Below are 247,192 nucleotides of genomic sequence, written 5' to 3'. Positions count from 1 at the left end.
ATATTAATTGGAGAAGTTTGAAATTAATTTCTAAATAAAATGCAATTTATTTAAAATCGATAGGTTTTTTGAAGTAATAGATGAAATGCATCAAAATCGTGCAAAATTACAATATTTAATTAAATCTAAAATCACGGATCCCCAGTCTTTGTTTGTCACCTCATTTAAGCAAGCATCAGGTTTTAAGAATAGTCATCATCGAGTTAATTAACAAAAATAATATTGATCCAACTATTACAAATAATTCAACTAAGATTTTCGATCGCAATCCTCAGCCTAGTTTTTCCATATAAATGCCGTTGCTTCTGAAATGACCTAACTGGGGTTTAAGGCACGAAACGTTCGAAATGAGTATACAATTAGAATAAAGCCGTTGAAACAAAGTAAAAAGCTTTAAAAATTACCCTTTGTATTTGTCATCTAGACACACAAATTTGTAATTTATTGGACAATAGAGGAAAGACATCCATTATTTTCTATGCTCTTGACATAAACTAACAAAATTAGCTTCTAATTTTCTTAATTCTTATTGCACTGACTTATGAACTTCAGAATATATGAGCCTTTTCCAACTGCTCTCAGAATCTCCGTCTGCGATTTAAGACATTTTCTCCCAACCTTTATTATAAATCATAACATACATTATTATATGCTTTTTTTTACCTGTTTATTCTATTAATTTGTGCAAAGAAAAGTATACCTTTATTAAGTAGCTTTTCCATTATTTGATTTAATTTAATAGTCTCCAATCTTTTGTTTCACAAACAACCTTTTCACGTGCAATGTCCATTATTATATATTTTCGCGTTATCATAAAATAACGAAAAATTAATTATAATGCTTTTAGGTGCAGAATTTGTGTACATTTTAAATTTTATAATGCCCGAGGCAGCAGCTATCCGCTAATTGGTTGCCTCAACTGCGTGGCAACATGAAAAACTGTATATTGTTGGCTTATATTCGTAAGCCCATCAAAACGTTTTTATTAGAGCTGTGCACGCGCCACCCCCCACCCCCTTTTACTTTAAGGAACAGCCAAGCCCCCCAGAGGCACAGGACGACAGTTTCGCGTGTGTTTGCACTTTTCCGGTCGTTTTTCTAGCTTTGTGGAGACTTACGCCGGCAACTCAAGGGGGTGGATTCGGCCTGAAAATGTTTAGAAATTGATAGCAACAACAAATCATACCTTGCTTGGACTGCTGGCGCCCAGCTGCAGTTTTTGGGGGTGGCTCATAATTCTCAAAGCAGACCCCAAAACTTAACGATTTGTCGTCGTCGTCGTCGACGCTGCTGCTGTTGTTACTGTTGTTGTTGCACAATTTGCTGGCCTGCTAATAAAATTTGATAAGCCAAAGTAGAGCGTCCCCCAACACACACGCATACACACACAAACACACACACACACATAGACATAAAATGTAGCGTCGCTGCACGCAAATTGGGGATAAATTTTATGCTCCAGAATGGGGCGTGGGGGAGGGGGCTTCGGGTAATACGCGGGGTGTGACAGGACGACAGGACACTAGGCACACCCTGCCAGTCAATTGCAAAGTTAATTTGTGCCCTTGCCTTGCATAAAATGTTATTCTTCTCGCAAAAGTCTGCATATCGTCGGGGGAGCCATCGCTGACTTTGTCTGCCTTGATTAGCCATAAAAATGTTCTTGGCCAGTCCACGTTTAATTTTTTCCCTCAATCCCCCCCTCGCTCCACCATCCAGCACTTCGTTTCACTTTTTGATTCATTCGATGTGTTTTGATTTTTTCGCCATTTCATTCTATTTGATGCTGGCCATTTGCTGCATACGAAATGCATTTTTGATGACAGCTAATGGAGTTTTTACTGCCTTTGAAGCGCACTTTATGCCGCTTCTCCGACCCGCTTCTCCATCCCCAACCCTCTTGCTGACGTCGCAGGTTTTTGTTTTGGATGGGCGGGTACTGGCACGCATATTGTCCCTGAGTGGGTGTGAGTGTAAATAATGGTTGTTTGCAGGCAGAGCCAGGGGCAACACAGCAGATTTTTATTAATGTAGACAGACATTTGGCGACGCGTCTTCTATTGGTTTTCATAGCCATTGGACATTGAAATCAGCTTTTGATGTCCGACAGTAGATCATTTTTTTATGTTTGTGAATATATGTATGTAGAATTTTGCAAGTTTTTTGCATGGAAGTTTTTTTTCGTGCACTGAAAAGAAATCTGTAAAATTACAAATAAAGAGGAAAACAATTTATAAGCGAGCAATGTAAACTCTTGGCACATCGATAGTAGTTTAATAGTAAATACACAAATAAGACCCACACTGTTTGTTATAAATGTTTATTTATTCATTAAAATCTATTTTAAGGTCTTTAAAGAAATCCCCTCGAATTCTTCTGTCTAATCTTCTCAATGATCTTTTCAAATTATTAAATAGCCAGAACTCACATGAACTCAATCTGAAGAATACTACAAGTATATAGTGGTTGTGGAACGATATGCGCCTTATGTTGACGAAATGGTTACGAAGATTGAATGCAGTTTTGCACCGTTTTTGGAACCAAAGAATATTTGACTGTTACGAGGCGCAGAAGTTGTCTTAAAAGGGTGTTGACTGATCCATTAGAAATGCTAACAGCATTGGCAATGCCTCTAGTGGACGATCGACGATTTTTAAACCTCAATTTGGATGATGTTTGCGTTCAACGTTTTGTCGGCCCCCTTTGAACATTTTATGCCATTCATAAACTAACCGGACGCCTTCTGCAACATTCTTAGCACTTCAGCTACAGATTGAAGCCTGGCAGACTACTAATTTAGAAAACAAGATAGAACGCTACAATCGAGCAAGCCCGACAGTAAAATAGCCTGTACTCTCCACAAAAAGGAAAAATTAAAAAAAAAAAAAAAAAAATTAAAAAAAAAATTAAATTATTAAAAAAAATGAATGAATTAATTAATTAAAATAATTAATTAAATTAAATTAGAATACATGTTTATGTTCAGTTTAAACAGCATACATTTACATCACGTACCTATGCGTGTTTATATGCGTGTATGTATGCAGCATAAAGTTGAACAAAAGCAGCAACAACAACAACAGCTGCGGGCAGCGCTGCCGCCAGAGCTGCAGGCAGCGCATGAGCAGCGATTTTACTTATGGCTATAACTTTCTTCAGAATTGACCTATCATGATGAAATTTGGCACACGGACACATTAGTACTAACTGGATGTACCTACCAAAATTGATTTTAAAATTCCGAGAATTACGGAAGTTATAAGAAAAAATACGAATTGCAGGGGAATGGGGGGGGGGGGGGGTGTATCAGAAAAAATAAACAAACTCGTTCTGCCTAGGGCTTATAGGAACCTTGATACCAATTTTGGTTCTCCTAGCTCTTGTACTTACTGAGATCCTTGCGCTCATACAGACAGACGGACAGACGGTCAGACGGACAGACGGACATGGCTATATCGACTCGTCTTCTCATTCTGATCAAGAATATATATACTTTGTGGGGTCTGCCACGCCTCCTTCTGTGTGTTACATACATGCGCACAAAACTAGTATAGCCTTTCACCCTTTGGGTACAGGCTATAAAAAGGATTTGTCCCTGTCGAAACACCCGGTCGATTGCAGGGTCATATTGAAATGAAATAAAATCACGGAATTGAAATTTCTATTTTCATAATTTTTTCACCTTTTGTTATCTCTTATTATTGTTATGGCTTTGTTTTATAATCTTTGTTCATCTTTATAAATCCATAAGCATTCCTTTATTCTCCTCATTCATCTTCATTTTTCCGTATTGGTTTTTATTTATCTCTTGAACAACCATTCTTCATCCTTTAGTCATCTTTATTTGATTTCTATCATATTTCTACTTCGTTAATTATCTCTAAATCTACTAACTTTAATTAATTTAATTAATTTAATTAATTTAATTAATTTAATTAATTTAATTAATTTAATTAATTTAATTAATTTAATTAATTTAATTAATTAAATTATTTTAATTAATTTAATTAATTTAATTAATTTAATTAATTTAATTAATTTAATTAATTTAATTAATTTAATTAATTTAATTAATTTAATTAATTTAATTAATTTAATTTAATTTTATTAATTTTTATTAATTAACTAAATTAACTAAATTAAAATTTCCATTTACATCAGAATCGTGTCTATTCGTGTTGGTGTACTTGTACATATGTATGTATGTGTGCATTGGACTTGGTTATATGGCTATAACTTTCTTTCTGATCAAAATATCATAATGAAACTTGGTATACGGATATATAATCCCTAACTGGATGTGTCTACCAAAGTCAATAGTTCAAAATTTTAAGAATTACGGGAGTTATAGAAAATCGTGAATAGGGGGGAGTGGGAAGGGTGGATCAGAAAAAATGAACAAACTCGTCCTTTCTCGGGCTCAGGAGAATCTGTATACCAAGTTTGGTTATTCTAGCTCTTATACTTTCTGAGATCCTTGCGTTCATACAGACAGACACCCTTTGGGTACAGGGTATAAAAACATTTCTTACCTGTTTGTCTGGCTATCTGCAGATCTGTTGCACATGCTTTCTTCATTTATCTTTAATAAAATTTGTTTAACTTTAGTCATCTTTATTAGTTCTGATTCGATTCTTATTATCTTTCTTATACTTTAATAATCCCTATTTCTCCTTTCTACCATACATACACTTATTATTTTTTGGCGATTCGACGATGGTGTTTCTAACTTTAAAGCACATTTCTCACCTGTTTGTCTGGCTATCGGCAGATCTGCTGCACATGCTCCCGTCTTGGCGTTCAATCAAGCAATAAACTGCGCTCGCTACTACAGTTTGGCGTACGATGAAAAGTGATTATTGATTTAATTACACATCAAAGTGGAGTCATCAGGCACCCATCGCACAGTTAGGCAGACACCAGCTGCGAGAAGAGCTGGAAGACAGCAGGCAGGGAGGCAGTCAAACAGCTAGTACGTCAAAGTAATAAAATGCTAATGAATTAATTTTCGCAAGAACTTTGCAATAAAGTGCGTTAGTACAACGCTTCTGCTCCCTCCTGCCCCTTTCCTTACTTTCCCTCCTGCTGCCACCAATGTATTTAACATTTCATCAAAGCAAATAAGGCTGTCTTCGGTGCCTATCAGCGCGCATTGAGGGACTGGGACTGCACAACAGGCAGGCACAAATGTCGTTGCATTAGGCTTAATGAACTGAAATTAAATTGCTCCATCAAAATGAATTATGCATAATACTAACTAATTATTATACATTATTGCCAAAGGTAAACAGACATGTTGCGAGATGCGTTTAAAATTTCATAAACAGCAAATTGAAATTATGTTCGGCATAAAATTGAAAATATCATACTTTGATGTTTAAATAGGGGGCTTAAAATGAAGTACAGTGCAAATACTTTATGGATAATTTACTACATATTCATAATTGAAACGAACGCACTTTTGTCTAAAGGGCAACTTTTGTTTGGAAGAAGTTCGTGTCTAATACTTTCCTTTATTATTTTATTGCTAATGTGAACATTGAGTGTAAATACACTAACAAATATAAATGCAATTTTAAATGCTTGAAATATAGATTCAAAATCTGTCTAAACTAGACAATTAGTATATTGAAAGGTTCCGTGGTGTTTTGAGTTATGAGAACGTTTGAAAGTGTTGGCTTTCCCTAAGATAACAGAGATACAGTTTCACTGATCAGCGGGTTTATCTTTGAAAAAGGCTATTGAATTCTCATTACGTTTTAAAAAAGAGAATGTTGTCAAATAGCTTAAGGCTGACTAAGTAATAAATGTGGCTTTGTAAGGTAAGTCGATAGTTCAAGACCTTGTTTTGAAATTAAACTTCAATCATTACATCTCAGCTGCTATAAACAATACTAAGGGTGTACTTGGTTTTATCCAACGTTGGTCTCAGGAAGCTTATGAACTGAATATCTATTCACGGTTCTGGCAAGATCTGTGTCGGGGATCTATCGGGTTTTAAATATTCTATCATTAGCAATGCGTAGACTTCTTCGCGGGGCCTATGTTTAAATTTCTCATCTTTTAATATTCTCTCTCTCCCTGTTGTACAAAAACGGGAAATTACATACTTGTATTGTTCTAGCAGACTTTTGCTTTTAAGTCTTCCATCATGAAGTGTCCTTGGTGTATTTTTTCTTTATAAGTTGGTCAAATAGCACCTCGGTCGTCTTATCTAAATTTCTTAAATGAAATACTAATTGAATAAAATTTTTTTTATAATGTAATTATTTTTTTTTCATTTGAATAAATGGGATATCTAGAATTTGTGGACACCTTTTAAACATGTGACTGGTGAATTCCATCTCCAATAACTCCTTAAGTATAGAACTTTAAATGATAAATTATTCAGGAATTACCACTGTATTGCAATAAACCAAGTATTTGGCAAAGATAGGGCAAATATTGGGTGTCTTTGTTGGAAAAGCAATTTCCTGCCTGAAAGCCTGCACTATATTCTATTTGCCCAGCACAATTCGCTGATTTGATTTGTTTGCATAAGCAGTCGCATAAAAAACAACAATTCGGTATAACTCAGAGATATAGTATGTACATATGTACGAGTATATAGTAGGCATGCTTACATTTGGCTAATGAAATGCAACGCCCACTGGAGGGTTAGGCAAATAATCAAGCTTTATAACAACAATGGCAGCAAAGCGTTTGTACGCACTAGATGCAATCAAGTGGCGTAAAATTTAACTGAGCTCGTAAAAAATGTTGTTGATAGAAATCAAAGAGCAAGAAAACAGAGAAAATTCAATATTCCAGCACGAGTGCTGACCGCAAAAAGCAAACTTTGCCTCAGTCCGTCAGATTTATGCAGCCATATTTAGCTTTGAAAATCGACATTCACCCTCATGCGGAAGATTCAGATTCCGATTCTAAAAGGCTGGCAGGCAGGCAGGCAGGGAGCCACATCAAAATACGTACAACCTGTAGAGCGGCATCATCTGCCCCTGCCCCTGCCCCTACCCCTGCCCACTCCTCAGCTACCCCCTGTGTGTAAACTTTGGCCAGTTGTATTTACATTATGCGCCTCAGCGCACTTTTTATCTTTATCGGCAATGGCATTTGGAAGCAGACGAGTGCCTTTCAAGCAGGAAACGGCTGCGGGCGCCGTTGCCGGGGAAGCGGGAGTTGGGGACAAAATGGCATCTAAATTTTAGATTGAAAATTGATTTTTGCCAATGTTATTATTTTTTCTTTGCTTGCTGTTTAAGCAGCATTTTTTGATTTGCTTCCTACCTTCAATAGTATGTACATATAGTCGATTGATGCTGCTGCTCCTGCTGCTGGTCAGATTTATTTCGATTCCTGCTTTAGATGCCTGAATGACTTTCAATTTTCATATTTATGCGCAGCATGCGAAGTTAGAGGCTGGGCGTTTTGATTTCGTTGCACGCTTCTAGGCGCATTATTTCGTTTGCATTGGAATGCCAATTGTGGGCGCGCGGTATGGAAAGGCAATAAAAATGATTGCCTACATTGTAATCAAGCGAATAAATGATACATATGAAATATGAAACAGAATTTTATTCTCTTATTTTATTATATTTATTTTTTATTTTGTCAAGCTACATGGTTTTGAAAGAAAAAAGGAAAAAGGGTACAAACATATTAACTTACTCAAGGGATAAGCAGAAAGCCATATGAATTTAAATTTCTAAATTGTTCTCAAAAAACGTTGCCACTTCAACAACATTTTAAATGAAGCCATGTTTGATAAAAGAGCTGCCTCGATTGAAAACTTGACTAATATCGAACAATTGTCATAGGTAGCGAAGAGTTAGCAAAGGTAGCAACTTCATTATCTTCATCAACATCTACTGACAATCTGCATTCGAATACGCTGTTAGTTATCCAACTAAAATATGGCACTTGATCAACTATTACAAAAGAGTGCGCTTGGTAAAAATCTGGCATTGTTACTATCCCAATAGGCTGCTGAAAATCTAAAAGGAGGGCACGAATTTCTAACACAAAAGATAATATATATAGCTGTGTGGATTTGGTCACTATTTTACTATCGTGGACTGGAAGCAATTGCTAGACTGCTGTTCTGCTAAGCTACAGCCATGCCATCAATTAGACAAAAGACAAGAGGTAATTGGTAACCAATAACTTATAAGACGTGTCAAATGCTACAATTTGTCGCAAGCATGGTTTGCTTCATTGGCCCTAATATCAACAGGTTCAATGGTTTCTTTATGAAAGAGGTAGGGGACCGTTTCAAAATGTCTTCTGTGCCTGCGCTGAAAAGAAACTCCTAGAAATGTGTCTTTGAGGACACTGTTGTTAAAACTGCTCTAGAGAAACTTAAGACGTCAGTTCTCATATAGAAGCTCTTGCACCATAGGGTTGTTAGGAAATTAAACAAACATTCCAAGTGGCTGTTAGTTCTTATAGTATTAGTGTATGTCCCAAATGAGATAATATAACTATTGGTTAAATATGCATCCAACAAAGAAGGAGTAGGTTCATCATTTCAGTTCACTACTGTATGATCATTTTATTATTGCTACCATATCTTTAACGAATTTCTTTAATGCCAACCCCCAGTCAGTTACAGTCAGTTCTTAGCCACAATTACATGCCAGTCACATGCTTAACAGACATGCCGACATATCTCTGACGTCTTCACTTGACTACTTGCCGAGCTTTGAGACAAAGCCCTCCAACTCCAACTTGAAGCAAACGTGGCATAAATTCGCGAGCTACTAAAGCGCAGCTAAAGACACGTAAACGTAACCCAGAAAATCAATGTGCGAAATTTCACAGACCAATTGGAGGGGTAAGAAATCAGCAATGATGTTAGTCTTGCGTCTGAAATTCCCACAGCAACAGCGTCTGTAAATACTCAGTGCTCAGTGTGTCAATGTGCCGGATGCTGCTGGTGCCCCCTAACCCTAACCCTAACCCTTACCCAGACGCAAACGCGAACGCGCACGCACACCCATGCCCGGGCGCGTATTCGTATCAATTTCAAGAGATTTATGCGTTCGGCAAAAAGGCTATAAAATATTTATTGTTTCATGTTGCTGGCAATGATAAGCAGCGGTACGATAAGCATAAGGGTAAGCAGCATCACTAGCACCAGCACCAGCAGCAGAAACAGCAACAGCAACTGAGCAGCTAAGTAGCAACAGAGGCAGCCCAGGAGCTCGACAATCGCACACAAATACACATCAATTTAGATCCTGTAATGCGATACGCGCGCCTTCCAAGGAAGTGCGAAAAATGAACGAAAGGAGAAAGCACTCGCATGAAATATTGCCATTAAATAAGAATTTATTCTCGAGCCGCAATGAAAATTTAAATAAAAAGATATACCAAACGCGTTGCCCTACACAAAACAATTTCTCAATGGCAGCCAACTAACAAAATGCAGAAGGAAACTTCAGAAATCAATTGGGATCACGAATGCCATTGGCAGTAGAGCCAACAGTCAGTTGTTGCCCATTTGCTTATCGTCCTGCATTTACAGGAACAAGTGCCAAACATTTGCCCAAAATACAAATTGCTACTGTGGAGGTCAAGTTATTATTTGTGTGGGTGTAGAGGTGCTTCGTAAACACACATATGTATCTGTCTTAACTGCAAGTGCAATGTTTAATATGTCTTAGGTTGAATAACAAGGTTGTTAGGGACAACATGTACTTTTCAGAGCTGAATAAATCGTACGAGTCGAAAAAGCCCCACTTGTCTGAATGTTGGTTAGTCTGACTCACTGATTAAACCCAAATAAATTGTAAATCCACCTTTAAACTTGGTATCCAGGTACTAAATCGAATAGAGTAAAAGCAATGCTTAAGCTAAGAAAATGCACCATTAAATATTATTCAAACTTAAAGGAACGTTTTCGAAAAATAGCTTTTTTATAGCGAATATTAGAAAACTCTTTTTAATAGCAATCACTGGATGGATATTTTGGCATATTTATTTTTATACCCTGTACCCAAGGGGTGAAAGGGTATACTAGTTTTTGCGAATGTATGTAACAGGCAGGAGGAGGCGTGGAAGACCATACAAAGTACATATATGTGTGGGACTGAAGCTATATTTAGTTATTCCCAAACGAAATGACAACAGTCCCGGATAGTTTATTTGAATATAATATAGTTTATTTAAAATAGAAATGAAATTATAGAGTAATTGGTAAAATAATATAAATTTGGAATTTGAGTCGTTTGCGTTTTATCGTAGCTGAGAGCGTCGTTTCTCATGCACGTCTTTTACACGTCGTTCGTCGTTCGATGCAAACTCTGCTCTTCTCGTGCCTTTCGTCAAAGGCTTGCCAACCTGCCTTTATCATCGTATGTTTGTGGGAGGGTTGCCCATACGTCATTACCCGGGCATTCCCACATATATATATTTTTGATCAGGGTTACAAGCGGAGTCGATATAGCCATGTACGCCTGTCCGTCCGTGTTAATCCATTTCAGAAGGTATAAGAGCTAGAATTACCAAACATGGTATCCAGATGCCTATAAGCCCTATGCAGGTCAAGATTGTTTTTATACCCTGTACCCAAAGGGTACAAGGGTATATTAGTTTTGTGCGAGTGCACATGGAACACACAGAAGGAGGCTTGGTAGACCACACAAAGTATATATATTCTTGATCAGCATGACAAGCCGAGTCGATATAGCCATGTCCGTCTGTCCGTCTGTTTGTCTGTATGAACGCAAGGATCTCCGAAAGTATAAGAGCTAGAATAACCAAACTTGGTATACAGATTCTCCTGAGCCCGAGAAAGGACGAGTTTGTTCATTTTTTCTGATCCACCCCCCCACTCCCCCCCCCCCCCTAATAACGATTTACTATAACTCCCGTAATTCTTAGAATTCTGGTAGTCACATTAGGTTAGTCATTATATATCCGCATACCAAGTTTCATTATGATAGAATGATCGGAAAGAAAGTTATAGCCATGTAACCAGACCCAATGCACACATACATACATATGTACAAGTACACAAACACGCATAGACACGATTCTGATGCAAATGTAAATGTATGTATGCATGCATGGAATATTTTATATTTAATTAGTTAATATTTAGTTAATTAATTAAATTAATTTAGTTAATTAATTTAATTACTTTTTTGTGGGGTGGTACAGGGTATTTAAGAGTTGAGCTCGCTCGACTTTAGCATTCCTTTCTTGTTAAATTCTGCGTGCATTTGAATTATTTACTGTCGTAGGTAACCCAAAGTATTCCCTTCCATATATGCTTAAAAAGAAGACGCTGTCAGTTCCTGTTTCCTTCACTATTCCCATCGCCACGCAACCAACAGTAAATAACTTTCCAATAAAACAATCCAGTTTCCTTTTCAGCTGTTCAATCTATTTCTTTACTTAAAAACAGCTTAGCACAAAAGCTGTTGCTTTTTACAAAATTGTGTTGAAATGTCGCAAAACTACCAAAGTATTTACAAATTGTTGACTCACATTTTTCCCCATTTACGGATCGAATTTCAAAACCACCTTTTAAGTAATTCAATGCGCACATAAGCGGCGCATAAATTTGATTCCGATTGAAAAGGCGGCTACAAAGACTATTAAAAACTAACATAAGTACATACAGGATTCAAATATTTTATAAGTGCTAAAAATCCATTGGTCCATCAAAAGGTATACATACATACATTAGTCATAGAGCGACTTCTATTTGTACTCGCCAAAGTATTAACGTTGATATGGGTAATAAATATATAATAAATTCCACGAAAATCCTTCTCAACTGCTAATAGTAATACAGGTGCGGTAGAAAAAACGAAACAAATGCCACACACATTAAGTGCCCGCTTTACGCATTTGCCACTTGAGGTGCGTTCAGGCTTGAAATTTGTGTACCTTAAATACAGCAAAAGCCAAACCAGAACGTGCCACAAAGCGCAGAAAGGTCACAGAGCAGACTCTGCTGTACAGACCCCCGTCCCGCCCCCGACCAACTCCTACTTGAGAGCTCTAGCGGGGCCGGGCCGACAAAGAAGCCGTTGAAAGAACGAACGCACAGCGTTTGTCGCTTCACTGCAGTCAGTCATTGGAGTCGTGGCTGCACTTCATTAAAAAGGAGCTTGGAGTGCTCAAAACAGCACTGCCGCAGATGTTGCACAGTGGGTCAAATGGTGAATGTAATGTCGATTAATCAAAATTATCAAGTTATGCTCAAATTTGCATTATTTTAGTTTCTTAAACCATTTTAAAATGTTATACATAGCTCGTCTTCAGATTGAACTGCACTTCATAATAAGAAAGAAGAATAGTTCTAAATGCAGTACGAAGTTGGATAGTCCTTGTGCTTTTTTATGTGTCTTCGGCCATTATGTAAGACCAATCGTCATAATTTCCTTCGAAATATGTAATAATATGATTGCGGATTTGACGCTCCAGCAGAAATCAAGTTCAATGTGGTCCAGGTGTGGCGATGGTATCGTTTCTAGCATTATAGCGCTTCTGTCTAGGAGTTATTCGCCAGACAGCTATAAATGTAGCAGAATTTTGTGCGTTGAGAGATTTAATTCAAATATTTAATTTTGTATCAAAATGTAATCTTGATTCTTTTTTCAACATTTAATTCCACATGAGGAATAGTCAACATTTCAAACGAAGTTTGTGTTTTGGACTGTTGGTTGTTCTGCTGTCTTCCATCCCTAATTTTCTTGCATTTTGGTGCAAAGTTGCGTTTTGTGTGGAAGGTAATTAACCCTTGTGATCCATTATGGTCTATATATAGGAAATAATGCCAATTCCGTGACTTAACGGTCGCGCGAGCTTTGCTAGATCTTGAGCTTGTAAGTGTTTGTATTTATAACTTGGTGCGCATAATAAAACCCATCTTTCTTAAAGTTAGCTGTTTAGGCCCACAGTGCGCCATCCTCACTTTCGTTGTTACAAATTGTAGGTAGAGCGGCATATATAGGAGTAGTAGAGCCATCAGAAGGCGGCACGATGAGTGATGCAATGTGCAGAGCACCTCGGCAAGGATTCTAGAGGTGCGCGCCTACTTGGCTCATTGTCGTTCGCTTGTTGACATAACGAATGTCTTAACATTTTTTTAGAGTTATCCGACCCGACACGACACGACCCGCGCATTTGTTGTGCGCACTTCCGCTCCACTTACGCACAACTCGCCGCCGCCGCCGCGCCGCTTCGTTCTGACGCGGTTTCCGAGTTAATGACACTGCCAGCTGCTGTCAGTTGCGCCGAGGCGTGCAAAAATCATTTTTCTCGCACATTTTTTACACCCCAACAACATTTATATATATTTTTCATTTTTCACATTTTCCACATTTTCGTACAGGCTGAAAATTGCCTATAACTGTCTCGTTCATGTGTGTGTGTGTGTGTGTGTTTCTGGCAGGCAGTTGTTATTATTGCTGTTATAGTGGGAGTTTTCCATTCCAGGAATTTCTGCCCGCATCCAATCGTACATGCAGATTTAGTTAAGTTTCAATTAAAACTGAACCTCCAATTGAAGTGCTCATTAAAATGCCGATCTTCAGCGTATAAACAAAATTCATATTTTAAATAAATATCAATATTAATTAAATGTGAACATAAAACCAACATATTTGATGAAAAAGTCTATTTAAATCGATGAGGAACGATTTATTAATCAGTCCGGCAAGCCCATCAGGAATGGGTAAAAAATTTGTATTTGTATTAATGTCCGTTTTGAAACAAAATAGTAAGTTTTAAGTTTGCTGAATTAATAAATTCAATTTAAATCAATTATACCGAACTGTGTTTTATGCATTGGTTCTCCATGCAAGGATTTCTTTAAGATTCTTAAACATGTAAGTATTAACAATAAAAAAAGAAAACAATGCAATAACGGGTCTATGGAATACATACATTATATGTACATACACTGCCGCTCAACTGAATAGGTTCAACGATCTTTTCAACCAAATCGTCGATTTTGATCAAATAAAATTTTGTAGGAAGAATAGTTTATTGTTAATAAAACAGCAAAGTTTGGGGCTTAAAGCAAATTGTTTTCCATTATTTTTTGAAGTTTTTTCAAAAACATAACATTAAATGCCTATTTTTTTGGCTCAATTGAATAGGTTCAGTAACTTAAAAACTGAAAACGTAAATAATAAACGCGTTTTCATGGCTTTAGTAACTTAAAACATAAAAATAAACTAATTACGAGTAAATTAGTAATTAGTACAACCATCTTTGGTTGTAATATCTTCAAAGATTCAATCTCTTAAGGACATATAATAATTTTCTAGGACTGTAATCGATATAGTAGCGCAGGATTTTTGTATGGCGTCAATTAGGCTCTCAGTGTCGTTAAATTGTCGCCCGCCTTCGTATACTTTTCGAGGCAACAATCCCCAAGTGTTTTCGATAGTGTTTAGGTCAGGTGAATATGGCGACCACTCGAGCAACTCAACATTTTGGTCCTTGATTTACCACTTTTGCGGTATGATTGGGACCGTTGTCTTATTGATACAACCATGGAATTGGTCCTAAAATATTAGAAAAATGTGGAAATGCCTTTTGGATCACAGTTTTCTACACATTTGCATTCATTTTTGTTCACACAAACTGAAGCTCACACGTCTCATAGTACGAAATCGCACCCCACACCATTACGCCGCCTATACAACTGTGATTTCGACTCAAAACACATTCTTCCTTTCATAAGGTGGGATAGTAGAAGTTATAGCCATCCGGTACTTCCAGGCTGAATTTTTTTCCATCGTTAAAACTACCTTCTACCATTGATTGTCCCAGGACATGTGCTTTCTGGCAAATCGTAAGCGTGTCGACTCACGTATGTCATTGAGAGGTGGTTTTCTTTTTATTTTTAGTCTCTTCAAATGCTTGGCACTCCGAATAATCCGTTTTACCGTTGACAAACTTGCGGTTACACCGCATTCCTCCCTGATTTTAGCCGCAGAACGTTGGGAATTAGAGGCGGTTCTAAGGATTAGTCTCCTGTCAGCTGGAGTTGTCGCATGTGGAGACTCTCCTTTCATATTTTTCCCGTAAAATTCTTCATTGCGCACAAAATTACCAACAACATTTTGACTTCTTCCAATTATCAGTGCTATTTCGCGCTGATTTGGGCCGGAATTGAACTAACCTTTTCTTTGACCTTTTTCAAAGTCATTCAATTGTTTTCCGCGAACCATTCCACCAAAAAACAACGGTAAATACTTCTAATTACAATTAGAAAAAAAGTTGACACCATTAACTTCACGCTGTCGATCACAAAGTAAAACTGAAGTAATTGAACCTATTCTGATGAGCCAAAAAAATGCAGCGTTTTTAGGCAATGTAAAACGAAAGAAAATTTCCTCAACTACCGTTTGAAAAATCCCGTTACTTGTTTATGCTATATTAAATGTAAACAAATAAAGGTTCACAACATATAATTTTAAACAAGATAGAACGCTACAGTCGAGCAAGCCCGACAGTAAAATAGCCTGTACTCTCCACAAAAAAAAAAAAATTTAAAAAAAAAAATTTTTTAAAAAAATTAAATTATTAAAAAAAGTTAATGAATTAATTAATTAAATTAAATTAGAATACATGTTTATGTTCAGTTTTAACAGCATACATTTACATCACGTACCTATGCGTGTTTATATGCGTGTATGTATGCAGCAAAAAGTTGAACCAAAGCAGTAACAACAACAACAGCTGCGGGCAGCGCTGCCGACAGAGCTGCAGGCAGCGCATTAGCAGCGATTTTACTTATGGCTATAACTTTCTTCAGAATTGACCTATCATGATGAAATTTTACCTACCAAAATTGATTTCAAAATTCCGAGAATTACGGAAGTTATAAGAAAAAACACGAATTGCGGGGGAGTGGGGGGGGGGGGGGGGGTGCATCGAAAAAAAAACTCAAACTTGTACTTTCTCGGTCTTAGGAGAATATGGAAACCAAGTTTGGTTATTCTAGCTCTTATACTTTCTGAGATCCTTGCGTTCATACTGACAGACGGACAGACAGACGGACAGACGGACGGACGGACAAGGCTATATCGACTCGGCTTCTCATCCTGATCAAGAATATATATACTTTGTGGGGTCTGCCACGCCTCCTTCTGTGTGTTACATACATGCGCACAAAACTAGTATAGCCTTTCACCCTTTGGGTACAGGCTATAAAAATTTATGTGCAGTACAAGCTGAAATATTGGACGAAATTAAGGCAGCATTCTTTGAACCTATTCAGTTGAGCGGCAGTGTACATATAGCTAAATAATCCTTGAACATATGTATTTGATAAATTGAATTGATCATTTACTGCAATCAAATATGAAGCAAAATCCAATTTTAAAATCATTCGAAATTTGGTAGCAGTAGTTCCGACAGTGCCAGTGGTTTCGGGTGTGAGTCACCTTTGAAAAACCAGAAGCTGCACCCGGAAAAGGGTCGCTTTAGTGCCCCATAGATGGGTGACTGCGTTAGTTAGTTCAAATTTTATGACAATCGTATGGATAGCTGCCGAGCTATTGCACACTGCTGAGGCACCGCGCTTTTTCGATGTCTTTATTACTTGTAAGTCGATAGTTTTTAGATTTTCTCTATTTTACTGTCCGGCTTGCTCGACTGCAGCATTCTCTCTTGCTGCTTTTTCACTTCTCCCGTATGTTTTACAAAAGTTAATCTGCTGTTACTTTACTACTTACCTCAAGAATGCATGACGTCTTCTTTCGTTTTCCGCCAATTAAGTTATAAATGTTTTAGTAACGAACCTATTGCATGGCATTTATTTCCAATGAAGTTGTCTAAAAGCCCTCACATGAAAGTCTTTGCCGTTTTCCTCACATTTCTAGTTGTAGGTAAGTCATCTTGCGGCCCGAAAAAAAAACAGTGTTGACTGTAGCCTTTGATTCTAGGGATTGCAGAAAAGGGTACGCCGATCCGAAAAAATGGTGAGAATGGTTGGTTCATTCTCCAACGTAAGAACCAAATCAAATGGTCACCTAAGCCTGCTGCGTTGAGTTTTCTGCGTGCGCAGGACGTTGATAAAACTTTGGAAAATAACAAAGTAATGTTTTATCTGTACACGAAGCTGAACCCTGGCAAAGGACAACGGATTGAGCCCACAAAGGAATCGATGGCGCAATCAAAATTTGACAGAAAGGTGGAGACACGAATTGTAATTCATGGCTGCAATCAGAATCACGAGGACCAAAAGATATATAGAGTCGCCAGCGCCTGGTTGTCCAGAGGGGAGTATAATGTGATTATCGTTAACTGGGGTTCGGGCCGTTTAGTTTACATACCAAGTGCGGCGGCTGCGCCTGCCATGGGTAAAAAGATTGCGGAAATGATCAATTTTCTGAGCACGGATTATGGCCTTAAGTTGCAAAACCTAACGGTAATTGGATACAGCTTAGGCGCCCATATCGCGGGATTTGCTGGCAAATTTGTCGAGGGTGGTCGCATTCGCACCATTGTCGGCTTAGATCCCTCCTTTGCGCTATTCAACGATGTGGACGAGAACCATCGTCTATCTATTAAGGATGCCTTGTATGTGGAGATAATGCACACAAATGCCGGATTCTTAGGCATTGCGGAGCCTATTGGTCATGCAGATTTCTATCCCAATGGAGGATTATCACAGCCAGAGTGCGATCATGAATGTGCCCATCAAAGATCGCTGGAATACTATGCTGAGGCTGTGGCTAAAGAATGTTTTGGCTCAGTCCGATGTCCCAACTATACCGAAGCTTTGAGAAGAAAGTGTGGAGGAGTTCCAGGCAATGTGCTGTAACGCTTGCAGCAGCAACTGTTTTGTTAAATCAGTTTAATAGGCGAATATCGTAATTTTTCTTAGCGCCACCTCTTGGTCGTATGATGGAAAGGCGCAAGCAGGTCAATAGGGTAACTCCTTGCTTAACAGGTGCAAGTGTCACTTTCGCCGAAAATGGCTACTTTCACCTCGCTGACCTACCGCCTCTGTAAAAAGGTTCCCGCCTGGTCCAAGGCGTCAGATGCTTTCTTTTTCTGGTGATACTTGGCCGAGATCAGACGTGTGCAAATTGCAGTTCAAAGTTTTTTTTATATCCGAGTCGAAGAAAAATTTTAAAGTCGCCAAAAAGAGCGTATCCAGATTGGTTTTATAAAAATAAAAAAAAATAAAAAAAAATAAAACAAAGGCCCACACAAAGGCCAGTGATAATATTGAGCTATTTTCGCCGGATGCCAGCCCTTGATCGTATTGGAGGGTTTCTGAAACCGAAGAGCAGTCCATTGCATTGGCATTTGCAATAAACGGCAGCCGCCAGCAGCATTAAAATTCTAAAAGACGAAATCACTCAAGTTTTGGACCCTATGTTCGACGCAGCAGAACTACCGCAGGCGATCGTCCGACCCACCTGAGTGCAACTCAGTCTTCTATCGTACGCGAAGCAGCTACCAGCGCCGTCGTATCCACGCTGCTAAATTTTACCCGCGTCGGCTTCATTGTTGTGTTTGGTTTAAATAAAAAGGTTGAGTGCAGCTAAGACGTGTGGCCCTGAGCAAAGGGAAAAGGCAGTAGTGGCTAAATTTTTGGTTGTTGGAAAAAAAACGATATAATGGCCAGCCAGAATCAACTTCTCCATAGGTTAAATTTTCATTATATTTATATTTAAAGTTCTATTTAGTCATACAGTTTTTTTTTACTGTTAATCTTGGTTCAGACCATTTATATTACATTGGTCGATGTCATTAATTTTACTTTGTGTAGGCATAGGGAAACACATGGCCGAATTTTAATTATTAGTTTATCTTGGTTCTCGAAATCCGAAGAGAGGCCGTATCTTCGAATATTGAAGAGGAAGAGGAGTACCGTTTTTTTTGTATGTTTTGTTGAGTGTTTTCTTTCGAGTGAGTTTTTTTTGAGTACAGCAAAAGAAAAAGAAACGAAATTCTGTTTTGTGTCCACACAGATGGTTGGATTGTATTCCCATCATCTAAGATTTTCCTTTTCAGCAGCGGTCTCATCGGGAAAGTACTTTCAGCGATGGATAACGCCAAGTAAGTTATTTTTTTTGCAAATTATTTTTTTTGTTATTATTTTTTTTGCGAATCACGTAACAAAAAAAAAAACTCAACTAAAGAGGCAAAACTCAGAACATATAGTTTCATTACTTAGCTTAACTGATTCAATTCTTTTTTCTTGCATCATTTTTCTACTGCCATTTTGTTTCCATGCCGAAAGTTTTTTTCTAATTTAATAATTCATAAGAATGTATATTTTTCATTTTGGTTATACCTTTATAAATCATTTTTGAATTCTATTTATTTTTCATATTCATTTTTTTTATTACCTTTTATCTATATATTTTAAGCATTCATATACATACACATTTAATTTCATTTATATTATACCTATTTAATTGTTATTTATAATTGGTTGTCATGCACTTCTTATTTTTCCACGTTCGTTTTTTTTTGTGAATAAATTATATTTTATAATGTTTTAACTTAACTTCTTTTGATCAATGCTAGTCATGCCGCCCCTGTAGGTCTCCCGGAAATTTTAGGGGTCATTCTAATAGTTAGTCCTTATTTTTTTGGTAAGGAATGACCATGGTAGGGAGGGCAGTTCACCTCAATAACACCTGAGGGTCGCAGTTCACCTCATTAACACCTGAGGGTCGCAATTTTCGTTTTATGTTTGTTTTCCCTCTTACTATCCTGTGTGTGTATTACCGCAACTTTTCCGCTTGTCTGCACGCATCTTTTTTTTAAAGAAATATATATGTATAGGCAAACCATAGGCGAGAAGCAAGATCACCACCCCACTTGCCGACGAGCCAGAGCCGGAAAAATTTCGCGTGCGCTCTCACCTATGCCCACCATCTAGCCTGGATTATATACGTAACCCGTTACAGTTATGAATTATAATATACAATAATATTATTTAAAATGGCGCCCAACGTGGGGCATACTTTATCTAGACCTTTATAAATTTTTTCTAGAACTCACATTCAGATAAAGAAGCCCATAATCTCATAGAGGCTCACATACACACAATGTTCTTTTCTTTATTTTCATTTTCAATTTTCCTAAATTATAGCAGTAACATTGGGTTGGAGACACTTTGTAGTTCAGCTACCTATCTTCTGTCTTTTCAACCACGGTTGGTGTTGCCGCTAAAATTTATTCTTCCTATGAGTTATTTGATCCCTCATTTAGACGCATAGGATACGCAGGTATTTAAATTTCCAGTAGTTGAATACCTGACCACGGCTGAAAGTAGGAGAAAGTAATTCAGAAAGCTTTTCTATTTGAACAAATTTCCTTTGAGTTTTAATTTTGCTATTCAAGACGCATAGGATATGCAGATGACTTTGTTATTAGTAACGAATCAACTGACCACGGCTGAAAGGCGAAAGAAAAGACTCAAAACAAATCTATAGGTAAACTTTATTTGTAGTTTAAATGCATAGGATTTTGCAGTGTGATTTTCTTTTATAAGAATTCCTCTGACCACATTTAAATTATTTAATAAATCAAAAACCAAATCTTTTCCTTTAAAAAAAAAAAAAAAAATATTTCAATATGTAAGTTGCTTTGGATGACAAATTGAGTTGATAAATGTTATCACCATTTGGCCACAGCTTACTCATGTTGTTGTTGTTGCGCGAAAAATAAGAAAGAAAAAAAACGGACAGGTCTACCGCAATTGATTCTATTGGATCAGCTGTGGACGATTGTAATGACTTGTCGCCGCCAGCATCAAACGTAATATTTTACTTTTTCTTTTCGACGCAAACGTAAACAAATCTGCTAATTTGCTGATAAGGGATTCATGCAGGGAGCATTGACTAAGCAAAAGATCAATTTATGTTTATGCTTTTTGTTCTTCTTGATATTTATTTGTTGATTTACAAGTACCGCAATAGTTTTTATTGTTTACACGTTTTACTTTAGGTCTTAGCATAATTATTATTTGTTTAGAATTACACTCATTTCGCTCAGGTTGTGTTTGCAGTTTCGTTCGCATACAGAGAGCAGTTGAAGAGATTAGCGAATAGCGGCTCCAAGGGTTATTGACCTTGCCCTTGAAATTGCTTAGATCAGCTGTTTTGTATTTCTGTTATTTTTTTTTGCTCTTAATAAGTTCTGTTGTTTATCATGGGTGTCGATCATTCGGATGAGGAGGCAGGCACAAATGCCCAATCTACAACACAGTGTCATATATGTAAAAAGAGCATAGCAGCAACGACTGGCTACACGACTACTTGTGGCCATGAATTTCATAAAAAGTGCATTATGGCTCATGCACGCACATCAAATACTTGCCCATTCTGTGTAGCTGTTTGTTTCAAAAGCCAACCAGACACAATAGCGCAGAATACCAGGCAACAAGTCAGATTACACGAAACGTATGCAACTCAAGACGACATACCGGGTACTAGTAGATCAGCAGAACAACGGAATAGCACGAATTCCCAAGAAAATTCTATCGTTCCTATAGTGGCTCAGGCAGTTCGAGCCATGCAAAATGACCTTTTTAGCCAATTGTCAGCTCAAATAGCTCAGTCGATACGGACCAACATAGCAGAACAGATGAGTTCTTTAGTGGCTCAGACCCAAAACCAGGCTCAAAATACTCGTAGAAATAATAATGAGCAAGAGGCGCAACGCAGTCAGCGCGAGTCAATGTCTGTGGTATTTCCTACTGGAACACCAACTTCGCACAGCGATTTAACGTATCGTCCAGATAAAGTTGGTCATATTCTGAATAGTTGGAAGTTACGCTTCAATGGAAATCCGGAGGGCATTAGTGTCGATAATTTTATATATAGAGCTGAGGCAATGACACACCAAACTCTAGAGGGAAATTTTGCACTTCTTTGTTCTAATGCCAGTTTGCTTTTTGAAGGAAAGGCACGAGAATTTTATTGGCGGTTCCATCGAACTACTCCTTTGGCAAGGTGGGACTTACTTTGTAACGCACTTCGAAAACAATATCGAGATTCGCGTACAGATGTAGACATTCGAGAGGCTATCAGGGATCGAAAGCAGCGGGAAAAAGAAAATTTCGATTCATTTTATGACGCAATAGTTCAGCTAATGGATAGTTTAGAAAGTCCTATGCCTGAAGAGATTGTTGTCGAAACACTACGTCGAAACTTAAGGCCCGAAATAAGGCACGAATTATTAAACATTCAAATAAATTCGGTTAGCCGCCTGCGTGAAATTTGTCGCCGTCGCGAAGCGTTTTTAAAAGACGTAAAGCGAGATTATAGCTATCAAAAAACAGTTCCTTTTAGAAAGCAAGTTTCTGAGCTGGTAGAGGATAGTGAAACTGAGGATGCCGCAGAATTTTCTGACATGGAGAGCGAAGGCGAAATTGGCGCAATGGCTCTAGTTTGTTGGAATTGTCGTAAAGAGGGGCATCGATATCAAGATTGTGAAGCTAAGCGTAGAGTTTTTTGTTATGGTTGTGGTGCTAAGAATACATATAAACCAACTTGCACCAAATGCTCAAAAAACTCGAGGTCGAACGCACCGGCTCGGCAGCACCCGTGTGTTCAGAGCAGCAAATTAACGAATGCCGAATAATTACCGATGAAAACACAAGTACAGCTAGTTCTACGTTGTCACTTTTGCATTGGCCGCAAAAGTACAAAAACTTTGTAGATATATTTAATTTTAAAAACTTAGGTAGAAGAAAATCAGTTTCTAGAAATGCAAAACGCATGCGCGCGTATTGGCAATCTGCAAAAACAATAAATGCCATTCGCTATAAAAATAATGATAAGCGCCCGTATGCTGAAGTTCGTATGCTGGATAGAATTGTGCTTGGATTAATGGACACTGGCGCAGCTATTAGTTGTGTAGGTGGTCGATTGGCAGAACAATTAATACGAAGTAGATTCAATTTCAAAAGAATTATAAGTTCAGCTTGTACCGCAGATGGAAAAAAACAAGAAATTGTAGGTCGTTTTAAAACTGCAATAAAATACAAAAACGAGACGAAAGATATAGAGTTGCATATTATTCCTTCCTTAAGTCAGGATCTGTACCTTGGAATCGATTTTTGGACAACGTTCAATCTTTTGCCACCGGACAGAGAAATTTCCGAACTGTCATCAGATTCTCACAACTTATTGGGTTTACAAAAGGAAAGCCTTCAGGCAGTAATTGACAAATTTCCTTCATTTGTAGTTTCTGGTCTTGGCAAGACTTCGCTCATATCGCACATAATTGACGTTGGTGATGCAAAACCAATTAAACAGCGTCATTTTCCTATTTCTCCGGCACAAGAAAAACTTCTATATGCGGAGATTGATCGCATGCTTGAGCAAGGAGTTATAGAAGAGTCAGACAGTGCTTGGTCTTCGCCAGTTGTGTTGGTACAAAAGCCAGGAAAATTTCGTATTTGTTTGGATAGCAGAAAAGTCAATGCTGTATCGCGAAAAGACGCGTATCCGCTTCCACAAATTGATGGCATTTTAAGCCGTTTGCCAAAAGCAATGTTTATATCAAGTCTAGATTTGAAAGATGCCTACTGGCAAATTCCGTTAGATGTTTCGTCGCGAGATAAAACAGCATTTACGATACCGGGTAGGCCGCTTTACCAGTATAAAGTCATGCCATTTGGTTTGACCAATGCTGCCGCAACAATGACTCGTCTAATGGATAAAGTTATTCCACCATCGCTCAGAAATGAGGTATTTGTTTATTTGGACGACTTGTTAATTGTGTCGAATAGTTTTGAGTCGCACTTAAAGGTTTTGACTCAAGTTGCTGAGCGAATCAAATCTGCTGGTTTAACACTAAACGTAGAAAAGAGCAAATTTTGCATGCGCTCGGTTAAATATTTAGGACATATTATAGGTGAAGGTGTCATTCGTACAGACCCAGAAAAAATTTCAGCAATGACAGATTTTCCAATTCCTCGTACACTCAAAGCTCTAAGGAGTTTCTTGGGAATGGTTGGATGGTACCGCAAGTTTATTAGCAATTTTGCCGCAATATCTGCTCCACTTACAGATCTGTTAAAGCCCAGACAGAAATTTATTATGACTCCAGAGGGTGAACAATCATTTGTAAAATTAAAGCAGTTGCTTTGCTTAGCACCAGTGCTACGCAGTCCCGATTTCAGCAAGCCTTTCTTTATACACTGTGACGCTAGCAAAACTGGAGTCGGAGGTGTCTTGGTTCAAAAGACTGAAGATGGAGATGAATATCCCATAGCTTTTGTTTCGAAAAAACTTAACAAGGCTCAAAAAAATTATACTGTAACTGAGCAAGAATGTTTAGCAGCTTTAGTATGCATTAAGCGTTTTCGTGCTTATGTTGAAGGTCACGAATTCACGGTGATAACCGATCATGCGTCCTTAAAGTGGCTCATGTCACAACAAGACTTACATTCTCGTCTTGCTCGATGGGCACTAAAACTTCAAGGTTTTAGATTTAAAATTGAACATCGAAGCGGTAGATTGAATATTGTTCCAGATGCTTTGTCTAGGGTGCACGATGACGAAATAGCTGCGATAGAGGCCAGTAATGGTTTGTTAGTCGACTTGGAATCTAAATTTTTTAAGTCCGATGACTATACTGAGCTCATGGAACGCGTTAAGGCAAATGCAGACAAATTACCCGATGTTAAAGTGGTTGAAAATTTTGTGTACCGTAGATCAGACCATGCAACGGGAGACCAGTTGCATGATTCTTTTGGTTGGAAGTTATGGATTCCTAAGGAATTAGTTTCAGAGGTTTTGAAAAACGCACATGACCACCCGTTAGCTTCTCACGGTGGAGTGCATAAAACTTTGGAAAGGATACGAAGGTATTATTATTGGCCAGGCTTAGTGAACGATGTGAAATGTTACATAAATTCTTGCGAAACATGTAAAACGACTAAAGCGCCAAATACAGTTCAGCGTCCGCCAATTGGAAAGTCCCCAGAATCACAGAGATTCTTTCAAAGGTTGTATATTGATTTCTTAGGCCCGTACCCGCGTTCTCGTAGTGGAAATATTGGTATTTTTATTGTTATGGACCACTACACCAAGTTTGTTTTTCTTAAATCAGTGAAAAAACTGACTGCAGATGTTGTCGTGAAATATATGCAACAGGAGCTTTTCCACACATTTGGAGTTCCAGAGACAGTTGTTTCAGACAATGGTTCGCAATTTAAGGCTGAAGCTTTTCAAAAGTTGCTTCGGGACAATCAAGTTGTTCATACATTGACAGCTGTATATTCGCCACAGGCTAATGCGTCCGAGCGTGTAAATCGCTCAATTATTGCTGCTATTCGTTCTTATATAAGGCCAGATCAAAAAGACTGGGACGAGCATTTGAGCAGTATAAGTTGTGCTTTAAGGTCAGCAGTTCATTCCGGAATTGGTGCTACTCCATATTATATGGTGTTCGGTCAACAATTTTTAAATTCGGGTTCAACCTACAAATTGTTGAGACACTTAAAATTGCTAGAAGATAAAGCAGCTGTTTATAGCAAGGAAGATTCTCTCGAACTTATACGAAGCAAAGCATGCGAGGTAATGCGAAAACAAAATGAGAAAAATGAGCGCAATTACAATTTACGCTCAAGAGCAGTTTCGTATAGGGTAGGTCAGGAAATTTACCGGAGAAATTTTCGACAGAGTAATTTTCAAGCTGGCTATAACTCAAAATTGGGACCTGCCTATATCAAAGCCCGTGTTCGACGTAAAATTGGCAATTGCTATTACGAGCTGGAGGATCTCCAGGGTCGATTTGTTGGCAAATATCACGCAAAAGACTTAAAGCAATAGCTGCTTCAAGCTTAGGTGTGATCAGCCTTGATGTTTTTTTTAAAAAAACCACCAAGTCTGATTTTGGTGGGGGGCATTTGTAACGCTTGCAGCAGCAACTGTTTTGTTAAATCAGTTTAATAGGCGAATATCGTAATTTTTCTTAGCGCCACCTCTTGGTCGTATGATGGAAAGGCGCAAGCAGGTCAATAGGGTAACTCCTTGCTTAACAGGTGCAAGTGTCACTTTCGCCGAAAATGGCTACTTTCACCTCGCTGACCTACCGCCTCTGTAAAAAGGTTCCCGCCTGGTCCAAGGCGTCAGATGCTTTCTTTTTCTGGTGATACTTGGCCGAGATCAGACGTGTGCAAATTGCAGTTCAAAGTTTTTTTTATATCCGAGTCGAAGAAAAATTTTAAAGTCGCCAAAAAGAGCGTATCCAGATTGGTTTTATAAAAATAAAAAAAAATAAAAAAAAATAAAACAAAGGCCCACACAAAGGCCAGTGATAATATTGAGCTATTTTCGCCGGATGCCAGCCCTTGATCGTATTGGAGGGTTTCTGAAACCGAAGAGCAGTCCATTGCATTGGCATTTGCAATAAACGGCAGCCGCCAGCAGCATTAAAATTCTAAAAGACGAAATCACTCAAGTTTTGGACCCTATGTTCGACGCAGCAGAACTACCGCAGGCGATCGTCCGACCCACCTGAGTGCAACTCAGTCTTCTATCGTACGCGAAGCAGCTACCAGCGCCGTCGTATCCACGCTGCTAAATTTTACCCGCGTCGGCTTCATTGTTGTGTTTGGTTTAAATAAAAAGGTTGAGTGCAGCTAAGACGTGTGGCCCTGAGCAAAGGGAAAAGGCAGTAGTGGCTAAATTTTTGGTTGTTGGAAAAAAAACGATATAATGGCCAGCCAGAATCAACTTCTCCATAGGTTAAATTTTCATTATATTTATATTTAAAGTTCTATTTAGTCATACAGTTTTTTTTTACTGTTAATCTTGGTTCAGACCATTTATATTACATTGGTCGATGTCATTAATTTTACTTTGTGTAGGCATAGGGAAACACATGGCCGAATTTTAATTATTAGTTTATCTTGGTTCTCGAAATCCGAAGAGAGGCCGTATCTTCGAATATTGAAGAGGAAGAGGAGTACCGTTTTTTTTGTATGTTTTGTTGAGTGTTTTCTTTCGAGTGAGTTTTTTTTGAGTACAGCAAAAGAAAAAGAAACGAAATTCTGTTTTGTGTCCACACAGATGGTTGGATTGTATTCCCATCATCTAAGATTTTCCTTTTCAGCAGCGGTCTCATCGGGAAAGTACTTTCAGCGATGGATAACGCCAAGTAAGTTATTTTTTTTGCAAATTATTTTTTTTGTTATTATTTTTTTTGCGAATCACGTAACAAAAAAAAAAACTCAACTAAAGAGGCAAAACTCAGAACATATAGTTTCATTACTTAGCTTAACTGATTCAATTCTTTTTTCTTGCATCATTTTTCTACTGCCATTTTGTTTCCATGCCGAAAGTTTTTTTCTAATTTAATAATTCATAAGAATGTATATTTTTCATTTTGGTTATACCTTTATAAATCATTTTTGAATTCTATTTATTTTTCATATTCATTTTTTTTATTACCTTTTATCTATATATTTTAAGCATTCATATACATACACATTTAATTTCATTTATATTATACCTATTTAATTGTTATTTATAATTGGTTGTCATGCACTTCTTATTTTTCCACGTTCGTTTTTTTTTGTGAATAAATTATATTTTATAATGTTTTAACTTAACTTCTTTTGATCAATGCTAGTCATGCCGCCCCTGTAGGTCTCCCGGAAATTTTAGGGGTCATTCTAATAGTTAGTCCTTATTTTTTTGGTAAGGAATGACCATGGTAGGGAGGGCAGTTCACCTCAATAACACCTGAGGGTCGCAGTTCACCTCATTAACACCTGAGGGTCGCAATTTTCGTTTTATGTTTGTTTTCCCTCTTACTATCCTGTGTGTGTATTACCGCAACTTTTCCGCTTGTCTGCACGCATCTTTTTTTTAAAGAAATATATATGTATAGGCAAACCATAGGCGAGAAGCAAGATCACCACCCCACTTGCCGACGAGCCAGAGCCGGAAAAATTTCGCGTGCGCTCTCACCTATGCCCACCATCTAGCCTGGATTATATACGTAACCCGTTACAGTGCGAATGGGTGCCGTTAGCAACGATATAACACCTAGAGGTGTTTTTGTTGTGCAGGTGAGGATGAAAAAGCCGTATGGAAAACGCTGCACTAAGAAAAACGGAGCCGAAAACGTAACTAATCGATTGTCTCGCTGATTAGGGTAAACTTTTGGCACGTTTGTAACAAAAATGTAAAAGCTACCACAACACCTTCACTTTCACTTCCAAACTAGTAATATGCAATTTGTATTTCTATCATTAGCGCTTCTAGTAAAAGGTGATCTACCGTAGAGCTCTTAAGTTCGGGTTTTCCTTCAGTCTTGTATAATTTTAGTTATATTTATAGCGCAGTCGTCCCATGAGAAACGAGTTCATGGTGTGAATGGTTGGTACATTCCTCAATTTAATGGCAGTTTTAATTGGATGTACAGGACTGAAGTATTCTCTCTATTATCAAAGTATGAGCTGATCGAGAGGCGTTCAACACAAGAGAAAGAAAGCTTTCATTTATACACACCACAAAATCCCGATATCCCGCAGCATATCAAAATCAAGACAGAATCGATTCAGAAGTCCATGTTCAAGGACTCATTTCAAACACGATTTGTCATCCATGGTTGGAATCAAAAGCACACCAGCAATGGTATGATACAAATCGTAAAAGCGTGGTTAGCCCAAGGCGACTACAATGTGATCGTTGTAGACTGGCAGCAGGCTAGAACTGTAAATTATCTTGCCAGTGCTGCAGCTGTGTCCAAGGTTGGCAAAAGTGTTGGAGCCATGATCCAGCACTTGCAAGATTTCCACGGCCTACAATTGAATAAGTTGATTGTTATTGGCTTCAGTCTTGGCGCTCATGTGGCAGGTCATGCTGGCAAGACCGTTGGCAAAGGCCGGGTTCGACAGATCACCGGCTTGGATCCCGCCATGCCGGTCTTCAACTTCAGAAGTAAAAATGGTCGCTTGTCCATAGATGATGCCTCATATGTTGAGATAATTCACACAAACGGTGGCTTCCTCGGCTTTAAGGAACCTCTTGGCCATGCAGACTATTATCCCAATGGCGGAAGTTCGCAGCCAAGTTGCGACCGTATCTGCTCTCATCGTTCCGCAATTCTTTACTATGCTGAGGCAGTTGGCTTTAACTGCTTTGCCGCACTCCTGTGCAAGGATTTGAAGAGTGCTTTGCAAAAAAATTGCAGCGACAGACCCAGTGCTGTGCGCATGGGCTACTTGGCAAAAGGTCTAGATGATTCCTCAATTTTCTATGTGCCCATAAAAAAAGAGCGGCCATATGGGGTGCTCTGTAATGAGCAGAATAAAGTACAGAGAATGAACAAGCAATAAAAATAGGATGAGCCTTAAGAAGTAAATAATAAGTAACTGACAAAAATGTTTGGAAATAAAGTGAATGCACAATTTTTATAATTATACTCTGTACATGACATGTACAGACAGAAGGAGGCGTGTCAGCCCCCACAAAGCACGTACTATATATGTATATATTCTAGATCAGCATGACAAGACGAGTCGATCTATGTCTGTCTGTCCGTCCGTATGAACACGTGGATCTCAGAGACTATAAGAGATAGAGAGACAACATTTTGCACAAAGATCCCTTCATATCCCTCTCTCCACTTGTTTATTATTAATTTTTTCAGCATTCAGGAAAGTATAGATAGCGAAGACGTTAGATGTTAAATTTATTGCTTTGATAACCTGAAACTGTATTTCAAATGTATATAAAATGTATTTCAAACCAAACTGACGGTTTATTTTAGGTCTTTATTTGTGCAGTTGTAATTCTATATGAAATACTACTCGTATTCCAGACCTAATTATTATAAAACGGTTCTGCGATAATATGCAGTAGCCAGTTGCTTCGCTAAATACATATCATATCAAGAAAAGTCTACACTTTAGTAATCCTAAAAATTAATTCTTTTGATCTGATATTTTCCCCCTTTTGTGGGCTGAATTTTCGTTCTACACTAAACAACACATTTAAAACTAAATTAACTTTTCAAAGAAACATATTGGACTATATAGTACAATAAATAAAAAATAAGGTTAAATAAAGAATTATGCCATTTATAGGAGATTTGGCAACCAATAAACCTAATTATTTAAAAAGTATTCTGAAAACCATTGAACCCCTCTCGTGACAAGAGATCAGTAATCATATAATCAATCAGGCTGGAATATAAAATGTTGCGCTACTTAGATGCGCTTATTCTAATGTACATGAAATTCTTTAGCAAACATTCATCGTTTTGGGTTGCAAAGTAGGTCACTATGAAAGCTTTAGCACTTCTGTTGGCATTACTAGCTTTGGGTAAGTCGCTATAGAACTCTTATAACAAAACCCCGTATTGTTGATTTCCTAATTAAAGTGACGACACAGTCGGCTAATGGAAGGCGAATCAATGGTAAGAACGGTTGGTACATTCCACACGCTAATGGCAGCTTTATTTGGATGAGCATGGGTAGAGTTAACAAGAAAATGGAGCTATATCGAACTATTAAACCACGTGCGGATAGCAAAAGCATATCGTACAAGTTATATACTAGATCACAAATCCAGGATCTTAGACCTATAAAAGCATCCATTAAGAAAACTGATTATGATAGTGCATTGGAAACTCGCATTATTATCCATGGATGGAATCAGAACTATTTGACACCCCGTGTTGCCGCGATGGCCAAGGCTTGGGTATCTAAACGGAACTACAATGTTATTGTTGTAGACTGGAGGGACTCGGAATCAATGCTGTACTTTCCGAGTGTGCTTGCCGTGCCGGGCGTTGGTAAAAGGATTGCAAAAATGATAATGTTTTTAAGCAACAACTTTCAACTTAATTTGAAAAACTTGACTATAATTGGCAACAGTCTGGGTGCTCAAGTGGCGGGTTTCGTCGGAAAAGCTCTCGGAAATGGTCGGGTCCGCAACATAGTCGCCTTAGACGCCGCTGCTCCCCTCTTCGATGAAGATAATGAAAACGACCGAATTAGTGCGCAGGACGCCGCGTATGTCGAGGGGATTCACACCAATGCAGGCCATTATGGGCTAGTCAAACCATTTGGCCACTCAGACTTTTATCCAAATGGAGGAGAAATACAGCCAAATACTAAGGACAAGGCTTTATCTCATAATCGAGCCGTTGATTACTACGTTGAGGCTGTTCGAAATGATTGTTATTCTACGGTATTATGCAAAAGCCTTATAGGTGCCCTCGAAAAAAGTTGTGGAAAGAAACGCAGTAAGGTACGAATGGGATCCATAAGCAATGACCTGCATATAAGAGGAATCTATTACGTACCCGTGAATGCCAAAGAGCCATATGGAGAGCTATGTTCTACGAAAACAATTAAAATTAAACGAAAAAAGAGTAGGATAGCAAAGAAGCTCCAGAAACGGAAGAGAAATAAAAGGCGAAGAAATTAATATAATTGTGTAAGCCACATTGACTTCGAATATCTGTAGAAATATGAATGGAATGCTAATTTGCCATATTAGTTTTTTTTTATAAATTATTGTATTCAAATTAATTAGATACAAAAAATGCATATATAATTTATGTACGTCTATAAATATACTTTTCTTTAATTTACAAATCTATCCATACTTGGTTTTTACAAGTAATTATGTTTCGTTTATTTTTAAGTTTTTTCGACTTTGAAGCATTATATTACTCACAAACAAACAATGAAATCGTTCCTCTTTATAATATTAAAATCACTAAGCTAAGCTTAGTATAGTTGAATTATAGTCCCACCCTCTTCTTCTTATCTATATACAATAATTCTCACCTTTACAGTAATACTATATCCCTAGTTACAGCAGTCATCTAGGTAGATAGCTTCTGGCGCAACAGGTCTTTTATAAATAAATAAAAAGGCATGTGCTATCAATTGAGTTTCCCTCCCCTTCCCTTCAATACTGTCCACATTTCGAATACGCATAATTTGTATACAATTATCTACTTTTATTTCAAATTTTCATATCTAAATCGGTCAATTCTAAGGAGAGTTATTCACTCCAGTATTACGCCCACAAGCTGCAGCATCAAGTTCGCTCCTCTTCTTCCTTTGCTTCTATTAGAGGCGCATATAACATAAATTTCACTGTCGTGTTTGCTTGTAGCGTTCTCTCTTGTGTCTTAGTACTTGTATAGTACTTAAGCATGCATACAAGTATTTCTATGCTTTTTCATTTGTGAGTGACACACCTAGTACTAAGTATTTGAAATATATCGAACAATTGCCCTTCGCATTGAACAATGTTTCTGGATCGCGTTATTTACAATGTGGTCATTGCGTTGGGAAATGCAAATAGCCCAGGCGCACATCCAAAAACCACTTGGCTGCAAAATGGCATAGAATTTCGCATTTTTAATTTCGCTCATGGGACTGACATTCCGCAAGCCACAACTGCTGCCAAACAGAGGCGCATCCAAAGGGGAGTGGCTGATCATGTTTTTGTTGCTGTTGCTGCTGCTGCAGCTAGTGGACCGCAAAACTCAATTACATAACCAAAAAGTTGCAAAGCTTGGAGAATTGATTTGCTCGCAAAAGTTTTATTGACAAACACCGAGCTCAGCTATTGTTTGTGGAATGGGCGGACCGCCGACTGATAAAATGCAACGCATTTTGTTGACAATTGCTGACATTTTTGCGACCAACAACAACAATAACAAGAACAATAGCATATTGACGGCATTTCCTTTGTTAGACAGATTGTTTTTGGTTTCCAATTCGCTTACAATTCGCTTGAGCCTTTCCAAGCTTAACAACTTTAAGTAACCGTTGATGGACTTGAATAGTCAATCAGCCGAGAGGTGCTCTCGAACAATTAGAAAGGACGTTGACGTTTACGTTCTAAAGAAGGCATTTCAAAATTGATATTTTGAAGATGATATTTTAAAGATGGCATTCCAAAATTGGCATTATAAAGATGATATTCTAAAGACGATATTCTAAGGATGCCATTGCATAGCTTGCCGGACTGTCTAATAAACCTTCCCCAGCCACGTTAGTAATTTTCCAGCTTTGAACCTTTAATTATATTTTATCTTTTATTATTTAAGAATTTTAATTTATCATTATTTTAATTTTATATACTTGTTTTTGGATTTTAATTGCAGTTTCTTCATTTCCATTTCTTTTTTGTTGGGAATCGGGGAATAGCATATTATTATTATATTTTTGTAGTTTCTTAGGCTTATTTGTTCCTCGGTTTTATTTGGGAGATGCCAGTATGATTATTGATTAATGATTATGTGTCGAAAATATTATATACTATATTATAACATTCTAGCTCGATTTTACTTCAAAGCCATTGTGTGCATTGATTGAAATATTCTTTTATTTAACCAAGTTTTTGCCCAAAAGATTGGTTAGCCATAATACAAAAATTATTTTGCTTCTAAGTATGTACAAGTATAATAACATCTAGTTTCTTCAACAAACAACAGGAAGCAAATCAATTTTAATAGTCTTTGTTGAATTTTAGTCAATAAAACAATAAATAATAAAGTCATAAAAAAAGGCACTTTGTGTTTTAAATTTGACAAAATTTCTCTTCAAATTATTTGTTTTCTCGACCGAAGCTTTATTGTGAATAAATCGGTATAAACCAAAAGCTATGTAGCCCAGTGCTAAACATAACAAACGATTCAAATTTTTGTCAATCAGCTGGGAGCAACAATTCGGAAAACAATAAAATGTTTATAAACATGCTTGAAGTAAGCTGTGCCAACAAATCTGGTTGTTGTTATTGTTGTTGTTATATTGTTGCCTGCACAGCAAACAAGTTTTTGCTTTATGTTGCTGACATTGCAAATGAATAGACATACGAGTACATATGTACATACAAGTATGTGCGTATGTGTATGTAGGTAAGTATTTATACAGTGTATGAATGTATGTGTATTTGTGCGTTGAGTGTGTGGCTATCAGCACCTAATTTTGGTCGGCAGCTACAACAACGATAACAAGTTGTGTACACAGACGCATAAATTTATGCAGCATGCTCAGTTAATGAACTACTTATTGTCTCTTGTATTTGCATAGTGTATATCAGTATGTGTGTGTTTGTGTGTGTGTGTGTGTGAGTTGGAGTTTTGGTCAAATGCAAAATAAGCTACATACACATAATAATAATTGAATAACACTCCTCCGTCTCTCTGATGAACCGACCATTGACTTGGGCATCAGAGTCGGGTCGGTCCGCAGTTGAACTTCATCTGCTCTGTGCAGTGGTCAGGCCTTGATTGTCAAATGTTTGACCGCATATTATTTCATTTGTTTACCCGATTTGCCAGTTGAGAGTGCTTGCGTATGGCTGTGAATAGAAATTTCTAAAATTAATTTGTGTCGTTTGTGTAAATATTAGTGGCAATTGTACGACTGATACTTATCACGCCTCATGCCGATAGCCGGCCACGAAATTATCATAAATTAACAACAATAACACACATAAACGCTGTGACTGTTTTAATTGCACTTTGTACACAAAATAATTCCATTATAATTATTACTATTTTTCTGTTTTTACCAACGGTGAGTAATTTATTCGCTTGATCGGGTTTCAGGTGAATGAGTAAAGCCATCGAAGGAAAGGGGAAGTGCCGCTTATAATTAGCAACCAAATGTGATATAAATGGGAACACAATATTGTTAGTTCAGGCACACGCTTACTATTCTACTCTATACCTAAATATTTTCTAAATATTTTCTATCCGAAGGGTTAATAGGTATACTAAAAAGTGAATACGCCAAATTCATATAACAAGTGTTATAAGTACCAACATATTTATGATTAGCATGACGAGGCGAATCGATATAGACATGTTAATCTGTCCGTATGACCGGAGATAACTTCTGAACCGTAAAAGCTAGCAACACGGAACTTGTATGTACACTTGTCAAACCATATATAGCCCCATTATTTGATATAGTTGTTATAGAACTCAAATAGGATATTTTTTAAATTTATAAAAAAATCTTTAAACTTTTTCTTTTTAAGAAATCTTGAATAAATCTGAGTTTTATTAATGATTATCGGAATCTGTTAACTATATCATATAGCTGTCATAGTAATCATTGGTATTTTAAACGAAAGACTGTAGCGGGGAAAATGGTGGTTTAGGGTATTAAAGAGTCGGGAAGGCATCACTTTACCTTTCTATGTGTAATTTTTTATTACTCTTAGGTGGTTCTCGTTTTCCCTTATCAAGCATTGCTGATATTTTTTGTAGTATTCGTCACTTTTCGAAGTGCAATTCGAGAATTTTTGTTAAAGCTTTTGAAAAATTGGGTTGCAATCAACCGAAATGAGAAACAAGAAAGGAATGCTAAAGTCGAGTGAGCTGAACTCTTAAATACCCTGTACCTCCTACCAAAAAGAAAAATATGAAAAAAAAAACACAAACTCGATCTGCCTTGGGCTTAGGGGAACCTGAATGCCAAGTTTGGAGATCGTGGCGCTCTTATAGACAGACAGACGGATGGTCGGACAGGCGGTCGGACGGACGGACGGATAGACGAACATAGCTATATCGACTCGACTTGCCATCCTGATCAATAATATATACACTTTGTGGGGTCTGCCACGCCTCCTTCTGTGTGTTACATACATTCGAACAAAACTAATATACCCTTTTACCCTTTGGGTAGTGTTGAAAATGATCCAAATATATAAATTATATACGGAACTGATGTCGGTAAAACTACTTGTTTACTTTTTTAAAAATATTGTTGTTGTTGAAATAGTGTTGAACTTGACTCAAAAAGTACACTAAATTGTGAAATATTTACATATATAGCTTTATCAGCTTAATTAACAATTCAGCTTTCAAAAGGCGTTGCAGAAAAAAAGGTATACAAAATTAATTACATTTTTTTTTTTAATTTCCATATTTTAATTAAAAATTACTAACCAATCTTAACAAATTTGGCTTCAGTTGAATTGGACAATTAATCATTCATTTACTTTAATTGCATTGTTCGGCCCAACCCATATACATTGTATAAACTTTGGACTTTTCAGCCTCTCCTAAAATTCGTTTCAATTGTAACTTTGCAGCACATTTTGGGACAATTATAAATAAAGTACTAGTGTACAGTTCATTTAAATGAATGCCTCTAATGTATTGTATAAATGGGATTGTTTTTTCGAAATGTATTTTACATTTCCTTATGGCAGATATTTCAATTTTAATTTGAACCCAAAATATTCAAATATGACTTAAATGTATTGATCATATCATACAATAAACAACATTTATATATAAATCATACTTGTATATATTTGATCGCGAAAATACTGTCTAATTTCTGACTATACATTTGTGCTCTTAGCTCCATCTTGATTTCTCCAGATTTATATACATTTATTCGATCTCAATAAAACTGGTAAACTGTTTACATATCCCAAGTATTCATTTAACACGCTATAACACGTTTTTTCATTCACTATGATCGGTTCAGTAACTTAGACGCATATTAAATTGTTTACACATATATCTTATTTTTGCTTCAATGATACTAAAAAAAAGGTTTACGGTACTCTGAACGTGCTACTTGTGAGACTAGTTTCTTTCCGCTGAAGGGAATTAAAAAATGAAAAATCACCCAAACACTTTTGTTTAGTTTTCGTGTTTCATCAAGCTTGGACTTTGTATTGCCAACAAATTTGTACAAAAATAATTGAATAAGCTTATTGATGACATGGCCAAAGCGGCAGCAAGTATACATTTTTTGATATAAAGAAAAGGTAATCAAATATTTTATGACTATTGACTATTGGGTCAACCAGCGGGGGTGCGAAGGGCGTGAAAATCATGCTTGACACATCAATAAAGTAAACATCAGCAATATGTGGTTATATTTTGTTAATACCGTGTGAGAATCCGGAGGCACTTATTAAGTATGCGCCCCTTAGCCCTGAGAATATATTAAATGGCCATAAAATTAAAATCAGCAGCGCTAAGCTGACCTTTGTAAGTCATATACTTGTAGGTACTATACTATGTGTGAAAATATAACATAACGAATGCAGTCAGAACGTAGTAGCAATACAAGATTAATTAACATTTTTTGCGTCACAAATAAATTTGAAACTTTTGGCTCAGTCAGTCATCATTTAAATGTCGTCGTCGCAGCACTTTGTGACGAGCAAAGTAAACAATTTTTATACAATATTATAATATTATACATACATACATGTACACACACACTCCTATATTGACAAACTTGTAAATTGACTTGGCAACATGTTGACAAGTGTCGTGAAATGTTGCCAGGGGGATGGGCTGGGGCTGGGGACAAAGTTTGGTGTTTCGTGTTCGCGTGTTTGCCGGTTTCTCAGCTTCGCGTTTCGGTTTCAGTTGCCGCTTATTTTGCAAACTAGGGAGGTCGCCTCGCATTGAACTTGTGAAACAGTTATCCGTATACACATACATAGTTATTTACATACTTAGTTACAGTTGCCCAAGTAGCGGTGGTCGGTCGCCACTCACGTGCGTCACATCGTTAATCAAGCGTGCTGATAATAAGATGCGTAGTGCGTATGCAAAAACAAAAACAAATCAAAACCAAGTCAAAGTCAAGTGTGAAGCTGTGCCGCGCTCAGAGCACAAACATAAATACATACAATACTTGTATAACTGTAAGTGGGTTGCACTAAAAGTTTGCTGAAAACAAACACTAAGGCATAGTGGAGGCTTGTGAAGTTGCAGTTGCATCCCCACAGAGCTATAGTTCTATAGTTGTTTATCAGCACTTTTACAAACGTTTGTCTAAAAATACAACAAAATAATGTGTAGAGTTTGATTTAGCGAGGGCAAGATTAAAATTTTTGCTTCAGTTGATATGTTGATTATTGTTGCGGCCATAAGCGCATTTAATTAATTAATTTGAATTTAAACAATAGCCAACTGCCAATTATTGTAACTAGTATTAATACCATTGTGAATTATCCATTTTCCATACTGAATTAATCAATGAATGAATTGTTATCTCTTATCGATTAGCAATTAGATACATATAAGAAGAAGCTTTAGAATGTATGTTTTCTAATTTGAGCGTGCAACGCGTGCAGTCATTTAAATGAAGAGAAAAAAGGATCCAAATACAGCGGAGCAGCTTTCAATAATTCTACGGGGATTAGTTTCACAACTAGCTGAAGATTTGGGACGAAACAATTATGATATTTTAGAAATTCCTAAAAGAGGAAATTCAGACGATAGCCTTAAATGGGGAATTTTGTTATGCAATAAAATCTTATGACTTATTAAAAAAAAACATTACAAAGTTCAATGAAATAAAATTACAAGTCATTGCTTACTAGTACCGTCTACAACGAGCTTCCCAAACACTTGCTGAGTAATCACCCAACCAAATTAAAAGTAATTATTTATAGAATTGACGCATTCTAGTCGTAGAAAAGTTACCTTTTAGTAATTAGGTATGTTACCGCTTCCTAATTCCACCAATTTATGCGTAATTTCCATTGCTGAATTATCAAGGATAAAAAAACAACGAACATTGATTTAACAATTACTTTTAAAAAGTGTCAACTTTTATAGATACTATAGATATTATAGAAAAGATTATTATTGTAATTTGAACAAATTCTCTGCCTCACAAGTTATCATTTCTTATGTTTTTCGTAACATATATTTATTTGTTAAATAGAGAAGCTATATTAAAAATATTTGAATCATTTTATGAAAGGGGCATTATCAATTACAATTCCGCATAAATGCATCGAATTCTCAAATGAGAGCAAGCCTTAGACAAATCTTTTATGTTTTTCTATATATTGACAGTCCCATTAGTCGACACAAATAAAATGTTTGATTAATAATAATTAAAGACTTGTGGTTGCAACGAATTGAATCATTTGTTTTACTTATTCATATATATTTTTACTTTGATTCTAATTGATTTAGAGGTGTGCAGATATCGTATAATTCCCAAAAGTAACACTGCAATACACAAACTACAAACAACTAACTGATTTTAATGTTATATGTATACATATTTCCTTGTATAGCATAGTCAATTGCCATTAACAAATGCGTTATATTTTCAGCCGAGTTTGTAAAATACACACAACATTGCTTATTGCTTTAGTTTTAAGTTCCATTATTTCTATTATTTATTTATCGAAAACTCTTCGGGTAACCTTCGTTCTCAGAGGCTAAGCTGAGAAAGGCGTGTACGAGTATGTGTCTTATCAGACATCGGCGAAAAGCAGGCCAAGCGGGGTTATCAGCAAAGCTGAATAATACAATATTTGTTTGTGTTTTATATTTAAAAATTGCTCGCTGATTAATTCAATTGAAAGTAATACACATATACTATGTATATATATATATATATACTTGTATGTATGTATATGTGAATGTCTCTATGTATTTACAGCGCTTCGTTTTTCAAGTCCACTGAAAAGTCTCTTTGTCAGAGTCCGATCATAGCAGCGAAACAGTCAACATTTGTGCCTTGCCTTGAACGGAACGATAGATTGGATTAAAGCTTGATATTTCTTTGCTTTTTTTGTTGTCTCTGTAGAATGTCACACTTGAAGACTTTGTTGTTGTGTGCACTGTGCCTGTGCATGGCGCAGGGCAGATGCGAGGCTTTACTGTCGTTTCGATTCAGTAACATTGATATCTTCAATATATTTGGCGGCGGAGGTAATGAGTTTGGACAGCGCTCGGGTCGAACGAGCGCCACAGACAGGCCAGTGTTGGAAAACGATGTGGATCCGAATATTGTGGAGGATTCGTTTCTAGATACGGTAAGGCAGTTCCATTGGCGAGAGTTGGAAAGCTTCTAACAATAACTGCACTTCATTTCTATATTGCAGTACGGTCTGATCCATAAGTATGGCTATCCGGCTGAGAAGCATACAGTGGACACTCCTGATGGCTATATCTTGACGGTACATCGCATTGCCCGGCCGGGTGCCACACCCGTACTGCTAGTGCACGGTCTCTTGGATAGCTCAGCCACTTGGGTCATTATGGGTCCGAACAAGGGCTTGGGTGAGTTTTTAGTTCATTAACAAAGAATGGCAATTCCAACTTAATTTTTGTTTCTCAGCTTATTTGCTTTATGATCAGGGCTACGATGTTTGGATGGCAAATGTGCGCGGCAATACCTATAGTCGTCATCATAAGAAATACTCCACATCCCATGGCAAATTTTGGGACTTTACTTTCCATGAAATGGGAAAATATGACATTCCAGCTACAATCGATTATGTCCTCAGCACGACAAATGTGACGAAGCTGCATTATATTGGACATTCTCAGGGCACTGTGGTGTTTTGGATAATGGGCAGCGAGCGTCCGGAATATATGGATAAAATCATACTCATGCAGGCCTTGGCTCCGGTCGCCTTTCTAAAGCATTGCGAAAGTCCGGTGGTGAACTTCTTATCCACATTCCAGGATCCCATGAGCGTAAGTCCTTAAGTCGTTATTGGAATAAGAGTAGAATAAGTGATTGCCTAAAATTGTACCTAAGAGGAAGTATTAGTCGCAAATGAAGCTGAAGTTCGTAACGGCCTCCCGAACCTTTCACAAATGTGCCAAGGCAGGCAATAAGAGAACAAGCTCAAGAGGATTGACTTCATAAGCGATAACAACCAGTTTAGGTTTCTTCTGTTCCTATCCCTTCTTCAAGAGCTGCTTCTACCCCAGTGCCAACTCAGGGAGGTATTTTTCCAAGAGATTAAATAGCTCACAGTTTTAAGGCCTTTTTTGGCCAAAATTTTTGACCGATGCCAATGTGTAAGTCTGGCTTCTTTATTTAATATAAATTCAAGATATTACTTCACAATATGTACTTTTAAGTTATAAAATCAGCAAAGCTAAAAGTTAAAAATAAAATAAACTTGTGCAGCCTGGATATTAGGTTAGTCCACCTACTCAGTTTGATGAATGTGGGTTCAGCCATCTTCGAAATCCAGGCGTTCATCCAGGGAGACCTCGTGCTCATTGGGAATATATATACATCTTCTTTTTCCACACGTTTCACAAACCTAATATACCCTTTTTACGCTTCAAGTACAGGTTATAGAAATTAGGTATAACTTCTTACATATTTTTGGACGATTTTAGAGAATTTTTACTTATGCGCCATTGGTTTGGATATCTTTCAATTTCCAGTTGCTGCTTAAGCTTATCGGCGTGCACGAGTTTCTGCCCAAAAACGAGTTCATCACCATGTTCAATCAAATCATCTGCGATGAGACAACCCTCACCAAGGAGATCTGTTCCAATGTGATATTCCTGACCACCGGCTTCGACAAGTCGCAGTTGAATGAGACGATGTTGCCGGTAATTGTGGGCCACGATCCCGCTGGCGCTTCCACCAAGCAGATGCAACATTTTGGCCAGCTTAAGCGCTCGGGCGCCTTTCGGCAGTTCGACTATGGCTGGCTAAGGAATCAATGGCGTTACGATTCTATAACGCCACCAGCCTACAAGCTGGAGAACGTGAAGGCCAAGGTGGCTTTGTACTACTCTAAAAACGATTGGCTAGCTGCGCCGGCGGATGTGGAGACGCTGTACCGCAAGTTGCCCAACGTGGTCTCCAAGTATTTGGTCGACTATAGCCGATTCAATCATCTGGACTTCATTTGGGCCGTGGACGCTCGGGAGCTGTTGTGGGAGCGCGTCTTCCATGCCATGAGAAAACATGAGCGAAAAACGGAGGAGTAGAGTAGTCTAAGTGCATCCTCTCTTCGTAAACTTACAGTATGTACTGCACATGTGCAACAAATTAGCTAAGAGTCTTATTTATCGTAGAATAAATTTTTATAAATACGTATACTATAATTTACCATAATTACTCCCTAGTCGCATTCCGGCCATTCAAACATCTGATCTTAACGTGTACAGACAAGTTTTTCCACTTTCTCCCATTGTTTTTCCGCAGGTAGGGGCTGGAGAACATGTAACCTGTTTGTTCTGTGCTAATTAATTTTATTGACAATTTAATATGACACGTTTCGCTTGCAACTTGCAATTTTTTTTTGCATATCAATTAGCGTTCGCGTGCACAGACATTCCCAGACTTGTGCCCATCGGGGTTCTCGTAGCTATCAAATATAGTCGCTGAGCACGTTCCCAGATCAGTACCAGAAGATCGCGCGTTGTGTACGCTTCTAGTCGCCTCAAACAAATGAAAATAAAACACGCCTAATTTTAAGCAAATGTTCCGTTTAATGGAAAATGGAAAAATTTCCTTTAAAAAATGTGTAATCAATGAGTCCAACAAATAAATAAACTCGGATATTTTGTGGCAAATAAATATCATAAAGAAATCGTTTCTAATGGTTAATAAAATTTTGGAAAAACGTTTGATATTGTGAGTTTCAGGCAGCTTCCATAAAAAAGTTGGAATCGAAATAATATTATACAAAACAGTATATTTATCTAGATTCATCCAAGCATGGAATAAATATCATAAAGAAATCGTTTCTAATGGTTAATAAAATTTTGGAAAAACGTTTGATATTGTGAGTTTCAGGCAGCTTCCATAAAAAAAGTTGGAATCGAAATAATATTATACAAAACAGTATATTTATCTAGATTCATCCAAGCATGGAATAAATATCATAAAGAAATCGTTTCTAATGGTTAATAAAATTTTGGAAAAACGTTTGATATTGTGAGTTTCAGGCAGCTTCCATAAAAAAAGTTGGAATCGAAATAATATTATACAAAACAGTATATTTATCTAGATTCATCCAAGCATGGAATAAATATCATAAAGAAATCGTTTCTAATGGTTAATAAAATTTTGGAAAAACGTTTGATATTGTGAGTTTCAGGCAGCTTCCATAAAAAAAGTTGGAATCGAAATAATATTATACAAAACAGTATATTTATCTAGATTCATCCAAGCATGGAATAAATATCATAAAGAAATCGTTTCTAATGGTTAATAAAATTTTGGAAAAACGTTTGATATTGTGAGTTTCAGGCAGCTTCCATAAAAAAAGTTGGAATCGAAATAATATTATACAAAACAGTATATTTATCTAGATTCATCCAAGCATGGAATAAATATCATAAAGAAATCGTTTCTAATGGTTAATAAAATTTTGGAAAAACGTTTGATATTGTGAGTTTCAGGCAGCTTCCATAAAAAAAGTTGGAATCGAAATAATATTATACAAAACAGTATATTTATCTAGATTCATCCAAGCATGGAATAAATATCATAAAGAAATCGTTTCTAATGGTTAATAAAATTTTGGAAAAAACGTTTGATATTGTGAGTTTCAGGCAGCTTCCATAAAAAAAGTTGGAATCGAAATAATATTATACAAAACAGTATATTTATCTAGATTCATCCAAGCATGGAATAAATATCATAAAGAAATCGTTTCTAATGGTTAATAAAATTTTGGAAAAACGTTTGATATTGTGAGTTTCAGGCAGCTTCCATAAAAAAAGTTGGAATCGAAATAATATTATTCAAAACAGTATATTTATCTAGATACATCCAAACAGATTGTAGTTGTGAACTCTTCAATACCCACTCCCACAAACAAGTAAAAACCTTTTTTAGGGTTTACTATATTATTTAAAAAATTATTTTAAAAAAAATTTAATTGATTTAATAAATTAATTAAATTAAGCAAAAAAAATTACTACATTGATACATAAGTGGAGACATATGTTTATGTACAGTTTTAACAGCATAATTTATCGTGTCTATTCTTGTTTATGGATACCAAGTTTGGCTATTCTAGCTCCTTTACTTTTTGAGATCCTTGCCATCAAACAGACAGACTGACATTTTCATATCGAGTCGTCTTGTCATACTGATCAAGAATATATATACTTTGTGGGGTCTACCAGGCCTCCTTCTGTGTGCTACATGAACACTCGCACAAAACTAATATACCCTTTGGGTACAGGGTATAGAAACATACAGATATTCCCTAAATTACTTCCTATGCGATATACAAGTCTATTGGATATGTATTTCAAATTCATAACTAAGCACAATTTTCCTCTGGTAATCCATGTAGGCACGATCGACTAATCAGGCTGGCATTGCAATCAGACGAATAATTATTGTATGGAACGACATTACAAACAAGTAAAAAAGCTAAAGTCGGGTGTCCCGACTTTGAAATACTCTGTACATATGTTTATAATAATTATAGAAAATAAAAAAAATTAAGAAAAAAAAAATTGGATCGATTTCACCTCTCTCGGTATTCGAACTCACGTAAAGGGTGTATAATTGCACATTTACATAGCAATTGCGTCTGTGTGAGTGTATGTATACCCATGCGCATCTATTCGTGTCTGTGTAAACATGTGTGCAGTCAACCAAAGCACCATCATCAACAACAGCCGCGGGCAGCGCTTGAGCAGCGCTGCAGCAGCAAATATATTTATGGTTCTTGTTAAATCGGTCTATCATAATGAAACTTGGCATACGGACACATAATAACCAACCGGGGGTATTTGCAAAATTTGAGTTCGAAATTCCAAGAATTACGGGAGTTACGATTTGCATGGGAGAGGGGGGAGGGAGGGAAATTCCAAAATATACATTTTCTGCGTATTCACATAAGGCATCTGAGACTAAAATTTGGTGTTCCTAGGTCTTATAGTCTCCGAGATATAGGCGATTATACGAATGGAAAATCGGGAAAACCCCCATAGGGGGGAAGTGGGGGGGAAAATCAAAAAATAAAACAAACTCGTATAGCGTACATACGTAAGGCATCTTTGTGCAAAATTTGGTGTCTCTATCTCTTATAGTCTCTGAGATCCAGGTGCTCATACGGACGGACAGACAGACAGACAGGGCTAGATCGACTCGTCTTGTTACGCTGATCAAGAATATAAATACTTTGTGGGGTCTGCCACGCCTCCTTCTGCCTGCTCCCGCAAACTAATATACCCTTGTACATTTCATGTACAGAGTATAAAAATAAAACATGCACACTACCATTTATACATTCCTGAAAAGATGTTCAATAAGAAGAAGAAGATAAAAAGTGCTCATCTATTTCATATAACCTTTCAAGCTTAACTTCCTCATAAATATGTAGACAAGCAATAGACAGCAGCATGCAATTCTCAAATTAATTTAAAATAACCGATTTGATATTTTATTCAACGGGGCATTGCAGATAGCACGATAATCTTTGCGTGCCTGCTAAAACCAGAAACTGACGCTTTCCCGATATGTTCCGAGTAGGAGACAAATAGAGAGAAAGAGGCAGAGGGAGAGCTGAGCAACTAGATGCCAATATGCTAACAAATGGCAACATTTTGCGACTATATGTCTGCCTAGTCTTTCTATATTTGCATACAAGTTTTGCTCGGGGCTATCTGTTGGAATATGATAAAGCTATTATAGAAGATGCGCAGCTTAAAACGGTAAGTCTATTCGACTGTGCATGAGCACTCACTCAGAAATTGGTAATTGCATTTGATTTAGCACGAACTTATACGCAAGTATGGCTTAAAGGCGGAAGTACACAAGGTCTATACCAAGGATGGGTTCGTGCTGACCGCCCATCGCATACCCCGACCCGGTGGTCAGCCCGTGCTGTTGCTGCATGGCTTGGAGGATAGCTCCGCCACATGGGTCATGATGGGTCCAGAACAAGGCTTGGGGTATCTGCTATTCGAACGTGGCTACGATGTGTGGATGCTGAATTCCCGCGGAAACACCTATTCGCGCAAACACCTGAGACTGCATCCATTCATGTCACAATTCTGGGATTTTTCATTTCACGAGGTTGGCATCTACGATCTGACCGCTAGCATAGACTATGTCCTGGGCAAGACCAACTTCAAAAAGTTGCACTACATAGGTCATTCGCAGGGCACCACATCGTTCTTAGCCTTGGGCAGCGACCGACCAGCCTATATGAAAAAAATAAAAGCTATGCATGCCCTGGCACCGCCGGCTTTCTTCGATAACCTTGGGTCACCAATTGCAAAAGCACTTGCTCCATATGCTCGCTCTATATATGTAAGTTAATAGGAGTTTCTTTGAATGATATCAAAATAAATAATCCTTTCAATTCCGGACCTAGTTTCCATTGCTAGAAAGCGCCCGAACTTTCCTCTTCCCGATGACTATATCCCCAAGTTGAATATTACATATTTTGGCTTATCTCGAATTGTTTTAAATTTTAAAATACATACTTATATTCTTTCCTCATCCAGACCCTATTAAAAATTATAGGAATTCATGAAATCCCCGTGGAGAGCGAAGTATGGCGTCGCTTGATATATCAGATTTGCAGTTTCGCCTTTCGAAATACTTGTACCTTTTTATTTTTCTTCGTGAATGGAGGAAATGAGGCGCAACTTAATGTGACGATGACGCCGATTATCGCGGCTCACGCGCCCGCAGGATCCTCGGCAAAGTCAATTGCACACTATGCCCAGCTCTATCACAGTGGTGGCTTCTACAAATATAACTATGACACTCCAGGAGAGAATCGAAGGCGGCATGGAACGTTCAAGGCGCCAGAGTACAATCTGACAAATGTCGATTGCAAGATGGCTTTATATTATGCCAAGAATGATCTTGTAGTTGCGGTAAAGGATGTGCAAAGACTGCGATCCATTCTCCCCAATGTGGTGCACGATGAGCTGATTGCCTACGAGAAATTCTCTCACGTCGACTTCGTTTGGGCGATCGATGCCAGGAGCCTGCTTTATGAGAGTCTGTTGGATGTTATGCAGAGAGTTGACAATGGCGAATTGTGATATATAGTATATGTTATTATTAAGGACTATAAATACCGTTAAAAGGCTTGCCATGATGAACATCTTATTCTTTCCAAATTGTATTGTAATTGTTTGTGAAAATACTGCCTTACTGTAGTCAGAAAATGAATTGAAAGCTGCGCAAATAGTATTAAGTAAATAATTGTAATTAGGAATTGTGTTTATTTAATAAAAAGCGTCATCATTTTGGTATCGGATCAGTTTAAACTGTGTAGCTATTTAAAGAGATTTTCTGTTATGGTATTACGTTTTATTAATAATCATGAACATTTATGTATAGATAATAAATATATAAAGTTTATATATTAATTTATTTGATCATTTTACGTGAATTGCTGTGGATATGTAATATGTATATATTCTTCATATCGTCCTAATAAAATCACGGTAAAGAGGAAACTTTTGAAGTACATTTTTTCTGTGATGGGGGGAGTGGGGAGTGCATCAAAATAATAATAATAATAAAATAAATAAAACAAACTCGTATAGAGTACACATGGTATAAGGCATCTGTGTACAACATTTTGTGTCTCTATCTCGTATAGTTCCTAAAATCCAGCTGTTCGTACAGACGGACAGACGCCTCCACCCACAAACCTGATATACTGTGTATCTTTTAGGTATAGAGAATAAATATTTCACACTGATATTGCGCTAAACGAACAATAAACAATCTTCGGTGAATTGCTAGAAAAACAAACCGTAGTTAATTTGTATACCCTGTATGAGATTGTGCAAAGGGTGCTATAGATGTTATAGGCAATACAGACATGTCTTTCTGTCTGTTCGTATGAACGTCGAGAACTTTTAAGCAATAAAAGCTATGAACTTGGTATGCACGAATTCTACGAGCTCTATGAACTCTACATATGTACATAAGTAGAGCTAGTTTATTAGCAGAGTCGGACTGGCATAGACATGCTACTCGTTGTCTAATAATGTGCATATTGCTCAGAAATGTACCTAATGTACCTAACTATTTATCATGTGGAACAACCAACCAATAGAATTGTATGTACGTTTCCTCTCAAATCACTCGAACAATGCTTTTAACAAAATCCTTCCTTGGTATCATAGACCTGTGAGCCTTACTACTGATATTGTTTCGTTATACTCACATACATACAAGTATATAAAAAATAGCACGAAAGATGACATATAGTTGCATATTAATAGCACAATCAAATACCATTGAGTGCAATTAAAATTGCATATTTTCAACGTGCATTTCAAAAGCTTGCCAAGCACTTAAGCACACACACACACATGCTCGAGTTACTTATGGATGTGTGTATTGTGAAAATGATTGTAATTTGGTGCAGTGGCAGGCAAAGGCGTAGGCAGCTTTTTCCAAAGGGGGGCCCAACAAATTTAAATTTTGATTAAATATGAATGGACGATGAGTTAAAATATAATAACTTATGCATATGATCAATAGAAAAGTTTCAACAAATCCAACAAAGTTCAATTTTAAGGCCAAATAGTGCGCCATAATAATGATGTGTGGCCGATTTCATATGCAGAAAATTTGGAGGGGGAACCATTGCACCCCCCTGCCACCCTTGCCTACGCCCTCAGTGGCAGGCATTGAACCATAAAATCAGATTAAATATTTAAAACAGATAACGTAGCTGTGGCTTACCAAAAGTGTTTGCATATGGCCAACTTCATATATACTTGCATATATATATGATAGTTTATAGATACATATCTGTCTGCAGTTGTGGGTGTGTCTTTGAGAACATCAACATGGGCAAACGAGCGTAGAATTTATTGCAAGGACATTTTATTTAAATTTTCATGCTGACAATGCCATCGGCTTCTGAAAGGAGCCGCATATGTGTGGTGTGTGTTGTGGAGGGGGGAGGGTAGTGCTGCAGGCTGTATTGAACGTGTCTGCCAATTGCTGCTGCCAAAAAGTACTTGCAGCATAAAAATTGCAAGTGGCAGACTTATTCGTGCATATAAGCATGTACGAGTATGTGAGTGGCAAGCGCAAGAAAATAAAAGTGTTATTTATTTAAAGCAAACTTAATCAAGTTATTGCTGCCTTTGAATAACACAAACAAAGCCATTCAACAATGCATGAAAATCAAGAAAAATGCGGCAATAACTGATGAATAGGGTACGCACTCATGAGCATAACATGTTCCAAGTTTTGATTGCAATGAATGCTTTACTGACGTCACAAAAACAAGAGAAACCTTACAGCAGGATTAATTGGGGTGGCTCTCTACTGAGGCAAAGGATAAGCTCAGATTCACCAATGAGGAACATATTCTACACTGACTACAACATGTCTTTGAAGAATATATTAGGCTTGTCCTTGATGCCCACAAAAGTTTTTAATTTAAAGAGTAGCGGCTAATATTTTGTTTCTTTTCCTTTAGCTTTACAAGCGAAACTAAAATACAGGATTTGTTAGATACGGCTCTCAACGGATATAAAAGGAAATAATAAGTCTTATAAGCGACTAAAATTTGTCAATTAAGAAATTGATATCCCTGCCTTAAATGTACAGATAAACCGTTGAAATAAAGAGTATAGGCAGACATCTTGTCCTAAATTATGAAATGATTTCCTTTATGTTTATGCCTTAATGTTGAAATTTGTCAAATGTATTGTTTTTAAATATGTGTAACAAATTAATTTTTATGTACAAGTATTGTTGATCTGTTCAAAGTCTCCGAAACAATTCAGCGATGGCTTAAAAAAATTTCCCAACATTACTTTGAAATGTACGCCTGGATTTTTAAAATGTAAAAAAAAAGATTGTTTGCTATCTATTTCTGGGGAGGTATCTGATAAGTATTAAGCACTTCATCAACAATAAATAACAAAAGCTAATTAAATCATAATAATAATTATATCAATATGTGTGGGATTATATTAATCCCATTTTAACGAAGCTAATAGCTAATTTAATGAAATTCAATGAAATAAACGCCTTTCATACGGAACAATTACTGAAGCCATTCGATGATTTTACGATTTATTAAAAACACAAGCCGTCTCTGCGCTTCTCACCTAATCCATTTCAATTAAAGCACAAAGAGCGGATTTATAAAATAAATGTGTCAAGTCTGTGGATAGAATATTTAAACACTAGACAAATGCAAAGGTTAGAGATCCTTATTTTTGTGAGAATGGGTGCAGGGTATTTAAGAGTTGAGCTCACACCACCTGGCATTTCTTTCCTGTTATTGTTGCTTAACCTCGTATATTAATATATATGTATATTTACTCTTATGCAAGCCAACAGTATAAACTGGAATGCTGAGAAACCTGCTACTACTGACCCATAATTGAGCAGATGTGTTTTTTTTTTCAGGAAATAAAAAACTACATACGCGTTGCAACTAATAATTGCTCATAATTTTCTAATTTATAAATAAATGGCTGTATGATCGGCCAATAATTGCTATACTAATTATATGAATCATAAGTTCTCTTTGGATTCTGCTTCATTTGTAATTTATCATTTTAAGTTGCTTTATTTGTTGTTTACATCCCCACAGCTATTTATTTATGGCATAAATAATAAAAAAATGCCAGCTGGACGGGTTGCTTTGTACAAAGTCCCATCGAGTGAATGAAATAAGACCGCATTTGATATGAACATATCGACGTTCATAGAGAATATAGATGAGTTCATTAATATACGTATGTGTATGTTTTTTATCGTGACATTTATATGACAATTAATTAGTCACATAATTCATCGCACTTTAAATTCAACGTTGGATAGGAACTGCAGGCAGATATAGAAGCCAGCCGGCCTGCAGCATCATTTCATAAACAAGTAACGATTTAAAGAAAAAAAGTTTAAAAATTAATATGATTGAGATTTTTGACAGATACCAGATACCACAAGAAAAAGAAAGTAGAAAATCTGTACACAGCCTGGGGACAGGAATTTGAGAGCTACTTGTTTTCCAGCTAAGCCTTAACCTCAATTGGATGTTGTTTGTTGTTTGCGGTCAGCAGAGGACGATGTCTGGGTATCAATCATGTCACTTGACCGAGCGGAAATCGAGTTTTGCATGTGCTGTGACACTGGTTCTCTGGTTTTATGACACTTGCCGGCTGCATCGAAATTAAATTTGCCTCAATTCGTGTGTGAAATAAAGTCGTTAAAATGCTCGGGGTCTTTGTTTCGTGCATTTACATGTTGCCCCTTCCGCTTAGAAGGCAGGGAGTGGCAAAGACAAGCCTTGGCCAGCATCGAGGCATTGTGCGTGTGTCCTTCTGCTGGCTGCAGTCGCAGTGATAAGAGCTTTCCCCACCAAACCACAATATATCCTCACTGTTCTCGGCTTTATGCCAAACAAAAGCCAACTGCGAGCTCTGACTGAGTTCCTGCCCTTCAAGCCCAAACCAATCGAAGTCATTTGAAGATTTGCGTTTGGATTTGCATTTGAATGGAAATGAAAGTTTGCTTTCTAGTTCGTTTTTTTTCGGTTTGTTTGTTTGTTTGTTGTTAGGTTAGCTGAGAAGCCTGTTATCGTGTGTGTGTGTGAGTGTGTCACATTGTCATGCAATTGTTGGCTTGTAAGCAACAACAACAATGCCGGCACCGAAGAGCGTAGTTGGTTCTAACTTATAGGCGTTAGTTCGATTATTTGGAATACTTGGCACTCATCTCTTTTTCGGGCTCGATTGAAATACCTGTAAACGAATTTTGGCAACCATTTTTATTATTCAGTTCTAACTTTGCTGCTTTTTAATTAAAGCTATAAACAGCATTCCAATAAAGGCACTCACTCTGTTAAAAATAAAGGAAAACTTGTAGCTCAGTGAAGAAGAGACCCGGAGAAAATACATATATACTATTATTATTTTTAAAATAATGTGACGTAGGTAAGTAAGTAGCTGCGCAGCTTTTTTATTCTCTATATAATCGCTTGAGGAACGTTCTATACAAAAACTTAGTCTTAAAAAAAATCACTGTACTGTTGGTTGTTTTTTAAATAATTATAGCAGAAGTATAAGACAATGTTTATTCTTGTTTTCAAAACATCTGCGTCAATATGGTGAAAAATTGATACTTATCTACTATTTTTTACAACTACTTGATTTTGAGTACCGTTTATATTTATATTTTAAATCTTACAGGAAAACGGTGTGGTTAGTTAGCTAATTGCATCTTAATGATAGAAAGAGTTAAGATGGGAATTGTTAAGCCTGTCTGAAATCAAGACGTTGTAATTTGTTTTCGAACTTGATTCGAACACATATTTAAAATACTAACTTTTCATAATTTATAATAAGATTTATACCCTGTACCCGTATGGTAAAAAGGGTATATTAGGTATGTGCAAAGTATACATACAGAAGGGAGCATCTCCGACCCCATAAAGTATATATATTCTGAATCAGCATGACGAGAGAAATCGATCTAGACATGTCCGTCCGTCTATCTGTCTGGATGAATGCAAGATCTCAGAAACTATACAAGCTAGAACAACCAAAGTTGGTATCCAGATTCTCCTAGGTCCGAGAAAGGACGAATTTATTTTATTTTCTGGAATTTTCCCCTTCCCTAGCTACAGAATTTGTTAATTATGGTGTAATTTAAATATCGAAACTCGTGGGGGGTTCCTGTTGTTGATACTTTTGCAATCTTTCCTTTCTTGCATCGCTAGTACGCTAGGAGGACATCCAAGGCGTTTCTCATAACTTTCTTCGTGAGCTTGAATGACATCACTAACCTTATTTTTTTTTAACCATTCATAAAACTTTAATTTTACTGTTATTATTTACAACAACTTAAATTAAACTTATAGAAAAATACAAATACAGCTTAAACTAGGAGTTTAGTCTTATTTAATTATTTATTTCATTTAATTATTAATTATTTATACTTACATTAAATAAATCTATTGGCAAGACCAGCAGGATGTGACCTCTTCAGCCTCCTTCTTACAACTCTCCTTGCTTTTCGTCGCCGTTTCAGCAGGCGCCTTGCTAATACGGTATCATGGGTTCGCAGACGCTCCATGTTTTGCGCGGCCTGCTTATTTAGCACGTCTCCAACTTTTTGCACCCCTATATCCCTTTCTATGTGTGCCGTTTTCATGTACCAGGTAGGAGGCGAAGGGTATCCACTTGCAGGATCCGGATTTTTTGCAGGTGTGACTTTGCAGCGATTCCATATACTTGCAAGCCATATCGCCAAGAGGGAGCGATGCGGGACTTCTAAAGAGTCACTTTGTTTCTCAGTGACAGATTGCTGGTTAGGAGCCATCTCATTTTGTTTATTCTAACACTTAGTGTCTTCATAACAGAGCATATGTATGTGCTCTCGAAATGTGAGATCACTAACATTACGAACACATACATAAATCCCTTTCCCCTAGAGCGTTGTGTGGACCTTTACATCGTTATATTTCAGCAGGACGTAGGCCGTATTACAAATGTAACATTTGCGCACTTACTGCTCAACACTTTCAAAAACACAGACAATATTCGATTTATTTATGCAATTGTCTGGCTTTGATTTTGCCTTCTATTCCCAACAATGTTGCATACTTTTGGGCTGAGCGAATGGCCAAGCTTGGAAATGTTTGGGAAACACTTTTAATAATTTGATGCCACTACGAGGAGTAATACAAAGCCCGATCTGGGCAACCACCAAAATGCTTCTCAAGTGTTGCCGGCAAAAAAGTATTCAATTTCATAATCAAAAGCACAATTTGATTTGCACAGAATTTAATTAAAGTCCACCATCCCCATAGAGTTGGGCCAACCCCCAATTGTGGACCACTGTCCCCCCACTCGGCAGTTACATGTTGAGCTTACATTTATTCCCATATCATGTACGCAAGTCTCATGTTGTTGAGGCTGAGCAATTTTTGGCATAATTTGAACAAAGACTGGTCTGTGGAGGTGGGGAGGTTGCTCTGTGGAGGCTGCACAGCTGCAGGCTCTGCTATCCGTCTAACATTTTACAATGTCCTGCAGCTTGAGTACATCAAAATGTCTAAAATTTCATAATTGCAGTTGTGCAGTTATCTTTCTTTTATTTGGGGTTGGATTTGAGACCCCAGCTTTGTTTGCTCTACAATAGTTTGCTATTTGCAACCAAATACACAAGCATGCAAACATTTAATTAGTTTTTTGTGTGGCTTCTGAAATAAAATAGTATGAAAATGTGAAACGAATTTCCAGCTGTTGTTGTGCACCGAAAACATTTATGTGTGTGGTTTGCCCGAGAGGCATGTTAAGAACATTTCAAAGCACCATTTAATGATTGAAGAGATCTCAAAAATCGTGTGCTTAGCATCAATTGGACAGCTGAGAGCCACATATAAAAGCGCATCGTATAACAACTACAAGTTAAATGGGAAAAATTGCAACAATGCTAAATTTTTTGGATCGTAAACCACAATATATATGTGTCGAACTGAAAAGTGATTTTCTGTTGAAAGGCAACAAAAGTTCCCATTTCTATTCACTTTTTTATTCAAAAAACTTGTTTCAACGTATTTCAAGTTCTGCTGCAGCTCACGAAATGTGTCTGAAATTCAATTTAAATAAAATTGTATGTTCAGTATCGGGGCTCTATTGATTTTTATTTTATCAGCTCAAAGTTCCTCTTTAAATAACACACGTTTTCTGTGGCCCACTTAAGCGTTGGCGCAAGGGAAAAGCGCTAAGAATACTAAGCATTAACATAAAATCCATAGAAAGACGGCAAATGCTTAGTTCAATAAATAAACTGCACACTCCACCCAGCTCGGTGGCAAAGCCATTCTGGAAAAGTGCGTCCGACTGCTGCCACGACTGCCATGTTGGCTGCTAATTGAAAATAATTTCTACCAACAGTTTGCCAAGCGTATAAAAAATGGTTTGCGCTGCACGTGAAAACTTAATGAAAAATCAAACACAAGTTTACCGTGCGGACTTCTTGTTTTTGTTGCTAATGCTGTTGCTGTTGCTTTTGCTGTTGTTGCTACTGCTGCCATTGTTTCGAAGCTGTCAGAAGCCAAAAGGTGCATCGAAGGTGCAGCAAAAGCAGCAGCAGCTCTAGAAACAAAATGGCAGCAGTGCCGGAACGCATGTCAGCCAAGCAGCCAAGCGGAAGTGCTTAACACCAACACCAGCATGCATGGCAACAGCAGCACACATATACACACACACACACACGCACACAAACACACATACACACACATGCATATACATTCGCATATGAGGAAATGGAAAATAGAAGCAAAAGCATGTGCAAGTTTAAAGAAAACGTAGTAAAGCGTATTTGTGTGTGTGTGTGTATGGAAACTTTTACTCTGTGGCTAAGTCAACAGAAATAATTTTGTAAATGTAAGCACAGTAAGTATTAGATATGGAGGAATTATGCTTACAACTGGACTCTAATAATATCTGCAGAAATTTGGGAACGTTTAGACTAAAAACGAATTTATTTTAACTATCGGAGCTTCAACTTAAACCACAAGGTGTGGTTTTTCTAGCTCCTATACTTACATATACTATACTACCTGTATACATACCCGCATATGTTTGTAAATTAAATTTAATGCTAATTGCTAATCGAACAGGAGATATTTAAAGCATTTGGTTTTAATATTAAAGAAAAGAATGTCTGCAATTTTTGTTCGAGCTGATAAATCACCATCGCTTTTTAGAAAGAGAAAAGAAAGCATGGGTTTTGATACCTCATCGAACTCACGTCCCAATAGGGATATTGTTTTGCGTAATGTGTTGTATGAAGAAACTTCTTGTTGAAGCCTGTTAATCATACAAAGCTTAATTTATATTTAAAACTTTTTTTAATTTGTGTTTCAGGAGATATTTAAAATGCTTTCTATTTTTGAATAAATTTAGCAGACTTTTATAAATATATTCTTGCTTTTACACTACTTTTAAACTAAACACATTTGCAGAAGATCCATGAAGGAGTATAGTATATTAGAGAAAGTGCTTCAATTGGCTATCTGGGTAAGCGAGCAAATAACAAATGACTTGTGCATTTTAATTTCAATTTTCCTTTAAGCAGTGTCCACTGTACCGCACGTGTTTTGCGTTTGTGGCTACTTCTCTGGTCATAGGTGTTAGGGCCTCTCTGTTGCTGCTGCTGCTGTCGATGTGCCTGAAAGCCAAGTTAATACTTTGAAATAATTTATCGAGTGCATTTATAATTGATGTTGTGTGGTTGCTACGGTATGCACTCGTCCCTTGGCTTGCTACTTTTAGTTGTTTTGCTTATTGAAAAGAGAAATTTACAATTACAACTGACAGTGAGATGTTGTCCAATAGTGCTCCACAAAGCGATTGTTAATTAAAGTTTTAAAAGGTACGTACTTTGTTTTAGTTCGTTAGTTTTATATAAAGCCTCTTTAATTTGTCAAGTAGCTGTAAGTGAAGTGATGTTTGTAAAATTTGAATAATACGCAATTATAGATAAACGTTAATATTCTTAAGCACTTTTGTAAATTTTTTGGGATTATAAGTGTTATTGATTAGTATACGGTTTTGGGTATTATAGTATATTTGATTGTTTGCTTGGCTTTTTATTCCACAAATTTGGGATTTTCCCCTCAACTCAAAGCTGCGTTCGTGGCGAAAGATTGAAGCATATTCATAAGATATTCAAAGCATTCTTCAACCATTTCTAAACAAGGTACTTAAATTAATTGGCAGATGTCAACAAAAGTGTTGAAATATGTTCTACTTGTAGAACGATTTCCAATGTCTTTAATATAAAACGAATTAACTTACTTGTCTAAAAACTTCAAGACCACACTTTTAAATTAGAACCCATAGGATAGAATAATCTTTACAAATTGTCAATTAAAAGTCTGCTCTTATCGCTGCTTATAAATTAAGTTATATCTTTATTGCAGCAAAATTATTTTAATTTTCTGTTCCAAAAAGTCCCAAAAGTGTTCAAACTTTCTAATAATTAAAAATCCTTTTAACCACCACATTTTTATAGCCAAAGCATTAAAAATTTGTCATACCTCATAACTCTAGCTTTTTTGTGCGTCTCAACTCGTTAAAAACATGTAAACTTTCCCCAAACCCCTGCCCAGTCGTCTCCTCCTACGGCACTAAACCCAATTTAGCGAAAAGTGTCATTCGCTGGAGCGCCAAAATATAAACCTGAGGCGTCCAAAAAAAGAAGAGTGCTACATAAAATTACAACAAGAATTGTTGGAAAAAAAGAGAAAAATCTAATTAAAAATTTGTTGCAACGCCAAGTGTGAAGCATCAGCTACAACATTCCCTGTCCTGCCCCCCAAAACTGCTTCCACGCTTTCGAGTGAAACGCGCGAGCAACAAAAAAGCAATTACAGCGCCCCTCAAACTGTTGCAGCTTCCTGCAAGGACAACAGGCGCTAAACTTGGGGCTCAATATTAGCACAACAACAAGAACAACAAGAACTACAAGAACAGCAAGAACAGCAATTGCTGTCTGCCGCTCAGTGATGCGCAGCAACCCAACGTGTCCAACACGACCAATTGGACCGCCTGTGGTTGTGCTAGACATAACAGGCAGCAGGATATCCTCCTGGTTACCAACAGCTGGGCGACACTGTCGCTCTCTGCCACTCTCTGTTTGTGTGTGCGTGTGTGTGTGTTAAATACGCGAATGTCCTTCCTAATCTCATTTTCGATGTTATCTGCCCGCCAAGCAGACAACAAATGCAACAACAACAAAAACAACAATAAAAAATACTATGCTGCAGAAGAGCAACAACATTGCGCCTGGGGGCTAAAAGGAGTTTTTTATTATGTGCTCTTTCACAAAAAACAAGGCAACTCCATTTCGTATCTTTTTGTTGGCTTCTTTTCTTCTATTTTTGGGCAACAACTTTTTACATATTGTTGACTGCCTCCACAAAGCTCCCTGCCTCCCAATCGTCCATTGCATTGCCTGCCTGCCTGAGTTATAATAACTTTTTTTTTCTCTACTTAAACCTCTGCATATGGGTGATGGAACCGTGAGAGCAGAATTTGGAATATCCTCGGATCAAATGATCTCACAAGGTTTTTCTTTTGAATGATAATAGTGACATCAGGCTTTATATTGTCATCAATATTTTATTTAACTAAAAAGTAGTAATCATTACATTTATTTAAACTTCTAATACAGAACACATATGTGTGTATAATTTTTTGTGGCAATAAAAATTATTATATCGTGGATAGATAGCTATAGAGTAAATAAATAAAATGCAGACGAAATATTAGTATTTATAAAATTGTATATATGTATATATCTCAGCTGCCATTTGATAATACCACATTTGATTAATAGTGATTGTGTTATTAAACCAATTTGTGTAAATTAATAAAGTAGAAATTAAACAGTTTTTTGCATATTTTTAATTTCTTTTTGGGTTAAAATAGTGCTTGAATTATTGCTAATATTTGTCTTGATTGAAATTATTTATATTTTTTAAAATTTATTCTATTTTTATTTTGTTTGCTTATTAATGTTCAATTGAGCATACAAGTTTGGCAAACTGATTCATAATCTTTATTAAATGCCTTCAACGGGGAGCATGAAGATCGCTTTATCAATATACATACAGTACTTTACAATTGACGTCATTATAATTTGATTTACGTCCACCTCTAGTCGACATTGCACAATAAACGAATGCACTGGCGCCTGTGGCGGCTGCGGTGGTTGTGGCGGTGGCTGTTGCAACCACACGCCACATGGCGCACGACAAAACGCATGAAAGGCATTTTGGCAAGGTATTGGTTGGTGGGATTTCAAGTCACACATGTTGAAAATCAATACAAACATAAGTACCAATGCACGCATGTTAATATAAGCAGATAATAATCTTATGTTATCTACAAGTTATCTGTCACTGTTGCATACGAATGTAAGCATAAAGAATATGTATAGCAAAAGTGTCAGTCTCCAATAAAACTCTAAAGCGAACAGACGCACGGCGGTCCGCGACTATTGTCTTTTACTTTACTCCTACTGAGCCCTTCCCTTTTCAGCGAATATATAATCTATTCAATAGGTTATGGGCCCAGGGCATATAGGCTCATAGGAGAAGTTCAAAGTATTGTGAAATAGTAATCGTTTGGTGACTCAAGAAATATAACATTTAAAAAATGAGTGCGCTATATCAAATAGACAAATTGGAAGAGCATAACTATGACTCATGGAGCATACAGATGCGATCTGTCTTAGTGCACGCGGAATTGTGGAGTGTGGCATCAGGTGCTGAACCTAGTAATACTGAGAGTTCAAGGCCAAAAGATGAAAAGGCATTAGCAATTATAACGCTAAGTGTAAAAGCTTCACAATTGGGCTTCATTAAAAATTGCAACACTTCGTACGAGGCATGGAAAAAGTTAAAGGACGTTCATCAGCCGAGTGGACCTGTACGGAAAGTGTCGCTGTACAAGAAATTGCTAGGCAAACGCATGTTTCAAGGCCAAAGCATTTCAAGTTACATACACGAATTTAACGAAATTCTGGATGGTTTGTGTACAGTTGGCATCGAATTAAATGATGAGTTAAAAACAATCGTGTTGTTGTCAAGCTTGCCCGAACCATACGAAAATTTTGTCGTCGCCATTGAGACGCGTGACAATTTACCGTCATTTGATGTGTTATGTATCAAGCTGATGGAAGAGGGAGAGCGCAGAGGCAATGCAGATGGAGAGAGCGAGAATGCAAGAGCATTTATAGCTACGCAGCAGATCGTCGCGCATTCCAAAGCGAATTCAAAAAGGAATTCAAAAATCGTCGTTTGCTACAACTGCGGCGAAAAAGGGCACTACAAGGCACAGTGCAAGCGTGAGAAAATTCGCGGTGAAGGGAAAAAGCAATCGACAAAGAAAGAGATGGAAAAGCAGAGCAGCTTGTTAAATGCGTTGGACGTTGGAAAGATAGAGAACAACATGTGGTGTCTGGACAGCGGAGCAACAAGCCATATGTGTTGCGATAAGACGTTATTTTCAAAATTTATTGCGCACACTGAAATGATCGGTTTAGCTGACGCTGGTTTCCTGAAGGCCGAAGGCAGAGGAGAGGTGAAGTTACAGACAGAACTTTGTACCTTGGTGTTGTCAGATGTACTGTATGTACCGAAAATGAATGGCAACTTTATGTCCGTCAGCCGGTCAGTGCAAAAGAACAATGTTATACATTTTGGGCCACATTTTGCTAAAGTTATACAAAACGGCGAGTGTATACTGAAAGCGAATAAAGTTGGGAACCTTTATATGTTTCAAGGCAAACAAAATAGGTGTTATTCCGCAACTGAATCAGATGGTACATTGTGGCATAAGCGTTATGGCCATTTAAATTTTACCAGTCTGAAGGAAGTGATCAGCAAAGAGCTAGTGCGTGGTATTGGAAAGGTTGTTTTCCCAGACAACTTGAATTGCAAAACGTGTATGCTAAGCAAAATACATGTACAGCCATTCCCAAAGGTAAGCACTAACCGTGCCGAAGAGCTGTTGGAACTGGTTCATGCTGATGTATGCGGCCCATTCGACACGAAGTCACTTGCTGGATCCAAATACTTTCTGACCTTCATCGATGACAAGTCCAGGCGTATATTTGTTTATTTTTTGCGGAAGAAAGATGAAGTGTTCAGTAAGTTCGTCGAATTTAAAAACTTGGTTGAACGGCAAACAGATAAAAAGCTCAAATGTATTCGAACCGACAATGGAGGCGAGTTTGTCAACACAACATTCAACGGTTTCCTGAAACACCATGGTATTGCAAGGCAATTGACCGTGGCTTATACTCCGCAGCAGAACGGCGTGGCGGAAAGAGCAAACCGGACATTAACGGAGATGTCCAGATGCTTATTGGTGCAGTCGGGCCTAGGCGAGTCTTTGTGGGCCGAAGCAGTCAACACAGCAGTATACATAAGAAACAGATCACCTACCAGTGCACTGAACAACCTGACTCCAATGGAAGCGTGGACAGGTAAGAAACCCTGTGTTAGCCATCTAAAAGTTTTTGGTTCCATTGCAGTTGCACTTGCAAAGGGTCCCCGTAAAGGCAAATTCAAACCCAAAGGGCATGAGTACCGTATGGTTGGGTATTCGGTAGCAGCCAAAGGCTATCGGTTATACGACCCAGAGACGAGGACGATTGTCGAAAAACGAGACATTCTATTTGATGAGCGTTGTGGTGGTCATACCAATGAAGATACCGTTACGGTAGATTTTCCTGCATGCGAGGTTCAAGAGCATGTCACTCACACGGATGGTGACAGAAGCATCGACGACGATGACAGTGAGCACAGTTCTGACGACAGCAGCTCCAACGCATATGAGAGTGCAGTCGAAAAAGAAGACTCTGACGAGGATACTGTGAAGATTGGGCCAGGCCGGCCTAAAATTGTTCGAAATGGTAAACCTGGTCGTCCAAGAAAGCAATACAATGTGCTTGGAGCATTGGTTGCTAGTGACGTAATGGTTCCGACATCCTATGATCAGGCCGTTGGTAGCACACATGCAGTATTCTGGCAAGAGGCGATGCAAAAGGAATATCAGGCACTACAATCAAACGAAACCTGGCAGATGGCTGATTTACCAAAAGATCAGCGAGCAGTTGGTTGCAAGTGGGTATACAGCCTGAAACGTGACTCTGATGGAAAAGTCGAACGTTTCAAGGCACGACTCGTTGCTAAAGGGTGCTCCCAGAAGTATGGCGTGAACTATGTAGAGACGTTCTCACCCGTTTGCAGATTGGAAACCGTGCGGTTTATTTTGGCGTTAGCAGCGGAATTGAAGCTGTACCTTCACCAGATAGATGTGTGTACCGCCTATTTGAATAGCGACCTGCATGAAACTGTTTATATGAAGCAGCCACAGGGATACACAGATCCCAATAATCCAAGTAAGGCTTTATTGCTTAAAAAGGCAATATATGGATTGAAGCAGTCGGGGCGCGAGTGGAACTCCAAGCTCGATTGTGTACTACAAGGCATAGATTTTGTAGCATGTGAAAATGAACCGTGTCTTTACAAAAGGAACGGAAGAGGTGACTTATCATTAATCCTTGTTTATGTTGATGATATAATTATAGCATGCCGATCAAAAGAGGACTTGGCCAACATCAAGTCAGCCATTACAACATCGTTTGAATGTGTTGACAAGGGAGAGCTGCATTTGTTCCTTGGCATGGAAGTGCAGCGCGACGGTGAGCTTGGCGAAATTTCGCTAAGCAATTCGCAATACATCAAAGACATATTGCGTGAACATGGATGCGAGACCTGTAGACCTACAGCGACCCCACTGGATGCTGGTTTCCAAGTGATATGTACCAGCGAGCATTGTCAAAAGGTTGACATTGCATCCTACCAGTCTTCAATTGGCGAGTTAATGTGGCTGGCGCTTACAACAAGGCCAGACATATTGCATTCCGTTGCCAAGTTAGCTCAACGGAATCAAGATCCGCATGCAGAGCACCTAGTGGGTGTAAAACATGTGCTTCGATACCTGGCGTCAACTGTGGACCTGAAGTTGCACTACAAAGAGTGTGGACAACCCCTTACCGGCTATGTGGATGCAGACTGGGGTGGCGACCGCATCGATCGCAAGTCGTATACTGGCTATGTATACTACTTGGCTGGAGGACCCATATCCTGGCGATCTGAAAAGCAACGCAGCGTGGCACTTAGCAGCACGGAGGCGGAGTATATGGCTCTTTCAACTGCGTGTAAGGAGGCCATATACCTACGGCGTCTTATAGTGGAGATTGGCTGCGGTGACTCGAGTACTCCAACTATTCTTCATGGCGATAATTTAAGTGCTCAACAATTAGCTAAGAATCCTGTACACCATGAAAGAACAAAGCATATTGATATTAGATATCATTTTGCAAGACAGGTTGTAAACGAAGAACAAATTGTTTTACAGTATACATCAACCAATGAAATGATAGCTGATATTTTAACGAAAAATCTCCCTAAAGCGAAGCATGTTCATTTTACAAAGCTGTTAAATTTGATTTGAAAATTTTTGTAAAACATGTTTGCATTGAGGAAGGGTGTTGAAAATCAATACAAACATAAGTACCAATGCACGCATGTTAATATAAGCAGATAATAATCTTATGTTATCTACAAGTTATCTGTCACTGTTGCATACGAATGTAAGCATAAAGAATATGTATAGCAAAAGTGTCAGTCTCCAATAAAACTCTAAAGCGAACAGACGCACGGCGGTCCGCGACTATTGTCTTTTACTTTACTCCTACTGAGCCCTTCCCTTTTCAGCGAATATATAATCTATTCAATAACACAGACTCAGTCACACACACACAAAGCCATCGCTAGTGCAAATGTGCTCGACATTCTCTTTATTCCAATGTTTTTTTTTGTTTTTGTTATCGTTTTGAAGGCGAAAGCAAAAAATGTTTCGCACCCGCGGTGACCAAAGTATTCCTGCTATTTTCGATTGTGACAGAAGAGATATATATGTACGTATGTGTGTGTGTGTGCGTTCGCTGTTATTATTGTGTTTTATGCATGCGCGCATATTGTGAATGTCCTTGGCCATGGTTACGCGAAATGATATATGGACTTAAAGCCGCTAAGAGTTTGGGAGCCGCAACCAGATGGCAGGCAGGCAGGCAGCCGCGAAAATCTGCAAAAACTTTTTCCGGGAGGGAGCCGAACTTTTTTATGAGCTTATGTAAAATATTTTTAGTTCATACACATATGTTATACTTGCGTATGTGTAAATAACTGGAAAAAATTGTGCAGAAATGTTAAAGCGCATTTTAACTTAGACTCTAGGGAGGGATGGCAAAAAAGTTGTTGCCTAAATTTATTTAAAAGCCTTAAAAATTCAGTTGAAATTATTATAAAAAAACGAATTTTACAATATCCTTATTTTGCGGAATTTAAAATCTATACTCTTATGCGACTTAGAGACAATGCTTGGGCTGCAAGAGCCTTTAATGTATTCGAGTAAATACCCTTTGTTAAATAATTTCCCATCCATAGTTTTTCTGGCGCCAAATCCTTCAGTTCACTTCACTTTAGGCGCACAAACAAAAAGACCAAAAAATGCCTGAAAATCAATATCTACAAGTATATTATGCCAACAAACATAGAAACAACCAATTAGGCGCCCATGTCTGTTGTGATTTATTACGAAGAATAAGTGAGCAAAAGTGTAAGGAAAACAAACAAACATTTCGTTCTCTAATAAAGTGAGGCAAATTACATATCCGGGCGATAAATGTTGAATGTAAATATTTGCATAGGCCAGACACGACACGAACTGCAGTCCAAAAGTTGTTAAAGATATATCCACAAACACCTAACAGCCTACATACACACTATAGAATATATGGGAATCGGGGCCCAAAGAGCAATTGACATTTGGGGCTCAAACCTACCCTGCCCCTCTCACCCAAAACTCGCATAAAATAATGTTAGAGGAACAAGAAGCAGCAGAGGCAGAACGTGGCTTATTAAGTCAAACGGATTACTCATGCCTCAGAGCCGTCCGTACTCTCTGCACGCCTCAACTACTTATTTTGATAAACATTTAGAGCAGGTCGTTTCTTTGTTGGTTCGGTTCTTGGTTGCTGGTTGTTTGTTTGTGTATAGTATCTGCTGTGGTCATTGGTGTCCGATATCGAATGCCAACCCAGCGGACGGCCATTGCCTGATTTCTGATGTCTAAATAAACTAACACTATATGTATATGGCTGTGTATATACTATACTTGGATGTGTGTGTGTTGGTCGCGGGGCAAACAAGCGGCGTGTTCAATATTTGTTTTTGTCGGGTTCTGTGACACCTTCAAGCGGTTCTGCAGTTTATGGGCTGCGTGGAATGCGTGCCATATGCGGCTCTTATCGCCACCCATTCCCATTCCCATTCCTAGTACCTGTGCGGCTTACCCTTCCTTCTACCTGTGGCATTCTAGTGGTCTGTTCAAGAAGTACACGCACAACAGATATCGGTTTTTAAGTAGTTTAGTAACTGATCCGATCTGCAATATTTATATAAAGAATATATTAGTTGGGAAAATGTTGATCAAAAATAGATTAAGCTTTTCAGCGCATTACTAATATTTTTATTTGTCTTTCTAAGCAAGGTGATATTATAATTAAAATATAGTTTAATTTCAATAATATTAAGTTGGCATTTAAATAATTATATGATGATGATTATTAGTATTAAGATCAAGTTTATATTAATAACAACATAAATCATGTCTTCATTCTGTCTTCCTTTCTCTCCCCTTTTAAGGGCCGTACTTGCACAACAATAATGTACTATACTTAAAATATAATTTAATTTAAATAGCTTATTATTATTAGGTCATTATTAATATTAAGATGAAATTATATTAATTATAAAATAATATGTATCTCAATTCTGGTTTGCTTTTTCCCCCCTTTTAAGTCCCGTATTTGCATAACAACAATGTACCTCTTAGCCCTAGAATCATGTAGCGTAATGAACGCATTTCCTATACAATTTACAAGCTCTTCTCATACAGCTCTCGCGGCCTCGATTTTCCTGGCGGTGGCAATTGTGCAAGTGCGCAGAGGCAGGCGTTGGGCGAAAGTCGACTGATTGACGAGCTCAGGTTGCTGGCGAGTTGGCACTCTTTCTTATCAGCAATAACTATTGGTTGTTGCTTTTATTTTATTTTGTTGCCATAGGGCTTGTGATAAGCAGCGTAACATGCATGTAGCTATATTTTAGCTGCTGCTTTCTTTTCACACCACCAACAACTGTTGCCACTTCAAAAACAAAAAGGCTTACAAATATCACAGCACAGCAACACGTTTACAGTGTTGCCAGCTTTCAACCGTTTATTTTTTTAGCAAGATGAAAATATCTTTTACAAAACTTTAATAATAGCTTAAAAGGCTGTTTATGTTTATTCATGTTGGACAAATTTGATTGCTTTCATTTGTTAGAAAGGTATGTATTACCATTTATTTATGGCCTATAGTGATGATTGCAAGGCGCTTTAGCGATAATCAGAGAGATTTCAAAGTTATTTCATCAAAGTGGTTTTACATATGACTTTTTGCTTGTAAAAACAAGACTTATTTGATGAAACTTTAGATTTTACGATTCTCGATCATGAACGATTTAAGCAAATTGTTTTCAAAAATAGATTAAAATGAACAACCATGCATTAAAGAGATGCTAAAGTCTCCCGATGCAGTAAGAAATACAAAGCAAACTATTATTAAAATAAACTTCTTTTCAATTAAAAGCGGGCTAAATTACGGAGTTAACTAATAAAAAAATCCAGATTGGATGTAAAAAAGCTGACTTGACAACACTGTTCACGAGTCGTTATCATGATTCCCTTTTGTTTATATACATTTTTGTTAGATACATTTTTGGTCGTAGCAACATGCTGCTGTTCCGTTGTCAACAAGTTGTATGAACTCAACGCAAACGAACCACATGCAACATGATCGATCTTCCTCAAGTACCAAGCGGCTCGAACATGCTGCAAAACGGTTCGATGTGCGCGCATTGTTGCCAAACATTTGTAGTATAAGCATTTGTGGAACAGTCTAAAACGGAGTTTGGCGGAATCGGACGTGTGAAGCGGATGGTGTCAAGCGTAAAAACGAACTGTTCGCGATTGTATTGTCAGTTTACCGTTGTTTTAAATGCGAAACTTGCAAGAAAGAATTTGATAACGAAACGTAAAAGTGTGCAAATAAATACATACATTGAACTTAATTAATTGGCTTACAAATCGCCAAAGTGTTTGATTAAAAAGCAGTAGACAAGCAAGCAAAAGCCGCTGACTGCATAGAAATTCTGTGAAAAGAATAAAACAACACCAACAACATACATACATACGTAATTTACTGAATGCGTGCGTGTGTGTGCGTATGTGCGGAAATACTTTACCGTTTGCTTTTGATTAGAAACCAATTAGTTGTGTGCATAGCAAATAAATTGAAAATTGCAATCGGCAAGCCGCAAGTATTTTCTCAAATCGCAATCAAAGAGAAAAATTAAATTATAAAAAAATTGCACAGAAATTGTGAAAAAATTGCCAAAGCAAACAAATTTGTGGTTGCCAGATATAAAATATTTAAAAATATTGTTATTAAACGCAGAGAAAAATTGTGAGTTTTTGCATGTGTTTGTGTGCGTGCCTGTGTCTGTGTCTGTGAAAGCGGCAAAATGCGAGGCCACAATTTAAATTGACAAAAGAAGAGAAAACAAACTAAAACAAAAATCAATTCACAAATTTGAGGCCAGGAAATAACAGTTATAAATAAAATGGAGGACGAACTGCGCTGCCCCACCTGCAAGCAGCTTTATGCGAATCCTGTGCTACTCCCCTGTTTCCATGCCCTCTGCCTGGGCTGCGCTTTGGACATACAAACACCCTACACCCAGGGCATGGCATTGGCCGCCGTGGGCGGCTCAGCTGCTGGTGGTCCCAACAATCCGGCCGCCCACAATGGCATCCATGCTGCCAGCAATAGCTCTGCTGCTGCCGCCGCTGCGGCCGCCACAGCCGCACCCAGTGTGGTGCCCACAGCCAATGGTCCGGGCACGCGCCACTCGTCGCATAGTTCGGCGGCCAGCACAGCGAGCTCGGCTACGGGCAGCGAGAGCGTCACCTCCGATCAGGATCAGTCGGACAAGGTGAGCATCTTTAGTGAGGCCGATTCCGGCGTTGTTTGCTGCTCCAACACATCGCGTCCGGTCTCTTATGCGGGCACAGCCCAGGGGCTGCAGGGACTGTTGCAGGGCGCCGTGGTGGCCCCACCAGGTGCCGCCTACTGCCTCACCTGTCCGCTCTGCCGCAAGCTCGTCTTCTTCGATGATGGTGGCGTCCGCAACTTGCCCACCTATCGCGCCATGGAGGCCATTGTAGATCGCTTCTGCGCTCGGGAGGCGCTCCGCTGCCAGATGTGCGAAACAGATCCCAAGGTGGCGTCCCTCATATGCGAGCAGTGCGAGATTCGCTATTGCGATGCCTGTCGCGAGTTGTGCCACCCGGCACGTGGACCGCTCGCCAAGCACACGCTGGTCAAGCCCCGTGGAGCGGCCCAGCAGCGGGAATCCGTCTGTGGGGAACACGAAGAGACACTCTCACAGTATTGTCTCAACTGCAAGATACCCGCCTGTGGACAGTGTATTGGAGAGCAGCGCCACCAGGCGCATGATGTGCAGTCCATCAATGTGACTTGCAAGGCACAAAAGGTAAGTTTTTAGGGGAATCCCAACAATCACAAAAGTTGCAAATCTACAGAATCGAATCAAATTGCGTTTGCAATGCTAACCAAATAGTGAAATTACTTTGAATCATAGTTCTTAGGAACTTCAATTTCGATCAGATTTGCCGAAACTGATTTGTGTTAGTTTTCATTGTGTGTTTAATTTTTTAGAACTCGAACGAACTCGAACAAATTTTCGGGACACTTGTTTCTCTGCAAAACGTTAAAAGCCGAAATACCTACTAATTGTTGGAATTTAGGTGAATTTGAGTATTTCGTTTCCACTTAAATAGATCGTATTTGGAAACAACAATGTGCCTGATAAGTTGCAATAAAAATATTGAAATGATTTGTAACTATAAAAGAGGATTTTAATTTAATTCCAAATAATAATAAAATCAATTATTATTTTCTAGCAATATTTGAGTAATCTGCTTAGGAATTTGTTCTATAGTACTATAAATATTAATTAACCAAATGCAGTCAATTCCGATATATAATTACTTGTAATAAGTTCATAAACATGTATTTCTTTGCTTAAAATAAATTGACATTATCTGTGGCAATATGCTCTATAATCAACATACAGTCTCCAAAAACTCATAAATCGGTGTCTTTATGAAAACGTCTCATAAATCTGTCTTGGGGACACCTATTTCGTGGAATTATCATTTTCCTTATCTTAATCCTTTAAACAAATTGCGGCAACACAATTTATTAGTGGTTTTCTTCATGCTTTAATTGATTAATGTTTTAATGTGTTTTGTATCACTTATCAACGATCTTATTACTTGAAATTTTAGTAAAGATAGCTCTGAAATTAGAAGAGAGTCTGACTGTTAGTTTTCGTTTTCTTACTCAAATATTCTAATTTAGATACAAATTTAATTTCATGTTGATTGTGTAAATTCTCGAGAGAGCTCTTAAACCCTAGGAAAGAATATTTTGACTATTGATTCAACTGGACTATTCATTCACTGGAATCCTGCTCTCACCTTAACAGGAAGAGCATTTGGATCTGATGGTGCCTGGAATAACTTCTCTCTAAAAAACTTTTTATAAATCCGTCCTAGATATATCAATATTTATCTTCTTATAACTGATCTTGCAATTGACTTTTTTTTTTTACTAGTTGTGAAAATAAAAAGTGGGAAATGGTTAAATATTGTTATCATTATTATCCATAGATTCGATCAATAAATACATATTTGAAAAGCAGGTTCCTAAAATCCTCAATCGGAAATCTGATTGATAATTTGAAAACTACACTACCTTTGGCGTCCTTCTCTTACTTTAGGGGACCTTTTAATTAATGGCTTTTAACTCGGAAAGTAATTTCTGTTGATTCTTATTTCGTATCTTCAAGCAGAATATATTCAGACTGTTAGTTCCAGTAATTATTCTTGCTTTTGCATCCTTCCCTTACCTTAGCACAGGAAAAACGTCTGAGTGTGGAGTGTGGTGGGGCCAGACATAATTTCTGCATGAAAAACGTCTGAGGAGCACACACGGAGGACGCCTAGGCAATAAATTTTCCTCGCGCAAACAAATCCAGGAAGCAGCAAAGGAAACTAGAGTCAGGCAAATGCTTGACCAGTTTCGTCTGAAGGAGGTATTAGTTCTTTGTGAATATTTGTATATGAGCTGCTTTCGCTTTCACATAGACAAGGATTTCCCTTGGAGTGTGTGGACGGGCGGAGTCCTTGGGTGGTCGGTTGAGATGTAATAATTAGTTATCGGTGCCGTTTTGCTTCTTGTTCAGTTTGGCTTTGCGGCGTTGTTGACGCTGAGGAAGTATCTTTTCGATAGACCCGACGCTTTGTGGTATGCGTTTTCCTCGGCGCAATTGTGTCGGAGCCTTAATGTTGCCACGCAGCTGGCGTATTGCTATTTTGCTGCTGGTCTTGGTTCTCGGCTTATATGGGCGTCTTGTCCCGGCTAGTGGCTGTGGTTGGTATGCTATTCGTTTCGTCTTGTTGTACTTGATGAGACGGACAGCTGTGGAAGCATTTCTTCTGGCTACTGTTTTGTTGGACTTTATGTGTTTACGTATAATGGTCCGTGGTGAAGTTGATGAGACGTGGTTGTTGGTCAGCGAAGAGCCCAAAAAGGGGGTTTCAGGGTGCCATTCGTAAAATTGATTGGAAGTCAAGTTATTAGGTCCTTTAGCCACTAGGCTCGTAATTCCCACCTGGGGATTGCAGGCACTGCCCTTCAGATAGGCCTCACACATACGCCTGTAGTCGAATTCCGATTTCTTCACCCGCAACGGCTGGCTCTTCATGTCCAGCGGCCTAATGGTATACCAGCCCGGATCCGTCTCCTGCAAATACCCAAAGTTGCACAGCTCATGGAATCCCTCTCGCAGGGAGGTGGCCGATTTGAACATATCCTCGTACTTGAGCCCACCACGACGGGCCACCTCGCAGATGAGTTCCTGTTCGTGCACCGGTCGGTTGAAGGAGAGAAGTGTGTCTATTATAATGTCCGCGGCTTGCATTTTAGTGGGCGAGCGTTTTCAATAACAATAAAAATACTATAATACTACGAAATGACACAAAATTTTGAAACTGCCGCCTAGCTGAGGAGTAATGTGATGTGCTGTAGAAATATAGAATGTGACTGAAAATGAAGAGCAGCTTGACACTAAGCATTATTTCGAAGGGAGTTTCGAGGCACTCTATTTCGTTATCAGCCGAACCTCCTCAGTAAGTGGCAACTGGAATTGTGAAACATAGCATAAAATATGTATAACCAATAATTGGGAAATCGTAAAAAAGTGAAAACTTCTTCCCACTTGTGTGCTTTAATATGCTGTACATCTGTAGTCTGCACTCATATTTTCAGCCAATAGCTACCGATCAGATAGGTTGATAGTTCAACAAAAATACTTTAATGTTCTCAAATATTCATTCAAGCTTAATTATTATGTAATTTGTTTCAATGCTAGTTGCTAGTGGCCTACATACATACTTACGTTTATAGGTGTCTCCTATTTGCTTTAATGCTAGTGAGCTGTGCTTCAAATTCAAATCGTTTTAATCCAACTCTGTAATTAGGCTTACATACAATATAAGTGTCAAAAAGTTGTGCACGCTCATTTAGGTATAAGTTTTGAATACGGTACATGCCTGATAGAATATTTTAAAGCAGTCAACTTGTGCTGTTGTGGAATTTAATTTTTAAATGTCTGCTTGCAGCACACCTTGACGGCGCATCTCAGGTGCGGTAATTCAAGATTCCTTTGTCTTGAAAATCACTGAAATGTCAGCGCCAAACAATTTTAATATGGCAAAGTTTCAAGTTCCTGAATGGGACTGGAAACGAGCGCCGGATTCTCGGTGACAGTTGAACAGACAGTCAAGTGCGAAATGTGACAAATTGCAGCGGCAATTTGCTATCCTTGTTCTTATTACATAGCAAAGAGTGGGCAAAAGGCACAACAAACAGCAGACGGACGGGTCAAGGTGTTCAGACAAAAGACAAAGAAAGCGTTGCTAAAAGGTGTTCAGGCAGAGGTTCAGGCAGAGGTGAGAGATGCAGCGGAGAAATCAAATCGCAGTCTCGCAAGTTGTCGCAACTAAAGTGGAATTGGTCAAAGGCAGCAATCCTTGCATAAGTCTGCTGATCACATCAAGCACGGCTAATTGCTTAAGCGGAAGTGTCAGAAATGGCATGAGAACGTAGACATTAAGAGTGTGTCCTTAACTTTAAAGTTTGGATTAAACTTCTTTCAAAAAATATACAGAACAGCAATCAAGTTTCTCTCCCTTTCATTCCTAATTATATTTGTATACTTATAATACTCATTATATTATTAAATGAAAACAAAGTAGTATATATACTATACATATATATTATTCAAACTTATAGTATTAATGCTCAAATTCATAATCTTTACTAAATATGAACACTAAAAGTGAATCACATCCTAAAAAACAAGCAATCTTATAGAATTAATTTGTACTATAAACATACTCGTGTATTAATAAAAATATGATATACATATGTATATTTGGAACTTTAGGCGAAAACAATTTTTCAATATTCAACACCAATTTTTAGTATATGTACATTTACAATTATTTTTTTTCTTTCCAAAAAATCTCGATTTCCAACTAGAAGGCTTTGTCTACTCGTACACCACACCGAGCTAATTGGCACTTAAGGTGATAACAAAAATGCTTTCTAAACGATTAGATTTCGTTGGGAAGTGTACTATTTCACGAGCAATAAGTGTGAGTCAGTGACTCTATAAATAGTATCTGAATAGTACTTTTTCGTTAATAAGGTTTAACTGCTAGCCCTTTTTTGTTCAACGTGGTTTCACTGTTTTATATGTTGCCCCCGAAACAGTGTTAGGGTTCGATTCTTAAGTATAGCTGCCATAGTTAGTCACAAATGCACTTTAACTATCAAAATGTTTGTCCCATTTCGGGGTTGAAATATATATCCATTACATCAAATAAAAAAATCATATGATTTTTAAATACAAGCAAAATATATGATGGTACAAAAAACTTTGGTCTACTATCAATAGAACAAGCTAAAGTTTATTGCATCAACAGCAACCACAACAACAAAATGAACATGGGGAAGGTTCAAAGTCCAGCACACACTCTTCTAAGCAATAACTGCAAGTATTGTTCATTTTTCAGAGCTGTAGAATAGCAACAATAACATTGTCAAAAGGTGGTGGAAATGGCAGAGAACTGAAAAAATGCGACCATATTAAATGGAACGAATGCAGTGCAATCATGTGCCAGGGAAAAGTTATGCCGCGGGTTAGGTAGGGGTAGGTTCTGGGTGGGGGTTGAAATTACAAATGCGGGACAGGGCGGTAACGAAACATGTTGCAAAATATGTACATGGGCTACAAAACTGCACTTTGATGGTGCCATAAATCAACAAAAAAAAAAGAGATGAAATAAAAGGAAATTGCAACCAAACCATGCCAAGGATAACAACGAGGACTACAGCAACAGTAATATCGCGTTGTCGGCTGCATAATAAAGTAAAATTAATGATTTTTCGCAAGAATTGCGAACAAGTGGGAAACTACGCGATTCGCTTACCTGTGCAGGTAGTAGACTCTTGACTGCCCAGCGGGTTGGGCTTAGGTGTGAACAGCGGCACAAGCCATCAGCCTACAAGCCATGTACCTACATACATACATAAATATTTTTGCAAAAATGCAAACAACTGTGCGACAGCGGCTTAATGAGTTGCTCACTTATCTTATCAACACATTTGTTTCTGTGAATGTGTGTGCATGTGTGCGGGCGGGCCCGACCAACGCAATGAGTGAGTGATTGAATGAGCGATTGAATGTGTGTATGTGTGTGTTGGTGTGTCATCGATATTTGTTGGGGCGTGCTGACGTGCAGCTGCCTTTTATTATTTTTTTCATTTAATTTGAGTCAGCTGCCTCAGATTTTCAGTCCCGTCTTTGTTTGGCCGCAACAAAAGGATGTCAACTGTAAGCCGTTGGTCGGCAGATTTTATGTTACCTTCGGCATCGTGGAGCTGGAGTTTGGCGAGAAAATAACTAGGTGAGTCAGCGAGGAAGTGATGCATTTGTCAAAAATTTCCGCTGCAAAAAGTCAACGGGCTTAGAATGCGAAACAATTAAGTACTATAACATGTTACCTGAAAGAAATAATGTTAAATAGTTTAACAAATAAAATAGTCTATTTAAAAATATGTACAAATGAAGTAGCCGAAATGAACTCACGAATATTCATCCATTAGAAAGTAACGAATCAGATACAGTATCAGCATATCGATAATTAGTTGAGAGATTTAATTGTGAAAACCTTCAGAAGCGTGAAAACTCCTAAACAAAGCCTATATTGAAGTGTATATGAAATATATTTAATGCTTTGCTGCTATCTTCAGTTTGCATTAATTTTGTTAAGCAGGTTATTCGCATTTTTTCACAATCCTTTAGGCCATGTGTGTCATAAATCATAACGTATTTTCAGCAAATTCCTTTGTATACTTGGCGCTCGTATAATAGACCTCTTTATATATAGATCTATAGCCCATTGTCGAAGCTGGTTTCGCGTGCACGTGTCTTTGTAACACATTTTGGCATAAATTTCTTCAAATCACGGCACTTTCCCTTTGAATACTTCCGCTTCTTGTCTCGATGCCAACACAAATATCCGCCATACGAGTGGCCTACTGCTGCCTACTAATTAGGGTCCAATTAAAGAGCTCTTATGTACATTTGTGCTTGTGTCTTTAGTATAAACAACAAGGGCAGATCCCAATACAATTACGCAGAAAAATGAATTACATAATTAATAAACAAATTCAGCGCAGTGCTAATTAACCGCCTAGACGAAAAAAGCATACGGAGAAAGAGCAGGAAATAAGGTCGGCGGTGGAATTATTGGAGCACAAGAGTCGAAACTCCCAAAAGTCAGGAATAGGCGCTTCAAAGCAGAAGTCCCGCCCAATAGCTCTGAGTGAGTGTGTGTGTGTGTGTTGCCATAAAAGGCAGCGCACAAATATAAAAGCTACAGCCGAACACATTAACATCCACACCTACACATCCACAATATACTTGTACACATAAACTCCCACACCCTCGCAAACAAGCGGACACACACTCACATACACTAATACAGACAAACAGAGCATGACAGCATAACGCATGTTAGCAATGGCAATGACAGGCATATCGACTTAATTGCTGACAGCACGGCATTAAGCGAAGGAGGCGTTGAGGAGAGCAGGCAAGCAAGCAAGAGAGGGGCGGGGGTGCGAGAAAGCGTATATAAAAGGCGCAGCAATAAAAGGAAATTAAACAAAAGCCCGTAAAAATTGCTATACAATGCCAAAATCCTTTTAACTTTTTGTCAGGTTTTTGGCACAAAACAACGTTTTGGCGCCTCGAAAGCGGCAACAAAAACGAAATAAAACAAAAAACTGAAATTAACGTTTCGCTGAAACTTAAATACACTTATGTATAATTATTTTGATGTATTTGAAAAAAACTGTTTTTTCCTAATTTTAAAAAGTTATAAAGTAGTAGCCTATACCAAATAAAAGATAATAAAATTGTCAAATGAAGGAATATAAAAAATAAAAAAAATTAGCATGCAAACAATAAAATAAAAAAAGGTTGAAAAATATTTGTTTTTAATATTATAATAAGAAAACAATAAAATGAATATTAAAAATTAAATTTAAATACAATATACACACATATATATTAAAATAAAAATGAAATAAAGGTAAAAAAGTAAAAGAAAATTAGAGTGAAATAAAAATAATAGAAAGTGATATAAATCATATATTTTTACAACAAAAATTAAATAAAATGAAAACCACATAATTGTATTATGGAACGCAAATAAAATATTCTGGAATATTTCGTTTTGTCTGCCTTTTGTTATTATGACTATATAATTATTACAAATTAATATTTCACATTTTCGGAGAACGATTTATTTTCATAGTATCGTACGATTTGGCTTATTTTCAGAACCAAATAAACTTTCTGGAAACATATTCTTCATTTCTTCTTTTTTGTGTTACTGTAAAACGGAAATACGCTGCAAAAGTAATGAAACCCACTTTTTAATTTTACTTTCATGCTCTTGTCATTCATTAAGTAATTTGTATAGATTTGTTTCGAAAACTTTCGAATAATTGAAAAAGCTATCTCAATCAACGATGGGATAGATTCACTTTTCAAATAAAAAGGAGCAGATCCATTTTCATGGCCCGGCGGGATTCCATAAGAACGCTACAAGCATTTTGCGTGAACTTGTAATACCCTTCGAAAGGGTACAAAACAATGCCGCACGTAGCGTGAATTCAGACGCCTTGCCGCACTGGGCATAATTATTTTTAGTGCGCATGCAAATACACAAAAAAGAGGCAGAGTAGGAAGAGAGAGAGAGAGTGTGTGTGTGTGTGTGCTGGTGCTTTAATTCATATAAAATTGCTGTTTGCTTCTTTGCACTCGCCTTCGTTTTTTTCCATTCCTTCCATTTTTTGCAGTGAAATTATTTTGTCACGAGAATTTCAACAGTCGCTTGTTCACAAATAATAAACTAAGCTGCGCCATAATTTAGCTTCCTTATTGTTGTTGTTGTTGTTGGTTGGTCAACAGCAAGCTCTTTTTACTGTTTTGTTGTTGTTGTTGTTGTTGTTGCTGCTGCTGGTGCTGTGCGCGCCAAAGCGTTTTCCCTGGTGTATAATTTTCAGGCATTTTTTGTGAATTCAAATGCGAGTGTGCATGTGTGTGTGTGTGTTTCTGTTTGTTTGGTTTTGTCCGAACCGAAAACGCTTGGGGCTTTTACTTTTGTTTTTGTCAAAGTGCAAATGAAAGTAGTTGTGGGCCACAGTTTGTGGATGGTGGAGGAGGAGGCTTGGGGAGAGGAATACTTTGGTCAAAGTGCCATTTTCTGATGACCCGGCCATATGCATTAAGTAGTTGCTTCCATCCCCAAGAAAGGTGACTCGTTGTCTGCGCCCCATTGCCCAAATGTCTGTTTTTGAGTATCCCCTTGGGAAAGTTTTCCTTTGTGTATTGAGTAGTTTGCATGCCCGGTGTATCAGGCATATGAGACATACAAAATTAATTGGCACGTAGCCATCATTTAGTCCAGATGCAGTGATAAGCTTAACAGCCAAAGATTTTAATGTTCACTTCGGTGCGTTGTCATTTGATAGCGTGATGTGTCCATAACGTTTGTACACACCTCCATAAAAAATGTCGCTGTTTAATGAAATTGTTGTTTTTTGTAGCCGCCTCAACTTAATGTTAATTTATTTATTTCATCAACACACTAAGCTGTAGATGTAAAAAAATCAATACAATAGAGGACTTAGAATTAAAAAAATAAAATAAAATTATTCAGCATAGGAGTTGCGTTCTTCTCTTCATGCAAGTAAGCTCTTCGGAGTAATAAAATGCACTCAGACTGTCCACTATAGATGCAGTATTATATTTACAAAAGAATTTCATTAATATACATATGTATCTTTATATTTAAAAGCAACTGTTGTATCTGATATACTAATACGATCTTTTTGAAGTGCTCAATTGTTTGGGATATTACACAAAAATTAAGAAATTCTGCAGTATTTTCAGAGTGCTAGAATAGCTTTGAGTTCTAGACATTTGCCCACATTTAAACAAATTTTAACAAATAAAAATCCTAAAACTTTTGCAATTACGAAGTTCAGGATTTAGGCTTGACTGGGCTTGGACAGCCCATAGACTTTGTTCCACTTTATTTCCGCATGTAGATTTTACAAAGTCGCCATTAACAAAAATTATATACATATGTATATAGTTTTTGTAATTTTGTCATTGTTTTTCCCCAAGCCGTTAGAAAATAAATATGTTAAAATATAGGAAGGTTTCTAGCATTTCCTTTTCTAAATGCTGCAATAAAGTTGCTTCTGGTAGGAGTGTCAATAAATTTAATAAAAAAATTTTCTCACAGCCGATCGAAAAGAGGTGAAGAAGCATTTGGTGAAAGGGATCACTTAATATTGATATTAATACATATTAATAAGCTGAACCGAAAAATTATGCTTGTCTCCTCTTTCCATATCCTTATGAAAAAAGTTCAGCTGTATTAGAATGCCCATTGAGACTTAATTTCATGCTCTTCCACGCTCCACATAAAAGCTCAACAACCGCTTCACGAGTTCATGAGCGTCCCCTAATTATTTCCACCATAAATGCCAAATCAACTGTGCCTGGTGCCGGGCTCTGGCTCTGGGTTGGGGTGGTGGGCGTGGAAGGCTAAGCCTTGACGCGCTTATCTGAAAATTACTTTGCTCGAGCCTTTTTCCTCCCCCACCCCACCCTCCTCTCACAGGCTAAATGCAAAATTACATTTTGCCCATTTTAGCCCCGCCCCATTTCATATTTGCCACAGAGAGTTGTTGGCGTTGTTGTAACCCGCAGTGTTGTAATTTATGCGCGTTTTGCATGTTGCCACGCAATTGTCAAGGTTTTTTTCCCTTCCAGTTTTCCGTTAAAAAGTTGAACGGCCAAACGTCCCGAAAAAATGAAAATAAGGACCCAAGAAATTTGTTCTTGACGAACCGAATAGTGTATAACCTTAGCTAAGTCTTTTGGGGTGGCATTTCTGCATTTATGCTGTCATATACCCAGAGAATTTGTATACGTATAAAATATATTAACTGGAAGTTAATCAAGAATATATAAACAGTCTGAAGAGGTAGGTTATGGAAGGTACATCGTCTTCTAGACCAAATGAAATATTGCTGTCTGTCACAAATTACTAATGGATCTCAGAGTAAATTTTGATGATCTCTAACCTTAAGACTTACTAGCCCAGAGTTGGGCACACAGTATACTATACTTTCTATACTATACTATACTTTCTTGTGGCAGAAAAACACTAAAGACAACTGTTGAAAATACTCTTGAAGATATCTTTGGAATGAGCAAAATATGGAACAAGACCTTCAACATTATTACTGTGAATCCAATATCCAGCTATGTAATAAATGAAACCTAATCCTCGTATATCTCATACTTTTCTTAATGCGTTACAAAATTCTCCCTTCAATTATAATACCCATATGGATAGAATAGGGTATTCAAAATAAGAAGAACAGTAAGAACATCAGCGCCAATGCGCCAAAAAATTGTAAATGTTTTTACGATGTAATTACTTTTGTTTGTTGGCCGCCAAATCGAGCCACAACAACAACCAAAGCAACAACAAATTTACAAGACAACTTTCTTTTTTTTTAAGCAATTTTGAACTTCATAAGCAAGAGAGTGGAAAATACATATTTGCCAGCATCGCCCCCTCCCCCAGATGTAGGCAATGATAATTGCCAGAATAAATTTCATGAGGCTCGTTAAAACTTTGAGCTGCTGTGCTGTGCTGTCCTGTCCTGCCTGGCACTGTCAACTGAACTATTTGGGTTTAAGTGCTGCGGTCTAGGTTTTAATTGTCAGGGCACGCATTGGAAGCCCGCCTCTGTGGCTGCCCGCCTATTATTGATTTAATTTAATTAGTTTTTGTTGTGCTGCCCTCGTTGACCATTCAGTGCGTTCCTGCTTGCCACAATGCTCAGTGTTTACTGTCTGCGTTTTCGTTTTCGGTTTTGATTTTGTTTTGATTTTAACTGAAAATTATCATTGTGGGGATGTGGGTTGGCTGACCTCTTCGGTGCGCCATCATTTTTCAACAAAACGTACACAAAGTTATTAAAATTTTATTGCTTTCGTTTTGTATTGGTGCGCTCTGGAACTGAAAATAGTTCTCGTACTGTGTGAAGTTTTCCAAAAGCTGTTTTTATGTCTATTGTTCGTTAGTGTTTGGTATTTTTTGTGGCTGGCTTTTGATTGTTAGGGCTTGAAAATGCATTTATCTTGTACATACTTATGTACATACAAGTATATGTGTGCAACAAACTACCGACTTGAATTTGTATTTTACGGCTACATTTCCTTGCACTTTGCCACGTCTGTGTTTTATTGACATAAATTGAAATATACTGGTTTGGAATTTATGCTTTTGTAGAAGAACTTCCAGTTCTTTTATTTTAGTTGTCACATTTTGTAATGAAGTGGACTCTTGAATTTGTTTTCTCAATTAATCGTGCATGTACAATATTTTATATGTTTGTCGGAGTAGAAGTCTACACAAGCTAAACAATAGACAAATATGTTAGTATAGTACATAAATTGTTGCTGTATAATTATAATATGCGTTTTGCCTTACTTAATATTAAACAATGGAATTCTGAAATATTTCAGAAATTAGAAAACTGAGTTGAACTGAATATGCTATTTTTATAGAGGAACTGTAATACAGTTAAAGTATTAAGAGCCTCATAAAATGTGCAGATTTCTGTGATTGTGATGATTATGAGTTTTGAAATCTCATGTCGATTTGGTTCCAGATCTTGTTGGAACTTACTATACACACAGATGTTTAAATATTATTTGTTTTGATATTATTAAAAAAAACTACGTAACAAAACAATTCCCATCAAGTACATACAATTTAAGTGTTGTTATAAAATTGTTGTTGAATAGACTTGCGTCTAAATTGTCTAGAATTGATACATACATTAATAATTACTATATAGCTTTTCTTTATGAGACTTAGACAATAAGTTTTCAATTAAATGATAAAATAATTTGCGGTGGCTTTTTGAATATTATTCTTTATTCTGTGAATGACAATTCTAGTGAAACTTAATTCAATTTAAATGCACTTACGTGTTGATAGGTCTTTCAATGTGAATTTGGAAACCTTAAACCCAAATCGATAATAAAGCTGTTCATTTTTTATTGCTTGTGTAGAGGTGTTCTATGTAGTTAGATTAGTTTGTTTACGTCAAACTGATTTAAAGGCTTTAATTGCTTGTTGCGTTCAACTATCAACAATATGATTTGAGTTATAATTTCCTATGTATGGTGTTGCCGATGCTTAAAAAGGAATGAAAAGAACATACATTTTTAAATATTTGTGTGCAGAATTTCTAAAACTTACACATATTTTGCGTATGAATTTCTAAGCAGCACCGTAATTATAGTATGCCACATAATGTAACAAAAATGGTTGATAAATAACAGTAATTGAGGAATATACACGAAAACGTTCTTATTACAATTGAACACACATAATCTCAGACAAATGTGAGTTACATTGTAATTCAGACAATCAATCAGCCTTGCCAACAAATCGAAATGTTGTCAAGTTACGAAAACAAACACAAACTACTACAAACAGACTTGCAATCGAAACCACAAGCATTTAAATAGGCAGACAGTAGAGTGATTGCGATTGCCAAACAACACGATGCCTGAGCTTATCAGGAAGCCAAGTATTTGCTGATAACACTCGATGCTTCGCTTGGGGTTGGGGCTTAGGGTTGACAAGCGCCTAATTGTTGGCGATAACATTTGACTTGCAAAAGTGCGATGTTGTCGGCTCTTTTGAAAAAGTTTGCCTCTTGACTTTTGTCCAATTTGTTGCCACCAACTACTTGTATAAATTTTATTGGTTTCTGTTATTCAAATTTCCAATAGCGCCATATTTTATGGCACATTAATTATGCAAACGTTTTGTGCGACATTTTTCTAGAATGTGGCAACATATTGTCAGGCTCATAAATAAAGTTGATAATAAAAACAACAAGGAGAAATAACAGCAATTGCAACAAAGTGCATTTAATTTATGTAAATTCCATTTGTGCGCCAGAGTAAACACTTTTTAGCAAAAATAGCAAAAATGCGAATAAATAGACAGAAAATTGCAGAACGCTTAGTTGGCAACCTGCAGTTTCATTTCATTTTATTATTATTATTTTTTTTTTGTTCTACCATACGTATATTTATTTAACGCTAATTTAATGATAAATAAATAATGCCACCAACGTGTTGGCTTGTGGTTGATGTGTAGTGTTATTTACTATTTGCATTTATTTAAACGAGCAGTGTGTAATATGTGCTAAATAAATTATTGTCTGACAAATTTAGTAGTTCGTTTGCGGTATAAACTAGAAAAAATAGAAATAAATAAGCATAAAAAATTGAATAGAAAGCGCGCTTAGCCTATATACTGGGTGATATATATTAAATGTTGATAACAATTTTAAGCTGAATATTTTTAGAAAAGAGACAAATAAATATCATTTAATGAAACATATCGTTATTAGGCTAGACAAAAGAGGAAATTATAATAATATATTTAAATTTAAAAAAGAAGGAATAATGCAGTTCCTTGCGTCTAAAAAACTGTACCGTCGCGTTATTATCAGCGTTCATAGCAGCAAAAAAAAGAAGAAGCGTACAATAAATTAACTCGTGTTACCTAGGGACTATCGGATTCTACTCACCAACTTTGGTCCATATGGGCTTAGACGTTTTCGAAATTCAGGCGGTCATACAGACAAACACACCGACGATAAAAAAAAAATGAATCTCCAATGGAAAATGAATATCTATATTGTACGGTAGTTATTGCCAATTACAACTCTGTCCTATTTCATAGTTCTAAACAACTATGCCTTAAGGGTTCATGTACAATACGTTACTCGCTTGCTGTCTGCACAGAGAAGATATAATGAAAAGTTCAGACTTTAACTCCAGACATACCTAGACGTCCACACTCTTCACAAATGATAGTATTTCATCCGTCAAGACGGACGACGTACAACCAAAGTTAGGCCTTACTAAATATTAAATATTCTTTTTGTATGTCTTATTCCTAATGAGAAGCCTGTGTTAATCGCGCTGTGTGTTTTAACTTAATTGCAAAAGGCAAAACAGCAATGAATTGAATAACAATTAACGAAAGCTTTTCAACTATTTTAAAATATGTATAATAGAAATGTAGAATCTTGATATGTATCAATGATCGAATCAAGTTTTAGGAATAGTTTAAAAAATATTAAGTACAAAAAAAGGATTACGAATTGGAAATAATACATAAAGCATACTAGTAGTTACATAAATCAACAATTACTGTCTTAAATCGACTCCAACAGATTCACCACACTGCATATTTTTTTTTAGAAAACTGTGGAAACTGGCGGGTGGTTTGTACTCGTGTACAAGTATGCACATTTTTGCTATTTATAGTTCTCTTTACATACTAGTTTACGTTAAACGATTACCTCATCCTTGGCGTGTGATGACCATAAAACCACACTCATTACACGAATTAATGACAGAGCAAGCAAGCGTCTAATTACATTAGCCACCCGTTGTAACCGCCGTAAATCTCAGCTGCCTAACTATGCCATTAACACTTGACTATCATGCCAAAGTCATTCGCTCCACGATATGCATCTTTCGCATGCCCGCACGCCAACGCCAAAGAAATTTAAAACGCAAGCTCGGGACGAGCGCGTTGACAGTTGGCTGTAAGTGTGTGCGTGCGTTTGTGTGTGTGTGTGTGTGTGTGTGCTTGTGTGACATAAGGACAAGGCTATAAAAAAGAACTTTGCGCTGCATATATGTGCAGTGTGTATTTAAAAAAAGAGAGCACGTTGTATGTAGTTTTTAACGACACCTTAAAACTGCTCGCCAGCTGCGCGTGCCGGCGCCCAAAAGTCAAAACACACTCACACATGTCACATGCTGGTGGTTGCTGCTGCTGCTGGTGCTGGTGTGCCACCGACAACCACAGGGTGCGGGCACGCGTGATGACTTTTTATGTGGTGGCTAATTAAAAAAAAGAGAGGAGAATTCTGTTTTAATGCGGCGCCGGCCGCTGCATGCATATTAAAAAAAAAAGCCAAAACGTCAGCGAGCGCGTCAAACGTTTAATGGCCATAAAAATCTTATGCGGAGCTCCTCGCCCTTAAACAGACCGCTGATGCCCGTACCCGTACAATAAATGCCAAAAGCCATTTAACCCTATAATCCACGATTACGTTGTTCCACATCAATATTTATAATTCAGGTTGGAACAGAATTGCAATTAAAGTTACGTTAATGAAATATATATTTGATCCATCAGCTAACAAGCCTTCACAACCGTGTGAACTTTGTCCCGGGATTTTTATTACATTACAGAAGCAGAAAGGTTCTCATTTTAAAACCTATTATTTTAATTAACTTTTTTACGTATTTCACTGACCTTCATTTATGTATTTTGTTTAACTTTTATGCTATGGTTGCATTTTTAAAATAAGATATTTCTTTCTTTCTTCAATCGATAGCTTGGAACCTTACCCTATACTTCTCGATAAGCTACCAACATAAGATGGTAGCAGTTAAGGAATTAAACTAAATGTTAAATTATTTTAGTCGAGTTTTCACGTAAAATGTTGACTTGATAAAATATTGTCCCATCACCTATATCTTATGCATAAATTTCGATAACTTGGCAATTATTTATGGCAAAGAATCTACAATATCTATATCGTGTCGTAACTTCATATAATATTCAATAGCTCATTTATTTTATTTTGTGAAGTGATCATGGGGATTTTCTTAACATCTTTGTTTCTTTTTGTACTACTTTGTAAATACTTTTCATAGGATTTTTAATGATTTTTCAAACCAATTCAATGCCTAAGCGATATTTATTATGATACATAATTTTCATAATTCATCGTGAGTGGGTCGCCAGAGACTTGTTGAACATCATTGTGTGCTACAAACTGTCTTTTATAAATATCAAATTGTTTGAAATGGTTCCAACGCCTTGTGGGCATTGCAGGGTTAAGACTATCACATAAAGCAGACATTACATACAATTTGTGCAACTTCGTAATTTGATTTAAAGTTCCATCGAAATTGAATCATTTCTTTGTGAAATTTAAAGCCATAAGCGCGTTTTAAAGAATGTAAACGCTTCATTAGCTCACGGCGCTCTTGTTGTTTGTGTTATTGTTGCTGCGTAAGCAGTTCATTTTGTTGAAAATATTGCATATTCATTTAAATTGAAAACATCCGCGTTTGACGCCAGTACTCAGCTATGTGTTTTTTCTCTCACAGCCTCCCTTTATTTATACGCATAATTAAAAACAATTTGATTTCCATGTAAATTGTTTGAAAACAACACACACAGACAAAGAATTTTATGCACAACTTTATTGTTAAATCAGTTGTAAATTTGTTAATTTTTCCACTCCTTTTTGATTTAATGCTGAACGCTGGTAGGTGGTATGGGTGGTGTCTGTCCGACTGTCCGTTTGCGTCAATAATTCAATCGCTTAGTCCTGTAATTGAATTGCAAATATGTATGCACATACTAGCACTCTGGCATTTAGTGTATGGTAATGGACATTGTAATGCAGGTAATGCCGGTAATTACTTGCCTTAAGCAGTGCAATTTAATATTGTGTACAAATGAAAGAGATTACAACTTTATATTCTGCGAATGTCACATCAAAAAGTTCTGAAGTAACGGTCAATAGTTTCGATTGTTTTGATGGTCCACAGTATTTATTAGAGTTGTCATGATCAATCATTTACTTATACATGTTTTTATATTTAGTACCAAATCGTTTTCAAAACTAAGTTTACTTATCAATAACATATTTAGTGCTTCTTCATTATTTTAATTCTTATATTAAAAGATTTAATAAAGCCGAACAAAACTACTATATCAGATACATGCAGTTAAGAGTCTTATCAAATCATTTACTCAAAAATTACGCGTAATTAAAAATTTAAATAGCAAAATAAATTCGATACTGTATTAGTATTATAAATGATCGATTATACATGATCGACAATATATATAGAGAGAGTTTCAATTAATATACATACATGTGCATATATTGTGTGGTCGATATATATGTACATTACCAGAAATGGATCGAATTACTAATCGATGGGCGGTTGCTTATTTCTATGGTATAACCATTAAAGCTCTTTCTATAGTATAACCATTAAAGCTGAGACAAAGACTTTCATAGTCCTCCACTTCTAATTTCGAGCATGTGATGAAAGAAGACTAGTCCAAGCATATTTTTTCATTTTTATACCCATTATATTGAAGAGCCTATAAAAATATTTAAAACATTTTGGGGAAATCTAAATAAGGTAGCAATCAATGCATTTATTTGTATTAAAGATTGACTAGAAAGCGTGTTATATACAATTTTCAATTGAAAACTTTCCAGCAAACTTTTGCTATCAATATGCAATTAAGTAGAGTCAAAATGCTCATAAAAATGATGCCCCAGCCCAGCCCAGTTCAGCCCAGCCCGTTTAGTTTTCTTGTAGCTGACAGATGTTTATCAGTAACAAGCATTTTATTGCATTTCAAGAGAATCACACATACTATAAAATTGACAGATAAAGCGTCAAAGGCGCATTCTCCAATATCATGTAAAGCGAGCAAAGAGGGGGGAATGGGCGGGGCAGGCAGTACTAAGTACGTCAGGCAATTGAATATGAAATAATGCCATGTCGCATGCACGCCATGAAAGACATAAAAAGAAGTCAAGAGGGCATAACAAACAAGTCAAGAGCTGATAGCAAGTGCCACTATTGATAGACACCAACACCAATACCAGACATGCCTCAGTATACATATAAGTATGTACATATATTAAACATACATAGGTGTATGGAACATGAACTTTTTATGACCAAAAATGCGCTCCAGATTTATTTATTTGATGTTACGCACAATTCGACGGCCGTACCTTAAACGAATGGGCCTACTCAATTATCATGCACCGATATATAGTTCGTATCTGCTTGTGCATATATAATCGGTTATCGCACTTGATCTTAACTGCTGTTGTTTGCTCATTAATTTTACGCACGTCTGGACGAGCTTGAAAATTCCTTGGCCAACGTTTTTCCCACTATTACTCAATCTGGCTGCCCATGTCTGGGCTGTCAATCAATGTGTCCATCGATGTGTCATGCCACATGTGGCGCCATCACAGGACAGGACACACAACCATAAACACACACACATACACACGCACTAGTTCCAGGATAGTTGTCCCTGTAGTAGCACCAAGCCGTTTAGCCCTTGAGAGTGTGTATGTATGTGTGTGTGTGTGTGTGTGCAATTGCCCATCTAAGCCTTCAGCTGCATAACAAAAACTTGTAGTGTTATTTGTCGCTCACAGCGACAACACTGCCACTAACCCAACAACTATAACAACAGCCACTACAACTAAGTGACAACTTCATGAACTATTCAAAGTGCTCAGCCCCACAGGTGGTCCTCCGACCTGGCCTTGCTCGCTATTCCTGTCCTGTCCTATCCTGCCCTGCCCGTGGCATGTGCTGCGGTCAGCGTGAAGTGCTTCACTCTACACTGCTTAGTTCGGTTTCAGTAGTTGCCCCCCCTTTAGTCGGGGTTGTTGCTGTTGTTGTCTAGTCTAGTGGGTTTAGCTTGCCTCTGCGGCTTGTCAGCTGTCAGATGTTTGTTGACAGTCCTCGCGTCCGGTTATGGCGCAGTCGTTGCCACAGCTGCCTGCCAGTCTGTCTGCCCGCCTGTCTTAGCTAAGCGTTTTATTTTAGTTGGGGTGTGTGTGCTGTGATGTGGGAGCATGCACTGAAAACCACACATTAATTATTTAATTATTTGATTTCATATGCAATAACATTTGATTTATTTAAAGATACCGCTGGTAAATGCAGGGGTTTTAACTTGTCGCCTGGCCATGCAAACCACCCATTAAACGTGTAATGGGTGTGTAAAGGCTATGGTCATTAATTTACTTAATTAAGTGATAATCTTTTGGGTGTGGGGATATTAATAATGAAATATTGCATCATAAGAACAAGTAAACATTTTTCGTAAAAGAAACCTGTTTTCTACAAAAACAAATAAAATCGTTGGAAATTGATGAACGTTTCTAAATCTCTAATAACTAAGCAGACTAGGTCTACAGACTTCTTCAGCAATATTCTATAAAGAGAGAATTTTCTACAGCTTCGAAATAGTTTAAACTTAGTAACTGTCTTGCACAATTTTATATTAATTGAAATCATTTAATTGACGATTATTTAACCTTTAAATTTCTGAAAACATTTAAAGCAATACTAAATTCAGAGCAATGGAGAGATCAGACCATAGAACTAAGCATAGCTTTCAATCAAAAATGTGAGACCACAGCAGGAAGCTATATAGCTTTATTTAGGGAAATAATTTTTCTTTCCACAATTATTTAAAGACATTCTTCTTCAGTGGAGCAATTCAAATAGTTTTAAGACTTGTGATTAAACTTATTAATAGAATTTATTTAAAACAAATACACAAAGTCTGGAGCAAGAAAAGCATCACATCCCCATATACTTCTGAATTTCTTTAACAGTTTAACCTCTTCAATATCGCCATGAAATATAAGCTCAAAATAATAATACAAGTAAATTTAAAGCCTAATATAATTTAAAGCCAGGATTTTCTAGATTGTGAACCATCCTTAAACTAGAATTGATTAGCAAAAGTTTCCGCATAACATAAGAAGTAACTGATTAAAATAAGTGTATTGAACCAGTTCCATACATAAAATGTACAAGAGTATATTAGGTTTGCGGGAGCTGAAACTGTAACAGGCAGAAGGAGGCGTGGCAGACCCCACAAAGTATATATATTTTTGATCAGCATGACGTGTCGATCTAGCCCTGTCTGTCTGTCCGTATGAGCACCTGGATCTGAGACTATAAGAGATAGAGACACCAAATTTTGCACAAAGATGCCTTATGTGTGTAAGCTATACGAGTTTGTTTTATTTTTTTGATTTTCCCCCCACTTCCCCCTATGGGGGTTTTCCCGATTTTCCATTCTTATAATCGCCTATATCTCGGTGACCGTAAGACCTAGGAACACCAAATTTTAGTCTCAGATGCCTTATGTGAATACGCAGAAAATGTATATTTTGGAATTTCCCTCCCTCCCCCCTCTCCAATGCAAATCGTAACTCGTGATTCTTGGAATTTCGAACTAAAATTTTGCAAATACCTCCAGTTAGTAATTATGTGCCCATATGCCAAGTTTCATCATGATGGACTGATTTAACCAGAAGTTATAGCTATAAATATATTTGCTGCTCCAGCGCTGCCTATGCGCTGCCCACAGCTGTTGTTGATGTTGCTGTTTGGTTGACTGCAAACATGCTTACACAGACACGAATTATGGGCGTCTCATAAACATACATACACTCATAGACTCATAGATTGCTTTGTATATGTGAGTACGAATACCAACAGAGGTAAAATCGATCAAAACAAATTTTTTTTTTTAATCTGTTATTTTTTTTAATTTCAATAATTATTCTAAACGTATGTACAGAGTATTTCAAAGTCGGGACACCTGACTTTAGCTTTTTGACTTGTTTTTTTTAAATTTTCTTAAATTTTTTATTTTCTATAATTATTGTAAACATATGAACAGAGTATTTCAAAGTCGACACACCCGACTTGGAAAAACGTTTGAAATTGGTTTCTTATATATACGCAGAACCTTATTCTTAAGCATTTTCTAAGGAAATTTTGAATGCTTTCCAGTTTCAGACCAAACTTAAATGTATTTGCTTAATTTCAAGACTTATTTTAAGATAAGTCAGTTAGTTGGTTCGGTTCTTTGTCCTATTGGTATTATATTATTCAATATAGCCTGGCATTTTTTGAATACATGAATGCTAACGATTTCTTGTCCATATTTAGCAAATATTTTTGTTTGCTTTCTTTACTAATGGGTGACTTCCTTTTCTTATCTTTTCAGGTATGTCAACGTATTTTATTTAAATAGCTTTTTGTAGCTATCATAATGTAAGTAAAACGAAATGTAAATATTTTTGGTTTTTGGCCTACGGTCTATTCGTTAAATGAAAATTAACGCGAAAAAGATATTCGTAATCAGATTTAACACGCTCCCACGTGTCAAGCAACAAAATGGAAAACTTTTAATCCACCGAAAAATAAAATGCAAAAATAATTTTTAATGATTAAATTTTGCCCACGCCACACACATACAAACACACACAAATCAGCTTATAAATCACACATTTTCATAAGAGTTGTGGCCGCTACAAAATGGCGGCTGTCGCTAGGAAAAAAATGAAATTATAGCCGCAGGCACAAAGTTGTCAACAAGTGCGTGCTCAAAGGTTCGGGTCCCAGACAGACAGCCAGACAGCCCGACTACCCCCCGAATGCTCGCTCTGAAATGTTTTTTAATCAATACGCATCCGCGGGGCATTGTTGATAAATATTTTGATGTGCCCTCTGCGACAGATATGAATTTATATCATTTCATTTGCCGGCGCTGTTGGCGCTTTTTATTATGCAGAGTTTTCGTGCCCGACCCCATGGCCAGACATTTTGCGAGAATTTGTTACATGTAATAGCACTTAATGAAGCCATTGGCTGGGGTCTGGGCTGGGCAGCACGACCTTTTGACTTTTGAGCCGGCCGGCCCGGCCCTTCAGAAACTTTTTACCGACACCTGTCGAAGCGACCTTTTCACAGCCAACCCACATACCCTTTTTCTGACCCTCAACTGTCCCAAAGTCTCCACAGTTTGTTGGGGCAGACACATTTTTAATTTGTTGACATTGCGCAACCCTTGTTACCAATATTTATTTTAATTTGTTTGCCCTACTAACTAAATAATTTAGATTAATAGGTCACTCGCCGTTTCGACGCTTTTGCATTAAAAAAATTTGCCACTGCTCTCTAACTAATTAAGCAAGAAGCATGCGCCGAGTTTTTCCTTTTGCCAATTGTCGGACTTGAAAAATGACAAAGTCGTAAGCGACAAAGGCACTGACAACCCTAGAAATAGATTGCTGTCCTTATTGCCTTTTTTTCATCCTCCCTCCACTCTCAGTCGAAAATTGCTTCACATTTTAGCAGTTTTTTTTCACAAAATTTATCAGAGCCTAGCCAGGCATTCATCCACAACCCCTCTATTCTACTTCGCTACTATTTTTCGTTTTTTTTTTCTCTGTGTGTAATGTGCTAAAATGTAGTAACATTTTTTATTTATGTTGACCGTTCAAGAACAAAAAAAGGTCACTTTGTGGGCCACTGGCGTTATAACGGCGCGGCTATTTTCTTTATTAAATTATTTTCCTTTTCTTCCCTGATTTCAGTTGTTTTTTTGTTTGCTTGGTCGGTCTGGCTACTTATGCTTATCTTGTGGCACATAAAGTGGCTGAAATTCAAGTGGGGGGTCAAATCTCAACACCCATTGTTGGCATACATACGATTTATCTTAGATTTTTCAAATGGCAAAATATTAACGTCTAAGTTTTTCGATAATGCTGCGAACCCAGCTTCGATAGTCAAAAAGTTGAAAAGTTTTGTGGTGCCAGAATTGTTATCAACAATTGCTTTTGAAAAGTTGGTTGTAATGGTTTATATTTTTAACAGCATTCTCTTTAATAAATAGTTTGAATATATAGTTTTCATATTGCCTACACTAACTGATTTCATTAAAATTATTAAAGCTGATTAGTACAATTTTGTTTTACGTACGCAGAATTATGTAGAATTTTTGTAAAAAGTATTTTTGTAAAGGGAGGTTTTTGTTAAAAATGCAAATGCGCTATGAAAACAGTAGGTCATAAAAAGTCATACAAATCACAGAGGAATTGAAAAACTATACAATTATAATGGATGATGAAACTTGTGTTAAAGCAAACATTTCACAAAGAAACGTTCAACAGTTTTAAAAAGTCGCAAGCCAAAAGGAATCCATTCACCCCTACATAGAAGAATGTCTGAAAAAGCTTTTGTCTGTACAACATTTTCGTTTGCTAGCCTTAATTGAGCAAAAGCTGGCCTCTAAAATCTCATGCCTTCCTCAGCTAACACTCTAAGTCATCTTTTGTTTCTGCTGACGCAAAGATATAACTTTTCAGACCGCGCTTAGACACACACACTCACACTCACACACATACACAATCAGCGAACAATGCCAACAAATTGCATTTAACAATTGCCGAAAACTAAAGCCAACAAAGCCACGAAAAAACGTGTGTAAGCAATGCCCGAACAGACAAAGCGTAAATGCAAATGCAAACGCAAACGAATCTGCATAACTAACATAATTTAAGTTTTGGAGAGTTAAGCTAAAACAAACCGCGCCATCAAATTCAATTAAAAACTGCTGACTATGCGCTCCGCAGAGCGAACTGTTGTGTTCGACAGGAAGGACACAAAACCAACCAAGTGTGTGTGGCAGGGTGTTGATGATATAGCCCCGCCATTAGGATACACGCAGGCAGGCAAGCACTTACTCGTAGACATTTCCCAATGTAAGTCAAAACGTTGGCTGCTTCTACTGCTGCTGCCAAGTAGCAGACAATTCCTATCTAATTACAATAAAACCTTGCGCCAGCTTTTTGCGGTTAAGTGTGCGAATACCCATACTATACGGTTATATATGTATATGTATGTGTGAGAAGCTGCCTAAACTAAAGCCGTCGCCGAAATGGCAGGCCATAACAACAAATAGCAGTAGGCTATGGCTAGAGGCAACTAAAATGCCTCGAACGCACTTCGAGATGATTAGGTTGCGATAAGAGGCAGTCGGTGGGAGAGCGCGTTACTTCAAGACCGACACACAAATTACGCAAATGGCATGCTGATTAGGCTGACAAAATGCGAGAAATTCTCAGTTGGTCACAATGCAGGAGGATCCTCTACTGTTTCATATACTCAGAACAAAATCAGAAATCGAAAAATGCAAATATTTATATAGTTGTAGATGTACTTCTTCTCTGTCTAAAGATGCTAGCTGGATGGAAACTCATCATCCAGTAGCATAGAGCATACAAGCTCAGACAATTTAATTTTGAATTAAAGAATTAAAGAATATGAAATTTGAGAAAACAATATCTATGATCATAGGCTTTTGTTTCACAAAACATTATTCTATATACCTTCTTTAAAATCTTCATAATATGAATAAAAGTATTTCTATATTTCTTTCGCAAATATGTTGAGCTTCCATGTCCTTATAACAACCAATAATACCTTTCTGAGAAAATAGAAGTTTCTTTTTCTTAAATGTTAGTTCAATTGTATGTGTTTTTTTCTCTGAGTGTACTGATTATGCAATTTTAATTAAAGTCAGACAAAAGCCAAAGACAATTTCTAGCTAAACAAAAGACCTCAGCTGATAAGAGAAAGGAGAAAAAAGTTGTAGAATCATGAAAGTACACACGCGGCATCATTTTGATGTTTATGATGACCACCGGGCAGCAGTTGAGCTCAATAGTCCTGTTGAAGGCTGGCTGGCTGGCTGGCTGGCTGGCAGGCTGGAAGCCTAGCTCTTTGTCTCTCGCACCACTTTTAATTCAATTACGTTTTGTGTTATCAACAGCAACAGTGAAGAGAACGGCAAATGGCAGCACAGAATGGCGCGCTAGAAATTAATGAGCGCTAAATTAGTGAAGATTATGCCATTAGGGGTTGCTCACACAATGTCCTGTCCTGTGCTATTCACTCGTCTTGTTCACAGCCTCAGCTTTCAAGTCGAAGGAGTCGTTGTCGTCGTAGTCCTCTTCTTGCTCATCAACTACGCCAACATTGTCTGATGATTTTTATTGTTTACTTGACCTAATTCCCATTGTCCATGGCTAGCCGAAGTAGAAGCAGAAGAGGCAGCAGAGTAGCAGCCTAAATGGCAAATGAGCAAATGTTGGCCTGGCCATTTTATTCTTACAGTACAAGTTTTAAGTATGTGGACAAAAGCATAAAGTGCTTTTCAACATTAGAGTTGAAATGCCTATTGGATTAAACACGTGGTTTTCTAAGCAATCCAATTGGACCACACGAGAAAGTTAATGTTAAATTAGGATATTTTTAACCAAGAAACGAGAGCATTTGCAATCAATTATTATTTGTTGTTTTTTTGGGAAGGGGGGGGGGGGGGGGGGTGAAATTTGTCTATTAGGAATGTGTTGCAGAACAAGATCTATATATGATGAATGGCAAATTTCGAATGTTAAGCAAGGCAGTAAACAACATTTCCCACTTTCTTTTCTTGTCCATCGTTGAATCGTTGAGCTTTCAGAAATTCATATTATTATTTTTTGGCCCACTTGCCAATATTTTCAAAACGTTACTTCCCAATACTCTCAGCAAGTTGTCTATGATTTCATCTCTCAGGGCTCTTTTTTACGTATATATTATTTGATTGTTATATTTTTTTTCGATCTCACATCATCATGAGAATCAATGTTTCGAATATAAATATACAATTTGTATTCAGCATTATAAAAGTGCAGACATCATTTATTCCATAAAACTAAGAATTCTGTTAGTCAACATACCATTGGCGACTAGTGTGGCAATGTCTCGAGCTGAATTGTCCTTTATGGAGAAAGATAGCACCAACAATTCACTCATTCTCTATGTTGTGCCTTTGTGCTTGTGTCCGTGTGTAAACACACAAAAATGTTTATAAGTTCTGAGAAACGTTTATGTTCTTAGCCGTTTGTGTGGCATGCCTTGGAATGCTTTATGCGGTTTGCTGTTTTGTCATAACGGAAGCCATCAAAATTTATATGAAATATTATGAGGAACTATGAGAATGTTGGCAATAATGCAGGTAAATGCAATTTAAAGCGATGGAGGAAACCTTTTAATAAACATTTTTCAGAGGCATTCGGGAGGGAAACAGTGAACGAAGTGGTGTGGCGTTGATGAGCAAAAGAGCAAATAATGTAGCCACTAGAAATGATTTACCAAAAATGTTTGTTTGCTCATCATTATTAATATTTGTTTAAATATGTTGTTGGCATGACAGTTGACCGCCGCCCAGAAATGCAATTTGATAAATTTTATGGTTCTATGGATTATCCTTACTGGCAAGCCCCCAAAGCCTTCCATCCGCAGTTCATGAACCTCAAAGTCCAATTCGACTTAAGCAAGTTCAGTGACAAACTTCATGTAACTCTCGAAGGGATGCGCTGCCACACATATGTATGCATTTCCGTCGTCCCAATTCGCGCATAACCCCAAACGAACAGCCCTGCCATTGTTTTCAAAGTCGCATTTAACATTTAACCTTTCATTTTCAAAACAATTGCGTCTACTTATAAAAAATAGATGCGCACATGAAATGCATGAAACGAAACGAGACGATACAGGACGAAACGAATGCCAAGGCAGCAACCAGGCAGCTCCAGATCCTGCTCCAGATCGCCCCTTGCGGTGACTCCCCGACTGGCAACACAATGGCCAAAGTAAGCAGTTGGGCCCATCAGCCCACAATGGAACGCCCATTCAAATTAAAATGTATAAAACAGAAGCATGTGGCGTGGCAAAAGAAATTTGTACCATTGCCGGCATGTCGGGCATATTCCCCAAAGCAATAACGATGACAGCCCCTGTTGATGAGCAGACTGGCAGGCAGGACAGACCCTTAGACAGGGTAGGGACAGATAGACAGAGAGCAGCGCTATGCGTCAGTCATTCAGTCATTCAGTCACTCAGACAGTTGCTGATTGAAGTAGCTGAGTGGGTAATGTTGGGGTTATGTATATGTATATATGTTTTTATACTCTGTACATGAAATGTACAAGAGTATATTAGGTTTGCGGGAGCTGAAAAATGTAACAGGCAGAAGGAGGCGTGGCAGACCCCACAAAGTATATATATTCTTGATCAGCATGACGAGACGAGTCGATCTAGCCCTGTCTGTCTGTCTGTCCGTCTGTCCGTCTGTCCGTCCGTATGAACACCTGGATCTCAGAGACTATAAGAGATAGAGACACCAAATTTTGCACGAAGATGCGTTATGTGTGTATTCTATACGAGTTTGTTTTATTTTTTTGATTTTCCCCCCCACTTCCCCCCTATGGGGGTTTTCCCGATTTTCCATTCGTATAATCGCCTATATCTCGGAGACTATAAGACCTAGGAACACCAAATTTTAGTCCCAGATGCCTTATGTGAATACGCAGAAAATGTATATTTTGGAATTCCCCTCCCTCCCCCCTCTACCCCGCAAATCGTAACTCCCGTAATTCTTGGAATTTCGAACTAAAATTTTGGTAATACCCCCAGTTAGTTATTATGTGTCCGTATGCCAAATTTCATTATGATAGACCGATTTAACAAGAAGTTATAGCCATAAATATATTTGCTGATGCAGCGCTGCTGCAGCGCTGCTCAAGCGCTGCCCGCGGCTGTTGTTGATGTTGCTGTTTGGTTGACTGCGAAAATGCTTACACAGACACGAATTGATGCGCATAGGCATACATACACTCACACAGACGCAATTGCTATGTAAATGTGCAATTATACGTGAGTTCGAATACCGAGAGAGGTAAAATCGATCAAATTTTTTTTTTTATTTTCTTTATTTTCTATAATTATTGTAAACATATGTACAGAGTATTTCAAAGTCGGGACACCCGACTTTAGCTTTTTTACTTGTTATATTAAGCACAAGTGGAAGGTGCAAAGGTGAGGTTTTTGACTATGGTATACCCTTTACAATTGACATAAAAGCTCCAGAGATCAAACATCTGCAAGCGCACGATTTACGAATTTTAAAATGGAAAGTTTTTAAAAGACTTTATGCGTTCCTTTTCATAATATTCCTATGAATATGTGCCATACTAGATTTGATTTCAATCCATCAATATGTAACTACTTTTCCTTTAATGCCATCTTTTGAGTAATTGTTTTTGCTTAGAATGAGGGATAAATTCTATTTTAAATAAAACGAGAAAACGGCAAAAAAAAAAACCATATTAAATTCTTAAAACTTAACGGAGCTACGAAGGCATAAGCTCAACTTATCCACACAAAGAGTATGCTGTATAAACAGCTGAGTGCTTTCATATGGTCACATACAACATAAATATACCCTTTATCACACCCACATAAATGTGTATATAATATGGAAGGAAGCGGGCATAGAGCTGGAGGCTGCTTCATTTGCAATCCTGCTGTCGCCCTCGTTTGTATCTTCTTCATGCATGCCATCACTCTGCATGGGTCTATGGCTAACATTTCAATGCAGTTGTCGAGTTTGATGTGCAAATTTGATATTGAGTTGCAATGACAGATATTGCGCATACGCCGAGTGTGTTCAGTTGACATATTTCTTGCAGTGCATAAGGCACACATTGGCATGCCTTTGCTTGTTTGTGTTTATTTGTCTGTTTGTCTGCCACAAAGACAAATGTGCATGCATAACTGTATCTGTATGCATGTGGGTCTGTGCTCAGCTCACATACCTGTGCATACGCCGAGACAGACAGGGTTGAAATCCTTTACGTATTGTGAAGGGGTATGCAGGGGGTGCCTCTGTAACTCTGCACATGTGTTTGTGCGTTGCTGTTTGCTGTTTTCATTTGCGCTGGCATAAAACTTTGCATACTTTATGGCGTTGCTGTGTGTGTGTGTGTGTGTGTGTGTGCGTCTATGTGTGCATGTGTGTGTGCGTTGCGCTGTGCATGACAAGTGCAATAATATCATAAGCACAACAACAACACGTTTGGCGCACCACACGTCGCTGCTGCCTTTTGCATTGCGTGCTTTTCTTGTTGTTGCTGCCGCTGCTGCTGCTGCTGCTGAAGTTGCTTTTGCCTTCCGGCCTGTAAGTTCACAAAACCCACAAGTGCAGCGCTCCCACACAACACAACACAACGGTTGTGTGTATGTAGCACTTGAGCTTTTGCGTTATGTGATTAAGGATTTAATTTTTGTGGCAAAAGTAAACGCAACCTAAACACAGGGAATCCAGACTGTCTTTTGTTGTCATTAGGCTGCCGCATTGCACTTAAGTGCAATCCAGTCAGGCAGGCAGGCAGGCATAGAGGTCGCCATTTAGGCAGGAAGTGTAGTGTAGTGTGGTGTCAGGCATATACATAGGCCAAAAACTAATGCGGCTACGCATACGTACACTGGGCTTAAGCAGTATTGTCTTAACTTTTCTCCAAGAAGAGCAGAATTGCGAAGTAAAATTGGTAAATGTCTTGAGAAGAATGTTTACGGAAATGTTTAAAGGAACTCAATTGAACGTATTACAAATTATTATAATTATTGTTGCAAAATTCCAACTCAAGTTCAAATACAAATTTATTATCATTTGCAAATTCATGCTGAACTTGTCAACATACTTATTACACGTACGATATTTTAGAAGACACTTGAGTACATGTTGCAGTTAAAGTTGCAAGTATCATAAACTTTTGGAGGCACGCGCCTCATAGTAACAGCAACAATCAGAGCAGCAGAGCGTGCGTGCCCCAAAGAAGTGGCTTGGTATGGCAAGCTCGGTACACTATTTTAATTGAATTTAGTAGTGTCATAGTAAATTTGAATGTCATCATCAAGCTTCTGAAGCTCCAGCCTTGTCTTTCTTGCTTGCTCTGTCTGGTTGTCTGGTTGTCGGGTTGTTGCCAATGTTGCCAGTCACCTTGGCTCTTTCCCAAGTACGCTTTTAAGCGCTTTTAAATTTATTTACTACATTGCTGCAGGTCTAGGCAAATGTTGGCAATGGCAACAACAAGAATTACAACAAGAACAAAAAAAAAAAAAAAAACAGCTCTAGACGACACATAAATTTCCGACATACGTGTGTGATGACAAGCAGACGTAGACGGATGCCGGAAAGGGGGTGATGGGACGGACAGACGGTGCGGCAACACATGCGGCTGTAACGGTTGTAACAGCAACAGCAACAGCAACAACTGTAACAGCAACAATAACAACAGCCACACCAGAGACGTTGACAAATTGATTGCATTCTTTATTTCTTTGCCGCACCACATGGCGTATGCGTTATTTTTTTATACGCCTCGGAACTGGAGGTCTATTGGTCGGATGGGTTGACTGTTTTTAATATTGTTAGACGCAGTTGATTGAGTTTTAAGTGTAGTTTTATGCCAATGTCGTTGTTGTCCTTACGTTGCTTGCTTTTCCGACATATTTCAATTAAAATGCAAAGCTTAAGTGTTGTAGAAGTCAGAGCGAAACTAATTGATAGATGTTGCCTATATGGGCATAAGAAAATTAAATTGAGGCAACTTCGTTAACTGGCAAGGAATATGATGTGAAATAATTGGGTGAGGGTGGCACAAATACATGGCTATAAAATGGGATGGGAAGAAAGAGAGACAGAGAAGAGAAGAAATGTGAATATATACATACTTGTATTGTACGTTTTTGCAGGTGATTTTCGACCTATAATATTGTTGTCTTTAAAAAAATAAACAAAAAAATAGGTACTTTAATATTCTAATGTAGTTTTAAAAGCTTTAAAGTGAACTTGTACCATAACATAATCTACAGTTTGTTGTTATTAAACATTCAAGAAAATGAAATCCTCCAATAGACGAAAACATGGCTTAATGCTGGCCTTGGTGTGTCTTCTTAAGACTTTGCTAGTTCAATTTGAAAACGTTTCGACTCGAAAGCAAGCTCCTATTTCTGTAACATGTAACATTAACCTTAAATAAATCCATAAGTTCCCAACTTTGTGTGGCAATAGGTCATACGTTTGAAAAGTTTGGCGACCGGGAAATAGGTTTGGTTCCTTTTCAATAAAAATGCGGTATACAAGTAGATCAACAAGTATCAAAGTTAGTAATTAATCATTAAATAGGTTGCTGATAAAAATAATTTTCCCATTTTAGGCCTCGCCTTATTTATGAAAATATAAAAAACAACCCCCCACTTTTTGAATCAATCATAAAGCTTTGCACAAATTTCATTCAAGCAGTCACATCGTAAAAGCCGCCCCTGACCTGCTTTCCAATTTAAGAAAATTCCTCTCTAATTGTTTAGCCATCAGTTGTCGGCGCAAAATAAATTATTGTACTGCCAACTGCTTTTGACAACTTTCATTTAAAAGAGAATTAAACAGGAAAAAAACGCAATAGCTACCTTTTAATATGTCATTAATAATTCATAACTGAATGCACAGCAGCAATAACAACAACAAAAATTTCAGTTCAATGCACAGAGCTAAACTTTAGAAAGAAAAAAAATACGATGATAAATTCATTATTTATTAATGCAGCAAAATAAATTTAATGTCAAAATCGGAAGGTGGGCCAATAGGTGCATAGCAGAAAAACTTGAGCAGTAAATTTGTAAATAAAGCCGTGAAAAAATGAGGTGAAAGCAAAGCTGTAAATGAAGACGCCACTTCCTACGCCTACACTCTCCATTCTTCGTTTTGGAAAGCTGTCAAGTCTAGCACGGACAAAAAGGAAGGAAGAAGAAAAAAAGTTGCTGCCTCTGCGTGTTCGTGGCACTTCGAGTTCCTTGCTCGCATCATCTGTCAGTTGGTCGTACGTTCCAGTGCGGATGTTCTAGAAGTACATGTTAATATTATGCAATCTGCCCCCAACTCCGTCTCAGTCTCACTCTGTGGCACTCTGTGCGCCCATTTACACATAAATATGCATAGAAAATGCCTAAAAGTTAATTACCGTCAACGCTTGAGTGGCGGCGAGCTTTCACTTTGGTTTGGGGGCGTACAGTGGTTCCTATTGTATTCGATTTCGCATCGGAGTGTTGAAAGAAAGCAAAAATTTGCATGAAAAAGAGGTGCTCTTGTTTTGATAGTAATTGTGCCAAAGGGGGACTGGCGCGAAATTGCTCGAATAATTAGTATATAGTAGATATCGATTTTCTGGAATAAAAGTAACTCCAATCGAAGCTGTGGTGTACCATGAATGGTAAAAGAATTCCGGCAGCTGCTACTTTAGTCAGTATTTCTTTTAAATGCTTTTTAAATGAGTAGTCTAACGACATTCAAGTAGTATTATTAGATAATCTGATAACCTAATTTAATAATTTAAAACCCTGTTTATTTTTTAATAAAATCGTGTTAAAAAATACCATTTCTCTGACAGATAAAATAATATTGCTCCATATAAAACGTCTTTTTTTTAAAAATATTTTGTTGAAAAATATTACATGAAGGTCTATGAAATTGTAAACTGTTCATTCAATATAATGGATGTAATTGACAAATAATTTAATTTAATTAAATTGGAACGTTTTCTCAGATTTATAAATTAGCTTAAGGATCGCTGTTTAAAAACTTGTAACAAAAATGGGCGAGTGATAAAATATCTTATTCACAAACAAATATGATATGCTGTTATAATTAGTTTTAATTAGATGGTATTTTTTTATTTTGAGAGTAATTTTAATGATTGAATCTTTAAGTACCAATTAGTAATTGTATACTATAAAGAATAAATAAAAAGGCATAGCTATTGGTCCACTTGATTCGATTCTTTGAGACAACCTTCAATCGCCTATTCAATCAGACATCTGTAATTGCAGAGCTCCTGCAGGCCTTCCAATATTTTCTCCAGCAACATTAAAATAATTTACCACCGTGCGGCGTTAATTTTAATTTATGGCAGACAAACTTTGGCACAAGTGCTGGGCTGTGCTGTCTAGGTCGCACTCTCACTCTCAGTAGTATTCTCGTTCTCTTTTACTTCCGCTCTATGATTGTATGTGTGTGTGTGTGTGAGCGATGTACGTAATTTAATATTCATGAGCGTGTTAAAATCAATGGCTGTGTTTTTTGAGGCATGGAGTTGGCAGCTAGGCAGGCAGCCAGGCAGACTAGCAGCCAATCTAATTAGCAATATTTTATATTAATGGCGATTGCTAATTTTAATTGAAATTCTATACTGTACTAAGGTTTTTGGCACCTAACATCGCACATAAATCTCCCAGTCACCCTTTCTTTTGTCGAACTTCATAATTACCCACATAAAATCAAATTTAAAGAACTGCTCGTTGGCAGCTTTAAAGCAAAATGAATTCCCACTCCAAGTCCGAGTCGCTTTTTGGTGCGGGTGCCTTGTTAGCGCTTATCCCTTTCGCCTCGGCTTGGGTTTGGGTTATGAAATTGGTCCTTTTTTTTTCTTCTTTTTGCGCTTTTGTTTGCCCACTCACATACAGATGCATACATACATACATTAGTATTAGCAATGTTGAAATGGCATTTGACATTTGAATTTTAAATGAAATGAGTTGTTGACTTTAATTAGCTGAGATTTGCTTTTCTCCCTTTTACTCGTACTCTCTTTCTTCGAGCTTTGTGTGCCCGCACTTTGGTGCTAAGAGTGCAAAGCACAATAACAAAATCAGTTCCTTTGTAGCCACAGCAACATCAAATGGAAATGGTTGGCTTGTGAGCGTCGAGTGTAATTTTGCCAAAAGACTAAGCCAGTTGTAAGTACACATTATACATACACTAGCACAGAGCTTAAGCCAAATGAAAAGTCAAGCTATGTGACTTTAACCGTAACTAGAAAATGATTTTACATGCTCTTTTCATTGGAGTCCAACCCCTACAGTGTAGAGCTGAGCCAGGGTATAGTAAAGGTGGGCAACAGAAAACTTCTCTTTCATATGCATTTCGGTTAATGCGTTGAGTGACAAAGTTATGTTGCTGGAAATGAGTTTCAAATAAAAATCATTCCCAAAATGTTTGATGAAATTATCTTAATTTGAAACTCTCTTAAAAATTTCCAAATAATAGTCAATTTGGAAACAGTTTGAATAAGAAAAATATAATTTGTATTAATAGTTTATTTTTGTGCTGCTGTTCATTTGGTTGTAAACATGAAGGCCAGCAACCCGTTTCAGTTTTGGCAATTCCTTTTGATATTTTATAGTGTATTTTAATGTCTATCACTCCAAGCATAACATTTCTTTTCCTTCCGATTTACCTTTTCCCTACACATACAAATAAAAAGTGGAAAATTGTGTTCCTGCCGGTGCGCAAGCAACGGAGCAGCACAAAACCCACTCATTATGAGAGTCAAGCGACATAACCACAACGAATCGATTTCCCGGCTGGGGGAGCGGGACTGCAGCTGGGACTGGCACTGGCACTGGACCGGGGGATAGGATATGGATGTGCGGGGTCTCTTTGTACGGGACTGGGGGCGTAGCTCATACAGGTGGAAAATGCGCAAAAATTCATTGTGCAGAAAAAGTTTTTATACGGCAAAGAAGTAAAGCAAAGCAAAGCAACAAAAGAGAAAAAAAAAGCGGGGAAAAAAAGAAGAAAACTTTTGAGGCTGTTACACCTGCCCCAGCTGTTGCTTTTTGCTCTTCTGCGAGTATATTCGTGACTGCTTGGGGGCGTTCAGCAGCAGCAGCAACAACAACAAAGTGTATTAAAATGTGAGGAAATGTTTGACGCTACAGCTGTGCTCAGCTGCTTGGAAACAACAGCGGCAAGCAAAACCGCAACATAAAAGCACACAGTTTTATGAGTGGGTTGTGCCTTCCCCTTCCCTCTTTTGCATTTAGAAAAGCCAGAGAGGAGGAAACCCACCAGCCTCTTTGCTTGTTATGATTGTTGTTTTATGCGTTTTTGAAAATTTACCAAAATTAACCATAAAATATTAAAATTCAAATTTTGGCAAATAAAAAAGAGAAGAAAGAATTTGTCTGTTTGTTTGTTTTTGTTGCCGACTTTTGGGCGCAGCAAAAGGCATTTCATTTAAATTTGCATTTTATTGCAATTTGTTTGATATTTGTTGGAGTTGCTGCCATCGTCTATACATAAATTCTTGTTTTATAGCATTTTATGCATTTGCCTTTATTACCAATTTGACTTTAGAGCCAGTTGCTTTTTTGTTCGGTTTTATTTTGGCCGCTCTTACAAGGTATATGGCGCATTCATTCCCTTTCGATATGCCTCTGTGGCGCTTCCTGCAATTTGCCAGCCATTTTTTGGGGGGGTTGCTGTTGCGTTTGGGGTCTTGGCGCTTGTTAAACAAATGATAATTTATGCAAATGTCTCTAGTAGGAGCTGAGGGCAACAACAAAAAAGTGTGCTGAGGGTTGCATAAAGACTGTTTGTCAGGCCCAGACGACAGACCGACAGAAACATTCGGGCAAGACGTTGTGGCCTTAAGTTTGTTGGCCTTGTTTGTTTTTTCTTCTCTGAGACTGTTGTCGCTTTCATTGCCGCGCACTCTCTTTTTATGCTGACATGCTTTTGTCATTTATTTTGTTTATCTGTTTTTCTCTCTCTATCTCTCTCTCTCTGTGTGTACGCTTGCTGCTGCTTTTTATAACAAATTATTATTATGTTTTATGTAAGGACATTTGCTGAGCTCGGCGATTTTGGTTGCGTTGCTCTGTCGTGCGATGTGATAAGGCAGTATGGAAGGAGCGGGGGGTGGGGACAGTAAATCACACACACCAGCGCACACACAATTTTTGACCTCCCATCCTATGCTACTCTTTCTCTCCTTCTGCTGCTGTATTTGAGTAATGAGTTGCTTATCTCTGGCAAAGGTATTTTTTCGACAGTTAATGATACGCATTTTCCTCTTCATAGTGCCAAGGTTCTTGATAACGGTAATGGTAATGGACGGAAAATGCTGAGTTAGGGTCGTTATTTTTTCCCTCCAAAAAAATGGCAAAACGGATATGAATGTTGTGTTCGGGAGAAGAAGTGTGAGAAAGGGTTTGATTTTGCATTAGTTTTTGTGGGTTTGACTGAACTTTTCATATTTTGTTGTTGAGTGGGGCTTGTTTTTTTTTTTTAATATAACAGATCGTTGGAGTTGTGAGGAAGCGTGGTTAAAAGTAAAGAGTGCAATAGAATGCCCAAATGAGGTTCGAATTTATTACTTTTTTCTCTTCCTTAATGCAAATAATTAAAGCGTTTTCATTATAAATTTATAAATAGCTGTTGCCATGAACAAGCTGCTATAAAATAATGTATCTTTCTTTTAAAATACTATCAAAATTACCGAAGAAATTTCAAAACTGCTCAAAACGATTCTCCATTAGTTCTTATTACAACAATATTTATATATAAGAGACAAATAAACTACAATTTCGATTCCCTTTTGTCACTGAAATGCAAAAACATTTTACATAAACGTAGCGCTTAAGCCCCAAGTGGTTTAGGCCAAGAGCAATGACAAAGACGCTGGTAGTGAGTAGTACTCGGAGTTTGTAGTTTCCGGCAGTTTATTTTGATCAAAAATAATACAATTTTCTCTCAAATTTAGTCAAAGATGCTCAAGTAAATGTAAATGCAAATGTCCTTCATGGTCCATGCTCGTCTGTCGTTCGTCGTCTGTTAAATTCAGCATCGGGGCTTTACTTGAATTCTGCATCAAGTGTGTGGCATTAGTTGCTTCACTAACGGAACGTTTCTCTAACAAGCAGACTGCCTTTCCACACATATACACGTATGTCTGTGCATGTATGGGTGTGTGTGTGTGTGTTTATTTGTTTACTTTTTGCCATTTGACTACTATGTGGAAGCATTTTCGTTTGCTCCCTTTGCTTTTTGTTGGCATGTCGCAATATCTACGTTATTTTTTCTGCTGCCATGAATATTTTCATATTTCTGCCCACTTTTGGTTGCTGCTCCTGCTCCTGCTGTTTTATCCTGGCAATTGTGTGCAAAACTTTTGCTGCCTGACTGTGTGCGAGTCGCATGTGTAAAGGCCTTGTTATTTAATAGGCTTTTGTGCAAGAACTTGAGCTCGTCTGCAGCATCGTCTTGAGTGGCTTTTCACTGTTTGTGTTGTCTGCGTTGCCTTCTGCTTTGAGTCCTGCTATTTGTCCTCCTGCTGCCTCACACACTCTTGTTGGCTCTTCTCGGCAAATATTTTTTTTTTACCAGTGCAGCACATGTGCTTCTTGTTCCCTTTGCATGCACAGTGGTTGTCTTTGTAATGCGCTTAGATTATTAAACGCATATTGTCGACATGGCGAAGACTTTCTTTTTAAGTTTATGGATTGACTGTAAATATTTACCTAATTGCTGCTTTAAGTGTTCAATAAAAACACATGACTCTGGCGCTTGGGGGCCCTTGGCAACTAGGTCAGGCCATTAAAATTGCCACTAAGCAAGGCAAACAAGCAAACGTCGCAACGAACACACAGATTGGGGTTTGTAATCCGAAATACAGCTGTTCAGAAAAGCTAACACACACAAACACACACAGGGTGGATCACACATAGAAGCACGTTAATAGCGAATGCCTTTAATGGCGGATTTCTTTCTCGAAAAATTGAAGTTTCTCTCTGGGAAGTGGTTAGTAAGTAGCCTGTGGAAAGGAATGACAAAGCTTGTTAAATTGATATTTCGATGTTTCCAAACTAAATACTTGAATAACATCAAAATAAAACAACTGCTTTCAAGTTTGCACCTATTTCATATGTGTGTGTTCATATACATTTTCTCCTATTGGGGAGCTTTAGTTACATGCTATTTGCGGAAATAGGCTCTTTCATGCCTTCTGTTAGTCAAACGATCAATCCTCAGAACTGAAGAGCTTTATCTGTAGAGAGGCTTGACTGTAACAACACACTTATTTATGTGCACATGTGTGGGCGGGCTGGTCTTTGTTTAATCGTTAAAGAAATATATGCACGTGTTTGATGCTTTTGCTTTTAGTTAAAGTTGTTACCACGCATCGACGGTGGTTGGGCGGGTAGGGGAGTTGGCTTAGTTGGGGTTGCCACTAACACATTCACACATGGTTGAATAACTTGCCGCAATAGGCAAGGAGCCACCTGCTCAGAAAGTGCTGCTTAGCTTGCGGGGCAACCTACAAGGAAACTCACTCTTGTTCCAGTTGTGCCCCACTGGCGGGCGACCCTAAGAAGTTGTTGCTAAATGCTTTCTGATTGTTATTTTTCGTGTTTACGTGCGCGACGCTCTTAGCATATTCGCCCTATTGCGCCTGGCTGGCGGTTGTTGCTGTTTGCTGGAAAATTCAAGCCAAATTACAATTATTACATTCTGCTGCTTCAGCTACTCCATTTCCACTGCCCAAGTTCTTGTTCTTATTCCTTTTCCTGTTCCTGTTCTTGTTCTTGTTCTTGTTGTGGGTAGAAAAGTTTGTACGCGTTTGTTTGTTACCGAGAAGTTTTGGCTTGCAAATGCAAAATCTTGTAATGTGGGCGTGTTTAACACAAACTTAAGTTGCTCGTAATGACTTTGTAGCGCATTTTGTTTGCCCGCCTCTGGCTGGCCGAGCATATGGTCTTAAAGTTGTGCTGGTTTCCTTGGCTGCTCCTTTGGCATGCGTAAGCGAATTTAATGAAAAAAGTTGAAGCCCAAACTTCGAATGACAATAGTATAGAAGGCAGCAGAAAACTCTGATACAAAAAGCTAAGAGCTAACCACAAAAAAGTGTTTAAACAAAACGTGAACAAATGAGAAAAAAGTTGAATGGATGAAGAGTTGGGAGTTCACATTGTTATCATGTGATAAGGCTTGAAAATGCTTGATAATACCTAAAGCCTTAAAGAGCCTAAAATAGGAGTGAACTATGAAGCTGCAGAAATTTCTTAATGTGTACATATCCTTTCGATGTTTAAAATAAAATTGTCACCCCGGTACACTTTTAGCAATCAATAAGGAGCGAACTCTGGCCTTTCGACAGATCTCTCATTCAAGAAACGGAATAGTTCTCCTATGCGCACCCAACTGTTGATTATTCCAGTAAACAGTACCTAGAGAGCTGGACAAATCAACTTGAATGGGTTCTAAATAGCTAAGAAGGAAATGATTTTAAATTTTGAATAAAGGCTCTACATTGTTGGTTTTTCTAAAAACTATATCACATGGTCTTTTATTTTATATCGAACTTTCCTTCCCAAATGGAAATGATGTTAAGAAGTTTAATTATGAAACGTGTATATCCATCAAAAACACTTCAAATTGAAAACATTAAACAAAAATTTTCGACCGGGATTTAAATTTCTTTTATTTTCAAAAATTTTGTATACCGCCTAATAAAATATTTTGTTCGTCTGTATTTTAATTCTTGAAAAAAGAATCAAAATTACAAAATTTGGTACACGCTTTCGCATTGTCAACGTCATGGACGAGGACTTGAACTTTCTGATAAATGCGCTGGCCGTGCCAGATTCGCCGCTCACCATGGCATACAGTTCCACCCAGCTGCAGGAGATGCGAGAGTCCTTCATTACGCTGCAGGAGCTGCTGCGTCACAATCCCATGGCTTGCGAGAGCGGTGCACCCGGCAAGGCTGGCGGCGACACAATTAACGAGCGGCTTTTATGTGGCTTGGTCGAGGAACTGTCTCCGGTTCGTGCCATGATAGACCATCAGTTTCAGGCGAGTGGACAAAGCGTGCCCAGGTCCTGGACATCCTTGGGCAGCAATTACTTGAAGCAAGTCTGTTGCTGTACATCGATGAGCAGATCATCCTGCTCCACCAGGCACAGCAGTACCCAGACCCCGAGCAACTCCTGGAGCATCAGCGCGAATGATGGCGAAGGCGATTCCGAACTGTTCTACGATGCGAGCGACGAGTTCCTGGAAATATTGCCTGATTGCAGCAGCAGCGAGGATTGTCTGGATCTGGTGCCATATGTCGGCACTGAGCCAGAGTCTGAATCTGAATCTGAATCTGAGCCTGATACCGAAGTGGAGGGGTCCTTATCGGAACAGTCGCTCATAACAGTGACCAAAAACTCAAAGTCTTCGGTGTCTATATGTCTGCCCCTGCCGTTACGTTATGTGTGTAATACCTCGTTTGAGCTCGTGCGTTCGGACAGTGAAGTGACGCTCAAGCCCGATGGCAGCAATTATACATTGCACTAGGAGCGTCCCTTCTATGCACTTCTCAAACCTACCTACTACTCGTATATGACAGATCGAGTAAAGTGATGTGGGACTATACTTAGAATTAAATTTCCAATGCATAGCGTAGCAAATGTTTTTAATGAGCGAGCGGCCGGGCGAGTGCGTCCAAGAGTGCCTTTGACGACGGCAAAGTGTGCAACACGAAACTTGTAAAAGTGATTAAAACGGAAATTTAATTGAAATGCGCACATTTGCGCAGGCATTTCCGCTTCCGTTTCACTGCACTACCCATATGTAAATGTGCGTGTGTATCCGAGTGGGTCGGCTCGACTCGGCTGGTGTGCAAATGTTTGCTTACACACATGCCATCGGTCATTTGGCAAATAACTGGGCTCTGTTGAGTTCTCGCTGCCGTGTTCTCTAGTTGCGTTATATTTTTGAATTTCTGCTGTAATTTCAATATTTTTTCGAACAATCCGGTAGACGATTGCAAAATTGTCTGCCATTTGCTTGCTTGGCTACAAACAAGCAAACAATACAAGCAGCTAACAGGCAAACAAACATTCCTACCAGAAATCTAATTTAATTTCGTCCGAAATTTGTGTTGGGGTTGCTAGCTGGCTGCCCGTCGGAGGGTGTGGTTGAAAAGGGGTCAGGCTCGTGTGTGAAGGGGTTCTTTGCTTTCGCTTTTTTTGTTTTTAATCCTACCTCTTCTGATTCCTGAATATGCTAAAGGTTAAATGCCATTGATAGCTCCGCAGCGGTCCCAACCAACGCAACGATTTTATGTTGGGCTTGCGGCGGCAATGTGGCATTTGCTGTTCTATGCATATTTAGTTCTAATATTGGCATTTTTACTGCCTGTCTGCAAATGCAATAAAACTCGATATGCCAGCAATTACTCTAATGAATTTTTATTAAAAGTATCTACAGTACGAACTCGGTAGTTGCAACTAAAGGAAACCAGGGTAGCTGCATTTATGGAACTTGTTGCACCGTGCGAGGAAAAACACCGAAATCTTTTTTATAACGTTTGTTGTTGTTTGTTATTTTTGCCTGCAATTTGTTCTAATTATTAAGGCTTTTACAAACAGCAATTATACAAAGCACCTTAAGAATATTGGAATATCATTTTCCTCAGCACAATCGGGGAATTGCATGTATCCATAGTTGCCGTTACCAAGTTCGTACTGTTTAATGGTATGTGGCTAACTGCTCAGCTTGATCAGCTTTTAAAATGTTGTGGTTTGTTTTTAAGCCAAATCTATAGTTGTTATAGAAAGTGCAATCATTAAAATGGTGGCTTGAAATTTCTAAACACTTTAGTCAATAGGAATGACCGATCACTCAGCGCATGTGTATAAACAGATATAAATTTAACTAAAAGGTGGTAATTTTTTTCAACAAGTAGTTCTCCCAACACAATTTCTGCTGAAACTATTCGCTTTGGAAAATGTAAACTAAACTCATTAATTACAGCAATTAGGCAATATTTATTTTTTTCTGCTTGCCTTAAACAGTTTTATCTTGAACAATTTCTGCCCATTGTGTGTTAAAATGTAACGCACGCGACCGCGTCCGTAGGAAACAAATGAGCAAACGGCGGCGGCGGCAGTCGTTAAAAGTGTTCGCTGGAAATACGAAAGAAATGGAAATGGGAAAATCGCCAAGTTAAAGCGAGCCAGACCCATCCATCTAGAGCCATTGCTCTAGACTGTGTGCCTAACCAGCAAACTGATTAATGGTTTCTCATAGCCTTGTTGTTATTATTCTGCAGGCCCGTCCCTGCCCCCACCTCTCCTCTCTTACCCAGCGTGTCATAAGACGGCCTCACACTGTCCCATACTGGCGGCCTTCTTCTTCATTATGAGCGCTTGACTGAGCAAAGCTGTGCATGGCAGGCGAAGGATCGTCGTTGCCGACGACCGGCGTCCAGTCAAGTATAATTAACAACTTTGTTGCGCAGGTTTTTGTCAAGAAATTGCAAAAAACCGAGAAACAGAAAAAAGCGGGAACAAAAAATGTTTGCAGCGCACGACGGCCGTCGCTCGTTTTATGTAAATGATGTGTAAACACCACGTGCGGCACGGCACGGAGCCATCCATCCATCTGGGTGGCACAGACACACATATACTATACACACACTCGTATAATGCTGCATGAAATGCAACTACAATGTGGCACTTTTTGCCGCCATTAGGGAGGGTACAAAAAATATCCAATGCATATTTTGTGGCGCATGTTTATTAAGAGCATTTTGTGTCGCGCTGAAAAATGTTGTTAGCCCGGAATATTGGAGTACTGGAGTACAACGACACGTGTCGCACCGATTTATTAGCATAATATTTCTTACAGTTCCTTTTTCCCAACACCTAATGGGCACTAAAGTGAAGCTGATGTAAAACAGAAGGAGAGCGTGAGGCTGAGAGGCAGAGATATAATTTCACTTTTCAATTTCTATGCTTGCCACTTGTCAAGCCATCGCTGGAGGGTAGCCGCCGAACCAAGTGTGGCAACTATCCGAGGCGTCGACGTAGATAAATTCTTAAGAACTACTTAGTTAATTGTTGTACATTTGTCAACCTGAGCCGAAGACGACGCACTCCAACCACAGCCACTTTAAATTCTAGAACGCACGCGACTGCATACACGTATAAGGAATTTTCGTAACGAAATGCTGCCCCACAACCAGCAGTGCACATGTGCAGATACGAAAGTATCTGTTAGATACTCTTGCGCACAGTTGTCTCTGTCTAGTCTCGTGCTATTTATGTCTTACTTAGTAGCACATTTGCTGTGACTATTTTGTAAATTAATTGGATTTGCAATTACATGCCATACAACTTCTACATGCTTACAACTGCTTTTCGCACAGAGGGGGAGCAGTGTAGGTGCTTCGAAACGTGTAAATGGTTGGATGGCAGCTAAGCGCATTTGAAAAACACATGTTGAAAGATAGTTTGGCACATGTGCGTGCTGGTTCGTATGGGATGGAAAGTGCGGAAAGTGCGGCCAGTAGACTGTTTTGTGGAAAAGGGGTCGTGGAGGAGAATAAGAGAAATGGTTTTACGAAATTAAAGCCACTTATTTAATACAAGTATAAGTTTACTTACGAAATTAAAAGTACGTAATGAGAGTTGTTGTATTGGATTGAAAGAGTATTTGATTATTTTTCTTCAGAAGGCGATTCCTCTTTATAAACATGTTCTTAAATGAATTATTTTTCTGGCATTACAAAGTTTAGCATGTGCTTAGCCAAGTATTGCAAGAATTCTGTGGATGTTTTAATATTTTATAGGTTTCAACTGATATGGTTTGGATAAAGCATATATTTTGTTAAAAATATATATCTAGCTTAAGAGTGCACAGTGCGCTAGAAAAAATGGCTTTGAAAGATGGGTAATGAGCTACCAATATTTTTTGGCCAGCTCGTATATCATATAAAACAAGTTGACTGTCAAAATCTCCGTTGACAATTAGTAAGTAGATTATGGTTGCTTCGCCAAAAACAACTCAATAGTGAGAGCAGCGGATGGGCAACAGACTAGCTTGACGAACGCAAGGCTCAAACACTACAGCTGCATTTCCAGAGCAGCAATGAGAGCAAAATTACAATTACAGACGTCATACAATACTGTACAAGTATTATGAATTTACGTTACAAATTTTGAAGAGGGGTTGCGTGATCAGAAGAGAGTTTTTAAAAGGTCTGTTTGAATGATCTCCAATTAATAAAACAAAATAATTGTATTATTTATATTTCACTTGCACAAAGACAAAACACTGAGTGCCGTTTTTGAAATCGCAGTCGTGCCATACAAAAACGGCACTTTGAAACAAATGAGTAACAGACTCCAGTCGGCGAGGCAGACTGTCGGATTGACATGTGTGTTTAATGTGAGAAGCTCAGAGAAAATTTAATTACATGGCCGAGTGAGTCGTAAATAAATCAGACTAGTATGTACACAAAATGGGAACCAAATACGGTGGTTATGGGCTGGATAAATACAACAAAATATTTTTAATAAGTGCAGATCGCAGACCCAAAAAAAAAAAAAAACAAAAACAACTACATTGGTACACCCCCCTAGGCAGGGCAGTTTAAAGCGCACGTGCGACGCAGTAGCCCTGCCAACGAGGCATTTTTGAAATTGCAATAAAACGTATGACTGAACATTGAGCGTCGAGTAATTTATAAATACTTCTACCTCCTTCCCCTATGTGCTGTGCTGGGTTGTGTTGTGCCCAACTACCTTTAAACAGAAAATCCTTTTTTGTGCAATCCTAATTTTCCGTACGAACATAAAAGGCCGCGAGAGTGCTGGCAGGGGGTGTCGGGTGTAGGTTGTGCCTATGCCTATGCCTGGGTCCGGTAACTGCTGTCTGACACATAACACACCCCACACGTAACTGCCGCACCCCTCTAACCAGCGACTTACGCACTGGTAAGGTGTCCTCTGACGCATTTCGCGTTGCGTTTTTAATTCCGCTTCCGTTGAACTTGGAGATTTGGATTTTCGGTGGTTGTTGCCACAGCGGCTGTTGCTATGAAAAGCTGTGTGTTTCCCACTGCCTATTGCTCGGATTTTCGCCCTTCTGTACTCTCCCTCTCGGCTTTTCCATCGCCAGCAATGTCAGTGCGGCAAGTTCTTGCCCATTTAGTAGTTAATTTTGCTGCAATGAAAGTGAAGCATTGCATTTAAAATTAAATCCTTAGCGTACTATTTGTCATTTTTGACAGTTAAACTGTTTGGCTTGACTTTGCGTTAGCCGAGCACTGAAAATTGCGGCTTATGGTCGCCTTTTGGTGGAATATTCCCAGAGCGACAGCGTTGCGTTGACAGCGCGAACGATGCTCTGTTTTTGTAATTAGAGCTATAAATATTGTTTTTTACACTCCTTCCTACTCTCTCTTGTTTTGAGTGTAATGGGAGTACATAGTTGCTGAAAAGTTGCTAAAAACTTTGTTAGTTCAAAGTAGAAGCACAGAGTTCGCTCAGCTCGTACAACAATAGCAATAGCTTTGAGTTGAACTTTGGGTTGTGAAGGACACGCATAAATCTACAATGACCAATATATACGAAAATAGAAAGGCTTTGAAACCTAATTTTAAACTCTATTTAAACTTTTTTGCTCAGCATACAAAGTAGATAGGTATGCGATATGATGATGGTTCGCTTATAATATTTATAATTCTATTGTTAGATGTGTGGGAGAACTACGTGATACCCAGGGTTTACCTACCCATCCAAATACTGGTATATATACCATTACTTAATGCTATAACTTCAAGTTGCTCTTAAGCGTAACATGACAATATTTCAATCATTTATAAATTACAGATACATTTCCTAGAAAATGCAACTATCTGTCTCTGTCTAAGTAATGCCACCTAAAGATACAAAGACATAAGTAGAAATAATGTACAACGGAGTCTAAACTTCTAAGTTCAGATAAAAACTTCATAGTCTTTAAATTTCAAAGTTTTAAGACCATTGAGAAATTAATATAAATCATTCACCTTTCTGAAATTCACAGAACTCGTTACTAAATAAATTGAATTAAAAACCTTCTAATAATTATTCACGTGAAGAAGCTCTCCAATCATCTTACAACTGAAACCTAATATGGTTTTAATTTGATTTTCAACTCTTAAATTTACTAAGCAATAATAATTTCTTTGACAAGCTAGCTCCCTTTAAGCAATTTCATAGCAAATATTTGCATTTTGTTAAATTTATCAAAAATTCAATTTATTTTCCAACTACATTTAAGTGTCAATGCAACCACAGGCGTCAATGCAGGCAGCATGCAGCAAGCAGCGCCTGAACAAGCAATCTAGTGTATATTTCAGAGCAGACAAGTTGCAAATTCGTATTTATAAATGCTTATCCAGGGCCAGGCTAAAACCAAAAAACCACTCGTGTGCCTATGAAAAATCTGCCAAGCTCAACAAACTGACAACTTAATGCCGCACACTCTCACACACACATATGTATAGACACGGGCCAACCAATGACTTTACAAAACCCCAACTTCGACCAGTTGACTGGTCTCTGTGGTAAAATTTAATTTAACATACAATTCAAAAGCTGCGACAAATACTCGAGCCAAAGTGAGGCTGAGAGAGGATGATGCTCTACAATAACCTCAGACCACAAAATACACAAAAATGTTGCTCGGACACAATTCACAAAGTCCAAGTCGTCCAGGACTCTGCGGTGGTGGTTGTTGGCCAAGTGATAGGTTGGGGAATAACTTGGTCTAAACTCAAGCCCTTAATTATATTGAGTGTATGAAATCCTTTGGCCACACAATGGCTGACGCCCTCACAGACCGAAGTTGGGCGGCTGTGGCAGCAGGAAGTGAAAGTGGCCATGTGGACGACTACGACGCAACAATTTAATGTCCTTGGTGCTAGCTGTCTGGCTGCCGGGCTAGCTGGCTGGCCGGCCATCCTTGTCGTTGTGTATAATCCAAGCAATTTGCAATTTTTGGTAATTTAACTTTACAAAACTTTTTAATGGCCAATGGCAGGCGGCAGCACATAACGAATCCAAAGCGCTGACTTCTGGGGGTCAAATGCCATTCAGCGACTGACAATAACCAAATAGCATTCGAAATGGAGTCAGGGTTCTTGGATCCTCCCCTTCAACAAAAAATGTAAATGCTTCTTCCACACCGTTGCCTCCTCCCTGGACGCCATTTGCGGTGGTCTTCGATTTTGATATTGAGGGGCAATTGTCGTCGCAACTGTTGCGACTTTCATTTTCGATTGTCATTTGCGACGAACCCCTTCGGTCATAAAACCATAATTCTCGATTGTTATGCGCTTAAAGCCGATTTAGGGCTTTCTGAATTTAACGATACACAAATGTCCGGCGCATTTGTCAACGATTTGCGGCAATGGCACACTGGAAGTGGAAATGGACAGCCATGGCAGCGACGATGCATGCAAATGTTTTCAATTCTATTTTATTTCTTATGATTATATATTTTACGATGATTTATGTGCACGCCCATGGCCATTAAAGCAACCGGAGCCATGCCGTTTCTAAGGCGTTAATATCCTTTTCGAAAGCTGTGTCCTCCGTCCTTCCCAATTGTGCTTTGTGCCAAAGAGTTGGCAATTTATGAGCTGATTTGATTTTAATCTCTTTGCTGGACCCGTGGGAGTTTCGCTTTTGTTTGCTTTGCAAATCTGTTAATGTGCGCAAATTTATGAAGAACATACATGTATGGGTATATATATTTTTGATAAGCTTAGCAAAACAAAGGTAGCCAGGCTATGTTGTTGTGGGTTTTCGTTGGTTTGTGTCGGTGGATGGAGTTTTAATAAATAATGGCACTCATCTATTAAAGAAGGGTAGGCATAGAATATACATGTATGAAAATGCTAACTAGAGTGCTTGAAGGTCGTAGTTGTTGTAGATAAATAAATCTTGTCTCAATGCCATATCCAATTGGTTGGAATTATAGTGCTGACTGAGATATATTTAAGAACTTTCTTTTAAATTATGCGTTGCTCAAAAAATATACCATTAATTCAATCGAAGATAACATAGGTTGTTTTGATTGAAGTTTTCATTTCATAGACCTAACCTATCTGCATAATCTCCTTTTTGTTTCCTCCTGCCTTTACCATATTTAATTTACGCTCCTCAAAATTGGTAGTCGATTCGATTGAATTCGTCTATACCTAAATCATTGGTGTAAGTTTGAAGATGATACACGTACTACTCAGTGTGCTTTTTAGCCTGCCTTCGAAGTCATCTTAGTTATTAGTTAGAATAAGTAGTCAAATTTACGTCTTTACGTCTTTTTTGCACATAATTTTGGTTAAAGAATACATTTTTGTGCAGTGTTTGATGAAATAAATAAAAGCATAAAAAATCAGTTTAAAATATGTGTGATTATGTTATGTTACGTTAAATGGATTAAATTATAGATGTTTATTTATCAATTGCAATTTAAGAAACGCAGAGCAGAAAAATCGCGTCTTAATTTTCACACTTAATGGTAATTTTTGTTTTGTTTTCATTGCAGGTAAATATCTCAGGCCCTTTTAACGATGATGTTATTTAATAAACTGTGTAAGTAGAATTGCCATATACCATATTAAGTGGCTATTTATGCCACCCACTCACTCATACACGCACACACTGGCCACCACAATTGCCGCCATACATTGCAATCAGGTTGGTGCCAAGCTCTACTGGCTATAAATCAATAAATAACACAAGTGACAAAAGATTCTCCGTAGACTTGACCAAAAGTGGCTGCCCAGCACACTGCTGCCCATTATTAGGTATGAGCTGAGGAGCAGACTCTGCCCAGAGCCGCTTGGCATATATCACTGCCTATTTGCTGATTGTCATCACTTAAATGGCGGCTGGACAGTTTATTTAACTGCGCTGCTGGCGCACAGCTGGTCAGGCGTATATACATACATATGTATCTATGTAATATATACTTGGGAATAATATGTGAATTGATGTTGTCGACGAGCCCGGCCGAGTCGAGCCTAAGGAGGCGCAACGTTTTAATTTAATAGGCGCACATGAGGCTCGCACATAAAAACCAATTTCGCGCAAGTGATAAAAATGCAATGAGCATTCGCATTTGCTAGTGGCGTCTTCCCTAGACATATCTGTACGGCCCACGTTCCGACTTCCTATGAAGTAGACGACCACGACGGCGACAATGATGACGACAATAATATAACGATGAGTACGGAAGACTGATGCGGACGCAGACGGAGATGGAGACGCAGACGCAGACGTCGACATCAACGACGCGTATGAATTAAATTTACGATGGCGCAAAAGTAGTTTTGACACATATAGAACATGAATGTGGGATGTCATGGGCTGTTGTGGGGCTTACATACTCCTCTCAAGAGCACGCACGTAGTAGCCGAAAGTGTGAGCCATAAAACTTGACTAGCCACACATGAGACCCGCTTGAATCATAAAGTGGTAGCTAGGACTCTGCTGTAAAATTAATTGTTAAATGTTTTATGCCCACTGCAAGAATAATGCTTACAAGACGACGGGCTGCATATGCTGTCAATTCTTGGCAACCGACTCCAGCCAGCCCGCCAGCCAGCATTGCACTTTCAATCATCATCAATTTCACATCAAAGTGTCGTTTATTTTTGCACCCCAAACTCAACTGCAGTTGGGTGAAGCAGATCCCTCTTCTCCCTCCCTGCCATATCTCGTCAGTTGTAGTAATGACAAGATCATATCAACAACAGCGACAACAACAGCAACAGCAAATCGGTTGGCAACGATTCGTTCAACCAACAGACATGACTTTATTTCTACACTCTGAAAAATCAAATCAAATCAAGACAGAAATCCACCCATATTAGGAAATTCGTTCTCAAGCAGAATCAAATAAAGAAAACATAGAATACTTTTTTCTCAGAAAACGATTGTAATTTCAAAGTTAGTTTATTAGAAATAGGAATATTTTGTAAATATGAAAGTTATTTGCTTAAAAATAAATATAAATATGTATTCTAACATACTTATATGTCAACCTTTTCTGTTGCTAATACAATTTTTTACTGAGCCCAAGAAATTAAAGAATCTGTTTCAAATTGAAGAATTTAATGAAGAGATCAATATATGTATATAGTTGAAAAATATAATAAAAAGTTCTGACGAAATCTAAATATATATATTTTTTGGAAACGAAGCTCAGTTTAATTACTGTCCCTATGCTAACATGCATTTTAAAATTTACACCCTTCGTTTCTTTGCAGCTCTGAAAAATATTTTCAAATGATAATGACCAAGGGAAGTTAATTTCGAATTTCAATTTTTTTTTGACCAGTGTACACGTACAGCATGAAAGTCGTCTGACTGCCTCGGTTCCTGTTGATTTTGCTTTGTAATCGTAAGAGCGTTGTGTGTGCACATTTCAAGTTCAATTTCAAGTTTTCAGTTGCAAATCAATCAGCAGGCAGTCAGGTCGTGCTAGTCAAAAAGTCAGTCAGCCTGTCGGTTAGTCAGTTAGTTGGTGGTGTTCATTGGCGCCTCTGCTGATGGTCTTACAGAAAGACATATAACTAAATGGCCAAGGCGCCAATTGTCATGTACCTTGTAATTGCGAGCTTGCTTTAAATTGAATGTTCTTGCTCGTATTTCCTGTGCATTGCCTGTGATTGTATGGATGTTTTAAAGTTTTACGAGTTTTTTATAGTTGTCTGTAATATGAAGGAGGGAAAATAATGCTCAATCAAAATTTCATTCAAATTTTAAATTAACAAGAGAGAACGCTACAGTCGAGCAAACCCGACAGTGAAATACCCTGTACCCAGGTAAACATCCGATACTAAGGTATATGCGCCCATAGCAGAATCAAAAAGAGGAAGAAGAAGAGCGAACTTGTTGCTGCAGTTTGGGGGGGAATGTACAGGATAGAATTTGTTTCTCTAATAACTTTTGTTATAATTGACCGAATTGGATAAAATTTGAAACTAAAGTAGATAACTGTACATAGATTGCGTGTTTATGTAGTTTTTGGTTTATGTAGTTTTTGAAATGTGGACAGTATTGACGAAATTCTGTAATCTGGATACCAGCTTTGGTTATTCTAGCTTTAATAGTTTCTGAGATCCTTGCGTTCATCCAGACAGACGGACGGACATGTCTAGATCGATTTCTCTCGTCATGCAGATCAAGAATATATATACTTTGTGGGATCTGCCACGCCTCCTTCTGCCTGTTATATTTTCAGCTCCCGCAAACCTAATATACTCTTGTACATTTTATGTACAGAGTATAAAGAGTGCGATCATTCGGCGTAATTTTGTTTGCTGGCTTGCATTAATTTCAAAGAATAAGTTAAGAGAATAAGTTAATAAGATTAGGATTACCTTTTTCCCCACTACCCATACTATAGCATTTGTATTTTGATTTCTGATCTTATCAGATATTCAAATTTGAAATATTTGCTCCTTTTTTAGTGTGAAGAAGCTTTACAATGAATAGATTGTTGTTTAAATGCTTTGCAAATTATATGGCTTTTGTATCGATGTTCTTCAAGATTCCCACAACTTTATTCCGATAATCGATACTAACTTCAAAGAATAAATTTCATAAGTAGTAAGTATTTTCAAAACATGTTCACAAATATTTCATCGGCATATTAGTTCTGAAACTCAAAGACTAGCACTAATTATTCTAGCAATATCGTCCGACAAATATTCTAAAAAGTGGAAAATTTTACCACTTTTATCTTCCTTCAACGTATTTCAATTCAAATTTCAGCAACACACAAAATGTTTAAAAGAAAGGCGATTTCTGATTTAGGGTAGAAGCCACTATATTGTATGAAATATTAAAAATGCTTTTCTGAAAGAAATTAAAATAAAAATCAACGCTCTGCACTGCCGCTGGCCTTTGAAAATCAATAGCCATCTTCTGAACCTTGTTTGATTTATCACTCTATACAACCTGTTTTTTTCAATACCCGTCTTCTCTACCGCGCACTGACGTTGTTTCTAAAGGACCAAACCAAATATTTGCGCCTAAAATACACTTTTGGTTTGTTACATTGAATAAGAAATAAGATATACAACCTCCAATCTACTTACTTGTAAATACCACTCTTACCACTTGCCAAATATATACAAGTACATATATCCAATTGCCCAAGCCTTGCCTCCGGCCCTACAACTGTCAACAATTTGTGTCATGCTGCTCAAGACACTATAATTACCCGGTTGCTTGAACGCCCCACGTCCATTAAATGTCGAAGACAATTTGCAGAGTGGTATCGAAAACTGATTGAAAAGTTTTTACATAAAATTGACACATTTGTCTATTTGAGCGCAGTGTCAAAATAAAGTGGAGTAGAGTTTGCCTTTGGGCTTACAAAATCTATCTGCACATTGACAGTTCAATTGGCACCGTCGCCCGCTTTGAAGGTCGGGCAGGAAGGCCCTAATTGAAATTGACATATTTCAGTGTCTCGCTGGCTGGAAAGGCTGTGGCAAATTACTAAAGTAAATTTTGCAATTTTCATGATATTAAGTGCGCGGCACAGCACGTTGGGGATGATATTGTCATTGATTTGCTTTGATTCTCATTCGATTTGGTCGCTCGACTGGCGACTGCCCGTGGTGCTCGCTCATTGCTTTTATTTAACTTATTCTTGTATTGTGGAAACTCCACAGGATTTGAAATTGAATGCTGCAGCTTAGGCTTGTCGCTCCCTTCCTCTTCCATTTCTTTTTATTTATTTGTATTTTTTGCTGCATTTATGTACAAATGTATATATATTTTTTGTCACATCGAGGCGTTGAGCCTTGGCATTGAATGTGCATATATTTGTGAGGGCTTTAACAGGATTAGCAGCCTGTGGCGCTGATGAAAGCGCAAAAATCTGCCATACTTTTGAAGTTTAAAGCGGGAATTCTTTTCACACAACTCTATGGGCCTTGATAACAAAAAATATGCGAGAGCAAAACAAAATTGATAAAAAGAATGAATGAAATTTCGGCATTTGGCTTTGCCCATAAATTATTACGCAGTGCTGCAAACGACTATGAGATACTCTCTATGCTGTTGTTAGTACATGCTTGACTTATATAGATATTAATGTACATAGACATAATAATTGATATAATCCTGAAGCGCAAAAGATGTTTGTCAATATACGGTTTTCTGAGTAATATAGTTATTTTTGCAATAATGGTTCTTAAGAAGTGATCTTCATATGCATGCATTTACAAATAAAATGGTTTTTTATACTCTTAGTAACGGCCTTTATACACATCCTTTTGTAGAACAAGCCAAAATCTAATATAAGCTGAACCCACAATAACTTTGGAGGAATGCTTATACTGAGAATTATGTCTCTATTACTTATAATATCCAAGAACAAAGCGTTCATACTGACAGACAAAAAGCTCAAACAGACAAAAGACCTCATGCAGCTTTCGTTGCTTCTCTCCGTGTAGCATAAAGTGATATTCAACCTATGTGCTTCATTTCATTTTGCAGAGGAGAGCATAAAAATACGGCATGACAGATATTTGGGTCAATTTGGCGCTTGTGCTACAGCTCCATTTTATATTGCTGTGCCTCCCACGCCATTTTTTCAGCCCTATGCAAAGCAGAAGTGGCAAAAATTTGCATTGTTTGGCTTTTCAATTTCTTTTATTTTAGAACAGTATGAGTAGAAAAAGTAGTGTTGCATATATTTCGAGGCGCAAATTGTGAAATTGGTTGTTGTTTTTTATGCTGTTCTCGTCGTGTATTTCATTAAAATGCAGGCTGCGCTCACTTGGTAGACAATTTTTTAATATTAATGAGGCTGCCAAGTGGAGCAGAACCAGGACAAGAGTTGCTGTCAATGGCTGGTAAATGATCGCATAATAATCGCAGTGCTGGCTAATTTTTGGAGCATGCAGCTTGCCCTCTCATCTCTTTTATATTCATTTGCCTTTCACGGTATTCCTCTTGAGCTTCCGCCAGCTCCTGTTTATATCTCCGTTTTATCTCCAGCTTGAGTTCCTTCAAAAGGCGCAACCGATACGCGTACCCATCGTTAATCAATTGACGCTTCTCCTCGTAGTCCATTTTGGCTCTGCGTTTTTCCAGCGCTGCCTGCCTTAAGTGAGCATAAGGTCTGTAAGAGATTATGGAGGGGGACTTCAAAGAAAATATTGTAGTTTAGGGATTATTCAAGTTCACCTTGTTGCGTCCTCGGGCATATTGATGTTGAATAACTTTGCATTTTGCTACTAAAATTTTGATTTACATTCTATGGCTGACTTGGTTGTTTAGTAGAATCGAGTTCAGTTTAGCTTCTTAGACTAATAATGCTGATATCTGTCAGAACAGTTTACTTGATTGTGCCTAAGCCATCTAGAGACTGGGCTTTGGAAGAGTTTTGTAATTTATTTGTAAAGATATAACCGTCGGCTCTAAGCCCTACTTTTCGATTAGTTGGAATAAATTCTACCATTTTATTTTATATAATTTTAATTTTGTGAGCTGTCCACAAAAAAATGCTCCTCTCTTATTAAATTTGGCGATATCTGCATATTTGTTTCTGCAATTAATTAGTCAGTATCCCTTTGACCCTTTACGCAAATAACTGGCATTCAATCGGCGCCTGAGCATTCAAATTGGCCAACAAAGAGAACGCGTGTCAGCAGCAAAGTCAACCCGAAATAGCAACAATAGTCAAGACGCATTGATACGAATGGTATTTGGGCCATTTCCGCTTACACCCCTCCAGCCATAACAATGTCCATTCTGTGCCGCTTCAAAGGCACAAAGTTTGCCAGCACGCGGCATTTAGGCGTTTTGGCCATAACAAATCAAAGTCAGAACGAAACTCGACAAGAATTTTCACTAACAAGTTTATGCCAAAAAGTTTTTCGGCTGCGCGTGCATATTTGAACCTACATTTTGAGGGTTTATTGAGGGGTACACTGTAAAGTTGAATAGTAAATGAAAATTTCCGAATTTTCCAAAAGAAATACTCGTATATAAAATAAAAGATAAGTAAAAAATTAAATTTACAAAGAATAAATTTTAAGTAAGGAGTCATTTCTGGCTTCGACTTATCACGCTTTAGTATTTATTTGCGAGCCGACTCGTCTATCAAAAAAGGATCTTCCTTGCTCAGTAAAATTACAAGTTTATTCCGTTTACCTTTTAAAAAAATGTCCGCCATTGCCTGCGAATTTTTAACTTAACTTTAACTTACTTTAACTTTAACTTTTTAACTTAACTTTAACTTTTAATTTAAGAGCATAGACTCTCTTCCTTCTAAGGAATGGAAAGTGCACTTTTAATTATAGTATATCTGATTATTTATTTTCTAAATTATATTGCAATTGAAATTATATGCAGAGTAAACCTCTACATATTATGAAAACCGAAGAGTTATTATAGAAGTAATAAATTATAAAACGCGCTCCTTTTTATTAACAGTGCAAGCATATTAAAAACGAAACATTCAAGCCACCTGTGAGGCAAAACAATCAACTGCTTATCAACGTCATTTATTATGCAAAGATTTTGCGCAAAAATTTGCAAATTGCATGTGGCCTCAAACTAAACATGAAATTGTTATTAATGCAGGTAACAAGCTGTAGTGTGTGCGGCTGTTTTAGAGAGAAAGGGGTGGGGCGGGGTGGCGTCTAATCAAATGCGACATTCATCAAATTGGCACGCAAGCCATGAAAGCGCGCACATGCAACAAGCGGACGTAGTAATGGGGGTGTGGCACAGCATGGGTTGCTGCATGTGGGCGTCTAGGGCGTGGCCCTGTCAAGCGTTCGCTGCTGCCGTTGCAAATTAGCGCGAATGCTGCTGCCCTGCAACCAAATTGAGTTTGCGGTCTTTGCCGCCCAAAATGCGACTATAAAATATTTAATAAAATTTGCCACCGGCTGTTGCCGCTGCTAGAACTATGTACGAGTATATATCAGCCGATCCGCGACTTTTCTACAAATAATGCAACATTTGTGCAAATAGAGAATTTTTGGCTTGGGCATGCGGGCATAAAAGAAATGACTTTCTGTCTAGACAGAGCAGAACAGGCGCAACCTGTGCCGTTGTTTGTTTGCATTGACTTGGCAGGGAAGTTTTTGGGCTTACAGAGGGGACAGGGTCTGGTAGAGATTTAGACGCAGGCTAACAACTGCCAGTTGTGGGCGACATGAGCTGCATGTGTAATCGAATGCGTCCCTTGCCCAGACATGCCACACAAAGCTATTGCTGATGGAACTTTGATGTTGAAAGGCCTTGAAACACAACCACAATTTAGTTTCCGCTTTGAGGCTGTCTGTAGTCAACATGTGTAACTAAAAATTGAAGGAAAAAAATCATTGCAAAAGTGTTTGTTAAATAAAGATAGAAAACTCTGTTAGAGGCTATGCTGGCCTAAGAGTTTAGGCTTTAATTTGAATATAAATTTGATATTAATACAGCAATTGGAAAAACACACGGTCGGTCTACAAGAGACAGCTACTATATACTACACATTATTTGAAAAGCTTACATATATCAGAACTTGATTCCTACAATGATATGGCTTTCATTTTATTACACAAAAGAATATGCAACAGAGCAGCGTTGTATTTCTATGAACAACTGAGCTTTTCTACATTGCCTTTACAAGTCGGACAATTATCGTAAATAATTTGTGGTACATACCGATTGGCTTTCGATTGGCTTGGTAGCGAAAATGCTGTCAACTATAGTGTAATCAATACAAATCAATGGCCGAGCAATGGCCTCGTTATCATTAGCACCAATCGACAGCCCTAATAGAGAACATTTCGAGAATGTGGCAGCGCATTTAACATGCAAACCATTTAACTGGCACGGCACGCAAATGGACAAAGTTAAAACGCCTTCCCCCCACCGCCCCATCGCCAACAGCACACCGCGCTTTGAAATGGGTGTCATGTCCAACTAATGCGCAGCTAATCCACGCACACTGATCATACCTTTTTAGTTTGGCTTGCCACGAATTATTACAATTATTTCTCCCGTCCTCAATGCTTGACATATCGACTGGATATACACACTACACGCATATGCAGCATTGTCGCCCGGAACGAGCAAAATATTCAGAACGTCAACGGAAACGGAATTGATTATCGGCAATGCGCTTTTATCTATTTGCGTGTGTGTCGGCGCCGTTGGCGCCTGACTGCTGCCGACCGCCAACCTGCCTTTTTTGAATTCCAAATTGAACAACTTCATTTATACATGTTTATTCTCAAAAAAGCTCTGATGCAAAATGAAAGTCACAAGCCGCGTTCGAGCAGACTTATTAAATGGCCTCTGATAATATGAACTAACTAGCCATGATTATCTAAAAATACTTACAATACTTGTATAACGTGTATTTTTGCATATGCAGGAAGAGTAAGATAGAATATTTAGGCGTATTTATTTGTTATTTCTCAGCGCTGATTGAATAGTATTTCGATGTATTTCGAACTTAAGTTTATTTCTGCGATAAAATCAAATATTTAAAATTTTAAAAACTAATATTTCTGGCATTATTTTTGTTTCATTGAGTGCTTATTTCACCTTTGATTCAATTATTTATATATAATATTTGAATAAATATATTAGATTAGATCTTTTACATCGTCCGGTATTTAATGGCACCCTCTCCATCAGGAGAAACATATTTGTATGCAATTACTGTTAGTATTCGTACTCCTAGTAGCTTAAGGATTCTCAAAGTCAAGTCAAATAAATTCAAATTTATCGATAAGGATAAGGATAATTGGTATTTGTCCGTATAATTACAGAAGTTTTGAACCAAAAATAATACATTCTTTCGTGAAGTCCTATAGTCCAAGGTTTTCTATATTGAAACGCATAATACAAGCAAGCAAACATCCTGCTTTTGTTCTTCAATTAGGAAGTTGCTAGTGGAAATGACATCTTATGTTTTGAATGGTTTCAACAGTACTTATTCATGAATACTTCCATAAATATTATTATAACTCTACTTATACGTAACATATTTGTTTCGGAAAAATTTTGATTAAATAAATAAATCGTGCCAAAATGTGATTTTGATTTTTTCTGTCAAGTAGGCATTGCCATTTCTTACTTCACCTTATAGTTAGTTTAAATTCAAAATTTGCTGTAAACTCTAAAAAAGGCACCCCAAAATATTGAATTATTCGAGGTCCACAATGGCGAATCCAAAGGCGTAAGTTCGCGTACCACTTTAAAGAATAGTCTTGGTCTTAATGTCTTTCATTCAATACCTCTCTAACAGGACGAAAACTTCCAAAACTGGTCTCAAATTTAGCACCGCCTTAGGTGATCCAGAAACCAAGCGCAAATTGCTGCTCTATCGGGAGCTGCTGCGTCAAGAGATGCGTAAAGAGCTGGAAAAGCCTCGAGTAATCAGAAAGGTGCGGGTGAAGCCGGAAGAAGCACAGGCCTTTGCAACATGGAAGCGCCTCCATGTAGAGCCTCGAACCAGCATCGACATATGGACGATGCCGAACATGAGGCCCAAATACCAATAAATACGGCAATGTTGCCGAGTTAGAGTTTACAACGTTTGTACAATTTTCGGTCAATAATAAATTGAAATAAAATTTTCATATCAACCAAAATGAAATGAAATTTTCGCTTTGCACGAATATTCTGCTCAGAGCTTAATTAACATGCTAAATAAATAACTGGAAACAGTTAAAAGTTATGCGAGCAAAAACTGTTGATCCAGGAACGAGGCGTTACGGCTCAATGTGCAAATATGGCCAGACTGTGCAGTCTGGCAACGCCAAACCAACCATTTGTTAGTCACAGCAATTTTTGCGGTTTTATCAGTTCATAATAAAGTGTTTGCCATACAGCAAAAAAGAGAAGTGAAGTCAAACAGCAAATATCAACAATATTGGCAGACAGGTAGTGCGACTGCCTGGTAAACACCGAGGGAATATAAATAGTTATGCAGTATGCTCTGGTGCACCGAAGCTTTTATACCCTTTTAAGGCTTCCAAGAGTAGTATGCACATAAGAAAGGGTTCATTTTTTTAGAGTAGTATCCCCAAACAATAAAAGGGTATAAAACTGTTGTACCAGCTGAGAATACCATGTAACTTTTTATATACCCGCGGTTATAGCCTAATAGTTATATAGTAACCACATAAATTAAATCCTTTAAAATTGTATGCTAAATCTAGCGGAATTACACGGCAGTTGAAAATTGGGTTCTTCAATTCACGTACTTCATGTCCATGTAGTGGATCCTTTGGGAAAGCTTTCTTGACAAGGTTAGAAACCATAAGCTTAATTAGACAAGGAAAATATATGGGGCTAATTAGCCTTTGCTCTTCTTTCGACAAAAACATAGAATGCAATATCGAAGAGTTTTAGGCTAACAGTGAAAAAGGCTATGGATAAATGATGAGGTGCCCTTTTCAGTGTCATTTCATTTTTATTTGTTTCTCAAAAGATGGCTTCTCAGCAAAGCAAAAGGACTAATTACTTAACAAGTTAGTCAGCCCGAGCAGAGCTTGTAGCAAAATGTTCTCATATTTTCCATGGTTTCAAACCTCCTGACAAATTCCGCCATATCCAAGACTGCCCTTTTTCAAGGGTATAACAAAACACAACAAAACAGAGGAGGCAAGCCGTCAAAATGGCGTCGACCAGCAGCGGCTGTGTGTTGGCTTTTAATTGCCGTCAAGTGCCAACTGTTACATTTCGAACTTTTATTTATTTATGTAAATTTATTTTGTTTTTATTTTGGCTTTTTCCCAGCAACACAATATTTGTCGCCAAATTGGCAGAAGTGCTGCAAACTTTGCCGTTTAGTTTGCAAACCAACAACAAAAAAATAGAACAGCATCAGAAATACGAAAAACAGTTTACCAGCTGCAGCATATAAATTGGAATTGTTTTGACTGACTGTCAATTTGTGTGTATAGTACTTAAAACTGGTACCAAAAAATAATATTTTGCATCGGCTAATTGCAGACAGAGCGAAAAAAAGTTGTCACTGATCTAAACAAATTTCATTAGGCAGACACACACATGCTATATAGTATGTATGAACTATATGTGGAAAAGTAGGCCACTTGGGAGCCCCTTAACTATGACTACGTCTGCACTCGATATATAGGGAATGTTTTGACCACAGCACGTGCCATTATTCGAATGGTCGGCCAGCCAATTCCCAGGCGAATGGTCGGAAAAACTTTTGCCTGCAACTTTTCTGGCTATTTGTGGACAGCAGCTCGGGGTATTATGACAATTGCCAAAGCACGCAGCAAAAGTGGAAAAAAGAATGTTTCTATGGCCGTGTTAGATACGTGCAAAAGTTTTGTGGCACGTACTTGGATCCAGGCCTGGTTTTATGGGCTGTGAGGTGCGGGCAGACGGTTTTAACTGAATTTAGTTGCTGAAGAAAAGACAGTTATTGCTTAGTTATGATTTTGCTGGCCTATAATTAACTTCTAATTTTCTATATGCGCGAGTTATAATTGGACAGCGGCAAAATAAAAAGCTGCATCATAATTATTTTCGAATGGAGAAAGTCTTGTAGCAGTAATTGGGTATGGGTTGATTGGGTGTAAAGTCAGCCTTCTGGATGATCGAACGTGGACTACCCTTGTGCTGCAGCCAATAGCGCCTGGGGAGTAAGGTTTATTTTAAGCATAAAGACAAAGTTGCTTCGAAGAACTAACATATCCGTAATCTGCTCGAGTGGCCCCTCCAACACTCCCTTGACAGTGCCGTGGGTCGTGTTCATACACCAGCCGTGCAGGCCCAGCTTACGTGCCTGGGTCAGAGTGTGCTGTGGAAAAATGGTTAGGTTTGGAAGTCTATAAAACAGTAATGCCCATTCAGAAGTACCTTCCGGAAAAAGACGCCTGTGAAAGAAATGCATTCATTATTTGTGCGTTCATAAAACTCCTGTTTACTTACCCTGCACTTTGCCAGAAATCTCAAAGTTGACGGACCATATTGTTTTCTGCTTATCCGAAATGGGTTTTTTGCTCAATGAGCTTGCTAGGGATGTTGTTTCCCGTTGCAGCTCTAATTTGGAGTCTTTAATTTTGTTTGCCATTGTAAAGAAAGTAAAAAATGCTTGAGTATTTTGGCTACGAAAAAATAAACTGAACCGTATTGTGTATAGATTTAGAATGTTTTGTGTGAGACCTGGCAAATGCATCTGTTATGACAAAAAATGGAAAGCCGACTTGCAGAGTAATACAAAGAAAAACTGAAATATTTGACAGCAAATCTCCATGAATCTTTACACATATATTTTTGAAACTTTTTATATAATAAATAATATTTCAGCTCTTTATATGTATATTACAAATTACTTTTAAACGTTACATAAAAGATGATATAGATAAATAGAGATGACACTGTTTTTAATTTCCAAATTATCATGACTAAAGATAATTGAAACATTTTGAAATAGATGGTTCAAGGATATCATCGTATATTATCATAGTTATCATCTGTTTCAGGGAAATAACATATATTTCGAATATTCTTAAAAAGATATTGCCAGAAGCTCTTATTAGAAAGCAAGTCATTATTAGTGAATAAATAAAGCAGCTTCACCTTTAACGAATATTAATAATTTTCAAATAGGATTGGATTTAATGCTCAACGTTTTATGTTCATATTTCAATTAACTTTTTAGCGTGATTATCCACTTTTCAAAGGCAATTTGTGCCAAAAAAAAGAACTACAATAATTAGTGAACGAATCAGTGTTCACGTTCAATATTCCCCCATTCGTGGGTTGAATTTGAGCGTGATCATTCATTTTTAATAGGGGTGTATACGACATAGAAGTAGTTGCTTAATTTAAGTGATTTCCCCACAAGTGCAGGCAGTAAATTACATTTTTGGCACATCAAAAAATTAAAAACAATTTTTCCAGTCTTTTTACCAAAATGCTCATGATTTCGTATTGGGGTTGGGTAAGTCATCAGTGATGTGTCTGCCTGCTGGCTGCCGCTTCATTTTTAGCGCTTCCGCTTCGTTAGGTTTAACGGTAACGCGGTCGCAGCACGATGTTAAGAAAAAAGGTAAACGCACGAAAAAGTAGTGGAAGACGCGCCACGCAATGCACACTCGAGTGTGGCTGTACTGTGGCCGCAGAGTCGAAGTCTCGCCTGTCGGTGGAGACTTCAATAAAACGTTTCGAAGTTATGGGCGCAGGGCAAACTGACATTTTCCATTAGGTGCAGACAGCTCAAAGAGAGCTCTGCCAGGCTGTCGTTTCTTTTTTATTTCCTTTTAAGGGTGAGCAAAACGTTTTGGCCAAGTTTTATGTTCGGAAATCGTGGGTCTCTGCGTTTGTGTGTGTGTGTGTGTGACTCGCATTGCTTTCTCGTTTGCCTCGCTTGTTGATTATGTTGTGCGTTTTTCCTTGCAAGTCCTAAAAGCTTGTTCGCATTTGATGAGTGCACGACACGCACGTTGGCAGTATGGCTACTGGCTACTGCACATTATGGCCATTTTGATGGCCTGCTTTTAGGCAACGACTACGTGGCCACATTAGCAGCTTCAAGGCACCGTCTAATTGTAGTTTGAACATTAATTAAAGCTTACCGGAGGACTGCAAGCGTTTAAAACACAAACTTGTCTGACAAAATCAACTCGAGCTTCTATGAGTAGCAAGAACTTTTTGGCAGGACGGTTTAAGCATCAAGGTGTCATCAACAGGCGGACACTGAGAGGCCAGTTGACAGCATTTGCAAGCTTTAAACTTCCGCTTTCCAATGACTTTGCAAGCCAGGCAGGCTCTTGTCGTTTGGTCGGCCGGTCCGTCTGTCGGTTGATGCCAACAAGAAGTAACGAGGACGCGATGGCGAAGCTAACTGCGCCTTGGCTTCTTATCATTTGCGACAAATTCGCCGACAACTTTACTACGATAATATTTATTTTGAAAATATGCTCGAGCGCTGCTCTATTGCGCTGCGCTACTTGACGCTTCTGGGCGCATCGTTGCTTGTCCCTTTCGTACAGTGGTGCAAAAATAGTTTGTTAAGAAAAATACAAAACACCTCCTCCATTCTATGGCAGCGTATTTTAATTCTTTGGAAATGGTATTTCGTTCTATTTATATCAAATTAGGTGTCTCTTCAGTTAATATTTTAGCTTCAGTTCTATAAATATTAAGATTGTTTTGGATGTTGTTTTATGAAGTTTGGATCTGTTTTGTTCCAGTCGTAGTTTCTCATATTTTTTCCTTTATGTTTCAGTTTCGAATAACAGTTCTATTTCGTTTATCCTTTTGGATAACTTCTGTACTTATTCTGTGTCTATTGCGTTTTGGTTCATTCTGTTCCATCTTCCTGTTGCATTTGCCCGTTTTTTTTTGTTTAGTTTCCCTACATTTTGTCTTAAAAGTTTGTGCGTCCTGCTTTTGACCACCGTGCATTAGCTTTCTTCTCTTGCTTGCCATTTTGAAGTGTTGCCAATGTGGAAAAGTAATCAAAATATTTTGTCAGCTTCAGTTGCAGTTTAAGTGAGGCGAACTTTTTGGCCGGATGGGGCCTTGACTCGCATTGTGGTCGCTTAAAGTACATCTTCAACTTGAAAATGAAAAGCCAAATTGTTGCTGCAATTGGCATGGGGAACAAGAAGGAGAAAATTAAAATTGTAAACGCTTTGGCAGTTAAACTTTTCGACTTGAAGCACTTTGCAAAAATTTGTTAGCACTTTAAACTACTTGATGTCTGACACACACAAGCACATCATATATGTATGTATGTGCATGCCTATATACGCTTTTGACATTTATGCAATTTGATTTTTGCCGCACGGAAAATTAAATTTGCACAACCCCAAAAAGTATGCTATGTTTTTGCGCCTGCAGCGGAAGCTTTGCTGTTTGTCGTTTTAAGTTAATGGCGTGCATGTGTGCACCCCAGCGACGTTTTCGAACAATTTCGCGCAAAAATTTGTTACAAATTGGAATAACAACAACTGCAACAACAATGCGAGATTTGCATAAAATTTCCATATGCGTTTTTGGTTGCCAATTTAAGCGCGAAAAACGAAAGCAACTCGTTATAAATTTGCATAAAAAATGTCGCTGCTGTTTATTTTCTCAGTTCCTTCTTTTTAACCTGCGCAGTTTTAACAAATTTTGTTGGTCATATCAAGAAATGAAAAAATATTCCAATTGCGAACAGGGGACGGGGGAAGTCCCAAGTGAAATATAAATTGCACGGCCCTAAATTTTTAAAAGGCAATTCGCCTTTGCACCGTGATGGGGGCCAATGGTTAATGTGTCCAGTGCTGTTAACACTCTAGTACCCATCTATGAGACATTGTTCAAAATTTGCATTTACGTGTGACGGTAACTCCTGCCCTAAGTACTTGGCACCCGCATAGAACAAAAGCAAGTTTAAGTCTGTTAATTTATTTGGTGTCTAAAACCCAAGCAGCCCTCAACCAATTTTCATTAAAGCGCATAAATTGTTGTTTATGGCACCCATTCTACAAACAAAAAACCACACGCACAGATAGACACATACATATATACACCTTTTTGTGCGCTTTGCCCGCCTCGACTTCATTTCATATTCATGGACGCGCAATTCGCAACTCCTTTTTACCAGCCATCCGGAGGTTTTTGGTGTTAATAAAGTTTGGCAATTATCTTGCTGCCTGTTGCTGGTAGCCGTTGTTGTAATGCCTCGGCTTTGCTGGGACAAATAATGTATGTATGTATTTGTGGGAGAGTGTATGTGGGCTATTGTCCCTAGTCCGTGTGCAGATAAGTGAGCCTTTATGTTAAGCTGAGGGGCATTTTGGTAGCACAGCTGCTTTGATTTAGCATAGATTGGCAAAAAGTTCCGGCAACTTAAAGCCTTTAAATACCTCCAAAGCATATGTTAAAACCTCATAAGCTTAAAACTGTTTGGCAACAAATATAAGCTGTTCAACTTAAAATGTTAAAAGTACATTTATGTATATAAATTATTAAGTAAACTTAAACAATTCCAAACATCTGAATATTGAATGAAATGCTAATCATAAAAGATCACAAGCTGTTGAGCTAGTTGAAAAAAAGTGTGAATAATTGCAATTTCAGAGACATTGTGGAAGAAGGCTTTTTTTTTTTAGTAATTAGTGAAATTAAAGAAAAGAAAACATTGCAAATGTGTTCATATGAATTAACTTTTCACTTTCTATACGTAAATCTTGAAGACCATTTATAAATCAATATAATGAACTTTGAATTAAAATGGAGAAATATTAATATGATTTGAATATGGAAGTAAATGTTACAAATTACTGAATATATTAGAATACTGTTAGTTTTGTGACATTGATTATTAAGTAGTAGAGATAGTTGTAAGAGCTTTTAATATCTCTTAGAAATGGTGTTAAGTATTAGAGTAGTCTGTTAGAAAGTTCATCATTTCATCCTTCTTTGGTTGTTCTATCATAATACTTGTAGATTTGGACATATATACAACTGAGGTCGTTGCTTTCCTTTTCTCAGAGTTTTATTTGTTTCATATAAATCCGATAGATTATAAATGTTAGAAATCGGTCGAAAAGGTTAAAACGCTCTTTATTGAATTTCGACCATAATATTTTTACTTATGAATAAAATGCTGCGTTGTGTAATCAATAACACAACTGTCATAAGTGATTTCTTTTTTGGCCATTCGAGCGTAAAATGATTTGTAAAAATATTTCCTTAGGTAAGCAGTACGAGTTGAAAGTGAAAAATTATGCCAGCTAATGGGCGGATGGGCAAGAGAAACATGACATGTTGGATGCTGCTCAGTGCGCTTCAATGGCTTTTGGGCCTTCGATGAAATATGAAGAAATATAATTCACAAAATGGCGTACATCAATGTCAGCTTAAAACGTATGAAGCGGCCAAATCACAGACATGACAGCCACACACGACTTCAAACACCTTCAGGAGCTTAGCATCGTCAGACGAAACCCTAAGATGACGCATAAATTGTCGACATATACGGAAAACGACAAATGGTATCCAGAGCGCGAGAGCGCCAGAGTTGTTCCACCAAAGACGACGCCCAAGTGATTTGCGGTACACAGACCACATCAAACATGCTTTAGAGGGGTGGTGGGGTTGTGTATAGACTTGGGTTCGGACTGATATATCGGGCGTGCTGCTGGTATGTGTGTATGACTGTGTGGGTTAAGTACACTTGAAGTATGTGTACGCTTGGGTTAAGAAAAAGGATTTGGCAGCGAGAGTTGGTATGTGCTGTCAACGGCAGTACGACCAAAAGAAAGTTGTGCTGTTGGCTAAACAGAAGTCGAGCCCATTTCTCCCACCAAACCCCAAATGGAGAGCCGAACACGCTTCACGCCTTGACGAGCTCAAGCAGCGGGCGGTCGAACGTTGTTGGCACATTGAAGAAATTATGAAAAGTTTCCTGCAAAGGCATTTCCACATTTGGGTGAGTGAGCGAGTGAGTGAGTTTGTGAATGGTGTGCGAATAGGTGTGAGCTCGTGTGTGGTTCTGCGGCTTTGGGTCTGCTGAGCTGAGGTCTGTTTTTTCCTATGGCTTTCGTGCGGTTTTCACTTCTGACAGTCACGTGTAATGCAATTATATTGAGGCAGGTTTGTCGCAACTTTTTCCATACATATCCACGTTTATCCTTTGCTTGTTGTACAAGTATTTATGAAATTGACATAGGATGGCTATATGTGTGTAAGAACAAGATGAATTCGTCGCCTTTGGGCAGACTATTGATTTTTGTTAAAGAGTTCGACATTTCAGGAGAAGTTTTATAGATATTTATGATATAAGTAGTTTAAAGGCAATTTAAGTACGATGGACAAAAAGTTTTGTTATTACTTTGATGCTTAACTGCATAGCCACATAAATATTGTTGGGATAAGACAACACTTTGATTCCAGATGTCAAGAATTTTTAACTGGTCAGATGATTTTGAAATCCAAACGTAATAGTAATTTTTTAGTTTTTGTTTTATTTTTTTAAACTTACTCGTATATTTATGGCTCAGGATCTCTTCTCACCTACATTAAACTCAACCATTAGCATGCTTGTAGTCCTTGGCTGCACGTAACAAACTATTCATGTTAGATACAAAGTTTGGGCTTGCAAGCATCGATGTAGCAATTATATACAAAGTAAGATGTGCTGTTGTGTTGCTTGTAACTCAAACTACACTAGACTATGGAACGCTACACTGCACTACATGCGATACACAATAAACTGATTTTGAGTGCAATCAGTTACCAGCTCCGACAACTCAACGCTGGCCAACTTCTTGCAACATGCGAGCACAAAAGGCGAAGACTGTTTGCGAAGTTGTGCCATGTACTATATACATATACTAGTTCTATGTCGTAATAAAGTTTTGTAAACAGCAATAACAACAACAACGAGAGTAAACAATAAGCTAGAAAATGGAAACGCAATGCATAGCATAGAGCCAAACGCCAAGCCAAGCTGAAAACTTATCTTAAATTCTAATGCAATTGCAGGCGAGGCAGAGTGTCTATGCATATATACTATATATACATATACATATGTACTCGTATGGGTATGTGTGTATGTTTCTAGTTTGGTGCATATATCTGAACAGATTTCATACTAATACTGCTCTTTCTGTCTGTTTCTTTGCAGGTACGTGTAGAGCCGCCGCCATTTTGTTTTGTTTCCCTCCTATTTTTTTTCTCTTTGCTGTGCAAACAAATAGCAGCATGTATGTATGAGTGTTTGTTTGTATACCTATACCTACATAGGTATGTAGATAATAAAGTAGTTGAATCACTTGTGCAATAGCTAGTCCCGGCTAAAAAATAAATTTTGTATAGCATACTCTTTGGCGTGCGGTACGTGCTGCTTATCAAATGCAGCAGACTTAATGCTGCGCTCGGCAAACACAAAAACAACAACAAGAAGAATAACAACAATGGTAGTTGCCTGCATTGCCTTGGGTCTGTACTTCACTTTCAACTCAGCAACCACTACCGTAGTGACTGCCTAACTGAATCGTTATCGGAATAAGGATTTCGCGGAATGACTTTCGCGTTATGAGAAAGTTCTTACACTTATTAAGCAGTCTATTAACTACTGGTTTTCAAATTTGTTGTAAAGATATTGGTGGCATTATTTTACTTTTATCAGAAAGACTCTGTAACATAGGAAATTCCAGCTTTTTTTTCATAAGACATCTTTACAAACAAGAACTAGAAAGATGTTTTTCCTTTGAATTTGAATACTTTACATTGTTTTAAATATCTTTAATCTACTCTGTACCTAATAATGCTGCCGGTTTCGAATAAAGACCATTTCGATTGTTACAAATAATAACATTTAATTACATTTAAGTCTTAAAGCACGTACGAACTGAATTGAAACAGACTGTTTGTTTTCGATTGTACTGGATATTTAGATAAAGTTTGATATTTGAATTTAATTCAAAAACCATTATACATTTCTATTGAAGTGTGCAACAGCAGAAGTTTCTTTCTTACCGTATAGTTTTCCCCACTTGCATAACTTTTACTGTACGATGTGTTATTTTATTTTCCACTGGGTTCTGCCACGTCGCATTGCATCAATTGTTGGTGGAGCATTGTCTACAACATGTTCGCCTGTTTGCTTAATTCTAGTTGCACTTTTGCACATGCGAGTGTGTGAATGAATGACTGAATGAATGAACGAGTGCGAGTAGTTTGCCAGATTCTCAAAGCCGCACTGATGCTGAAACGTGCTGAGCCAGCAACTCAAACTACTGCTCCATTTTTGATGCCCATTTGCAGTGGCATTCATTAGCCAATTTATCGCCTTTAATTAGATGGCAAATGGCCCAAAGACTTGCCCGCTCACTCTTCTCCTTCGCTATTGAAATTGTCTGCCCTTTAACTATGTATTTGCAAATGCAATTAATGTGCATAATTATGCGTTTATTGAACAAATGAAATTATGTACGGACAAGCGGATAGATGGACAGGACAGGCACACAGGCAGATAGATGGATAGGCAGCCACACAATGGCCAGCAGTTAGTCGGCAATCAGTTTGGCTGCCCTCGGGCCCGAAACTCTGTCAGAACAGACGCAGTATCTGTGCATTGCACTCAGCACGCAGCTATGCCAGAACCAAAACCACATTATTGGTGAAATATTTTGGTCAAGTTTGCTGCAACATCAGCTGCGCATTGGAAATAGCTGCAGCATCCGTTTGCCGCTTAAAGTCTGCGCTGAGCTGTGCCCCGCATTATGCCCGATTGCATTTTATTCGCTTCGATTTTGGAAATCTGCGGTCCGCATATCAACATGCCACGACTGGCTAATAAAGTTGCGCGCATTTGTGGCAACATCAGGGAAACATCAGAGCTTGTAAGCAAACGCAGGAACGTACTCGTGTAAGTTCTGGCAGCTGCGGAGAAATCGGTTATATTACAGGAATGAAAAACTGCATTTGGTTGAACCAAAGGACTGAGCTACACATATCTTTACGTTTGGAAGTTGGGAGGAGTTGGTCATTAAAATTCAAATTAAAACTGTACCGTGTCCAAAGGTAACAGCGCAGCTCTGCAGAAACCAAACTCAAGTAAAACCTGAAAATCAAGGACTTACATTGTTTCGAGAGGCAAATAATGGTAAATGCAAGGTTATTTTGTGCTTAAATTTATGAACTTGTTGATTATCAAACTTAAACTATGCAGTAGAAAATTGAACAAAATATAAATAAACACAGAAATGGATTTGTGCTGGAAAAGCAAGAAAAATGGAGTTGGTACATAATTAAAGAACAAGGGGAAACAAAAAGTAAGCTCGTTGTTTGAATTTAAAGTAAATATGTAACTATGCATACAATTTCTGGAATTTTTGTAGCATAAATAAGCTAGGTATTTATTGTCGCTATCGCTAGTTTGTTGGTTTTAGTAGAATCTTTGATTATGTGAAAAGAATAAGAAAGTCTTTTAAACGTGCGTTCTACAATTCTAACATTATATAACAGAAAATGATAAGCCGTTGAAATATTGAATGCTATCTAAAGGAAATGCTTTTGCTTGTTTACTGAAATTAACTTTGAACTCCTTTGAAAAAGCTTTTGCACTTGTATATAGCTATAAATGATGAACTAAATAGTGCTTCTAAAATATTCCTACAACCTAACACTTTTTAAAAGTATAAGCCGTAATTTGCTTACATGTGTCGAGGGTACAATTCCAAGTTTAAGTTTACAAGACTTAGCACGAAATAATTTAACTACTAAAGCTTAAATTGGCTTATAAGTTTTCCACTTGACCTAGACTCAGCCACATAATGCTAATCTATAGATATGATATGTCCATGTTATGTTTAATGTCCTCAAAACTATTTTCATTGCGGCATTTGGTCCAATACATTGATATACACACGCCTTAACTCGAAGCACGCAGGCGAAGATGTAATGAAATTCCTGCTAATTGTTTGTCACATTTGTCCTTGTCCCTTGCACACCATCAGCCACAATTTGTCTGCTGGCTGCTGCTCCATTTACAATTCAATAGCCGAGCCTTAAGACTTTTAATCACAAGCTCAATGTCGAATGTCAAAGTCTCGCAGCTGCTGTTGGGAGGGAGCCCACAAATGCGCCACAGCACTGCAAAAAGATTTATATCTGCCATTTCCTGCCACAAGCCAACGCCCTAGCGAAGATCGCAGTGTAAGCTAAACTAAAACAACAGCAACAACAAGAAGCAGAAAAAAATGCTGTGCAAACATTAACTCCAAACTAAGTGAAGGTCTGCTTGTAGTTTTATTTTTGGTCTCCTACTTGCTGTTGCTGTTGATTTGTTGCTGATGTGTTCTTTCACTAAATTCACTTAAATTCGTGTTATTTCCGCATGTGTCACACGCACATACATACGTACTCATACATATAGTATCTAACGCTCTATATACATGCCATAGCCTGTCGGGCCAATGCCAATGCCTTTGCTCCATATTCGTGCCGACGTCGTCGTCGCCGTCTTACTTAAGTTTTTGCCAATTTGCACTTCATGAATAAGAAAGAGGGACAGGCGTTCGATGGCTCTGCCGGTGCTGCTACTGCTGCTGCTGCTCCTCTGCGCCATTAGACAATTTTCACATGTGCCATTTGGCCAACACCAGATCCAGATCCCAAGTCAATTGAAGTGCCACCTTAATTCGCCAGCCTTTATGCCCTAAACATTTACGAGCATAAACATCCGTTCTCGGTCCCTTCCCCGACCATCCGCTTAAAGTGCCAACTTTCTTTCAACTGCAATTTACAATTTGCTCGCTTTACTTAAATATTTAAATTTTTCACACCATCTCCTCTTTATATCTTCCTCTTTGCGCATTCAAAAGATACGCGCTAGAGGCGTCGCATTTAAAATAAATGCAACGCACATATGGAAAGAACTGCAAATGCCGTCGCGGGTAGCCCGCGAGAGGTGGAGGGGCGGGCGGCGGGCGGCATCTGGAACAGTTGGCGCAAAGTGGCTGCATTTGGAAGCAGAGCGAGGCACAGTTATGGCCAAGTTTGCGTTCATTCCTTCGCTTCCCGCCTTCCCGCCTTCCTCCATTTCCCTCTGTCCTGTTCGATCTCACCCATCTTTTTTTTTTAGCGATGAGAAGGCAAATTTGGTGTGCGCTAAATGTAAAAGATATTGCTGAGACGTACATATGTGGAAGTATAGTATGCATAGTATGTAGGTCGGAAAGTGCATCCTGAGTAGCTTATCTGAAGTTTGTGTAGCAAGCGTGTTAAGTGCCGAGTGATGGGTAACAGTTCCTAAGAGTGCCTGTATAGTAGCCGTATGCGAAAGACATTGATTTAAAGATTATAATGTCAATGACATTTGTGACAATGTGTGTAAGCAGTATAATCTATTCTAGAACTTTGGTGTCATGAAGAATGCAGAATAGTTCATATACAAGCCCAATGAAACTGATAATCCAATCTGTCAATTGTAGAGTATGAAGAATAAAAACGAATAAATTAATTTCAAAAATTTTCTCATTTGTAATTTAATTGTTAGTCTTTGTAGTATTGCTATAGCGAAATTAGTAACTGCATATTTGTAATTTCAAGAAAGGCATTATTAAGTTAAAGTTAGTTTGTTAGCCCTAAGCCAGAAAACGTAAAAGGCACTGTTTAACGGGCATTTCCAAAAATTGATAGTATTGATATATAAATTGATAATATTGTCATAATATTGGATAAATGTCAGGGGTATAATTGCTTAAAATAAATTTTCAAAATTAATTGCAGCTGCGCTGTTTAAAATCGTTTTCATTTTCAATTCACTTAATACGAACTCTAACACTGCACATTGTCAATATCAAAAGAAAACAAAGGATAGCCAAAAAAAGGATAATAAGTTTGAAATTCAATGACTGCTAAACGAATGCGTATGTTTTTTTCGACACCGGATGCTGTTAATATACAAAACAAAACACCAGCTATTAAATGCTCTATAGGAATATTTCCTAAGAAACTACATACATACTATATGATCAGAAAGGGAGCTTGTGGTAAATGATTGCATTGTTTAAGTACTCCCCTCATAGCCAGCATGTTGCAGTCTACCTTGATTAAGCCGTTCAATTGAAACCACAGGAGCTTACCTACTCGTATACTCGTATATATGCATCATAGCCGACTTTGGCTGTGCATACATCATAGCGTAGTTAGTCAGCCTTGGGGCTGCAATCAAACGAACTCCCGAAAACCTCAAAAACTAGTCAATGTAAACGCAATAGTTTCAATAGACTTTCATGACTTGGTCGTTGTTCTCCTGCTCGCTGGAGGTGCTGCCAGCAGCATCGTCATCATCGTGGTCGTTGCAGTTCATGGACCGTAAAATGAGGTTATGCTTTGCTACCAGGCGACGTTCTTTGGTGGGTGGAGTGTGGCAGTGGGAAGGGGAATGGAGGGGCACTCTGCAGTTACATGTTTCTTTTTGCCTGTGATTTATGAAGAGCAATTTTAATGACATTTCCGACGAGTGTATCGACACATATCGAGCAGACCAAGCACGCTCCGCACAATGGCCAGCAGAGGAGTGGGTGTGGGTGTGGGTGCGGGTGCGGGTGCGAATGTCGTTGTCGTTGGCGTCGTTGCCGCTGCATTAACTCCAACAGTTGCAACAGACGCTCTTTGCTGCTGCTGAGGTGGCAAACGAGACATGACCAGGCAACATGCCACTCATGCGTGCCCCCCCGATGCGTATTCCCCAGCAGCGCCTTGTAAGTGCATAGTGCGCACCCATAGTCAGACATTGCCTGCGTAATCAAGTGTAAAGCTTGACACACCTACATAAGGCAGCGAGGCACAGTGGTGAAGACTTTACAAATGCTAAGAAAAATGTTAGAAATAAGGAAGAGATGGGAATTGTGCGCAGTTCCAAGGAGTTTTGACATACAAATTTCAATTTTAAACCATTTTTTAAATTTCTCAAGTCGATCAACTCTGCTGCCCATTTAAAATCCATGCCTTTTTGTGAATTTAAAATCCAAATCTAGATTTTACACCATTCTTAAAATCGAAACTAATTATAACTTCACATAATGGTGGTTTCCTGACAATTTTACTCAAATTTAAGCAAAATAAATGTATCTCAAAATTATTACATTGTTTTCTATTTTGCATAGTTTGAACTTCTAAATACGTTCATTAAATTGTGTTTAAAAAAATATATTTGTTCCCCTTTAATTTTGATGGAATAGTTTTAAAATATAATTTGAATATGCTCGAACGAGTTTGAAATAAAACGAAATGACTTTCCATATAATTATCTCTATTTTGACTCTATTTTCTAACAAAAAGTTAGAAAATAGCCGGTTATCGACTTCAATTATTAAACATATACAACTTTGTACTCATCTGATTATCTTTGAATTTCGAGCAAAGGAAATAATAGGAATGAAATAAAATAAACATGTTATTCGCATAATCGATGTATACGAGAAATTCCAAACATATCTGACTGCTGTATTATTCAAATATTTCTTCAATTTGTCTGGTTTTCCTAACTACTGTGCCTGTGGGTGTGGGAGCCATGCTTTACTTAAATAATCGCCTTCCATAAATTTGCAGGCAGCTTCAATGATTTGCCTATTGAGTTGTGTGCGAGATAAAGCCAAAAAAAGGCTAAAGTTTTGATAAGCCGCATTTGTTAGTTGGGTTGTGAGTTATTGGTGTAGTTGCAGTTTTTGTGTTGTTGCACTTTTTGTCCGTTTTGTGGGTCAGTCAATAAAGTGAAACAATGCGTACATGATTCATGTTTATGACACATGAACTGTCATTTTAAACGCTGGCCAATATTTGCGTGCAAATATTGCGCAAAATCTGCCAAATCATTGCTATACATAGATCTATACGAACTTATATCAAATTTGTGCAGAGTCACTAACCCTTTCCCTTTTTTCTTGCTTATTGTTGTTCCTATTGTAGTTTTGCTGCAATACAATAGAAAAAAGAATCAAATAAAAGATTGTGCTGCAGTTTATTTAAAATCAGTAAATAAATAACCGAATAGATTTTGGCAATGTGCTGTTGCTCTTGTTTTCGGCTTTTCATGGAAATTTACTGCATTTCCATTTCAATTGCCTTTTGAGTGGAAAAATATGCAAATAACTATCAACGACTCTACGACGATTGCATCCACTCTTGTGTGTGTGTGCGTGTGCAGTAAATTGCAGTTTGCCAAAAACATTTTGCCATTTGTTTGCATTTTGAGCAACGCTCCACTTCCCTCCACATCCCTCCTCCGCCATCCGCCCTCCGCCCTCCTTTCGCCTTGGACTGCATTGTACGAGTATGCGAGATTTATGACCAGCAGCAATTTTAATGTGTGGAAATGAGAACCCTATTGATATATTGATATGCACATATTATTGACAGTAGCAATTGGCTTGGCATATGCTCAGACAAGGATTTGGCAGGCAGTGTATAAGGATTCCAGCAAGTAGCTGTGATGCGCAAATGTGGCAAGGAAAATGCATCAGCAATATGTTGCTGCTTGAGAGAAATGCGAAATGAAACGTGTTTACAGAAAATAAGTAAAGTAAATGATACGGAAAACGAGAAGCCAGTTGGCAGAAGCAAGAATTTAACTTGAGAAGAAAACAGTGCAGCAAACCTATTATGAAAAGAACTCTGGCCTAGATTTTAAAAGAATGAGTTGGATATTGATTATGCTAGGTTGTGAGAGCTGCAGAAGTTGAAGTTCTGCTATCCATTTTGTTTAGACCAAGTACTTATTTTCAAATGCCATCCAGTTTACATGCTTAAAATAATTTATAACAACAATAGCAACAAAGATCTTGTTATTTTTACTTTCAAATGTAAATTTTCAATTCTACTTTTCTCCTTCAATAATGTGTTATAAATGCATCTCTGTGCTCATATGTTTGAAAATCCATAAAAATTAAGGGGTTAAGGCAAATGGTGTTAATTTTTGACTGCAATATTATCCTGAGAGCAGATTTATGGCTTTTGGACATATATTCTATTCTGCTAATGGCAAGTCTCGTAAAACAATTAGAACAAAACCAGACAGACCCTAAAATAAACATTTTAATAGAGGTGATATGTTGAAAGACAAATCAACAGTTTGTTGACAATCACATTTTTTACAGCAACATGTCTGTCTATTTGTGAAAACAAAGGTTAATCAATTTATAATTTGAACACCACTCGGTGGTTCGGTGGTGATTCAAACACCTATACAAGTTCAAAACTATGAACAACGCCCTTTTCAATTGTTATAAGTTTTCTTTATTGTATTTTAATAATCATAAAATTCTCAAAATATTACACTTATGTATAAGAATCTCTTGACATGATATATTATTAAAAATTAATTATTTAGCCAAACCCCCCATTTCAAATTCCCATTAGGAAACCATTCTTCAAGACATTTTGTTTTTTATTCAAAAACTCAACACCTTAACTTTTATTTCAATAATTTTCATATGCTATTGCTTTTTAAAGTTCTTGCACTTTAAATTAATTTCATCACTTAGAAAAATTTCTAAATTAAACCCAGAGCAGAAAGCAATAAATAACAATTCGATGTTCTTATCACATAATGCGAGTACAGCCCCCTAGCCATAGTGCCGAGACATGGCCATAAATCAAGTGGAATGCGCCCCTTTTGCTTAGAGAAAAAGCAGAGGCAGAGGCAGCAGCCGCAGCCGCAGAAAGACAAATAATAATAACAACAACAACAATAGAGGGAAAACTTTGTGGTATTTTGTTGTTGTTGCTGTTATTGAGCTGAGGGGGAAAGAAAACAATAACAACAACAAATAGCGCCATCGCGTGAATAATTAAAATAAATTGCTCAAGTTTTCTCCCTAAAAAAAAAACAGGCGCATTATTGCTTTTTAAAGTCGGCTGGCCACATGTGTAATTGTGTGTGTGTATGTGTGTGCTTCTCTTTTTTTAGCATTGCAACCACATTAAAAGTTTTCCTCAATATTTTGATAAGCCGCAGTCAAAGCAATAAATAAATTAGCGCCTCTGTCTGTTGATGATGTGCATAAAATGAATGAAATTAGTTTGACAGCTGATCGCGTGAAGTGTATTTGTGCCCCACAACCTCCCCAACACCCCTATCCAAATACTTCACAGATGATGGAGATAATTATAATGATGCTGATGACCCAGCAGTCAAGCAGCTTGGTTGGCACTTGCCAATTGACTTTCCAAATTGCTGGCATAAGGCGCATTAATTTGCTTTATGCTTTCAGTATTCAATATTTTCCATTTGAAAAATGTGTCTGGCACTCTCTCCCTTTTTTTCTCTTTAATTTCCTCACCGCTTCAGACTGGCCGCAATTTGTTTCGTGATTGATATTTTCTTTTTAGGGATTTATTTTTTGTGGGTCTGTGCGTTTAACCCCATTAATCACTGGCCATATTGCGTTCGACTTTCTGGCTCGATTTCGTTTTGCGTATTGCAATTCGCATCGCTCGTATTGTAAACGCACGCCTTATCAACAGCAACAACAACTACACCAACTACAACAATGTTATTTTTAACTTGTGCATTGTTTGTACCCTTCATGAGCCGGGTATTTGTGTTTGTTACAGCAGCTATTATTTGCTACTAGCGGAGAAGCTAGTCCCCATGGTTGAATGGCCAACTTGTTCATGATATCTTCATGATTAATCTGCTTATTTGTCTAACACACCATTTTGTATTCAGATGAAGACTGGATCTGCTTATTTTATGCTTTAGATCTCATAGCCGAAGCATTAAAAAGGCTTGGAAGAAAAGCTTGGACTTACCCTGCATTTATTTGAAGAAGTTAATGATATCGATTGAATTAGGATATCAAGTTCTAAATAGATCTAAATAGTAACTACAAAAGTTTGGCTTAAAAGACATCTTTTTTGATTACTATGAGATTAGTCTTTTATAAATCTGTCACTTGTCCTAAGAATCGGTAACTAGTTGTTTTACTTTTTTGACCTCAAACAAAATATTTGTTTAATTGTATATTTTTTCCCACCAAACCCTTTAAATCCCGTTTTATTTAGAGTATGTATTTAGAAATATTAAGTACTTGAAGTCACATTAATAAAACGCAAAGATTTTGTCAATCATAGAAAAAGAATCAGTCAGAATCAGCTATACGAGTGTAGATCAACACAATAAAATATTGTCTAAATTTTTTATTTTTATAATTGCTTGATTAAACTAACTTTGCAATAAACTGTTATTACAAGACTGATCTATCGTCATTGAAAGTATTATCTGTAAGGTATTCTCCAAACATGTCTCAAGAGAGGGTATTGTTGCTTCCACAAAATCAAAGAACTGTGTTCAGTTTTTGGACGCGCTGCTGTTTGGGATTTATGACCCTTCAAAATGCAATTAAATTTAATTGAAGCGCGAAAAAATACATGCAACTGTTCACTCGCATTTTTCACACTTGCTCGCTCGCTCTCGCCATTTCTGTGACCCCCTCTCCTCTATCTTTCTCGCTCGTCTGCATTTGTGTGTGTGGCGCTCATTTTGAGTCACTCATACGCCCAGTTGGTCATTTAATTAATGGGGAAAATGTGTTGCACTGCAAACGCTGGAAAAACAAATCTTTTACAATTGCATTTACAATTTCAGCTGCGAGCAATCCACCGCCCTCCGCCCACCACTCCTCCTATGTTTCACTTTACACTTTGCACACTCATTCGCTTTCGCACTATTTTAACGGTTTACCAAGTGGGTGTTTTTTTATCATCGGGTATTGTTGAATTTTTGAAAAAGTCGTGCAATGGCTGGCATGCTTTTTTTGGACTATTATTTGCCATTTTTCATGCTTATCATTTATTCATTATGCCTTTTTACCACCTTAATTTATGGGCAGCTTGTTAGGTGCTTCGGCGAAGTAGGATGGCAGAAGGGGAGAGGCAGTGGCGAGTGGACAAACCACTTGTGCGGATTGTTGGTGCACGTGCTCGGAGCACATTTAAGTGCAATTAAATTTTATTTATATTGAGGTGCGCAAATTTGCATTTAATTGTACATTGTTGCAGTGAGAAAAACTTGTTTTGCTATCAGTTTCAAATTTGTGGTCCTCGATTGCGGTTTCACAAATGTTTGGTCGAGTGGGTAATATTAAATGCAGATATGCCAATGCTTTTAAATTAGATAATTAATGTATTGCACGCTTCAATAAGCTACCGAATAAAATGGTAAATCCTAAGAAGATCGTGGCTCAAGTAAATGAAAAGCCTATACCAGAGGCGACTCAAAATCGATTGATAGTTTTTTGGAGGGGTATACATATCAAACAATTTGCATAATCAAATAAACCTTCTGACCAAATTTTTTGCAGCAGTCGATCACAAATCAATTATTAACTGCAAAATATGCAGAATATTTATATAAAAAACATAAATGTTTGCAAGAGACTAGTTTATAAATTAGTCAGTAATCTTGAACTCAGCTCGCTTGAATAAAGTGAAAGAATAAAATTGTTTTCCCTTGTGTTTATTTTAAAAAAGAAAAACAATAAAAGGGAAAACTCCAAAGGAAAGGAGCAACAATTTGTTAAATGAATTATTTTCTCTTGCAATTAAAAAACCAAGAGACTTACTTAAGCCAAAAGGGTAAAAATAAATACCCTTAAATAAAAAAGAAAATAATATAAAAGAGATTATACAAAAACCAGAACGATCTTCTGGGAGGACATTTCTACACAACAATAACTCACAAGAAGCTGAATCACTTTATGAAGCTCGACAAACAAATAAAGCGATGCAACATATTCATTGCACTTAAAGGTTAGAGAAAGCTTTGCATTGGAAAACCAAAATATTGAATTATTTATATATATTTATGATTGTCAATACATAATACTAAACCAATAGACTGCAGAAAGAAACGGGAAAAGCGCAAAAAGTATAGCTGCCGAAGACCTTTCAAGTAGGACAGGAAATAGCAGCTCGATAGAAAGGACTTGGCTTGGCTGGCCTTTTTTTAATAAGGAAGACAAGAACAATAATAATATTTACAATAAATAAAAGCACACAAACATAAAATCACAGCAACAAAAAAAGAGAAAAAACAACTTGATGGGCATAACAAATGTTTATGACGCGACAAAGTGAGTAAGGAAAAGGAAAAAGGACGTGCAGTACATGACTGAGTTACACTCGCAGCACGTACCCGGAAGAAGGCAAAGGAGAAGCAGCAGCAGGACCAGCAGAACAGCAGCCGGCGTTGCGAAATTGAAAAGGACAAGTTAAGCACCAGGGCCACTACAACGCAAAAAGGCAAAAGCAAAGGCAACAGCATCCATAGCAGCATAAAACGTGGCTAATAGAAAAAACGGCAAGCAAAAGCCGCATAATAAATCATGGCTGAGAAGCGACTCTGAATATATATATGTATATATAAAACTACAATATCTGTACGTATGTATGTATACTATGTATATGTAGAGTATGTAATATTGGTGTTCTTAAAAAGCCAAAGAGAGAAATGAGAAATAATGGCAAGTACCAGCGACAAAGTCAATTATGCAAGGAGCAAGGCGCAGTCCTCTTAACAATTGTTGGCCAAAGCACCCAGTCCTGTGCTTTAATAAACTGCTAGACGACGCTGTTATTGAAATATTAATGAAGCTGAATTATTCAAAGTTCACATTAAAAGCAAAGACAGACCCGACCAGACTTTTTTCCAAAGTTTGAGGTCTGCACAAAGTTTCAAATCGAATACAAATTGCAATCAGAACTTAAACAGTTTAGAGGCTTAGACATACCAGCTCCAGGGCAACATGAATCCATCCTCTCACTCTCCCGATTCTACATCGCCTATTCTAACCATATTTACAGAGCTTTCAATTATAAAAACCAAAAATAAAACAAGAAAAATGTGTGTAAAAAGCGTGCCTCTCAAATCTGTGTTTGGCCACCATCCCAGTCCCATAGCCAATGGCCAAATGAATATTTTTGAAAAATTAAAAGGATTTTGTGCGTCAATATTGACACAAGACTCAGCATGGCCAACGCTGACGAGCCATTCCGACTCGCTCGGATGTACAGCATTGTAAGCTTTTTCGGTTACGCTGCGAAGTTAAACGCAAAGCAAATAACGTTTGCTGATTTTCAAGTGCCCCCGAATGCATTTCTGGTTAGCCGGAAATAATGGTTATGAAAAGATATGAGAGTACTCTCTCGGCGGTTTTCCATTCGAAAAAGAACAACAACGGATGTTTGTTTGAGTGTAGATTTAGATAAAGAGGAGGCATGCCAAATACTTTCAATTTTGATAATCTGTTTGCGTTGTACGAATGAGGTACTTTCTTTGGGCAACTCAAAAGCACTACATAACGATAAATGCAAAGAAATGGGTGCTTTAAATAATTTAAAAAGATTTGTTCAAGTACTATGTTTTCATAGAAAGGTGAAAGCAGTTAAGGAAGCAAATAGAAATGGAATTAAACAATTCGCGTTTTAATTTTAAAATCTGATAACAATAGCTTAATGGCTGCTGCTTCGATCTGCAAGTTCTGTTTCATTTACTTAGAGTTTTAGATTATATTTAAGTTCATTTCTTATGAATAACAGCACTTTTTATACCCTGTACCCAAAGGGTAAAAGGTATATTAGTTTTGTGCGAGTGTACATGTAACACACAGAAGGAGGCATGGCAGACCCCACAAAGTATATATATTCTTGATCAGGATGACAAGCTGAGTCGATATACCCGTGTCCATCTGTCCGTCTGTCTGTCTGTATGTATGACCGCAAGGATCTCAGAAAGTATAAGAGCTAGAATAACCAAACTTGGTATCTAGATTCTCCTGAGCCCGAGAAATGACGAGTTTGTTAAATTAATTAAATTAATTTAATTTCTTTTTTGTGGGGTGGTACAGGGTATTTAAGAGTTGAGCCTGCTCGACTTTAGCATTCCTTTCTTGTTACAAATATTTCCTTATAGTAGTTGCGCAATATGACGGCATCATTACAACTACGTTTTCGACTAATGAATTGAGAAATCATAAAAAAAAAAAATAACTTCGTATACATTATTGTGACTGGTGATTGCAATACGGTCTTAAAACCAAGCAGCAAAGTGCTAAAAGAGAAAGTCGTTTGGAAAAGTATAAAATAAATACTATTAATGGTGTGTTTTATGTTTGCGTCTTAAAGAATTGGCCGTATTCAGCCCTTATAACATGAAGAAGGAAGTTGACACACCTTGTATTTACAAAAACCGCCTTCAACTGACATCTTATAATATTAAATTGTTTTAATTTGCTTTCCATTCAGTTTCTGCAGAATAGTTCTTTGATACCCTCCCAAATATACATAGCAGTGTAAGGTCATAGACATCAAAGAAACTTTCTATAAAATGTTCTGAGAATGCGCTCTCTTTTTATGCTCCCACACGAGCAACCTTCTTAATGGTTCATTGCCAGACCTCAGCCCAGACTGAAATTGAAAACTGAGAAAAGAAAACCGCCGAACAAAGTGTGTGCCATTAAATATTAGCAACAATAATTACGTGACTTGTCAACTAATTACAATATTACGTCCATCCGTGCTCATCAACTTGTCTGGCACCCCATGCTGCGTCTCAGGCCCGTCCTCTCTCATCTTCGTCTCTGGTTTCTGAGTTACCAGAGATGAGGCACCCGCGCAGGTAATTAACGCGTGTCATTTATGCGTTGGCTTTTGTGTCCTAGATATAGGAGAAGGAGAAACAAAATCCAGCAGAAACAACACCATTGAGGATGCGCAGCTCATAAAAATGCCACGTTTGCGACACGCGCACATAATTTGTTTCGCTGTTATTTTTTTTTAATTTTATGAAATTTCCACAATAAATTAAAAAATATTGTCATCTTTTTTAATGTTGTCGCACAGAGCTTTGTTCTAGCGTTTTACATTTTTGTTGTTGCCGTTGTTGTTTGTGTTTTGCATTTTATGTAAATGGAGAGCACATTAAAAGTGCGGCAGGTGATAAAGTTTGCCATTGCCGAGCGTTTTTATTGTGGAAAGTGTCAAATGTAGAGCCGTTTGTCTTTCTTCATATGCCATTAAATTTATGCAGTGGCATGCACGGGTAATGGATTGTCTTTTTGGTAGAATGTGTGGCACAGGAGTACAAGTATTGCTATCTGCTGGTATACATGCATACAGATTTTGCATTCTAAGGCATAAGGCATTCATATCCACTCAAATGGGGTGAATGCTTCAATGAAAATTTGTCATTTTAGTTTTCCATTCAATTATAGTTATCCATTTATTTGAGACAAGTACATAGGTTAAACAACTTTGTGTACTCAACACATATTCAAGCATCAAAACATACGACCGTCTTGGCTGCTACCATCAACTACCAGTTTTCCTTTTGCTTGCGCCTTTCCGCTAGCTGGTTTCCTTTAACCTTTTGCAAAATGAAAACTCATTATGTGATCGGCTCACCATTGAAGCACTCCCTGCCCTGCTTGAGTATGTTTGGCCATTTTTCTATGCATTACGTCTCATTTTTATCGAAACCTACACGCAACGTATTTGCCACACCCCTTGGAAAAGGCACTATGATTTCGCCCATTTTCGGGTAGGAACAAAACAGAAGCGTGACAACGCCAAATGTGACTTTGAAAATTTGATAAATGACCCAAAGTTCAGACGGTAGACGACGATGTCTGGCAGACGAGAAACAACAACAGCGGCACTATTATGGGTAAATAGGAAGAATAAAAAATCGAAAAAGAAGGCAAAGCGGAACTGAATGCCGCACGAATAACAAAAAAGGAAGCACCGAAAAAAATAAAGCTGAATGAATGACTAGAAACGTGCAGGGCGAACGCAACTCGCGACACTTTGACAACAAACAGCCGGCGCAGCCGAAAGGCCAGGCACGGATTCAACGGATCGAAGGAAGGAACATAGCGCCACATGTGCGTATGTGTGTGTCTGTGTGTGCGTGTGTGAGTACCGTTTGCTGCCATATTAAATTCATTTAGGCCTTTGCTCCGACAAATGTCGAAATCCTCGTGCTGCTAGTCTGGTCGTCAGCGACATCGTCATCGTCAATGCTGCCGCCTCAAAGTCAAGTCGAGTCGAGTCGAGTCATTCTTCATTTGTAATGCTGGCAGCGTTGCCTCTGCCGCCTACTAACAAGGCTTTACGCACACACACACAAACACACACACACACACATGCACTCATGAGGCAAAAGGAGAATTGGCTTAGGTCTTTTGAGTTCTTAACTGGAAATTGTAAGACATTTATTTTCTGCTTATTTGATACTTTTCTTTCCCACTGTTGCCCGCCACGTCAAATATTGATATTAAAAAATCGCATCACGTCGCTTAAGTTTGTAAATAATGTTGAGGAAAATTTATTAGGAAAGCAAATGCCGTCTATTGACGGTGTTGATTTGATGCTCAGGCAGCTAAACAATTGCCATGTGGCGACGTGGCACAGTTGAGAGTTGCTGCTTCGGGATTTTGGCAGCTGGATTAATGAGCTTTCCCTAGGATTTACTTGGCATTGTGTGCATCTATTTGGGTAACTGGTAGGGTAGAATAGAGTAGGGTATTCGAAACAGCAGGTACCTAACATATTCAATTTGGAGCTTAGAGTGCTGACTGAAGTGTTTAAATAAAACTGTGACTGTGATTTGCGTCTTTCACATTAACTATAACTTCTAATAAAATGTTAAACATCTTACTGACTCGCTTTTTCTCGAACTCAATTCCTCAGAGTCTGATGTAAATGTGATGTCATTAAAAGTAAAAAATTACACAATATACTCAGCGGAATAACAACAAGCCCAATTTCTGTAATTGGTTGCAAGTTCGAATCTCTTCAAGTTCTGCTCCACAAGTTTGTGCCAATCTCTCAATCCACACAAATATCAAAAGAATCATTAATGTGTCCCTTCTTAGATAAGCTGCCGCCCCTCCTAAAACAGGGGATTTACTTTCACTTTAAATGCGAAGCACAAACCCGGTCGCAATTGCAGTTAGTCTGCAAATTTCATGAGTTATCCTCCGGTCCCTGCTCTCTCTTTTTCTCACTCTCTCTGCCAATTCAACAAAATTAATTTCTATTTTAGCCTGGGCCCAATGTAATCAATATAATTATATACGCTCTCTATTCGAAAATGTCGCACACGTAGCAAAGGTCCAAAGAAAAATAGCCGAAGTGGCAGCACGTACATTGGCACTCACTAATGGAACAAAATAATACACATACGCACTGTTGGCAAACAGTTAAAGCCTTGGCACTGGCAATGGCAGAAGCAGAAGCAGTAGCAGTGGCAGTAGCAGTTACATCAGCTACCAGGCTAGTAATTGACAAACATGCCACATGGTACTAGACACAAATTAGAGACGCTTCATGGAACGAAGCCAATCAATTGATTTTGTTGGCGGGGCCCAGAGTCGGCCTCAAAATGTCAATTAAGTGAACGTCATGGTAGTTTCATTCTCATAATGGCAGCCATTTGCATTTTTTGGTAATTTAACTGGCAACAGAAAAAAAAAGTGATGTGATGTGGCAAAAACAAAAGGAGCGGGCGAGTGAGAGGACAAATGAATTTTATGCAAATAGCCCCATTGTAAAATTTTATTTCAGCATGAACATAAATGCTCAAATTCTATATATCTCCCTCTCTCTCCCGTCCTGTCACTTTTTTAATAGACACTTATGTGCCGCCATTTTGTTTATTGTTGAGCCGAAAAAAAAGAGATGTAAAAAATATTAAATAACGCAATTTTGAGCGCGTTTTGCTGTCATTTACTGCCATAAAGACATTACGCCCAATAAAATAATTTGCGTTGTCATGTGCGTTGGCGTTCCTGGCCTTCCGCCTATCGACTGCTGCCTGGCGCCTGAGTGTGTGGGTGGGATGAGGAAGAAATGAGCTGCCAAGCGGTGCTTGACCTCTGTTTGCTGGCTGCCCGCACCCTGCCCTCCCATTTATGTGGCCATTTGCCAGCATAAAAAATTGCAACACATAAATTAAGAGCAGTTGCCGCACTTATTTACCATAACTTTGTTGCCCTCTTCCTTGCTGGCTGTTGCTTCTTGGCCGCTCGCTACATTTATCAGTCTGGTAGTCGGCTTATAGTTTTTATTGAAAGCCATGTCTACGACTCGTTTATCAATGCGCCATTAAAGTGCAAGCTCAGAGCAGAGCAGAGCAGTGCAGATCGTAGCAGCCGTTAAGCCCCAAATGCCAAAACTTTGCCAAAATTTGGCAATATAGTGAGTGTTTGTCATTCGATAGCTCAATGGTTGTACACTTCGTTGCCTGTTTGGTGCTGGCTAGTGTTGCTGCATATCCTGCGAATGACAAACGTTTTGCGATACCACCACCACCGCCACCACCATCACCAGCGACCACAACAACAATAACAGTGGCGACTACAATAACAGGCACGACTGCCCAACATGCTGCAAATCGGAATGGCGTTCAATTCCATAGTTGTTGTTGTTTCTGCTGTTGTTGCAACTAATATCCGTTTCCGTTGTAGACAAAATGTGTTGCCATTTATAATGTCAAGTGTTTGGCGTACGCGATGCTCGCTAACATAAGGCCAACAGCATGTCCCTTTATGTATGTACATGTGTAAGTGTACGTCTCTGTGGGTGAAACAATTTGTTGTTGGTATGCAATTATATATATGTATGTATGGAGCAATGTTTGTGTTGGACCTTAAAGTGGAGCATGATTTTGATGCTCTTTAAGTACACGGCCGGCGATTTTAAAAATTAAATCTATATAGTTGCGAATGTATATCGGGGTGTTTATCCGCAAACCGTCATTAACGATATAAACGTTTTGCATTTTTTGTAAAGCAGATAACGATATCTATAATCTATTAGCTTCGAAGGTCTGTAACTTGCTGCTAAGCTCCTACTCTAATAATATGTATCCGTTTAGTAATAAACGAGAATATTTTTCAGAAGAATTTTCATTGCTTGTTGAACGAGCTTTGCGAGCATTGAATACTATGTACATATATATGATGTTCTTAAATACACATCTTTCCACCTGACTCTTTATCGTTAAATCTTTCATTGAATTTTGCGACCTTCCCAATCAATTTAGTTGATGTTGCTGGCTCTTGGTCATTCTTAGTCTATCATTTTATATATTTATTTCAATAAATATGTACATTTAATTTGCTCATTCAAGCAAGCGTAATATGTTATATCATTTAATTGACTTTATTTTCGGTACCTTAATAAAGGGGTTATTTCGACTATACATAACTAAAGTATAGAACTTAAAAATTCTTACAAAATAATTACATAAAATATTCATTTATGATAATGTTGTTGAATTCAATATGCTGTCAAGATTCAACAATTCAATATTTGTTTACTATTTTCAAATGACTTCATATAACCGTATTCGTTACTACAATTTAGAAAATAAATAAACTAAGCTGGAAAAATTTTGACAACATCCAAAATATCGCTTAGTTCTGATCTGTAGCTGTTGAAATGTTTGATGAAAATCTTTCACTTAATGGGTTTGTTAAGACTTTCATAAGTCTCCTTACCTTAAAATGCCCATACGTTTTATATTAAATATATTGAAAGAAATTTATTGCCTATAGCCTTTGATAGACTATAGTTAATTAAATTTTAAAAATTTGTATGAAATCACAAGCAAATTAAATTGGGATTTCCCGAGGCACTTGTGGTTTACAGCTCGGTTTGCTTGAAAGGCGGCTTCCACTTTGCATGTAACATCATTTCAATTTAATGTTCGTTTTATTACAAAATCAAAACGCCCACCAAGTCCACTTCAACAGTGTCAGTGGCATGTCGCATGTCCATTATTAAAAACCCACCCACATCGTCGCATCGTCGTATTTGCTGTCAACAAGCAAGTTCATTAAACTGCCTGAGAACATTTTCGAGAGGAGTCGTAATAAGTACATAGTGTACTCGTAGTACCCGCATTGGGGCGCACAAATCACAACGCAGTTAATCGCACAACTATGCCAGAAATCACGTAACCTACCATTAATCAGACAAAAGTCATAAAAAAGTGTCTGTGCCGCCGTTTATTAACTGGCATTTCCGCAGCACTTGGCTGCAGTTGCCGGGCTTGGTCCAGCGATGGTAAATAGATGTCTCGCCTCCTCCTTCCCAGCTCGTAAACGAAACATTAGTCATATGCCAATGATAAGATGAGAGGTCGCTGCATTTTGTTGTCTGGCTCTAAATGCTCAGGCATTACATTTAATTATTTTGACAGACACTTGAAGATAGAGGCAGTGGTAGTGGCAGCCGCAAACGAACCAGCACGGGGAAAACGAATTGGAAAATTTAAAGCGAATTACCAAACGATTTTTCATATTTTGCGCAAGACCTACTCTGGGAGATGAAATGATTTTGTTGGTTTTTTTTTTTTTTTTTGTCGGGCGCACGCTTTTTACACACTTTTCAATATTTAAAGCGACTGCATGGGAGGGAGGGTGAATGTTCTGTTCTGCCAGGCAGATGACGCCTGCAATGCACAGTGGTGCGACATCCTTAGGAAAGTGAAAGAAACTTTTATATTTATAGCTGGTTTGAAATCAGATTAAGATGACGCCTAATGTTTTCAGAGGTAACAGTTCACCTTAGAGGTATCAGATGTGTTGGATGCTGTTTTTAGCTATGTAAAGACCCATATGAGCCCTTCTCCCGATTCCACAATACTCTATGAATTACTTTGTATTACTTTATAGAAACTGAAACACTACAAAACAGTAAGCAGTATGTCTATATAGGTGTTTCCGAAAGCTCCTTCATTTTCTTTATCAACAGTGCTACATTTGACATCGTAATGGATGATAAGTTCTTTCAAGTTTAAATGTGGACCATTGCTGCAGCTTGCAATTGCTAGTTGCCTTCATATGTAGTATCTACCACTGTGCATTGCTGGATGTTTTGGCCGGCGCGGTGTCGAGAGTGCGTGTCTGTCGCCGCCGCAAAGTGACACTATAAGGCAGGGAGCGGAGGGCGAAGATTGACATCGGCGGCATTCGGCTGCGTAGTCGAAAATTGAAGTGCAACTCAAGCAGCGCCAAAAGCCAATTTGGACTGCGTGTGGTAAGCTTCTCAACGGCATCACCATCGTCGTCGTCGCCACAGTCCCGCAGCATCTTCTTCTTCTGCTCATCTGCAGCTGCGTAATCAAGAGAAATTAGTTTTCGACGTGCCCGATTGGCTGCTGCCTGCCACTCTGCCACTGTTGATGTGGTGGCTGCCTGCCTTGCCCCCCACCCCCCAAACAAGATGCAACTCGTCGCAGGGTCTAATTTTGAAAAATTACAGCAGCAAAGTGCTGTTACTAAACTTTTTCTCAAAGTTCTTTGATTTTGATTTCTAGTTGTCTGCTGCCTTTATGCTGTACTTGTAAGTATAAGAAGAGCTGCTCAAGTGTGCCTCTCCAATCGGCCAATTGTTGTGCTGTGTGATTAATGCCTCGTTCTTCTGCTGATTGGTTTCAAGTGGAGTGGCGTAGAAAGTGGATATATAGGAGTATATGTACTATATCTATAGAGCAGTGCAGCTATTTTGACATTTGATGAATTGCACTGCCATTGATTGCTTTGCTTTGCAGCACTTCCCAGTGCGTTTGCCGTGTGCGCTCCTCCTCCTTGCCTTTTCGTTATTTTCTCTGCTTTTATAATGAGGTTTCAATCACTTCATTTGTCTCTGTCCATGCCATATTTTCCATGTTGTCAGCATTTTGGGAAAGTTTTTCGGTTTGCTGCTGCAAAGCAGGAAAATGGCAACAGCTGCAACTGGCTGTGGGAAAATATGACGTAGAGCAGGCAGTCTAGAATATACGTATATGAAGTATTACTTATGCTCTAACTCATAACTGGACTGCGAATGTGCAAGCTCAGTAAGTGGATTACTGAATATGATTACGATGCTTTAAGTGCACTTATAAAGTCAATCTTATTCACAATTTATTGCGTTGTTTATACTTGTAGTAGAAAAAAGGCCACAAGTATTTACAAACCAAAACGTATTATTCATGAAATGAAATAAATTTAATTAATGAAAAATCGGAGCTTCTTATTTTGAGCCAAGTTACTTAAAAACATATTTTATTTGAATTAGCAGTTAATTGGTAACTGTTGAAACTCCCTTAACCAAAACTTTCTAAGCTCCGAAACTTTTAGCACTTCTTTATCAATTCCTGTAATATATCACTAGAGATTTTAGAAATTTCATAAAACGATAAGTATTTCTCATTTCTCATACGCATTTTCTTGAGTTTTTAAAACTGCTTATCAATATGAAAAATTTAATAATTTCTAAAGACCTATCATCCATAGGTATTCTAAAGATTTCTTGAAAATTTTATATTTTTCACTTGTCATTAAACATTTAAAAAATCATAAAAATTGTTCCAAACATATATTTGGAATTGTAACTGTGCGTAAGCTGATCTTAGATTCGATTTACTGAATGTAGAATTCAGTTTTGATTATCAACAAAAGTCAGTTCAAAGAGAAGCATCTACTTGTATTGATTATATGCATTTCAAATATTGAAACATTACTCATTCTTGAATGCACTTTTCTCTGATAATTTTATGCACAAAAAGCTCAAAGTAGCAATTCACTTGTACTGTATAAACTGTTGAAGTCCACCTCTAATTACAATTTAATTTAAATCCAGTCTATGTAAATAATGAATGTTAGAAGAAAATATTTGCATCTGAACTGAAAAACCAAACCATGTAATCCCTAAGTACTCATAAAAGCTGCTATTTAATTAAAATCAATGTTGCATTAATAAATCGACAATTAAGCTTTATGTATTAATTAATAGTCTCAACGATTTGTTCTTCTTTGCAGGTACGTCATTGAAATGAAATTAATTTAACCTTTGCTAGGCCATGTGGCGGCAACACACGTAAGTGCCCCAAACTTGAACTTGCAACACACATACATGGATGTGTATGTGAAAGGCCAATATTTATCTTAGCTTATGCATACGAGTACATACATACACATATCGAATAAACCAACCGACCAACAAACAAGCAAACAACGCTGACAGCTCACTACGAATGGAGCCCCCCGCTCGCCCAACCCCCCATTCGCATTAGTCGCCAAAATGTCGAGCTGCTGTTAAGCTGTGCGTTAAATTGCTAAAAGCCTCAGTCGGGCTTAAACTAAAAGCTGTTGCTGTTGTCGATTCACCATTTGCCGTTTGCCTTTCGCTCGTTTGGGTTTTTGGCTATTAATCAACTAAACGCTGCAACTATTTGAAATGGCCAACACACACAAATATAGCCATACAATTGTACACGTTTAGGCGACCATGTGTCTCTGGTCAAAGTTGAAAGTAATCAAAATTCTGGACGCTGCCCTTTTTCATCCCGTGTTGTTTGTTGATGGTTGCAGCAGACGCGCAAAAAACTGTCAGCCAAAACGAATTTTTCAGACGTTTGCCTTGTACTTTTTTCTGGCGCGTCAATTCTGCTTTGGGTTTTTAGGGAGGCGATCAAAATATAACACAACAAGGGCAAACTAAAAATTCATGGAACAAAAAAGTGTCCTATCCTAGAGTCGAACACGACCTCTTTATACTCTTAAATTTAAATTTATTATATTACTAATAGTTCAAAAATATAAATATGCAAAGCATTGTCGAAGAATAAATTTAATACGAGTACATTTCCCTTACAATTGATTGTTTATTTTTAGTTACAAATATTAGTTGTAGTTACGTAGATCAATATACATACACTTGTATATATGGTTAGATAGAGTTATAAATGTATATACAGATGGACACATAGCTGTATAGGTAGATAGATGGGCGGATAAATAAATATGCAGAAAATTTGAAATAACTTCCTCAATATTAGTCCCCAATAAGATATTATGATAAATAACAACTCACAATTCAACCCTCACAAATCTTGCTACATCATTTTTTAAATATCCGTATAATATTATAATATCCGACTCGTGCAATTATGTTTCTGTATTTGACTTCTTTATCTCGATATGTTTTCGGTTCATTTATATTAATTTGAAATATTTTGTACAATAAATACAAATTTTATACTAAATATAATACACATAATAATTATAATAACATTTGGTTGTCTGTGGCGCTACTTGTGTTATTGAATAAAACTTCTAGCTGTCTATAAAGACTGGCAGATGGCTGGTCAACCAGACAAATATACATATGTACATATACATCGATTCTGCCGCGCCTTCTACTCCCGGCTGCAAATTTTTTATTTTACCAAATCACTATTCCACTACTACAGGGTATACAAAAATAAAAAATTCCGAAAAAAATCGCCACACGTGCACACACATACATACAAACATATATGTTCATCAATCAAAGCTGTAGGGATTCTTCTTTATTTTATTTGGCGCTTTCAACTTGCCGGCAATAACAGCAAAGGCTGGCCAAATATGCAAATAGTGTAAACAACATTTTCATGAAATGAATTTCCATGCATTTTCATTGATTTTCCACTAGCAGTTTGTTTAGTTCGCAGCGCCAGGCATTTGTTATCTTTGTTGTAGTTGCTGATACTTCTGCTGGTGCTGCTGCTATTGTTGTTGTTAGCCTTGCACTATTTACCTTGTCTGTGATTTGGCTTTTATCGCCGGCTACCTACAACAAAGGACGCTTGTTAAAAGCTTGCTTCCTGCCTGCCCATTCAAGGGGACGCGTTGAGGGGCCGATGCTCGTTCCACAATTTGTCGCTTAGCCGCGCTTTTGTGTCATTGTCGCCGCAGTCTAATTGCTACACACACATACACTCATGCACTGACAATTGTCATGTTAGCTACCCTTGCCACACAAACCCATAAAAAAAGAGTGTTGAAAAGCACTTGAGTGTCAGTTTTTTTTCACGCCTCACACGCGTAATGAGAGCTGACGAACAATACTTTGGTAATTGTGTGGTTGGCGAGTGAATGAGTGAATATGTGTGTGTGTGTGTGTGTGTGTGTGTGTCAGTGTATTAGTTCCATTGTAAGCCCTAGCTTTTGAGGTCAGCTCATATATGTATGTAGGTATGGATGTGTGTGAAGTTTATCGGTCATTAAATCATTTTAATAGCCATTGTTGTCAAAGCTAAACGAATTTAGACATTGGCAAGGGTAGCAATAATAGAGGACAGGATAAATGACAGATATGCTTCAGTATCGAAATTGAATTATTTGAAATGTTATTCAACAGCAAATCAAATTTAAGATTCCCGACTACAGTTCTATTAAGAAATTAGTTTCATTATAATAGTGAATGTTAATCGGTATCACCACAAAGTAATATGCAGTACATACACACATAGGTGTAAGCAGTATAAGCAATCATGCATCTAGGATGTCTTCTCACTTCTTTTGATAAAGATACGCGCTAGACTAAATACTATACATACCTAAATACATTGATTATATTGGACCTCAATTCCTCTATACCCAGGTAGTCCTTTTAGTCCTATTTTAAATCATCTCATCTTTACCATGCGATTCTAGATTTAATAACCATTCACTCATTTCAAACAGAGAAGTTGTGCCTCAGATCTATGTAGAATTTGTAATTCACGGTTTATGCATAAACGGGACAATTGGCCAATCAGTTGAACCACAACTAACCTCAGACAGACCATCCACACTTGTATCTTAAAAATCCTACTCTGCATGCCAAGCAGCCATTTCTTTTATAATGAAACCGTATGGCACTAAAACCTTTGCTCACTTCTACGACCAGCCGTCGAAGAAATGTAAACGATATGGCACGTTGATGTTGAATTGTTGAATTGTGCAAATCCTATAACTTAAGCCTGTTAGCTTTAACTTCCTTCTGTCCCATAATTGGTTGCTTTTGCTCCCTGCCAGATACATACATACATATATGTGAATGCTCATAAGTAAGTAGGAATGCGTCTATGTCAGCATTACTTCACCCTCAAGCATTTTTTATTCCAACGCGCACTCCATTCATTATCTATGCTTACCACACATATTACCTGCCTGTAATTCGCCTTTGTTCATTCGTAATCCCTTTCACAAATGTGTCTTATCTTTGTGTTTTGGATTTATACAACAACAACAACTACAACAAACATGAAAATAATCTCTTGCCAGCGACAACAGACAACATGCGTGCCCCAACTGATGAAAAATATTTCATAATAATTCATAATTCGTTTTTAATAAGAATAGCATGAGAGGGGAGAGCAAGAGATCTAACTCACACGTGCTCCTTAGCACACACTCACACACGTACACATGGGCACAGGAAGTGCCTAGACAAAGAGCTAAGAAGGCATCTCAAGCGAACTAAACACATTAGAGACAGACGTTGTCTACCTTTTTCCGAAAATGCTGTCTTCAGTTCTGAAAAAAAAATTTGTATGCAGTAAGTACAGTTATGCACAAGAGTTGCAAAACTTAAAGCCGTTATCATGAATCAGTGTTGCCATATGTGACACAGAGTATCTGCCGCCTCTCAGCTACTTATGCCATTTCTTTGGCAGTCTCTGCTCTTATCGCTCGGCTAGACACATTTGTCATTTTATTTGCCTTGTCAGGCGTTGCCACCTAGACGGCGTCGCAGTCGCAGCCAGAGTCGCATTCGCTTTGTTATTGTTGCAAATTTTTGCATTTCTTTTGAGTTGTTGCGCGGTTGTTTGTTGTGTTTTCTTGTTGTTGTTATTGCTAACTTATGTGGCGTCTTGCTGCCGTCAGCTTGTGTTTATGGCATAGACACTGCATAGTCAATGGCAAGCACTGCCCTGACATTTCTTTGTGTCACGACTGAAGAATTTTTTGAGCATTTGTTGGGTGCTATTGTAATAAACTTCCTGAATAGCTTATTACGGTATCATTGCTACGAAAACGAAATATTTTCGATGACTTGCCACCTAATTGAATTTGCTAATTGGCTTGACAGGGAAAACAGCTTGAAGATTAAAGGTGTCTCTTTAATATTACTTTTTATTGAAGCATGCAATGATTAATAGTAGATTAAAGTTCTAATAAAATATGCTTAACGGAGTTGATTTTTAGGTTAAATACAAGTTCTTATTATTCGTAAGAACTTATTACCGTGGTGACCATTAACAGCACTTTTGTATTCAAATATCCTATTCAACCGAGCAGATATATGAATTAAATGCTTTCAGTTCGCAGCATTCTTTCAATTGCTTCTCTTGGCGGCAGCCAGAGCATACAATTTCCAGAAAATACTACCAAGTGTGTGCTATCCGGTTAGTGGACTCTCATTTTAATTGGCATTTCGGTGAAAGGATTTGTCATTGGTCTTCCCCATAACAGTTTTGCTTGATCGATTTTTAAGCTTCTACATTATCATTAAAATTTCTGTTTATGAAAATTATAATTTATGGCTCACTACCATGTCCACTTCCTTGCCTCCCTCCCAACCATTCCCCCGAGTGGTAGCACGCCGGACATGTACACTTTCGCTAATCGCCTTAATCTTTTCATATCGTTAACTGCACACAAAAGCCTCTTCGAACTAAAGTGCACTTTTGGCACTACCGCTACCCCAAAAGAACGCTGCACGCCGCACACCCCGATCAGCATTCAATGGCTACTCAATGCATCATTCATTCATTCAATTCAATGGCAAATGCTCAGCCGTGCTCGAACTCAATCTAATCAATTTGGTAAACATCTGTCGCGGCCCATAATCCCGAGCCGGGATATGCACGCGACGGGACGTTGGCGGGTTGGGATGCGACGCGACGCTACGCGAAGTTGGCGGCTGCTGCACATTATCCCGGTTTGTAATGCACACGTAGCCGATTCCCAGATGTGCGTCTCTGGATGGGTCCGATGCGAGGGTTGTATTTCACAATAGCTACGACGACTGCTGCCGTTCATAATTACACACGACGCGTCACATTTTTCAACGCTTCCTCTGCCCCCTGTGCCCAGCTCCCTGGCCACCGTGCTTGTACCTCGATCGTCTGTCCTCGTTGGCATAGTTAAAGATTTTGTGTTTCCTCATAATACATACTACTTGGCTGGCGTGTCTCATTAACACTTGGCGCAAACTTCTATTCGTAAACCCCAAAAATGTTGCAGGGGTAGGTTTTGTTAAAATTACAGGAGCATTTCATATATTTTATGCGCCTAGGTAAATATTTTTACTGCCAGGCTTGTTATGAAATGTTTAATGAGGCCTGACAGCCACCGTCCTGGCGACACAAATTTTATGCTAGAGAAATTTTTCAATTAGTTGAAAATTTATGGGAATGCCGTGAAAATATTTTTGTGGCTTGTTTAAAGTGAAATTGTTGTTATCTTTTTAATTTTGTAGTTGATTGTTAATTAGAAAAAATTGTGCATGCACCTTAATTTTGTAACCGCACTTAGTTAAGTTGTCATGAAACGTATGAGTTGGCCGGAAATTGGACAGACAGCTGACAATGTCAAGATCTCTCTTGAATTAAAGGCTCAACATCTCGACTTAGGTATGTAATATTATAAATAAACTATAATTCTGCATTTAAAATATTTAAGCTTTAGGAGGAGATAATTTTTTCAAAATTCTCAAACATACAAATAAAGTACGATCAGTGTTTTTTTGTGGAAAATAAAAGCCTGTCATAAATTTCTTTATTATATTTCATATGAATCAGCAACATTCAGATAAAACAGCTATTTAATTTCATAAAAGCCCACGGCTACTATTGGGGATAGCCAGGACTTACAGGAATGAGTTCCACGCTTAAATATTTCTTTAAACATTTTTATTTTTTATTTTCCGTTTAAATATACAAGTAGCTGTTGGAATGTAATTCTCATTGGTTTGTCAGATTGTGTAACAGTAACACACTTAATTGAATAATCCCAAAAGCTACGATCAGAGTCTAGCTGGTGACCACTAATCCTGAGCAGTCACCGCTTAAAGTCACGTGCCTTGGCTATAGAGCGGGCATCCAGGTAGCCAGTCTGAAGACGCAATAAATGCAATAATATACTCTGAACACAGCATGCTGCCTGTCTGTCTGTCTGTCAACCTAAACAAAAGCGGAATGTGAGACAGATGGAGAGGGAGAGAGAGTGCGAGATCGAAGCGCCCTCCCAATCATCACAAAATATATAGGGGTCAGAGATTAAGGCGCAGGCGCAGCTGTCAAATCGGAGAGACGCACCTTTTGGCTGTGATTTCTCTCCTTTTGACAGTTTTGTGTGCATTTCTTGGAATCATCCAACCACTCACATTTCTTGTGTTTCAGTTATGTGTGCATAAGTTTTAATTAAAATGCAACAGCAACAAAAGCAATATCACTATAAACATGCTGCAGGCAACTTTTTGACAGCTGCCAGTTCAGCAGTCAGTGTAAGGACTTTTTGTTTTTGTTAAAATATTTGCATTAATTACTTTACAGTGTTTGCTGTTTACGTGGAAAAATGTTGTGTGATAATTTTGAAAAGTGTTCTGTAGTGTTCTGTATGGAAAATGTAAGTGTTACTAATCGTTATATAGTTTAATATTTTTTACGCCATTTGTTAGTTTAGAAACGTATTGCAATAAAATTATATTTTGAATGGAATATTGGTACTACTATAATAATGATACCTTTCCAAGCGATGTGGGACAGAAGGCTTTAATATGAACAAGAAAGGAATGCTAAAGTCGAGCAGGCTCAACTCTTAAATACCCTGTACCACCCCACAAAAAAGTAATTAAATAAATTAATTAATTTAATTAAATTAATTAACTAAATTAATTTAATTAATTAACTAAATATTAACTAATTAAATATAAAATATTCCATGCATGCATACATACATTTACAATTACATCAGAATCGTGTCTATGCGTGTTTGTGTACTTGTACATATGTATGTATGTGTGCATTGAGCCTGGTTATATGGCTATAACTTTCTTTCCGATCATTCTATCATAATGAGACTTGGTATACGGTTATATAATTACTAACCTAATGTTTGGTTATTCTAGCTCTTATACTTTCGGAGATCCTTGCGTTCATACAGACAGACAGACGGACAGACAGACGGACAGACGGACAGACAGACGGACAGACGGACATGGCTATATCGACTCGGCTTGTCATGCTGATCAAGAATATATATACTTTGTGGGGTCTACCAAGCCTCCTTCTGTGTGTTCCATGTGCACTCGCACTAAACTAATATACCCTTGTACCCTTTGGGTACAGGGTATAAAAATAGTTTGTCTAAGTCTTGAAAGTCGTGCACATACTTTTGTCAACAAATGAACGTTTTACAAATATGCGTAATAATAGCCAGGAATATTATTTAATTCCTGTCAATACATATTTCAGCACATAGCCATAGAGCATTTGAGATAGCCAACATTTAAGAAAAAGTTCAAGAGTTCTGAAAAATTCATCCAAAAAGTAGGCTAAAACGGTGGAATGAATAAGCAGAAAAGAAGCTATGGTGTCGAACTCATTAGTTTCATAAACTATTTCTTCTTACTAACGAATATCAGATTGATTACAAAACTTGTTTTTTTCCATGTAACATTAGCCGGTCGAAATTACTACTAAATAAAATTATCATATCTATTTATAGCGAGGGTATTTAAAATTTGTATTGAGTTAAGGCTCTTCCAATACAGGAAAACTTAGTATATGGCACTTACGGTTTAATTACTATCGAAATTTGAGCCTACTTAATTTAGATCTGTATTTGCTTTGAGAACACAAATGAAATGAATCATTCGATGGCTGTCAATATTTTAGAGCTTCCACTGTTTAAATATTTATCGTACTTATCGAGAGTAGGAATAGAGATAATGCATTCAACTTTCTGATTTGTCATATTAATTGAATTTCATAATTTTAATTAATTTGCGCTCCGAGCAAGATGTTTGATTGGCAACTGCAAATTAATTAATCATTCGGCTGAGCCATAAGTCGTTGACTTGTCATCTCATCGCTGTCACTTGGCACACTTATATATATTTGTATGTGCACTACAAGTATATAGACTATATGGTATTGTGGTTGTTCAGCTCCTCAACACCTTGTTGGCCTCCGACAATTTGTATTAAATTGCATTTCTAGTTGGCTGACAGCGTTTTATGTTTGCTCGTTGCAGCGTCAACGTCGGCCTCGGCCCTGTGGCATCAGCATTTGTCAATGTTGCACATCTGTCTCACTGCGACACCTCGCTAGAAGCAGCAGCAGAAGCAGAGGTGTAACTCTAAGACTCTGACCTGGTTATAGTTTAGCAGTTGGCTGGGCTTACCAATTATGTGTAGTTTGTTGCCCTCCTTAACGACTTTCCCACACTTTGTCAAGCACGACGTGCAATTTCAAATGGTGGCTGGCGAAACGAATTCAATGTCACGTACAGATGGAATACAAACAGCAACAACAAAAATATGAAAAAGAAAAAACTTGAAAAAGCGAAAATTATGTTGCAGGCGTTCCTAAAATAGCAAAAGCGGCGCGGCTCACACATTTCCTGCGGGCGCTGAAAAACATAAGAGAAAACCACAACAGACACAACACCAACCCAACAACAAGAAGACAAACACCAATACCGAATGTATGCGCCTTCCTGCCAGTTTGTTGTACTTGCTCTGCCGCTGCTATTGTTGTTGTTGCTGTTCTGTCTGTGCCCACGCAACCGCAAAGCGCAATGAAAACATAAAGCAAACGACGACGTCGACGTCGACATCGACATCGACGCTTCAGCAGCATAAATAGCAGCAGGCGCTGTCAGTTGCTTGTCGCTCCTCCCCTCCCCATCCTTGTCTGCTGCCCTGTGAGCATTTTTTCTTTGCAATATTAATGTTAAGGTTTTCTTCTATTTATATTCTTCTATATTCTTCTATTCTTATAATAATTGTAATTTTATGATAATTGTAATTATAATAAGTAGAGTAATACCTATTAAAATATCAATACTTAGAAGTACTATATTTTCGTAGCTATTCATAACTTTATGTCCACTTTAATTTAAATATATTTTATTTCCATCATGCAGAAGATGAATTGAAATGATAATTATATTAATAAAAGTTGAATATTTTTGAACATTATAAAAACAGGTTTTTACAATATGTTCACTGATGCCAAATCTTAAACATTATAAAGAGGTTTTCTTTTTTACATATTGATGAAAACCCGATCGTTTGTAAGGAGTCGTTAATTTTTTAAAACCAGGAAATTAATTTATAAACTTAAGCACATCAGCTTTCTTTAAAATACGTATCCCAATTTCATTCACAGACACCAGTTACAAATTATTAAATTATATTATATCTTTAATCTCATTTGACACCTAAGAAATAATGCAAAAATATTTTAAGTCTGTCGATTTCGATTTCGAAAATAGCGCAGAAGTTACTAACCATTGACAATCCTTCATTATCTTCTGAAGAATATGAATTTTCCACGACTTTTTTGCAAACTATCGCTTGAATGATAAAAAGGTGATACCAATTCTCTACAAGAATATAAGAATTCGAAGCTCATCGCAAAAGCAATTTCAAGTCATTGAAAAACGAGCAGTGCCTTTAAAATGTTTACTGGCATATACCCCATCTGTGCTGTTTATTGTGTTGTGTGTGTGTGTGTGTGTGTGCGTCTGCTTGGGTTCTGTGCCTCCAAAGTAATTTGCATGCGCGTTAATTTTACATGCAAATAAATGTCGTATTTAAATGCAATTAAAAATGTTTACTTCGCTGCATTGCAAACTGGCGCTCGGTAGCCGAAAATAAACCACATGCCATTACATACTAGGCGGTTCCAGTACCACATGCCCCTCAGCTGCCCAAACTCCCTGAAGAATCAGAGGCAGACAGCAGACACACGTGTGGAAGTTAAACAAGCCGTGCCGTTCCATCAGGATGCCGACTTGTGCTCTGAACTTGGGCACCATTGGGGGTCGTGTGTGTGTGGAAGGGGCATGGTGTGGCCGCACTGGGCGTAATACTCTTAATTTGCGCTACTTTTTAATTTATGATGTATCATAATGGAAAATCATCAGAAGCAGCGACAGCAGCTCATCCTCATCATCCTCCTGAATGCATTGCCTTAATTTGTTGCGACCAGTCTAGAGCCACTAGCGCCCACAAGTCTTGGCGTTCTGTGCAACTTATTTGGTAGCCTGTGTTCGTGCTATAAATAGATAGATCTACCAAACCATTGTGTGGGGCTTAAGATGAGACGAGGCGCCTTTCAAACTTTTTATAAAAAGTCTCCGGCTAAGCCTGTGGAGAGAGTAAGCAAAGAAAAGAGAAACAAGGCACGAAGGAAGGCTACTTTGGCAAACACTTTTATTCACAAAGAATTTTGTGAAAATTTCGAAAGCATTGTTTATCCCTATAACAGCATACATATGTAGCACTTGAATGTGAAATTAAATCATTGTTAGGCAGAAAATAAGTGTGTACAAAAGCAAAATAGGGTATCTTGTGCCAAGTATTTTGGTAAGCGACTGCAAAAGAAGTATTCGGAATACTTACAAAATTCTTTTCGTTTAGTTCCTTCTTCACTTGCATTTATATATGTACTTAAAAAAGTTTAAATTGTTTTGGGCATAAGTTTCATTTGAGGTGAAATTGTTTCAGTTTTGGGACTTAGGAAAATTCAACCCTCAAATGGGTTAAAGTTTTGTTGCATTGAAGTTTCGAGTACAATTACAATGTTTTTGCTTAGAATTAATCAAAGTTGTGCTTAAAGCCGCGATAGAAATAATTATCGGTTTGACAATAGTTACTATATATGTAGGATCACGCATAATTAAAGATTGAAGTAGTTACGATGGAAGCATCACATCAAAGTCTGCATATGCCTTTATTACTACATTTTCATCATTTCACACTCTTCAACCTCTCGATCATTCCACACGCTCAACACTTAACTACTAAAGTGTAAAATTTGAAATATCGAGGCGAGTCTAATTTGTGAAAATGTCAAGTGGAAGGCGAGGCTGCTGCATCAGCTGCTCCGCTTAAGGTCCAATTACAAAGCGGCCGCTAACTCCTCTCCTTCGGCGCAGTGTACACTCAACAACATGACACAACAAACGGGGTGCGACATGCCAACAAATTGAAGTGGCATGAAAAATTTCACGTATTTCGGCAATGGGATATCGGAGCATTGTTTGCTCTTGTATGCAAAATTGTTGAAGTGCCACACATGCCGCCAGCGAACAACAGAAGCACCAGCAACAAGTTGTTTTTGTTGATATTGTTGTTGTTGTTGCTGCCGTGTTTGTTGATGGCAACAAAATCCTATTAAGCTTTAATGACGACGTATCAATAAAATGATGTCAACGTGCGAAAAATCCGTTGCATAAATATTTTTCACATTGATTTCGAGCGAAAGAAATTTCGTCAGACAACAAGTGTGTGTTTTTTGTTTTTTTGTGTTTGTCACACCTATATAGGAGTATGTGGGTAAAGGTCTGCCGATATGCTGATAAAGTTTTTTTTAATTTTTTTTTTTTTTCGTTTGTTATTTATTGTGAATCACGTGGCAGGCACAGTAACCGGTAGAGTTATGTGGACGCCTGATTGGTAATGAGTCATGTGAAAGGCATGGGAGGCATGGTAAATGAAAGTTCACGTTCATGTAACTGCAATTGAAGTTGTTAAAGATGCAAATGCATGCCTCTATGTACTCTATCTCTTTATATACGCAGCCGTTTTTCACAACTAATTGATTGTTCCATTGGTTGGCGATCAACGCACAGACCAAACTATAGCTAGCTTGGAAACTAAAATTTGGACACGCGTTTCTGTATAGGTGTGCACTATATTAGAACTTCGATTAAATTTCAACTTGGTTTATTTACTCTACACAAATTTACAAGATAAACTGCGTAGTAGCATCTGTTTTGGAGTGTTCAGTGAAGAAATTAATATAATAATGTGCATATGTATGTACAGGGTGCGCCATCTTTTATGTCGGTATGCAAACATTGAATATCCTTGAAAATAAGTATGAGATATTTTTATTTAATTTGGTTCTGTACAATTTCTTGAACTGAGGTTTTCAACACTGGTCTACTCAAGTCAATCGGTTCACTAATGACAAAGTTATTCAATATCTACATACCGACATAAAAGATGGCGCACCCTGTATGTACATACACCTATGTACATATGAATGGGCATAAGTTGATAACAATCTTTGCCAAACTGTACAGCTGTTACTTGCCCGCATTATCACTATTATACATACATATGTACATACAAGTATATGCACATAAGTGCGTAAAAAAAATACATACAGACATTTATAGCCTTATATGCCCTAGAAATGGCATGGGCTAGTTTTATTCGCTTTAAAGGAATAATTTCGGGCTTAAATTTCAGTTTCATTTCAACCAGAAGTGCTCTCGAATGCAATTTCCTGCATGTTCATGCATAATGAATTCCTACTGATCGCGCAGATTCTATTGCAAAACTTCACAGACTAGACATGTTGCGACACTTACTCCATTTAAATTTTGCACAGCTCACAATTCTTTCAATTTTAACATATGTATATGCCGTTATCTAAATCTCAGTTTAAATATTTTTCAAAACTAAAGTTTAAAATATGCAAGAATCGAGAAAAAAACAAAAAAGAAGAAAGACTAAAATGTTTATCAACTGTGTGTCGCAGTTAGCCCGAAACAGTCCGAAATATCAAGTATAGAAAATGCTAAACAAAAGCCAAAAGTTTTTCGTTTCTGTATTGTTGTGACAGTTGCAAACATTTGGGGTTTGGTTTGGTTTTGGGTTTTGGTATTATTTTTATTTTTGATTGTCACAAGCAACATCAACAATAGCAACAGCAACCACAAGAACAACAATAGCTGCAGCAAAACCCGTTTCCATGCCATGCTGTTTGTTTATATTGATTGTTGTTGCTGTTGTTGTTGTTGTTGTTGTTGTTGTGGTAGTCCCTCTGTTAAACATGTTTGACACAGACTCTCCTGGGTGTTGCTCATATAAATAAGTTTGGTGGCGCACTCTGAGAGAAGCCCGCAGAATGGCAGTGGCAGCAGCAGAACCAGCAACAGCAACGGCAACAAAAGCAGAAAAAATAACATGCTTCACATATCGGAGCAGCTGGGAGGGAGAATAACCCATCGGTGGTCGCCTCTGACAGTGACAAGCCGCATGGCAAGCGAGCAAACAGAACGTTGACAGCCAACACTGATGAGGAGGATGAAGCAACTGCGTCAATGTGGCGGAGGAGGTTCGCAGTCAACTTGTGCTTTTCATAATTTAATTTCGTATAAATTTACCCAATATGTCAAACTCGTCAAGATTTTCTGACCAATTCCGGCTAACGCAGCCTCCTCTTCGCCCTGCATCCTAATTGGCCAGCATTTTGCCATTCTATGCGTCTTCGCGAAGCCGGCAATTAGCTGCTGACCGACCACCCTGGCTGAGTGAATTCCATTTACGAGATGACTGCGGCTTGGGCGCGTTTAAAAATTAATATTTACAGTGATTTCCTGATTTTTTATTACACCATAATTTGCCAGCTCGCCTTTCACGCTAAATGCTCCACAAAGTGCTGCTGGCTTTCTGCCCCAATGGAGCTTTAAGTGTTATGCGCACCATTTGGAGACGTCGCCAGGTTAAGTGCTACTAGCTCTGACTGGTTGGCTGACTGAGCCCGCTTTGATTATTGCTTGTTTTACATTTCAAGCTGTTGGCCATAAACTGGCGCAACATGTTAATTGAGTTGAGCTCAGCTCAGTTGAGTTGAGCTTTAACTACGATGGGTATATACTATATGTGAGAAGGCAATATTCTATAATATTCTACATACATTATAATAGATGTGAGTAAACGTAGAGAGAAAATTTAAATAAATATTAAGTATACAGATATAGAGCTACGTTTTATTATTGCTTCCATATTCGCATTCTTTTGTATCTGCGGTGGAATTTAAAATCAGGTGTCTTTCTGCGCTGTCGTTTCTACAGACTCCACAATCTTGAAACAATATGCATTATATAAATCCGAATTGAGTTGGAAGTGTAAGTTATTGATCCATATTATTTTTTTTGTATAACTATTGCTTCTTTTTGTAAGGTTCTAAGGGTAGCTTATTATATTATATTTTCTCTATATTATGGGATGAAGAGAATAGACAAACAATAACCTTCAGCACTTCACAGCTACGTACAAATTAGGAGTTATCGTAAGCCGTGATAGTTTCTTGAAGAAGATTTCATTTGCAAATCTACAAGTTTAACATGGAGAATAGACTTTTGGTTTATAGTATTATCAACTTTTATTTTTGGAGTACTTCAAAAGTTTTAGTTAGCCGCCTCAGAGAGTCGAAAAAGTTCTTATTGCCCCTTTGTTTCTGTTCAAACGATGCTTTTATAGTTTAGAAACGGCCACTGAGGTTCTCAAAAATACAACAAGAGAGAACGCTACAGTCGAGTAAAATAGCCTGGAGAGCCACAAAAAAGAAAATTAAATTATTTAAAAAAAATGGAATTAATTATTTAATTAATTAATAAAGAAAATTTATTTAATACATAAATAGAAGACATGTTTAAGTACAGTTTTAAAAGCATACATTTACGTCATAATTTATCAAAATAAAAAAAAATAAACTTGACTTGCCTAGGACTTACGGGAACCTCAATACCACATTTGGTTATTCTAGCTCTTGTACTTCCTGAGATCCTTGCGCTCATGCAGACAGACGGACGGGCAGACGGACATGGCTATATCGACTTCTCTTGTTATCCTGATCAGTACTATATATACTTTGTGGGGTCTGCCACGCCTCCTTCTGTGTGTTACATACATTCGCACAAAATTAGTATAGCGTTTTACCCTTTGGGTACAGGCTATAAAAATACTGTACAAAGGCATGACAATTTGAAAAAATTGCAGCTACAGTTTACAATTATATCCTGTATTGTTGTATATAATAAAGAAGCTATGGAAGTGATAAACTTTGTTAATTCTCAATAAGCGAAAGTTATATTAAACTTTTGAAATTGCATTTAGATTCATTTCTTTATATACTTCATTTATATTCGCTGCTTACTTATACTGAGTGTTCCCAATTCTCCAATTCACAACTTGTTAGCTGTCTTATGTGACACTGTTATTAAATGTGCTTACCCTAATTTGTTTGTTTGTTTGTTTCTTTTCTTTTTTTCGCCAGTAACCCTCGCTATTTGTGCGCTACTTATGCAAACAATTTGCGCACATTTTTATGACACTAAGTGTCGCTAAATTGACAAGATATGTCAACGAGAGTAATGCCACAAGCAAGTTGCAAATGTGTAGTTTATGCTTTTCTCTTTTAACAGCAATTTATCGCATTAGTGCACCACAATTGTGACACTAATGTGTGTGCAAAGGAAAATAGTGAAATCTCAAGGGGATTCTTTAAAAAAATCGAATTCGACTTTATTCCTTCAAATTAAACTACACAATGTGTATTGTTTTTCACAAAAAAACTAAGCCTCGCAACTTAATAAATCATGATATCAGGTAATCTACATTTACCTGAAATGAACTCTGCAATGCGAATTATGACTCAAAGCCACAGATTATACAAATTTCTTTCATAAAATGTAAATACTTGTAAAAATGGGTTAAAAATGTTAATGCTTAAAAGGAGATTCAAATGAGTGCCAAAAATATAGAAACTTAATATAGAAACCTGCCTTTATTTTATAATGATTTCAAAATATTCTTTAAAAGTGCACCGACTCCTAACTAACATTAGACAAATGCTTTATATTGTTCAAAAGTGCTTTACAAGTACAATTTAATTTCCAAAGGCCAAAATGCAGAATAAAGCAACAGCAGCAATCAGGCTAAAAGAGGTCGCCTACCTCAAAAACAATTGCAGCGTCCCTTTTAAGGCTGCACATGCCACATGCCACACACATACACAGATGCACACATGTGCCATATAAGGACAAAATTGCAAAGGGAGCGATGCAAACTGGCAGCATGTTTATGATTTCTAAGGAAGTGTATGCGGAGGGCATCGCCGTCGCCATCGCCGCCGCCATCGCCGCCTGCTTTCAACTTAATCCTAATTTATGCGTAAATAATGATGAACCAGCTCATGATGTGTCCGTGTTTGTGCTTTTCCCCCAGCCAGTCCCCCACACCCCTCATACCTACAACTCTTGGACTGCCACTTAATGCATCTCGACTCCTTTCTTCTGCCGCCAACGACGACGACGACGACGACGCACACCATAAGATTAAGTGGCTTACATACATTTGCAACGCGTGCTGTTATTAACGTTGTGGTTGTTGCTGCTGTTGTTGTTCCCATTATTATTATTGCAACGGTTTGCCGTTATGCATTTAGAGTGCGTTTGGGGACAAGCAGACCATGTCGTGAGCCTCTCCAGTCCCAGTCTCGAACTTAAATTGGCTTTTGGTCAGCGAAAGTTTGAATGGCTTGGGATGTGTGTTTGCTCGTGGATTTGGTTTGATGCATTGATGTCGGCTTAACTTTGAGGCGTTTATAATGAATTGTAAACGCAGACACGTGGCGATGGAGACAGCAACGAACGCCGTCGACTACTTGACTTGGCCGGATGGGATCTTAAGGGAAGCAATGGGTGAGAGTTTTGGACTGGGACTTAAAGGATTACTGATTAGCTACAAGTGCGACAGAGCACTTAGAGACCGGGATTCTATGGGCAAGCAGTAGCAATCATATTGTTTCCATAACAGAAGTTTTCGATACCAATTCGAAGTCTTCGCCTTTTCAAATACTCTCCAAGCCATTGTATTTTTTAAAACTAAATAATTTCATTGGTGTCACTTATAAATACCTCCCTGCATTATACAATTTTTGCAGATATTTCCATTAACAAATATCTTTATGTTCACAACAAATATTTATCAATTTACAAGTATGTAGTATTCATACTTTGAAGATTGTTTATAAAGATTAAGTATCACATGTTTTATTCAAAACTTCTAAAACTTGATAGTTATTGTGCGCTCTTTTTGCCATATTTGTGATTGACAAACTATTCTTTCTTATAACCTTCTTAAAACCGGCTCTGAAGATACACTCTACAAATTGGAAAATCTTCTTCTAGTAAGCCCCGTATAAATGTGTGAATTTATGAAAATTATAAATATTGCTGATGAAGTTGTCTTTTCTGTGCAAGGTAGCGTATTTAAATGTCGAACATGCTGCAGTTGTTTATCGCTGAAATCCTTGGCCTTACCCCTCACTTCTCTCCTGCAACTTTCTTGCTGCTCACCCCTACCTTCAACAAGCTGCCATTAGCAGAGGCTTTCTGGCCTTTCGCTGCCGCTACCATTGCCTCTGCCTCCAGCTTGTTGACTTACATTTCTTCATAAAATTCTGGCGCACTTTTATGCTTCACACCATCCATTGCCCCGTCGCACCGCACTGCACCCTCACCTTCACATCCGCCCTTTTCCCCACTACTAGTATGGGCACAGCTCAATGCGCTTCATTGCCTGCCCGCCGGAGAACAAGTTGCCTGTTGGCTGTGCACTTCCCAGACACTTCTTTCGGGCAACAGAAAGTTCAATTTCTTACAACTGTGCTCATTTTTGTGACCATTTGTTTGACTGGGCTAACCAACCAACTGAGTCTGGGTCTGGGTCTGACCGTCTGCAGCGTGTTCCACTTCATGGTTCTGTTATTTTAAATTTGTCATGAAAATATTTTGATTGTTGCGCATTGCGCCGTTTGTTAGTGTTTCTTATTGTGCCCTCCCCTCCCCCTTCCTTACTATACTTAGTTTACTTTTCAACTTCCTTGTCAAATGTTGTTTTACAACAGTTGCGTTAAATTTGAAGTCGCTTTGGATGTCTCTTTCTACTGATGGGGTCGATGATTAGGCATCCACAGGCAAATGACTCCACCATGCGCCACATTCGATTTCCAAATTAGATTTTGTGGTTTTTCTGTCTGCGCAATACACACAAGCAAACAGAAACATATATGTACATACACGGAAGAAAAAATAGGTGTAAATAGCTGGGGAACGAACTGGAAAATTAAAGATTTGAATTGTTTGAATTTCAGTTTCTCACCCAACTAAATAAGAAAATTCTTATTTATCTTCAGCTGTGAAGATTCTTCTTTCTCTAGTTGTGTAGATAGCGGTGTGGACAACATTTTTGTATAGTTTCCCAAGAGCACAGCTGAGTTGTAATATGATTTAATATTTTTATCAAAGCTCAAGAAAGACAGCATGCTCTATAGATATAATAGACCCAGTGTTAGATTTGCGTGAGGCTTCTTCAGAAAAGAACATATTTTGTTTCTATTCTCCACAGAATTATGTCCTTCCATTCTAGAACTATTCAGGCAAATTAAGATCTGTTTCAAATTTGTAAAGAAAACACGTCTTTTTAATCTTTGTCCTCGAAATCGAAAGTTAAGTCTCTAATGAATGGCTTTCCAGTTATTTTCTGGACAACTTCGAAGGTAAAAACATCCTTTCCGCAGGAAATGTTTTGTAATTAATACTAGGCGCTCCATTAGAGTGCAGACAAAAAAAACCAAAACTAGGCGGGTTTTCTACATCTTGGCAACGTTTGAATAACTGCAAGGACCTGCTATTATTTTTTTAATTTGAAATTTTCTGTAATTGCATTTAGTCTACAAAGAAGAATAATGACATTTTTTAAAGCCAAATGACATTCAGTTGGTTGTTTCTTATTAAACAGGGAATTAATTTTATATAATTCTGAAAGAAGGGACGCTCCAAACTGTCGCAAAAACAAATTACGTGAAATTGTAAATTGTGAAATAACTTCCGAAATAATCAGTACAATTGTGTTTTAGAAATGGATTTGATTTATGAAAAGTTTAGAAATTCACAATTGGGAAATTTCGTTGAATTTGAAAAATGGAATTGGAATCATTGTGATTTCTACCAGCTATTTCCTCAAGTTAAGAAATTGAGAATTTTGTAGCATTTCTTGCTTGAAATCTTTGAATCCACTCTTAAACTTGAGGCTTTCTTCTAATTCTAAGTAAGCTACTAAGTGATGCACTGAGACAGATATCTTGCTGTTGTCCCATTAATTTCTTTAGTCGAGAAAACTGTGTTCCTCATGCGACCATCCAGTGCTTCATTAGTGCCTACACTATTTCTGCCAGTGTACACTAATACACACACACAGCCAGATACACACATGCACAGTCACTCGGGGGCGCCACCCCATAGACAACAATCAATCGTTCGCTCGCTCGTTCGTTCATTCAGCGCGCCCTTTGTCTCTGTTTGTTTGTCTGCGGTTAGTCGTTTGTTTGCTTGTTTGTCTAAGTTGTTGTACTACAACAACAGCAATAACAAAAGAAGCAACAAGAACAAGTTAAACACAGCTTGAAGCGGTAGCGGCAGCAGCAGCGGCAGACTCAGCATCAGCCAGCAGACTCTTTCATTGCCTCTTCTTTTGCAAATTATATTTACCAAGCTGCTAATTAATTACATCGCGTTGCTGCCAAAGCTGACGGTTTTACAATTTACGGAAGCCACCAAACAGCCCCAAATCAGCTGTCGAAAGACGGCGTCGCCTTGTTTTTAAGCGCCTATGCGTTGAATAGTGTATGGCTTAAAGCGCGCGTCGGCGCTTGGCATGCAAATGAGTCGGATTGCAATACAAAGTAGCGGAGAAAGACGCGTAATCCAATTTAAAAATCCATATGTACATTGGGGTCTCATCGTCGGCACACGTTCGAGTCGCGATGGATCTTCCGTAACCGGCACATAAATCAAACATGCAACGTGCAACGTGCGAGGCAACGCGACGCGACGCGTTCGGCTCATGCGAAATTCGCTTAAAATTCATATCTTGTCAGAATGTAAGTTATATTTTAAGCTTTTTATCGATTTAAAGCGCGACAGCAGACTCGCTGTGCATTACTCATGGCCTCCGACTGGCCCGAGACGTGAATGAAGCAATGAATGGGGCATGAATGAGTGCGTTGGTGCAGCACTGAGATTGGCTGGGGGTGGAAGGGGCAACGGTAAATCATAATCCAAATTATTGGACAACTGAATGAGACCTCAAGCTGTGCTGCAGCGGTTTTTTAAGTTGATTTAGTGCGGACACTATTTGGACTCTTCATCCATTGGGGTGAGTCACAATATTCAGCAAACATGTCAAATAATTAAGTGTAATTATTTGAGAATAGCTGAATCAGGTAAAAACGGGATAAAATGCTCGAGATTCAACAATTTTCTTTCTCTCACCAATAAAAGAACTTAATGTCATTGCTTTTTACTATGAGTGAGAATTTCTTAAACTCTAAATCAGTACTCAAATGACTTTTTAAGAAACATTTGTTCTTACCGTATACTATGAGAACTAAGATATAATGATGGTTAAGGAGTTATCTGCTTACAACATTTATCAAAATAACATTATTTTAGCTTAAATGTTAGTATACAAATGAAACTGAACATTCATAATTCTAGCTCCTATATTAAAATCGAGTCAACAATTAAAAAGTAAAATGAATCGCAAATCAAATACTTGAATTGCATTTAGAAGGAAAACAGTACCTGCAAACATCTACTTTTAAAGGAACGTTTTCTTTGTAATAATTACAATGCCATTTTTTTCCAATATTGTGCCACCCCAATGCCTTTCGATTAGCCGCAGTATTTTTCGAACACGCCACATCTTTGACCATTTATGTGCATAAAACAACAACAACAATAATTCTATCAGCAGACAGCCACGTGTTGCATGTAACACGAAATTGTTGTAAATTGTATTTATGTTTTCGACGACTTTGCTTAACACCTACTTTCGATTTATAGACAGCATGCGAACCTACCTACATACTCGTACTTATTAAATGTATGTATGTACATGCCTACATTTATGTGGCTATGCTGCTGCATTAAGCCATCACATATATTTGCAGCTTTATGGCTTAAATGCGTTATAATTCAACGCTTCTGGTGCTGCTGTTGTTGTTGTTGTTGTTGTTGCTTTTGGCCACCTGTTCGTTGGCATTAAAACTGTTGTTGTCACGTATTGCCGACCACATAAATGCGAGTACGAGTAAATGCGATATATACTCGTATATGTGTGATATATAGAGAGCCGACTTATATGGGTTGGCGCGCATTTGATGTGCGTACATAAATAACCAGACAGAGCCAAAATTGGACAAAAGGCATAAGTACAATTGCGCCTGTTGTTGTTGTTGTTATTGTTGCTTCCATAAATATTGCAAATAAAACATTTTTGATGAACTCTGACTTGGCTTCGATGTGGACTGCAGATGTCTGTGGAAAATGTTTAATGTCTGCACATTTGGCCTTTTATGGCTAAGACGCAAATCTGCCGCAATTTACCGCTGAATATTATTTAATGATCCTGCACTTAAGTCCATTCAACTCTTTGCCAAAGTCATTAGCTGTGGATATCCTCCTCGCATCCTCCCATCTTTGCTCTCCGTACGTTCTAAGAAGCCACAAGTTTGCGTTTAATGAGCTCTCCTCGAAAGCGCCTCCTCTGGGCACGACAATTTCGGGTAAGCTTATTTATAGGCATAGGCATAAGACTGCCATACACACAACTAAATTATAGCAACATTATGTTGATAATCGCTGCTGTGGCAGACATTGTTGGCAAGCACAGTAGCAACAGCATTTATGTTGGAAACTTGTTGCATGGGTTGGCGCCTGTTTCCAACTTTTGCTGCACGTTGTTGTCGCCACAATGTCTCCGATTTTTATCAGCCTGCCAACTTATCGCTCGTGCTGTTGTTGCTGTCGCCGATGTTTGTTGTTGGCTGTTTGCTGTTGGCCATGTTGTTGCCTACAAATTGCGCACTGTCATGTAAGCTGCATTTGCATTTTGCAGTCATGTTGTTGCGCCTCTTACCTGCTTCCTCCCTACAGCAGCAGCTTGACAGAGTTGTCAACGCTAGTTAGGGTTCTCAGACACACACTCGCACACATAAGTATTTTGATGAAATGACCTGCATTTTATCGTATTGACTTAGTTATGAAATATTAGAAGCAGGGGACGCATCAATAGATTGTGTGTTCAAATGACGTCGGAGTCGGGAAGGCATTCAACTACCAAGCGCTAATAGTCAATTGTAGATAGATTTAAAAAATAAATCATTATCAATCGTTTTCAGCTGCAATAAGATAATGTTAAACCAATACATTATGTTAGTGCAAATATACTATGAAGTAATGGCTGAGAATATTTGCTATTAACTGAAGATTACAAAACATAGTATTCTCGTAATAGTGCGTCATTTTTGATATATTACCTCAGTAATTATTTGCTTTTAAAACATTCAAATCAGAAAAACTATTTAATTAAGTCGCACATTCATTTAAAAGCATAAAACCCTCTAAATTGCTGGCAGTTAGCTTAGGCGTAGTTTTGTCAAAATAATACTTTGACCTACTGTGTCTGCATTTTTGTTGCACGTCTTCGTTGCTGTTCTGTTGTTTTGGTTAGCACTGTTGTCGTTAATTCGAAGCTCCATGGGATGCTTCCTTTATTTTCTGGCTCTGCTTTTATTCCGCTTTCCATTGCCTATCATAACGTGCTGGTTAAGCGTATTAATGTGGTTGATTGTCGTTGTTGCTGTTGTTGTTGTTGTTGTTGCTGCTACTGGTTTTGATATGTTAACAACTTAATAATTTATTTGTCTGTGGGTCTGCCTTTGTCACATGGCATGTCACGGGCATGTCAGTCAGTCAGTCAGTCATTTAGTCATGCAGTCGTTCGTTCAGTTAGCCACAAAGTCCTTGCCGCTTGACAGCCAAAGCTTTTAAATTATTTACATGATTTGCATGCGTGGAAACTTTAAATGTCTCTCCAGTGTTGTCAGAGTCGCCGCGTCTGTGGCACATAAACATGTCATATTATTTTTACTGTCTGATAAAAGCCAGGAGTTGGCGGGTTTGGCGAGTGGCATTCGGACTGCGCACTTGATATTTTTATGATGATGCGTCATAAAAAAATGAACAGAAATAAGGAACGGAGAGTAAAGCACACCAAAATATTTTAAAAGTCTTGCCTGCGTGATGGCTGGAGTGCGGGATAGATTCTTCTCGCACCCATCGTGCGAGCATATTTTCAAATGCGCTGCCGGGCAGCTTATCAATGCAAAACAGACGCTTTGCATTAGCGTCCGTCCAGCTAGTCAGAAGGCAGTCAGGCAGGCGGCCCCCACTCCGATCCCCTTTGTTAGACAGTCAGCCACTTCATATTCAAAATCACGCCCCCGGCCGGCTGGCTGCCAACTGGCTTTTCTAACGTATTGTGCACGGCGCGTTGAAGCAACCCTTGAGGGATTAAATTTCAACAGTTTGCTGCGCAATGCGCATTCTTGGCCAGCACTTACCAAACACACCATACGCCTCAGCACAACCCCCACACCACAATACCCCACCCCACCCTTAGCATTACTATTATTGCAATGTGCTGTCTGCAGCTTTTCTATTGCCTACTTTTCAGCGCTCCCTTCTCAGTGAATCTATGGGTGGGGTGGTGGTGGTGGGGACTGAGCTTGCGGGTGCGCTTTTAATGAATGTAATCGTCATAAGCTGTCTTGTTTTTTGCAGGGGTTGGGTTCTGTTCGAGCTCATTATTTCCGTGTACCAAATATTTGGCTGTAATTGGACTCTGAAAATTTGAGTGAAAATTTATGAAAGCATGGAAAATGCATTTATTATTAAAGCGCTTTTCTAAGTCAATGAATCAAGTTAGCTTATTTAGAGAGCGGAAGCAGCTGTTGTTCTGTTGCTTAGGGCATGTTGAAAAGATTTAATGGCTGGAATGCATCAAAGATTATTCATAAAAGTAATTAATGAGTAAAATCACAAAAAAAATAAGTTAAAGATTATGGAAACCTAATAAATAATGACCAAGTGTCTGTAGTAGTACAATACAATTTTTTGAAACTATATAAAGTAGTCAATTATATGAGAAAGTTGTATTCATGAGCAAATTATTAATATCATTTTTATTTCCTTTGTATTTCCTGTATATTTTAGACAATTTTTATACTCTGTACATGAAATGTACAAGAGTATATTAGATTTTCGGGCAGTAAAAAATGTAACAGGCAGAAGGAGGCGTGGCAGACCCCACAAAGTATATATATTCTTGATCAGCCGTCCGTATGAACACCTGGATCTCAGGGATTATAAGAGATAGACACCAAATTTTGCAAACGAGTTTGTTTTATTTTTTTGATTTCCCCCCCCACTTCCCCCCTATGGGGGTTTTCCCGATTTTCCATTCGTATAATCGCATATATCTCGGAGACTATAAGACCTAGGGACACCAAATTTTAGTCCAAGGTGCCTTGTGTGAATACGCAGAAAATGTGTATTTTGGAATTTCCCTCCCTCCCCCCTCTCCCATGCAAATTGCGATTTTTTCTAACTCCCGTAATTCTTGGAATTTCGAACTAAAATTTTGCATTAATTTTATTATGATACACCGATTTAACAAGAAGTTATAGCCATAAATATATTTGCTGCTGCAGCGCAGCTCAAGCGCTGCCCGCGGCTGTTGATGTTGCTGTTTGATTGACTGCTAACATGTTTACACAAGCACGAATAGATGCGCACAGGCATACATACACTCACACAGTCGCAATTGCTATGTAAATGTGCAATTATACACCCTTTACGTGAGTTCGAATACCGAGATATGTAAAATCACCAAACCAAATTTTTTTTTTTTTTTAATTTTCTTAATATTTTATATTTTCTATAGTTATTTTAAACATATGTACAGAAGATTTCAAAGTCGGGACACCCGACTTTAGCTTTTTTACTTGTTATTTAATTGAATGCAAGGCACAATAGCTTACAACCAGCGGCTATGTCGATATTTTATCGGTTATTTGGACTTATTGTTAAGAATTAATTTTAAACAAACCCTAATGTGTCACAACAGCTTGTAGCACGAGGTCACGCCTTGGCAGCCAATTAAATGAATTGGCAATGCCAAGTGGTAGGGTTAAGAAGAAAACAACAACAACACCAACAAGAACAGAAGTTGACACAGCAATATGCAAGGGAAGAGACAAAATGAAGTAAAAATTACCTTGCAGCTATTTATTTGCATGCAGAAGGAAAAGCAAATAAGTAAACATTATACAGAACATCGCAAATGAAAGGGTAACGACGATGACGATGACGAATGCCAAATAGAATAAAATAATCAAGAAAAAAGGAAGAGAAATGTGAAACGTAATGAGTATACGCCATGTCGTCTCCCTGTCTGGCATTACGAATGAAAGTGTTAGAGGGGTGGGATGTTGGCAAAAGGGGCAGCTGTGTTTGCATGTAAAAGTGAAAAGCATGCAAATGCCTTGGGCAAAAATATGAGGGTGGCATTCGGCCAAAGTGAAGTGGCAGCTGAGCAGACAAGCACTTGAGCTTCCTCCGAATGCTGGACATTATACGTGTATTGCGTGCAGGCATTATAGACCAACTCACTGAGCATAATTGTTAGCAGCAAACACGAAACTGCGCACACTTTCAATGGCAAGTGAGCCGCAGGCCACATACACACACCAACACATGCTAGCAACAAAACAAACAGTAACAGAACCAGAAACAGGCGACAATACGCGACATGCATCATTACCAGCAACAACAACAGCGACGGAAGCGGCAAACAACGAGTTAATGCTAATGAATTGAAATGTTAGACAACAACAAATGGCCGCCGGTTGTTAACATGGCGTATGAGAAATTTAATTTCTGTATGTAACTGGAAAAATTTCGAAATACAATTTGCCACATTTCCTTCCTGCTCCTGCCATTATACATATTACATATGTACATACTATATATTTCAATTTGTTGTTGCTCTTGCCTGCTACTTGTCAATGTCAAATGCAAATGTTTGCGCATCTCACCACAAAAGCTCCAACAACTACAAAACTGACAATGTTTCTGTCTCTATGGTTTTATGCAACAATTTACAAATGAGCTTTTTGCGAGCATGTGTAAAAGATTTCGTCATTCGTTTTTGGTTTGCGGTTTATATGAGGGTGGGAATACAGAAGCCCAAAATACAGTCGAAATTCATTTCGTTGGAACAGTATTTGAATATTAGTTGGGCAGCGTTATTACATTTTGCTGTAAACAAGTAGCTGTGGAGGACCTCTGGCCACAACTATGTCGAAATGTCAGAAATATTCTTGTACTATTAGCGGGAAGTCCAATTTTCTTTACTATAAATAGAATAAGACTCTTACTATATGGCAACAGCTTTTACTATACTTTCCAGTACAGAAGCCGGAACTTCTGCTGCACAACAAGTTGTTTGTGCCTTTAGAAATCATTGATAAAAACAATCATTATCAATTTAATAAATGTCTCATACATACGGGTATTTGCAATGAAAATGGAAAAATACAAATAATTGAGGTGAATCGAAAAGTGTTGTTTAATAAATACGAGTATATAAGAAAATAATTAGTTGTTTGTTTTGTTCGACAAAATAAAGCTGTTGAAGACGCAAAATGCGTTACAAACAAAGAAACTTGCCAGCAAAAAATCTAAAGAAATTTATCAAAACAAAAACTTTCCCTCTTTAGCATAATTTTGTTTCCCAAAAATAGTAAGGGAAGTGAAGGTAAGGGAAGTGAAGGCAGGTCTTAAGCGATTCGTGATGAGGTATTTGAAGTTCTTACAAAGTTCAAGCGCATTTAGTTAACACTGGATATACATATATACCATAACAAATAAACTCTTGTTTCAATGTGGGTTCATAGGAACGATCTGTCTCACAAAAGTATTTTTAAGAAAAACATTTTTGTTTATAATGATATCAGAGCCAAATGTCATGTGGTACTGTCTGCTGGTATAACAACTAATATTGCAAAGTTTAAGTCGATTGAAATTTGTTCTTCGACAAAACTGAATAATGTTCTGTTATGATAACAAAAGATATTTCAACACATTGTTTAAGTTAAATATATTATTTATTTATTATTATTTATTTATTTGTTATTAATGCCTGAGGAAATACATTTTTAAATGTATGCTTGTATAAGCGTCTCTGCAAAATGCAAGTAATTGTTTGTAATATATTAATGGTTGTAACTTGTATTTTATGGTGGTTTTGTTTTTGTACTGAACTTCTACTGTATCCAAAATGTTTAACTTCCCATAGCAACTGAAGTCATTAAAAATTTGCTTGCTTTGCTTCAATATCATTTGATGGCATAAATAGGATTGATGTGTAAAAATTGCTTCTGGCAACAAAATAAAAAACGTTTAACGTATACTTTGTCAAGGTTTTTGAATAAGTATATTTGTAGTAGAACTGCCCAAGTCCAAGACTTATCAGTCTTATTTCCAACATAGGTGGTTACTATGACGTTCGTAATATTGAACACACAACTATACCCATCGTCAAGATAAATAAATAAAATAAAAGACAAAATGTTTGTAAATAATGGAATTTTGCCTTAAAATGTTTTTTTTTAATGTACAAGTATAAATATAAATATGTATGCATGTTGGTTAGCTTAGAGAAGAATGCAAGCTATTGCACCGATAGATAGAACGTTACATAGCCTGCTATCGGGCTCTTTCTCAGTACAGCCATTCAATACTTATAATATATGATAAAGTGGACTGATATAGTACCCAAGACAATATTTGAATGAACAAAAAGTATGTGGTATTTATATTGATTTTTGTACTGATCGTGGCTATGGCAGCTATATAATATACTGCACCGATTTTTTGATTAAACTACAGATTACTCTGAGGCACTATAAAAAAAGATATCACCATAAACAAAACGGGTTTCACATTAAGACAAGACTCTAGCAATTCTGGTTCAAATGCTCCCAGAGTTCATGCAGACTTATAGATGTACGTATCTGTTACTACGATCCTTTGGGTATAGGGTAACAAAATCGTTTTTGATCTGAAAACTAACGCAACTGAATAACAAAAACTGAGAATCAAAATAATTGAATGGTAAGCTTGACTGTGGTTTCCCTGGTTTCACAAAAATGTAACGCTGACGGCCATATAATTCATTTGCTCTGCCAGTCCTTGACTTTGGAACTGCACAACAACTATGTATAAGAAAAAATGTAGCGCTAAAACTTTTGTGTTTTTATCAAGCCAGACGCAGCCGCAGGCGTGACTAAGCCCCACACTTTTTAAAACCGAAAAAAAAGATGAAGAAATTCGCAGTCGTAAAGTTTTTATTACAGCGGCACCTAAAATTCTTTGCCATACTCTATATACGTACATATATACTGTGTGTGTGTATTTTTATTTTAATTTTGTCACTGATGTCATCGTTTTAACATTTTTTCTGTGCTTCCTTTTGTCTTTCATTTCGTACTTGCAGACAGAACTTTCACACAATCTGCAACAATTGTCGGAGAAGGCACGTTCCACAACAGAATTCATCCAGCGGTTGAAGGGCATGAGCGACAAAGTGACGGTAAGTTGAGATGAAATACATCCTGCGTAGCACGCTGGATAACGTTTTTTGTTTGTTAATTATTTACAGGAATCCTGCATGGAATTCGAGCGCTTGGTGCACGCACAATGCGAGGCTCTCATCCAAGCCATACACGACCGACGCGAATACCTTTTGGAGGCTATACGCATGGACAAGGACACCAAAATCAGAATACTAAAGGTGCGCTAAGGAGTGGAGAGAGGCAAACCATTTAGCTATAACACTAATTTCGTTCACATTCTCCTTGCAGGATCAGCAATCAAACTGTACAGGAAAACTACAACAGACCACCGGACTCATACAGTTCTGCATCGAGGCATTGAAAGAGACTGACAGCGCGGCCTTCTTGCAGGTGTGTAGAGCTAACCGAAAAGGTTAATTTTATGCCAAATTAATGCCCAATTGCTTTATGCAGGTCGGCTCCATGTTGATCAATCGTGTGGCCAACACCGACATGACTTGGCATCAGGAGGTCACAAATGCAGCGCCACGCGTCTCCCCAATTGTGGACTTGACTCTCGATGATGCGGCTCTGGCACGTGCCATCGACAATTTGAACTTCATACAAATGAAAGGTAAGTTGGCGTTTTATGCATCTGTGCTGCAATGAATACGAATTAAGTAATTATTGCTAATAACTATTTGCTGCAAGTTGCATACAAGCTACGAGACCTTACTTACCATTAATAACTGATTCTACTTAAGTTAAGTAGTTAGTGCTTTTTAAAGAGTATGACCGGAAATGAAATCAAAACTTCATATCTAAAATGTTATATGCTACGATTTGAGAGCGGAGAATTGTATGTGTTTTCTGTATGTTTTGAAGTGACAAATTCAGACTGAAGTAGGAACTTAAATAATCCTTTATTACTTCTAACATAAAAATAGAGAGGAATCGCTTTCTGTTCACATACTGCATATTTTTTGTAAAGTTTTTTTTGATAGTTCTTTAAAATAATAATGAAATGCCAGAATTTCCAGAATTTCAGTAATAATCAGGACTACACACATCTATTGTTAACATTAAAAGCCGCTGATTTTTTTCTCGCCCGCGTCTCCCCAAATACATAAGATTTTCTGAATAATACATACAAGTTGATAATAAAATAAGTTTTAAAATACAAAAAACAAAAAAAAAATTTTCAAAGAATTGTTTTGGTTTTTAGTTCAAATACCATTACAAGTAATGATCTATCAGTGTAATTCTACAAATTTTGGTGCTAATTACTTGCCCGTCTCACCATAGCGTGTTTTTTTTTCCAAGTTGCTTGTTTTGTTTGAAATAATTTGAATGCAGCGAGCCGTTTAAAAAAACTTTTTGATTTGAGTAACTGCGTTTTCATAGACATTGCATAGAATCTTTAAGTCTAGAAAGTTAATGGAGTAAGAGCTGTGACGTATAGTCCAGAGTACAATTATTGAAATTACTTTGAAATTCTTAGTCTACAATGTTAATTGACTAAAAGCTGTTGCCTTATATATACATAAGTATGTATTTCTTTTTAGACATAATTTGGAATTCCTTAGCTAGATTTTTAATTGATTAAACAATTAAATATGTGCAGTTCTTTAAATATGTATGCTATTACCCAATGTATCTAAGTCTTAAAGTGTACTTAAGTAGAAGCCAAATAGAAATTGTCACTAATTTATCACAGAGAAAGGTGCAGTCCCATACAAGCACATGTAAATAATTACACATCTACCTATGCTATGCCTTCTACATATATGTTTGTACATATATGCACACAAAATCACACTCATGCACATTTCTCCCCAATTGGCGTGTGAAACAAAAGCGGGCTCATTAAATGCCATTGAAAAGTGAACTAAAGTGCTGTAAAAATAGTGGCACCCCAGAGGAAACCCCAAACACTCACTCAGTGCGAGTTTAAATTTAGCGTAGATGGTGGGAGTATTTGGGAAGGTATTTTTCTGGAGAAAGTGCGAGTGTGTAATAAACGAAACAAAAGAAACCGACGCTGATACCTCGTTGACGGGTTGACAAAATGTAGAAGGAAATTTGAAGAGACCGCCAAAGTGCTCGACCAACTAAAAATAAACCCAAAAGTACAATTAGAGCGAAAGTGTTGAAATTCGATGTCTGCACATTGTTCGTTGTGTCTGTGCCTGTTATTTATGACTAAACATACTTACAATTGTGTATAAATATATAACGAAGAACCATACCAATACCTATATATTTATATGTCTAACATTTTGTGCTTCTCTTTTATCCTTCCTTGCCCACATTGTCACACAAAAACACCCGCTTGCTTGCTCATAAATAAATCAATAATGACAAAAAATGTAAATATACAAATAAATAAACCATATTAGCTGTCAAAGATGGAGAAGAAAGATGTCCGGCAGGTGAGCAAATGAAAAAATATATGAATTTAAAAAAGAAATGCTGCATTTAACAACATGTTGGAAAGCAAATTTTATTTATTCGCAAAATAATTCTTCAAATAACATAAATAATTTTCTCTTCGTTTTCGTTTTGTTTTTATGACAAACAACAACAGCCACAACTCCTTCTTTGGTGCTACAGCTCTATCATACACACGTACACACACACTCATCCGCCAATCCACCCATACGCACGCATACATATATGTACTCACACGTGGCCATTTTGTTTTATGCCTCTTGGTTCTGTTTTGACGCGCCCACGCATAATTTTTCATTTCAGTTATAAAATGGCGAGCGAAATAAAAATGCTGTCAAAATATTTTCACTTCCGTCCCATGTCAGCTGCCATTTTGTCCGCAACTGTCAGTATGGCGTTGACAGCGATGGCTGCGGTGGTGCGGCAATGCGGCGGTTCGACGCTTTCGCTTAAGTGACATAAATATTTTTACGCACATTCCCCGCTTGCTGCCCTTTTTTATTTGATTTCCCCATCCTGGCCATCATCATCATTTCACGCTTAACATTTTAACATTTCATTTTCGTGGTTTTCAGCTAGCTAGGAATTTTTCGTTCTTACTGCATTTTATTTGGTATTCTCTATATATTTTGTGTCATTTTTGCGCTTCGCTGATCCGCTGCCAGTTTGCTTGGGCGTGTCATTTATCGCCCTCTGCTGCTTAGTGGCCTTTATCCTTTACACTTTTTGCCCATTTCTAAGTCTGCTTCGGCATCTAATAAATTTCACATTTAAACTTTACCTGTTTTTTGTGGCTCTGACATTTGACAGCTTGCTTGGCCCGTTCCAAAATTTCATGTCACCGCCATTTTAATGTTGTTTTCATTTTCCATGCTAACCCAATTTGGTCGTTTTTTGTAGCTCATCATAAATGCTTTTTATTTGAAAGCGTTCTATGCAGTCATGTTGGTTTTTATGGTCAGCTTTTGTGATTGAAGATATTCCAATTAATACCTAATGTTGGCAATCATGATGGAAACCAAAAGTTGGACAGATTTTTTGAGGTTTTATGTTTACGGCTGAATGCGCTTACCTTGAATAAAACGAACGGATTTTACAAAATTATCAATGCTTCGCATTAGTTATTTATTTCAGTTATTTCTTTTGCTTCAAAATTCCGCACAAAATGGTATCAAAGTGTTTTCTCTCAACATTTTGAAGCATTCGAATATTTTGTATTCTTTACGAAAAGCATAATAAAATTATGACTGCACTTTTGAATTCTTAAATAAAGTAATGATAAGGCATTTTTATTTTTATTATATTCACACATTTTGACCTTTTTAATTGAACTTCCAACTTAGTAGTTGATTTTATTCATAGTTATCATATGTTGCTGAAGAACTTAAAAAATGTTCTTTTTGTTGTTTCTATTTGCATCAACAGTGGCAACACTGACTGAAACAGCCGCCTAATTGTAGCTTTTTCCAACACTAATTTTGCAAGCGTTGCAATTTTCATGCCTGCGCCAATTAGTAAGCAGTTAATGCGCCAGAAGATAGATTCTCTGACAATAACTTAAGAAAACCTGTCTTCTTAAACTGGTTTTAAGATTTGAAAACAGATTGACATAATTATCTTAAAACGATAGTTAGGCTCGAAAAACTTTAAATAGTAAATGCATTCGTTTGATTTGCGAATCGATCTCGAAATACATTTTTGTATATCTCGTATTACTTTTGTTTACATAAAAGCAATCTTTTATACTAATACCATCATAACATCCATTGTACAAACCTCTATTGTTTATTAGTTAATACTTATATATTTTGCACTTTAGTTTAGTATTTGTTGGGCGATTTTGCTTACTTCCTGTTGCGTGCCACTTTAACTGACATTTCCTTAGCCTTAACTTTAACTCCAATATAATTTACATGGCAGACTAATCCACACACCTCCACAAATTTAACACATTTCCATAATAATTGGCATAAAAACTTGATTTTTCTTTCGTGCTATTGTTGTTATTATTATTATTGTTATTGTTTTTGTTCAGCTACAATCTCTCGTTATTGTGTGTGCGTTATGAAAACTAATTGCTAACTATAACAACCACGCCCATTCATTTCACACAGCACCCTTAACGCCCACCATATTGCCGGCCGATTGTTCAGCGGAAAATAATTCTGTGACCGTTGCGTGGCAGCCGCCCAGTCATTCCTTTGTCGAAGGTTATGTCCTGGAACTAGACGATGGCAGCGGCGGAGAGTTTCGGGTAAGTTACAACTCCCAAGAAATGAATGAATGATTAACCCATCAATGGCATAAAATAGCAAATGCAGTCAACTATAGTGCTTTTAAAATTAAACTAATACGGAGGTTATTTCATAAGTCCAGGCAACTTTACTGAGGGCCTAGTTTTCTTGAATCGTAATTTTAAAACAATGAACTAAGTACATTCGAAAGTTTGATATTTGCGTAAACAATTGGGGGGAATATTAAAAATCAAAACTTCTATTATTAATGTCAAGTCTCTTGATTTCGAAGACACATTGCACAAAATATTTATGTATATTGCAGAAATGTTTTCTTATGACAAATATTTCATCGAAGGATAGGAGTTTTAGTTTTCTATGTTTTTGCAACGCTTAGCTGCATTTATAGATGGATTCGCCATTGATGGGTTAACCGTTTGTTACTAAAACTTTAAGGCCCTGCTCTGCCACTCTGGCCCTCAAACTCAGAATTTCTGTGCTCTTTGCAGGAAGTTTATTGCGGCAAGGAAACAATTTGCACCGTCGACGGTCTACACTTCAATTCCATGTACAATGCGCGCGTGAAGGCCTTCAATAGTGCCGGCGAGGGTGAATACTCCGAGCTGATTGGACTGCAGACGGCGGAAGGTGAGTACCACTACTAGCTACTAGCTACCAGCTTTTTCAATTAAGTCGGCGCTGACGCTAGTACCAGCCGTTGAGCTACTTTTCCAACTGTTTTATAATTTAATCCTTTTCGGTCATGCGCCATGGCCATCAATGTGGCCTCCCGTGACGGCTGTAGCCGTGTGCTTTGCATGTCAAACAGCCATTGACCCCTTTATGCCCGGCGGGTAGCTGCGATGCGGTGGAGGATGGTGGGCGGGCGGTATTTGGCTGACAGGCAGGAAAGCTCCACTGCAGCCAGTAGCTGGGAAATTGTCTTGCAGGACGCGTAACGTGGCCACCATTCGTAATCAAATTCTCACTTGATTGATGCATGCGCAGCGCCACCTGCCGGCCCACATCTTTACCTCTTCACCTTTTTCCCCGCCACCTTTCACCTACGACCACAAAATGAAAATGGCGCGTGAAGTTATTTAATTTATAAAATTGCCCGCGCTTTCTATTTTATTGCCACACGGCGTAGCGCATTTTTAGTTTTCCGTTAATTTGCAACTTTTAATTGATTACTTCTTGGGCACTTGTGTCAACCGATGGGGTGGGGAGGCCGTGTCCGGGGTCAGCAGCGAAATGGAAATTGTTATTTTATAAAGTGTTTACCTTGGCGCGTGCTTCTAAGTAATTAAAGAATTATGGCCCATGACGCCTCGCCCGTTAGCTAGCAAATGGGTTCACTAAACGAAGGAGTTAAGCAAATGATGAGGGTAGACATTTGATTATAAGGGCAACCAAATAAAAGAACTAAGTATACGCGACACTGAAAAGAGAGACCTTGCATTCAGATATAAATATCTAAATGCCGCAACATCAATGTTTATTTACGGAAAGAAAAGCGAACAGGTTTGTCGTATTATAAGACTTAACTAGAGCCATCCATCAATAATAATTTAACAGTTTATTCCACTAAATATTTAAATTGGATGAGCTACCGGTAAAGGCAAAAGATGTTGACACATAGTTTCTGGAAATGATCTATATATTAACAGAAAATATTTCAAATTTTCAATAACAAATATATCTCCTAAATTTTTGATGAATTGATGTATTGATCTTTTTGAAATTTCTTTAATTTTGTGCTTTACTTATAGAGTAGTAACAAAGCCAGATATATGATAGCTTCGAATCATATATTAAAACAAAATTAAACAAAAACTAATTTTTTTTTTTCAACTTAAACTAGGTGTTTAGCTTTAATTGAAAAAAAAAACTCAAGAAAGAAGTTAAGTAAATAAATATTGCCATTAACAGCATTTAGTGTAGATTTGAAATATACTTAGAAATAAAATAAAAATAATAAAACTTTTGAACTTTTTCGTACAATCATCTACTATTTCGGATGTAGACTTAAAGATTTGTAATTTCTTTCTCAGTATTACTAAGCTAAGCTTAGCCACTTTATAATTCATCGAATAAAAGTTACTTAACTGAAAGTTTACTCTTAAGCCATTCCTTTTGAACTCCTGTAAATGGTGGAAAGAATGCTACATAATATCTGTAGTACATCTGCTTAACAAATTTGTTTCAATCTTAATTCAATCAGCAAGCAAATATTCTACATTCTTATATTTCAAGCCGCATTTTGGCCCAATATTTACGAATTACATTCAATACATTACATAGGACTACCCTTTTGCCTGCTATCAGATATTGCGTATGGATGTTGATTTTTAAAGTTATAGTTTATGGTTGCTATTAGTCACAAAGTACACCGACATATCCCTACTTCAAACGTCCATTTGGTTTGCTTCAAGCAAACTACTCAACGGCCACTTGATAGGTAACTCGTTTAATACTAAACTTGTTTGTTGTTATTGGCATAATCATAAAGTAATATCCGCGCACAAACTGTAGGCAAACAATAAAGTTTAGCTGTGCGATTACTTTGTGGGCTGTGTTGGCCACACAATTGCCTTTAGTGGCTAATAAAACAAAACCAGGAACAGCAAAGGCAAAAGCAACCGCCAACGAAAAGCCCAAGCTGGTCCAGCCAATGGGGAGCTGAGATGGGGGAGGTGTTGCTGCAATAGCAATTGCCGCATACTCATCAGTGTCATCATCACCATCCTCATCATCTGCATCGGCATCAGCTGCCTTGCGGACTCTCTGACTGCCTTGCTGACCACTTAATGCACCACAACAATAAAAGTAAATTTAATAAAGTACTCGGGCTGGTTGTCGTAGCATACTCTGCGGCGCATAACAGCATAAACTATCAACATTGCAACGGAGTCCAAGCCAAAGCAAAAGCCGCAGCTAAAGCCGTAGCCGAAGCCAGGAAAGTCGCCTCTCAGCCACTCACTAGTGCTTTGCCACTTGAGCTTTGACAATAGAGAAAATTGCATAGCAGAGTCCAAAGCTATATTTTCCCCACCTTATTCTCTTCTACACTTCTTTTGCACTTACTTTACGTTTTGGCGTTTTTTCTTTCTGTCTATCTCTTCAATGCAGTGGCCTGGTTCACGTTTGATCCCGTGCTCAGCGGTGGCGCCGGTTCTGGTCTAATCTTCAGCAAAAATAATGCCACAGTCTCTGTCGAGGGCTGGGAGCACCGGGTGGCGCTCGGCTCGGTGGGATTCTCGCGCGGCGTCCACTACTGGGAGTTCACCATCGACAACTATACGGCAGACACGGATCCGGCCTTCGGAGTGGCGCGCATCGATGTGGCCAGAAACAAGATGTTGGGTGAGTGTGCATTATGTAATTTAGCAAATGGCTTACTCAGCTTATACATGGTTTGGGGTACTCGTAAGTGTGCCAATCGAAATTCAATTAAAAATAGAAAAGGTGTGCGGCTGAGAGCGAAAAGCTTTTAAAAAGTTTCTGCTTTTTGTTTCTTATGACATTATTTGACGCATAACAAAAGCAATAGACAAAGAACGGCAGTCGCATGCATTGTTTTACACAAAGGAGGCCCGAAGTTTCAAGCTAATAAGTGGCTCAACAAAAACAGAACAGACGGTGACGACAACAAACAACAGACTCTAAGCAAGGCACACTGTCTCAACTGAATAGTTTTGTGATGAAAAAGATGAAGAACCAATATCAGCTTTACTCCCATTAATTAAATGGAAACAAGAAAAAAAGGAAAAGAAATTTTAAAAATTAAGAAAATAAAATAAAATATACAACCTTGGTATTCGAACTCACGTAAAGGGTGTATAATTAGACATTTACATAGGAATTGTGTCTATGTGTCTGTGTGAACATGCTTGCAGCACAATGTTGAACCAAAGAAGCAACAACAACAACAGCTGCGGGCAGCGCTTGTCCAAATACTATATATATGGCTATAACTTCCTGATAAATCGGCCTATCATAATGAAACTTTGTATAAGGACACATAATCACTTACTGGAGGTATTTGCCAATTCCAAGAATTACGGGGGGTTATGGAAAATCATGAATTGCGGGTGGTGAGGGGGGTGGAGGGAAATTCCAAAAAACACATTTTCTGCGTATTCATCTTGGCATTTTGGACTTCAAATTTGATGTCCCTAGGTCTTAAGTCACCGAGATATAGGCGATTATACGAACGGCGATATGGGAAAAACCCCATTATAGGGAAAGTGGGGGGGAAAATAAAAAAATGAACTCGTATAGCGTGCACACATAATGCAGCTTTGTGCAAAATTTGGTGACTATAGCTCTTATAGTCTCTGAGATCCAGGTGTTCGTACGGACGGACAGACAGACAGGGCTAGATCGACTCGTCTCGTCATGCTGATCAAGAATATATATACTTTGTGGGGTCTGCCACGCCTCCTTCTGTCTGTTACATTTTTCAGCTCCCGCAAACCTAATATACTTTTGTACATTTCATGTACAGCGTATAAATACGGCTACTTTAAGTTGCAATTGCCGAATAAATCATTTTAAATGTATAGAAAGTCTCAAAACTTTTCTACGTTTTGGAAACCAATTCCGGGCTAATCTGAAAAGTGTTCATTCATTTATTGCGATTACCACCAGTTTTCTGTTGTGGGCCTTACTTTTTTAAATTCCAGATACACTACTTAGCATCTCTTCACTTTTGATGTGATCTTAATTTGGAAATGCTTTTAGAAATACTTTCGTTGGAACAGCAATAGCTAACCACTGTGCGCTGAGGCGTTGAAACTTTTTCATTTGAGTGCGTCAATGGGAAGCCAATAAATGGAACTGTATTGATGGGCGTGGCAAAACTTTTGCCGCTGCTGGTTGCGTGCGTGCGTGGGTAAAACTTTTTGAGTTTCATTTACACTGCCGGAAGTGGTAGTGGCGTGTGTGCAATCGAGTGTTTGTGTGTGTGTGTGTGGGTGTTTACAAATACATACACAAATGCTGGAAACAAAAACAAACAGCAACTGTCTCAATGACGAAAGCCTTTTATTTTGCGCCTCCAAGTATGCTTCGAATTGATTGAAAATGCAGCGGGCGGCAGAGAGACAAAAGTAATTAAAAGTGCGGCACTTAAACTTTTTCTGCTTCTGACAAAGGCCCGGGACTCTAAGACAAAAAGTTGTTCAGCCCCTGATGCTGTAAATTGTCCCATATATTTGTATATGTATGTGTGTCACATAAGCACTTAAGACCGCCCGCACGTATGCAAACAGAATTGCAACTTAAGGAATAAATTTATTCGCCGCCACCGTCAACTCTCACAAATTATTTTTAAAGCAGCTCACGCGCTATTTAACACGTGCTCGGTCGCCATTCCACCGCACACTCACGAGCAGAGTGAGTGCCAAAAAGTTGCAAGCACAAGTTTTGAAATTAAATTTTCATATGCAAACGCATGGCGTGCGGAGCCCGACAAGTGTGTGGGTCTAGGGGGCAGGGAGGGGTGAGTTTTTGCGTGTCTTGACGACGCATTCCTACGGTGTGCGTGCAGGTGGCGCCCCCAAGTGACTGACATTGACACTAACAATGCAGTTTGCAACTTGCTGAGCTGTTTCATTTTACGACTTGTTGTTGTTGTCATTTATAGTGTTGTAAAGCAGCCAGACAAACAGGCAGACAGTCGAGCCACGCTGCATGGACAGTCTCAGAGCTGTCGTTTAAAACGAACTTCGGACGTGACTGTCAAATATTAAACTGAGCAGAGCAGTGTTAAGACTTCATGCTTCGATTTCCCTTGAAAGACGAACAGTCAGGTGTTTATGTTGCCAATAGCTCTTCGAATAACACTGTAAAGAAGAAGGGGCACAGTTTGTCGAGCAATGAAGACAATTTAAGGAGAATACTTTTAGAGCTAAATGTGTTTTTTTACGTCTTTCCATTGCCATAGCTTTAAAACTTCTTATAAAAAAAACAAGTGGTTTGAAAATTCACTGGACAGCAATTATTTGAAACTATATTTGTTACAGCCGTTCTAAATCTGCTATAATAACTAGAAACTTGCAGGAAGAATTGTCAGACCAATGCTTTATCGCTTACAAAGCATCAACCGATCTTATCTTTTTTTAAATGGCTTTTGAGCAACGACACATATTTGAACATTACTTTAATTATGAACTCGCACATTAATCCTATTCCAATAAAATTTTAATTGTATTTTCTTCATTTCCAAAATTTTTGCTCCATTCAGGCAAAGATGAGAAGTCCTTCGCCATGTATATTGATCGTCAGCGCTCCTGGTTCCAACACAACTCCATACACGAGCGGCGCGTTGAGGGCGGCATAACCACAGGCAGTACCATTGGTGTACTCTTGGATCTGGAGCGACACACGCTAAGTTTTCTGGTGAACGAAATGCCACAGGGATCTGTGGCTTTTCGCGACCTCTACGGCGTATTCTATCCGGCGGTCAGCATAAATAGAGGCGTGACCCTAACTATGCACACAGCCCTCGATGCCCCCAAGATGGACTATTTCTAAGATGCATTTATGGTTGGCAAGTTTAGTGAATTGTATATATAGTATACATATAACTTAAAGTAGCAATTATCGGTGTCTATATATGAAGAGTACATACACAACTTACTGGCAACTAAATATACATATATACCTATATATGCGTCTATTTATAAATATATACACATATTACCCACTCTACTTCATATGCTAATATCGTAGTTTTCGGGCAAAGTTTAGCGACATATCTCGTATCTCTATCGCATGTCTAGTGTAAGGGGGTGGGCGGGGAATGCGTTTGTAAAACGTAGCGAAGGTTTGGTGGGATGGACAAAATATTTATCAAAGAATACTTTGCTTATAAATCAAATAATTATTACAAATAATTGAAAACTTCATGTAAAATACAATAAAATACAAAATGGAATATTCAAAGCAATTTTGAAATGTTCTTTGCATTTAGCAAACAGAAAGAAGCCAAATATTTAGCAACGTGCAAAACAACAACCAAAAATCAAATACAATTTAAATGCATACAAATAAATGGCAAATAAATAACTTAAAATACAAACATCCAATTAGCTTTTAGTGTAGTTACAAATTTGCATTCTATGTGCGTAATGGGGTATGTACTTGCATTTTCTGAATACAATACAATTCTAAGCGCATTACGAATGGCATAAACAAAAGGCGGCTTAAAACAAATGGAATGATAACTCATTTTTGAAGGCTGTGGGAAGTGCAGCGAAAAATAATTCAAATGAAAATTAACGCACCCACAATTTTTAGTTTGAAAGACTGAATGAAAAAGTTTGTAATGTAAAACAATGATTGCGAAATATTTAAATTAAAATGCGAAATTAATTTTCCAAATATGCACAAGAATTTCTCACAAAAACTAGCTACTAATACGATACATTTTCAATGTTAGTGGAATTCAAATAAAATGTCTTGCATCACAAAAAATATTGCACAATGCAGCAAATTTAAAATTAACGAAAAAACAAAACAAATCAGTGTTTTTTTTTTATCAAACCAACATTTTTATGCTTCTAAAAACTTAAAAGGCAACTATGCATATAAATACATAATATAAATAATGAAGATACTTACGCTACTAAGTTCCGTGTACATATTAATGTATTTTTAATGTAATTAAAGCTAATTAATAAACATGGCTACCAACCCCCCACATAATGCAAAATAGCTGCATACCTACACATACAAATAATATGTGTTTTGTTTATATTTAACTCCAAATATGTATGTACGATCTATTTATACTTTTCAATTTAAGAGCAAAACAATTAATGTTAATTACCGTACTATGCATGTTCAATATTTATAATTGTAATGCCACGCAGAATGGCGAAACAAAAGCGAACAACAAACACCAACAGGCACACACGTAAATGGGTTCATTTATAAATAATAAATATTAAAACAGAAATGCATATTAAAATCCAATCAGTCTGCTTGTTTTACTAATTGAACCCGAAAGTACAGGTGAGTGGCCGCAATGTCATCAAATTGTTGACATTACTTTAAAAATAGCTGTCAAAAGATTTCTATTTCAAGCTCAGTGTAACTGTTAAGAATGATTTTTGGATGTGTTTCTTAAATGTAGCAACACGAGTAATCTATCGCCTTTGGAAAAGCCATTGAAATGCTTACATATGGATTACAAATGGATAGAAAACCACTGTGAAGATAACTAATTCGAAGCATCGTTAGCGATTTGTGGAAATTCAGTTGCAAAAGCAATAGACAAACAGTGCTTATTTAATTTTACAATCAGCATAACATTTATTCGACAACCAATCAAAAAGAACAAGACTGTGTGATTTGTGTTAAAGTCACGAATGTGTTAATTCATAAAAATATCGATTTTTGTTAATCGTCCATCTTTGGCTTCACTTTAGCGCTCACCCCTTATAGTTGGGAACTGCGCATTGATTCAATAAAGACGCACAATACCTTTAATAGGTTATGGGAACAGCCACGTGTTACAGCGCAACACATAAGAAAGAGATATGGATCATTTAAGGCATTCAGGTATAAACCTGTTGGCTTGTGAAGCAGATGATTGGCCACTGTGGAAACGGAAGATTCGTGATATGCTAGATTATCATGACGGTGCTCTAGATGCACTGGATGGCAAGTTGGTCAAGCCGGAGGCACTGCCGGAAAACGCAAGTGAGGCCGAAGTTAAAAGTCATAAGGAGAAAAGTGACTGTTATAGAAAAGCAAACAGCTATGGTAAGCGTTGATCTCAAGTGCAGTCACAGACGAAGTTTACCAAAAAATTTTGGACAAAGGCACAGCGCATGAAGCATGGGAAGCGCTAAAGCAGCAGTTCGAAGCCACGTCCAAGGATCAGCTATTTAAGATTTGTTCAGATTTCTTTGCATTTAATTGGACACGAGGTAGTGATGTTTCATCACACATTGCGAAACTCAAAAGTTTGTGTGTTAGTGTGTAAACCTTTACACATCTTACCCAGCAGGTTTGAAAACTTCCGACACAGTTGGATGTTGTTGACAAAGGATACAGAAAAGACTTTTGATGAGTTCACAATGCAGATATGTATGTTTGAAAGGAATATACGTAAGAATGATACCAGCGAAACCGGAGATCAGGAGGCACTTATGCTTAAAAGTGAGAAGAAAAGTTATGGTAATCGCAGCTACAAAGAAGATACCTGCAATTACTGCAAGAAGAAAGAGCACTGGGTTCGCCATTGCAAGAAGTGGAAAGCTGATGGTTGTCCAAAAGAAAATCGATCTAAAATTGCACAAGGCAATTCAGCGGAGCCTGTGGTTAGTCTTGTCACAATTGGCAATGAAGTTAACGCAGCAGAACTGGAATTGACAGAGTGGTGGATCGACAATGGAGCAACTAAGCATGTCACAGGGTCAGCAAAGTATTTCACTGAGTTCCACAAGTTTAAGAGTTCATGTTGTATTAAGGCAGCAGGGAAAGAAACTCTTTCTGCAATTGGTCAAGGAACCATCATGATTAAGTCACCATTTAAAGAAATTAGACTAGAAGATGTGTGGCTAGTACCAGATATTAATAGAAATTTATTTTCAGTGCTTGCGGCTCAAGATAGAAATCAAAATAGCACTTTTGAATCGGCCGCTACCGAGTGCACTCTAAAAGTGAATGACCAAATAGTGCTTAAGGGAACACGACAAGTAGGAGGATCGTTGTTTAAAGCAGGCGTTGAAGTAATGCTACCTGAAAAGAATCCAGAAGTACAAAGTGCAGTAGCAGATTCTTCAATGTTGGAACTTTACCATGCAAGATGGGGGCATCAGGATAAAATACACGTTAAGAATATGCTTGATAGAGTGTTCGGCATTAAAGTTAAACTTGACAGTAGTATCTGTGAGCCTTGCATATATGGTAAAAGTCATCGCCTACCCTTTGGAACCAGACAGAAAGCAACAAGTCCTGGAGAGTTGCTTACAACGGATATATGCGGCCCATTTCATGAATCGTTCAATAAAAAACGATATATGATTTTGTTCAAGGATAGTTATACCAAGTTTCGGATCGGCTTTATAGTAAAGCAGAAATCAGAAGCAAAAGTCATGTTGAGTAACATGATCGTCTATTGTGCTACATACGGGCACAAGATTAAGGAGATGCTAAGTGACAATGGAGGAGAATTCGACAACGCTGAAGTACGAGAGATTCTACAGAAATATGGCATTGTGCAAAGACTCACAGCTCCTTATACGCCACAGCAGAATGGTAGCACAGAACGAGACAATAGAACAGTTGTGGAAATGGCAAGAACGTTTAAATATTCAAACCAAGAAGTCACATTTCCAGAATCTATATGGGCGGAATTAATCAGCGCCGCTATATATACTCTTAATAGAACTGGAAAATCATCAGTTCCGGATATTAGTCCATTTGAACTCTGGACAGGTAAAAGGCCAAGAATTAAACATTTGCGTATCATAGGGTCTACGTGTTATGCACATATTCCATCGCAAAAAAGGAAGAAAATGGACATGAAGGCTGTAAAAGGTTATCTTGTTGGATATGACGGTGATGAGCGATATAGAATTTATATACCAGAGAAGCATACAGTCGTACTTTCTAGAGATGTCAATTTTGTTGAAAGGATTGGTAATTGTGAGCAAAAAGTGGGTTTGATATTTAAAGACGCGCCCAAAGAGAAGCTACAAAGCAAAGAGACCGAAGAAGTTGAAGAAAATTCAGATGAGATTGAAAGCGAAGAAACATTAACAGAAAGCGACAGCGAAGACAATTACGAGACTGGAGAAGATGAAAACTACGATACTGAAAAAACGTTACGAGATAGATCAACACTTGTCAAACCAAAACAATTCAATGATTTTGTCATGTAAGCAGAAGAATTCAATTTGGAAACCAACCCAGAGTCGTTTGCAGAAGCTGTCACTAGCAAAGAAAGACTTGATGAGCGAAATGAAGTCATTAGAAGAAAACAAAACATGGAAGCTTGTTTCTCTACCGTCCGGTGAGAAAGCATTGCCCTGCAGATGGGTGTTTCGTAAAAAGGAGAATGCAGACGGAAGCATCGACAAGTTTAAGGCCAGACTTCTCATTAAAGGATTCGCTCAGAAACCAGGCATCGATTATACCCAAACGTTCACTCCAGTTGCAAGGATAGGTACGATTCGATCAGTTTTGAGCATTGCAGCAAGCGAAGGCATGCATCTGTCTCAATTTGATGTACCAACCGCGTTTCTTTACGGAGAGCTTGAAGAAACCATTTACATGAGCCAGCCAGAAGGATTCGAAGATGGCACAAACAAGGTGTGCTTATTGAAAAAGAGTTTATACGGGCTAAAGCAAGCACCAAGATTCTGGAATAAACGTTTCGGAGTTTTTCTGACACAACTTGGATTCAAAGTCAATGAAGCAGATCCATGTTTGTATGTTAAAGAGCAAAACGACAAGAAAATAATACTCGTAATCTATGTAGGTGATGGTTTCACAGGCGAGTTGAGAAAGGAGTTTAAGATTGTCTCAAAAGACGACAGCTTCTGCAGATTTCTCAGGCTGTATAAAGACGGGCAGATCAACATCAGGAGTTGTTATTAAACATGCTGGAGGTATAATAACGTGTATAAGTCAGCGTCAAGCAATGGTAGCTAATTCAACAACAGAAGCAGATATTGTAGCAGCCAACGAAGCAGCTAAAGAAATTATTTGGCTAACGAAACTGTTCCGAGGCATCACTAAAATGAGAGAAGTGCTTATTCTACAAGTAGACAATTCAGCTGCAGTGAGACTCGCTCAAAATCCCGAGTTTCATCGCCGCACCAAACATATAATGAACAAGCATTTTTTTATAAGAGAGAAGGGAATGCTTCAAGTCCAGCAGATCTCAACGGAAAAGCAAGTTGCCGATGTGATGACGAAACCACTGCCGATATCACGCCTTAAATTACTCTGCAGTGAGATGGGACTCTCCATATAAATTTATTCACTATGTATTATTTTTAAAATTAACAAGGGAAAGTGTTAAAGTCACGAATGTGTTAATTCGTAAAAATATAGATTTTTGTTAATCGTCCAACTTTGGCTTCACTTTAGCGCTCATCCCTTATAGTTGGGAACTGCGCATTGATTCAATAAAGACGCACAAAATCTCTATATATATAAAACAGTTTGTCCTGACTGACTGACTGACTGATTGGCAATCAACGCACAGCCCAAACGGTAAGAGCTAGGAAGCTGAAATTTGGACACAAGATCCCTCTTATAGTGAAAGTGAGCACTAAGAAGCGGTTTTGGAAAATTCGAACGCCAAAGGGGGGAAAACGGGCTCCAACGTTTGTATGAAAAATCTACAATTTTCATCCAATTAACTTCAAACTTAGTTTGTATACTCTCAAAAAGAATACAAGAAAAACTGTATACTTGGTTTTTCACCATTTTTCCTCGGGCATGAAAAAAGGGGGGTTTTCCGTGGAAAAATTGAAACACAATCAACACCCCACAGCCCAAACGGTAAAAGCTAGGAAACTGAAATTTGGGCTCAAGTATCCTATCATGGTGTAGATGCGCACTAAGAAGGGATTTTGGAAAATTCGAGCTCCAAAGGGGGAAAAGTAGCACCAACTTTAAATTTAGGTTTTATAATCTATAAAAGAATACAAACAAAACTGCATACTCATACTGCATACTTTCAAAATTTGTGTTGGAGCTTGAATTATTGGGGTTTTAATATTTATTCATTTTTTCAAATGAAAAGTTTGTGTTATAAATTTTGTCAGATCGATTTCAAATTTGGGTAATATAATCTACGTAACTAAAATTACAACTTTGCATTTAACGATTTTTAAAATATGCATTTTACAAATGCAGGTAGAACAAACAATACAAAATATCAAACAGTTGGGGACAACTAAGTATACATACACACACACACACACATACATACATACAAGCAGCTGTTCGTGTAGTTGCGTGTAAACGGTTGAAGTAGCCAAAGCAAAATGTGAGACACTAATGTGTGAATGTTCATTTGTACACATGTATGTACATACATACATACATATGTATGTACAAAAGTACATTCGTCTTGCACTGACAGGGCAAGAAATGTTAATTAATTAAAAATTATTAACATTATAACATAAACATTTTTATGCTATTTTTTCTTTGTTTAGTACATTTGGCATAAGGAGTTTTTAGGACAACGGACTACAAGGGCGTACGCAGGTTGGGCAGGGGGGACATTTCTCCCCTTAGAAAGAATTTCGCATTATGAATTACGCTAGCACCATATGTATTACATACGTACATTTTTCGATGTATTTGTATTCGACATGTATTACGATATATCAACACAAGTATCGATATTTTCGATATATCGCATTTAATTTTATTATTGGGGTTTTAATATTTATTCACTTTTTCAAATGAATAGTTTGTGTTATAAATTTTGTCCGATCGATTTCAAATTTGGGTAATGTAATCAACATAACTATATCAACAAATTGGCATTCAACGATTAAAATATAGCAATATGTTTTTTACTTGCCATATATCAAATATCAAATAGTTGGGAACAGTTCGTGTCTATGTGTGCCCATGCATACATACATATGTACAAGCATATGTATCTATGCCTGTATATGTATGAAGCATGTAAATACAAAACAACAACAACAACTTCAAGTTGTTGGCTCGCTCATCTTTCGTTTTGACCATTTAATGTTAATTGCAAAGGCAAAACGCCAAAAGTTTACAGTTACCGTCGCTAAGCAACGACTGCGTATGCGATAGTAAAGCAGAAACCGAATAACGGAGCTACGCATATTCTGCTTCGCATTGCGGGCAGATGTATGTATGTATATGATTTGTTCTTATCGATCTCAATAAATAATTAGATTTTATTATTTAAATATTCTGCTCATTGCATTCAAACTTCGATATTTTGATGGTATCGGTGGCTTCAACTATCGAAAGTTTTACTCTAGCAAATTAAGATGAGAATTGTCAGTGCTTTTTGATCGTGGCTCATCGCTGCACGGCATTGACACGAGTGCCGTGTTTCATATTCCGAGTTTGTGCGTGACCGTATTGACTCAAATGTGAATTTAAAATTAGGATATACCCTTATAATTATTCCCCTTTTTTGCACATAGTCTATCTTAAAACGTTGCGTTATCTCTATATATAAAACAGTTTGTCCTGACTAATTGGTGATCAACGGACAGCCCAAACGGTAAAAGATGAAATTTGGACTCAAGTATCCTTTCATAGTATCCATCATAGTGTAGGAGCACACTAAGAAAGGCTTTTGGAAAATTCTAACTCCAAAGGGGGGAGGTTTAAAAAAATATTAGTTATAGTGGTCATGTTCGTTTAAAGAAATAGTTTGGCAAGAATAAAAATGTAACGGACTACTGAACAATTTTTTGTCAAGAACAGAAAATGTTCATTTAAATACCTTAAATGCCTTCCTACTGGTAACTTATAAGGTGAAAACATATGGGTAGGTTATGCACACACAAAATAAATACAATTGGAAACATTATATTGAGCCGGGTTAAGACGGGCAATACCTGCTAGTCTTTAATAATTTGAGTATGTTGGTTTACTTTCTGTGGGTTATTTAAAATTGTTGGACTATGTGTGTAGGTGTAGGAACAGTTCTAGAGGCTTCGAATGCAGGTCTTTGGACGCTCTTGTCACGCCCATCATTAAAAATCCATCCATCCATTAAAAAATAACAAAAACTTACTGATTACTTTCATTTGCAAAATTACGTCCAGATATGTAATTTATTTGCATATCAATTCGTATGCTCCACATATTTTAGTTCTGAATGGTAATTGGACTTTAGTAAAATATGTAGAATGTTTTCGAATTTCAAAAATTGTTTTGCGATGCAAAATATACATTATAATAATTGAATATTGTAGTTTTTATACTCTGTACATGAAATGTACAGAAGTATATTAGGTTTGCGGGAGCTGAAAAATGTAACAGGCAGAAGGAGGCGTGGCAGACCCCACAAAGTATATATATTCTTGATCAGCGTGACAAGACGAGTCGATCTAGCCCTGTCTGTCTGTCTGTCCGTCTGTCAGTCTGTCTGTCTGTCCGTCCGTATGAACACCTGGATCTCAGAGACTATAAAAGATAGAGACACCAAATTTTGCACAAAGATGCCTTATGTGTGTATTCTATACGAGTTTGTTTTATTTTTTTGATTTTCCCCCCCACTTCCCCCCTATGGGGGTTTTCCCGATTTTCCATTCGTATAATCGCCTATATCTCGGAGACTATAAGACCTAGGAACACAAAATTTTAGTCCCAGATGCCTTATGTGAATACGCAGAAAATGTATATTTTGGAATTCCCCTCCCTCTCCCCTCTCCCATGCAAATCGTAACTCCCGTAATTCTTGGAATTTGCAAGTACCCCCAGTTAGTTTGTATGTGTCCGTATGCCAAGTTTCACTATGATAGACCGATTTAACAATAAGTTATAGCCATAAATATATTTGCTGCTCAAGCGCTGCCCGCGGCTGTTGTTGATGTTGCTGTTTGGTTGACTGCTAACATGTTTACACAGACACGAATAGATGCGCACAGGCATACATACACTCACACAGTCGCAATTGCTATGTAAATGTGCAAATATAAACCCTTTACGTGAGTTCGAATACCAAGAGAGGTAAAATCGATTAAAAATTTTTTTTTTAATTTTCCTAATTCTTTTTATTTTCTATAATTATTGTAAACATGTGTGCAAAGTATTTCAAAGTCGTAACACCCGACTTTAGATTTTTTATTTGTTTTAAAAGATTTTTTTTTTAAATAATTTTTTTTATTTTTATTTTTTTTTTTGTGGAGAGTACAGGCTATTTTACTGTCGGGCTTGCTCGACTGTAGCGTTCTGTCTTGTTAATGAATTCGGGCATTTCTAAACTGGTTACTGAATTTTCAAATTTGATTATTAAGCGTTGCCAGAAGACAAGTCAGTTCATGATTATCTTCCAAAATTCATCCACGTACTATTTGAAACATTTTCCACTGAACGTGAATGCCTTTTCTGCGATTAAAAGTGCAAATACTATAAATCTTTCATTTGTACACATTTAAAAGAAATCCAGTCCCCATCGTGTATTACCACTTTCGACTACAATTTGGACTAAGTAGTGAAAGCTACTCGCCCACCCGTACACACATCGCTAAGTGCGCGCTTTACTTTCCCTCACTCATTAGTGGGATGGCTGGTGGTGTGGGTGTGGAGTTCGTTGTGCCAATTTCTATGCGTTGTTTAACAAATGGGGAAAATGCAATGCGATGCTTTTACATGCGAGAAATATGTGTCGTAAATGCATAGTTATTGTTCTTATTGTTGTTGCTGGCCACAATGCGCACTTAGTTGTGTTGTTCCGTGTTCTTTGACACCCCCACCCACAACACTTGTATAAATTACACACTTAACTTTGGCACAGCAGCGACGGGTACAAAACGCTTAGTACATAAGCCGCATGTGTCAACTGCATAAGCCGCCATTTTGTATGGTGGGTGCATCTGCGAATTTCTATGCTCATACTATGCGTGTGTGCATGTATGTGGGACCACCTTTGACAAAACAACAACCACACCAACAACAGCTTTAGCTGCAAGCGCAATTTTAATGAGCACAACAGCAGAAACCCCAGCCAGCAACTTTTGTTATTTCGGCATCTTCTCTTCTTCTTCTTGACTGGTCTTCAAACCCGTTATCGGGCTATGACCTGACGTAACACAGCTCTCCACGCGCCTCTGCTTCGCGCGCGTCGCTTCCAGTTGGTCACTCCGCAGGTAGTAAGTGCGTTCTCTACCTGGTCCTTCCAACGTAGGCAAGGCCTCCCCCGTCGTCGTCTCCCCCCAACATCCGCATCGAGAACTTTTTTCGCTGGAGCGTCTTCTTCCATACGCACGACATGACCTAGCCAGCTTAGCCGCTGGGTGTTTATTCGCTTGACTATGTCAATGTCAGCGTAGAGCTCGTACAGTTCGCTGTTCCATCGTATGCGGTAGTCGTCGCCAACGCGTATGGGACCGAAGATCTTCCGAAGCATCTTTCTCTCAAACACTGCAAGAGCTGCTGCATCAGTCTGCGATATCACCCATGCTTCTGCACCATAAAGCAGCACGGGGAGGATGAGCGTCTTGTAGAGCGTTAGCTTGGTTTTTCGGGAAAGGTCTCTGCTACTCAATTGCCTACTGAGGCTGAAGTAGCATCGATTGGCTAGAGTTAATCTCCATTTGATTTCTAGGCTGACATCGTTGGTTGCTGTGACGGTGGTGCCAAGATACATAAAATCTTTCACCATTTCGAAAGTATAGTTTTCCACCGCGATCTGGGAGTCTGGTTGCCGCGTGTCCCTGCTAGAGGAAAACATATACTTAGTTTTGCTCTCATTTATCACCAAACCCACTTTTGCAGCTTCCTTCTCAATAGCCGCAAATGCTCCGGTGACGCCTCTCCTGGTACGGCTGATAATGTCTATATCATCAGCGTACGCAAGAAGCTGAACGCTTTTAAAAAAGATCGTTCCGCCTCGGTGTACACCAGCTTTGCGCACCACACTCTCCAGCAGGAAGTTGAAGAGATAGCACGAGAGGGCATCGCCTTGCCTGAAACCTCGAACGGTATCAAAGGGTTCGGAGAGGTCCTTTCCTACCTTGACGGAGCTACGAGTGTTGCTCAACGTCATTCTGCAAAGTCGCACTAGCTTTGCAGGGATACCGAACTCAGACAGTGCGGCATATACACGTTCCCTCCTCGGGCTATCGAATGCTGCTTTATAATCGACGAAAAGATGGTGGGTATCGATTTGAAACTCATGGGTTTTCTCCAGGATTTGGCGTAGCGTGAATATCTGGTCAGTGGTGGATTTACCAGGCATAAAGCCGCACTGATAAGGCCCAATCAGTGCTATCGCAAATGGCTTTAGCTTATCACACACTACGCTTGATATGACCTTATATGCGACGGAAAGAAGGCTGATTCCACGATAGTTGGTGCAGACCGTGGGATCACCTTTTTTTAGGACGGGACATAGGACACCGAGATTCCAATCATCAGGCATGCTTTCAGTTAGCCATATTTTGCAGATGAGCTGGTGCATGCACCCTACCAACTCATCGCCGCCTGCCTTAAACAGCTCCGCAGGCAGCCCATCTGCTCCCGCAGATTTGTTGTTTTTGAGCCGCTGGATGGCTGTTTCGACTTCGTCATGGCTAGGTGACGGTACTTCAATACCATCGTCGGCGATCGGTTCTGTGGGGTCATCTCCGCTGGCGGAATTGTTAACATCTTCGCCTGATAGAAGATTGGAGAAATGTTCCCTCCACAGTCTCAGTGCCGCTTGCCCGTCCACCACCAGATTTCCTTCCGAGTTCTTACAGGCTGACGCTGCGGGCTTAAAACCTTGTGTTAGACGCTTCACCTTCTGGAAAAATTTCCTAGCGTCGTTCCTGTCTCTACAAAGCTCCATCTCCTCTCGCTCTCGCTTTTCTTGCTCTCTCTTCTTGCGTCTAAAAAGCCGCCTCTCCTCCCTCTTCTTCTCCCGATATACATCATGCACAGCGCGCGTTGTCGCCGTCTGCAGGGTTCTTTTGTACGCGGCATTCTTCGCTGCAGTGGCTTCGCGGCACTCCTCGTCGTACCATTGGTTTCTCGGTAGCGGCTGTTGGAAACCAATGACATCTTCTGCGGCTGTGTGCAGTGAGCGGGAAATATGTGCCCAAAGTCCGCTACCAGTATCGGTTTCCGAGAACGGTTGAGAAAGCAGCTCAGAGAGTTGAGCGGAGTAAGCTTCGGCAGTCTGTTGTGCTAGCAGCTTTCCGACGTCTAGTTTTCGCTGCGTGTTGGGGCGTACATTTTTCGCCATGCATAATCGCATGCGGACCTTGGCTGCAACAAGTTGGTGGTCCGAATCAATATTCACACCACGGAACGTACGCACGTCCAGCACACTGGATGCATGCCTTCCATCTATCACAACATGGTCTATTTGATTTTTTGTCATTCGATCGGGTGACTGCCAGGTAGCTTTGTGGATATCAAGGTGTTCAAATCTGGTGCTACTCACCACCATGTTTCGTGCTGCGGCGAAGTCAATTAGCCTCAGTCCATTGTTGGATGTTGTCTCGTGGAGGCTGAATTGTCCGACTGTCGGGGCAAAGACGCGCTCTCTTCCAACCTTGGCATTAAAATCGCCAAGAACAATTTTAATGTCATGAGAGGGGCAGCGGTCATAGACTGTCTCCAGTCTCGCATAGAACTCGTCCTTGGTAATCTCGTCTTTGTCCTCCGTCGGAGCGTGGACGCAAATCAGGCTTATGTTGAAAAATCTCGCCTTGACACGAATGGTTGCCAGCCGTTCGTTCACAGGTGTGAACCTAGAGACACAGTTACGCAATCTCTTGCTGACCGCAAAACCGCATCCAAATTCGCGTCTTTCTGCATGGCAGCTGTAGTAGATGTCAAGGGCTGCTCTTTGGGAGCAACCCTGACCTGTCCATCGCATTTCCTGGATGGCGGTGATGTCAGCTCTTACTTTATTGAGAGCATCCGCCAATTGGATAGTAGCACCTCCTCTGTTAAGGGTCCGGACATTCCAGGTGCATATCCTTAAATCGTGGTCCTTTAAACGTTTGCTAGGGTCGTCAACTTTTGGGTGTTCCTTATCCGAGGCTGTTGTTATGTCCTTCACTGGGAGTAAAAAATTTTCATGTGGTGGGTCCCAAGCCCTACGCACAAAAGCGCTGCACACATTTGCTCACTTACCAACTCCGGATGGAGCCGGAAAGCTACCCAGAGAGCACCGCGAGGAGGTCGTGTGTCAACTTGATGATGGCAGAGACAAAGATCACTCTGGCCATTTCCACGTTAATGGCAGTCAGAAGCTTTACATTGTTCTACCAAAATCCGAGCCCTCCATTATTTCGGCATCATTGTTTGCTATTTCACGAGTAGTTTTTAGTTTTAGTTTTTATTGTCATATGTGGCACATGTGTGAGTGTGTTTGTGTGGGCTGCTGAGCTGCGCATAAAACGCATCAAAGTGCAATTTTTATATCCGGGTTCTCATCAACCTGCCGCCATTGCCGCCCCTCGTGCGTTCCACAAACAAGAACAAGTAAAAGCGCTTAGCAAAGCACGTCGCCCCCCCCCCCCCCATCCTTCGCTGCAACACCCATTACCCACACTGTGGCACCGCTGCTGTCCGTGCCTGCTTGGCAGCCACTTCCGCTTCCTCCGGCGTCCATGTTGGAGCAGCAGCTGCTTCTGTTAAACTCGTGCCGCTCGCTTCATAAATCATAAAACTTTCGCTGCACGCAGTCGGCGGCCACTGTGGCAAGTCGACTCCTTTCCCCTCACCTGCCCCTTCTGGCCAACGCACCACGCACCCCCCGGACTGGCATTTGCGTTCACCAAGTGTTGAGTAAATGTTTTCGCGCCTCGTTGCTCACAAATTCCCCAAACGTTTCGAGTGTTTTGTTGCGGTGCGGCAGCAGAGGACTATGTTGTTTGATTGTTATTGTTGTTGTTGCTGCGCTAGTCTTGTTGTCATATTTAGAAACATTTTAATATTATGGCAGCTTAAAAATGAAAAAAGTTTCGCCACTTTTGTGGGTATTTGCCGCTAATATACCAGAGTGATATTTTAAGCATCAGCTGGGGATCAAGCGGTATTCCTCTCCTATTGTCTGCCCATGCATGCTTCGCAGATATACTATACTCGTATATAGTGTGTAGATCCGTTTAAATGGTACTCCATGACATATTTTAGACGATTCTTATGTTATTGCTTTATTCTTTGCTTGCAAATAGAAAGTCACTTCATGTTGTAACGTTGCTCTGGCCCGGGTATGCTAGACGGCCAGAGTCGACTCAAAATTAGTTGTTTGGACCTCCAAAATAAAATAAAGTCGAGTTACAATTGAAAATTCATTGGGCGTTGGGCAAAATACATATAAGGACTAGCTTAAAATAATAATCTAAGTTGCTTAAAATACTATATATAGTACTTGTTAACAAACCATCTATTTATTTATTCTTTTTGTGTTTCTTAAACAATTTGAAAAGCTATCATTGAACAAATCTTTGCCTGCCTAAATACAATACGCTTGAAGCATATTTTCAAAAGTATTCAGGTGAAATAGCATTACCGCAGCGTCAATCTGCACGTTCTTTTTAAATCTTTTCAAATTTCCAGGAGCTTTAATGAGCCATCAAAGTAATTGATCAAATTCTTAGGTCAAAACTGTGTTCATTTTCTATAGTTTTCTCAAACTGTCTTGAGATCGCCAATATGTGCGGATGCGTTCGAAAGCGCATGCTGGCGCCCCACATTATATCTAGATGATTCCATTTCGGATTTGAGTACAAATGGTTAACGACCACGTTCGGCAGCTGATTTGCTAGCCTCTGAACATCTTCGGGCACAGAAATGGGGTCGTTATGGGTATAATACAAAGCAATGGGTGCAGTAATACGTCCGATGGGGTAATCCGGTGGGTCCAGGCGGCCGTAAATCCGTCTATTAATTTTCGCCCCGTAGTCGAAGGCATGAAATCGGCCAGACCTAGTGAGCTGCAAGTAGTGTTTGATCTGAAGAGTGCTGCACCCGGCAGGCAAATGGCCAAATATAACAGGAATCATGGTCTGTTAATGTTATTATTTTTGTTAAGTATGTATGTGTGTATAAGGAAATTAGTAAATGGTGCGTTTAAAATTTAATTTGGAAAAACATTTAAAACCGATGACAAAACTGTTCATCGGTTAGAAATATTTTCTTTTACAAATTAAATAAAAAAAGTGTAGCTTTAAATTTGTAAAAATACCTGCTGCCGTAACTAAAGTTTTCCACAAGTATTTGTAATTTAAAAACTACAGATTATATTTAGAACCTTAAGCAAACTATTTATCAAGCGATGCCTGAACTTTAGAGTTGCGTCTATTATTAAGTACTCTAAGTGCTTTTTCGGACCATAACAACATTTGGAAATGCTCCAAATACTAGCTTCGTATTGGGGTTCTTGATTTCTTCTTTGAGTTCCAACAGAATTTCCTTGGATCGTCCTATCCCCAATAGGGTTCTAGGCAGCAAATTTTAGGTCATTTTGCAAAACTAGTATAGTAGTACTCCAAAAACTATTTAATCTCTCATCTTTTTTCCCCTAGATATCCTGATGTGTTTTAGTAGAACCACCTACCTTGTTTAACTCCCTCTCGTTGTTTCCAATCGCGCTAAAGAGGTAATACAGACAAAATCTCATTGAGAGCACTGATAATAGACAGATATGCATATTGTCATGGGAATGTCGATACAACTCAATGGCTTCATTAGAGCCAGTAAATATGAGAACTTTTGTGATTATCAAATGGAAAGTTGGCGTCTTCATGTGACCGAGAAATGCCACGGGCGTGAAGCCGTTCATCAGATGTACTTTGTCATTGTACTCTGGCAGCTTGGAAGCCATCACAAAGAAGGAAGTGGAGCCCTGCGAATGGCCGTAGTAGGTTAACTTCGCAAATCGCGTCACATTCAGCACCGTATCGATCATTGCAGGCAGATCATAGATTCCCATTTCATGCCACGAAAAGTTCCAAAAAGCACTATCTTCGTTGGGGTCCAGGGAAGTGTGGTTACGAGAATAGGTATTGCCGCGACTATTTCCCATCCAGACATCGTAGCCAGAGTCGTACAGATAATATGCCAATCCACTTTGTGGTCCCATCATTATCCATGTGGCAGAGCTGTCCAGAATTCCGTGTACAAGCAGGACGGGCTGAGCCCCCGGTCTAGGGATGCGGTGCATTCCCAGTATATAGTTGTCCGAAGTGGTAACAAAGTGTGCCTCGTTTGGATACTTGTATTTGGCCAGCAGTTCCAGCTATGGTCTTGAGTATTTAAGTGAATTGTCGAAGTAGTTCTGAAGTTCTTACCGTCGTCATATGTGCATCTTCAGACACACTGGGCGGATAGTTCCGTTCCAAAAAGCCTGCTCTGCTGCTGGAAAATTGCATGGCTATGCAAATGGCACTTAGTCCGTAGACTGTAAGCCAATTATCCATAACTAAAGCAGAGCTGGTTGTACCTTCACCCCTAAATTGGTAGATTGTGTGGACGAGCGAGGTGCTACCTTCCGAACAATAAGCGGGAATGCCAACTACAAGTATGTTGATGCGCGTTAAATATTTTATTCAGTGAAGCACTTAAAGCGGAACCAACACTAAAAACAAGAGAGAACGCTACAGTCTAGCAAGCCCGACAGTGAAATACCCTGTACCCAGGTAAACTTCCGACACTGAGGTATATGCGCCCATAGTATAAGCAAAAAGAGGAAGAAGAAGAGCGAACTTGTTGCTGCAGTTTGGGGGGGTTGTACTGGCGAATCCAGATTCTCCTATGTCCGAGAAAGGACGAGTTTATTTTATTTTTTGGAATTTTCCCCCCCTTCCCCCGCTACAGAATTTCGTCAATAGCGTCCACATTTCAAATGCTACCTAAACCAAACTTTATCCAATTCGGTCAATTCTAAGAAAAGTTATTCGCGAAACAAATTCTATCCTGTACATTCCCCCCCAAACTGCAGCAACAAGTTCGCTCTTCTTCTTCCTCTTTTTGCTGCTGCTTTGGGCGCATATAACTCAGTGACGGAAGTTTACCTGGGTACAGGGTATTACACTGTCGGGCTTGCTCGACTGTAGCGTTCTCTCTTGTTAATAATTAATTTGATTTACATTTAAATAGAAATTCTTATCTCAACGACTCGTCTCAAGTTTTCGATTCATCTTCAATTTTTTTAAGGTGAAAATTCGAAACCTAATTTTGTAATTTTTGTTATTCTTCATAGTCCTCCTCTGAGTCCTTCGAACCCTTCTGCGGTTCTGGTGTAGTTAGCCAGGGCTTTTGGAAATATTCCAATCTCTTGGAAATCTCCACCATTTTCGGCTGCAGTCGTCGCCGCGCATTCGTGGCCCAAATGATGTCCGCGTGATTCCAATTATTAAATATTTGATGAGCGACCACATTGGACAGCTGTCTTGCCAATCGTTGAATATCCTCTGGCACCGTTAGATAGTCGTTTTCAGCCACGTACAAAGCAACAGGCACTGTGATGTTTTCTATATTGTAGTCTATTGGGCTTAGGCTACCGTATTTCAGCATCGATTTTTTTGGCGAGTATTCAAAGGAACAGAATCTACCGGACTTAATGAGCTGCAAATAGTGCTGGACTTGGCGTATGCTGCTGCCGGCGGGCAAATGGCCAAGGATTACAGGAATCATGGTCTGGGGGAGATAAAGAAACGAACAGTTTATAACAATTGGGAGAGTTGTAATACTTCTAAGGTTCTCAAGGAAATAATTACACTAAACTGGCGATGACACTTGAAATCTTCGACGGAATTTGGTCCATCTATCTACTATAGAGATAATTGACATGAAACATTTGTCAAATTAAACAAAAATAAAATAAAATGCTCGCATGTTCTGTGGTGTAATAATCAGAATTGTCTAAAAAGGGCATTAATAACCTGCAGGTGTTTTTACTAAAACGAGATTATTTGAATTTAAAATAATTAAGACTCCTAAGTTGAAATATTCTAGCTGTCCTCCAAAGTATTCACCTAAATATGTAAATACTCGTATGTAGTACACTTTATTTCGGGGATCACCTACCTTGTTTATTTTTTTCATATCGCCACCCACTGCACGGCTGACGTAATTCATACAAAGATTTAGCACTGTTTTCGATATGAAACACATTTTGAGCATTAGTTTCGATCGTGGCAACAGCTCCATTGGCTTATCCTTGCCGAAGAGTAGGGCCATCATGGCCCGCACTACCTTTACTAATTTCGTCTTGATGTGATTCAGGAAAGCCACGGGCGCCAGGGCGTTTATAAGAATCACTTTGTCATTGTACGCTGGAAGACTGGAGGCCATCACAAAGAAGACAGTCGTACCCTGGGAATGACCATAGTACGTTAATTTCTTAAAACTGGTCGCATCTAGCACTTTATCGATCATTGCAGGCAGATCATAAAGGCCTATTTCGTGCCAAGAAAAGTTCCAAAAAGCACGATCTTTACTGGGGTTCAGCGAAGTGTGGTTGCGAGAATAGGTATTGCCGCGACAATTCCCCAGCCAGACATCGTAGCCAGAATCGTACAGATAATATGCCAACCCATTTCGCGGTCCCATCAGTATCCACGATGCCGAGCTATCCAAAATTCCGTGCACCAGTAACACGGGTTGAGCGCCCGGTCGAGGTATGCGATGCAGTGCCAGTATATAGCCATCCGAGGTGGTCACAAAATGCTCTTCACTCGGATGTCTGTACTTAGCGAGCAGTTCTAGCTATGGTTATAGGAGCGTTTAGGAATTATTGAAGTGATTGCAAAGCTATTACCGTCGTCAAACGTGCATCTTGAATGACACTAGCCGGATAGTTTCTTTCCAGATAGCCGGCCCCACTGGTGGCCAACTGGACGGCCAGACAAAGGCCACATAGCCAGTTAATCATGCTTTACAAAAGGTTGCTGTGGACTGGCAATAGAGGCACTACCATCCAATATAATAAGTTGTTATCAATTAACACGCTATGCCATTCTATATACTTGTACGATGTGAACGCTTTAATGAATGGCAATGAGAGACCGTAAACGGTTTTGAAACTGGAACTGATGTAAAACGGGATGCGATCATACATAGTTTTTCTCAATGTCTGAGTTTCCCATTTGTGGCTTCTTTTACAATTTTTGATAAAACGTGGTTATATAAAACAGTTTTACTTTCTTTTCTACATAGAAATACAAATTTTAATCGAAATTGGAGGCTAAAACTGCAAAATAGGCATCTATAAGATACGAGTATGTGTTATAAATTAGCTGATGAAATAAATTGATAAACTGAACTCACATTGCGTTGGAGCATGTACCAGAATTGGTACATCATTCTACCTGTTTTCGATGATCTGATGGTGATCAGACTAACTAAACATTGAGAAAAATCGGTGCTGCACTTTATGGAAACGATGCGTGGTTTCATGATCAACTCGAAAACAAATGCCTGCTGAAAGCAATGTTTATTTCACTCAATTCATTTAATAATGATTTTCTGCGAATGCTGCATAAAAACAGCATTGTATAATTTACAAACAAGAGAGAACGCTACAGTCGAGCAAGCCCGACAGTAAAATACCCTAAATGCTCCATAAAAAAGGAAAGTTAAAAAAAAATTATTTACAAATATTTAATTAACTTAAATAATTAATTAAATTAAATTTAAAATATTCAATATTACATAAGTGTTTATTTACAGTTTCAATAGAATAAATTTACATCAGAATCGTGTCTCTGCGTGTTTATATGGGTGTATGTATGCAGCAAAAAGTTGAACCAAAGCAGCAACAACAACAACAGCTGCGGACAGAGCTTCTGCAGAGATTATATTTAAGGCTAAAACTTTCTTCATAATTCACATATCATATAGACACATAATCACTAATGGCATAAAGTTACCAAATTTTAGTTTGAAATTTCAAAAAGTACGGGAGTTATGGAAAAAACACAAACTCGACCTTTCTCGGACTTGGGAGAATCTAGATACCAAAATTGGTTATTCTAGCTCTTATACTTTCTGAGATCTTTGCGTTCATACAAACGGACGGACCAAGAATATATTTACTTTGTGGGGTGTGCCACGCCTCCTTCTGTTTGTTAAATACATTTGCACAAAACTAAAATACCCCTTTATCCTTAAATAAAATAGCATTGCCCTATTATTTGAAAAGTATTTAATTTAAATTAATTACCTTGAACAATGTAGCCTCTTATTTGAGCAGCACTTTGGGGAAAATATCGAAAGCATTCGATTTGAAGGGTTATAATAATTATAATTATACTTTATAAGTCTCGTAAAATATAGTTGTGGATTACACCTGGCAGATCAATATTGAATTAATGAGCCCCAGTACTAACAGGTGAGCTGGGTGGTCGTTTATTAAACGACATTTAAGCTGAAAATAGTATTTTATTTCCTTTTCATTCGTCGGTTGTCTCCCATTTCTTGGAATTAGCCATCATTTGCGGCTGCGCCTCTTGTCGCAGATTTGGGGCCCAAACCATATCCACATGATTCCATTCAGGATTCTCATATAAATGATTGACGACCACTTTGGGCAACTGCTTTGCCAATCGCTGAACATCCTCTGGCACCGTAAGAAAGTCGTCCTTTGTAAAATATAAAGCGATAGGTGCCGTAACGCGTTGTAATTGGTAGTCGGGTGGCTTAGAGGTTCCATAAATACGTTGATTTCTTTTTAGGTAAAAGTTGTATGGACGGAATCTGCCGGACCTAACCATCTGCAGAAAATGGTTCACTTGAAGCGTGCTGCAGCCGGCGGGACAATGTCCGAACATTACAGGATACATGGTCTGAAATGGGTGCAACCCGAAGAAAAGGCACATTTTAAACGATACTTGTTTAGCTAAGTATTAGTTAGTCTTCTACATTTGAACTTTCTGATATCAAATTCTGCCGCTTCTGGTAAAATATTTCTGCTCTGAAATTTCTCCGAAGTCTCACAACTACGCAGGTGAACGCCCACAATCAGGATCTACTCACCTTATTGTGTGATTTTCCATTGCCGCCAAATAAAAGTCTAGTAAAGCGCATGCAAAATTTTAGCCAATATGATGACATGAAGCAGAAATCCAAACCCATTTCGGACCGCGGCATGATTTCTGAGGGTCCATTGTCCGTTAAAAACACATTCTTCATGGAAAGTCCCATATCAAGTAGCGGCGTCTTTGTGTGTTGCACAAACACCGCGGGTGCCAGGGCGTTCATCAGATGAACATTATCATTATATGCTGGAAGACTGGAGGCCATCACGAAGAAGACAGTCGTACCCTGGGAATGACCATAGTACGTTAACTTCTTAAAGCCCGACACATCTAGTACTGTGTCGATCATTGCAGGCAGATCATAGATTCCCATTTCATGCCACGAAAAGTTCCAAAAAGCACGATCTTTATTGGGGTTCAGCGAAGTGTGGTTGCGAGAATAGGTATTGCCGCGACAATTCCCCAGCCAGACATCGTAGCCAGAGTCGTACAGATAATATGCCAATCCACTTTGTGGTCCCATCATTATCCATGTGGAAGAGCTGTCCAGTAGTCCGTGCACCAGCAGGACGGGCTGAGCGCCTGGTCGAGGAATGCGATGCATTCCCAGTATATAGTTGTCCGAGGTGGTGACAAAGTGCGCTTCATTTGGATAATTGTATTTGGCCAGCAGCTCCAGCTATGGTTGAGAATACTTAAGAGAATTGCCTAAGTATTTCTGCACCTCTTACCGTCGTCAGATGTGCGTCTTCAATAACACTGGGCGGATAGTTTTGTTCTAGAAAGCCAGCTCCACTGATGGCCAATTGGATGGCCAGCGAAAGGCCATTTAGCCAGTATTTGGAATACTGCATATTGTTTCTCATAGTGATGACATAATCAGCACTGCTGGGGATCAACTGCGAAGTGGTAGGTGGTGTACGACTAAGCCAGTAACTTTTTTTTAACTAGTATAATGAGTGGCAATTTCCGCTAATGCTTAACTCTGCCAAATGATCAATAAATCATTAGTAAGTGGGGTCTCACGAGCTGAAACAGAACTCAGCACGAACTGTACAAATTGAAATGAAGAATCAGAGCAGAAACTAGAACTTTTATTTACAATTTAAGCAAATCAGAACCAAATCATTAATTATATCGCAACTTGTATCTGAACTGAATGTTCAAAATGAAGAACAGAAAACAGCAACAAATTGTCATTAATTGAAGCTCAATCTTATTTGATGAACTTTTAATTACTATATTCCGTGATTTAGTTTTTTGAATTTCTATGGGTTTTTATAAAAACGAAATGAATATGTGAGCATTAAAGGGTTGCTGAGTTCTTCATAAGCAGAGTTTAGCATTGCAATGTATATTGCAAGAAATCAAGGGCATTACAATTTGGTTTAAAATCCTAGTCCTACCGACGTTGTAATAACAGCAAGAACAATGTGGAGTGTTGAAAAATAAGTAAAAAAGCTATCTCGGAGACTATGGGACCTAGGAACACCAAATTTAAGTCAAAGGTGCCCTTTGTGAATACGCAGAAAATGTGTATTTCGGAATTTCCCTCCCTCCCCCCTCTCCAAAGCAAATCGTAATTTTCGAACGCGAATTCGGGAAACACCCCCAGTAAGTTATTATGTGTCAGTATGACAAGTTTCACTATGATAGACCGATTCAACAATAAGTTATAGCCACGCACTGCCCCAGCTCTGCCCGCAGCTCTTGTTGATGCTGGTGCTTTGGCTGACTGCAAACATGCTTACACAGATACGAATAGATGCGAATAGGCATTCATACACTCACATAGACGTAATTGCTTTGTATATGTACAATTATACTCCCTTTACGTGAGTTCGAATACCGAGAGAGGTAACATCGATCCAAATTATTTTTTCTAATTTTCTTAATTTTTTCTATAATTATTGTAAACATATGTACAGAGTATTTCAAAGTCGGGACACCCGACTTTAGCTTTTTTACTTGTTAAATAGTTTTCCGGTTTAATCGTAAACTCTCCAAGAGAGTCTTAAGCAGACGCATAGCCTTTCTGCAAATACTACAAGTATATCTTCTCAAAACTATTCTTGGTTTGGCTAAAGCAGCATATACTATTTGCTTTATAGTGTAGACTGGCGACTATTTACTTAATATATCAAGTGCTTTGTGTGGATCAGCGATAATAGATAAGCATAAAATAATAAAATTATTTATGTCACGCAAAAGGGTGATTAAAAATATATATTCTCTATTAGTCTATAGGTTTTAAATATTTGTAAAATTGTGCCACACATGCAGTTGATGTTAACATTTAAAGGCGAGTCCACAGTATTATTCATTTAGTTTCAAAGCTGCTACTTTCATTGGCAAACGAGGTTCAACTAGCAAAACCAAATATTTTAGGCTGCGGCCTAGAGCCTACAAGTAGAGTCAATATTTGCGCGTTTGATTGAAAAATTTAATTTTTAATTCATTTGCGGCCTTTCCAAAAGCATTCGACACGCTTCGCTACTCGGCTCCCTACAATCCAGCCCAGTCCATTCTAGCTCACAGACAGACTCTCACTCTCAATGGCGCTTGACCAACCAATTTGCCTTTTTTCTGGCCTGTCCATCAAGCCGATCCACAGACATACTCTGATATGCACATTTCAAAGCCTAAGCGTAATCGTCGTCGTCGTCGTTTTTTTACAATTGATTGCTAAAAATTGATTTCTGCTTCTGCATAAAATATTTGGTTAGAACGATTCGGCTCCATTCGTCGCTCTATTGCCGCCAACAGCTGCCATGCCTCTGAATGGCAGTCTGACAAAGCGATGGGGGCGTGGGTCGGCGTCTCGCATTCATGGCCTGGTTGCCAGGCACTGGTCACGGCCCTGGTCCCGTCCCATTTTCGCATTCCATCTCGTCCTCAATACCGGCCGGCTGTTGCCAATGGCGCTGTCGGACGTTCCGACGTTCCGACATTTGACAAATAACTTAATTCGGCGTTGTCACCACATGTTGGCAGCATTGGCGACGCTTTTGAAGTTGGCATGCAAATGCAGCCTGCTGTTTACTATTTACCCCCCTACCGCCCTCCCTTCCACCATGTCAATAAAAGAGGCCTTCCATTGCTTCCACTGCTGTACAACTTTAAAGTGGAGCGGAGCCAACTGTTTCTGAAAATTAAAGTTCTCAAATGTGTTGAGAGTGTGCTTTTTTATAAAATTGTCGGCCTAAAGATCCATAATATCCATAATATGCAGAGACGACGTAGTATAATTCAATACTTGTACTTTATTATTCTTATAAGAAATGTATTAATGTTAATTTAAGTATGTTAAATGCCTCTTTTGTGTGTGTTTGTCGCTTAATATAAGTATTTAAATAAGTAACTATAATTATGTTTTAAATGGTACCTTAATAACGACGACCACTTCCTATTTCACGATCAGCTGCCTGCTCTTCAGGGACTTCCCCAATTCCTACATGTAGTTCAAACCTGCTTAGGAATACTAAGCGTATTATATTTTATATTGAACTAGCGTATCGTTGCTGCACCACTGAATTGTAGTGGTTTTTAAGCTCTCCAACGTCACATCATTCCCAATTCCTCCTTCGCTTTTTATGACTTCGATCAGGTCCTTCTTCCGGTTCTATGGATGTAAATGTACATAGATGCCCTATCGAGAAGATCTTGCAATCGTGATTCACGTTCGTTGGTATTTTGAGCGACTGTACATGGAACACACAGAAGGAGGCGTGGCAGACCCCACAAAGTATATATATTCTTGATCAGCATAACAAGCCGAGTCGATATAGCCATATCCGTCTGTCTGTCCGTCTGTCTGTCTGTCTGTATGAACGCAAGGATCTCAGAAAGTATAAGAGCTAGAATAACCAAACTTGGTATACAGATTCTCCTGAGCCCGAGAAAGGAGTTTGTTCATTTTTTCTGATCCATCCCCCCCACTCCCCCCCCCTATTAACGATTCTCCATAACTCCCGTAATTCTTGGAATTTAGAACTTAAATTTGTTACTGATTAAGTTACTGATTATATATCCGTATACCAAGTTTCATTATGATAGGTTGATCGGAAAGAAAGTTATAGCCATATAACCAGGCCCAATGCACACATACATACATATGTACAAGTACACAAACACGCATAGACACGATTCTGATGTAAATGTAAATGTATGTATGCATGTATGGAATATATTTAATTTAGTTAATTAATTTAATTATATTAATTAATTAACTTAATTTCTTTTTTGTGGGGTGGTACAGGATATTTAAGAGTTGAGCCTGCTCGACTTTAGCATTCGTTTCTTGTTTTTCACTCATGTTTTTTAATTTTGTGATTTTTTTACAAATGGATGCATTTTATTGAATTCGATTTTATTTTTTTACGAATGAAATACGAACAAAATGATGAAAAAGTGTCTGTCAAACAAATGAAAATGAGCAGAAATAGCCAGAAAACGATGGTTGATCCCGTGGAACAATCGCCACGAAACTTCACAGGATTACCCACGGGACTATTTTGAATATTGCCACAAAATTTGATCAAAATCGGTTGAGCGGCTTTGAAGTCTATAGGGAACATATAGTATATACATACACTAGCAGGTCTTGCCCGTCTTTGCTGGGCAAAGTAAAATGTGCTTATAATTAAAAGTTTATTTACTACAAGTATATGATAGTCTTCTTTCGACGCTCTCTAAAGTTTTTTAAAGAGTTCATTTTCCAAATAGCAAATATAGTACAATAAGTACTATGTATGGTTGTACGTAAATACATACTTATGTACATATCTTCGTTACACACCGGGCGGACTGCCAGTCCTGACTTAACTGTGTGCTTCCTCAGCACGTTGTACGCACGGTCGAGTTATCCCTGAAAAGTCCGACGCGGGACATTCAATTATGATTTATAAATCGGGACGTCCCACCAAAATTGGAGCGTTCGGCAACGCTGATATGTACATACATTTAAATTTTTCATGCAGCCGTTATCCGCCCATATACATACATATATAAGTATGTGTTACATTTTTTAATTCTACACTAATTTGTGTCTTCAATTCCAAATATGATTGTTGTGAATGTAAAAGGTGTGTTTCTGCTTTTGTAAATCGCATGAATACACTCACAAAATAGGCTTAACGGTAAATGACTCTTAGATTTGTCCAGAATACATTTGTAGTGTTGTTAGTTAACACTAAAACGATAAGTCGCTGTAAATATGCGATCAGCTGAGATGATAGAGATGGGCATGTGTCGGATGCTCTATGTGTTGGAGCATCAAAACTATCAATAGTTGAACCCGTCGATACAATCAATAGTTCCATCGAAGTTTGAATGCAATTAACAGAAAATTTAAATAATAACATCTTATAATTTATTGAGATCAATTAGAACAGATCAACGCAACGCAACGCGAAGCAAAATATGCGTAGCTCCGCTTTCGGTTTCTGCTTTACTATCGCTTACGCAGTCGTTGCCTAGCGACGGTAACTGTAAACTTTTGGCATTTTGCTTTTGAAATTAACAGGCGTAAATGATCAAAACGAAAGAAGAAGCGCGGGCCAATGACTTGCAGTTGTTGTTGTACATACATATGTATGTACATATGCATGGGCTGTGCGTTGATCACCAATCAGTCAGTCAGTCAGGACAAACTGTTTTATATATATAGATATGTGCATACTTCCATTTTTATATGCATACTTGTATATAATAGATAGATTAGAACACATTTTTCTTCTTACATATTTTGGATATACAATGTGATGTAAAATTTGTTTTCTGCTGCCTCAGTTGTGTTTGCACTTTCGACCTACATTTGCCAGATTTGCAAATTGCCTGCAAGGGGAAATTACTTAATTCGCTTGCCCCACAACGAGTGCCCAGCGAACACCTTGGACAGGGCGCGTGCCTGACAATTATCGGGCCCACTCGCTGCCAATCACACGACCATCAGTGCTGGCCACACGAACGTGCTGAAATGGAAGCGAGAGCAGTGGTTGCGGGTGGGCGAGGGGGAGGGGCACTGGCACAAACCGGCTTACAATGTCAGCAACAGCAACTGGTCGATCCCAGTGGACGGAGGCACAATGAAAAGCGAAACCAATCAATTGGCCCGCTGCTGCTTAACTGAAACTAAAACAATAAGAGCAGCCGATCGAGCTGTGCTTTATATACTACATATATAATATACACTTTATGTAGGCTACACTGACTGCAGTCAGAGGCTGGTAACAACATACGTATGTATGTATTGCAGTATTGTCTTTACAACTGTGACTTATAAAATAAGCTCTGACCTAAAAAAAAATTTAGACACTGCTGGACCTATGTATATATTGTGAAATATGACTATAAGAGTACTACCTCAGGCAAGAATTTTTGTTTTAATCTGATAAATATAGTTTGGTAAATGAGTCACCACAAATGTACTACCATATAGTTTAGTTTGTAAGAGTATTAGGGCTTCGTTCTGTCGTAACATACATTTTTTGCGAGCTCATTTTTTCTCAGTTCAGAGGCATTGTGATACAATTTGTGGCGACCCATTTCCATGGCTTATTAGGCTGCTTGATGCTGCCTCTCTGCCTAGCTGCCTAGCCGGCTAGGCTTACCTGGGCATCTGTCGTCTACTAGTTAGCTGTGCGGACCAGATTATGATCATCATTGTTTAGCCAGCATTTAGGCGCTTTGTTTGATGCCAACTCTAGGTTTATGCCGTGACAGTAATTGCGAATTGCAGATTCGAGGGAGGTAAACGGCACAAAAACCGAGTAACTTCCAAGATAATTAAAAAATGTTTTTATTATCAGTTGTGGACTGTAATTTTCGGTCCTGCTTTGTTATTCGATTAATAAGAATTATACTTTATATTGGTGGCTGTAGAAAGTATGAAATATTTCTGAAATTTGACTGTCTATTAAGGTTATGTTAAGTGACATACCGATGTCTGATTGAGAAAAATGTATTAGTCTTTATAAACAAAAATTTAAACATAAAGATGTAAATTGTACCCAAGCTGCAATGTCAAGTGCTTTAAGAACTTCTTTAGGAACAAAGTAATGTCACACAATATTTTAAAACATTGTTCAGTAGCTGGTTCTTAATATATGTAGAAATAGGCTCTTAAGAAACGATTTGTGATACAAACGTCGAACAAAAAGCAGCAGGAATATGGAAAAAAAACAAATTAAGTTAATAGCGCTTGATTTTTTACAATGAATACAATTTAGTTTAATTTATTCTTTCAGCTTATGAAGTGGCGTTCCATACAAATGCATTTTGTTTACTATTTGATTTTCGAATGCTTCTCTTTGGAAAGAAGAAGCGTAACCAACACTCCACAGCGTCATTGCTAATGCAAAAATTGGCTAAAAAAGCCAGCGTATAAACCATGTGCGAGCATTTAGGACTGTCCTCTCAGCCTGTTTCGATTACCACGCACGTGACTTTTAATCACGCGCGCATAAAATTTAATGCGAAATCACAGACATTGTTGGCAATTTATAGCCGCACGGGCCTATTTTATGGGCACCACAACTTTCGACTTTGCTCAGCTCCGGCTCGGCTCGGCTCAGCTCTGTTCAGTTCAGCTCATTATGTTGCGCTCTATATGGATGGGCATTTATCTTCTGGGCGAGAGGCAGAAGCCGGTGCGGAAAGTTTCAAAAAAGTGCGTAATGCCTCGAGTCGGGGCTGGCGTGCTGTTGGCCGGCAAAAGTTGTTCGTTGCTTAAACTGGCTAGGCGTAGCCAGAAGTTTACGACTTAACGGAAGTTTTGGCAAAGCCGTAAGCAGCAAGGCGTAAGCCGTCTGGCATTTGTCTACTTGGCGCGCCACTTGACTTTAACCTTTTCAAGCTGTTTTGGCTGCTAGGCTGCCATGTTGGCCGCCATGTTGCATTTAATTCAACATATTTCGTCCCAGACAGACAACTGCAGCCGGGCTCGGTCCGTCTTCCTTTTACGACTTGACGCTGTGCCAGCAGTATGGTAGGCAGTCCGCTCCAGGACTGGGGGCGTGTTATTGTGCGCAGTCTATTTGCCTGCCAACATCTTTTGCAGGACGCGCCCGATGCCAATTACAATGCGTTTGCCTGCCTGTCAGCCTCACTCAGTTACAGTCTTCACTGCCACTCCCACCGCCCACCACCCACCGCTCAGACACCTCTCCACAATCCGTTTTGTCTGCATTTTGTAATTACTTTTGGTTCCTGCTTTCGCTTTGTGTGCACGTGCCACTTTGTTGGCCCCCAAGCCTCAGTCCAAGCCCCACTCTGCCTCTGGCTCCGCCTCTGCCTCTGCTTAGACCTGTCCGGCCTTAAATTTTACGCCCCGGCGAGAACAAGTTCAGGGTCAGTGGCAATAAATTGTTCAGCAACAGAAAATGCGCAATTTAAAAGCATTTATTTTTATTTTTATTATAAATTTTCCCCTTCCTGCAATCTGGATGCCATTGCACAAAATGATGTGCACGCAATTACATTCAAGTTAATTAAATTTTAATATTTAATACGACGTGCTGAAAGTTTAATTAAACTAAGAATAATAATAATAATACAAAAAATTTATATTTATTAAATTGCGGGCATTAATTCCGCAATGTGGACGGTGTTGAGGGCTGTCTTTTGCCTGCCGGTTAATTTGATCGATAAAGGAAAATTATTATACGCTCTCATTAATTACGTCATTATTTGCGTATTGTCAGCAGTCCATGACATGCGAGCGCATACGAGCATTATCTGCATTGCCATGACATGAGAAATACCACGGAATTATCGGTAGGGTTGTGGGTCGTTGTTGCCAGGACAACCAACGGCTCTCGATGTTCGGCTTTAGGCTTTTGGGGACAGGCAGTGATTGCCGGATGATGGGCCCATCAATAAAATGAATGAGTGATAAAGGATTACAGCCGCAACGGAATTGATTAATTTATGGAAAATGAAAAGACACTCTTCGCAGGGGTTGGGCAGCGAAGGCAGAGGCTGAAAACTTACACTGCCCAGCAAAGGGTTTTTTCAAGTGTAATGCATTAAATTGAAAGCTTCCAATTGTGTTGAATGCTGTAAGTTGGCAGAAACTTTCAAGATGCATCGTTATTTAATTTCATATAATTTGTGATTGACGCCATAAATTAATTCAATTAGTTAGCGTTTTAATTAAATGTTGCTTGCAGCTAATGAACAGCAATTGAGTGCCAACTGGGCGCGATTTGAGATTATATTGACATTAGCATGGAATGAATCTAATTTAAATTAAATTGTACTAAAATCGGTTTAAAGCCGCTTAACATTTGAAGCTCGGCATTAAAAATAAACTAATGTGCGTGCGGAAGCTATAAAATATTTCAAAAAGTTACTTAATTAGTTGTTTAATTTAAATTAGGGAGTCTATCTTCAATAGTTCTTCACCATAAAGGTGCAGTGCCTGAAGAAAATGTTGGTTACTATTTTATATGTGGGACCTGGGATACTTATAATAGAAATAAAGGACCCAAGGCTCCAATTTAATATGTTTTAATAGTTTTAATGAATATAATTATGAGTTTGTAGTACAAGAAAATATTTAATTGAATTATTTAGTTGAATAACAGCGTCGATTCGTCTTTTATATGCAACCGTCTTGTTTCACATCTTCTTTTCGACTCCTCGTCTCATCGCTCGACTTCATCTATTCATTAAGCATGTGGGGAATTTGGTGGGCTGTTGGTACTACGTTGCCAGACCCATTCCCCCATATGTATATATTGGAAATAAAACAAACTTGCACAGCGTCCATATATAAGACATCTTTGTGCAATATTTGGTGTCTCTAGCCCTTATAGTCTCTGAGACCCAGGTGTTCACACGGACAGACAGACAGACCTACAGACAGGGCCAGATCGACTCGTATTGTCATGCTGATCAAGAATATATACATATACTTTGTGGGGTCTGCCACGCCTCCTTCTGCCTATTACATTTTTCAGCTCGCGCAAACCTAATACTTGTACTGGAGAGAATTTGTTTCGCTAATAACTTTTCTTTTAATTTACCCAATTGGATAAAATTAAATAAACTGTACATAGATTGCGTGTGCAATCTGGGCGGTATTGACGAAATTCTGTAGCGGGGGAAGGGGGGGAAATTTCAAAAATATAAAATAAACTCATCATTTCCCGGACCTAGGCTTTTATAGTTTCTGAGATCCTTGCATCCACTTTTCAGAAGCTCTCTTAACCAAACACATAATTTATACATAATAGTCTACTTTTGTTTCAAATTTCATCTAAATCGGTTAATTGCATTGCACTTCTGCTTTGCACAAATACCAAGAAGGGTAAAATTGAACATGTTTTGTATTTTTTATAGTATATAGCCATGTCCGTCTGTCTGTCCGCCTGTTCGTCTGTTTGTCTGTATGAACGCAAGGATCTCAGGAAGTATAAGAGCAAGAATAACCAAACTTGGTATCCATATTCTCCTGAGCCCGAGAAAGGACGAGTTTGTTCAATTTTTCTGATGCAATTCCCCCCACTCCCCCCCTATTAACGATTTTCTATAACTCCCGTAATTCTTGGAATTTTGAACTAAAATTTGGTTATATATCTGTATACCAAGTTTCATTATGAATGTTTAGAGAAAAAGTTATAGCCATATAACCAGGCCCAACCTTTGTCCGCAGCTGTATAATTTGACATAATTATGTAATGCACACATACATACATATGTAAAAGTACACAAACACTCATAGATACGATTCTGATGTAAATGTATGGATGTCTGTATGGAATATTTTATATTTAATTTAATCAATTAATTAAATTAATAAAAAAAAATTTAATACATTTTTTTTTGTGATGTGGTACAGGGTATTTTAGAGTTGAGCCTGCTTGACTTTATCATTCCTTTCTTGTTTTTTTTTTTTATAAAATTAACAATTATGACTCAAGATCTCAGTGCGAGAGAATTTCGTTTATGGTATTATTAATAATTGAATAGTTCTATAAAGTATAGGACTGTGAACAATCTTTATTATACTTGTTTCTCATATTGCTTCCCAAAAAGTTGTCTCATGCCGAAGCATCGAAACTGCTGAATTAGATGAGTATTTACAAATTCCCTTTAAAATATAACGGCAAAGACGAATCAAAAGATACCTTTTTGTAGTTTTATTCACGTCCTTTAGATAGGAAAAATATTTTTATGAAATAACTTAATAAAAGAGCTGCTTTAATATAGGTTTTAAGCCATAAACATTTCATTAAATATCCTTGCGGACTCTTTAACGCAAACAAAGCCCTTTCATATTGCATGACCAAATGGGGACGCTTTACCGTTTTATTATCAATAACTACAGCCTAACGTGAGCTGCCAACACACACACGTTTGAACAAGTAAACACACAATGGGCTTGTGTGCAAAAAATATCGATACACTCATGCATACATATGTACAAGTATGTATATATATATGTACATATGGGTATGTGTATAAAAAGTGTATGCTGTGTAGTCCTTTTCATTACGATAATGAAATATTTCAAGAGCAGTTTATGTGGATTACTTAATAAATAAGAAGCGTGCAAAATGGGGGAACCACACAGCAGGCAGTCCCTTAACATGCAGCCATTAACATGGTAGGAAGCATCACACACACACACACAAACACATGGTCGTGCGTGCAAATATAATCGCTGGCTGCCGGTAGCCGCAACTCTAACAACACACGCCAAGAAAGGCATAATTATAGCATTATCAGGCACATACAGAAATACACACTCGAACCTAACGATAATCAATTGAGAAATGTTTATAATGAAGTGGCGCGAATGTTGCTACTGTTGTTGTTGCCGTTGTTGCTGGCATGTTGCCTACCATCAGGCGCTAAGCACTTCATTTTGCCATGTGCCAAGCCAGTTAACGACTTGTTCCCCGCCCGGGCGGCCTGGAGTGGCGACCAAAAGCGCCAAGCCAGCACAAAATGGAGTATCCTATCGTGTAGTACACCCCCCGCCTCTATAGCCACCAGCATTTAAGTATACGTTGGCCAGAGATAAACATGGCCGACACGCATAGCCGCCATTGCCTTTGTGTTCATAGACAGCGCGCGCTCAACAACGTCCATCATAATTCACTGAAGGCTAGGCTGCCACAAGCGTTTGTTCTAAGCAGGTGTGCATGCGTGTGTGTTTATGTGTGCGTCTGTCTGTGAGTGTGTGTGCGTGTGTGTGTGTGTGTGGCTACAAGGTAATGAAATTAGCATAACCAAGACAAAGTTGCCATGGCGTCGTCATTCGCGAGGGCCATTGCCCAATAATTGACTTTAAAGTCTACTTTAAAGCACGCTAGTCTGCTCGCTCGCTGACATCTCGATTCATTTGCACTTCACACAATTCGCTGCATTCTAAATGCAAATTGCAAAGACACTTGCCCCCCGAGCCAAATGACAAATGGAGTGACCAACAAATAGGAATGGAGACAGTTACTGTAAAACGTCATCGGCTCGTAAGTAACTGTTATATCCGAAATGGCTCACTTTTACAAGACAAATAAAAATTAGTCATGAGTAAGCTAACCAAAATAATGCAATAATTATGTTTTAGATGAGAAGAGCGATTCGATTGAAAACTACTATAATCAATTCGTTCTTCAAAGGTAAAAACCTAAATTTGTAGGTATTATCATATGAGACTTCTTCAATGTTCTAAATCAGAAGAAATATGCCAAGATACCCCCCGAACTGTAGTCATTTAATATCAACCGTAAAAAGATTTCTTAACATAATTCTGCTTCCCTACTAAGCTATTTCTTGTTGTTATTTTTTGTTTTTTTGGCTGAAAGTTCGATTTGAAAGTAAAAGTAAAAGGAATGGAATGCAAATAGAATAATGGAATGGATGTTCAAATAGAATAATATACTAAGTATATGGGTATACATTTGGCTGCATTTAAATGTCTCTTACAACACTGATTTCTTGGCGTAATAATGCGATGAGTGTTCCACTATGAAATATTTGAAACTTAATGATGTTTTCTTCAGATATTTATTTAAATTTTAAAATGAATTGAATCGAATTGAGATCGATTTACTTTTCAGTTCAAACACTTTTATTTCAGCATTAAACAGCACTGTAAGCCATAATTTCAGCATTAAACAGCACTGTAAGCCATTGCAAATATCCTGCGAATGGTCACCCTATTCGTCAACATGCTTATGCTGCAATCTATTTAGCGGTAAGCTAGGCAGAGACGAGGCATCGCCGTACTCTGGTTAACTCACATTGGCATCTGTAAAGACACAATGGACATTGTAACGACAGGGCTCTGAGCCAATTCTAGGTGAAAACGGAGGGCATTGCACCGAACAGTTACAGCTGCAGCGGCCACCCATTTCCAAATAGGTTTTCCATTTAATTTATGCCAAGAGCAATGGAAATGGCAAATGCAGGGGGCGCGAGCAAGGAATGGCAATGGCAATGGCAGGCGTCGGCCTTTTGCTCCGTATTATAAATGAGGTGAAATAACGGCACACAAGTAGCTGAAAGTTCAAAGTGCAATAAACCGAGCAGGCAGTTTATTTAACTTATTGTTTGTGGCTGAACAATTGCCATAAAGAGCATAAAGACCGCAACTTAAATGGCAAGTACTTGTATGACTTTGAATTTAGTGTGCGTTCAAATGAGTTGAGTTGGGAGCAGAACTAGGAAACTGAACACTTAAATGATTACTTTAAATAGTGAGGAACATAAACATCAGCTTGAAACGATCTAGGATGAGTAGTACATTAAATTAAGTTAATAACTGTGGCCTGATTGTTATAGCCTGTACCCAAAGGGTGAAAGGCTATACTAGTTTTGTGCGAATGTATGTAACACACAGAAGGAGGCGTGGCAGACCCCACAAAGTATATATATTCTTGATCAGGATGAGAAGACGAGTCGATATAGCCATGTCCGTCTGTCTGTCTGTCTGTCTGTCCGTCTGTCTGTATGAGCGCAAGGATCTCAGTAAGTACAAGAGCTAAAATTGGTATCAAGGTTCCTATAAGCCCTAGGCAGAACGAGTTTGTTTATTTTTTCTGATACACCCCCCCCACTCCCCCGCAAATCGTATTTTTTCTTATAACCTCCGTAATTCTCGGAATTTTAAAATCAATTTTGGTAGGTACATCCAGTTAGTACTAATGTGTCCGTGTGCCAAATCATCATGATAGGTCAATTCTGAAGAAAGTTATAGCCATAAGTAAAATCGCTGCTCATGCGCTGCCTGCAGCTCTGTCGGCAGCGCTGCCCGCAGCTGTTGTTGTTGTTGCTGCTTTTGTTCAACTTTGTGCTGCATACATACACGCATATGAACACGCATAGGTACGTGATGTAAATGTATGCTGTTTAAACTGAACATAAACATGTATTCTAATTTAATTAAGGTAATTAATTAATTCATTCATTTTTTTTAATAATTTAATTTTTTTTTAGTTTTTCCTTTTTGTGGAGAGTACAAGCTATTTTACTGTCGGGCTTGCTCGACTGTAGCGTTCTATCTTGTTATAATTAAAATTGGCTTTTGGGACTAGAAGTATGTACATTAGGAGCGATATCTCAATAAATACGTAGGAGTAGAAATAACAAGTAAAAAAGCTAAAGTCGGGTGTCCCGACTTTGAAATACTCTGTACATATGTTTACAATAATTATAAAAAAAAACAAGTAAAAAAGCTAAAGTCGGGTGTCCCGACTTTGAAATACTCTGTACAATAATTATAGAAAATAAAAAAATTAAGAAAATAAAAAAAAATTTGATCGATTTTACCTCTCTCGGTATTCGAACTCACATAAAGGGTGTATAATTGCGCATTTACATAGCAATTGCGTCTGTGTGAGTGTATGTATGCCTATGCGCATCTATTCGTGTCTGTGTAAACATTTTCGCAGTCAACCAAACAGCAACATCAACAACAGCCGCGGGCAGCGCTGCATCAGCAAATATATTTATGGCTATAACTTCTTGTTAAATCGGTCTATCATAATGAAATTTGGCATACGGACACATAATAACCAACTGGGGGTATTTCCAAAATTTTTTGTTCGAAATTCCAAGAATTACGGGAATTACGATTTGTGCGTATTCACATAAGGCATCTGGGACTAAAATTTGGTGTTCCTAGGTCTTATAGTCTCCGAGATATAGGCGATTATACGAATGGAAAATCGGGAAAACCCCCATAGGGGGGAAGTGGGGGGAAAATCAAAAAAATAAAACAAACTCGTATAGAATACACACATAACGCATCTTTGTGCAAAATTTGGTGTCTCTATCTCTTATAGTCTCTGAGATCCAGGTGTTCATACGGACGGACAGACGGACAGACAGACAGACAGACAGGGCTAGATCGACTCGTCTCGTCATGCTGATCAAGAATATATATACTTTGTGGGGTCTGCCACGCCTCCTTCTGCCTGTTACATTTTTCAGCTCCCGCAAACCTAATATACTCTTGTACATTTCATGTACAGAGTATAAAAGTAGTATTAATAACGCTTAAAGTAATAGTAGCTGTATCAAAAGAACACTGCTTTGCTTCTATTAATAAACAATACTTATAATTAGAATGCACCATTAATAACTAATGAAAAAAAGATCAACGTTTTTAGGGAATTAATGCTGCAGTATCTGAACAAATCGTATAAAGCTAAAACACGATTATTCAGGTCAGGTTACAAATCTTAAATCTACTTTTCGAGATCTTAACACCCTGCGGTCTATGTTTCATTTTTAAAGATGTTCACCAATAAATTTTCAAGAAACCTCAATTGGTTATTAATGTTTAGCAATTCGAAAAATCGGAAAGGGTATTTTATACAAACTAAAAGTTTTACTTCGTTTCAACTTTACCAAAACAAAATACATGCATCGGCTATTCAAGCGCTGATTTGTGCGATTCCTCTAGTCCTTTGATCTTAAAATTTGGAGTGGTTTCCATTTAATATTTGAATGACAAGTCAGCTTCTTCCAGACCATGGGAATGGTCTTTTCAACCCTGCTGTAAGAATCTTTTTATATTGCGGCGAATTGAATGGCGCTAAAGGCTCACCATCCTTCGCTACAAAATTATTAAAAAAAATAAATACCTTTTTGCCAAAAATTAATGGATTAGCTCTAGCTAATTTTAAGTAGATTTATAGTTCCACTGCTCATATTTAAATAATTTTATTACATTGCAAAAATGTGGCTTCTGATATGGGTACTTCATATTTGTGTGTGGAAGTTGGAGTCGGTTTTAATGCCAATTTACATAATAGTATCTACATGTGTAAGCTATTGTACTTTGCTGTTTTTTTAAGGAATTATGTAACAACCTAGTGTATAAAGCTTGTCTTTTGATTTTGAATACCTAAAGCCAGCAATACCCGTCAGCTAGAATAACTGCGCAAACACATAAAATATATTATAAATAAGACTTGCTTTTGTGCGCCCACAAATTTGGGACAATTGTATTTATCTGTTGCAATCAAAGCTCGCCAAGTGTTGACTGCTCGGAACGCGGTGCCTTTTATATTTCGAGCAAACTCGTTTGGCTTTATCTCACCCACTTGCCTTTGACCGTTGCAGCGTTTGAAGTTAACATTCCAACGCAGGAGCGGCTTCAAAATCAACACTCGCCTTCTCGGCACTCGTTTGTTCTCCTCTCGAATGCCACGTGCCTTTGACAAAGCCGTGCATCAGAAGTCGGACAAAGCGCCCGAAAGTGTCACTTAAGGCATTTCGTTTGTTCTTTTTCCCGCTAGCCCCACCCCAACAAATCATAGATAAAACTACACAGCACTTGCAATGGCTGCGAACTTTTCTACTACTTGTCTTCCCTTTTCTTTCTTTTTTTGGTTTTTTTTTTTGTAAAGCCTTTGTACCATTTTCAATTTTTGTGTACATAAATTTCGTAATGGACTTCGCATGTTCCAGCACTGTGGTGGAAGGCAGAAGGGAAGAAAAAATGCAAAAGAAATGAAAGAATTTCTGCCACGAGTAGCGCAAAAAGAAAATGGCGTGCGGAAACAAGTGGCCATGACTGCAGTAGCCATCACACACACACACACATACTGTATGTGGCAGTGGCACACCAAAAGTGTTGCAAAAAGCAACTGCATAAATAACAAACAAAAGCGGCATCGCCGCTTGGACAAACGCCAATCGAAAGTCGCGTGTGTCCTTGTCAGGACAGCAGCCAACAAAAAACAACAACAAAAATCGTTGGTGCGCAAATTTACGGCGCAAAACTCGAACGCGGATTTCAACACATAAATATTAGTGCCGCGGCATTTTAAAGCAAGAAATTTATGCCAAGCTTGTCGCTTTGTGCCAAAACTTTTTCTATTCTTTATGTTTTTTTTTTATTTGAGGAACTTAAAGTATTTCGACACACACACTATTTGCCCGCTATTTTATGGCCTCTCGTGCCCGACTCTTGCCCTTTGCCTATAGCAATTTGATTGTGCGGCGATTTCCGCAGGCAATGGAGCGCAAAATTACAGAGCTTCACACATGGGACAGTCTATGTACGCGAGTGTGTGTCTGCTTGTGTGTTACATGTAAATGTTAATAACAATAAAAGAGGAGAGCAACATTTACTGTCTTCGCTTGGCATTTCAAAGTTGATGTTTGATTTGGTGAAAGGCGCATCAAAGGGCGTTCGCGTTCTGCTTCACTGCAAGCAACTCGTAGAGCGATGGGCGTCACTTTAATGTACATAGTTCTCACACCTATCAGACATACTAAGTTTTCCGGCCCATAGTACTGTGCTTTAAGCGTAACAAATTGTCAATGAATTTTGGGTGAGGTCCGAACGGAAAATTCCCTACAATGTGTGTACTTTAAGAACAAACTTTGTTGCAACATTTAATTGCTCTACAAACAAGGAAATGAAGTTTTTATGCATCTATTAATCTTGTGTATATTCTTGAGCTATAAATTTGTTTGCTTGTCCCAATAAAACATCGACAAACTTGAAGAAAAATAATATAATTCAGAGTATATGGTATAACTTAAGGAATAGCTAAAAATATAAAATCAATGAGAATTACAGAAAACAAATCGCAAAGAAAATTTAAATAATTACAATTTTTCGAAAGCATGTTTTTGATCTAGCTATTATAATAATGCTGTGATCAAGCGCGAAAATATACCCTAAATTGTATTCTTTTTGTTCATCGAACAAACCAATGTCCTTGAATGCTGACCTTACAGCGTGGAGAAGATAATATCGAGTGAACTTCCCCTTCTCATTACTGCTAGTGGTACATTTTAAAATACATATTCAATTTTTCTTTTAATTCAAACAAACAAACAACCAGCTTGTAAAAGCCACATAGCGAATCTTTTTTGCTATTCAGTGATATGATATGAAAACAAACTTTCACAGATCCTGTAAAAGTTTACCGAACTATATGCGCTTGTGAAATATGCCTAACATATTTAAAGATTTTGCCCAAGCTACAATGATGAATTAAGATAAGTTGTTAATTAATTACTTTCTGTCTTTTATATGTCAGTCGCTGTTACAGTTATCTAGCTGACTAAACAATTACTCCTAGGTAGCTAAGTAATACCATAAGCTAGAAGCTAAGTAATACATAAAGCATTTGAACAGCTAATGGCTAACCAAATTACTAACTTGTTGGTAGGAAACTCATTATTAACTTTGCACAAAACTAAAAAGAATCTTCAACTCCTCTGACTCGGCAATAAGTCTAGTGCAATCGTACCTATCCGGTCGCCATGAAGCAGTTGTCACCTCGTGTAGTTTTTCGTCTTTTATGTCAATAAAACGTGGTGTCCCACAGGGATTGGTGTTAGGGCCTCCGTGTCAAATTGCGAGATTCACATGTACGCAGATGATGTCCAGTTATATGTTAGTCGTCCGTTAAATAGAATAATAGAATGTGTTAGTATCTATATAAAATGAAAATTAACTTACTCAATCTAGAGAAATTGAAACTCAGCAATGAGCATATCGATTACGTAAAGAAGGCAAATAATTTAGGGATAACCATCAATGAGACTCTATCCTGGCATAATCACGTTAATAATGCAGTGGGTAGAACTTATAGTGCACTAAGGCATCTCTCTTTGACGCAGAATTTCCTCCCAGGCAAACTCAAGCTTCTTATTGCAAAGTCATACCTGATACCCTCATTATTTTATGGGGTTGAGTTATTTGGAAACTGCGATGCCGCAAGCCAGAATAAATTAAAAGTCGCCTTCAACAGCATTGCGCGATATGTCTATAACATTAAAAGAAGAGAATCTATAACGACATACGCTAACAAAATTTGAAGCCTGACTCTTCACTCGTGGATAAAACTTAGGACTCTAATTTTCTTCCATACTTGTAGAACCATTAATCATAAAGAACCGAACTATCTGTATAACAAAATCTCATTTAATTCATCAAGAAGAACCATTAATATAGTTTGCGAAACATATAGATTATCCAGTTCAGAAAAGCACTTTTTCATCTTTGCTGTTCGTCTGTGGAACGAGCTATCACATAACTTAAAAATAATCAGCAATGAAACGCATTTTAGAACTGGAATTGAAGCGCACTTCCAAGAGTATAACTAATTGAAAAAATCAAAAAGCACTAACCCTATACTATACATTTACATTCATTAGGCAACTCTTTTGTACTAATTTAATGATAACGATAAGAGCAAAAGAAAAATCACCTTAAATATATGTATTAATAATAATAAAAAAACAGGAAAAAAACAGAAAGAAAAACAAGCCTTAAATTTATGTATTAATAATATTAATCTTATAAAAATAGTAGGTTATAAACATCACTATTCATTTTATCTAAGAAAATTGCATACTTTGTGACTAGTACATTAATTTATAAGAAATCTTCTTGTCGTACTAGGAATTAATAAACAAACAAATACAATTACAAGTGATAAGAAAAGAGATGCTAAAAATGTATTTTCTAGTTGGTAATATTAATAATAATTTTTAACAATAAGATGATCACAAAGTCAGGACTAAATGTTTTTCAGTGCGCAGGCTTATCGCCAAAGACTACCAAGAAGAGAATGTCAGCAGAGTTGGTGAAGAGAATCACGAAAAAAAATTTCAAAGCATACTTTTCGCCTTCTAAGCTTACCTGCTCACCATATGGTAAGATTTTGTTACCATATGGTAGGAATGTGATGGACTGTTTAATTTGAAATGAGGTAAAGGTACGGGAGCCCGTAAATCAACACAAATGAGAAGTGTTACACAAAAATAGTCAATTTAAGAGGAAAAATAATGTTATTATTATTATTAATAGGAATCATAAATACTATAACCCGTATTCGAGGGGTAACAGCGAGAGACTTATAATCGATTTTAAAGTCTTGTCTAAAAAGGAACATCTGAAATATTCGTATCCCATTGGGGCCTGACATAGCTCAAGTGGCTAGCAGGAATCCCATTGCGACATCGTTTCTGAGTGTAGATACCGGTTCAAATTACACCACAAGAAAAAAAGCTTAAATTGCAATACTGAAATTTCACAGTTAAAATAAATGCTAATATCCGTCGTATAAAAAGACGACGCAATTGGTGATGGCGCTTTCCTTGTAACAAACGTGGATGGCCAAATAATTATGCATACCGATAGGTGCCAAGAAACTTAAACTTAAAAAAATGAAGGCAAAAGATTTGGTTAGGTTAACAATTTTTAAAAATTTCCTTATGCTCGGAAGAAGGCCGAAATAGTCTAATTTTATTATATTACATATTAGCTTCTGAATAATAATTTTCTCTCTAAGAACTCTATAAAAAATGAACGAACGCAAGGCATTGTTGGTCATTTTGAAAAGGTAGACTTAGTTTCAAGAATTGCCATTTATGTGCAATCAACTTGGTATTGGTTACACACTGGGTAGCAGAACGCACCCATGCTGATTTACAAAAGTACAATTTATAAAGGACATAACGACGACCCGAGCATATGTGCAGAGGTCCCTGAAAGGCACACAGCTCTGCCTGCTCTTGTGTATTTGTAATTGTATGCCAACATACATATGTGCCTGGCCATCATAGACATTCACGTCGTCATCATTACGATTACTGTCATCGCCATGTCATTTATGTCTTTATGGCCTTTTGCAAATGATAAGAAAACTTTTTCTACCCATATCCATGTCCAAACATATGGAATATTGCCAGCAAAACATTTAATGGTCTGCAAAATGGCCAGCACGAGCAAAGCAGGAGGCGACAGGCGATGTCAAGGATGACGACGACGACGCTGTCGAGACGACACAACGGGCACATTAAAAGTTGCTTAACCTTCATTAGGCAACATAGCAGGCAGTCGCCGAGTACAACTTTATGCTTATCCCAGTCAAATGAAATTTAATATGTGTCAAGCATGGGTTGCGTATGGGTGGGCGGTCCTTGGCCAGAGTCTCATACGACTTGGGTAGCCTACAATGAACGTGCTGTCACACGAGCTTAATATGCCATTTGTGCAGGGCCTTGGCCATGCTGGCTGCACTCTCCACTAATGATATGCTCGAAAAAAGAAAAAATTACAAATCACCACAAAAGCTACCGAAGCGGTTGGCGGGCAAACAGAAGCGACGACGCGCAACTTTAATCAGCAGCAGGAGAGTCAGGAGCAGCAGCCAAGAGCTAGTAGTAGACGAAGCTCCAAACTCAATTTGCTGCTTGTTTCACGCGACGGCAGTTGTCTGGCTCTCTGGTTGCCTTCCTGCCGTCCTGCCTAGCTTGCTGGCTGACAATGGCTTGGCGTTAATGCGGCGACATGGCATTATCCTTTTTGCCTCTTGTATTTGCGTTCGTGTCGTTCCCGACTGCGTGTATTTTGATAATCGAATTTGCGCAAACAAGCAAGAGGCGTAAATTCTCCAACACTATCCCGGCGCAGACAGGAACTCGAGTTTATGCCCATTAAGCGAGCCAACTCCAAGTATAATAACCGAGTTTCTCGCTGCGCTTTCTGCACTTGTTCAATTAAGTTAAACAAGCCAAACAAAAACCAACAAAAAAAAAACAAAAAACAAAATAAAACACTACACTGTTCATTGTTCAGTGTTTCAGATTTTCCTGAATGCTTTCATTGTCACTCCTTCTAGCAGTTGGTTGCGTCCTGGCCCGCTTGCCCCCCGGCCTATTCCTCTGTTTGGCCAACTTTCGCTTCAGCTTCGCTGCCGCCAGGGCTGCTGCCAGTGCCTCACGTCTATTCTGCTCTGCTTTCTACAATTCACACCAACATTTGATCGGATCTTATGAGGTACTAAAGCAGCAGCTATCTTACCAAGCGATTGATATCCTCCTGCCGTTCCTGCTCTATTAGCTCCTTCACCTCCTGCACACGGCCTCGCATAAATTCTACCCGCTGTTTCGCACTCTTATAGTCATCGCGAACTTTGTTCAGGCGCGAGTTGGTCCTAATAATGTCATTGGTGCACTGCTCCATGTCTTGCGCATAACGCCTGGAAATATCGTCGTATTTCTCTCTGTAGTCCTGAACAGAGAGGCTGGTAGGAAAATCGAAACGTATCGCAAAGTTATACTCACATCGATGATTTGCGAGTACGCGATAAGCTTGGCGTGCCAACTAACTCTTATTCGTAGAATGCTTTGACTGAGCTGCGACAGCTCGTTGTTTAGCTGCTGTGTGCGTGCATTGTTTTTCATATCCTCCATGTCGACCAGGACTTTGTAGTAGTCGCGCAGGTAGCGCCACTCGATTGGACTGCGCACCGTCTCCTCCATGGTGCGTGCTTGCATGTCTTCGGATATGCGCGTCTTATACAAATCCCACAGATTCCACGTAACCTCAGTCATGCGGCTGGAGAGCAAACCATGCTGCAAATGCGCTCGGGTCACAGCCTCGACCAGGGCTTCGTCTATGGCCAGCATCTGTTTGCTTTCCAGCAGCACGGCTATCATCCTGCGATAATGGGTGCCCCTGTAGACCTCGGCATAGAAGAATTTGAAGACCCGCAACGTCTCCAGAATATCCACACGGAACTTGGCCCAGTCGAGCGACTCTGCTGTGTGGTTGCGTACCAACACATCAAGGTATACGAAATCAGGCAGCTCCCGGCGCACCAGGAAATCGTCCATTGACCAGTTGAAGAGCTTATGTGGAACATCCAATTCATTTAAATCTCCATACGAGCTGGCAAACCGATGCATGATGCGCAGACGATCGATGATGCGCGAGAACATAAAGAAGAGCGAGGAGCGCTGTATAGACTCCAACAGCTCCTTATAGTGATCCGATTGACCGGTCATTACACTCAGCTTATAGCGATCGAGTGTCAGATCAGTTGTGCTGATGCTCTTCAGTGCTCTGCTGTGCGTTCGTCGCTGGTTCATATTCCTCACGAAACTGGAGACCGACATGTTGGGGTGTAGGGAGCCCTTCGAATCCATCGAATGTAAGCTAATCGATTTCGTGGAATAACTCATCGATGGACGCCTCGACTCTACCTCTTCGGGCAGTTCCAGTTCGGAGAAGAGTTTTCGCAGAAACTCATCACGACACATACTCGGATCGTAAGTGGGTTCGATGGGCATGATCCGGTCGTAAAGCTGCCTCATTTGTTCGCTTCGTGTTGGTCGTAGCGTAGGAACAATGCTTTCGTTATCCCCATCGTAGACAATATTATCACCGAAGTCCATGGCCCAAGGCAAACAAAGTAAAACAACAACAAAAAACAAAACAAAAAGAATCAACAAAAATAAAACAAAAACTGTATAAGTTAAATGAAAATATATTTGTTATAAGTCATTGCCAACTCATTTTAAACTTGCTTTATTGTTTTTCTATTTATTTTAAGTTTGCGATAAATGTAAATTTTCACTCTTGACAGAAGACTATCAAAAGTCATAGACCTGTAAGAGGTAAGTAGACACCTACCTTCTTAATTTCTTTCTGATCTTAAAATGTGTTATACCCATTGATTAATATTACAAGTATTATTGATCCAGAACTATTAAAGTTATATAGACTAACACCTATATACTTGTATGTACATATATAAGAAAAGGCATTATCAACTAGTTCAAATTGATTCATTTCAAACGCGCTAACTTCAGATAACATCCGTTTTTTCTCTATCTGCCAATATAAGTTCTTCTAAACTAAGCTTCTGACTTTTTGGTTTATGAAATAAATATACAACTTGTATATCAATCATATGAAAAAGAAATTGTGAAATTATTTATTGGATTTCCTTCTACAGCATTCTTAATCTCTGGTGGGGCTATAGCCGAGGAAGAATGCACTAATTCACCTATTTTTTATTTAATTTTTAAAAGATATTTTTCATGAATTTTATTTTTGTTTTGTTATACTTTCTGTTAGTTCTGGCGGCAACAAAAATTCTCGAACGGAACGGATTCATTGTGAAATATTTTATTGTCATTGTTTAACTTTTTACCTAATACATACACTTATACGAGCAGTATTTATTTATTTTTATTTATTTATTTATTGTATATGCACTAAATATTTTAAAAATATTTGTTTGCACACATGAACAAATGAATAAAATGAACAACAAACAACAAAAACAAAACTTTCATAACCATCGGTTTTACCAACGTTTGTAAAATGTGCGTCAATAAATGTTTTATATACGCGTATGTAGTACATACTATATTATGAAATATAAAATCAATTTTTAATGATAATTGCTTTACCGCAAAGATGATATTGCAGTATTTTAATTTATATTTGCATAATGAGATTTGATGATGCGTGTAGAGGTAAATGGCATCAGTTCCTGGCTCATTTTGATGTATGTACAAGTATATGCAAAATGTGTGTACTGCTGGTTTTGTACCTTTAAGTGACTTGCAATAGACGCTGCTGTCAATGCCACAAAATTTACTGTCATTTAGCATTTTGCGAAAGCCCCTGGCGACGGCTTCGATACCCGGCCCTACCCTTCCTAGTACCCCTGCTTCTATACTGTAGTATATGTGGGTGTGTGTGTGTACGTGTAGTGGCAAATCAATGCGTATAAAATTTGCATATACAAGAATAAACACATTCAGAGCGAAGCCGCTCGCAAATTCGCACAATTTACGCCGCCGGCTGCGAACAGGCGCGTTTCATAAATTTCGCATCGCACGCATATTTACACGCCTCGAGCTTAAGATGAAATTAAGTTTGCAATTGAAATTGCTGGCAGAGAATGGAAAGAGGACGAACAGAAGCTCCTTCTCAAGACAATGCCTCTTTAAATTGCTCACGTGTGTGTATATGTGACACAATTTAGGCGGCATTTGGGAGACTGGCGACGGAAGCGGAAACGCACAATGTGAAAGAATGGAGGAGCAGCAACATGGCGGATAACAGCTGCACGTACGCAGTGCACAGACTGACGGGGAGTGGTGGAGTGGGGAAGCCGCGGGGCAAACATTTTCGGTGGGCCAGATGGTGGGTGTAGGCTGAGGCCAAGGCTGAGACTGAGGCATGTGCCAGGTAGACGAGACCTAAGCCTTAAATGCGTCATGTGTGAGAGTATATATATATGTGTGTGTGTGTGCATGTGTGCTTGGCGTGTACGTGTGTTATTTAATGCTTATCTTTATCCTTTTCCCATTAGTGTTATTGATGTTGGCAGCTAGCTCGCACATATACTACATACATATATGCATAACTACAAACGTGTGAGCGAAAGTGCTGTGCTAAAAATCACAAAAAATTACTTAATTTTAACTTCAACTAAACTGTGATTTATTTCCTTTTCTTTAATGGATACTCTTCTAATAATACTAATAATATTGATGTGTCTTATAATTATAATCGTTAATAGTTTCAAAAGGATGATATGCATCTTAAAGATGAAGCAAACAAATAACAACAATAATAATAATAAATAATTTCATGTAAAAAAACGTATTGAGTTCGTATCTTCAATTTAATTTATTTAAAGTATGCTATTTTTTTTTGTGAAAATGTCAAAAACTTGTTCAAAATAAATGTAATTGGTATGTATAACTATATGTTAGGCTAGTTAAGAATCAGTTAAGGGTTTGATAAATGTTCTATAAAATACTTTGTTTTAGCTAAAATGTGTACATAAATTGATTTAGTTTTGCTTTGCATAATTGCTGCATTTAAAGGAAATATTTATTTCAATTTCAAATCGCCGAGACTAAGGTCTCGCAATCACACTCTACACTGTGACTGAAAAGGATTCACAGGATTCGCCCGCACTAGTGTGTGCTGCACCTGCGCGATGCTCCCGCCTCGATAAACCTGCCTTGCAGCTAAACGTTGACAATTGATGCTGCTGGAGCTTGACGGCACGGCAGAAAGAAAATCACGCACTAAACATTATTTTAATGCTCCAGGCATAACACGCGCTCCCATGTGTGCGTGTGTGAATGTGTGTTTATGTGTGTGTTTGGCGTTCCCCGGAAATGTTTAAAGCTCAGCCTCATTGCTATATTTCCGTGAGCCTCTGGGGCGCAGCTGACATTTAGAGCTGCCGCCCGCCTAAATAAACTTAACTGATGTGTAGGTGTTACGGAAGGTCTTCAAGTGTAAGTACTTGGGGATCGAATCGGACGTATAGTATATGTATGTATAGCTCATTTCACGTGCCGCTATTTAAAGAGACAATTTGGTTTGCTTTGAACGAAATGAATGAATGGTTGTGCATAAATCGCTTGATGTAACTGGTATTGTGTCAAAATATAATATTGTTAGAAATGGAAAGCAGAGTAAATGGAAATGTTCTGTAAATCTGAAACAGTCAGCACTCTTGCTCCTCTTCCGTTATTAACAACATACAAGAAAGAATAAAATACATAGTTGAATATTAATGCATAATGTTACCAACAAACCATAAATTACCTGCCGAAACATATGTTTGCAAAATCAGAATTCTCAAAAATATAAATGTATTTAGTATTAAAATGTCAAGCGTAAGCTATTAAATGGACAACAGAACATATTTAAAATTTCTACGCAGTTTTTAAACAAGACAAACATTTATAATTTCTTAACTTATTAACAAATCAGCAGAACAATACAGGATTTCAAAAGTGTTCCAATTTTTACAAATAGTGCTTAGTGCTAAGCTCAAAATATTGATTCTGTATTAACTTCCGGAGTTTCTGTGGCATATTCTGAATCCATGGCAGCTTCTTGCTTTGTACTGGTCTTGCAAGCGAATGCTAGAGGAATATGGCAGTTATAGTCATGGTAGACCATTTTTCCAGTCAGACTGCATGTGGCCACACACTGCTGATTATCGTGATCCGGTTGTTGTGGGCCCCACATCGGGAAAGGTATGGGCTCTCCAGTATGTTGCACCACAAAGTCCCGACTGTTTTCTCTGGCCTTAATAGACGTCCATAGTGAGTTGTCCCACCATTTCTCGGTGGTGTTGGTGCTATGGATAGACCCTATCTTCGCCAGATGTGCTTGAACCAGATCGGCTTCAGTTTGGCTTTCGAAAACCAAGAGGTACGAATTGAGAAGGCGGCACAGGCTATCAGCTTCAGACCAATTACCCTGAAAGCATACATATACATATATGAAAACATATGTATTGGTGTGATAAGAACTGTTTCCCTGAAGTTAAAAATTTGGGGGTAAAGTTGGTTTTGCTATTCGCACTGGAAGCTTAGAGTTCCTGGCATAGGTACTGGTGGCATGGTACTTTGTGCACTTAGTTTTTTTTGCTGAGACGGTATAGCCAACATTCTATTAACATATCTATAATATCACACTTTGGATTTACCTTTATCGAAGGCATAAGATAACATTTCTCGCCCACACGCGTGAAGCCGTTGGGGCAAATTCCTATACTACTGCAAACCACAAAACTGAGCACGCTCAGAATTGTCAAAGATTTTAATAAAGTCGTCATTACGCTTCAACACTGGAAATCAAACTGATTTGCTGTTTTTATATAGAACACCTATATGCTGTGTTTTAAAATACTAGCTCAGGCGTGGAGTCGAATAATACATACGCTTCTTAATTATAATCCACATATTCGTACATATACATTTATTTATAATTTAATAAATTTGAAATACACCAAGAACTCAACGATTTATAATAAATTCACTTTATAAATAAAATTGGAAATGTCTTAATAGATTGCTTTTCCTCTTTTCCAGAAGAGTATAAAATTATGTTAAGGCTGAATACAAGCTGAGATGCTGTGAGATACGTGCATGAAGGTCGTCAAATGTAGTATAGTAAACTCATAATTGTATATACATAGATTAATAAATACGTTTCTTAGAATTTAATTATTGGCGCTACGTATACAAAATATATACTTTAGTTGATGATAACCCCAGCACATTATCTGTTTTGATTTGACGAATTGAAGAGAGCAGAGAGAACGCTACAGTCGAGCAAGCCCGACAGTGTAATACCCTGTACCCAGGTAAACTTCCGTCACTGAGTTATATGCGCCCATAGAAGCAGCAAAAAGAGGAAGAAGAAGAGCGAACTTGTTGCTGCAGTTTGGTGGGGTT

At 38.1% G+C, this 247,192-nt stretch overlaps 16 protein-coding genes across 25 annotated transcripts; 7 read left to right on the top strand and 9 right to left on the bottom strand.

Annotated features, from left to right (window-relative positions):
* Nucleotides 1-17,071: 17,071 nt before the first annotated feature.
* Nucleotides 17,072-17,797, top strand: LOC115630744 (pancreatic triacylglycerol lipase-like). Its single transcript, XM_030527397.1, has one exon. The coding sequence runs from the start codon at nucleotides 17,072-17,074 to the stop codon at nucleotides 17,795-17,797; it is 726 nt and encodes a 241-aa protein (XP_030383257.1).
* A 5,045-nt stretch (nucleotides 17,798-22,842) lies between these two features.
* LOC115630792 (lipase 3-like) lies at nucleotides 22,843-41,800 on the top strand. Of its 4 annotated transcripts, none has more exons than XM_030527447.1 (5): nucleotides 22,843-26,701; nucleotides 39,533-39,761; nucleotides 39,831-40,008; nucleotides 40,067-40,428; nucleotides 41,137-41,800. In XM_030527447.1, exons 1-5 carry the CDS (start codon nucleotides 26,673-26,675, stop codon nucleotides 41,689-41,691), a joined length of 1,353 nt encoding a protein of 450 aa, XP_030383307.1. In that variant the 5' UTR covers nucleotides 22,843-26,672; the 3' UTR covers nucleotides 41,692-41,800. The 4 variants fall into 4 exon arrangements, with proteins under 4 accessions (XP_030383307.1, XP_030383308.1, XP_030383310.1 ...); XM_030527448.1 differs by having other exon boundaries at nucleotides 22,843-27,114; XM_030527450.1 differs by lacking the exon at nucleotides 22,843-26,701 and adding an exon at nucleotides 35,808-35,834.
* Nucleotides 30,234-31,574, top strand: LOC115630793 (phospholipase A1 VesT1.02-like). Its single transcript, XM_030527451.1, has 2 exons — nucleotides 30,234-30,290; nucleotides 30,349-31,574. Exons 1-2 carry the CDS (start codon nucleotides 30,251-30,253, stop codon nucleotides 31,398-31,400), a joined length of 1,092 nt encoding a protein of 363 aa, XP_030383311.1. The 5' UTR covers nucleotides 30,234-30,250; the 3' UTR covers nucleotides 31,401-31,574.
* A 495-nt stretch (nucleotides 41,801-42,295) lies between the features above and the next one.
* LOC115630609 (lipase 1) lies at nucleotides 42,296-46,962 on the top strand. 3 transcript variants are annotated; one of them, XM_030527232.1, is made up of 4 exons: nucleotides 42,296-42,340; nucleotides 45,135-45,384; nucleotides 45,446-45,985; nucleotides 46,183-46,962. In XM_030527232.1, exons 2-4 carry the CDS (start codon nucleotides 45,256-45,258, stop codon nucleotides 46,729-46,731), a joined length of 1,218 nt encoding a protein of 405 aa, XP_030383092.1. In that variant the 5' UTR covers nucleotides 42,296-42,340; nucleotides 45,135-45,255; the 3' UTR covers nucleotides 46,732-46,962. The 3 variants fall into 3 exon arrangements, with proteins under 3 accessions (XP_030383092.1, XP_030383094.1, XP_030383093.1); XM_030527234.1 differs by having other exon boundaries at nucleotides 46,050-46,316; XM_030527233.1 differs by lacking the exon at nucleotides 42,296-42,340 and adding an exon at nucleotides 43,368-43,404.
* Nucleotides 46,963-66,830: 19,868 nt separating this feature from the next.
* On the top strand, nucleotides 66,831-198,402 carry LOC115630637 (E3 ubiquitin-protein ligase TRIM9). 2 transcript variants are annotated; one of them, XM_030527274.1, is made up of 10 exons: nucleotides 66,831-67,928; nucleotides 186,270-186,365; nucleotides 186,435-186,566; nucleotides 186,637-186,738; nucleotides 186,802-186,961; nucleotides 188,727-188,759; nucleotides 190,893-191,032; nucleotides 191,522-191,660; nucleotides 194,145-194,378; nucleotides 197,263-198,402. In XM_030527274.1, exons 1-10 carry the CDS (start codon nucleotides 66,996-66,998, stop codon nucleotides 197,550-197,552), a joined length of 2,259 nt encoding a protein of 752 aa, XP_030383134.1. In that variant the 5' UTR covers nucleotides 66,831-66,995; the 3' UTR covers nucleotides 197,553-198,402. The 2 variants fall into 2 exon arrangements, with proteins under 2 accessions (XP_030383134.1, XP_030383135.1); XM_030527275.1 differs by lacking the exon at nucleotides 188,727-188,759.
* Nucleotides 68,430-70,510, bottom strand: LOC115630638. 2 transcript variants are annotated; one of them, XM_030527276.1, is made up of 2 exons: nucleotides 69,369-70,510; nucleotides 68,430-68,756 (listed from the first exon to the last, which is right to left on the bottom strand). In XM_030527276.1, the coding sequence occupies exon 1, from the start codon at nucleotides 70,440-70,442 to the stop codon at nucleotides 69,672-69,674; it is 771 nt and encodes a 256-aa protein (XP_030383136.1). In that variant the 5' UTR covers nucleotides 70,443-70,510; the 3' UTR covers nucleotides 68,430-68,756; nucleotides 69,369-69,671. The 2 variants fall into 2 exon arrangements, with proteins under 2 accessions (XP_030383136.1, XP_030383137.1); XM_030527277.1 differs by lacking the exon at nucleotides 68,430-68,756 and adding an exon at nucleotides 69,098-69,301.
* LOC115630639 lies at nucleotides 107,128-108,072 on the top strand. Its single transcript, XM_030527279.1, has one exon. It carries the CDS (start codon nucleotides 107,218-107,220, stop codon nucleotides 107,962-107,964), a length of 747 nt encoding a protein of 248 aa, XP_030383139.1. The 5' UTR covers nucleotides 107,128-107,217; the 3' UTR covers nucleotides 107,965-108,072.
* Nucleotides 121,103-121,726, bottom strand: LOC115630642. Its single transcript, XM_030527282.1, has 2 exons — nucleotides 121,659-121,726; nucleotides 121,103-121,593 (listed from the first exon to the last, which is right to left on the bottom strand). The coding sequence occupies exons 1-2, from the start codon at nucleotides 121,676-121,678 to the stop codon at nucleotides 121,356-121,358; spliced, it is 258 nt and encodes an 85-aa protein (XP_030383142.1). The 5' UTR covers nucleotides 121,679-121,726; the 3' UTR covers nucleotides 121,103-121,355.
* On the top strand, nucleotides 125,534-126,081 carry LOC115630641. Its single transcript, XM_030527281.1, has 2 exons — nucleotides 125,534-125,661; nucleotides 125,731-126,081. Exons 1-2 carry the CDS (start codon nucleotides 125,645-125,647, stop codon nucleotides 125,984-125,986), a joined length of 273 nt encoding a protein of 90 aa, XP_030383141.1. The 5' UTR covers nucleotides 125,534-125,644; the 3' UTR covers nucleotides 125,987-126,081.
* LOC115630640 (acylphosphatase-2) lies at nucleotides 127,885-128,612 on the bottom strand. Its single transcript, XM_030527280.1, has 4 exons — nucleotides 128,394-128,612; nucleotides 128,322-128,338; nucleotides 128,153-128,262; nucleotides 127,885-128,097 (listed from the first exon to the last, which is right to left on the bottom strand). The coding sequence occupies exons 1-4, from the start codon at nucleotides 128,533-128,535 to the stop codon at nucleotides 127,983-127,985; spliced, it is 384 nt and encodes a 127-aa protein (XP_030383140.1). The 5' UTR covers nucleotides 128,536-128,612; the 3' UTR covers nucleotides 127,885-127,982.
* A 9,831-nt stretch (nucleotides 198,403-208,233) lies between the features above and the next one.
* LOC115630537 lies at nucleotides 208,234-208,851 on the bottom strand. Its single transcript, XM_030527142.1, has 2 exons — nucleotides 208,483-208,851; nucleotides 208,234-208,429 (listed from the first exon to the last, which is right to left on the bottom strand). Exons 1-2 carry the CDS (start codon nucleotides 208,759-208,761, stop codon nucleotides 208,265-208,267), a joined length of 444 nt encoding a protein of 147 aa, XP_030383002.1. The 5' UTR covers nucleotides 208,762-208,851; the 3' UTR covers nucleotides 208,234-208,264.
* A 3,272-nt stretch (nucleotides 208,852-212,123) lies between these two features.
* LOC115630685 (lipase 1-like) lies at nucleotides 212,124-214,195 on the bottom strand. 2 transcript variants are annotated; one of them, XM_030527332.1, is made up of 3 exons: nucleotides 214,004-214,195; nucleotides 213,271-213,951; nucleotides 212,124-212,719 (listed from the first exon to the last, which is right to left on the bottom strand). In XM_030527332.1, exons 1-3 carry the CDS (start codon nucleotides 214,130-214,132, stop codon nucleotides 212,300-212,302), a joined length of 1,230 nt encoding a protein of 409 aa, XP_030383192.1. In that variant the 5' UTR covers nucleotides 214,133-214,195; the 3' UTR covers nucleotides 212,124-212,299. The 2 variants fall into 2 exon arrangements, with proteins under 2 accessions (XP_030383192.1, XP_030383193.1); XM_030527333.1 differs by having other exon boundaries at nucleotides 213,271-213,927.
* Nucleotides 214,196-214,701: 506 nt separating this feature from the next.
* On the bottom strand, nucleotides 214,702-216,600 carry LOC115630696 (lipase 1-like). 2 transcript variants are annotated; one of them, XM_030527348.1, is made up of 3 exons: nucleotides 216,475-216,600; nucleotides 215,742-216,422; nucleotides 214,702-215,351 (listed from the first exon to the last, which is right to left on the bottom strand). In XM_030527348.1, exons 1-3 carry the CDS (start codon nucleotides 216,586-216,588, stop codon nucleotides 214,902-214,904), a joined length of 1,245 nt encoding a protein of 414 aa, XP_030383208.1. In that variant the 5' UTR covers nucleotides 216,589-216,600; the 3' UTR covers nucleotides 214,702-214,901. The 2 variants fall into 2 exon arrangements, with proteins under 2 accessions (XP_030383208.1, XP_030383209.1); XM_030527349.1 differs by lacking the exon at nucleotides 214,702-215,351 and adding an exon at nucleotides 215,575-215,689.
* A 1,449-nt stretch (nucleotides 216,601-218,049) lies between these two features.
* LOC115630691 (lipase 1-like) lies at nucleotides 218,050-219,589 on the bottom strand. The gene is made up of 3 exons (XM_030527342.1): nucleotides 219,424-219,589; nucleotides 218,691-219,371; nucleotides 218,050-218,500 (listed from the first exon to the last, which is right to left on the bottom strand). The coding sequence occupies exons 1-3, from the start codon at nucleotides 219,556-219,558 to the stop codon at nucleotides 218,108-218,110; spliced, it is 1,209 nt and encodes a 402-aa protein (XP_030383202.1). The 5' UTR covers nucleotides 219,559-219,589; the 3' UTR covers nucleotides 218,050-218,107.
* A 21,161-nt stretch (nucleotides 219,590-240,750) lies between these two features.
* Nucleotides 240,751-242,412, bottom strand: LOC115630692. Its single transcript, XM_030527343.1, has 3 exons — nucleotides 241,247-242,412; nucleotides 240,984-241,193; nucleotides 240,751-240,922 (listed from the first exon to the last, which is right to left on the bottom strand). Exons 1-3 carry the CDS (start codon nucleotides 242,357-242,359, stop codon nucleotides 240,755-240,757), a joined length of 1,491 nt encoding a protein of 496 aa, XP_030383203.1. The 5' UTR covers nucleotides 242,360-242,412; the 3' UTR covers nucleotides 240,751-240,754.
* Nucleotides 242,413-245,667: 3,255 nt separating this feature from the next.
* LOC115630697 (C-type lectin 37Db-like) lies at nucleotides 245,668-246,576 on the bottom strand. The gene is made up of 2 exons (XM_030527350.1): nucleotides 246,442-246,576; nucleotides 245,668-246,212 (listed from the first exon to the last, which is right to left on the bottom strand). The coding sequence occupies exons 1-2, from the start codon at nucleotides 246,568-246,570 to the stop codon at nucleotides 245,778-245,780; spliced, it is 564 nt and encodes a 187-aa protein (XP_030383210.1). The 5' UTR covers nucleotides 246,571-246,576; the 3' UTR covers nucleotides 245,668-245,777.
* Nucleotides 246,577-247,192: the final 616 nt, after the last annotated feature.

The sequence above is a fragment of the Scaptodrosophila lebanonensis genome, unplaced genomic scaffold (genome assembly GCF_003285725.1).
Source record: "Scaptodrosophila lebanonensis strain 11010-0011.00,11010-0021.00 unplaced genomic scaffold, SlebRS2 tig00001410-arrow-pilon, whole genome shotgun sequence".
NCBI classification, from domain to species: domain Eukaryota; kingdom Metazoa; phylum Arthropoda; class Insecta; order Diptera; family Drosophilidae; genus Scaptodrosophila; species Scaptodrosophila lebanonensis.
The sequence above is the reverse complement of the archived record's forward strand: the minus strand, read 5'-3'. Positions and strand labels throughout refer to the sequence as shown.

Coding starts and splice junctions, on each gene's coding strand:
- LOC115630637 (XM_030527274.1), top strand. CDS start 66,996: ATGGAGGACGAACTGCGCTGCCCCACCTGCAAGCAGCTTTATGCGAAT. Junction 186,567..186,636: donor CCAAAATCAGAATACTAAAG/GTGCGCTAAGGA, acceptor TTCTCCTTGCAG/GATCAGCAATCAAACTGTAC. Junction 194,379..197,262: donor GGCCAGAAACAAGATGTTGG/GTGAGTGTGCAT, acceptor TGCTCCATTCAG/GCAAAGATGAGAAGTCCTTC.
- LOC115630537 (XM_030527142.1), bottom strand. CDS start 208,761: ATGACGTTGAGCAACACTCGTAGCTCCGTCAAGGTAGGAAAGGACCTC. Junction 208,430..208,482: donor TTGAGAAGGAAGCTGCAAAA/GTGGGTTTGGTG, acceptor TTCCTCTAGCAG/GGACACGCGGCAACCAGACT.
- LOC115630792 (XM_030527447.1), top strand. CDS start 26,673: ATGGCCAGCCAGAATCAACTTCTCCATAG. Junction 40,009..40,066: donor GGGTCCGAACAAGGGCTTGG/GTGAGTTTTTAG, acceptor TTTGTTTCTCAG/CTTATTTGCTTTATGATCAG. Junction 40,429..41,136: donor CATTCCAGGATCCCATGAGC/GTAAGTCCTTAA, acceptor TTCAATTTCCAG/TTGCTGCTTAAGCTTATCGG.
- LOC115630793 (XM_030527451.1), top strand. CDS start 30,251: ATGAAAGCTTTAGCACTTCTGTTGGCATTACTAGCTTTGG. Junction 30,291..30,348: donor GTTGGCATTACTAGCTTTGG/GTAAGTCGCTAT, acceptor TCCTAATTAAAG/TGACGACACAGTCGGCTAAT.
- LOC115630692 (XM_030527343.1), bottom strand. CDS start 242,359: ATGGACTTCGGTGATAATATTGTCTACGATGGGGATAACGAAAGCATT. Junction 241,194..241,246: donor CGTACTCGCAAATCATCGAT/GTGAGTATAACT, acceptor CTCTCTGTTCAG/GACTACAGAGAGAAATACGA. Junction 240,923..240,983: donor AGGAGGATATCAATCGCTTG/GTAAGATAGCTG, acceptor TGTGAATTGTAG/AAAGCAGAGCAGAATAGACG.
- LOC115630640 (XM_030527280.1), bottom strand. CDS start 128,535: ATGGCAAACAAAATTAAAGACTCCAAATTAGAGCTGCAACGGGAAACA. Junction 128,098..128,152: donor CTCGAGCAGATTACGGATAT/GTTAGTTCTTCG, acceptor CTTACTCCCCAG/GCGCTATTGGCTGCAGCACA.
- LOC115630691 (XM_030527342.1), bottom strand. CDS start 219,558: ATGAGAAACAATATGCAGTATTCCAAATACTGGCTAAATGGCCTTTCG. Junction 219,372..219,423: donor AAGACGCACATCTGACGACG/GTAAGAGGTGCA, acceptor TCTCAACCATAG/CTGGAGCTGCTGGCCAAATA. Junction 218,501..218,690: donor ATGGAAAATCACACAATAAG/GTGAGTAGATCC, acceptor CACCCATTTCAG/ACCATGTATCCTGTAATGTT.
- LOC115630638 (XM_030527276.1), bottom strand. CDS start 70,442: ATGCAAGCCGCGGACATTATAATAGACACACTTCTCTCCTTCAACCGA.
- LOC115630696 (XM_030527348.1), bottom strand. CDS start 216,588: ATGATTAACTGGCTATGTGGCCTTTGTCTGGCCGTCCAGTTGGCCACC. Junction 216,423..216,474: donor AAGATGCACGTTTGACGACG/GTAATAGCTTTG, acceptor CTATAACCATAG/CTAGAACTGCTCGCTAAGTA. Junction 215,352..215,741: donor ATATGAAAAAAATAAACAAG/GTAGGTGATCCC, acceptor TATCTCCCCCAG/ACCATGATTCCTGTAATCCT.
- LOC115630639 (XM_030527279.1), top strand. CDS start 107,218: ATGGACGAGGACTTGAACTTTCTGATAAATGCGCTGGCCGTGCCAGAT.
- LOC115630609 (XM_030527232.1), top strand. CDS start 45,256: ATGCTAACAAATGGCAACATTTTGCGACTATATGTCTGCCTAGTCTTT. Junction 45,385..45,445: donor AAGATGCGCAGCTTAAAACG/GTAAGTCTATTC, acceptor CATTTGATTTAG/CACGAACTTATACGCAAGTA. Junction 45,986..46,182: donor CATATGCTCGCTCTATATAT/GTAAGTTAATAG, acceptor TTCCTCATCCAG/ACCCTATTAAAAATTATAGG.
- LOC115630744 (XM_030527397.1), top strand. CDS start 17,072: ATGTTTTATCTGTACACGAAGCTGAACCCTGGCAAAGGACAACGGATT.
- LOC115630697 (XM_030527350.1), bottom strand. CDS start 246,570: ATGACGACTTTATTAAAATCTTTGACAATTCTGAGCGTGCTCAGTTTT. Junction 246,213..246,441: donor ATCTTATGCCTTCGATAAAG/GTAAATCCAAAG, acceptor GTATGCTTTCAG/GGTAATTGGTCTGAAGCTGA.
- LOC115630642 (XM_030527282.1), bottom strand. CDS start 121,678: ATGCCCGAGGACGCAACAAG. Junction 121,594..121,658: donor ATGCCCGAGGACGCAACAAG/GTGAACTTGAAT, acceptor AATCTCTTACAG/ACCTTATGCTCACTTAAGGC.
- LOC115630685 (XM_030527332.1), bottom strand. CDS start 214,132: ATGGATAATTGGCTTACAGTCTACGGACTAAGTGCCATTTGCATAGCC. Junction 213,952..214,003: donor AAGATGCACATATGACGACG/GTAAGAACTTCA, acceptor TCAAGACCATAG/CTGGAACTGCTGGCCAAATA. Junction 212,720..213,270: donor ACGAGAGGGAGTTAAACAAG/GTAGGTGGTTCT, acceptor TAACATTAACAG/ACCATGATTCCTGTTATATT.